General features: G+C 31.7%; 16 protein-coding genes across 31 annotated transcripts in view; 7 read left to right on the top strand and 9 right to left on the bottom strand.

The window, feature by feature from the left end:
- LOC115876720 (steroid receptor seven-up, isoforms B/C) overlaps nucleotides 1–38,052 on the top strand; it is a 62,840-nt gene extending 24,788 nt beyond the window's left edge. The window contains exons 3-6 of the mRNA XM_030892622.1: nucleotides 4,974–5,275; nucleotides 5,341–5,505; nucleotides 5,566–5,647; nucleotides 36,993–38,052. Coding sequence (XP_030748482.1) covers nucleotides 4,974–5,275; nucleotides 5,341–5,505; nucleotides 5,566–5,647; nucleotides 36,993–37,258 — 815 coding nt within the window. The 3' untranslated portion in view covers nucleotides 37,259–38,052. The remainder of the gene's footprint in view (nucleotides 1–4,973; nucleotides 5,276–5,340; nucleotides 5,506–5,565; nucleotides 5,648–36,992) is intronic.
- A 12,134-nt stretch (nucleotides 38,053–50,186) lies between these two features.
- Nucleotides 50,187–53,293, top strand: LOC115876721 (E3 ubiquitin-protein ligase KCMF1-like). Of its 2 annotated transcripts, none has more exons than XM_030892624.1 (8): nucleotides 50,187–50,308; nucleotides 50,360–50,571; nucleotides 50,630–50,797; nucleotides 50,864–51,006; nucleotides 51,138–51,373; nucleotides 51,554–51,633; nucleotides 51,692–51,973; nucleotides 52,030–53,293. In XM_030892624.1, the coding sequence occupies exons 2-8, from the start codon at nucleotides 50,556–50,558 to the stop codon at nucleotides 52,338–52,340; spliced, it is 1,236 nt and encodes a 411-aa protein (XP_030748484.1). In that variant the 5' UTR covers nucleotides 50,187–50,308; nucleotides 50,360–50,555; the 3' UTR covers nucleotides 52,341–53,293. The 2 variants fall into 2 exon arrangements, with proteins under 2 accessions (XP_030748484.1, XP_030748483.1); XM_030892623.1 differs by having other exon boundaries at nucleotides 51,545–51,633.
- Nucleotides 52,678–55,746, bottom strand: LOC115876719 (solute carrier family 12 member 8). Of its 2 annotated transcripts, none has more exons than XM_030892621.1 (10): nucleotides 55,369–55,746; nucleotides 55,121–55,314; nucleotides 54,883–55,063; nucleotides 54,673–54,818; nucleotides 54,368–54,602; nucleotides 53,882–54,318; nucleotides 53,533–53,826; nucleotides 53,339–53,476; nucleotides 53,096–53,274; nucleotides 52,678–53,011 (listed from the first exon to the last, which is right to left on the bottom strand). In XM_030892621.1, exons 2-10 carry the CDS (start codon nucleotides 55,307–55,309, stop codon nucleotides 52,855–52,857), a joined length of 1,956 nt encoding a protein of 651 aa, XP_030748481.1. In that variant the 5' UTR covers nucleotides 55,310–55,314; nucleotides 55,369–55,746; the 3' UTR covers nucleotides 52,678–52,854. The 2 variants fall into 2 exon arrangements, with proteins under 2 accessions (XP_030748481.1, XP_030748480.1); XM_030892620.1 differs by having other exon boundaries at nucleotides 52,678–53,017; nucleotides 55,369–55,745.
- Nucleotides 55,747–56,850: 1,104 nt separating this feature from the next.
- Nucleotides 56,851–59,722, top strand: LOC115876712 (rab11 family-interacting protein 2). 2 transcript variants are annotated; one of them, XM_030892604.1, is made up of 8 exons: nucleotides 56,851–57,171; nucleotides 57,229–57,373; nucleotides 57,428–57,591; nucleotides 57,761–58,143; nucleotides 58,201–58,438; nucleotides 58,491–58,697; nucleotides 58,826–58,908; nucleotides 58,963–59,722. In XM_030892604.1, exons 1-8 carry the CDS (start codon nucleotides 57,141–57,143, stop codon nucleotides 59,134–59,136), a joined length of 1,425 nt encoding a protein of 474 aa, XP_030748464.1. In that variant the 5' UTR covers nucleotides 56,851–57,140; the 3' UTR covers nucleotides 59,137–59,722. The 2 variants fall into 2 exon arrangements, with proteins under 2 accessions (XP_030748464.1, XP_030748463.1); XM_030892603.1 differs by having other exon boundaries at nucleotides 58,754–58,908.
- Nucleotides 59,723–59,775: 53 nt separating this feature from the next.
- On the bottom strand, nucleotides 59,776–61,647 carry LOC115876714 (lipoamide acyltransferase component of branched-chain alpha-keto acid dehydrogenase complex, mitochondrial). The gene is made up of 6 exons (XM_030892605.1): nucleotides 61,514–61,647; nucleotides 61,126–61,438; nucleotides 60,729–61,075; nucleotides 60,275–60,670; nucleotides 60,151–60,222; nucleotides 59,776–59,978 (listed from the first exon to the last, which is right to left on the bottom strand). Exons 1-6 carry the CDS (start codon nucleotides 61,571–61,573, stop codon nucleotides 59,814–59,816), a joined length of 1,353 nt encoding a protein of 450 aa, XP_030748465.1. The 5' UTR covers nucleotides 61,574–61,647; the 3' UTR covers nucleotides 59,776–59,813.
- Nucleotides 61,648–61,758: 111 nt separating this feature from the next.
- On the top strand, nucleotides 61,759–62,931 carry LOC115876718 (GTP:AMP phosphotransferase AK3, mitochondrial). Its single transcript, XM_030892618.1, has 4 exons — nucleotides 61,759–62,141; nucleotides 62,195–62,311; nucleotides 62,363–62,535; nucleotides 62,598–62,931. The coding sequence occupies exons 1-4, from the start codon at nucleotides 61,997–61,999 to the stop codon at nucleotides 62,841–62,843; spliced, it is 681 nt and encodes a 226-aa protein (XP_030748478.1). The 5' UTR covers nucleotides 61,759–61,996; the 3' UTR covers nucleotides 62,844–62,931.
- Nucleotides 62,932–63,070: 139 nt separating this feature from the next.
- On the bottom strand, nucleotides 63,071–65,471 carry LOC115876715 (cysteine protease ATG4D). Of its 2 annotated transcripts, none has more exons than XM_030892607.1 (9): nucleotides 65,314–65,471; nucleotides 65,127–65,264; nucleotides 64,911–65,069; nucleotides 64,707–64,858; nucleotides 64,460–64,652; nucleotides 64,147–64,404; nucleotides 63,884–64,090; nucleotides 63,507–63,703; nucleotides 63,071–63,454 (listed from the first exon to the last, which is right to left on the bottom strand). In XM_030892607.1, the coding sequence occupies exons 3-9, from the start codon at nucleotides 65,065–65,067 to the stop codon at nucleotides 63,287–63,289; spliced, it is 1,332 nt and encodes a 443-aa protein (XP_030748467.1). In that variant the 5' UTR covers nucleotides 65,068–65,069; nucleotides 65,127–65,264; nucleotides 65,314–65,471; the 3' UTR covers nucleotides 63,071–63,286. The 2 variants fall into 2 exon arrangements, with proteins under 2 accessions (XP_030748467.1, XP_030748466.1); XM_030892606.1 differs by having other exon boundaries at nucleotides 65,174–65,264.
- Nucleotides 65,472–65,865: 394 nt separating this feature from the next.
- Nucleotides 65,866–77,642, bottom strand: LOC115876716 (protein limb expression 1 homolog). Of its 2 annotated transcripts, none has more exons than XM_030892608.1 (6): nucleotides 77,329–77,642; nucleotides 75,867–76,147; nucleotides 69,858–70,021; nucleotides 66,796–67,044; nucleotides 66,452–66,736; nucleotides 65,866–66,392 (listed from the first exon to the last, which is right to left on the bottom strand). In XM_030892608.1, the coding sequence occupies exons 2-6, from the start codon at nucleotides 76,072–76,074 to the stop codon at nucleotides 66,378–66,380; spliced, it is 921 nt and encodes a 306-aa protein (XP_030748468.1). In that variant the 5' UTR covers nucleotides 76,075–76,147; nucleotides 77,329–77,642; the 3' UTR covers nucleotides 65,866–66,377. The 2 variants fall into 2 exon arrangements, with proteins under 2 accessions (XP_030748468.1, XP_030748470.1); XM_030892610.1 differs by lacking the exon at nucleotides 77,329–77,642 and adding an exon at nucleotides 76,420–77,321.
- A 1,667-nt stretch (nucleotides 77,643–79,309) lies between these two features.
- LOC115876717 (protein rolling stone-like) lies at nucleotides 79,310–97,838 on the bottom strand. Of its 7 annotated transcripts, none has more exons than XM_030892615.1 (5): nucleotides 97,649–97,838; nucleotides 82,931–83,044; nucleotides 82,158–82,494; nucleotides 80,908–81,091; nucleotides 79,310–79,723 (listed from the first exon to the last, which is right to left on the bottom strand). In XM_030892615.1, exons 2-5 carry the CDS (start codon nucleotides 83,015–83,017, stop codon nucleotides 79,480–79,482), a joined length of 852 nt encoding a protein of 283 aa, XP_030748475.1. In that variant the 5' UTR covers nucleotides 83,018–83,044; nucleotides 97,649–97,838; the 3' UTR covers nucleotides 79,310–79,479. The 7 variants fall into 7 exon arrangements, with proteins under 7 accessions (XP_030748475.1, XP_030748474.1, XP_030748471.1 ...); XM_030892614.1 differs by lacking the exon at nucleotides 97,649–97,838 and adding an exon at nucleotides 94,056–94,255; XM_030892611.1 differs by lacking the exon at nucleotides 97,649–97,838 and adding an exon at nucleotides 94,086–94,253.
- Nucleotides 97,839–98,404: 566 nt separating this feature from the next.
- On the bottom strand, nucleotides 98,405–100,452 carry LOC115876711 (glucose-6-phosphate 1-epimerase). The gene is made up of 5 exons (XM_030892602.1): nucleotides 99,977–100,452; nucleotides 99,808–99,859; nucleotides 99,687–99,745; nucleotides 99,471–99,627; nucleotides 98,405–99,391 (listed from the first exon to the last, which is right to left on the bottom strand). Exons 1-5 carry the CDS (start codon nucleotides 100,041–100,043, stop codon nucleotides 98,893–98,895), a joined length of 834 nt encoding a protein of 277 aa, XP_030748462.1. The 5' UTR covers nucleotides 100,044–100,452; the 3' UTR covers nucleotides 98,405–98,892.
- Nucleotides 100,453–100,900: 448 nt separating this feature from the next.
- Nucleotides 100,901–101,989, top strand: LOC115876710 (ATPase inhibitor, mitochondrial-like). Its single transcript, XM_030892601.1, has 3 exons — nucleotides 100,901–101,070; nucleotides 101,164–101,308; nucleotides 101,730–101,989. Exons 1-3 carry the CDS (start codon nucleotides 101,024–101,026, stop codon nucleotides 101,856–101,858), a joined length of 321 nt encoding a protein of 106 aa, XP_030748461.1. The 5' UTR covers nucleotides 100,901–101,023; the 3' UTR covers nucleotides 101,859–101,989.
- A 562-nt stretch (nucleotides 101,990–102,551) lies between these two features.
- On the top strand, nucleotides 102,552–122,064 carry LOC115876709 (syndecan). Its single transcript, XM_030892600.1, has 4 exons — nucleotides 102,552–102,742; nucleotides 117,502–117,658; nucleotides 117,729–117,917; nucleotides 120,498–122,064. The coding sequence occupies exons 1-4, from the start codon at nucleotides 102,677–102,679 to the stop codon at nucleotides 120,665–120,667; spliced, it is 582 nt and encodes a 193-aa protein (XP_030748460.1). The 5' UTR covers nucleotides 102,552–102,676; the 3' UTR covers nucleotides 120,668–122,064.
- Nucleotides 122,065–134,142: 12,078 nt separating this feature from the next.
- Nucleotides 134,143–148,918, top strand: LOC115876707 (solute carrier organic anion transporter family member 74D). Its single transcript, XM_030892594.1, has 9 exons — nucleotides 134,143–134,473; nucleotides 141,871–142,250; nucleotides 142,988–143,301; nucleotides 143,359–143,642; nucleotides 144,017–144,301; nucleotides 144,361–144,525; nucleotides 145,553–145,745; nucleotides 145,804–146,336; nucleotides 147,365–148,918. The coding sequence occupies exons 2-9, from the start codon at nucleotides 141,945–141,947 to the stop codon at nucleotides 147,511–147,513; spliced, it is 2,229 nt and encodes a 742-aa protein (XP_030748454.1). The 5' UTR covers nucleotides 134,143–134,473; nucleotides 141,871–141,944; the 3' UTR covers nucleotides 147,514–148,918.
- A 63-nt stretch (nucleotides 148,919–148,981) lies between these two features.
- On the bottom strand, nucleotides 148,982–154,244 carry LOC115876708 (adenosylhomocysteinase-like 1). 4 transcript variants are annotated; one of them, XM_030892597.1, is made up of 11 exons: nucleotides 153,954–154,244; nucleotides 153,187–153,231; nucleotides 152,478–152,562; nucleotides 152,281–152,415; nucleotides 152,052–152,224; nucleotides 151,800–151,998; nucleotides 151,433–151,736; nucleotides 151,211–151,376; nucleotides 150,899–151,145; nucleotides 150,720–150,840; nucleotides 148,982–150,659 (listed from the first exon to the last, which is right to left on the bottom strand). In XM_030892597.1, exons 1-11 carry the CDS (start codon nucleotides 154,047–154,049, stop codon nucleotides 150,653–150,655), a joined length of 1,578 nt encoding a protein of 525 aa, XP_030748457.1. In that variant the 5' UTR covers nucleotides 154,050–154,244; the 3' UTR covers nucleotides 148,982–150,652. The 4 variants fall into 4 exon arrangements, with proteins under 4 accessions (XP_030748457.1, XP_030748455.1, XP_030748459.1 ...); XM_030892595.1 differs by having other exon boundaries at nucleotides 152,281–152,427; nucleotides 153,954–154,243; XM_030892599.1 differs by lacking the exon at nucleotides 153,187–153,231 and having other exon boundaries at nucleotides 153,954–154,243.
- A 980-nt stretch (nucleotides 154,245–155,224) lies between these two features.
- Nucleotides 155,225–156,102, bottom strand: LOC115876580. Its single transcript, XM_030892397.1, has 4 exons — nucleotides 155,946–156,102; nucleotides 155,635–155,897; nucleotides 155,443–155,580; nucleotides 155,225–155,387 (listed from the first exon to the last, which is right to left on the bottom strand). Exons 2-4 carry the CDS (start codon nucleotides 155,742–155,744, stop codon nucleotides 155,225–155,227), a joined length of 411 nt encoding a protein of 136 aa, XP_030748257.1. The 5' UTR covers nucleotides 155,745–155,897; nucleotides 155,946–156,102.
- A 3,249-nt stretch (nucleotides 156,103–159,351) lies between these two features.
- Nucleotides 159,352–257,387, bottom strand: LOC115876705 (protein grainyhead-like). Of its 2 annotated transcripts, XM_030892592.1 has the most exons (14): nucleotides 257,130–257,387; nucleotides 251,862–252,675; nucleotides 186,334–186,618; nucleotides 178,444–178,753; nucleotides 177,296–178,000; nucleotides 176,962–177,134; nucleotides 176,134–176,296; nucleotides 167,669–167,780; nucleotides 163,183–163,277; nucleotides 162,972–163,127; nucleotides 162,671–162,850; nucleotides 162,236–162,607; nucleotides 160,482–160,546; nucleotides 159,352–159,653 (listed from the first exon to the last, which is right to left on the bottom strand). In XM_030892592.1, exons 2-14 carry the CDS (start codon nucleotides 252,530–252,532, stop codon nucleotides 159,527–159,529), a joined length of 3,414 nt encoding a protein of 1,137 aa, XP_030748452.1. In that variant the 5' UTR covers nucleotides 252,533–252,675; nucleotides 257,130–257,387; the 3' UTR covers nucleotides 159,352–159,526. The 2 variants fall into 2 exon arrangements, with proteins under 2 accessions (XP_030748452.1, XP_030748453.1); XM_030892593.1 differs by lacking the exon at nucleotides 160,482–160,546.
- Between the last annotated feature and the right edge of the window lie 30,971 nt (nucleotides 257,388–288,358).

Genomic DNA, 288,358 nt, shown 5'->3' with positions numbered 1-288,358 from the left:
AAGCTTGGCCGTGCTCAGATTTTTCACAAAAAAAACACATAAGACGACACTTAAAAAAGTAAACAAGGCAAGAACTCGAAGGCCTTAATTTTTAAATAAACAACTGTAATGTTAATTTAACAACATTTGAAAACCGAAAACTGGCGTAGATGATTTTTTAATTCTGACTTATGTTATTGTTAATTATCGGAGACATTACATATCAACAGATAAATTTATTATTGTTATTGTTATCTTCAATCTAGCATTTTTCTGTTTACATCTGGTTTTGTATATCTTGTGTCCCTTCATTTTGTATAGGGTTTGTCTATATTTGTCTTCTATCTCTAAAAACATTACTCAGTACGCTGTAAGGTAAAAATTATTAATTGGTTTAAAATAGCTTTAGAGAGAAAAACATTTCACAATACTTTTTGAAGCAGTCGTATAAAATAATAAAAAAAAACACCGTCTTAATAGGCAGAGGAAAATTCGAATATTACGCAAAAATGTCGGACGATGTCGGCCAAAAAAAAAAAAGAGCAACGAAGAAAGCAACAAACTAAAAAATACGAGGTTCAAGTCGTACCGTACGGCCGTACTAGTGGTCTTCTCTCTGACCACGGCCAAGTCTTGGTCTTTAAGGGTCAGGGTCAGGTAAGGTCATTTCCCACGATAGCCGAGCCCGGCATGGCAACCTAACTCTTCGGAATTATAATACTTGTGTATTACAAGTTCCGCACATGGGATACATAACGCCCATTCCATCTCACCTGGTGGTGCTCGCTGAAATTTTTCTGGGTGTCGGGCATTTTGACGCGTTCGATGCAGTTTTTTTTTGTCTTTGAGCCTTGGCGGCGTGTGTGCTTGTGGGAGAGAGCCAAGTGACCAGAACGAGGCACATCGCTTTTAATATTGCACGTCCAATCAATTTTAGAATCGAACAGTCTGCCTATGGACTAATGGTTCGTCCATTTTATTCGTTTAAGGGTTTTACTTTCATGTACTGGGTAACAATTTTTGAAAAAAAAGCGACATGCACGGTGCACACTCCTGCCAAAACCCCTAGATTATAGATTATACAGGGTGGTCCGAACTGTATTCCGGAAACTTCGGCAACATATTCTGCTGATAAAAATAAGTAAAAAAGTTCGTATAAATATATGTCCTAAATGCTTAGTTTCGGAGGTACGCAGGGTGTAGGAGTTGTATTTTTATTTCGATTTTTTCCAAATAATTTATGAAATAACGTCAATATTTGGATGAAAATTGGTGTCTGGGAGTTTTTTGACATAAGAAATTTGATTTTGATGTCAATATGACACCTTACTTAAATTATCTGGAAAAAATCGAAATAAAAATGAAACTTCTACACCCTGTATCTCTGAAACTAAACATTTTAGGACATACATTTATGCGAACGTTTTTACTTATTTTTGTCTACAGAATATGCTGCCGAAGTACTCCCACGACTTGTTTCCGAGCCTACCCTTCTTCACGTGGACTGTCCAGACTCCTCCCTAACACTTATTAGAGCTGTATTGTAGGTAGAATACATTTTGGGTCTTGAATTCTTAGTACTAAACTAAAAAAATAATAAATTTGAGGAGCAGCCTTAGTTTAAGTACGAAATTTGTTATAATAATAAATACTGAGACTGAAGCAAAATCAATTGCTTTGTGTTATACATTTATAAGCAAATTATCAACATAGCCTAATCAGGTGAGAGAAAAACAATATCCCGTTTAGTTCTGCTACAATAAATGAATACGATTATTCCCGACAAATAAAAATAATGTAAACAAACAATACTGTCTACACCTTCATCTTTGCAATCTCCTGGGAACATCGCTACAGAAGCAAACACTTAAAAATCAAAGTATCTGTGCACTGGCACGTCGTTCAATGATTAAACAAACGTATCTGTTTATAAAAAGTACCTATTTAAAATGTTCTCGAAATAGTTAATATAATGTTTCATACTAAATGATGGTCTGAAACAATATAATAAACTATTCTTAGCTTCAGCCTTAAAAAATAAAAACAATATAAAAAAGAAAGTATATATTGATATTGTCTATGACTTTTGTGGCCATTCATTGAAAAAAACGTGAAAATATCGCCACTGAAACAGAACAGGCTTTTTACTAGCAAATAAACTAGCTTAAATTCAGAAGCAAATGAACAAAGAAAAAGTATTTAAAATGACTGAATGTAAAAATACCGGGTGAGTCTTAAATAAGTACAAATATTTTTAGAGGTAGAGTATATTTTGATCCCAGAAACACATTTGTGAGGTTTTTATCACAAAAAAATATTTTGAAAATTTGGCATTTAAAAAAAACTTGAAACTTTTTTAACTTTTAGTTAAAAAGCATATCTTCATACTATGGTAACATAGGTAGTAGATTAAATATACAAGAAAACTCAGAGAAAACCCAGAAAAGATCCAACAAGTGTTCGAGAACACTTTACAGCGTTTTCAGATGGAGCGGAGCGTCCGCGCGTACCGTCCGCCAATTCCATGAGTTTAAATGAACGATTTCACATGGGTCGCGTATGCTCCGTCCGGATGAGCTATCTTAAAAAAACATACGCGCGGACGGTCCGTTCCATCTGAAAGCGTTGTAACAGCGCTTTCAGATGGAGCGGACCGTCTGCGACGGAGCGTCCGCGTCTTTGAGCAAGTACCATGAGTTTATATGAACTATTTCACATGGTCGCGTATGCTCCGTGCGACGGAATTCGTCCGACGGCTATCTTGAAAAAAACACGACGGACGGTCCGTCGCGGACGCTCCGCTCCATCTGAAAGCGCTGTTAGTTTATTCGCATTGACACGTCTATTAAAACAGTTACAATATGAACCATACAATTATTAGTCTAAAATAATTCAAAATTATGTATTTTTTTCTCAATTCAAAAATTATGAAGGAAAAATTATACAAAGATGGTGAATAGATCTGTTCCAATTTTAGAATAAAACAAAAACAAGGAAAAGACAAAAAACCTTTTTGTAGCCGCCTAGAGGCTGTAAAAAGCGTCCATTTATATTTTTTTATGTATTTTCTTGAAAGTGACCGCTTTAGGAGAGCAAGTACCACGAAAATATGACAATCACAACGAAAATTTTACATAAAACCCATCTAGCTCGCATACCTAATGAGCCCGGCCGTACACATTTTGTATAATATCTACTGGGCGATCTCCTTCACGGAAATTTATGTGGGTACTCTAAAATTTTAACGAGTGGTGCCCCTCGCCGGTACAATATTGGGCATTAAAATGACAATACAATAAATGTTTGTGTGTTAAAAAAAATTAAAAAGTTGAACAGCAATCAAACATAATTCAAACGTCACTGCCTATATAAATGATGTTGGACAAGCAACGGGCCTTGTGATTAATGGCATAACCTATTCGTTATATGATGATGAACTTGAAATATTTCACTTGGATGGGGCCTGTGCATTTAACCGTCTATGATCCCATCTTAAGCGATCTTAGAATCGATAGCCATATCATTACCAATCGATAGAAATAAAAGTCTATAACAAATTGATTAGTTCTAAGTAGATTCAGAAAAGACATTGAGCTGCATTCACATTTTCATTTTTTTTCACCTGTGTGAAATAACAAAGCTACAATTTTTTTTTTTTATTTATTTATTTCCCTAGTTTTTATGGATAAATGTAAGCACTAGTTTGTAGGCAAATGTAAGAAAGTAGTAGAAACGTTTAAAATAGATGTATTTTTTACGTGATATACAGGGTGGTCCGAACTGTACTCCGGAAACTTTAAAGTTTTTTTAAGTTATTACTCTTCAAAACAGTTAAAATCCATATAGGTGGCGCCCCCTACAAATAGGAGTCATATTGACATCAAAATCAAATTTCTCAAGACAAAAAACTAACAGACCAATTTTCATCCAAATATTGATGTTGCTTCAGAAATTATTTGGAAAAAATCGAAATTAAAATGAAACTTCTACACCCTGTATCTCCAAAACTAAGCATTTTAGGACATACATTTATACGAAGTTTTTGCTTATTTTTATCTGCAGAATATGCTGCCGAAGTTTCCGGAATACAGTTCGGACCACCCTGTATAACTCTTTGAAAGCAATCTTAACCCTTATCTGTTAATGTAAAGTGTGTCACAGCAGAATAAGAAAAAAACAACATTCCACTGAACTAGACGTATACCTATTTAAAATATAAATAGAAACCTGTTTTCTAATTTTATCCTTCGCAAATTTATACAGCTCTTTATCCATTCATTGAAGAATACGCAGAATGAAATTTAGTTATGAACTATATAGTGAATACAAAAATCCAAATTTTATGTTCCATTTGTTACACAGTGTACAAACAAAAAGAACCAACCAACAAATACTTTGTTACGTTGTGATAATCTTATTTTATCCATCGCAAAAATTTTTACAGATATTCCATCCATTGAAGAAACACAATAAGCATTTTTCCACTTGTTACGCACTGTGTACAAATAAAAAGAAAAGACCAGCGAATGCTTCTTTAAGTGATGCAATTAAAATTGAATCCGGATAGCAGCATGTCTACCTGTTATGCAAATCAATCTTCACCACCCAAAAGCACACCAACGGAGGGAATGTTTACAACACCTAATAAAAAGTGATTTTTATCTGGTTTCCTTTAAAATATACGTATATCGGGTTTTCCGCTACCAAACGGCAGGCCTGTTGGGATATTTAAATTAATTAGCATATTTAGTGGACACTTCTAGACCACTCTAATAGCGCATTTGTATTCATAAACCTGTTGATTATGACTTAGTTAGGAACACATAATATTATATGTATTGTGATAATTTTAATTAATATTTTGGCTTGTCTGATTTTACTCTTTGATATTATAGCCTTTATTAAACTTTGTTAATTTTCTATAAAATTGTTTATGAATTTTTAGTTTTTTATCAGTTGGTTCAGTGGATTGTTAAAATAAAATTTTATTGCAGCCGTTCAAAGAGGTAGAGTGCCCCCATCGCAACCAGCGTTGCCAGGTTTACCAAATCAGTTCCTCAGTTCAACAGATCCCGTCACGACGTCACTCAACAACCATTCGTACCTCAGTAGTTACATATCCTTACTTTTAAGAGCCGAGCCATATCCCACCACCACGAGGTATGGCCAATGCATCCAGCCCAACAATATCATGGGCATAGAGAACATATGTGAATTGGCTGCAAGACTGCTTTTCTCTGCCGTGGAGTGGGCAAGAAATATACCTTTTTTTCCCGATCTCCAGGTGACTGACCAGGTACGGACATAGTACGACCTACATAGTATTATTTCTTATCAAAACCAAATGTTTCTTTGATCTAGGTGGCTTTGCTGAGGCTAGTTTGGTCAGAACTATTTGTTCTAAACGCTAGCCAGTGCTCGATGCCTCTGCATGTAGCGCCTCTGATAGCAGCAGCAGGGTTACATGCATCCCCCATGTGTGCAGACAGGGTAGTACAGTTCATGGACCATATTAGAATATTTCAAGTGAGTACCAACAGAAAACAAATAAACGTAATCTCAAATATGTTTGTCTTCTTTTTTTAGGAACAAGTAGAAAAGCTGAAAGCACTGCATGTGGATTCTGCGGAGTACTCATGTCTGAAGGCTATAGTACTCTTTACAACGGGTAAGTTTAGTTTTAAGGATAACTTCGGATTTGACAGAAAAAGAAACTAATTTTTTCAGACATGAAATTTGACGATTTTGGTCATGTCGCTAATAAACTTACTACATTTTTTATCATCATTGTTTATTAAAGTTCACATAATTGCGTACTTTTCAAAAAAATAGATTTTTGGATGAATTTTGGCAAACCATAATTATTTTATTAACTAATTACTCTAGTTAATTTGACGCCTAGCGACAAAAACTACATGCAACTTTTTAAAAGCATATTATTAAAATTGTTATTTTCATTAGGATTATGGTGGTATTGCGATTTTCACATCTTCTATGAGAAAACGAATATATAATATTAATTTTATTAAAACTAAAGCTTTAACTTACTAAAAAATCTACACAAAAGAATTATTTCAATTCCCATGTTTTTTTTTTGTTAAAATAAATTCAGTAGTCGATGAGCTGACGCAGAAATTTAAAATGGTTGTTAAAGAAACAACTTAAAACGAAAAATCCCATAAATAAGACAATAAACGGCTATAAAGGGAACTCGCAGGTAGTACATTAGTTCAATGAGAGAGTTCAGCGGAAAGGTCAATAACGCCAAGACGCAAAGCGTTTTGTGAATGACACGTGACATGTCAATAAAAACAAGTGCCGAAGAGTGGCAGTACCAAGACGGTTGATTAGACGTGGTGGTGCTTGCTTGTGCGATGCGAGGCCGAGTTCGCGTGTGTGAATTTGGTAAGCAAGTTGGGTTACGAAAGGTCGTGACTCCTCGGTGGTACGAGCTTGCGGGCATATCGCTGGCCAGAAGAAGTACTCTCCTATCAGGGGCGTGCACAATTAAAAAAAAGAATACATCCTATCAAAAACGAGGAAAAATCAAAATATATATTTATAATTAAAATATATAGACGTATATGGAAAGCATCTGGTCGGGATTGTATCACAGGAGCAATACACGCTTGGAATAACAGAGGGGGACCACAAGAGAATAGGGTGGAGAAGACAAGGTAAGCACACGTGATCTAGAGATTTATATCCCTCAAATGGCAATGATCAGGATACCAACAAACCTAAACGAGAACAAAACCAACCAAATTTAGTTCCGCATTTGTCCAAAAATAGTTTTCTTCATTTTGAGGTGCTCCCTCCCTCTCAACGAAAATTGTTGATAACTATAGAGAGATTTCCTCGTCTTTCTGCTGTTCTGACGAGTGTTTGAACATCCTGGCGACTCACTTATGATTTTCATCCACGACATCTGTCTTCTGCCTGGACCTTGCTTCCCTTCAATTTTACCTTTGATGATAAGGGGTAGTTGGTGATATTTGTCATTCCTGAGAATATGACCAAAGTATACGATTCCTTTGATTCATTACAAATATAGAAGCTCTTCCTCTCTCTCTCTTGGTTCATTCGATGCAATGTATATTCATTTGACATGTGCTCTACCCAAGGCATCTTCAGCATTCCACGAAATATCAATATTTTGGAAGCGTCGATTTTTCTCATAGTAGTCATTTTCAGGGTCCAGGATTCCATTCCATAATAAGTGTAGCACTTGACCATAACATCAATATTAAATCTTTATGACAAAAGATTTGTTTCATTCTGAGAAATGTGCAGGGCCCTGCGCTATCCCGGCTTTAATCTCTATATCCTGAACCAAGTCCTCAGTAATCCAAGATCCAGGATACCTGAATTTGATTACTTGCTCTATGTAACTGTGATTTGCTTTTATGTTCGTTCGTTGATGTCCTTTTTGCTTGTTCGTTCGTTGATGTCCTTTTTTTGTCCGTCTTTGAGGTCGATCGTCTTTTTAGAAACGATCAAGGTTTTAGTTTTACGTCCATTGAAGTTGAAGTCCTATTGTAACTCTATTCAACAATTCTTGTAGGCTAATATAACCGTACCATCAACGTATATTATGTTGCTTTTTTTAACATTAACTTATTTACAATGATTGATCAAAAGACCATTAATACTTCAAAAAAACTGGGAAATATTCAGGACATATTTGGCAATTATAATTGTATCAATGACCTAGGTACGCCTATGGCCCCAGTTGCAAAGTACGGTCGCAAGTACTGCCTTCTCTCGCCCCCGTGCCCCCCTGGTCCCCCACCACCCGCTACGACGTAGCGATCTCCACCTCGGGCCAAAAGAAGAAAAGAAGAGAGTACCTGCAGATAGAAACTGACACAGTAAATACCGGAACTGGTATGGTACTAGAGTTCGTGCAGGGAACAACCGCCGGTGCTAAACACATCAGGGTCTGCTCGCAGAGCCGGCCTGTGACCTCTACTTCCGAATAATGGTCAAAAGATTGCGTTGCACGGGCTTAGAAGAACAGACGAATGGATGGATTGATGCTCTGGGGGACTTGAACTCCGTACTGTTTAGTAGATTTATGTCTCAGGCTATTTATCGTAATAATTAGGAAGAGAACGTCTAGCTATAAGCTGTATTCTGGGAATATTTTTCACGTATTGGTGTCTTTTAAAGAACGATCATTATTACGTTAATTCAAAAAAGAGTTTAATAATGCTTCAAAATTTAGACTGACAGAATACACCGAATCAATTTTCTCTAGAAATGGTGATCTTTAAGAACTAAATTCGAACTATAAATCCAATTTTCACGAAACCATTTGTAGACATTTTGTGACAATGTAATTTTCTACAATACAACCAACCTTTAGACCCAAAATGGAATATTAAATATCAATTGTTGTTATGGAAATGCTATGCTATTGCGTTTTTACATTATGCGTGACTTGAAAAATATAGTGCGTTACTTTGTGAATTTGTGTTATTTTGTGAAAAAAAACACATCCAAAATTGTAGTAATGAAACGATTTCATGAGAAAGAAAAATGTGATACTTAATACATATATCTAATATATTGGAGTGTGAGTGTACCAATACTATAATTGTTTTTTTTATAAATGTCCCAGCTAAAAAAATCTCTGTTAGAGATATAAGACAGGTTAAAATGTTATCTAGCGTATACAATATGGGAGATATTTTTTCTGGAATAAATCTCCAAAAAGTCTGGCAATATTCAGTTGCATAACTTGGAAAATATAAAATACCCAGTTTACATTATGCATGTCCTGGAAAAACTCAAAGCTGTACTCAAGAACTTGGAAGACTACATCCGTAACTTGGAATAGGAATCCTGCAACGGTCTAACACACTCGAAGAAGTTACTCTGGAAGTTACCACCGAGAAAAATCAAATATTTTTCTTGATTTAAGTAATAACAATTGTCGGATTGTCACGGGGTTTGCTAACAGGACACTGTCTCCTCCATGAACACCTCAGTAGATTGAAGCTAAGAAACAACAATTGCAGATTTTGTGGGGAAAATGAAGAAACACCTCATCGTTGAGTGCACAGAGATGACAACCATTCGTACCATAAACTTTGGTACGACTGATATTGGAGATGGAGAACTACCCTCTGTAAAACCCTGTCAGATACTGGCTTTTATTAAAGTATGATGAGTTATTACTCAAGAAAGGGGAGCACAATAGAGAAAATCCAAATCCAGAAAATTTTCCAGACTTTAAGAGAATCTCAAGGGTATGAATATCTAGTCATGTCTTTATTTTTACATAAAAAAATCATCAAAAAATGTTGGAATTTGGTCAAGACGATGGATTTTAACTTCCAAAAAATAGTACTTTATTTTTTGTCTGAAAAAAAAAACAAAAATGTAGGAACATCCACTTGTGCAGGGCCGTTCCTAGCGAGCGTGCAGAGCGTGCACGCACGTAGGCGCAACATTTTGGGGCGCAAAATCGAAGGGTCAATCAGTACTTTGTAACAAAAAACCGGTACGCTTTCTTGCCAATAAACAAATACTTAAACACACATCATAGGATAAAGTTTGCTTAGCGTCTTTTTTGCGTTCGCACCGAATAAACAAGTCTAGGGCAATCTGTCGGCAACACATTGTTCTCATCTATTTATTTTTCATTTTATTCATTTTATGGAAAGCACTGTTCATTAAAATGTTGTATCCTATGTTATAGGGCTTGTTTCTCTCTACAATTTCCTGTCTCACAATGTACCGTTTGTGTCGGGGAAGGGATCATAGTTTCATAGTTGTTGATTTTTGAAAGAAATCAGTACATGTATATTATTTCGTATATTTTTCATTTTATTGATTTTATGGAAAGCACTGTTCGTTAAAATGTTGCATCCTATGTTATAGGGCTTGTTTCTTTCTACAATTTCCTGTCTCATAATGTACCGTTTGTGTCCGGGAAGGGTTCATAGTTTCATATTTGTCGATTTTCGAAAGAAATCAGTACATGTATATTATTTCCTATTTTTAGTTTATTGTTTTTATGTATTTCATATAAAATGGGTCAGTTTTTTTCTATTTTTGTTACTAAATATTTTTGTGGTTTTGTTTGTTTTATTTATTTAATAAATGTTTTTATACTTTAATTAGAATAGTTTTTTTTACATTTCCAAATTCATATTGCTCGTTTGTCGCAGAATATAAATTCTTTAAATTTTTGAGATTAAGATTAAAATATATAATTGATTTAAATATAAATAGGGCGCACCAAAGAATGCTGCACGTAGGCGCCATATACCCCAGGAACGGGCCTGCACTTGTGTGTCTTAATAAAATCTGGTGATTTATAAAAATCATCAAAAAATATATGAAAATCCATTTTCCAAATTCCTTTTCATTTCATTTTGACGATATCGTCCGTGGAAAGCCGAGCCGGTTCAAGTTGTTGCAAGTAAAAGTTCAAGGTGTGAAGATGTGGCCGACAGGGGACAATAAACGTATTGTCTTGCACTTTCATTACAAAGATAACGGTTGAATAAACAAATGCATTGTTGAAATTGTGCTGGGCAGGCCAGTATTGTGCCCGCATGGCATCGCACCTATTATCTAGTTCGGGTCCATCCTCGACTCTTTCATTTTATGTCACGGCCTTAGTTTTATCGCTACATAACGCCGCTGAATAGGTACCCCTCTATTAAATGCGCTCAATAAAATTCATTAGCGCTTGCTGTGCGCGTTTTGTTTGCTGAGATGAGCTAGTTTTCAGTTTACGGACGTCCGATATTTTTTTTTCATTATTACATATTATTGTAAAAGTTACACTGTGCATTTATTTTAGTTTTAAATAGATTTCGCCAATTTTAATTTTCTTAAAGTATACCTAAAAGTGCGAAAATACGAGATATATTTTTATAAATACACTTTATAAAGCTTTACGCAGAATTTATAATATACGAAATTCCAATAATTAGTTTTCTGACAGAAGGAAACAAATTTTCTGATTTTTGAATGTCAAAGGAAGCCAGATAAAATAAAAAAATATTATGCCTTAAAACTAAATCTTAAATAACTTAAAAACGATTTATGCAATAAAAAATGGGGGTACCCATTTAAAATAAGAAAGTTGTTGTGAACTTCCGGTATTTACGGAAGTGCAGCCATATTGAAAATATTTTTAAACGATAGTTCTCGTTGTGAAACAATGATGTGAAAAAAATCTCCGATTTAGATATTATAGATTTAGAAACTTCCAATGCACGCTCAGCCTAGCACACTCAAGACTGTATATGTCACGTTCAAAGTCCTATTAAGGTGGCGTAGATCTGAAATCTGTTCTAGATGTTTTCAATTTTATGATTTGTGTTAATGTCATTTTTTACAAGTTTTCAATGTACAGCTGGTTCCAAAAAAAAATGAATACGACTCTTTACAAATTTTTTTCGAATATTTTAGCAGTGTATATTTATGTGTCAAGTATTTTGACATGTTAAGGTTATTGTGATTATTGAATAAAAGAACTTTGTTTTTGACAAAGTGGCAAATAAATTTTTCAGAATGTCAGCATGACATGAGTAGAGAAATGGGTGATTGATATCATAGAATATACTGCCCGAAATAATAAAAATATGTTTTAAATCGTATTCAATTTTATTGGAACCAGCTGTACTTAGACAAATAGAAAACCTGCTCTTAAAATTATGAAAATTTCAGGATTTGTAGGAAATTTTATTCAAAGGCTTAATTATTTTGGTTTTTTAAGAAACTTAATTTTTCGAATCCTTGTTTTTGCACAGTTTTTCATGATAGATAAAATGTTACGTACATGTCATACTGGACTCGTAAGACCAAAATGGCTTACATTTTTGTATTCTACCTCAAATCGGTGACCTGACTAAAATCAACAAATTTCGACTATCTACGAAAAAAAGTCGAAAAATTGACCATTTTTGGCTAATTTTTACAAATTCTCAAAACCCTTAGAAAAATAGTAAACCTATTCATAAAATTATGAAAAATTCAGCATTTTGTAGAGAATTTTAAGTAGATTTAGAATATACAGGGTGGTCCGAACTGTATTCCGGAAACTTCGACAGCATATTCTACAGATCAAAATAAGTAAAAAAGTTCGTATAAATGTATGTCCTAAAATGCTTAGTTTCGGAGATACAGGGTGTAGAAGTTTCATTTTTATTTTGATTTTTTCCAAATAATTTCTGAGGTAGCGTCAATATTTGGTTGAAAATTGGTATCTGGGAGTTTTGTGACACGAGAAATTTGATTTAGATGTCAAAATTACTCCTATTTGTAGGGGGCGCCACCTACATGTGTTTTAACTGTTTTGAAGAGTAATAACTTTTCGACCGTATCTGTATAAAAGCATTGACTAAAAAAATATACATCTCCATGACTTTTTATGTAAAAAATGTTTCTTCATAAAAATCGCTATGAGCAACTGTTCTCAAGATATTTAAAATGGAAATAGTCAATACCATGTCATTATTGACAAAAAATAAGCACACGTTGAATATAGTTAATTGACTGAAATAATAAATTTTTATTTTTTTAAATTAATCAAGTTTTTCTGCGAAAAAATGATGATTAAACAGTTTCTTATGAACTATTGACACAAAAAGATTTCAAATTTATGATTTCAGTCTAATAACTATTTAGTCAACATATGTTTAATTTATGTCAATGATGACAGGTATTGATAATTCCGATTCCAAATACCTCGAGAACCATTACTCGTAGCGATTTTTACCAAGAAACATTTTTTATGTAAAAAAAGTCGTATATGTATATTTTTTTACTCAGTAGTTTTATACAGGTACCGACGAAAAGTTAATACTCTTCAAAACAGTTAAAACACATGTAGGTGGCGCCACCTACAAATGGGAGTCATATTGACATCAAAATCAAATTTCTCATGTCAAAAAACACCCATCTACCAATTTTCATCTAAATGTTGACGTTACTTCAGAAATTATTCTGAAAATCTTAATCTCCGAAACTAAATATTTTAGGACATACATTTATAGGAACTTCTTTACTTATTTTTATCTGCAGAATAGGCTACCGAAGTTTCCGGAATATAGTTCGGACCACCCTGTATATAATAATTTAAAGGCTTAAGTATTTTGGTTTTGTAAGCAACGTAATTATTCGAACCCTTGTTTTCGCACGATTTTTCATGTTAGCTTTAATGTCACCTACTATACCATACTAAACTCGTAAGGCCAAGATGGCCTACATTTTCGTATTATATGTCTTTTAATTAGTAGATAATTGTCAGTTTTTTAGCAAACACGTGTAAAGTCAGTTACGTAATTAAGAGAGACCTTTTCCGAGGCTTATTAGATTACTTCTCGCATGTGATCATAATAATTCTTGCCGCCGGCAATTACCAATGCACAATCTGTCGTAGGATGACTAATGCCGAGATATGCCCTAATATGCACTTTTTAGGGCCGTTCAAGGGAAAAAGGCGAGTGAGAAAGAGGCAGGAAACTCCCCGTCGCCATAAATCGCATCATATAGCACAATAAACTTCGGGGATATTATATTTTGGTGTAATGCGATATAAGTGTAACACACCCAGGGTGATATGGAAATCGAATAAAGTGGCAAAACGGCTTTTTATTTCTTTTTTCGCCCTTCCGACGACTCACCATATGCCAGTGATATTTGCCGATTACCTACGACATTTAAAAAGATATACTCTTGGATCTGACTTTTACCTCTGAGGCTCCAAAGGTCGCGAGGGGGTTAATTGTTGGAATTTATTATACTAGAGGGACAGCTTAACCCTTAATAGAGAAATGCATAACCTTTTCTCGGTCGACACTTCGTCTATATTTGAAAAATTCCCTAATATAAAACTTTCGTCGTTTTATTATTTATTTAAATCTTCAGGACTTCTTATTCTATAACTAGATTACTTTATGTCCCACATTTACCCATAACTATAACTATACTCTTAAATTTTAATTCGTATACTATGAAAAATTCATACACACAAATGGAACTATTAATGATATCACCCTATATATAGGGTAACCCATTTGAAAAAATCATAATCATTAATGACCACATGACATATCACATGCCCTTTCTTTTTAATGTTTTTATTTCGATTTGACAAAAATTCGTAAAAAGTAGTGCCTAGTTAACTAGAATGTCCAGCTAGAACTCTAATTCGAAACATACAGACTTATTAATATTTATCTATATTTTATCAAATTTATTTGTATATTAATATTAATCGATTGTCATTGCAAGACCACGTTTTGCCATCGTTTTTTATATGGTATTTTTAGACCTATTATATTTCCCAAATAAATATGTATAATATTTTAATTTGTATAAATTTTTCATGACTTTCCAAAGACAATTGATTTTTTTAGAGTCCGATTTCAATTCATTTTGTTTTCAAAATGGAAAAATTTATTTGCTGGGGTATCCGATAACTAAGTAACTAAACAGAGACCCCTGACAGACTGGTCCAACAATAGAGAAGTTAATTTAAAGAAAACAATGAAAAGTTGGGGGAAAAACGTGCATGTAATTATTCCAGTCCCATTTTTTTAGAGGGATGTAATGTGGTAAATCAATGACTTGCCACCCTCCCCGAAAGTTTTCTGCTTAACGATTGATAAAATTATCTATTTGACTTATTTATTACCGTTATAATGAATTTATTTATTGTTATTTATAATTTTTTTTTTATAAACACAACTTTTTTAATACAAATTTGCCTAAAAACATAATATAACTTGAAGAAGTATACCATATCCGTTGATTCAAAATATGAAATATATGTCATAATTTTTAGGAACTTTTAGGTAGATTTAGAATATATAATGATTTACAGGCTTAAGTGTTTTGGTTTTGTAAGAAACTTAATTTTTCGAACCCTTGTTTTCGTACGATTTTTCATGATTGATAAGATAAAATGCTACTAATATACTATGTACAGAGTGGGTCAAATTCGACGCTTTTAAATGGAAACACCCTTTTCTATAGGAGATAGACGAAAACTAATCTCGGTATCTGGAGCTCAATTTCCATCAAAAACATAATGGTGAAAACCGCATATCGATATCTGTTACCGTTTATGAGTTACGGGGTGTTTTTCAAAAATATGCATTTTTAACAAATCGCTGTAACTTTTTTTCTATGGAAAATTTTGTATTTTTGTGAAAACATTTCCAAAGCACTTTTTTACATAGAATTTAATGGTTTAAGCATAATTTTTTTAAAATTAATATTTTAAGGATTATCAACAGAAAATTTTATTTTTTATATGGGACACCCTGTATATTTTTAATTTATTGAAAAGAATTTAAAATTACCTTTCCAAAAATATAACACACTTGATATTTTGCTCGATTACTCTTCGAAATATAGAGTATATAAAAATTCGCCCACTTTAAATAAGTAGGCTTTGAACGACACCGGCTGTAATGCAAAAAAAAATCTAGCTGTGAGCATCAATTAAAACGAAACTAATATTTGCTATGAGAGATGCAGAATTTTATAACAATTTAAAATATATTTAACCAACATCAACAATTTTAAACTATATCTAATAACAATAAAAATAAATAGCAAACCAAGACATGAGATTTTGGTACAGGTATTCGACATATCGACCGCCTTCTGTTATGGACAGACGGGGCAGTTTTTGAACATTTCTCGCGGATTAAATTAACTCAGTGGGGGTTAAAGATACCCTCTGATAACTGCTAAGTATTTTTAATTCTTGTCGTCTAGATTATACGGAAGAATAAGGAACCTTTATTCTTCCGCAAATATATCCATAGGATTAGATCCATGGGCACTAAGTCAGGCGGCCTCGACGGCCAACGGCAGGGATCTTGTTTAGCTATCCAATTATTCTTGAAATTGGCTGCAAAAATTTCCTGATAACTTCAGCATTCAGAGGCGGTGCGTCGTCTTGCTGGAAAAATATGTTTTCGAGTTCCAATAAGGGCATATCATCAATAAGGGGTCCAAAGCCTACTAGTTAAAAGTGGCGAACTTTTAAAAATTCTGTATTTCGAAAGGGATTATAACAAAATATCAAGTGTGCTATATTTTTGGAAAGGCAATTTTAAATTCTTTTCAGTTAATTAAAAATATAGAGGGTGTCCCAAATAAAAAATCAAGTTTTCTGTTGATAACTCTTAAATTATTAATCTTAAAAAAATTATACTTAAACCATTAAATTCTACGTAAAAAGATGCTTTGGAAATGTCTTTATAGAAATACAACATTTTCCATAGCAAAAAAGTTACAGTGATTTGTCAAAAATGCACATTTTTGAATAACACCCCGTAACTCCGAAACGGTAACAGATATTGATGTGCGGTTTTCACCATAATGTTTTTGATGAAAATTGAGCTCAGACACCGATATTAGTTTTCGTCTATCTCCTATACAAAAGGGTGTTTCCATTTAAAAGCGAATTTGACCCACCCTGTAAAGCTCATACTGAACTCGTAAGGCCAAAATGGCCTATATTTTCATATTCTAATTAGTAAATAATAGGAGTTTCATCAAAATTGGTGACCTGACCAAAATCGACAAATTTCATGAGTATATGCATTCAATAGCCAAAAATTCACCATTTTTGGCTATTTTTTACAAGTTTTCAAGATCCTCAAAACACCTACTCGTAAAATTATGAAAATTTCAGTATTTATAGGAAACTTTATGTAGGTTTAGAATATATAACGGTATAAAAGCTTAAGACTTTTTTTTAAGAAAATTAATTTTTCGAACCCTTGTTTTTGAACGATTTTTCATGTTAGCTATAATGTTACGTACATATCATACTGAACTCGTAAGGCCAAAATGGCCTTCATTTTTGTGTTCTACGCCATTTAATTAGTACATAACAGAAGTTTTACTAAAATAGGAAACCTCACCAAAATCAATAACTTTCATGTATGGAAGAAAGTCGAAAAAATTACCATTTTTGCCTATTTTATAAAATTATAAAACTTTCAGAATTTGTAGGACATTTTATGTAGATTTAGAATATACATATAACGATTAAAGGCTTTTTCTGATTTTGTAAGAAACTTAATTTTTCGAACCCTTGTTTCCGCATGATTTTTCATGACAGAGAAAATGTATTATTTGTATAATCTACATAAACTAGTGTATTTTATTCATTTCAAAACTTGTATTTACAAGTGTAGTTAGTTCAAAGAAATTAAGAAACTCTTGAAGAGGGTCTCTTTTGAAGTAATTTTCTAATTAAATTCAAAAAGAAAGAACCTGAGATAACCTTTACCGTGTCAGTACAGCTAGCGTTTTCCCTGAGCGCTAGATGAAGTCTACAATTTACCGCAGAACGTAATCTAGGAAGAGCAAAATACACTCTCGTCTTTAACATTAATCTAATGATGGGGTTTATCTTTAAGAAAATTACACAGACCTAGGATTATACCGCATTTAGCGCAAAATATCCAACTATAAAATTTTACTGCCGTTATTAGAACTGTTTTCTAATGAAGTACCCATAGAGTACTCGGACACGATATTGTACCGGCTTCGTGAACAGTTCATCTTTATGGCTTGTTGTATTTTACGGAGATAATAGTTCTGCAAAAAATATACCGCCTGTCCGGCCTTCCTGGTTTTGATATAATCACTAAATGCATTTTTTTCGATTTAACAGAACAACATTTTTCAAAAATAATAAGTATATATTGGAACTAGGGCAATTCTGTTTTAATACAATCATATTCATATATTTTAAATAAAGTACCTATACAGGTTTTAAGATAGAAGTTGAAAACAGAGTCAAGTACAGATTTTCCACAAAAAATACGTAATATGAAATTTAAAAATGTAAACAAAGAAAATCTCCAAGGCCTTAACTTGGACATAGAATTTTAGAATTTTAGAATGAGTGGGAGGGGGGTTAATCACTTCGACCTTAGGGGAGAGCGGGTACAGTTGTAACAGTTTTTAGAAATTTATTTTTCAAAAATAGAATGAGAAATTTCGCGAAGTGTACTTATTATCTTTAGATAGCCTAGACATTTATCATCAAAATGCACATAAGAAATCGAAGGTATATTCACCTATGTAGTCTTAAAAAAGGCAACAGTGGTGTGATGACATGTGTTACAATTGTACCCCGCGGTGGTACAGTTGTAACATAGAGGAGGGACAAATGTAACGTGTTTAGTATATTGATTTTTCATCTGAAGCAAATAAAATGTTAGCTCCTAGAATCTGACAAACGTTAAGATATGATTTGGATGCATTCAAATAATAATAATTGCTAGAAAATGAATGCCAACTTTTATTTACAATATGTGAAAAAACTGGTGCAGACAACAATCTTAAAAGTTATACCTATTCTATAGAATTTTTTCTAAGAATAATTCTAACCTAGTCACAATCGTAGATTTTTCCAAACAGCGTTCTAAAAAAAACTAATGCGCCTATAAAAAATACAATATTAAAAACAAGATAATTAAAAACTTTAAAAAAATATCAACTTGCGAATTTCCCTTTTTTCCAAAAATGCTTTTTCTTGTTCGGGGGATAAAATTCGAGTATGTGGATTGTAACCACTTTAGGAGTTTCACCAGCTTGTATTTTTTTTAAATAACGGAAAAGTGTTACATGACAGAGGTCCAAACTTCTAGCAACTTGTCGAAATCCAAGATTTTCGTTCACAACCAAATCCGCAGCTCTTTTTATAAGTTGTTTTGTAGGTCCCTTATCACTATTAATTATTTTTACTTAGGCATGTTAATTAAAAAAATGAGTACATCTAACGAAACAATGGGTAGGTATCACTGTAACATGTTACAGAAGTACCCTTTGCAATTGTTACAATTGTACCGAACTGACAACCCTGCACTTTTATTGAAATTAAAAAACTAGAGCAAAATTTACCTTAAACTGAACCATATCATGTTAAATATACATGCATAGGCTACAAAAGTATATACCTACATTGACTGTAAACTATCAGATATGATAGTTATTTAAGAACTGATAAAATGGCTTAAGTTTTGCTTTTGTGTCGATAAATAGATATAGCTCTATTGTTATGTCACTGCACCATTGCAAAAGTCTCAACTGTCGTCAGATTGTACTGAGTCTTGAATTTGAATAACTGACCAGGTGCCATAATAATGTATTTGAATTTAAAAAAGTTATGGTACCTGTTACATTTGTACCGCGTTACAATTGTACCCGCTCTCCCCTACAGATCCATTGTGTCCCCCTTTCTTGAATCATAACTCATCATACAGTCCCAGGGCTTTGACAAAAGCCAGTATCTGGGACGGTTTTATAGAGGGTAGTTCTCCATCTCCAATATCAGTCGTACCAAAATTCATGGCACGAATGGTTGTCGTCTCGGTGCACTCAGTGATGAGGTGTACTGGTGTTTCACCATCTTCCCCACAGAATCTGCATTCGCCGTTTCTTCTTAGTCTTCGCCGTTAACTTGGACATAAAGAACTGTGATGTTTGTCAATTTGAATTTTTAAATCCGATAAAACTGGCGGTATATATGATATTTTAAATCTGTTTTTTAAAGTTTTATATATTGTGTTCTAGTGGACCGATTTTGATGATCTTTCAAGCAATTTGTAGCAAAAATTATTTGACTTTTTAGCACCTCTTTCTAAATTAAAAATTATGGTTCTCACATCTGTCAATTATACGAGGGAAAACAAAATGTTGTTATTATGGCGAAAGTTTGGAACACCCTGTGGAATATGTTAAAAAAGCAAGGAGTTTGAAAATAATTTTATCGCCTAGGTGCATCTTTTTTCGATAGTTTATTTTGGGTTCATTTTAATAGCTTTATTTCTTTTGGAGATATTCGTTTTTAAAAAAGACACTAACGTTTTTTTTGGAATTTTTACATGAAAACCATGCCTTTGCATTTTAGTCCCCGTCAACATAGTGTTTAAATATATTTTTATTTAAGTAAGTGTAAAAAAAGTCTAGATTGTTTTTGAAATTATGTACTACTGAATCTGTTTCTGTATGCAAATGAGCTAGGGACAAAAATGGCAAATAACAAGTAGCAGCCAATAATAAATAATGTAAGTTGGCACAGTTTTAGGTAAACGTAGCATGTGGGTGGACTACACTGAAAAGGCGTACCGATGAAACTGCACGAGGACTAGCACTGCCATTGTTGTCGAGCTATTAGTAAGGATTTATAGCAATCGTAACTCCGTGCTTTTCCTTTTCCCAGTTTATAGAGAGACAAACTCTCGCAGCCCACATCACTCGTTCAGATTTTCTTTTAATTTCTCTTTATTACTAATTTTGGATCATTTAAAATCTTCTTCTGTATTCCATAATATTTTTTTCAAAAAATTTTGGCTATTTTTTCAAGTTTTCAAGCCTCAGGAAAGCGGTAAACCTGCTCGTAAAATAATTATGAAAATTTCAAAATATATGAAAAAAAGTCGAAAATTGTCTATTTTTGGCTATTTTTTACACATTTTCAAGGCCCTTACGAAAGTAGTAAATCTAGTCGTAAAATTATGAAAATTTTAGCATTTGTAGAAAAGTTTATGTAAATTTAGAGCGTGTAATGGTTTAAAGGCTTAAGTTTTTTAGTTTCGTAAGCAACTTAATTTTTCGAACCGTTGTTTTTGAGCGATTCTTCATGTTAGCTTTAATATTACGTACAGTTCATACTAAACTCGTAAGGCCAAAATGGCCTACATTTTTGTGTCCTACGTCATTTAGTTAGTAAATAACAGAAGTTTCTTTAAAATCGGTGACCTGACCAAAATCGACAAATTTCATCAGTATATTTATGGAAAATGTCGAAAATTTGCCCATTTTTTGCTATTTTTTACAAATTTTCAAGGCTCTTAGGAAAACAGTAAACCTACGTGTAAAATTATGAAAATTTCAGCATTTGTAGGAAATTTTATGTAGATTTGGAATATATAATGGTTTAAAGACTTAAGCGTTTTGATTTAGTAAGAAACTTAATTTTTCGAACCCTTGTTTTTGATCAATTTTTGATGTTAGCCATAATGCTCCGTACAGGTCATATTGAACTCGTAAGGTCAAAATCGACTACATTTTATTTAGTAAATAACAGAAGTTTCATCAAAATCGGTGACCTGACCAAAATCGATTCATTAATTTCCAGCAAAGTATATATATTTTTTTAAGTTTAGAGAGTTTATTTTTAAAAAGTCCAGACACATAAAAAATGGACAAAGTCAGACCAAATCTGAACAGCGGCAAAGTTTTGTGGAAATCCTGAACGCATAAATAAAGAACGAAGCACCTTGGTTTAGAGTAATATATCAAATTATCACTCGACCACAGAGAGACCCCAACTAACAAACGGTACAAGGGTTGCTCTCAGATAAGATATCAATTTACATGATCTCGGCACCCCGGTCCAGGTTTTGCCTAATAAATAAGTACAATAATATCGAAATTCTCGAGGTTGGGGGCCAGCCGCAACGGCCTACAACGATTCTGGATCAGATAAAATCTATTACCTACATCATTGGCGTAACACTAAAAAAATGACATAAAAACAGCACACTTAATTATAGACACGTTTATTTTTTATGAGATTTAAATTTGAATCCTGATATACAGTATGTCCCCAGATTGTCTTTGGACTTTTTTTTAGAAAAGAAAAACTTTTTTATTATTGATATTTTGAGAAAATTTTATTCTTTAGAAAAAAATCAATTGTTTTTCTTTTTCCAAATTTCCATACCGTTTGAGAGAAAATTAAAAAAAGAACATGAAAATATGGTTGACTAAGTCCGTTTCTGTGGTAATATAATTTCGATTTCATTCTTTGATAGATGGTTATTCATTTTGATTAAAGTCATATTTTTTGCTGTTCTTATTTTCTGATAACTATTATCACCCTTTCCCTAGCACTGAACTAAATAAATATTACGCTTCTTTGACATTTTAAAACAGCAAGAAATATGACGTTAATTAAAATTCTATCAATATCTATCAAAGAAGAAAAGCGAAATTATATTACCATAGAAAATAGAAACGCGTTTTGATTTTTAGGACTTAAATTCAACGATATTTTCACTTTTTTTATTTTATCTCAAACGGTGATATTTAAAAAAGTATAAACGGGATTAACCATTTTAGAACAAGCAAACATATTTATGTAGAATGCATTTTATTTAAAATGTCAATAATAAAAAAGTTTTTCCTCTTGACAGACATACCAGATAATACAAGATCGACAGAAAAACTGAAAGAGGTTAAACCAAGTGGCCCCACAAGATGCTGTCATTAAATAAAACTTGAGAAGTTTCTACAGAAAATAAAATAAAATACTCAAAGACGTCAGCTGAAAACGTACATATATCAACAAATCTCAGTCCGTTGTGGGTGCAATGCATTTAAACAAAATCCGCAAGGCCGTCTTTGCCTTCAGAAAAACCTGCACGTATGGGGCCACCTTTAGCCACTGACCAAAATTCAAATGTCCCTCTAGATGGACATATTTAAATTCTTATCTCGTTAGAGTACTGTATCGCAAATTGAGAATGGCGCCAAAATACAGCGGGTCCTAATTGATTTTCGTATTCAAATGTTGTTTGCTGTCGCGCATGTATGAGTGAGCCGGGGGGCCGATAATTCGTTAGGCGTCGTGCACCGGACATCAACGCGACGGTGATGGGGCTCCGCGAGCCCCCTTCGGCCGTGCGTGAAAAGCCGAAAGCATTCGGTCAGTTGGACACATCAGCATACGAGATGACTGACAGCGTTTAACACTTTCCGGCGCGAAGGTTCACAGGATTACTGACAGTTGAAGCAACCTCGATCAGAACGAAACAAAAGATGAACATGGGAATTATTATTAAAGGAATTTTTAGCATGGGCGTGCCTAATTTTATTTCCTGGCACTTCATAAAATGTAACTAAATATTTCTCTGATCGGTGAGAGACCTAAAATACTACAGAAACGATTAAAAAAAACAGCAATAAATTCGGCCTAAATAATGAACAGAGATATTTAGTGCCTTACCTGCAGGCTTACCTATCCAACTGAAATTCTGTAAAACCTTACAGAATCTTCTGTAAAACCTCTTGTATGCAGAAAGTGAAATAAAAATAATGAAAAAACGATTACAAATGTAAGAAAAAATTATACCTTCACTCTTTTGAAAAATATTTTTCTTCTGATTCAAATATTTTAGCTGTTTAGTATTAATTCACACAAATATACACAAATTATATACATTTGAAATCAGAAGGAAACTATCATTCTGTTAGAAAGAGATTTTAAAATATACAGAGTGTTTCATTAGAAAAAAGTGAACTTATAGATTTTTGTTTATTTTCTGATCGTCTTTCAATTTTTATTTCGTTTTTAACTCTTACAGGCTGCAGTATGGCACTAAATCTACCTGAAAACCCTGTACAATCTGATGAGAAAAAAATCTTTCTTGAAAACATGCTAAAAACATACTACTAATTAAAAACAGTTATAATTAGATCTGTTATTTGCTATCAGAACTATGTACCTTTGTTCATTTTTGGTAATAACTTTGAAATAAATTTCTTAAAATAACATTATAGGTTGCTTTCAAATATTATTTCAATTTTATGCACCTAAAATTATTTCTTTAGTTTTAAAGAAATGAAGACGAATTTTCATTCATGCACTACCTCGAAAATTTTCAATTTCTGTATCCTTTAAGAAACATTATAATAATGATTGTGTTCTAAGGAATCATTTTATGAATATTGTAGTCTTCATTAGAAATAATTAGATATAAAAAAGAATCTATTAGTAATATCTGTAGCTTTCAGAAGGAAAAAAATGTAGTATAAAAAAGTAAACACTTTTTAATAAAATAATTTACTAAAATTGTTTATTGTCACAGTTAAAAATTATTAAACATAATATAAAATATACTGATATATCCATCCCAGTCATAGTGTATCGATTAATAACAATAGAGGTTATTAAGGGATGCATTGCATGTTTAAGGACCGATCTTCAACGATAAGGTGTTATCGGTGTCAGCGGTCTTTTCACAAGACCGTTGAGACCTATTGGGCCCTTTTGTTAGCATCCTTACACACGCTGCTATATTTTATTAATGTTTTTAACGTATTTTGATAAGTGTAGTGTATAAAAGTAAACACTTTTTAATAAAATAATTTACTAAAATTGTTTATTGTCACAGATAAAAAATTATTAAAACATAATATATATATATACCGATATATCCATCCCAGTCATAGTGTATCGATTAATAACAATAGAGGTTATTGGGATGCATTGCATGTTTAAGGACCGATCTTCAACCCAGGTGTTATTGGTATCATAGGTCTTTCACAAGACCGTTGAGACCTTATTGGGCCCTTTTGTTAGCATCCCTACACACGCTGCTATATTTTATTAATGTTTTTAACGTATTTTTATAGTATTTATATATATATATATATATATATATATATATATATATATATATATATATATATATATATATATATATATATATATATATATATATATATATATAAAAAGATTATAGAGATAAAAATAAGAAAAATAATAAAAAAATACAGATATATAATCAAACGAAACTGTTACGGTTCTGTGCCTACATGGGGTAGGACATAACACTGGCAGAAAACCATATTACAACAAGTCCTTTTATGCGAGGGTGAGGGGGTAATTCTTTATTTTTTGGTGAGTATACCGGGCATCAAATTACAATTGTTCGATCCCGAGATCGCAGGGGGAGGTCTTTTGCCACTCGCCATCCCGGCAAGATGCAACTAAGCGCTTTTTATAAAAGAGAATCGTTTTAACGTGCTGGTGGAAAATAATGTGGCGATTATTTTTTCCGTCCTGTTCTGAATAATTTCCTCTCATTAGCTTTGATTACGACTAGGTAGGCTATAAGAAAAATCTGTCAGATTTTATTAACCGTATTATTTTTTAAATATTTTTAACTATTGATATACAGGACGAGTCTTAAATAAGTGCACATAACCACAGTTAAACTGAAAATTTTTAAAGTTGATTAAGTTGAGGCTTGTTTATATTTTTAAGTTTCACCTTCTTGTTTTTTTTTTTGAAAAAGCTGTGCTTGGAGGTTATGAGCTTTTTTATCAATTATAAAGTTCATGATTTGTGGAATTTACAATAAAAATGTTTTTTTTAAGTTAGTATTTTGTACTTTTATTTTCCAAGAAAAAATCTTTAAGCAATTGCAAAATTTTTAAGCAAAAAAATATTTTTTTCTTAAATTTTGAACCTAACCTAGCCACTGGATCTTTTCTGGGTTTTATTTCTTACAAATTTAATCTACTACCTATGTTGCCATATTATCAAGAAATTCTGTTTTTAACTAAAAACTAAATTCCAAAATTTTTTTCAAAAAATTCCAAAGTTTCAAAATCTTTTTTTCGCGAAAAAAAAATTATAATTGTTTCTGGGATCGAAATATACCCCTAAATATATTTGCACTAATTTAAGACTCGAAACTTGTTATCTGTCTTTATGTCTATTGCTATAGAGGTCTGTATTATATCTTTATCTGTCTTCATATCTATACAAATCATACTTTAGAAAAACTTTGTTTCTATTTTGCTTGTATATACAGGGTGGGTCTTAAATAAGTGCAAATATTTTTAGTTTGGTTTTGGCAGTATATTTCGGTCCCAAAAACACGTCTATGAGGGTTTTTCAAAATCATAATTTCTTGATAATATGGCAACATAGGTAGTAGATTAAATTTACAAGAAAGAAAATCCAGAAAAGATCCGGTGGTTCTCAAAATTTAAGGAAAAAATCCATTTTTTTTAATTTTCATAGTAAAATAACTCGTTATTTTGGACTTTTTTTTGAAAACAGTAAAAAGAAAAAATGTTTTTTTATCGAAATCTACCAGCCCTGAAAATATTTGCACTTATTTAAAACTCACCCTGTATATTGGATCTCTTTTATACATGTTATAGAGTGACTATTCTCCTCTAACAAACAGGCCACAAAGGTTTCAAATTTAGACATTATTTAAATTGAATATTCTAGTCGAAAATAAAAAAGGAATAAAATGCGCGGTATTACCGCCCTGTCTGACTTCAAATACGAGGGTTAAATTCGACTAAGGACTTTAAACATAACAAAATCGGATGAGGAACCACCGCTCGTAAGTGTGACATGACGCCTACAAGAGAGAAGCAGATTATTCACCCTTTTCCAAACGAATTCGGCGGCTGGAAGGGCGGCGACATCCCTAAAAATTAAAAGCGGCCACAGATTCGCACTTTGCACCGCACCGCTATTATAACAAAACTACCCCGCACGCATTCTGATTCATAAAGTGGCAAAGGGCCACGAGGGGATCGCGCGGTTATATGTCAAGATAGTAAAAATCGATAAAAGATTTTGATTTGATTTTTGGGGGCCTCCAAGATAACCTCATTGTCTCTCGGAAGGGACGGGGATCATACGTCATTCCTTTGACAGGTTTTTCTCGCCAGTTCTCATCTCTTGATAATACCAAAATATTGATTTTAATTAGTAGAGCAAGTGAAGGTATTTTGGAATAGTAGTTGTTTCAAAGTATTTAAAGTAATTTAAATGGATTTTTCATTAACGAAAAAAAAATGTGCAAAAAATCTGTGTCGACGTAACATGCAAATTATTTGTTCACACCATATTATTAGTTTATACCATATTTAAAGAGACAGCGCCACGCATAGCTTCAATAATAAGTGGGTATTCCAAATTACCAACAGTATTCCACATTACCCTCTTTTCCTCTATTTATACATATTACTTTTAGAAAAGAAAATGCGAATAAAAAATAAAATCTGTTAAGATAGAATAATTCACATGAATTCTCATCTCTTAATCGTTCTATGATTCATCGTGACAAAACTAAATAAATTTGTAGTTCAGTTTCTTCATGATGCCTTTAATTACCATTGCGCAATTGGAGGTTGGAGATGCAGCTGGTGTTTTTAAACAATTAAACTTCGCTATATATCAGTAATTACCGACAAGGAGGAATTGCTGGTAACACTTGTTCTTAATTGTCTCTAACACGACTAGCTTCAATTCTTTAAACTACGAAAAGAAATACTAACTAATATAAAAACTTTTCATCGCTGCTCAAATCTATATAAAAAATATACCCCTTTTTGATTAACGTCATATTCTTTGCTATTGTTAAAGTATCAGAAGTAGCATTGAACTAAATAAATTTTGTGCTTCACCATTACAAAACACCAAAAAAAAACTTCAATTAAAATTCTATGAAAAACAATCTATCAAATAATGAAAACGAAGTTATATTACCATAGAAACGCGTTTTGATTTTTAGGAAAAAAATCAACTATATTTTCATGTTTTTCTTAATTTTTTGGAAATTTGGAAAAGTATAAACGGGATTAACCATTTTAGAACAAGCAAAACTTTTTATGAAGAATGCTTCTTCTTCTTCTTTCTCAGCCTGTGTTGGATATAGGCCTCTTCTAGGTTTTTCCATGCTTCGCGATCTCTAGCCAATCTTATCCATTGTCTTCCCGCCACTGCCCTGACGTCATCGACCCATCTCTTTTTTGGTCGGCCCATACTCCTGGTTGTTTCCCTAGGTCTCCATAGGATTACTTTTTGGGGCCATCGGTCTGAATCCTGTCTTGCCACATGTCCTATCCATTGCCACTTCAGACTTGCCACTCTTTTAACGACATCTATTAATTTTGTTTTTTGACGTATGTGGGTATTCCGTATTTTTTTCTCTAATATTGACTCCCAACATGATTCTTTCCATGGCTCTTTGTGCTACTCGTATTTGTTCTGCTGTTTTTCGAGTAATTGACATAGTCTCTAAGCCATACGTAAGCACAGGTAGAATGCAGCTGTCGTAAGCTTTTTTCTTTAGGTTCATGGGCACCTTTTTATCCTTGAAAATATTGCTCATATTTCCAAATGCTACCCATGCCAAATGGATCCTGCGTTTGATCTCCGTATTTTGGTTTTCCTTGCCCAGCTTGATTTTATGACCTAAATATATATATAATGGTCTACGTTTTCAATAATAACGTTGTCAACGGTAATGTTATGGATATTGTTGCTCATTATCTTGGTCTTTTTCAAATTCATTTTAAAGCCAATTTTCTGGGATTGGTCATTTAGCTCATTTAGCAGGTGTTTCAGTTCTTGAATGTCGGTGCTCAGCAAGACAATATCGTCTGCGAACCTCAGATGGCTAAGGTGTACCCCATCGATGTTTAGACCTCTATTTTCCCATTCTAATTTCTTGAAGACATTTTCCAGTGTCAGTGTAAATAACTTGGGAGAGATGGTATCTCCTTGTCTCACGCCCTTGCCGAGTGGTATTTTTTCTGTTTTGAGGTCATCATCTAATTTAACTTGGAAGGTTGCACTATCATAGATATTTTTAATAATGGAATAGTATCTGGAATCAATTCTTGCGTCCTCCATTGCAGCTAGAAATGACCAGGTTTCGATGCTGTCAAAGGCTTTTTGGTAGTCTACAAATGCCAAATGTAGAGGTATATTGTATTCTGTTGTTTTTTCAATGACTGTTTTAATTGTTTGTAGATGATCGATGGTACTAAAAAACCTTTTCGAAAGCCTGCCTGTTCTATTGGCTGATAGGAATCTAATTTCGTAGACAGTCGGTTGTTGATAATCCTAGTGAAGAGCTTGTATAGATGCGAGAGAAGAATGCATTTTTCTGAAAATGTCAACAATAACAAAAAATTTCTTTTTGTAAAGACAATCCGGGGACCGGGGACATACTGTAGGAACAAAAAAACAAATGGAAGTTCTCTGAGACAGTGTGACATACAGACATGTTCCATGCTCTTTATAACGAGAGTTAAATGGAAGAGCAGAAGCATTATGCTTCTGAATTTCGTTAGAAGAAATAACAACAAAAGAAACTTGCTGAATGAGATAAGCCAAAAAACAAAGAAATATTTGAAAGTTAAAAATTAAAAACAAAAACAAGTGGGAAGTGCTAGTACGGACGCTGTGACCTAAAGTTGACCCTGGGGCAGTATATCTTTTGCAGACTCCATCTTAAAGTAAATGCTTGATTGATTTTGGCTAGTTTTTTCGATTCTTTTCTCGAAGTGCAGATAAATCAGAATGAAATAGTGCCAGAGTTAAGAGCCGGTGGGGTGCATAACAAAACAGTCCGCACTTTTTGCCACCGAACTGATTTTTTTCTCTTCGAAAATGCCAGCGTCGAAATCTTCATAATTCATAATAACTCAGATGCCGTGTCTATTAAAACATGCTTACTTTGAATTGTAAATATATTTTTGTTTATGTATTAATAAATTCCTAAAAGCGGAGATAGAATAATTTGGAAAACTTTTAAATTTGCATTAAACGAAGCGAATTAAAACACAATGGCACCGACGAAAAGTAAAAAAACCTTTTCGATTGTTCCTATCATTTGCATAATATTATGCCCAAATTAACTAATCAAAAAAGAGGTTTAATGATAATTTAATACGCACCTTTTACGTTTTTGTGCAGATTTATTATTTGTATTTTCTTTAATTTTTGTGTTTATTCCAGTAAATTCTTCGGGAAATATTTATTTCAACAAGAAATAACGTTATCTGTTGGCCTTTGATTCGTTGATGAGGGTAATAAAGGCAATTTGCCAGAGCTTTATACTTTTACAAGCTTTAAAAACTTGGCAGTAAGGGGTTATGCATTTGGTTTTATTCGGAGAAGATTGTTTTAGGCTTGAAACTTTTTTAACAAAGCTAATACTGTTATAACAAATTTATGAATATTGATCTAAAAGAAACAAACTTTCTAAAAACATAATAATGGAATTAAAACTCTTTTTATAATATTATAAATATACCGGGTGCGTCTCAAAAGTGACTCACCCCTATAACTTTTTTAGTTTTTCAGATAAAAAAACGAGATTTGGTATGTTAGTATATGACATAAGTTAGGATTGATCGACGTATTGAATTGTTTTTGAGTCACTTCCTGTTTCACCGGAAATGACTAAAACTTTTGATTTTTAAATGTCACCCTCGGTTTTTTTTTACTTTATTCGATAGAAAATAACATTCTGAATAGAATGACATATCAAATGTCAACTTTTGACATTCTCGCTTAATAATTTTTTTTATTTAAAATTACAATCTAGAGTGCCATGGCTATGTTCAGAACACTAATTCTTAATCAAGGAGCCTTGGAAAAATAGATTTGATCCTTTAATGTTTTTAGTGTCTTGTCCTAGCCAGAAAATGCCAAAATCGTATATTTAATCATATCTCAGTTTTTTCAAATGGAACGAGGATGGCTCATTAGCATATTTGCAACCGCAAATTATAATTGTCATTCTATTCAGAGTGTCATTTTCTATCGAATAAATTAAAAAAATACCGAGCAAGAATATAACAAAAAAATGTAATATTTAAAGAAATTTTGAATATATTATCGAAAAAAATATCTATAAAATAATTTTAATTATCGTTGTCCCAAAACGCATCTAACGTCTAATCTTGTATGTTTTTCTTAAATGGGGTATAAAAGGTGATATTAGGGAGGCTATACACACAATAAATGACCTTTATGTAAGTTACACGAGCTACAAATATCATGTCTTAACGACTCGCCTCAAACATCTGGACCTTATGCATTTGTCGCTGACCATTTCTTAACTTTTGTACAGTTCGAGAGGCGGAGAAGTCATTTTACACGTTTTAGGTATTCGCCGTATCAAATTTCTCAAACGGGGCGTGAAACGCTTACAAATTTTTACATATTACAACTATATCTTTATCTCCGACACCCTAAGCAGCTGTTCCTAAATGTGCCCTTATTCTGTTTATCTCTTAACAACTCTGATCTAAAAATTTAGAAGGTTGTTGTATATTAACTTTTGTTATATAAGTAACTTATATGCAGTAACAAAATGTACATTAATGTATAGTACATTAATGCATAGAGTAAAACACTGTACAGGGTGTTCCATTTTCGTTGAAATCATACGGTATCACCGTTATTAGTAAAGATAGGAGGATGCGGTTTGCACAAACCTGTACCGCTTTTTTGTCAAACCGAAGATGCTGTCAACAAAATTTTCACAGCCCTTTTCGTTTCTGAGCTACAGGGTCTTTTCGAAAATTTTGCAATTTGGGACAGCCCCCGTATCTCCGTTATTATGGATGATATCGAGAAGTTAAAAACTGATTCTTTTAGAACTTTTTACGTAGAATACAGTTACGTAGTCTGTTTTTCTACGAAAAAATATTTTTGAAGATATGATCTAAAGTTATGTTTTTTCAAATAGAACACTCTGTATATTTATAAATCATATGATCCGCCTTGCTATGAGCTTCTCAAAAATATATATCACTCTATAATTATTTTCACTATTTACTGCAATATTTAACATATATCATTTTCTTATTAATATGCCGTGATAAATAACAAAAAATCAAAATGGTGTTTAAAAATAAAAAAATGAAAATACTCATACAAATATTAAAATTTTATTTGGAATTGATATATTTTACTTTTGAACTGTTACCCCTGAATCTCTGAATATATTTTTCTTTTTTCATAATGGAATTTATTATAACGGGATGGGTTTGCAAATATCTAAAAGCTTGCATTATTAAAGCATTTTCCAGGTGTTCGACATTGTGTTAGTTGTCACGATATATTTCATATTTCAAAAATCCCCAAAATAGAGAACACAAATCCGGGGATAAGAGAGGCCATCATATGTATGTATTCATTGGTTTAATTCATTGATTTGAGAAATAATAATTTAACAAAATTCGAGTATTTTCGTTGTAAGTTAAGTTGTGAGGGGGAGCCCCATCTTGCTGAAAGTATATTTCACGTAAATTAGCTAAAGGAATATTTAAAAGTCCCGATACGATAGCTTCCAAGATTTACAAACAGCGGTAAATAGTTAAGTTTCCCTAATATATAAAGAATTTATTAGTGGCTCTCAAAATAAAACAAGAGACAGATAGCAGTATACTTTTAATAATTATTTAGTTTCTTTTATTATCAATCATGACCTACTAATAAGATTTGATCTTTTAATATATATTTTTTTAAATATTGCACTAAATAATGAAAATAAATATAGAGTGATATATATTTTTGAGAAACTTATAGCAAGCCAGATCATATAATTTATAAATATACAGGGTGTTCCATTTAAGAAAACATAACTTTAGTTCATATCTTTAAAAATATTATTTTCGTAGAATAACAGACAACGCCACTGTATTCTACGTAAAATGTCCTACAATAAACAGTTTTCACCTTCTCGATACCTTTAACAATAACAGAGATACAGGGGGTGTCCCAAATTGCAAAATTTTTAAAAAGACCCTGCAACTCAGAAACGAAGAGGGCTATGAAAATTTGTTCACGGCATTTTTCGTTTGACAAAAAAGTGGCATAGGTTTGTGCAAACCGCACCCTTCTATCTTCACGAATAACGGAGATACCGTATGATTTCAACTAAAATGGGACACCCTGTACATTAATGCGTACAATAAAACATTCTGGTGAAGGGATAAGGAAACAAAAAGGTATAGGTATCTGACGTAAAAATTTCGAAAAATTAAAAATGTAAAGTAATAGCAAAGTTAGAAATAAGCCGTTAAAATACGTTGATGGAAAAGAGAAAATGAAAGGCATCCTTGCGAGGCAAACTTTAGAAAACGTGGACAATTGAAAGTATTAAGCAGAAACTTTGCTCAATCCGCGCCAGGCTATAAAGCAAAGTCTTGCCAACATAAAATGTTTTAATATTAGAAAGTTTTAATTGTCCCAATGGCCATTAAAAATTGATGAACACGGATTAGCATAGTCTGTCTTTCTTAATTAATTACATCGGTTACAGAAATGTTTTAATAATGGCAGCTACTGTAAATTAAATTCAATTGGATCTTAAGAATGAACGACAGAGCGTGTGAGAGAGGGAGAGAGATACGGCAGCTGAGAGGAATGTTTTCTGAGCTGCAACAAAACTAAAACAAGGAACATGGAAAAGTATGAGACAATTGCACTTTACTCCGGCTTATTTTTAGTTGAGTGTCAAACGAATAAACCGGGGGTCAAGAATTTTTCAAGCTATTCTTGGACTGGAAATGTAATTAACTTACTCTTTGCTATGCTAATGGCGTCGGTTTTTTTAATTCGATTGCTCCTATTCATTTCGGTTCATTCAAAAAAAAATTTATCCAGTTGACATCTAGAAATGAGGCGTCAAGTTGTAAAACCCGTCGTATTCCAAAAACACTGTTTCAAGATAATATGCAAAAACTGTTTTAGTAAATGTTTTAACAGTTATTTAAAAAAAAATCGTGTCCGTTTAATGGAATCATTGTTTTGTATCTCGTTTTTTTAGAAATTTTCGAAAAAAGCGGGTTTTGTTGCAAGTATGATGCATATTGCGGGTTTTCCTACAGCAAGATATCCTAGATATATTTGTATCCTAACTTGATTCTTTAAATATATGCTATTTTAAATATTACAGTTGAGGGTTGGAACCTTTGGTGTTATACAGCAAAATAAAAACACTAAATCACCACAATACACCAAAACACTTTTACTTTTACACAAGACACACATGTGTAAAAGTAAAAGTGTTTTGGTGTATTGTGGTGATTTAGTGTTTTTATTTTGATATGCTATTTTATTAAAATTATGAAGGGATTTGAAATGGATAAGACGTCAGTAGTAATACCGTATGATCGAATAAAAACGGCGTCCAGTTGGCTTGGAAATGACGATCCATGGCATTTCCTATATAAATTTACATATAAAATGACAGCTATCTTCATTTCATAGCCATCGCTGACGCTGTTTTTATTCGATCATACGGTATTATATTTGTGAAAAAAGCCTATGAAAAAATGCGAGATTTGCAACAATAATGACAATAAAAAGCAAAATCTAACTGGATAAGACGGATTTTTCTGAAGTAACGTAATTTGTAGTGAATTTTATATAGGAACAGGCGACTTTTGCTGCAGTTTAGGACTAGAATTAGAATGAGTGGGAGGGGGGTTAATCACTTCGACCTTACAGATCCATTGTGTCCCCCTTTCTTGAATCATAACTCATCATACAGTCCCAGGGCTTTGACAAAAGCTAGTATCTGGGACGGTTTTATAGAGGGTAGTTCTCCATCTCCAATATCAGTCGTACCAAAATTCATGGCACGAATGGTTGTCGTCTCGGCGCACTCAGTGATGAGGTGTACTGGTGTTTCACCATCTTCCCCACAGAATCTGCATTCGCCGTTTCTTCCTAGTTTCAATCTACTGAGGTGTTCATTGAGGAGACAGTGTCCTGTTAAAAAGATTGTTCTTACTCAGACCCAGGAAGATCTGTGATTTTTCTTGATCATAAGCCCTCAGAAACTTCTTCAGTGTCTTAGACCATTGCAAGATTTCCATTCCAGGTTGCGGATGGAATCTTCCAAGTTCTTGAGTTCCGCCTTGAGTTGGTTACCACTTGGAAAGCAGAACGGTTCTGGTCCAGTTAGTGGAGTGTTCGCTCCTTTCCTAGCTAGATTATTTGCTTTTTCATTGCCTTCTATCCCTTGGTAAGCAGGCACTCAGTGTAGGAGGACTTTGTTTTCTTTGCCTAATTTATTCAGCTTCTCTATGCATTCTTTGACCAATTTCGAAGTGATTGATACTGAGTTGATCGCCTTTAGCGCTGCTTGACTATCAGATAAGATGGCTATTTCTTGTTTCCGATAGTTCCTATCTAAGATAAGTTGTACGCATCTCTCGATAGCGTAGATTTCTGCCTGTAGGATACTAGGGTAAGTGCCCATTGGTTCGTAGTAATTAGCTGTCGGCCCAAACACTCCGATCCCTGTTCCCGTATTGGTTTTGGAAGCATCAGTATACCAAGTTATAGTATGGTCTTTTAACTGCTGGGCAAGCGTTTCGCTCTTCCAATCCTTCTTATTGCTCAATACTACATTGATATGTTTGTCAAAGTTGTACGTTCTTGGCATATCGTCCACTGAGAGTTGCAGAAGTGGTATTTCCTTTTTGAGGGTGTTCCAAGCCCCTGATCTGACAATTCTCCCAGTACTAATTCCGTTAGTGACCATTCTAATCATTGTCGCATTGGCATATCTACCAATGACAATGTGCAGTGGTGTTAGATCTAGAATGACCTCCATTGCTGCTGTTGGACAGGTTCTCATGGCTCCTGTGATGCAAACACATGCTAGTCTCTGGACTTGTTTAGGACTATGTTTATGTAGATTTCAGGGCCCCACTATTAATATATGTCATTAGGTATTTTTTTTAAATGGATAAGGCGGCTTTTGCAACTTATTATTATTTATTTTGCAACTTATTATTATTGCGTATTTTATTGGAAACAACCATAGATAAACTAAATTTTCCATACAGCCAATTAGTACAAGATATTTGAATAGGTATAGGAAAACGTTTATTTTTAAGTAAAATTGAACGATATACCGGTAAAATGTGTGTGATAATCTAAAATCCTGGGGTCATAGATAAAAATCCAGAACCCATCTGCGACCAGCAATTATAAAAATGTCACAAAACAGTGAGTGATCAAAAAATCAACGGACAAAATTTACAAAACACCTGATAAACAAAGACAAAAAAGCCCTTTTAAAACTGTAGACGGTTGCAAGCTCAAAAGAACAGCAACTAACACATCATTAGAAAGAGGTATTCTATAGAAGAGAGAAGAGGAACTAAAACTCTAATAATAAATAATTGTTTGATTAAAAAACGTTTGGAGCTAACGGGATAAATTTAAAAATATTTGACACCACAATCAAACACAAACGACTCAGACAGATGTCGAATAATAAAGAACAGCCAGAAAGATTGAAAGACAGCATTCTACTAGGAAAATATAAAAGAAAACAAACGAATAGGTCATTGAGACAAACGAACGCCGATTTAACCAGACCAGACATTTAGATACATGGGATAATCAGCTCCCTACTGGTTACTAGATGAGAAGATTTATTCACGGTAATTACAATCGATTTGTCCAACAACGCAATCGAAAATGCTATTTGTTTCTGTTGTTTTATATTGCTGCTGAGCTAAATGCTCGTTGAATGAGTTTAACCATCTATCTAATTAATATTATTTATCCTGCAAGTGTTCTTAATTGATTCTTCTACTAAAAAAATAATTCTAACCATCCCAATACTCATACAATACGTATTTCTATGAGTTATATATGTATATGAGTCTTGTCACCTTTTGACATTGCCTCTGTAACATCGCTTCATTTGAATAAGCGGGATCTAGTTTACGATAAGTACGATTTTGTCACCACAATTTCCTGCTCATCGGGTTTAAATTAATGCCGCGCTCTATAGCTGCTAATTGAGATTTATCTACACAGAAAGAACTATATATTTATATTGAACAGATTCTCCAAACATTGTAAATTGTATGGAAAGGGGGAGAGTTAACCACCGCCACCTTATAAATCTATTATGTCCCCCTTTTTGAAATCAGTAGTACCAAAGTTTATGGCACGAATGGTTATCGTCTCAGCGCACTCAGCGATGAGGTGTTCTGGTGTTTTCCCACTTTCCCCACAGAATCTGCATTAGTCGTTGTTTCTTGGCTTTAATCTAGTGAGGGGTTAACTGAGGAGAAAGGGTCTTGATAAAAACCCCGTGACAATCCGAAGATTGTTCTTACTTAAATCTTTGATTTTGCTCGGTAGTTCTGAGAAATTTCTTCGAGTGTCTTAGACCGTTAGAGGATTCCCATTCCAGGTTACGGATAGAGTCTTCCAGGTTCTTGAGTTCTGCTGTAAATTGGTTTCCACTTTTCCCCAAACTTAATTGCTTGTAAAATAAGCTTTCCCAATCATCTTCGTATCAATTCTAGTTTACGAGATTCTCATAGAGTGCATTTTTATATGGGATACTCTGTATATTGTATTATTAGTTAAGCTATAAAGACGAGACTGATATTTTTTTCTTCTGTTTCAGATGCATGTGGTTTGAGCGATGTTGCGCATATAGAATCAATCCAGGAGAAGTCGCAGTGTGCTCTGGAAGAATACTGCCGATCTCAGTATCCGAACCAACCTACCAGATTCGGAAAATTGTTGTTACGGTTGCCTAGTTTAAGAACTGTTAGCTCGGCGGTAATAGAACAACTGTTTTTCGTTCGGCTTGTAGGAAAAACCCCCATTGAAACCCTTATCAGAGACATGCTCTTATCTGGTAGTTCGTTTTCATGGCCGTACATGTGATATTTAAAACTGTACTAGTTTTACTAGTCAATAATATATACATTATTTCGTTAACGTTGTTTGTTATTTTGTGAATAATGAAAATGAAAAGACAATCCCAGTAGGCGGTGGCGAACTCACATATCAAAAGTGACGACAAGCTGAACCAGAAAACAAAACGCTGGTAAATACTCCTAGTTGTTAAGAGTGAAATGTTCCTTTTATATCACAATGAAAGACAAATAGTAATCGTAACATATTAGATTGTCTCAACAAACGTATATTTATTCCAAAGCAAAATTTAAGAGTTGAATAATAAGGATTAAAATTTGAAAATTCTTGATCTTGAGACATCCTAATATTCCTTATCATTTATAAGTAATATATTTTATTGGATATATGTATGTACAAATTGTATATAGGTAGTTTCTTTTTAGAAAGAAAAAAACAGAGAAAAATAAAACAATTAAGTTGTGAATATATATGTATACTTCCACTTGTTTTTCGTAATTTTTCAGAAACTTTCGAAAAAAAATCATATATTTTCCTCAATTTAATGTAATTTATTTTAAGCTATTAAGTAGATGTAAACGAAAATTACGAAAATTGATTACAAATTAAGTAGTTACCTTTATATTTAATTTTCCCTCTCAATTTAGTCAATGCGAGTATCGATTTTGTTTTTGTGTAGTTGTTTATTGTTGTTATATTCTTAAATTGTTGTTATTATATTTACCTGATAAAAAGATTTTTGTATATTTCCCCAATCTCGGTGGCCAGTGTATAAGCGATATAAATAAAAACCTTCTACTTGTGTTTTGTAATTTTTTTCTTTTCGAAAAAAAAACTTCGTACTTATTTAAATCTATATTGTTTTCGTGTTTCTTTGATTTTCACTTGGATTTTTATTGCACGTTATATCGTTTGGGTTTGTTTCTTTATATAATCTTTTCACTCTTTTACACAAGTTCGTTTTTTATGTATACTCTAAAATAGGTATTTAGTTAAATGTAGTGCAATCTTAAGCGAAAAAAATCTTATTTATTGTATTTTTTTAAAGTCGTTCAATAAACCAGAGGTTTGTAAGAAAAATAAATTTTCATTTATTTTAGTGCCAACTCAAAACAGACACTAAACCACAAAGCAATTTATTTAATTACATTGAATTTGATAAAAAAAACGTGTATATAATCTAATTATTAATAAAAATGACATGAATAAAATTATTGTATTTATAGACTGACTTTTATTTTCAAAATCCCAAAAATATATTTTACGATATTCAAAAATACGTTGTATTATCTCCTAACCAGCCATGTGGCTGTGAAATATTAAGTACCCGCCTACTTTCATATTAATAAATAATCCCCAATACACCTGAGATAAAGGTTGCTTAATATGTAATAGGTTTTTTGTTTTAATTTTACTGAAAAGTTTGTGGAATATCAGGGGCGTAACCATACATATTGTCTAGTAATAAGTAAATTCAATACTAAATATTAGATCCTTACCAAGATATTTTTTATACCATCTATGAAATAAAAAATAAATATGGTGACATAAATCACATTTTTAAGTCAAAAATGTCAGTTTCATCAAGTCAAATCAACATTAATTATCGTTCTGGGTTTTAAAATACAGGGTGAAAAAATCAGAAGGTGATTCTATATATTTCCTTATATAAACATTTAGATGGGTTTTCAGTATAAAATATTTGGGTTTATGTTACATGGTTAAAGACTCCCACAGACGCTCGGTTTTTTCGTACAGGCCGCCTATGCAAAAAAGCTAAATGTGTATGTGCTCATTCAGTTCATTTTTGTTCAGTTCATAGAAGAAGTTCAGTCTATTATTAACTTGTAAAATGTCGAACTTAAATAAAAAAAATGACATGTTTATAAAAAATAAAAATTAAGTACCGAGTACAGTGATTGCAATAAAAAGAAAAGCTTTATCGCACAAGCGAGCACAAGATAAGAATGCAAGATAAAACCTCTGCATATTATCGTCGGTAGATATGCCAATGCGACAATGATAAAATCCATCGGTCTAAGACACCCCCAAAACATCTCCAACTGTCTAAGACACTAGAAGAAATTTCTCAGGACGAAACATTGTCCTTGATTTAAGTAAGAACAATCTTCGGATTGTCACGGGGTTTTTAACGGAACACCCCGCTATTTGTCTCCTCAACGAACACGTCAGTATATTGAAGCTAAGAGACAAAGCTGAATTCAGATTCTGTGGGGAAAATGGGGAAACACCAGAATACCACATCAGTGAGTGCGCCTAGACGACAATCATTCGTGCCATAAACTTTGGTACGACTGATATCGGAGACGGAGAACTAGCCATTTCAGATACTGGCTTTTGTCAAAGCCCAGAGACTGTATGATGAGTTATAACTCATTATAACTCAAGAAAGGGGGACACACAATTGTTCTGTAAGGTAGCGGTGATTAACTCTCCTCCCACACATTCTACATTCTACAATACAAAACTGTATCTCACGAAGTTATTTTCACTGTATAAAAAATGACCTGAAATTATTAGTAGGTAGGTCACTCAATTCATTGTAGATACTGTGCTACGAAACTTTGTGTCCGACAGACAGTAGCACAGGTTAAATTACGCAAACTGGCCTGCACAGTCAGGCTGTGCTAAAGAACTGAGCGTCTATGGAGGCTATTAGGTTAAAAACAAGTATTTCGAATAAACATTGAACACTAAAACTAAACTAGATCCTAACTAAACTAGAACAATTTCTGTTAAATATTCTGACAAAATTTGTGAGGAAATAAGGTAAAAGATACGCTAAAATTGTATTTTTCGAAAATAAATACACTTGGTGACATCTGGTTTGCGCCGGTGTCTACGCCAATGAGAAATGAAAAAGGGGGTGAGATAAAATAAGAAACGGGGCTCAGCTGGCCGAAGCGCCCGACCAAAGTGCGAAGTTTCTAAACAATAAACACCCCGCCACACTAATTACCACTGGAATACTTCGCAAAAGGTCCTTAATCTACTACGAGTCTGTTTTTTATTCGCTCCTTGTTTTACCACAGCCCGCGGAATGATTTATATTCTCCTGCCGAGAAGATTACTCAAAAATTCACGTAAAAAATACAGGGTTGATAATAATTTTATTATTAAAACATTGCAACATACCCAGTATAGTATATTCGTTTGATTATAAACCGCACACAATAAAATCCACAATGAAACTTTTCAAAAAGACTGTGAAATCTTTGAAAACCCAAATCAAAACAATGCGAAGGTTAATATTCCAAACATAAAAAATCGCATCTGATGTAAAAAAGCTCTAAAGAAAATGCTTACAATGGACTTTTTGACACGTGCATTGATTTCTGTCGGTTGGAAATTCGATTTTAAATTGAAAAAGTCATCGCCCAGAGTGTCACTCAAAAATGTCAAAAAGGTTCCGACAGATAAAAATTCCATTTCCGGTTTTTATAATGTTATTCTTTTTTAAAGCTGCCGTAAGTGTGCTGGTTGCATCGAACATGTTTGAAAATATCTGTGTCTTTTTTTTCATTTAAATTCGATCGGACAACGGGTATAGAATTATGTATTTAATTTATTCTAGGGCGTCTTATAAAACACAAAAACTCATTTTCAAAGCCATTTTAATCAGTGTAACAGAGTACTAATTTTAGAATATTTTTTTATGTAATGTAACAACTAAATATATAAAGTAAATCTGTTAAAATTAACATTATACTTAAATTCGATTTAATTTAAATAACGTGGTTACATGTATGTATAGATCTAGACAACAAATATTCAGCAGTACTTCTAGTGTGGTAGTACACAATCGATTAATGTGTAGTACCAGTCATGACCTATGCCTGCGGAACCTGGACACTTAAAACGGACATCATAAGGAAACCGCAGGTCGCACAACGCTCAATGGAACGAAATTATGCTGGGAATAACCAAGAGAGACCAAGATAGAGTGGATACGACAAAAGATTCAAGTAATAGATGTCATCCACAGAGTCAAATCCCTCAAATGGCAATAAGGAAGGTCCTTAGGCAAGAAGAACGGACAACAGATCGACCACAAAAATTACAGCATGGTACCAACGAGGAATTAAGAGACCTAGAAGAAGACAGAACCTGAGATGGGACCATGATATTAGGAAATTAGCAGGGATAACTTGGGCCCGCATAGCCAACAATAGAAAACAATGGGTCCAACTACAAATATACGAGGCATGTTTTTTAAGTAAGTACCGTTTTGCGATTCCGCCGCCGCAGCGCTACGGTCGGCGTTCCGCGCATGCGCGCTTGTTACCTACATCTCTTGTCTATGCACAGACGCCAGTACAGTCTGATTCTTCATTGTATATGTTGTTTATTGAGTGTTTAAGATGCCTCCGACAATCGTGAGCCCCGTCGATTGTGAAGTACGGGCTGTCATACGATTTCTTAGTGCTAAAGGCGTAAAACCGATCGATATTCATCGTGACATCTGTGAAGTTTACAGACAAAACATTATGAGTGATGGAATGGTAAGGAAATGGGTGAGAGCATTTAAAGATGGCCGCACAAATGTGCATGATGAAGAACGGAGTGGGCGTCCTTCGGTCGTTAATGAAGATTCGGTGCAGAAAGTGGACAAAGAGGTGAAAGAAAACAGACGCTTTACAATTTCATCATTGTGCGACTACTTTCCTCAATGTTCTCGTAGTGTTTTGTATCGCATTGTGACCGAGAACTTGAATTACCGGAAATTGTGTTCACGTTGGGTTCCGAAAATGTTGATGGATTTGCACAAAACCCAACGTTTAGGCAGTGCATTGACTTTCCTTGAGCAGTACCACAATGAAGGTGAAGATTTTTTAGACAAAATTGTTACTGGTGACGAAACATGGGTGGCCTACGAAACACCAGAATCGAAACAACAGTCCATGGAATGGCGACATTCATCATCACCCAAAACAGTGAAGTTTAAGCAAACAATTTCTGCCCGGAGAATCATGTGCAGTTTTTTGGGACAGAAAAGGAGTATTGCTAGTGGAGTTTCTGCCTCGTAATGAGACAATCAAGGCAGCATCTTATTGTGAGACATTGAACAATCTGCGCCGTGCAATCCAAAACAAAAGACGTGGCAAGTTGAGTAAGGGTATTGTTTTGCTGCATGATAATGCCCGTCCACATGTGGCTAATCGGACCAAAGATCTCATCAAATCTTTTAAATGGGAAACTCTGATCATCCTCCATACAGCCTGATCTGGCGCCCAGTGACTACCATTTATTCCTGCACTTGAAGAAACACCTGGGCGGTCAGCGTCTTCAAGACGATAACGAAGTCAAAACAGTTGTGATACAGTGGTTAACCAGTCAGGCGGCAGAATTTTATGAGGAGGGTATTGAAAAACTGGTGCCACGTTATGACAAGTGCCTCAATATTCACGGAAATTATGTAGAAAAGTAGATTAAGGTACAGGCTTTCATGTAAAAATAAAATTATTGCGATATCTTTGCACGTTTTTTTTTAAATTCCAAAACGGTACTTACTTAAAAAACATGCCTCGTAGTTGTGAGGGAGGCTAGACCATAATTGGAAATGGTTGAATAAGCTGAAAATGATGATGATAATGATGACTTCTAGTTTACAAAATATAAACACTAAAATAGTCGAATGTATAAATATTCAACAGTCATCTCTTGTATTGGCAAAGAATAATAAGTAAATATAGAAACAAAGACTGAAACGATCTATAAAAATTATAAAATTTTTAGTTTTTAGAAAATTTAAATATACTAATGAACAAGTTAGATGTTACAGAAGTAGGCAAGAAATATTCAACAGTACTTCTAGATCTCCTCTTGTATTGGCAAAGAATATCTAGAAATAAATATAAAAACAAAGACTGAGGCGATCTTTAAAAAATATAAAAGTTTTAGCTTCTAAAAAATTTAAATACTAATAAACTGGTCAGATGTTGTAGAAGTAGGCAACAACAAAAAATATTCACTAGTACTTCTAGAGCACCCCTTGTATTGGCACACATACAGGGTGAGTCTTAAATAAATGCAAATATTTTCAGGGCTGGTAGATCTAGAAGTTATTTTACTTCGATAATTTATAATTTCCAAAAAAAATGATTTTTTGACAAAATTTTGAGAACTTTTTGATTTTCTTTCTTGTAAATTTAATCTACTACCTATGTTGCCATATTATCAAGAAATTATGTTTTTTTAACTAAAAACTAAAAAAACTTCCAAGATTTTTTTCAAAAATTCCAAATTTTCAAAATTTTTTTTTCACGAAAAAAAACTCATAATCGTGTTTCTGAGGTTGAAATATACTACCCACAAAAATATTTGCACTTATTTAAGTCTAACCCAGTAGAACTAGACAACAAACAAATATTCAACAATACTTCTAGAGCACCCCTTGTATTGGCATACATACAGGGTGAGTCTTAAATAAATGCAAATATTTTCAGGGATCTACCAGCCCTCGATAAAAAAACATATTTTCTCTTTACAGTTTTTCAAATAAATGCAAAATAACCAAGTTATTTTACTTCGATAATTTCCAAAAAAAAACTAACCCAGTAGAACTAGACAACAAACAATAAATATTCAACAATACTTCTAGAGCAGCCCTTGTATTGCCAAAGGATAGATAACAACTAAATATGGAAACTAAGGCTGAAAAGGTCTGTTAAAAGTTAATTAACTTGAACGGGGAGTCTCATTAAGTTAAGCCGCATGGAAATCCTTTGTAATCGAACATCGAGTCGTCCCGTTCACTATTCCAGGCGTAACATCATCCTTTTTAGGCAGTCGAAAATGCGCAAAAGAAGCTGCTACTCCATCCAGACTTTCCGGCGTAATCTCTCCATCTCGCGGAATCGTGGAAATGTGGGAGTGTCTATTGACACTTTTCTAGTAGCCAATCGGGAGAGGTCAACGGTTACCTTGGCAACCATCTTTGTGATAAAGGCTCCTATACTCTCCAGATCCTTTCTTTATCCTTTATCTATAAGAACGAATTTTTTAAATTCGAAAATCGACGAAAAAAGGGGGAGTAAAGCTCCAAAGGAGATGAATGGAATCAACATATCGGACGATTAAGGGAACGGGAGATCTTCCAGGTTTTTTTACCAAAAAAAAAATATCACACTGAAAGGGAAGAAGAAGTGTGGTCCCGGCTAAATTACGTTCTTTGTGGAGATCTGATTTAATCAACTGGAAATATCAAAGTAGGTAACAAGAAAAAATATACTTTTCCAATATATCAGTCTGTTCAATGGTATAAGTAGAAGAATAGTATAGGAAGAAAATCGTCACGCACTTGGTTAAGCATATAGGATTTATCAGAAAATATTGCTAAAAATCTTCAATCTCTAATGATTTTTTAAGGAATTTAAATTTAAAACTGGGAGTAAATGTATAGTTTGTATAGAAATCATTGGAGCACTTTTGCATAGAGGTAAATTGTGTCCAAGGAAATTATTTTGATTCCAAAAATACGCAGTAGTTCTATGTCCACGGAACATTGGGACACCATGTATATCGATAGTTATCAATAACCGATACTTGGTCTAAAATATATTCCCTGGACGGAGGCACGTATAGCCGCCCATACTAAAATATGGTAATGAAAAATTGGTAGGTAGTTACTTCTTTTAGTTTCAAAGTAAAGGAATTTTTCCATTTTTGTTTATCTCAAAAACTGCGACTTTGACTGATTTTGATGTTATTACAAATTTTGTTGCAAATATTATTCCTAATCTTAAATTGAAAACCGCGTTTCGCTAGCTACTGTAATTTTGGAGTTACGATTTTTTTAAATTTTTAACTCCCTCCCATAACCCCTTACCAACCCCCCACCCCCACCAAAAACTAATAGCCAGATTCTCGGGTGCCACAGTATTTTTGTGCCAAATTTGGTTAAAATCGGTTTAGCGGTTTTTGAGTTATCGTGTTACAGACGGACAGACAGACAGACACCATGAAAATATTTTGTATTTAAGTCATTTATGACCCAAATACTCATTTTAATAAAATTAAAAAAAAAATTGCCGATCTTAATAGCCTACCATACCTATTGGTATGGTCGACTAAAAATAGTGGTAATTGTCTAATCATGATCATTAAAATTAAATTTATACAAAAGTAATGAACCTTTATGTTTTCAAAGTTGATATAAGAAATGATAATAAATTTAAAAAAAATATATAAAAAAAAGAAAAAGCTCTAAAACCATTTAAGTAAAATAAAACTAATTTATTTGAAATCATTTTACTTCCTTACAATGCTGTTTGGCTCTTTTTTTATTGCCAAGGAAATAAAAGTTGTTTTTCGGTGAAACCAATCCAAATTAAAAGTGACAGGCTCTTAAGAAAGGAGAAGCTCAGACTGTCACACGTCAACAAACCTCTTTTTTTCCTTCAAATTTATACGAATTGAAAAAATGTGTTATTTTTCCGTACTAGTCTCCCTAAGGACTATTCTTATTGACACGCCCCAAATTGTTATTATAAACCGCAATCTGTACTTATGTAAAACACTCGTTATGCTGTCGTATCCCAATAAAAAAATATAGAAAAGCCACAGTTTAGTATTAGAATTTTAATTTGTCCTATATAAAATTTCAACTTTTATTTCATTATTTTTTAAATTTTTAAAACCGTTGGCATGCAAAAAAGTCGAAAAATGACCATTTTTTGGCTTTTTTTGTACATTTTCAAAGGCCTTAGAACCTCCCTTAGAAGAATAGTAAAAATAGTCATAAAATTATGAAAATTTCAGCATTTGTAGGAAATTTTATGTAGATTCAAAATATATACAACCATTAAAGGCTTACGTACCTTGGTTTTATGAGAAAATATAATCAGTAATTAACAGCAGTTTTAGCAAAATCGGTGACAAGAAGAAAATCGACAATTTTCATGACTATACAGAAATAAGTGCAAGTATTTTAAAGGGTGATAGATCTGGTCAAAATAAACATTTTTTCTCTTTACTGTTTTTCAAATAAGTCGAAAATAACCGAATTATTTTACTTTGAAAATCAAAAAAAAATACTATTTCACTTAAATTTTGAGAATTTTTTTTTTCGCAAAAAATACCTCATAGACGTGTTTCTGAGGCCGAAATATACTACCAGTTAAAATATTTGCACTTATTTCTGGGACACCCTGTATATTATGTATGGAAAGAAGTCGAAAAAATGTCCAATTTTTGGCTATTTTTACACATTTTCAAAGGCCTTATAAAATAGTAAACATAGCCATAAAATTATGACAATTTCAGCATTTGTAGGAAATTTTATGTAGATTCAGAGTATATGGACTTTTAAAAGCTTAAATATATGATTTTGTAAAAAAAAATAACAATTTAGACCCTTGTTTTCAGCTATTTTCAATGATGGTTAAAACGTCTCCTACATCTATTACGGTTCTCGTAAGACTACAATGGCCTAGGTATATTATGTTCTTATTCTACGCATTTTAATTAGTACATAACAGCATTTTTAGCAAAATCTATGGCACGACAAAAATCCGACAATTTTCATGACTACATACAAGGAAAAAAGTCGAAAAATTGTCCATTTTTTTTTGCACATATTCACAGGCCTCAGAACCATACTACAGATAGTTATAAAATTATGAAAATTTCAGTATTTTTAGGAAATTTTATGTAGATTCAGAACAAAGCCAGTTAAAGTCACTATAGCTGTACATTTTATTTTTCAAAAGTTCCCAAAAATGATCTTGCTCGTTTGGTTTTGCCGCTAACAAAAATGGACTTTAAAAGGGTGACAAAATTTTCTGATGCTGGACCTAATAGACGAACAGCTTTTAAAGTCTAAATATTTAATAAGGACCTTGTATTTAAGCCAATAAGTTATTCAGTATAGTCGTTATAGACTTTGTGATTATGAGGGCAAAACTTGTAACAGAATAACTTATTAGCCTTTTGCTGAGTGGTTTTAAGCAGGTTATGGTTTAGTTCATTTTGTTGTTTTAGAGAATTATAATAAAACAATAGCTCTCTCTCTCTACCGTATATATTTTTAAGTTACTAGTAATTATAAATAATGGTTAATAATTAATTTAAGCTCAGCGTTAAATTAAGTAACAAGAAGAAAAAACAAAGAAATATAAGACACTTATCTTTTTTCGAAAACTTTGGAAAAAAAGGGATTTTTACCAAGATACCTTTTTTACGTAAAAAACGTCGTAAATGTGTATTTTGGTACTCAGTAGTTTCATACAGGTAGGGGTAAAAAGTTATACTCTTCAAACCAGTAAAAAAAAAAAAAAAAAAAAAATATATATATATATATATATATATATATATATATATATATATATATATATATATATATATATATATATATATATATATATATATATATATATATATATATATATATATATATATATATATATATATATATATATATATATATATATATATTCATCAAAATATGGACGTTATTTCAGAAATTATTTGGAATAAAATGGAAATAAAAATGAAACTTCTACACCCTGTATCTTCGAAACTAAGCATTTTAAGAACTTTTTTTATATGAACTTTTTTACTTATTTTTATCTGCAGAATGTGCTGCCGAAGTTTTCCGAATATAGTTCGGACCACCCTGTATAATACCAAATAAAGGGCCCAGAGGATAAACATGATAAGTGCCATTTTACTACTTTTACAGGAGAGCACCGGACGGCTGGTGGTTATCACATGTTCTTTCGTGTATTCTATATTTTTACTAGGCATATATCATAGGATTAAACAACTTATTTCCCTGCATAGTTTATGCATTTTGTAGGAATCAGTTAGACGTACTATAATATTGTAAAATCCTAAAATTAAGAAATTGGCGCTTATCAAGTTATTCCCTTGGATCATTGGAATTTTTATCTAACTTTTATAAAATACTAATAGTAATTTTATGAAAAAAGCAGGTAAGATGAAACTTAAAAATGTAAACAAGTAAAAAACGTTACCACTTTATAAAACTTAATAAACATAAATGATAAATTTATTACCACCCATTCACCATCGAAAAAAAAACCGCGTCAGTGATGGCTATGAAATGAAGATCACTGTCGTTTTGTATGTAAAATTATATGGGGAATGTCATCGATGATTTTTTTTCGATCATACCAACATGCTAACTGTAAAAAAATAATTTTAAAATATATTTTTTTATTTAAAAATCTTAACGAAGTAATTTTTATTTCTATATCTTTAATATAATTGACAGTAATTTTAATAAACTTGGTTATTCGTGTATTTAAATGTCTTCATTTTACTTAACTTTTTACATAAAAATTCTATCTCAGTAAAGCTAATGTTTATAAAAATATGAACTTAAATTTACTCCTGTTTTTATTTTTTGTAATATGTTATTTTTGAAAGCGGTATAAGTCCATTTGGAGTTAAAAAATCGTTTATTTTTTGTAAGAAATGTTATAGTTATTATTTCATAATAAAATTTAGAAGGTGTATAGTGTTAATAACATCACTCGAATAAGTTTAGGAATATTTTTAAATTAATTCAAATGGAAAATGGACTTATACAACTTTCAAAAATACCAGCTCATTTGTCTATTTATATTGTGGTGGTAATAACTTTGTGGAGTATACAGAAAAGTTATTTACAGCAAAAAAAACGTTAATCGATTATAAAATAATTTATTTTTGCTCTATATCCATTTGTACATTTTACCAAGTTTGAAATCGCAGAGAACTATTTACTTTTAACACCTTTTATGTGATTTAGTCGCTGTAATGAAACAACTAATGGTTTTCCTTTGTACCCTGACCCTGTAAAATTTGTCAAAAAGGATCTTTACCATTTCAAATTTGGCAGCACTATTATTAATGATGCGTTATTGTAAATTTTTACACGAAAACGATTATATAATTAATGGATTTGAAATCTGTAACGGTCAGATATTGTATTAAATCAAATATCAAATTTCTACAAAGTTATTGAAGGAACACTTTTTAGAAAATACGTGGAATGGAAAGTTAAAAGGCGCCAAATGCAATAAAGGCCAGAGTTTGTTTAGTTCATATTTCGAGAGTCTAATTGGTGTCAATTAAAGGTCAATTTATATTATTAAAGATTGGGAATACGACAGCAAGCTACAAGTGATTACGTCAGCATGTTCTAGTTATTTTCAGATTTATTTAATTGAAACGGTATTGATAACGCTCTTTTTATTTCATCACAAGAAAATGATCAAGCAACAATTTAATTTTGACCAATAAAAATTGTAAATTTTAAGGAACAAAATTCAGAAGAACCAAAAAAATTTTGCAATATCACACCAAGATATAAAAATTGGAATTGATCACACCAAGATATTAAAAATTAAAATCTGTAAAAACTGTGACAAAATAAAATGCTAGTCGACTCTGTATAAAACTACGTATATAATAAATAGAAATTTCAATATGTACAAATAAAGCTTTAAGTTTAGTTACTCATAGACAGTTTTAGAGAACTGTTTTACCACTAAGTGTGAAGATTAAGTTTGGTGTGATATAGTAGTTATTTCGTTTCCAAAAATTACGCCAGATTTAAAGGACTTACCTTTTTATAATCTGCTCGGAGTTGATGCACATCTGAAAGAGAAAACAAAACGATAAGAAATATTTATCTCTTTAAGCAGCAAATAGCATATTAAAATACATAACTCACACCTTATTAGTATCGCTATGATACAGAATAGCAAAGATTAAATGTGTGTGAATATTCCATATAATTAATTACATTAAATTAACACAATTCATCTTGGTTTTCAAAATACAATTTTTTGAAACTGTACATTTTGATTTTGAATTGGCGCCACCTACTCAAAGTTCTGTGAACCACCAGACATCGATTTTTACAAGGATTTTTAGATTGGCCCTCTATAGCAAATTTCAGAACTATAACTGTCAAAAATTGAAGTAGAACTGTCAAGAGTGTCAAGGTGCCGAATGTTGACATTTCGTAAATGGAAAGCAGTAGGTAACAAATTTGCCTAACAAAGTAGTATTTTGAGTCCTGAAAAAGTAATTCCAGTGCTATTTAACATTTCACAGTCTAGAATTTTATATTTGTAGTATCCTTCAATATAAAAGTGCATTGGACCTATACAAAAATAGCGCCATTGAACAGTCATACTAGGGGCTGTAACAAATCAACTAATTTATTTCAATCCTTACTGGTTACAAGTATTTATTTAATAGAGATTATCCTACAATGAGATTGTAGTTATTTAAATCTAGTTTTAGCATACATTTATTAACAGTGTCTAACATGAGCCGCCACGAAGGTAAGTTACATAGTTCAAAGACTGAACTTGAAAATACACATTTGTCTTCATATTTTAGGGGTCAGCTGTGATTCCTGTTTAAAAGGAAATTTTAGAGGCCGTAGATATAAATGTCTAATTTGTTTTGATTATGATTTATGTGCTGCTTGTTATGAATCAGGGGCTACAAATACTCGCCACACTACTGACCATCCCATGCAGTGCATTCTAACTAGATCTGACTTTGGTAAGCAAACCACCACAATTATTTGAAAAATATATTATCAGATGAGGATTTTCTATGGATTTTTAGATGTATATTATGGAGGTGAAGCAATAAGTACTCCTGAAATGCCTCAATCTTATACATGCCCATATTGTTCACGTATGGGCTTTACTGATGTAACATTACAGGAGCATGTGACTGCTGATCATCAAGATACAAATTTCGATGTGGTAATATAAAACATCAAAAATAATGCTGTATGTAACCCTACATATTAGAAGTAAAATATGCAGTCATTATTTAGATGGATCATACTTAATATTTTCCCAACTTTTTTTCTTATATCATGGTAATTTTTTAGATTTGCCCTCTGTGTGCTGCAATGCCAGGTGGAGATCCTAATCTAATAACTGATGACTTTGCTGGTCATTTAACTTTAGAGCATCGTTCAGGGCCCCGGGACCTTATATCATTTTTAGATGAACCTGTAACAACCCGTCCCAATGTGAGACGTATTCAACATAATACTTCATCTCATTCTAGTTCAGCAAGGGGTGCTTCTTCTCTAAGACCTCGGAGATCCAATATGCATTTTAGGTAGCTTCTTGTTTAATTTTATTTTCTACATTCCTGCAACTGAAAGTTACTTCTGAATAGTATGTAATAATCATCCCTTATTTGCTAGAGACATTAGGTTCTATAATTACTTTTATATGCAAATAAGGGTTGAAATAATCAATATTTTGCTCTATAGAGATAGTGGTTTAGTGTTTTTAGCTCCAGCGGTCTGTCATCTCTAAGTCCTTCTTCAAGAGAAAATGTAGATCCTATTGCTGAGTTATTGTCTCAGCTTTCTGGTAAATCACTATTTTATTTACACCTGAACCAGTATTAATTTCATTATTCCATTTATAGGGGTAAGAAGGTCAACTAGCAGTACTTCAAGTAGTACTCCAACTCAACTTCAGCAATTGCAAATGCAACTCCAGTTGGAAAGACAGCAAGTGAACGCGGCCAGACAGAATTTAGAACGTTTTCCTAGGCGTCAAACTCAAAGTCAGACTTTGAGAGAAGCTCATACTTCAAATTTTGGCTCTTCAACTATTTTGCTCAATGCTTCACCTGTTCTGATTCAGCCTTCTAATAGTACAACATCTGCACCTGCCCAAGGCTACAGTTCTCAATTCTTACTTTCTGGTACCACTATCTATCTATAACAGATCTTATATGTCTCTATTTTAAATGCTTTTTAGGTTTATTAGAAGAGATGTCAATGAATTCAATTTCTAATGAGGAGCGTCATGACCGCTCAGCTTTTGTTCAGGAACTGGTGTTATCCTCAATATCAAATGGCACTCAAGAAGAAAGTTGTCTTGAACAGTTTAATCAACTAATTGAATCTAGTCGCACTGCTGAGGTGATTGAAGAAGAGGAAATAAGACCTCAGCGTCAAAGTACAGTCCTTAGGGGCAGAGCTAGACAAGATAACCAAAATGCTAAGAGAAGAGCTGAAGCTAATCGTAAAGACAAAACCAAGAACTCTGACCCTGAGGAAAATAGATAGTTCAATTATTTAGATTTTAAATTCTTGTGATAGTTTTGTTTTGTTCATTCTGTGAGACATTCAAAATGGCTTGTTAATTATTCTTTTATAAAAAAGAATCATTGTCTTTAAGAAATTTATTCAATTTTGTATTTCTTTAGTGAACTGCTTTAAATTTCACTAGCTTGCACATTATCCATTCATCTGATTTCTATTTATTTCCAAAGAAAGAAATATGTATGAAGGGTTTGGATATTTAAATTGTTAAATATTTCATTGGTTTGGAACTGTATGTTAACTCCTAATAGTACCTATTTATGTTTGAATTCTTTAATACCTTTAAATAAAAGAGTTGCTATAGTATATAAAAATAATTTATTATTGATGTACATGTACAACATATAAAGACAAATTAATTTATAGTTCTGCTTAAATAAATTAAAACTATACATTTTGGCAGATGAAAGCTTTTACTCAATTTTAGTACAAGCTGGTATATGTTTTAGTTTTGTTAACAGATGCAATTTAGAATGTATTAGTCATCTATGTCTACCATGTGTCCAGTTACTGTAGCAGATTGATGATATCTTCTTCTATTTGAGAAATCTTCATTGTCTTCATTTAATTGTGCTGTTGACACATCTAAACCTGGATGCACAGGTGTAACAACAATTTGTTCATAATCAGTTACCCTTTTGCTAAAAGAATTAAAAGATATGCAACAATATAATGAATGTTTTAAATGTTTATTCCACTGATAACAACTGTACTCTTACCCAAAGCAACGCAAAAGTACTGTTTTCAACCACCTTAAAAAGTGAAATTCACTCGCTAATCCAGGCTTTACTGCTGGATTGGCTGTTCCAATGTATAACCAGACTAAAAATACCACACTTATGCAAGCAATTGCATAAACCCAACTCACCAAAAACATTATAAGAATTTTTATAAGAGCCTACAATGAATAAAGTCTATAAATATATTTCTGTCTTTAATTATAAGATTTTATTTAATATTACCCCAATCAAGGAAAGCCATCTGTTGCATAAATGTGAATACCAGTTCTTCTGCTTAGAATGGATATGATTTTTTGGAGCTATTGGTGTAGTTTCAGAGTTTTCGGTAGGACTAGACGGCGAATTAGAGCTAGATTCCTCCTAAAATGCCAACTGAATGTTTTAAAAAGCATAAGATAAGTGTATTCAAATTATACCCGCAGATTTTTATGCCTTGTCCTTTCTGGAAACAACCTATCTAGATCATTTGTGTCTGAATCTACACTTACTGTTGTTTGAACCCTTGGCCTATGAAATCTTTGTTCTCTTTGGTGTTGAATATCAAAAGTTTGTGCTAAAGCAAAGTATGAATAATCTATGCATGCATATGTAAGTAGATATGGCATGGTCACTATTGGTGCTAAGGTGTTTATATTTCCAATTAATATAAAGGCAAAAGTTACAGTGGCTACTACAGCCATTGAATACAATGGCACTTTGTTTGGTCCTCTCTACAAAGTAACACTCATTAAGTTCTCAAGTATCACAACTATGTAAAAAACTTACTCCCATCCCCAATATTCCTATTCCAGGAATAACATTTTCTAGTGCAATAGACTGCAATACCCTAGGAGTTCCATACATGGCACCTAAACAGCTTGACATAGAGGATACGTATAATCCTGCTAAAAATAGTACACCAATGGATGAAACTTTTGCTGCAATCATGTAGTCTTCCTTCAAAAAATGCCTTGTACACGTAGCCCCCAAAAATATAATAAACACTAGATATAAAAATGTTGCAAAACTGATAGCTGCTAGGGTTCCATTTGGAATGTTTGTTGAAGGTGATCTTAAATCACCACTCATATTAATCCCAGACAAAATTCCAGTAATTGTGGGAAAAAATACTCCAAATACTGAAAACCAGCTATAACCCTCTGTATAGTTTGACCACATGTTATATTCTAAATTGTTACTTATCCACCCCTCAAAACCATTGGCTAAAACAATTCTACCTTAGGAAAAAAAATTAAAGAATTTATTGATTACCTTCATCAGAATGTACAAAGCTGCCTACCATAAAATCTAGTGCAGCTAAAAGCAAAATTAGTAACAGAACAAACTGCAATTTGATCACCCATTTTACACCAGCTATGTTAATGCTGCTCAATAATAACACAGCTACTATTGCTATAATACGTACTGCCCATGAAGAATCACCAAAACCAATTAGTTCTGCCATTGATTCCCCAAATCCCAAAACATTTAAGGCACAACCTACTGCCTTGAAATGTAACATAAAATTAGTATATGAACTTAGTTGAACTTAGATAACACTGAAATGTGTAAATTACCTGGCCAAAACAGTATAATAATCCAAGAGATCCTCCAAATCTAGATCCCAGAACATGACCTAGTACAAAATAAACACCTCCACTTTCTATCCTACATCTTTCACATATTCCCACAGCTGATAATACTGATATCAATGCAGTTGCCACTAAATTAAACAACAGAAGGCATGGTAAATATTTATGGAATGTTATAACTATTTAAGTAGATACCTGTTGCTAGTACAATTAAAACACCACTAATAACACCAGCTTGGCTGACAATCCACCCAGCACGCAAAAAAACAATAACACCAAAAATGTTAATTAAGCATGATGTAAAAACACCATCCCAAGTACCAAAAAGGACTGGTTGTGATATGAAAAAATTAGATTTCCACCATGGAGTGTCACCCTAAAATTGATAATACAGACACCCAGCTGTTAAAGAATACAGTTATAAAATAATCACTTGTTCTTCGGCAAAAAGCTCATTTGCTCCGGAGGCCTGATGGCCCCCTGCAGCATAATGACCTTCTGATGACAAGTCAACAAATCCACTAGTATTAGCTCGCACCCTTTGTGCTGTTTCAGTACCTAAACCATATTTAGTCCAATCTATTTCCCTGTTACGACTATCTCCTCTACTATTTCCTTCCATTATTCCTGGAAGTTAAAGCACGCTATGTGGAGGATGTAAAATATCTCAGTCTTTCTTACCTTAATTAATATATTAAAAAACATTCAAAAATTCTTTTAATAAAAAATACTAGACCAAATCATTATTGAGATTAATTTTATCTGTTCTGTTATCTACTTCTATTAGCATTCAAAAAAAATACTTAACATCATCGGTTTTGTTATTATTTTTCGCCCATGTGTCAGGTGTGTCCCCTAGGCAACGTCATTAAAATAACCAACGACAAATATTCGGAGTAATAAGTAGCACTTTTGGTAACGTTTAGTTAACTCTCACTAAAATAGCTATAAGAATTCAAATGTAATTCTAATATTTATTTCTGAATAAAATAAGGATATGCAAGATAGAGATGATATTTTGTTTTTAAACGAAAATAGTTCAGGTTATGTATATTATCGCCATCTCTTAGCAAATAAAGAAAAAGAAACGCTGAACATCGCACACAAAACCCCTTGCACCAGGAATCTATATAAAAACAATTTAGAGCATAAATCGATAACTCTTAACGGCTTTAATTTACCCAAAATATATTTAATATAGCATTGTATATGAATTAAAAAAAATTACCTATACAATCTATTATTGATACCTAAAATATAATAAATTTACTTACCGATAAATTATTAAAAACCTCCTGTGTAGCTATGAATTGTGTTATCTCCTACTGCTTGCTTTGCTTCATACATTGGATTTCCTAAATTGCCAGTTTGATAATCTAAAAGAAATTTTTAAATTATACACCTAGTAGTAGTATAAACGTATTAAGCTTACCATAATACACAAAATTAGTAAAATATTAGACGTCCCTTATTGCTATACAAGTCACTATATGTTCCACAAATTCGCGATATTTAAAATTATCTCTACGGATACAGAAAAACGCGCGACTAATAGGGATAAACCGATCTCACCCTTACAAGGAGAATATTCCGAAGAATATTCCTTTATATTGGCGAAACTCAGGATTTATTTTCCTAAGCTATAAAGCAATAATAAATTATTACCATATAACTGAAAAATGTTCGCCTACGTCCTTTTTGCGCTTTGTACACTCGTCGTACACTCCCGAAAATAAAAAAGGTTTATTGAATCAACGAATTCGACAACAAATAGATATTTTGTATAACAGTAAATATTAAAAATTAAGAACTTTCCACGAAAACCTTTTGCTTTTGCAAAAAAGGACGCCATAATAAATTTTCAAAAAACTAGGAAGGCCATGGACGAAGAACAAACGTATATTTTTGTGGTTTGTTCAAACTTTAGGCAACCAAAGATACACAGTTGAAAAATAAATATTGAAATTATTAAAAATACAGAAAAGAATATAAAATTTCCTCATATTTTTCTATAAATATATTTTTAAAGCAAATATGGGTAACACAAATGAAAAATAAGAAGATAAATACGAAAGATTTTTGTTGCATAATGACTGAAACTCAGCTGTGCCTGTGCTCAGTATTGCTCAGAGTATTGTCATTTATTTATATACCGGGTATTGTCTATCTATGGGAAAACTGTCACTGTCACATCTAAAATTTAAACGTCAGCTTTAATGGATGTATTTTTTGTTCGTAAATAAATAGGGTAATGGGCTAGAAACATAAGGAGAAAATTCATGTACTGTACGTAAAAATAATTAAATTTCTCCAAGACGATCCAGTAACAGTGAATTCAAGAGTGCAGATAAATATACACCATTGTTAAAAACAAAATCCACGTATCACCTTTAATTATAAATTCCTTCACAACTTATTAAAGCAATTAGTCATAATTTTACTAGACGATAAAGATGTGGGTCCCAACTCACGTTCAAGTTACAGGTACGAAAATAAATCCATCGTAATGTGATTAACTCAAATAAAATATATTTGTTACAGTCCAGAGGGCAATAGGATTACTTACAAAAGGAAAAAATAATACAAATGATTGCTTTGTAACTATAGCTCTAGGAAAAATTAAATATCAAACATCTTTAAAGCAAAAGGCAGGACCAACTGTTGAATGGCATGAAGAGTGTGAATTGTATGTTTACAATACTGGGAGTGTATTAAATTAATTGATAATTTTAAATTTTAGGCCTATACCTGACCAAGGAAACACTGCTGAGATAGTTCTTACAGTTTTACACCAGAATTTCTTAGGAGCTACTGAATTTTTAGGCAGGGTAACAATACCTTTAAATTCACAAGAAGTTTATGAGAGACCTAAAAACAAACTATACACTCTTCAGTCTAAACCTGGTATGTGTTTGTTGCTATTTTTTTACAATGATAAGAGGCAAAAACTGAAAACAAATTATTGAATTTGACACCACAATGGAGGTTTCTTCATGTTATATGTGGTTTAATTCTACATTTTCAGATAGTATGTATAATGTTAGTTTATTTCTATACACTGTTTATTCTTTAGGTGGTAAAACAAAGGAGAGAGGACAATTAGAAGTGAAACTTGCGTTCAATGTAAAGTCTGGGAGTTTAACAAATCTAAGTAAAAAAGAAAAGCATAAATCATCTTTGGGTGGATTGTCACATGTAGCTCAATCTGTTGGAGGCAGTTTATTAAGTTTAGGAAGTGCTGAGAAGCGCAAAGGTATAAAAAAGTTTGCAAAATCGATTGGCTCAAAGATGCACCTGAAAGGCAAGAAAAAAGATGAATTTGACGATGGGGCATCTTCTATTGGGAGCGTCGGAAGTCTTAATATACGTAGCCAATCACTAAATCAAAAATTTAAAAGTAGACAGACCATTGAGGACGCTGATCCAGGAGTAATGAGCGATGAAGATGAATTTACAGTCAGTAATTGTGTTTTTGTTTTGTGATTTTAGCTCTAAGCAAAATTTTAATTGTAGTTTGATGACCTTTCCCATAAAAGTTCAGCAAGTTCTTTAAGTATACCTGCACCTTCAGTTAATACATCACCAGCGCTAGTCAACAGGACTGCTCAAGAAAATTTACCAAGTGTACCATCACCTACAGCATCACAAATTAAAAGTCAAACACTGCCACCTGCTAAACCACCTAGATCTGAACCCAAACCCTCTCAAGATGAATGGGAATCCAAGTTATTTGGACATTCTAAACCAAGAGGTATGGTAACTTGACTGTTATGTACATTTAAATAATTTAGCTGTAAATATAGGTAACTTAAGGCCCGGTTCAAATGAGTCACTGAACAGAAGATCATGGGATTCTTCCAAATTAGCATCACAAATAGTTGAAGAGACTGAATATTTAGACGTTCCATCCAGGAATGAAGATGCCATTAGTATTAAGTCCACACCAGAACCCTCTAAAAAGGAAGAGAAAGACGGAATGTACCAGAAATTAAAAAATAGTTTTAAGAAAGGTAAAATTTTGTTTTATGCACTTTTTAACTAGGTAATGCATGCAGCTTCATTTTAGATAAAGACAAGAATGATGTAGTAGACAAACGTGAAAAATATGCTGGTAATTCTCATGAACGTATTATTATAGGCGGAGAACGTGAACATATTCCTATACATACTAGCCACATATCAAGTGAACTTCTCCAGAAATTTGAAGGGAAGACCAGAGAGGTAAATTTCATATAATTAAAAAAAGTACATATAGAACTGGTCTTATTTTTTCAGGATTTAATCCTAGCTTTGGTGGAAACGCAGAGTGATTTAGAAAAACAGAAACGAAAATTGAAGGATCTTGAAGATTATTTAGATGATTTGCTACTAAGAGTTATGGAGACAACACCAAGAATTTTACAAAACCCTTATGTAACGTATCAACTTTCCCAAAAACAGTTTTTATAAATCACTTGTTTAGCTTTAATATTTCTCATTTTTGAAACTCTGATAAAAATCCTCTGTTGGTGAAATAAAAATACATAATGACAATGTTCAAAGTTAATAGTATTACTCCACATATAATTTATTTTTATGAGAAATAATAAATGAGATAAAATTTGACTCCCAAATAGTGCCTATGCGATATATGTTTTTTATTATTGTTAGTGACGAAATTCAAACTGTGATTACAAAGCTTCACATTTTTGAAAGTATTTACAAAGTCTTAGATAAAATTAACAGTGTAATTCAAGTTTTGTTGTGGGATTTCAGTCTTTGCCTTGTAACCTTAAATTTTCTGAAGTAACTAAATCAGGACTCATGAATATAATAATTGTATTGAATTATTCATCTAAATATCAATGACTCTTAAAAATCTCTTAATTAACAATATTGAAAATACCTTGAACTTCACATGCCAGACACTGAAATCCCACTGTGTATACTTTTATTATTTTAGTATCTAACACGTACATATATGTATGTATATGTTATTTTGACTTACTAACAAACTTTTAAATATAATATTGGAATGACTCCAATTTGAGAATGATGTATGTTTTTTATTGGTGGTAAGGTTTTTATTAACTGTTTTATATGTTTAGAAAAATAAATTATTTATTAACGTAAAAAATGAATTTCTTTCACAAATTTAAAAACAACAAGTTTGGATTTTCGATCTGCTTCTTAAGGGCTGTAATGAAATTGGCCATACTGACGCCGTCAATAACCCTGTGGTCTGCTGAGCCACTAATGTTTATTATTTCTTCAGGTATTACATTTCCTGCTGGATCAAATCTGGGTAGAATCTATAAAAAATATATATTTTTAATTATAATAAAAAGGATATGACCTTGATTTAGAAAGGGTAGCGGCACTTAAAAAAAACAGTAGTGTTTACAGAATTCTTGTAAACAAATAATAAGGAAAAGTGAATAACCTTGCATATCTTTTTTCTAAAAATAATTAAGTTTTAAGTACCTGTGCTTTTCCTATAGCTATTATAGCAACTTGAGGTGGTAATATTACTGGTTTTGTGTATGTTCCTCCAATCTAAAAAAAATATAGTAAAAAAATAATCTAATAAATAATATCTAATTCTGACAATTCCAATATTAGAAATCGAAAAAGTTGCGCCACTTAAATCGCTAGGAGCAAACGTGCCGTTTTTGCCATTCTCAATTAATTTATTCAATTCTTCCGCTATATTTAATATCGTTTTGTTCTCAACATTCTTGATAACAGGCACAGCCAGTCCTTGTTCGGTATCCATTGCAATTCCAATATTGTGGTCCCTATGCAGAAGTATATTTTCGCATTTTTCATCTATGGATGAATTGATAATTGGATATCTTCTTAGCGCGTTAGAAGTAGCTTTAATAAAAAATGGCAAGAAAGTTAATTTTATTTTCTGAAGTTCTGGCAGATTTTTTAATTCCTTGCGTAATTTAGAAATGTTTGTAACTTTTATTTCATCGCTGTACACAAAATGGGGTATTTTCTAAAAAATATATTAGGATATAAGTTAACACACCTTGTATGAAATAAAAGAAACTTACAAGAGCTTCAGTCATGGTTTTGAACATAGCTTTTGTAAAACCTTTGATTGGTATAACATCATTAACAATTTCGTCATCTTTTGCTTGTAAAATTTCAGATCTAGCTTCAGTTGTTCCTTCTAAATATTTGGAAATATCTTCTTTTAAGATTCTACCATCCTTTCCAGTTCCTTTTATTTTAGTTAAATCTATATTGTGATCTTTTGCCAGACGGCGCACTGATGGTATACATAATACTGCAGGCTTTGATGATGTAAAACCTTCATCTTCAAGTCCTGGACTATTATTTGAAATTTCTGGTGGTAATGTTGATTTGGTACTTTCCTCTTGCTCTTCAGGCTGATTATCTAAAAAATATATGGATGAAATTTATTTTTCTTTGCAATTTTTTACTTACCTGAATCATCCTGATTATCAGTTTCCAAATCTACAAGAGGTTGCCCAACTAAAGCCGTTTCATCAATCTTGTAATGAAGTTTTGTAATAACGCCGTCGTATCTACTTGTTATTGTAACTGAAGCTTTATCGCTTTGGACTTCGCAAATGTTGTCAAACTGTGATACTTTATCCCCGACATTAACAAACCATTCTTTAACCACTACCTCCCTAATACCCTCTCCAATATCAGACAATTTAAATGACACTTTTCCTAAGAGATAATGGCATGTTGAAATTGATCTCACAGCATTATTCTTTGCTTTCAACTTAATCTAAATGCAGTCATAAAGAATAAAAAAAATATTTAGGCTCTTAAAAATGTATACATAAATTCTTACAATACTTACAAACAGTTTTTTGCTCGGAGATCTAGCAAATCTACAAAGAAATGAAGGAATTTGAGCCATGTTAAGCGACAATAGCTTATATTTAAACTAATTACAAAATAATGAATGTCCCCTTTTATCTTTTCGAAAAACACTATTGCAACAGTACAAAATCACGCAAGTCATTTCAGTATGAATATTTTCAAAAACACAGATTATTTATTCAAATTACCCGCTGAAATAATTTGAGGTTATGTCAGGCTATGTTTAAAATTTAAATACCACTGGGGGCATTTAACTCATATGTGTTTATATTTTTGTACGATTTCCCATTCATACCCTTTTTAGTGTTAATTATGTTTATTTGAAATAGTTATAATTTTAACATAATTTTATCAGTTGTAAATATCAAATTTACAGAATCCAAAGGTCAGTGTCAAAGTACCTTTGAGATCTCAGTTATAAGTAAATTGAAACTGCAACCACAGTAAACAACACCCAAAAATGGCAACAAAGTTGTTCAAGTCTGTGATATTAGGTGCTCCTGCCTCAGGAAAAGGAACTATATCTGCTAGAATTGTGAATACATTTAATTTAGAACATATATCCAGTGGCGACAAGCTTAGACAACACATACAGAAGAACACACGTAAATATATCCTTTAGACTTTTAAACGAGTGTTAGTAGTCTTATTTTTTCAGCTATTGGAACTGAAGCTCAAAAGTATATAAAACAAGGAAAGTTAGTTCCAGATGAGCTAATGATAAAATTTATTACAGAAGAAATAAGTAAGGTGCGCCCTGTCTGGTTACTTGACGGTATTTTTTAAATTTTCATTGAAAATGGATTTTATAGTTTTCTTTTTTAAGGATTTCCAAGAACTGTTGCACAAGCCCAAGCTCTTTGGAACATACATAATTTAGATGTAGCTCTAAATTTAGTTGTACCATTTCCTGTAATTATAGACAGAGTGAAAGGAAGGTGGGTACATTTACCCAGTGGTAGAGTTTATAATGAAGGATTTAATTCGCCTAAAGTACCTGTAAGCTAATACATTTTTATTTAACACTAATTTACTGTGTATATATATAATTATTTTCTAAGGGAAAAGACGACTTAACTGGTGAACCTTTAATTCAAAGAGAAGATGACAAGCCAGAAGTAGTCCAAAAGAGATTAGAGCAGTATGAAAAATTAACAAGACCCGTTATTGAGTTTTACAGAGAAAAAGGAATATTGCACGAATTTGCTGGAAATACATCTGATGAGATTTGGCCTAAGGTTTTGGACTGTTTAGCAACATATGTTCCGCTTCATATTACCACCCAAAGGCAAACCAAATCTATTTAAAAGCGCATTTACTTTACAAAAAAAATATATATATTTTTATATTGATGAAATTATATTTTTTTAAATATATTTTATTCTTGTAAACGAATACTAGAGTTTGATTTCTTCTGGTTTTATAGAATTAAATTTTAAATTAATAAATTAAAAATATTTATTAAGATTTAGTGGTATTTTGAAAAGGCATGTTAATTGTTTGGATATGTTAATAAATAAATAAACCAAATGTGTTAATTTTGAACAGTTAATATATCTATGTAAAATCAATTAATATATTCAAGTAAAACCTTACACTCTCAAAATAAATAATGTCATTTGTAGAAAAGTAAATTTTGTTTGTATAACAAAAAGCTAAAAAAAACAGTCATATGTATTTTTAACATTTAAACACATAAAGGTTTAATAAGATAAATAAATAACTTATATTCTATTAAGGAATTGGGTGCCTAGATTAATTCAAAAGCCTCTGTCTCAATATCTTCAAAATCACTTGTACTGCTATATTGATAGTCAGAAGGCAGGATATCTTTTGTTATAGACTCTTCATCACAACTAAATCCATCACAGAAAGTAAACATGGGATAATCATTTGCCCCATTTGGTGGAACTACAATCTATCAATAGGATAAAAAAATATTCAGAAAAAATTACTGTTTGAAATCTTACAGGTTGGACAGTCTCTATAAGAGTCAGGAAGTCTTTTTTTGTTGCACAATAGAAGCCAATACAACAGGAAGGATCTATTTTAGTTATAGGTAATTTCCTTGGAGATCTACAGTGAAAAGTAGACAAGGGAAAATCTTCTGCCCAAACATCAACAACTTCTTGACAATAATGTGGATCCAGATGAATCAATTTGTCATCTAAAAAACAATATAGTTATTATTTACTAACTTACCATATAACAAAAATTAATATGTATAGATAAAACAAGCTAATAAACAACATAATCTTCAATGATCCTATTTGCGCCAAACATGCGATAAGAGAATAATTATAAACATTAATGACCTGTAAATTATGTTATGGAGCAATAAAAATACCTTGATATCCAACAAAATATAATGAATGCTTTGGCCTACCACCAATAATACCTATACACTCTTTTATGCTTAAAAGAGTTGTTAAACATGGCGAATATATGGTATTAAACTTCTCAGCACCTAGTCTAACAGGAATTAGCAATATTAAGGATTTCCATGCTTTAGGAGATTTTCCCACACATTCCGCAAATACGTCTCTAATATAAACTAAAATTATTATTTCTTAGTATCTCTAAAATGAAAAATAAAGTTGTAATAATGACCTGTACAATTTTGGGCAACACAAACTGTCAGATAATCAAAATCTGAATTTTCTTTTGCTGCATTTTTGAATGCTTGCTTGAAAAGATGAGCTACAAGACCTGGTCCATACCAATCCCCGGGTTTTTTTCCAAGGCTTTCACCAATCTTAACCAGACTATGTAATGAGAGAGGACTGTTTATAGAAGGTTTGTCGCCAAACCATTTTATTATTTTTTGGTGGTAATTTGCTTCCCTTCTGTCTGGATTCCATCGCCAGTCTACAATGGTTTTTTATATATTACTGTATAAGGACAAAGGATTTAAATGAAATGCCTCTTCCTAGAAAATGCACGATTAGAGCTTGAGCAATAAGCATCTGCCCACTGCGAATCATGCAACCCCAGCCACAGTCACTACTGTATGTAGAACCATTCAATATTGGAAATTCTCTTCTATAAGTCAGCCAAACTTTACTCAGAAAATCTTTTCTAAAACCATCCAATCCTTCTTCCTCATTATTAACTATCTAGAATGTTCTAACTTTAGTTTTTTTTTAATAAATTTCTGTAAAGCTACTTACTTCACTTTGACTTTGGAAGGCTGCAACATCAGTTCCTAACTCTGTAGAATCAGGGTTTGGTGGTTCCAATTTCCTATAGCACATTCCTAGGAGCCAGACTGGAGATTCTTTTGAGAAATTTGGTTTAAGTTTCATGCCTACTGAATTTAATTCTATTGAAATGGGGTTGGAAGATATCTCTTTATTATATCCATGATTACATACCATATTTCATGTTATTCCACATAGAGAGAAAACGATTTTTAACTTTTCCTTCAACATCTGATATGTTTGCATCTTGTACATCATTAGATCCTGTGGGTGAGGTTAATCGTGAATTGAAAAATGATCTGTTCTCCCTCGAGACAACTTGTGCTTCCATTGCTAAAAAGTTATGAAAAAACATCTCTCACCAGTCAAATATTATGTTCTAATACATACAAGTAATATAAAAATTTTATAGCTTAAAGTTTAATTTATTTACTAACCATTATCACCATTAGTACTAATTACCAAATATTAGTTTACATCCTTTGTTTAATACAGGTTTATTTTCAACTCTGATGTTCCCTCCATTTTCTATAAAACAAAATGTATTTGCTTGTTAAATCAGTGATTTTTATTTTACCTTTTTAACGCCTTAAATGTAAACTAACTATAGATTTTAATTATCAATATTATTATTTTTTTAAAGTGTCCCAATTTAACTATACAAATGTTTTTATCTGACGTTTGTTCTGACGTTTAATGAATGCCTGCAAGAATATATCCATAGAGAACAAATAAATCTCCCCTAAAAAGAAGGAATCTGTAGTTGTATAGTTAAGAACTTATTATTGGGATATCGCAACGAGCGATATTTTTTAAATAATTTATTGTATAAAAATAATGCTTATAAAATTATCGATAATTTTCAAAATTAAGAAAGTGCAAATAATCTATACAAAGGTCAAGAAAAATATAAATCACTAATTGGCCAAGAAACACAAAAGCATTTTGCACTTTGAATCACGTTAGCGTTACATGTTTAGTGAAACACGCGTCCAGATTTCAAATTAAAAGTATTTTGGTGTATTCAGAGGTGTATTGTGGCAAATTAGTGATTCATTTTGCTGTTGTACCGCATAAAACTCCAACTTTAAGTGTGTTCTACAAAGGGACACCTAGAAAATGAATAGTCTTTCTAAGAAAAGTGTTTATTTTAAGATAAAAATGTAATAAAAAATATTTAGCAATGTTTATTAGCAGTAACATTTTACTCAGTCAATATTATCAAGTTACAGCAAGTCAATTAGGCAACAGCTTTATACCACAATTAAATAAATAAGAACCTTTAGTTCAATCGTATAGAAATTGGATAAAAAAATATGCAACGCTTAACACTTGATAAAAGAAATAATGACACATGGAAAAAACAACCACACTTCGATATAAACTAAAGGTTTTAATATTAAAATATAACATTAACGATACTTCTAAAGCAATTAAAAGAGATCTGTAAACAATAATTTCTAATAATTTGACAGCATTACTGTACAACCTATGTTCAACATGTTAATATTAAATAATTTACTTTGAGTTAATTATAACAACAGTCTCACAATAATAACGATAAAGTTGGATAAATATACAAAAAATCAGACCATTTTAAATCGTAAAAATCACAAAAGTAGCGTAGTCATTTCAGAGCGCCTATCCTCCCTTTCCCTGCAATGAAATTACGGTATTAGTTTAAAAAAATCTGGATTAAGAGGAAAACAACTCACGTTGATCTGACTATGCGCAAGGATCAAAATATCCTTTTTCTCTTTAGGAAACCTTAGCTCTCTGCCTGCAAGTCGTGCTGACTCTAACTCCCTTTCAGCTTGATTTAGTTCTTTACGTAGAGATCCAGGACTCTCCTGTTCCCGGGCTATCCAGTCTAAAGCCATCTGCGACCGCATATCGTCATCCAAGGCCCTATTAGAATAATGAGCAACTACTTCCTGCCTACTGCACTGGCGCTCTCGCATTGCCTTCAAGCTGCCGTTCCAATGCAGAAGCTGGAAAACCTAAAGGATGCCGTTATTATGAATTCTAATTTGTATTTTATTAGGAAGGTAATACTGACAGTCATTAATTCTTGAAATTCTAGCATCGTCCGCCCTTTGTTTGACTCTAACATAAATCTAAATGCCCCTATTCCTGTATTTGGATTGTCTGCCTCTTCTGGGTCGCCTTTGAAGTTGCTTCGCGCCTCCGTCACTGCCTTTTCGATAAAATCATCAGAAATACGGCGGGAAGGGTGTTCATTAAACACGGAATTCATTAAAGCTATTTTAGCAGCGCTGCGCCTGGCCTCAGCTTTGGTAGGGCAGTTCTGAAACAAAGTGAGAAAAAATTAATCAAAAACAATTCCAAATTCAACAGCATAACAGGTAGGAAAAAGGGCAAATGTGAATAGGATCCTTTTTTTATTGTTCTTGCTTCTTTTTTCTTTTGAAGTTACTATAATATTAGCAATTATTGAAATTTGATTAAATATATATTTTTTTAATTTATAGTTAAGTTGGTTTATATTGTTTGATATGAATCAGGTTGCCTAATTTTCTTATCTGTGTTCATGTTAATTTTCTCATGACTGATTATTTAATAATTTTTTAATTTAATTTAATTTTATTTTATTGATTTTACTTTGGAAACCCATCCGCTGCTTTCTGATTGATAAACTGCGCCATAATTGAATAAAAATTAGTTAGTACCGAAAGTACCGGAAAAAACGGGAAATTCCGGTTCCTAAGAGGCGCGGTACCGAAATTTCCGGTTGTGGAAACCCGGGAAACCCTAAAGGAGACCCTCTTGTATATTTAGTTGCATAAAGTTAGCGTAGGTGGGAGGAAACGGGTTGTATCTTAGACAAGGAAAGAGAGGGGACAGCTAACACGCATATTCTCCATTATTCTCCCGCAATTTCTCCCGTGATCGGTTAGTGAGGCCAAAATTCGATCGGCGGCCATACTTTGGTGACAAGATTTCGAGGTGACACCGAACAGTAAAGAACAATATGGAATTCTGCATAAGTCTATTTCACCCGGATATTCATTTAACTGAGCATGCCTCACCTGAAGAAGTTTTCATTGGTCGATGCTTTTAAAGGGAAGTGGTTGACTGACATTTCCCCTAACCTTCAATTTTATTTACATTTTTATTATTTATAACACATTATCATGGAGTTGGAAAAATATCAAAAAATAGTTGGAAACAATAAACTAAACAAAATCACTCTTTTACGCGCACAAATAAAAAGTAATCCAAACAGAACTAAAACAGCAATCAATCGGAGTTTGGCGCAATCGCAGTTCAATCCATATCCGGGTGAAATAGACTTATGCAGTTTTAATATGGAGCTGGGTTATGTTGTCCTTTTCTTACGGCACAAAAATTGCACACGGGGGTTAAATAGGGAACCCTGCGTATATTTGTAAAAGTAATACGTATATGAATTTCTCCCGTGATCGGTTAGTGAGGCCAAAATCGATCGGCGGCCATACTTTGGTGACAAGATTTCGAGGTGACACCGAGAGGAGTTTTTTGTGACAACTGTTTTGTTTTAAATTTATAAACTGTATTGTTTAGTATGGTGAGATGTTCAGCGTATGGCTGCAAAGGCCGAAGCGAGAAAAAAGTGGCCGGAATTACATTTCACAGATAAAAATCGATACACAACTTTTGTTATGTGGTCATAAAATGTACATTTTTTCATTATAGCAGTAAAAATATGTAAAATGCTTTTAATATGATTTGTACCACATCCGAACCAAACTATTTTTAATAATTCCAAGTAGTATTTTCAATATCCTTTATTATAATTAATGTTTGAATCTATAAATAATGCTACTCAGCATGGATTTCTCCAGTGGCGTAGGGAATTATAATCAGAGAAATACAATTTCTGCAATAAACATTTGTTTATATATTTTACATGTAAAAAAATGTATAAAGTATTGTTATCAAATATGTAAAATAATTGTAAACTACAAAAAAAATTAAAAATTCTAGTCATAAAAAATCTATATGTATAGTTGTTATATAAAACTTAAATTTACCTGCCAAGATTTGCTGGGGGTAGACAAACTTGTGGTGGGCTACTTGTTACTACATATATTTTTTTAAATATTCTTTCAAAAAATTTGCTAATTTAGGTGTATAATAATAGTCTCAGTGAGTAATTAATAAAAATGTATAATAAAATAACACAAAGCGTCTAGCTTCTAGAGTTGTTTATTTTCTTGTGGAAAATTAGGATATTCTTATGATTGACGGTAAACAAATATTAAAAATTACATTATTCATTGAATCCGTACGCAAGTGTGAAGGGGAATGGCTAGATTCATTATTATACCATATGGTCGAAAAAAAAACGACGTCCAGTTGGCTTGTAAATGACGATCGACGACATTCCCCATATAATTTTACATATAAAATGACAGCGATCTTCATTTCATAGCTAGCGATCTTCATTTCATAGCTATCGCTGTCGCCGTCTTTTTTTGATGTCGTTTTGTATAGTTTTTATGTCATTTTATATGTAGAATTATATAGGGAATATCATCGATCGTATTTTACAAGCCAACTGGACGTCGTTTTTTTTCGATTATACGGTATAATAATGAATCTAGTCAATTCCCTTCACACTTGCTTACGGATTCAATGAATAATGTAATTTTTAATATTCATTTGTGAAATTGTCATTTCCAAACAAACAAGACGCCGTTTTTTCGATCATACAGTATATATGTATATACACGTTTAAAACATATGTTATTACATTATTTTTTATTTAATTATACATTATACACACGTTAATAAATAAATAATTGTCTTGATAATCAGTCCACTGTGACTGTTAAATAAATTTTGCATTATCGACTTAGATATTCTAATATTATAAAGGTGAGATTATAAAATACAAAATTGTATATGCATTACTCAAAAATGAACGATATATTAGTTTACGTTTTAATAAATATTTTGTACCGTTTAGGTACAAGCTAATTTCTGATGCTACGCCATTGGAGAATCTCGAGTGGTGACAACTTGCCTCACTTTCAGCTGCCGTGTTACCTGTCCCCTCTCTTTCCTTGTCTAAGGGTTGTATAATAATTGCTGCTGTTAAATTATGTATTAACGTACCTGAAAACTACCAAAACATGATCCTCCTGGAAGCGTGACATAACACACGTAAGGCTGGGCATTCGATGGGACCGATTCGTAAATGACTAAGGCCCCATTGCGAAGGTCAGCGCCCCTGGCCTGTTTCATTTGCCAAAATTCCTGCAGAGCCTCCACAACATTTACTGAAACAAAAACGAAATGAACCGACAACGCTGCAACTGAGCCCACAATAAGATAAAATCAATGAGGCCAATATGATCTATTCACATAAAAAGTACGAACATCTGTCTGCCATTCAGTCCTGGCTCGCAGAATCTTTACACTCGGTAGATCTCGCAGATAGGCATATTAGGAAAATAACACAAACGGCAAAAATTAGTATTTTGGAGAAAATATTCAAGCTGATTTAATGACAGGGCTCCCAATGCACATTTACATCTTGTCTTATGAATTTATGAAACGTTTTATATGATTTTATAGCATTTTTATTATTGGATGTGTTGTGGGTGCACTAAAAATAATATTTTTTTTTTCTTTTAATTACCGTGAAAATACCATTCATGGTGATGATCTATTTCCCATTAAAATAACACGCAGGAAATATATTTTTTTTTGGAATCTTATTGCGTTCTAACAAATCAGCGTATTGTCAAAATCAATACATATTCTTGTAGGAAATTGAACGGTCTTCAAAAAAGGTGTGATATGATTTTTTCATTTAATCGACTCGTTTGAAAGTTATTGAAGGTAAAGTTCAACTTGAAATCGTATATGATAGCTTTCAAATTTTTTTATATTTTATCACGAAATAATGGTCCGAAAATATAAAATATTCTGATTCTAAAATTCATCAGTCTTTGGTAAAACAATATGAAATTACAATAACTATTAATTAGCGATAATTACAATAATTAAGAATCGTCCTGATTCAATATAGTCATTGATTTTTAAGTAGGACTGTGTTTTTTTGTAACTTGCCTGGCATCCAATACTTTTAGCTTTAGGGAAATTGGTTTCCTTCAGTGAAATACAAACGAACCCATGACTACTCTATTGATGAAAAGCTGCCGTACGCAAAAGACAATATAGCTTTTTAGATAATATTTTATTTTGTTAACTAAATCTGCTACACCTTCAATAACTTTCAAACGAGTCGATTAAATCAGACCTTTTTTGAAGATTGTTCAATTTTCTAGAAGAATATGTATTGATGTTTACATCAACCCGCTGATTTGTTAGAAAGCAATAAAATAAAAAAAAATCCCGTGTTATTTAAATTGGAGATAGAAAACCACGATGAGCATTTTTTTTCATCATCGTGAACGATATTCTCACTAAAATAAAAAAAATATGTTTTTGGTGCTCCCTAATATGTATATTTGCTACAAATTGCTACATCACAATATGATTTAACTAGGAATATATTTTTAGAAAATTTCTAAAATTAAATCATAAGCAAGTTTATTAAAAAAATTAAAATTTATCCAAAAATGAAGTGAAAATTTAGTGAAAATGTATATAAAAATGAACACTGGTTATGTGGTTGTAAGGCAGTTTCGATGAAAAAAAATACCGGGTGTAATAAAAGTAGAGAAAAAAATTAATGTACCGGTTGTCCAAAAAATTTCAAAAATAAAATCATAAGCAAGTTTATTAAAAAAATTATTAATCCAAAAATTAATGATTTGTGTAATGAAAGTAGAGACAAAAATTAATGTACCGGTTGTCCAAAAAATGTTAATGTAGACCACGTTGGGCTAATTAAAGCGAAAGCGAGGGCCCTAAATGAGGCTTAATAATCTCATCTAAATTCACATCGGATACGTAGAGCCGACAACGCCGTGGCCCGTTTCTCGGTTTGGCAACGGAACACCGTCATCAGGCTTCGAACTCTCCTGACAAAAGCCAGACGACTGACGGCAAAAAAGTCGAGATTCGGAATAAATTTCGGCTTGGATTGTTAACTCGATCCATTAAATGTTTAAAAACTGGCCTTTGTACCGATAATAAATGCTTCTTTTTTTCGTTCGGGCGGCAGCCATGTAAGTTTCAGTCATTACACGGCATTTTCCCACGCTCAAAACTAAGAAATAGCATGTCGTTTATCGCCCAAAGAATAAACGATTTTATATTTGCCCAGAGGAAGAAGGATGTGCAAGAACAATTATCATACATCCCCAATCCTAAATATAGATTACCAATAGTTAGAAAATATATTTATTTTTATTTTTAAAAATATTATTCCTGAGACATTTTAAATTATTATTCCCGGTTCTGTCGGTATTTTTGAGACTGGGTAACAATAGTTAAAAAAAAATTGTCACATGCATTGTCCATTGATACTTTATAGCAGTCGAAATTAAACTCTTCCAAATAAGTAGTGATACTATCTCTTACTGTTCTTACTTCTGTAAAAGTTCTTTTGAAGTTCCTATAATGGGTATCAGTAATTCTTTAAGTTTAAATATGTTATTTTTTTGTGTTTATGTGTGTTCTATTTGTGATTTTAATGATGTAAATTTTTTTGGAATTGTATGATATTTTTTATTATTTGTATATTTTTTCTATTTTTTTGTCTTTTAAATGCTTTGTCGATGAAGCTATTTTGGCTTTTTGTAAAATAAAGCTTTATTTATTTGTTTATTATTTAGTAAACTGTTGCTAAATCTATTAAATATAATTTTTTTATGTTGTGTTTTCATAGGAATTTGTATTTTTAATTGAAAAAGTAAGTTTTTTTTTCAAATTTAGTTAAGTTAGTTTATGTTGTTTGATGTAAATTTTAAGTTACCTCTGTTTTATTTTATATATTTATTATTATATTTATATAGATTATATTTGTGTTCATGTTATAATTTTCTCATACGTGAACTTAATAGTTTTATATTTTTTTTCATTTAATATTCAGTTTTTTTATCGGTTTTACTTTTGAAAACCATTCATTGCTTTCTGATCGATGATCTGCACCGTTATTGAACAAAAATTAGTTCCGGAAATCCTAGGTGTTAACTGAGAGTCCTAATACTTTTTAGTTAGTATCTTCAATTTTCATGTTTACAAAACAATACATTTTCTTTGTTAAATCTTATACAATAGAACAGAAAACAAAACGCCGTCATAGTAGTCTTTTCAATGCCAATCAATGATAATTTCTAAACTGTACTTTAATAGAAAATAGATAAGTCGAATTACTATACTTCATTCCCTGTATATGTGAATAACCGTATTGCATAAATGTTCAAGAGATCTGTCTTCATAATTTCACTGCGCAACTTACTATTTTATATTTAATAACTTGTTTCCTGCTACTGCAAAGATCGTACAAGAGTAAACTGAAACATCTCTGTATATAAATTATTAGTTCTAATAACGTTGATGCATCAATCAAACGTGTCAAAAATTCACAGTAAAGAATATAAATATTAATAAAACATATTAAATAATCTGCATATCAAAGATTATTGTGAAACATAGAACATTGAGAATAATGAGTAAATCCTGTATGGTTGGCGTGTTTTCAAAAAGACTTCAATGTCGCGTTAAGACACAAACATTTTCTTGAAATTAAATGAGCGATTTGTAAGTTAAGCACATACTAGTAATGCAAACCTAAACCATTTATTTAGCTTAAGAGTTTTAAGATTTATAGTTAGTATTTCATTCAGCAGAATTCCATATAGAAAATTATAAAATCTCAGTTGGGCGTCAAGGTATTTTACTTTTAATATAGACATATGACATCATCACTGATGCCACATTACAAAGATATGACAAATTGATCTTTAATAGAAAAGGCTTCTCAGAATAACTATGCACTGTTTCAAGAATATGAAGAACAATTATAAACAATAAATATGTTGATTATCTATAGTAGTAGCTAATTTAATATAATCTTATTTGGAACTAAAACTAAACTAAAGTTAAAACAATGATGTAGAACTTCCCACAAAGAACAGATGACATGAACTCAACTTTTCTTTGGTTATCCAACTGTAAGCTATGACTTCCGCTAATTTTTCCCATCAAGTTGATTACCTTTGCAGATGGGAACGTAAAAGTAACATTCAATTAAGAAAAAAAGAACGCAACAGTAAGTAACACTTTCTAGATTTTTTTAAATATTTTTATTAGCTATTACATATTAGCAAGCACTTATACAGGGTGTTCCATATAAGAATGCACACTACAGGGATCTCGTAAACCAGAAGAGGTACAAAGATGATTAAATTAGTGAAAACTTGCACTTAATTTCGTATGTTTATTAAAATCAGTATGAAATCATAAAAAAAATCATATACAGAAAGTTTAAGGTTTTTGGTTTGTTGCTCATCAATTGTTATCAGGCTGGACATTGTTAATTTGAAGTTTGAATGCATATAACGTCATTTTAACAGAACGTTGACGGTTTACAATAGGCGTATTTGCTAAAAAAAACTAAAGTGTTCTTGAATAGATGAATTTAGATATTTTAAATAGTTTTTTCTTTGTCTGTTGTTTTTTTTGCATATTTTATTATACCTCCTGAAAAGTTCAGCATTTTTTAGCGGTTAGGTAAATTTTCTTCTAGTGGCGAAAGATCTAGAATTCTTTTCGAAAACTAACGTTAGCTCTACTAATAAAGTGTCACTGAATGACGTACTGATTATCTTTACAGGTATCACTAATTGAATTAACTAACAAAAAGCTTGTGGTAAATAAAAGTGAAGCAAACGCGGGCCCATACGAAACGGCAGCCGGCAACCAGGAGCCGCGGTAGTACCTGCCGTGCCATCAAGATATTCGGGCACCGATCATCAGGTACCAACATACGCGATAAAACGCCCGATAGGCAATTTTCTGTATCATATTGTCTGATATGCCATTAAATGGTTGAGTGCGGCGGTTCGGTTGGTGCCCAACCAAGTACCGGTCCGGCTAAATTACACGGCGGCTCCCGGCACTGCAGCCTGGCTGATGGGGCCCCAACAGACCGCCGGCCGCACCGTTTCTGCGGATGCGAAAGCGACCAACGGAAGAACCCCTGTTGCCAAGTCTACACCCGCTCTTTCCCACAACCCTTTAACCACAATACTGCCCTGCCGTACTCGTGACTGATAAAAATTATTATGCCGCTAAAGCTACAAGTATTAGAACTCTCAAATAAACCGCCAACTCGACTACACCGCACAGAAAATCATTTTGTCAATATTTCTATTACATAAGAAATAGAAAAATATGACTTATGGGTCTTCTTTTGATGTGCCTATAATGGGTATCAGTAATTCTTTAAGTTTAAATAATATGTTATTTTATTATTTAGTAAACTGTTGCTAAATATATTAAATATATCTTTTATGTTATGTTTTTATAAGAATTTGCATTTTTAATTGAAAAAGCACGTTTTTTTTCAAATTTAGTTAAGTTAGTTTATGTTGTTTGATGTAAATTTTAAGTTACCTCTGTTTTTTTTTGATCTGCACCGTTAGTGAATAAAAATTAGTTCCGAAAACCCTAGTTGGTAACTCGGAGTCCTAATACTTTTTAGTTAGTGTCTTCAATTTTCATGTTTATAAAACAATACATTTTCTTTCCTAAATCTTATTCCATAGAACAGAAAACAAAACGCCGTCATAGTAGTCTTTTCAATGCCAATCAATGATAATTTCTAAACTGTACTTTAATAGAAAATTGATAAGTCGAATTAACATAGGTACTTCATTCCCTGTATCTGTGAATAACCGTATGGCATAAATGTTCAAGAGATCTGTCTTCATAATTGCACTGCGCAACTTACTATTTTATATTTAATAACTTGTTTCCTGCTACTGCAAAGATCGTGCAAGAATAAACTGAAACATCTCTGTATATAAATTATTAGTTCTAATAACGTTGATGCATCAATCAAACGTGTCAAATAAAATTATTCCGCTAAAGCTACAAGTATTAGAACTCTCAAATAAGCCACCAATCCGACTACACCGCACAAAAATCATTTTGTCAATATTTCTATTACATAAGAAATAGAAATATATGACTTATAGGCTATACCTCTGTAACCGACATCGTCGTACAACTGTAGCATGGGCGCAGTCGTCGAACAAGCCCACTGCGCATCAGGGTACACCATCATGTCGGTCCTGTCCTGTGCGGATGCTGGAGGAGTGGGCTGCGCAGCAGTTTGACCCTCATCGGAGTTCCCGCCAGGCTCTAGTATGCGCCGCGAGACGAGATCGCGGCTGGCGCATGCGCTGCGCATCAAAGTCGCGCGTCCAGGGCCGAATCAGCCCCCAATTTGACTCGCATTTCCTTCGCAGCTCGCTAAAACCGATCTAGAAAAAGAAAAACACATTAATTAAAGAAAGATTCAATTAAGAAGTGAGAAAAAAGGTGGGTATAAGAAGACGATAAGAATGAATGACTTTTTCATTATTTATAGGGTAATATTTATATGTAGAAATAGTACTTTAGTTCATGCTTTAGTAGATCTTTCGATGAAGTTCTTGATATTGAAAGCAAGTATTTATATGTTTTATATTTCAGTAGAACTTCAGCGATAGACGTAGTAAAGTTCAAAATAGAATTTAATTAGTTTTGGACTTACTGTGACGACGTTTTCATTTGGCTACACTATATAATGTACTAGTATACCTCTGACATGACTGAGGATATTTAATTTGTACCGTATGGGTAGCGGAAAGTACGAAATAACAAAGAAAAAATCGCGAATCTGTTAAAAATAACCGTTTTAAGAACCGCGTCGAGACGAGAGCAGTAGACGAAGAGCTTTTTTTGATTCTCAAAGTCAAAAATAATTCGAAGATGTGGCAACGAGGTAATGGGATTAGGTGTCAGTGGCACGGATTCATCAACGGCAGTCAGCGACCTCGATCACGAAGGGGTGCATCCAACACCAAGAGTTCTTCGGCCATGGTTGCCAAATTATACCAGATTTACGCTAATTACCGTTCAAGCTGCGCTTCAGTTTATGCCGCGATTAAGTGTTTTTAAATCGAACTTTGAAACCGCGAAAAAAGCTCCCAAAACAGTCAAGGGATATAAGCTGGTTGGAGGAGGATTACCAAATGACTTCCGGTGGAACGAATTTTTATTAATTAAATGTGGCAATCTTGTGTGGATCTGCAAACTGAATAAACGAATGGTACTGTTGTAGCGCGCTGGCCTGCCCAGACATATTTGCAGATTAAGACCGCGTTGCCAAACTTCGGAAACTAGACGAATCTCTTTTGTCAGACAGAAAAGCACGCCGCACCCCCCTTCATGCGACATTAGTTAAAAAGACCTCAGACACTATCTTTATTTAACGATCAAGAGCCGCTAACATATAAAGATCCTTATCAGGAACGTTAAAATCACTGCACGTCAGTTAACAGTAGGTAATATTATTATTAGTGTCAATATAGCCGTATAATTGTCCGTAAAATAATTAGGGGGTGTTTATAAAAGCGGGGTTTAGAAAATAAGGATTTTAAATGTAAAAAAGTGTCCTTACCAACCCGGTGCAATTGGGCAAAACTAAAAAAATTAGAGACAGTGGGTCTTTATGGCACTCACAAACACAACAGTGCCGGTATTTTTTTCAAGCATAAAACTGTGTCAATATATCGCGCCAAACCGCGGACTTTCGGATATTCTCTGCGACGATAAGATATAGACGATATCAATAACAAAGAACCGTCACTGAAATGCAGGTACAAATTGGTATATCGGAGCCAAGGTACGATCTAAAGAGGTACAACGGCGCTGTGTACTTCGCGCAACGGCTATCAAATAACTGTGATTGCAGGCTGCCTACTGCTTTGGTACTGCCTTCTTGTCCTGCTGCATGATCTGGACTCCTCGCGACGCAAGGTCGTATGTAAAAACAAATTTTTCCATCCACCAATTTTTGCGCTTTTCCCTCAATTTTTTTTATTTCACCAAAAATATTATCAAATACTATCTAGACTATATCTTACTTTGTGAGGCAATTAAATTTTTATATTATATTTTCGTAAACTTTTAGTTTCAATGATCATTTTTATTTTATAGTATATATTTTTTATCTCTTACAATCTGATATCTACGTATTCGGTTTTAAACTAATTAATTTAATTTTCTTGCGCTCTCTCTTCCTTTTTGATATTTCTATTAAGCTAAAAAAACTAATCACAAATAACGTCATGTCTATATTTTACTGTATACTAATTTAGTTTGTACTCTTTTATATTATTTGACATACATACATAACTTTGTATTATCATACAATCCAATAAACAAACAAGCCTTGTTTTTAAGAAAAATATAACAATAGCTCGAGGTATTTTTTATTAGAAAGTTCACGAACTAAATCTCAGATTCCCTTCAAATCTAGGGCTTGTTTTGAAAAATAAATTTTTGAATTTAAATTTTCAATTCAAAATATATTCTTCTCATTTCTTATGGCCAATTCCTTCAGAAGTGTTTAAGATATGTTTGAGCTAGTTTATAATCCTCGCAGAGATTTAACTGTACCTTACTTTTACAAGATATTATCATTTGTGGTTATCGGGCATATTTGCTACTTATAGAAAATCTGTCGATAACTCAGGTGTTCGCCCACCCACAAGGTTTTTTTTGTCTACATGAGGACATTTTGCTATTAATTTTTATTTGAATATTTGAATTGCTAATTTTCTATTGCTCTGAAATACTTGCAGTGTATGGTAATCACTATTTTTATACTACAGTAAATTATTTTACTGACTTTGTTAAAAGAGAAACTATTGTTTATTTATTACTTTTAAATAAATTTACATCATATAACACACTAAAAAATTCTCTTCAAATAAACTTATTTTAAAATGGAATATTTTGTTAAAATCGTTGAAAATGGTTTTAAAGATTAGTTTTTACTAAAAAATAAAATAGACAAATTATTTTATACAGTCACATTGGAAATGATAATTTGTTAATAATTTTAAAAATTTAAAAATAGTGTGAGAATTATAATTTTATTAATTAAGAAAAAAACCGTTGTAATTATATTTTTATATTAATAAAAAAATTATATTATGAACTTATTGGATCCTGAATATATTCTTCGGTTTCTTCTGAAGTTCTAAATTGAAAATTGCATATGCGAGCGTGTAAATAAAAATAGGAAAGCATTGTTCTCGAAATAAAACCATTCTGAAGAAGAAATAAAGTGCTGTATAACTTCATAAATAACTCCGTTGTCGTTGAACTGAATTTAATGTTGCAATTAAAATTTGATCTTGATGCAGACATGTATTTCTATGTATCGTTCCAGAGCGTAGACTCACTCGGCTACGACCGAGCTTTAACAGAAGACTTTTATGACATCGTATTTTATTTAACTTCACGCTTGTATGTAGACAGCGTGTCACTCACTATTTTTCTCTACGTTATTATAGTTAAGCCATGGTACAATGACATTTGCAACGTTTCCTCTTGTAGGTATTTTCGAAGCGAAGCTAGAGAAACACCCATTAGAAAATAGCAAATACTTTATTAAATCATATCATAGAGTAAAAAACGTTATACTACTAACCTCACTATCTCTTCCCATAAATACATTCATACTAACTCACTACATAGAACATTGGCAGTTATTGCATATAATTATAAACCTACACACATTTAAATAAATATTTTATTGCTACTAAACGGTCTCTGTGGTAAGTGCGGAGTTTTCGTAAGCCTTCAGTCCTAAGGAAGGCGATTTTGGTGAAGATGATGGTCTCCTTCTAGTGAAAATGAACTCGTAAGTCCTTATTCGAAGTTTGAACATGCCAAAAGTGAATAAATGAAGAACGATCAAGAAAACCATAACTCCCAGACACACCAGACTTGTAGTTCCAGGTTTGTCCCATTTTATTATAGGATATATATAGCGAGTACCGTCCCTACAAAACAGAAAATCTTTGGTCACTTAATACAGGGTGCGGCGATAGTGCGTCGGGCATCTGTAGCTCCTATAAAAAAAACCATCTTAAATTTTGTATAAGTGTAAACCTAAAGTATGTATTAGGATGTATTTCACGAAAATATTTTAATTTCTACAGGGTGTGAGTGGATCGGGATCATTTTTTATCAGAAATATTAATAAATAAATAAAAAAAGTATTTTTTTTCAGTCTTTTTTAAAAAAATATTAAACAAGAATTATCTAGAAATCAAAACTACACTAGTTATTTACTGTAATTGGTCTGTACTTACTTGGCTATAAATATCGTAATCTTAAATCATACAGGGTGTTCAAAATTCCATGCCAAATTTTCTAAAATATAAAATAATTTTTCTTCGTTTTTTTTTAATGGAACACCCTGTATATTATATCTATGTTAGAGGGAGAATTAAAATCTGAACATTTTTTGCATTTAAAGTATTTTAAAATTTTTAGCGGTCTTTATTACATATGCTGTTGAAAAATCCGTATGTAATATAATATTAAGAATATCCTTAAAACTGTTAAAAATAACGAAGAAAAACTATTTTATATTTAAGAAAGTTTGGCATAGAATTTTGAACACCCTGTATGGTTTAAGATTACGATATTTATAACAAAGTAAGCATAGACCAACTATAGTATAGTTTTGATTTCAGGACATTTCTTGTATTTTTAATATATTTTTATAAAAAGTCTGAAAAAAATATTTTTTTATTTATTTATTAATATCTCTTAAACTATGAAAACCCATTTAATTATATATTAGGATTATGTAAAGTTATCAGAAAGGAAGACAAAAATGCAATAATATACACGGTTTCCCATTAAAAAAATCATTCCGATCCACTCACATTTTTTGGGCTACCCTGTAGAGTTAACATATTCTCCTGAAATACATCTTATTACATACTTTAGGTCTGCACTTACACAAAATTCATAATTTTTTTATTATAGGAGCTACATATGTCCGACGCACTATTGCCGGACCTTGTATATTATAAATGCGAGTTAAATTTATTAACTTAAGTAGACAAAGCATAGTAATAAACTTATTTTTTCTGCAAGAAACTATACCTTGACTTTATCAAGATAATGAAAGTATTTACAGTGTTCAGTACTTATTAAAAAATATACTACTTACTTAGACAGTCCACCAGAAATAAAATATACGTAAGTAAAAATAGCATATATCAAGGATAAGGCTAATGGATAGAGAAAATGAAAAATTTTTACTGGATGAGCCACAACCAATAAGTCCAGCAGCATCAATAAAGAATTCACTCCATGAACAAGAAAATTCATGGCGTCCAGACTAGCATGTTCAGCTAAAAAACAAAAAAAATTATATAGTTAGGATATATTAGAAAATCAAACATCTTAAAAACAAACTATTTCTTTAAGACAACCGACAAAAATTGAAACAGCATTATAAAACCAAACCCACCGTTTAAAAATTCGAATAAAAATAGCGTTATGTAAATTATAATTTTATATTAAACCGAAAAGTTATTAGTTAATATTGGACAGGGTTTCCTTAAAGACCATATTAAAATGTCAAAGATGTCTTATAAAAAACAAATATTTACGATAAGACATTTGAATACTGACCCGACCAATTGAGCCATGTTTTTAAATGGCCTATTTTTTGAAACATTTCCCTATGGTTTATCCATACGTAGAAATATTTCAAATTTTATGCATAAAACAATAACATAATGGCACTATTTGGTTTTGGAGGTAAAATATTAATTTCTTAGGAACATTTAAAAAATAATTATAAAAGTACTATAAGCAAATACATTTTAAAAAAATAACCCCAATTTTTTTGATACGAATCTACCTAGTGCACATACATATTTTCACAAAGGGCTAGTAGATCTTGATAAAAGAAACATTAAAAAATTATTAAACAAGTCCAAAATAGCTTTAAATTTTCATAACCGCTGTATTTTTTTTGTTCTTCTAAGTTTAATCTACTACCTATGTTACCATATTATCAAAATTATGTTTTTCAAATGAAAATTAAATTAAATTCCCCAAAAAAACTCATCACCCTATACCGCCCCCAAATATATGCAAAATTATTTAAGATTCAGCCTCATTTTAGAGCTTCCTGAATGTATATTTTGGCTTAGAAATATTCCTGATTATTATTTGATTACATAATCACCCTGTATATATTATTTGCTTGTTATACCGCACAATTGCTTTAAAAATTACGTTTTTTATGTGGTTTCCTATTATATTTCAATTGATTTTTATGCCATAAGTAAAAATATAAATTTTGTTAACGAAAAAAAAAAGTTTTGAAGTAATGGAATATTAAAAGTAAACAATCGAACCAGTTAATAGCATGGTATTATTATGTAGATAAGTCTTATCTATACTTACCGTTGTATATAAGAGACCAGTAAATTACGGTAATCGTGAAAGCCACAGGAGTTGCCACGACATTCAGCAACCAATATACAGGATAGATTTTCAGCACCGAGTCCTGCCATTGCTTTTTTCTTGTCACGCAACATACTGTAAGCATTATGCAAGCCAATAGGGCTTGGATCATACAAATCGTGAATCCCCAGTTGGTAAGATAGATGGGCCATTTGGTCGAACCGTCATAAGTTTTCTCGTTCACTATACTAAACACCCATGACACAAAAAATGTGATAAACATACATGTTCGGAATATGCAGTATTTTACATTGACTGTATTTTGGTCTATTTGCCACTAAAAATAAACGAAAAACCTTTAAAATTAGATGAAAAGGTGTAAGGATTAAAATAAGAATCTAAGCTATGGCATATCAAGTCATTGCTATTATTACATCAAGATTATTGCATTTTATTACATACAGGATTAACGCTTTATATCTTACTTAAGTCAGTCTCATTTTTTTTAGCTATACAAGGCTATAAACTCTCATTCATCTGTGATTTCTTACAGTACAAGGCTATACTTTTCACAGTAACTACTTGGTGCTATTACATTCTAAATTATTGGTCGCATATAAAATGGTTAGTTTAAAAAAAAAAAGATATAAAATATAAAATGAATTATTACTATTTTATATAGACTGTGTGTCTCAAACAAGTGTCAACCATAAACCTAAGTGATTGGTGGAGGGTACAGATCAATCGAATTAAAGCCTATTAAAAGTACTCACCTGCGACAATACAAAAGTGATAGGCCTTTCATGGCGCAGAGAGATTTGATTCAATGATAAATATTTGTTCCAAGACGGTCCCACCATAATTTACTTAATAAACTATCATTGAATCTGTAATGCAATAAAAAAGAAATTAATCAACATTTTATTGAGGCGTCTTCGAGAACAATTGTCATGATTTCAATTGATTCAACATTATTGCTGATGGCGAACACAAACCTAACTAATTTATGAATAAGTAAAAGGGTATATCTCGGTGCATATGCCCCACTGATAAAGACGCTAAGAAGTACATACTGTTTCTTTATGTATGTTGCATACTTCAATATTAGTTATATAACAATTATCCAACCAAACTACACTTTCCTTCACATTTACAATATTACAGCTTCACATTTACTACACTTTGGTCTATAAACGTACGGTAGAAAGTTACCAGCATTAAAGAATCACAATAATTACATTCAGATTTTTACCAATCAAAACATTTCGAGATATCAAACAATTACATTTATCTTTTTATCGATATAATATTAACAGAACATTTTTCATATAGATTACAGATATTAAACAAATATTCTAAATTGTCCAGGACCAGGGCCGGCGGAAGGGCCGGGCGACCCGGGCGGCTGCCCGGGGCGCCATATACGAGGGGCGCCACGACGACAACTAAAATATTTAAAAACAGTAACGAATGACCAGATCAATAATTAATCGGTACTATCAATTTCCACATTAAAATATTACCAATTACCACACACCACACCACATAGGGAAGAATATCTGACTAAACATTATAAACACTACTATATCCTAGACGTATCCTATTATAGTTTACTGAAATTATGCTCAAAAAATCCTTTGCATGAAAGCTTTGGGATAGTTGTAATTTCTTCCATTCTATATGTTTTTTGGATGCTCTATTTGAAACTGGGATTTGCGAATTCATTTTCGTGGAAAAATCTTAAACGAAATAAAATAAAAAAATATAAATCTGATTTGTTCGTGGTAATTTACTTATAATTCAAAAGCTATCAATTTTTTGTAAATAACCTTTCTTTCTATAATTCTTGTTTTTATAAATTTTCTCTAAACAAACTGTTTTCGGTCAAGAGTCAGCAAAATTGGCAGTTTTAGACTGACTGCTCAAAATCGCACTTTTTCTACTACCCTTTTATTTGTTATTAATGGCTGATGTACCCTAAAATTATATGAGGAGATTCATTCGCAAGAAGCTGAAGAGGGATCTCGATATCCTTATTATCCAAAAAAAAACTTATAAGTTTGCCTCATTAGTTAAATTAATTTATTAACAGTAGTGGGAAAATATGTCAATTTTTTGGCGATTTTGCGATTCCCAATTGAATATTTAATAATACACGGAAAATGGTAGCAGAATCGTAGAATTTTCTCATTAGAGCAAGACAAAGGAATGCATCTCAAACACTGGCTGAACCTCATTTTGAAGCCGACAAAACTAGATCTGATCATAAACGAAACGTGACGAAAACGAACGTGAAAAACAAAAGAAAATTTTCTTAGACTCATATAGAAAAATAATGCAACTGCTTGAAACTAAATACTAATATTTTCAAAGATCACTTATACCAGAACGAGACTGCCGAAGTTAGAATTCTATTTCTCATAACTCCATATACCGGGTGCGTCTCAAAAGTGGCTCACCCCTCTAACTTATTTATTTTTTCAGAAAAAAAAACGAAATTTGGTATGTTAGTATACGACATAAATTAAGATTAATTGACGCATTCAATTCTTTTTGGTCACTTCTTCTTTCACCGGAAATGACTACAACTTTTGATTTTTAAATGGCACCCTCGGTATATTTCTACTTTATGACATATGTCATCTTTTGATATTTTCGATTAAAAATACGATTTTGGCATATTTTGGACCGGCCAGGACAAGACACGAAAAACATTAGGTGATCAAATCTATTTTTCCAAGGCTCGATCCTTGTTTAAAAATTAGTATTTTTAACAGAGCCATGGCACTCTAGATTGAAATTTAAAATATAATGTTTTTAGAATGAAAATGTCAAAAGTTGACATATGATATGTCATTCTACTCAGAGTGTCATTTTCTATCGAATGAAGTAAAAATATACCGAGGTGGCTATTTAAAAATCAAAAGTTTTACTCATTTCCGATGACACAGGAAGTGGCCCAAAAACAATTGAATAGTCAATCCTAATTTATGTCATATACTAACATACCAAATCTCGTTTTTTATGCAAAAAAATAAAAAAGTTATAGGGTTGAGGCAATTTCGAGACGCACCCGGTATACAAAAAACAACAACCGCAGACTCAGATTAAAAGAAGAGTAGAATTTTGAAGTATCTTTAAGTGAAAATTTATTATTAAAGTAGCATACATATGCTTAGTTGTAGTTAAAGAATAGTATTGAAAAAAAAGAGAGTTATAATAACTATTGGGGGGGGGGGGCATAGGGTACTAGCCCGGTCTCAATATTTGCCTTCCGCCGGCCCTGTCCAGGACTATATTATTTAGTACTCTAACAGTACACTGACGATTTACATGAGGAACAGTATTTAAATCGTATATGCATCTGTTTCAGCCTGGTCTACTGTTATAAATAAGGTTATCAATCAAAACTGAAACTTTTATCTAGAATCTACAGTTTCTGAATTCATGAAATCTTAACTAAACACTGTTATTTCCATTCGTTTATAAAAAAAGAAAACTAAACCCATTTCTCATTTAAATATTTATATTTCTATTGATCTACCTTCCTACATAGCCAGGTCATTTACCTCTTTAATTATAATATTAACATTGAAAGAGGACGTTTAAGTTTTGCAACATCAACTCAAAAAATGTCCGAATACAAAATATAACACAATGTACGCCGATTTTCCGCGCAGTCCATTTAAAAACTAAGTGAAAAATCGAGGTAACGTAGGTATCTGGTTTTCCCATGATCAAAGATTTTAATCGCAATCAAATTAGCTAAATAAGGAATTCAGATTTAAATGCAAAGGCTGCATTACAAGGAAGTGAAGATATTCAGTTAATCTGATATACGAGGGACATATGTAGCTAACTTGTTGGTATTAGTATCAATTATAAATTTATAATGGTAATGTGGAGGGAAATTATTTCTTCTCTTTTTCAGAGAACACCTCGTACAGGCTACTAAAAATAGTTGTATTGCAAATTTAAATCAGCTGCAAATTATGTATCGTGTTTAACCGGTGTATTTTCCTCATAGGTTGAAGTAGTATGGCTATAAAATGATAATCAAAGGTGGTAAAATGAAAATTGTGTGTTATTAAATCATATAAAACAATATCAAAGTAACTAATCTGAAAAAAGGCCTGCATAATGTTAATCCAGCAATGATTATCTCTGAGATACAGAAAATATGAGAAAAATCTTTTATCTTCTGTGTTAGGCATGTTATCAATTTTTATAGATGCTGATTTTTCGAAAACTATTGAAATATCACCTAATAACAAATAATCTGTATTAATCTTAGTGCTGCGAGTATATAATCTAAACCATAAAATTATATCATAATAAAACAGCGTCACAGTGACCAGTCAAACGACAATTGTTGATAATTTAAGTCGAACTAATCTCTGTAAAATGAAATAAATAAATGATACCTATTGTTGATGGATTTATGAATGCGCCAATCTTGCATAAACAAAGGAAGGCTTCTAATAACCTGACATATGTTGAATATGGTAGATAATAATAAATTATCTATTAAAATTGAACTGAAAAACTATAAAACATTTTAAATGATAATGAAAAGAATTTGTGAGTAATATTTTTATAGAAATCAAAGAATTTCATACGTTATAATACTTTTTTTAACTACCTGTTAAACCTGTGACTAATTTTTAAAAAATCTAAATTATTTATTATACCGTAATAAAAACAGCGTCACAGTGGGCTATGATAATTCCTGCCAAACTGAATTATCTAATTAAATAAATAATAACGATTGATGAATTTATTAAGGAGCTAATCTTGAATCTTGTATGTGTCAGAGAGGATTTTAACGATCCGGGATAAATTGAAAAAAGCGAACAGAATTTGGTAATGTTGAGTGTTGAGTAGAGGAAAAAATTGGTGTAGAAAAGGAACAAAATGTATAGCCGGTGTCAGAGTGTTATAAAAACTTGTATAAAATAATAAGCAAAGTAATAACCAAAAAGGAGTTATTAAAAATTCATTGAACGGGTTTGGTAGCAACCCGGGGCCATTTAAGTGAAGGAATGTCCGAAAGAGTTCAACTGAAGCCAAAACCAGTATCGGAATTAAGTGCACTTATTTTTTGGCAGTTTTAAAAATTTGCTATTGTAACAACCCAGCGGGGCCAAACGAAAAAAAAAACTCCTCTCCGCGCTGTACAAAGTTCAGAAAAGATTAAATCGTGATGCGAAACAAAAATCCAGCAGTAAACTCAGCAATCGTAAAATTTTATTATAAAGCCTGCTCTTTAGGGTTTTATTATCAATAAGACATAAATAACTTAAACAGTAAAAAAAGACAGATATCTTTTTATTTTATAACTTAATTTCAGCACCATCATGTTCCTTTTTTTTCAGTCGTAAAAAGTACAACTTACCTGTGAACGCCGCCTTTGCCAGGTTTTATTATTACATGAAAATTTTATTTGAACATTTTTGTCAACTCCCCTGATATTAATAACTCCAATAACAATCGATATATTATTAATCTAGATAAGTTAACGACAATTTTTTTACTTTATTCTATGATCCCCCCCTTCCCTCACCCCAAACAGCAATACAATAAAAAGGAAAAAACACAGGAGTTTATTTTTTTTTAAATAATTTCTAAACTAACATCGATATTTGGATGAAAATTGGTGTCTGTATGTGAGTATGTTTTTTACTTGTACGCTATACCAACCTTACCTGTTTTTTACTGCTTTGAAGAGTAAATCAATTTTTATTATTTGTCAATGATGTATTGATTATTTCTATTTCAAATTTCTTGACAACGGTTGCTCTTCGATTTTCCCCTTCAAAAATGTAAACGTGGCGCCCCCTACAAGTAGGAGTTATACTGATATCGAAACCGAAATTCTCATATCAAACATTTAGAAAAATTATTTTTCAAATAATTAAAACGAAATGAAAATTAATTTCTAATCCATATTTCTCCACCCTGTATCTCCAAAACAAAGCGATCTTAGAACATGAATTTATACAAACTTTTTTACTTAAATATATAGGCAGAATATCTTGTCAACGTTTACCGTTTACAATTCGGACCACCCTATATATAGATATTTATATAATATTGGCTACTCTTTAGTACGATAGGAAATAGATAACTTTAATAAATAAACCATTAAATTATTTTATCACTCTGTCAATAATATTAAATTAGTAATAGTTAATGTTAAAACTGTTCTGAACCACGCGAACGTAAAATACAAGATTTACTCAGCAAAAAAACCATGTGGTTATGATTGTTTCAGCACTTTCAGCAGTACGTTACAAGTAAATGGGCACTATAATAACCACATCACAGACCCTTTAGAAAACAGGACTTAAAGAATAGAAAACTATACAATGTAAATAATAATTTGAGTTCAACAAACTTGCTAGGTAATAAATCTTCTATGTGCATGTGGACACTGTAAAAAATAGCTGTGTGGCTATAAAACTAAACACAACGTATTCTTTGGGAGACATACTTATAATGTAGCCTTATATTATATTTGCAACAAGGAATACGTCATTTTATACTAGAATATTGTATTTGACTTGAATATTGTCAAGTTAAAAGTATGACCCCGTATATAAATGTACAGTTTTTCAATAATTGGTGTCTCCAACTACACGACTGCTGACAATTCCTTGTATTTTTATGCCTTTGTTAACCACTTGATCATATTTGGCTGTGTTTATTAGTTATTAAAAGAAAAAGTTATTGCCCTCTTCACTAATTATTCCCAAGAAAAGATATACAAACTATGCTTAGGGTGTGCGATGATTATTATCAAATTGAGCAATAAAAATATATTTAGGACTCTCTGTATATGGCTCTACTTAAAAGGACGCAAAGCATCATCATATGTTTAAAAAAACAATATTTACATTTTATCCCAAATAAATACTGACAAGCAAAAAAGAGCAATATATTTGCATTATTTTTGTTTTCTTCTTTTCAAGAGTCCTGCATGGAATGGCGAAAAGATTATAAAGGTGTGCATACAAGTTTTTAAGTATAGGTAAATAAAAATGCTAAAACATTTTTCGATGACGGTTTTTCTAGATATTCATCATGGTTATACCATTGTTTTTATAATTACAATGAAACAATGGTTATTGCAATAAAACAATTATATATATTTATTAAATTTATTACAAATTCTGTATTTTGGTACAATCATTAACAATGATTGTACCAAAGTATAAAAATAATAATTAAAAATAAAATCTGAGTTATGTTACTACGAATTATTGATACAGATACAAAAAACAGGATCAAAATCTATAAATCTTAATAATTTCATGAAGCACTGTAATTATTATACCGGGTGCGTCTCAAAAGTGGCCCACCCCTATAACTTTTTTATTTTTCAGATAAAAAAACGAGATTTGGTATGTTAGTATATGACATAAATTAGGATTGATTGACGTATTCAATTGTTTTCGGTCACTTCCGTCAATTGTTAAATAGCACCCTCCTGTATTTTTTTACTTTATTCGATAGAAAATGACACTCTGAATAAAATGATATACCATACATATGTCAACTTTGGACATTTTCGTTTAAACAAAAATCGTATTTTAAATTTCAATCTAGAGTGCCACAACTGTGTTAAAAACACTAATTTTTAATCAAGAAGACTTAGAAAAATAGATTTGATCGTCTAATGTTTTTAGTGTCTTATCCCGGTTGGTTAAAAGATACCCAAATCGTATTTTTTAATCATTTCTCAATTTTTTCAAATGGAACGAGGGTGGCCATTGGCATATTTGGAAAAAGCATTTTATTACGAGTTATTTGGTACCACACAGTATTTCGAGTCAAATTGTCGTTATGAACCACATGTTACAATTTCGTATAAACTATATGCGAATGTTTGGTCAATTCCTATTTTTTTATTAAAAAAATACCGGGAGTGCCATTTAGAAATCAAAAGTTGTAGTCATTTCCGGTGAAACAGGAAGTGACCGAAAACAATTGAATACCTCAATCAATCCGAATTTATGTCATATATTGACATACCAAATTTCGTATTGTTATCTGAAAAAATAAAAAAGTTACAGGGGTTACACAAACTTTATACGAACTTCGTTAATAAACTTATTTAATAAATAAATGACAACAGGATGAGCATTTTTCTGTTTACATCTAGTTTTGTATATCTTGGATACACCATCGTTTTGTACATTTATGTTACTTGTCTGCGACTAGTGATAATAAAAGGCATCTAGGAAAAAGCTACTTTCTTACATAAAACTTGATGAAATTATATACCAATCATCACTTAATACATATTATAATATTTTCTCATATAATTTTTAAAATAGATTATTTCAAATTCAAAATGAAATGAATGTCAGGAGAAAAGAAAATCTTGTTAACTTTAGGATCTAACTGGTTTACACACCTCCGGAGACCAATTTCTTATTCTATGTCGATACCAAAAAAAACTCAAGAAACCCTTTTTTAGTAGGCAGTAGAGTTTATCACCGATGTATTTTGAGATTTATATGAGGAGTCGACGTATTTATAGTAGGTAATACTTCTTGGGTATCAGGTATCGATACTTTCGGTTCGATAGCTTATCCCTAGATGGATCGCAGCATCGGCTTATGCGACTTATTTAATTAAAAAGGAGTAGTAACCTTCCGTTGGGCAAGAGATAATATTTGGGCCTAAAAAGTTGAGGCAATTAAAAAGTTGCAAACCGCAATTCCGGACGCTGCAAGAAAACCAGGCGGCCCGGTTCTTCATTCCAAAAAAGAAAACTTCTGCGAAAACGAAGCACGTACCATTGGCGTAGTATACACTGGAAAAAAATCCGAAAAATGCCAAATAACTCCATTATTTGCCTAATATTTTTTAACATTAAATAAAATCGACTTGTTGACACTAAATTTAGAAGGGATAGAAGTATTTAGGCCGAAAACTAAATACTCCGAACTATGGAAAGATGCGTACAATTTATCTTAGATAGGAACTATCGGAAACAAGGAATATCCATCTTATCCGATAGTTAAGCACCACTAAAAGCGATCAACTCAGTAACCATCAATTTGAAATTGGTTAAAGAATGCCTAGAGAAGCTCAACAAATTAGGCAAAGAAAATAAAGTCCTCCTCATAGAAGGCAATGAAAAAGCAAATGATCTAGCTAGGAAAGGAGCGAACACTCCACTAACTGGAATCTGCAAGACTCCATCCGTAATTTGGAATGGGTGTCCTCCAACTGTCTAAGACACTCGAAAAAGTTCCTCAAAACTTACGACCGAGAAAAATCAAATGTTTTCCATGATTTAAGTAAAAACAATCTTCGGATTGTCACGGGGTTTCTAACAGGACACTGTCTCCTCAACGAATACCTCAGTAGGCTGAAGCTGAGAAACAACGGCGAATGCAGATTCTGTAGGGAAAATGGGGAAACACCAGAACACCTTATCAGTGAGTGAGCCGAGACGACAACCGTTCGTGCAAATGAACTTTGGTACGGCTGATGTCCAGGATGGAGAGCTGGCCTCTGTGGAGCCATCTCAGATACTGGCTTTTGTTAAAGCCCTGACACTGTATGATGAGTTATAACTCGTTATAACTCAAGAAAGGGGAACTCACAGGTCGCGGTGATTATCTCCCCTCCTAAACATTCTACATTCTACACTAAATTTTGATTGTTTTTATCAAACTGGCGACTTAGCTTCTTAGTTTAATTATTTTACCTTAAACGCAAATATTTAGAAAACTAAACAAAGAGTAATAGAAGACAAACTACCCTCTACCCTAGTGGAAAGTATCCTTTCAGAATTGTTGGGGATTTTACACTATCGTCATTCGCTTTGGAATTAAAATATGTGTAAGAATATCAAAATTTCAAATCACCATTCATTCATATGTTTATGCATAGAAAATCTTTAGTTTTTATCTATAGTATCACTCACTGAAGTTTGGTACACTACTCAGGACATACAAGAACTGTCCTGAAATCAAAACTATATTAGGTATTTACTTTAGATGGTCCATACTTACTGTGCTATAAATATCGCAATCTTAAATCATACAGGGTGTTCAAAATTCTACGCCATCAGTCTAATACACAAAATAATTTTTCTTCGTTTTTTTAATGAAACACCGTGTAAATTATTTTTTTATTAGATGGAAAATTAAAAAAGAACAATTTTTGTATTTAAAGTATTTCAATATTTTTAACGGTTTTGCAGATACTCGCAGTATTATTTCATATGGCTCTTACAACGGTAATTTGGGTGGCTTTTAATTTGCTGTGGAAAATGCCATATGAAAAATAAAGCCGCGAATACTTGCGAAATCGTTAAAAATGTTGAATTACTCTAAATATAAAAAATATTAATTTTTAATTCCCCATCTATTAAAAAAATAATATACAGGGTGTTCAATTTAAAAAAAAAACAAAGAAAAATTATTTTATATATTAGAAACATTGGCGTAGAATTTTGAACACCCTGTATGATGTAAGATTACGATATTTATAACAAAGTATAGACCATCTAAAGTGAATCCTTAATATAGTTTTTGATTTCAGGATAGTTCTTGTATTTTTATTATTTTTTTCAAGAATGGCTGAAAAATATAATTTTTTTTATTTATTTATTAATATCTCTGAAACTATCGAAATATATACACTCATATCTTAGGATTATGTGAAATGTGAAGTGATATGAAAGGAAGCAAAAATGCAATAATATACAGGGTGTTACATTAAAAAAAATCATCCCGACCCACTCACACTTGTTTGAGCCACGCTGTAGAAGTTATGCATTTAAACAAAATTCCCAAGTTTTTTATTCTAGGAGCTACAGATGCCCGACGCACTATTGCCAGACCTATTTTATTTTGTATGTAACTCAAGTTCTTTTTATTGCTGCTTAATGATATTGAAGTGCAAAAAATAATTTTTAAACGAAACGGACAAAATTGAATTAAAAATGCGATTCTCGGGGGCAGAAAAATGAATTTTCGGGAGTTGTTCCCACTACGCTACTGCGGGCAACATAACAATTTCTTTTTTTACTTTTTCGTACAGGTTCACAAGAAGCGGTTTGTAGCATTAATCAAGATTCTTCCAAGTAAAAATAAACTTACGGATTCTTTATTTTTTCTCGACAATTTCGGAACTTTGTGATCGAGAAGAACTTGCCGATTATTTGTTCTTCTCTCTTCGGTTCTTTATCAGACAAAACCGTTCGTGCACTTCCATACGATCACATTAACGAAATAAATATACAGACAGAACAAAAATTAAACATACAATGAAAGGGTACACTGAACAAAAACATTACTCATGAAAAAATCCATCTTACGTGAAAAAGATTCATTAGAATTATTTATTATTATTTCCTAAGGTTCGATAATAAATCCTAAAACTTAAAAAAATAACTGTCAGGGAATGCCACGAAAGTCCATTTACATTTTAATTAATTGTTTTAAAATACAAAGTTCCAGAAATATTTTAGTGTGTTATTCTATTGGAATAAAACTTATTTAATTCAAATACACTATTAAGCCTACAAAATTCTGTAACTTTTTTATTAAATTATCGAACAACAAGAAAATAATTTCAAAAAAATTAAGTATACACTAGCTAACTAAAATCAATAAAAATTTAGTATAAACAAATAAATTTTAATAAAAATGTTAATTATTAGCAAAATAAACCATTTATTTGCTATATTTCCAATATTTTCCTAGTGTATTCAAGTTAAGCCGCACAAAACTAATAGAACGCTTCACCGTTTATAAAAATATAAAACCACCATAAAATTTAATAATCATCTTGTAAGTATTACCAATATTTAAAAACAATAATAAACAATATTTAAAAAAAAAGCCGGTATTTCTCACGTGCTCAAGAACTAACCACACAGATAAAGACGTGTAGATCACTCACCACAGGAGATATCTGAGATGTGCCACTGATAATGGTCACGGGTATGATGCTGATTGTTTGTCAACCCCCCGAACTCACTGTTGATTCCATTTGAACACGTATTAATGCCAACGAGCGCTACTGATAAAGGTTTGTATTTAGTTTGCCTAGGACACCAAATTTATCGATAATTTTAGCAAGGCTCTAGGGCTGTTGTCGGTACGATATCAATTTACGCTGTGCTAGACGGCGCTGGGATATTCTCTAGCAAAGGTCGGTTTTCAGTCACTGCCAATTTTTTAACGTTTCGCCAAGGCTAATTGAGCCTATTTCCATTTATTAGTTACGAGGTAATTTCATACAGGTACGTGTTCTAACAATACAGATTTTTTTTAAGTAGGTAAAATAAACTTTCTTTTTATTTATAACTTTGCACAAGGAGCTTCAAGGAGAGGAGAGGAGAGTCAAGGAGCCTTAAAAGTGATCAACTCAGTAACCATCAATTCGAAGTTGACCAAAAAACGCCTGGAGAAGCTGAACAAATTAGGCAAACAAAATAAAGTCCTCCTACTCTGGGTGCCAGCCCAGCAAGAGAAGGCAATGAAAAATCAAGCGATCTAGCTAGAATAGGAGCGATAGCGGAACTGAAGAACCAGGAAGACTCAATCCGTAACCAGGAAGGGGAATCTTCCAACGGTCGAAGACACTCGAAGAAATTTTTCAGGACTTAAGACCGCGAAAAATAAAATATTTTCCTTGATTTAAGCAGAGTACCTAAACCGATCTACGTACTCTGATTTAAGTAAGAACAATCTTGGGATTGTCACAGGGTTTTTAACAAGACGCTGTCTTCTCAAGGAACACCTCAGTTGATGACAACCATTCGGGCCATAAACTTTGGTATGACTGATATCGGAAATGGAGAACTAACCTCTGTAAAACCGTCTTTGATGTTGGCTTTTCTCAAAGCCCTGAGACTGTGTGATGAGTTATAACTCAAGAAAGATGGATACAATAAATTGTCATTGTTGCGTCATTTTGTTCACCGTTTGATTCCTGATTTGGTCCTAGTACAGTACATGCGTAGCAATGAATAGTAGTGTACATGTATAGTATCTTCTGTCTTATCGAATATATCAGTATCCGTACAGTTTGTTATTCTCAGCATGGACCTTTGTACAACTTGGAGTATCTTTGAGGTATCCTTAAATTATAATCAATTCTAGTATCAATGTCCAGGTTCCACAGCTGCGTGTCACGATGACTAGTAATATCAAGTGATAGATTAGACGGAGAATACCATCCAAATGCTCTCCATGCCAATTTTATTCTTCACTTATCGGAGAATGTATCAACAGAGACTCAGTCAATTAAATTAAACACACTGGTATGACTCTCATATACATTTATTTCTGTATTTGAAAACGCTGGATTTCTATAGAGGCAATTATCTATAGCTTGCGCCTTTTATTCCACTTTTCTAAGTTAATTTTGCTGAAGGAGCATTACGAGCAAAACAATTTTACTTACATAACAGAGATATTACTGTCATCTGATGGATTACGCTGTTTCGAGGCGCAGAGGTGAAAAGAAACATGTCAAACTTCAGTAATTAAACATTATTATTATTTAATATTTCATTGGATTTAAAAATTGAAAAAGTAATCTGGCCAATTGAAGTTTTAAATAAAGGAAAATTTAGGACTCAGTTAACAGACTTGCTTTTATTTTTCGCTCTGTGATTTATGAATGAGCTCGTAACAATGTTTGAATTTTTGTTACTGTGGAAATACACATACATTGTCTCATAAGAGTCTCCGTTAATTGACACTGGTTAAAGCTGAACTACGAACTTTCCAAACTGGTCAATTATATTAAAGTATCGCCATTCAACCTACGCCGAAATATACCTAGTGTTATATCATTTTCTTTTTCCAATCCAATATAGAGAAAATAACACAATATCGCAACAAAAAACTTTGAATTAAAATATCTATTTAGTTAGGGTAAAAAACTCATTAAAAATAAGATCTTTTTCTTTGGAAATAGTTATTTTTTATTAGTTATATAGTTAGCTATAAGTTAGAAGCTACAACCGGCTACATAAAAAAAACAATACTTATTAAACAATAAAAAAAATCGTGTAATACTTGCATGACTATATCAATTCTTCACGCCAATTTGTGTAGTTCTAGCTAAATATTCTCTCACACCTACACGTCTGCCTGTAATAATTCACCGGCAACGGGGAAAAATTAATCATTTGTTTAGAATTCCATTAAGAATTAATCTAAGCCACCTATAGTTATTTAAAACTGCTTTCCTATTTTGGTCAAAGTGTAGGCAGTTCGCGAATGAGATTAATACACAAAAAGTGCTAGCAGTCGCCACAAGGATTTTTGCTAGGAGAAGACTTTCTTTTTTTGCACAGGACCGCGAAAAGTAATATTCCAAAATACAATTTGTTGCTTAAATATTAAAAAATCTATAAATATTGTTATTATATCTCTAATTAAAAAAAATATCACTGTCATATGCAGGGTGAGTCTTAAATAAGTGCCAATATTTTCAAATCTGGTAGATCTCGATAAAAGAAACATATTTTCCCGTTACCGTTTTTCAAATAAGTCCAAAATAACTGAGATATTTTACTTTGAAAATAAAAAAAAAGATTTGTTGCTTAAATTTTGAGAACCACTGGATCTTTTCTAGGTTTTCTTCCTTGTACATTTAATCTACTACCTATGTGGCCATATTATCAAAAAAAACTCATAATCGTGTTTCTGGGGTCGAAATATACTACCCCTAAGAATATTTGCACTAATTTAAGACCCACCCTCGTATGAAATTGTCATGTCAATTTTCAATAGGCTATAAAAGGCCTATATGACGCCGTTTTTTTTCAAATGTAGTCAGTCAAGATTGTCTTACGTTAAATTAAACAATATGAATTATGCAATAGATGCTATACAAATACATTCTACTTGACTAGTTCTTTCCTTGATTGATGAGTTTCTAAAGTATAATCCAATTATTTAATAAATACCGTATGATCGAAGAAAAAACGGCGTCCAGTTAGATTGGAAATGGACAACTAATGAAATTTACATATAAAATGACAGCGATCTTCATTTCATAGCCATCGCTATATAACGCGGTTTTTTTTTCGATCCATACGGTAGTACCTAATTAATAATAAAAATTATATCCTTAAAGAGACAAAATATTGATTTGTAAAAATACATTTTGGAAAAAATGAGATAATTTGTAATCTTTAGAGAGCTCGAAGAATGGAAACCTTGCCACTGGCACTAAACATCTAATCAAATAAAACGCTACGCACCGCGCTGAAGTTAAAAAGAAGAAACAAGGAACCCTAGTTAAGGTTTAGAGTTAAAAAAATCTCACCGTTATGTTAACATTTGTTTACTCCATGTTAGCCGCCTTTAAACAAATAATTTTATTAGTTTGTCAACAAAATTGTGTCTTCTAAAGTGCTTGTTGTTAGTTACCACATTAAAGAAGCGCCTGCAGTGTGGTAACTGGCTGTCATTTTCCTGAATAAATATTTTTCTAAAACATACCTCTGTCCTTTAATGTTTTTATTTAGCTTTTCAATTCGTAAGCTGGAATAGTATTGAGAGTCTTTTTCATGGAAAAATCCCACACAACAACGTTTCTTCGATACCTTTTAGGTAAACTCGATACAACTAATCGCAATAACTAGCAATAAAAATATTGAACATGAACATATTGAAGCTTAAATATTATTTTAGCATTGAAAGGAAAGAATAATCACCGTTCTATTATATAATTAATAAAAGAAAAGTTACATTAGCGCAAAACATTATGTGAATTTAATCGCTATATTCAATTTTACATTTAATAAATAAATAAATAATAAAATAGCTATATTTGAACATTACGAGCGCAATATGGTTTTATAATTATATTTTAATTTGTATTATTAACTTCCGGGACGATTCTTAGTAATTATTAACTATATAAGTTGTTATTTAAAAATATTCATTAGCATTATTTTACATATAAATAAATATTCAAATATGTTGTTACATATTTTTTCTACATAATTAAATTATATCACAGATAGTTTGTTTTATTAATAAAATGTTTTTTTTTTAAATTCGACTAGAGGTGCCATCTGGCTTGCAATAGCCATAGCAATGTGTCAAACAGATTTTTATGTTACAAAGATCTGTTTTATTCGAAATAATTTTTATTTAAACGCATAGAGGGCACCGAAATTAGTTTAACAAAAAAAAACGGAAAAGATTTAAAAATTATTTTCAAATTAGGGATGGGCATTCTGAAAGACGATGTGTACTATAATAATTTATTTAAAATAAAAAGCAAACTTCTAACAATAAGTTATCACTATAAAAAAGTATAACACTATTGCACAAAAAAGTATTTTCTACCAGTCGTATACAAGTTAAGGCTAAACAGTTTTGGAATGTTGAGCTGTGGTATCATCAATATACCACTTACACAGTCAAAAATCTTTTCTTATATAATATAAATATCAATAAATCACTTACTTCCTAAAACTATTGCTTGTCACACCTTCACTCTAACTAATGTCTTAATGACATTGCTTATTAAACTTATAAACAGTGTGAAGTTTAATTTAAAAAAACAGTAAAACAATAAATACAGCTTAAAAATATTTAAGGTCCTTTGAAAAGCATGGTCCAAATAAATAAAATATCAGGGTTGAATATCATAATGAAAAAAATACATTATTCTCTACTTAAATTTAAATTAGTTTAGAAATTGAACACACTGCAATTAGGACGGTACTTACACCTTACATAACTTGTAAAATTTGGCTAGCTTCAAAAGCAGTGCCAGGCAGAAGAATAACTGGACTTGACACATGACCAGCCTCAACACACACCATATTGGGGTACTCATCGTCCCCAAAATCAGACATGTCCTTGGCATGATCTAGCCAAGGGTTCCACACAACTGTGTCTGGAAAATTGTATTTTTGTATGCGCATTTTGCGTCCAGAAACAACGTTTGTTATAATGTGTTCTTGAGGAGTATTTTGATAAATTCTATCAGTCCATTCATTAATTGTGACCACGTCTCTAGCCTCTTGATAAATAGTTCTTTCTCTAGTCTTATCAATAAAAGTACAACCCTGCAGGCCCGTTATTTGGCATCGGCGGACGTCAGGAACTTTAAAGTAAGTGTGTAAAAGCATGTTAAAACTAAATGTAAGTTCTTTGCTTGGGTTGTACACTGCGATATTAAAATGGAGCTCTTTTTCACGCAGAATCAGTCTATATGTTAGGCGAAATCTAGAATAAATTATAAATTTAAATTATCTTGTAAGATAAGAGTTAATAATTAGATATTATGTAAGAATAATTGACATACTGATAATTCCACATGGACCTTGTAAAATCAGAGTCCATAATAGAAAATATAGCCTCCACATCACCACTAGCAAGTCTTTCAGGAGCCTTTTCCAAATTCCATCTCACAATTCTGGCAAATCCGTGTTGTGGTCCAAATGAAGAAGCACCGAATTGAGCTAAATTATTAAAGAACATTTTAATTTAGATTCTAGTAATAACAAACGAGTGGACTTACGGAATACAAATGGAATTCCACCCCTTATCGCTTTTTTTCCATCAAAGACTGCTTGCTTACTTAAAATAAATAAATAGAAAATTTAAAAATTAAGTAACAGCAATGAATAGTGTTTTATTACCTTACAAATAGTTGTTCTTGATTATTAACTCTCCAAGACACTACTGTGGCCCCTATAAATATAAAAAATGTAGGGTTAGGAGAGTTTTTTCTGTCTTTTTTCCACCCTCGAAGATTTGAAGTGTGTGGGTGTGAAAGATAGTGGCGGTAAAAATAAGTTTTCAACTTACCATGTAAATTGATGGTGCAAGTGGTGTTGTTACCCCTATCGAGAACTACCACGCTAGTAGCGGCCATGGCGGGGTTTTTTTAGGGGCCAAATTGGCCGGGCTGAGCCAAGCAACAACGCTTTCGCGTTGTTTATCGCCGTAAAAACACGGCGTTTTAGAAATATGACTTTGGGAAGATTACCTGCGCAAGAACAAGCAGGTGTAAGGTCCCTCTGTCGGTATACTCGCGAAAAAAATAACAATTCTGGGTGACACGGACTGGACCACTACGCGCTTTCGCGATACTTGGTCAGAGAGTTGGCCTAAGAAAATCTATAGCGACCAGCGCAACGCTCCCTATTCGCTGATCTTAATATGCACCAGAACGAACCCGACTAGTTTTTCTAACTTTACAAAAAACGACATTGCTGGAGATGATAAATGAACATTTTTGAATAGCTGGCGCCATCTTTGTAGAACTTCATTAACCTTAGAAATCCCCCAGGAACGACAATGGATTATCTTTAAACAACGCCAATTGATTTTAATTTTAAGGTTTCTATATCGATAAGAATATAGTCATAACTAACTTGCCACAAACAACCTGAGAGACGCAGATATTAAATATTATCCTTGTATATTATCTATTTAAATACGGTTTATAGATAAGAAAAAAAAATATATATTTAATTCACTTTAATAAAATCCTTTGATAACAGATGGCGCTACAGACAAGCGGCCAAGTTGCCAATACTACATGTTGCCAACTATTCCAAATATTCCAATTATCACATATATTTTAGTTATTGTAACTGATTGTTTCTATAATATTCAACAGCTGACATATAGAAGTCAATAACGTTATTATTAAAGGTAACAGTAATAGAACTTAAGAATAGAACTAGGCCAAAAAATTCTATAAAAAATGTTGTTAAAAATAGTTATTTACGAGAAACTTGGCAACAACCGGCATTAGGGTCAAACTGTCAACTATACATTTCCAGATCTTTTTTTTGTAATTCATCACACTTCAAATCAAAACGTTTACGAAAAATTATAGCAAGAAATATGAATTCTATTCGGAGTTCTAGGATATTATCATCCAACAGTGTGAAGTAAGTATGTTATTATGATCTGGCATAGTTTTCAGGCAGCAATTTTTTTAAAATGCGTGCTAGAACAGTTTTCATTACATAATATGATTTTAGACAACATTTACGTTTAATGTCCCAATTGGGGGACCTGGGTAGTGGTGCAGGCAAAGGTGGTGGTGGAGGTGGATCCATCAGAGAAGCAGGAGGTGCCTTTGGTAAGCAAGAAGCAGCCAGAGAAGAAGAGTACTTTTACAAGAAGGTTAGAACACCACCCTAGTCTTAATATTGAAAAAACAGTAGTTCTCTGTAAAATATATATAAATATTATCCGTGCACATAGACTAGAAGCATGTATTTTCCTTAAATTCCATTGCTTTAGTTCCTTCTTTAGAATATACTAAACAGTGTTAAAAACAACTGATTATTATCAATTATACCAACTACTAAAGAAGATATATTACCTATAGGTTTAATAAATTACTCTATTTTAATTAATACCGTATGATCGAAAAAAAACGACGTCCAGTTGGCTGGGAAATGACAATCGATGACATTTTTCATATAAATTTACATATAAAAGGACATTCGATTTTCATATTCATCGCTAACGCCGTTTTTTTTTCGATCATACGGTATTAACATCGTGTATTGAAATACTCAATATCTTCCTTTATTTTTAGCAACAGAAACAACTTGCTCAGCTAAAGGAGCACCTACATGATGAAATAGCCTTTCATGAAGAACAGATCAAAAGACATCAGGAGGCTATCGCCCGCCACAAAGCCGGTGTTGAGAAGTTGACTAAGTAGGAATCTAAATATTATTCGTGTTTATGAAGCTATTATTAGCGATGTTAATTTTAGGTATTATCACCTTTCATGATTGTAGTATTTTGTTGTTTTTTTCGGTAATAAGAGAATAAAAAGCTTTTAAAGTTAAACATGATGTGTTTTCTTACTGTAAACATTTTTCTCTGTTGCTGGAAATAAAGTCAATAGTGTGTATAATGTTCTTAATACGTTTGAATTTCCCGCTAGAAAGATTAGGCGACTTAAGAATGACTTAAGTGCAAAGCTTGTCAGAGTTTCTGTCTTAACGCAAGCGCGGCTATCAGGCTTTGCAACGTTGTCATATTGATAATTTTTCCTTATAAGAATTTGGCTATTTTCTTTAATATGCTAAAAAAAATAAATTATGGTATATTTCATGAATAAACTTTTGTATAGAGAGAAAACAAAAAATAAACTAAGTTATTCTTTTTATACACTGCAGTATTATTACTATTTTGAAATATAAATATTACGTAAAAATATAAGGTTCTGTATTTTTTTTTAAATTAAACTATTTAATGATATAAAACATTGATTTAAATCTGCCAATTCTAAACAGCGATTTGTACCAATTTTGTAACATTTATTTTCTGAAAATAGTAATAAAATGGTGTTAACTTGGCGACTGTGTAAAGGTAAAGGAAATGTCGGACAGGAAATCTGACAACGTGCACGTTAGAAACGATTGATCAGTGCACTGAATGCTTTTGCTGATTGAGTGTAGTGTAGTGCCATTTCAATTTTATACAAAAATAAAGACCTTATAGCAAGAGGATTATTGAAAAAGTGTAATAGTGATGCATTTTAGGATATCTTCTGTGTTATGTTGGGCACTACTGGTTGCTCTTACCTCAGCGGCACAGGTAATTCTTTGATTCATACTACGTTCTTCCCTGAATATATGCATCCTTTTAGCTATTCTATAACCTTTCTGACACACGTCTCGAATTTACATTAATACTCTTTCGAATGGAATATTCAGCTGCAAATTTAGTTCAAAACGTTACCTCCATTCAGTATATACTAAATTTTGGATGTTAAAATAATAAAATATGTAAGGCCACTTTATATTATTTATGAGTCAAAAATTTATAGTTCGTGCTCCTTATGTAAACAAACTGCACTCAAAATTAACTTTAAAGATTAACAAACGGTCTAGAAGTACGGTTTAGACCAGGTCAAGTATGATTTCAATAGCTCAACATCAGTAAATAAGGTTACAAGAAAGAATTTCTCAAATAACTCTACAGATGTTTCCTTCCTACCAGTTTCAGTGCCTTATAAACTTTTATTATTTACTTTGAAGGCATATGTTTAATAGCTGCTTTCTGAATTGCGTTTAGATCGAAAGAGTACCTACATTTTCAGTAATTTAAAAAAAATCCTCCGTACCCTGTAATATTAATATTTTATATTAAGTGATAGTTCTGAAATCACACAATTATTAAGCTTAAAAAGTTTGTTTTTGATGTTATCAGGGTTGTGTTACTAAACACTTTAAATTGTCGTGTGTAAAAATGAAATAAATAAATAAAACAATACTGTATAGGATCAACTTTTATAAGATAATAAACTATTAGATATATTAGGTAACTAATATCTAATCTTTTTCAATTTGAAAATGTTTTGGGTACGGAAAATAAATTGCGAATTTCTATAACTATATCAAATTGCATATTTTGAACTTGGATTGTCTCTATTAATAAAAGTTATTAATATTGCACCTGGATCTAAGAGACTAGGATCATTTATTCCTATTTTAATATACGTAGAATGGAATTGAAAGAATTAAAATATCTCAGCTACTTCAGAAATTAGTTTCCAAACATTCTTAATTAAAATTTATATCCAAAATACACGCAGAAAATGAATTGATGCTGGATGAGTCTCTGGATCGCTGAAACTAATTCAAAGTTACTCAATTTACTTCAAAGGTATGAAAATAAACTTGACGTAGCTTCAAGTTAATTTGCTGAAGATCGAGAAGGTAAAATTTTCCTTATTTTAATCAAAAGAAAAAAAATCAATTACCTACTAAATCAAAAAATATTTTTAATGTCACTAACAGACGTGTAAATGTAACTTTTTACCCAATACAATAGGTAAAATATGCGATGTTAAATTTTTGTCTAAAGTTCGTACACAAAGGGCCTTGGTGGTCGAGGATCGCCTAAGGCTTTCGAGCTTGAAGGAGCTTTAAAAGAAGGAAAGCATCTTTTAAAAAGAGGATCCAAGTTATACACGTAATACGAAAAACATACACTTGAAAGGTCTTTATACCTGCTTAGGGCAGAAGGAAGGCCCTCCTTTCTGTATATGGCTAATAATAAGTCTGTATATTTAGAAGATGACTTCAGTTTATTTTCTTTCATAATCAAAGCCAAAATTGAGAGTGCAAACCACGTTGCGTCAACATATTTAACATCTTTTATATTAAAGTATTGAAAAGTCAACAAATAATTTTATAGCTACGCCTGTTCGGGTCTTTTTTACAATTTTTAGTTTCGTTAAGTCACTTCTATATAAATAAGTGTCTTCAAAGGCACCGGCGAGAAGAAAAAGGGTCCTAAGGTAAAGAGAAAATCATAAACAATAATTTGTTTAACCGCAATATAATTTTACAGCCCGTGTAACGCCGTGGCGTCAAAATTTACATAGGACAGGGATATAAGCCCGTAGTTCTTTTTTATCGTTGTTGTTTAGAATATTTTATTACATAATAGAATGGTCTTTTTCCTTTGAAGAACAGGAAACAGACTGTATGACGATGACTGGAAATAAAACGGCGGTCACGTTTACATTTGCAGTTTTAACTATACGGTTTTAATACAAATTTATTCTGCCGACAACAACTATCAAAGAATTTAATTTGTTGGATAATGTACTTAGAACAAATAATGACAAAACATCGTTATTTGAAGTTTATTAAGAACAACATTTTTTTTCTGAAGATATAGAAATACTTTCCTTAATAACCATCGCTGAAAGCCATATATCTGGACCAGCGATGTTGTATTTGAAAGAAGTTTGCCTTATTGGAACAGGGAGTTATGAGAAATTCCTTACAGTGAACTGAAATTAAATTAAATTAAATCTTTTGGAAAAGACTAGACGATTTCATTTAATTTCAGACATTTGGTGCATTTATTGCAAAAATTTTGCGAATACCTACAAAATGAAATGGGGATAGCTTTTGCTAAAAACATTAACAAAATTAAACTATTAATTAATTCTTTTAATTAAAATTGTTATGACTCTTATAATAAATAGTATTTAGATATACCTTTGTGCGGATTCATTAGTATAGTAGTAGTTAAAAAATTACCAAGTACAATATAATATAAATATACAGAAGTACAATATAAATATAATCATACAAATGCAAAAAATAAGCCGCCATAACAGCATGGAACATGGAACATTGTTAAAGATAAACAGTTTAAAAACAAATTCGGTCATACAATTTTTAAAAAGTTAACATTTTGGAAACTAAATACATATGTATGTAGAAGAATGATTGCAATTGCAGTGTCCAGAGGGAAAACATGATTAGCGCCATTTTACTAATTTTACAGGAGAGCACTGGACGGCTTGCGGTTATCAGGTTCTTTCCGTGTATTCGAGGTTTTTACTAGGCACTAGGCATATATCATTAGGATTTAACAACTTATTGCTGTGCAGAATTTATACATTTTGTAGGGATCAGTTAGATCTACTATAATATAGTAAAATCCTAAAACTAAGAAATTGGCGCTTATCAAGTTTTTCGCGTGGACCCTTCAATTGAAAATTTAAGAATGATTATATTAAGTTACTCTATATGATGTAAAGTCTATAATCGTCATTAAAAAACTCATTAATAGAGTAGAACGCCTTTTTTAATAAGTAGTTCTGAACAATGCTCTTTGCCATTTTATTTGGGAGATATCTCACCATTTCTGGAAGAAAGACAGGCAAACGGAAAACAGAGGCTTTTAATTTGTAAAAAAATTGCCTAACTCAAAAACCTAAAGAAAAAAATTACTTAAAATTACTAAATCTAGTTATGTGGCACTGGCATGGCTATAAATCGGTTAAGTTCTGACTAGTTCTGAGTCCACAGTTCTGAGTTCTGAATTACAGTAATAGACCAAAAAACTTTAAAATGCTTTATAATTTTACTTATAGTTTATAGTTATATGAATAGAGATACCTATATGAGCAATTCATTTATTACTAATGAGCATTGATTTGAACGATCAGCTGCAGTGTCTCCTTTTTTTTCATTTGCCACAAATTAATGGAATCTTGGCCTTTAAAACTGTTAATTTATTTTCGACCAGAGGACAGACACAGTCCTTTATAGATTTATGAATCTATTTTTAACACATTCTTTCGAAATATATTAAAAATAGTTTTAGAAAGTAAATAAATCTTTTTTCCGTGATAATAAATTATTGTTCTTTCGATAGAATCACTTTTAAGACGATCGGTATATTTGTGTATAAATTTCTCTAGCTTATTCTGAGATGACGTCTGCGTGTAGGTATATGTATGAATATCCGGCCATATCAAAAATATACACCTAGAATTCATAGGCGCACGTACGATTTTAGTTCTAGCCTGATTAGGTAGATTGCTTTGCGTAACGCTGCTTTATCACACTTGCAAGAGTATGTCAAGATCGAAATATTGTATTTTAGCAAATTAGAGCATGTTTGGAATAGCTTGTGTGTAGGCAAATATGGCCTTTTATTGCTATAGGCGTTGTGTACACTAAAACATAATATTACTTTAAGAATAATTTTCTACTTTTATATAATATGATCTCATTTTTTAACTGTACGCTTCATTATCTTAGTGTGCTATTCTACATAACGCTATTTTTATTGGTAGCTCTGGATTTTAGGAATTTTTTGAAAAAAATATTTTTGGTAATTTTATTTTTAAAATACCGAATGTTACGCCTCTGTTTGTCCTATAACCTAACGGTTTTAGCCGCCTTCTGTCTGAAGGTACCTCTTCTGAAAGTAACAAATATTTAAGGACTGAATAGCACCCATGTGGGATACATTTTATATACTCTGAAAGGTTTTATAGTTTGTAAAACAGCATAGGACGAAATATTTTTTTTCATGTTCAGAAATATTATGTACAGGGTGGGTCAAATTCGACGCTTTTAAATGGAAACACCCTTTTCTACAGGAGATAGACGAAAACTAATATCGGTGTCTGGAGCTCAATTTTCATCAAAAACATGATGGTGAAAACCGCGCACATCAATATCTGTTACCGTTTCGGAGTTACTGGGTGTTTTTCAAAAATGTGCATTTTTAACAAATCACTGTAACTTTTTTACTATGGAAAATGTTGTATTTCTATGAAAACATTTCCAAAGCACCTTTTTACGTAGAATTTAATGGTTTAAGTATACTTTTTTTTAAATTAATAATTTAAGAGTTATCAACAGAAAAATTGATTTTTTATTTAGGACACCCTCTATATTTTTAATTAACTGAAAAGAATTTGCGGTTTTCACAATCATGTTTTTGACAAAAATTAGGCTCCAGACACCGATACTAGTTTTTGTCTATCTCCTATAGAAAAGGGTGTTTCCATTTAAAAGCGTCGAATTTGACCCACCCTGTACATAATATTCCATTATTTTAAATTCAGATCTGCTATCCGTGAAAAAGCTTATTATGTTAATTAAGGCGCATTATATAAAATGTAAACAGCATTTATACACTATTTTATTAGTATCACTCGTTTACACGAACAAGGGTTGTAGAGCTTAGCTCGGTTGGAGTTTTTTCTAACATTATTTAATGACTATTACTATTATTATTTCATAATTTTAATTTAACCTTCCCTCAAATCAATACTCTACTTCGACTGATGTTGTGTACTACTTCCTTGAAAATATTTCTCTGCGTCACTGGATATGCAAACTAAGTTATAGTGTACATATATAACATCAAATGCGTTTTTTATTGGCCAAATTACATAAAAATGTTGAACATATCTAATAAGAAAATTGGTGCAATGTTAGATGAGTCGTAGCAAAAAAAACACTATATTAATTCAAATAGATGGTGGTGATTCATGACCATCATTTTGAAATCCTTAATCATTTTGTTTTTTTTTTGTTGGGACTCAATTTCATTTCATCATACAGGTGACAGGTGATAATAACTTATTATCATTTTCCGGGAATATTGTTGATTTTTCTATATTTGTATTTTTTTTTGTTTATCGCATTGAAATATCCGGTTATTATTTTAATCTTATAGGTACTTTATCTTTTAGGTGAATTTTTATTTTAAAGCTTTTTTTAAACTGGAATTGTTATTCCCAGTAAACAACGAATTTTGGTACACGCAACTGAAATCGGTACCAATTTGAAATCCTTTGGTAGTTAGAGAGACAGTTTTGATGATATCCAGAACCACTATTAGATCATTTCACATTTCCTTTAAATAGACCCATACTTTTATTTTACAACAAATACTGTGTTCTCTAGTTCTCAACTTGTTAATCGAAAATCAATCGCTTCAGTATACACACTATACACAGTTTCGTTATTCTCGGAAAAAGGTACAAATATTATTAGATCGATAAACCGGTAAATAATAAATAAATGTTTCTGTTGACTTTCTTTATCGTCGTCTCTTTAAGTGGCATTATTTTTCACTTAGAGGAAAGCTTCTGCGCTTTGTTTGTCAAGTCTTTAGCAGATTAAAATACTTCCTCTGCAATATAAAAAAGTGCCTACCTACGTTTCCATAGTTTGTCGAAAACCCCCCCAGTTCGTACTAGTTCAGACTGTTTAGATTAACGTGTTGTCCAAGCTATTTTGTTCGACCTTCACAATAATTTCGCTATTTCTTTAATGGAAATTGAAATGCATTATCATTCTTTGGGTTGCGTTTTTTCACAATATGAGATAACATTTTGGCCCGTCTTGCATTCACAGATGAGGGATTTCTAGTCCATTTCTTGTTATTTTAAATTTAAAGGAATAACCCATTTTTTAGTTTTGAACAAAAATAGCACGGTATTAATCTGAAACTATTTTGGGACTTCTTAGATTCAATAATTAGGAAAATATATGTAGTTCTAGAGGTTGAAGGGGTGAATTTGGAAAATGTAATCATGTTATCTGAAAAGTCTACACCTCCAATTTTTGTATAATAAAAGTAATTTACGTATATTTTATGAAACTTTTCTCAAATTTTCTTCTAAACTAGTAGGAGGGTCCTTCTGGGAGTGAAAAGGCGTGGGAAGGCTAAAGGAATGAATTTGGAAAGTGTAATCATGTATACTGACTTGATCTGAAAAGTCTACACCTCCAATTTTTGTATAATAAAAGTAATTTACGTATATTTTATGAAACTTTTCTCAAATTTTCTTCTAAACTAGTAGGAGGGTCGTTCTGGGTGTGAAAAGGCGTGGGAAGGGTAAAGGAATGAATTTGGAAAATGTATTCATGTATGCTGACTTATCTGAAAAGTCTACACCTCCAATTTTTGTATAATAAAAGTAATTTACGTGTATTTTATGAAACTTATCTCAAATTTACTTCTAAACTAGTAGGAGGGTAGTTCTGGGGGCGAAAAGGTCTGGGAAGGCTAAAGGAATGAATTTGGAAAATGTAATCATGTATACTGACTTGATCTGAAAAGTCTACACCTCCAATTTTTGTATAATAAAGTAATTTACGTGTATTTTATGAAACTTATCTCAAATTTACTTCTAAACTAGTAGGAGGGTACTTCTGGGGGCGAAAAGGTCTGGGAAGGCTAAAGGAATGAATTTCGAAAATGTAATCATGTATACTGACTTGATCTGAAAAGTCTACACCTCCAATTTTTGTATAATAAAGTAATTTACGTGTATTTTATGAAACTTATCTCAAATTTACTTCTAAACTAGTAGGAGGGTAGTTCTGGGGGTGAAAAGGCGAGGGAAGGCTAATGGAATGAATTTGGAAAATGTAGTGAGGTATACTGACTTGATCTGAAAAGTCTACGCCTGCAATTTTTGCATAATAAAAGTAATTTACGTGTATTTTACGAAACTTATCTCAAATTTACTACTAAACTAGTAGGAGCATAGTTCTGGAGGTGAAAAGGCGTGGTAAGGCTAAAGAAATTAATTTGGAAAATATAATCATGTATACTGACTTGATCTGGAAAGTCTACACCTCCAATTTTTGTATAATAAAAGTAATTTACGTGTATTTTATGAAACTTATCTCAAATTTAATTCTAAACTAGTAGGAGGGTAGTTCTGGGGGTGAAAAGGCGAGGGAAGGCTAATGGAATGAATTTGGAAAATGTAGTTAGGTATACTGACTTGATCTGAAAAGTCTACGCCTGCAATTTTTGCATAATAAAAGTAATTTACGTGTATTTTACGAAACTTATCTCAAATTTACTTCTAAACTAGTAGGAGCGTAGTTCTGGAGGTGAAAAGGCGTGGTAAGGCTAAAGGAATGAATTTGGAAAATATAATCATGTATACTGACTTGATCTGGAAAGTCTACACCTCCAATTTTTGTATAATAAAAGTAATTTACGTGTATTTTATGAAACTTATCTCAAATTTACTTCTAAACTAGTAGGAGGGTAGTTCTGGGGGTGAAAAGACGTGGGAAGGCCAAAGGAATGAATTTGGAAAATGTAATTAGGTATACTGACTTGATCTGAAAAGTCTACACCTCAAATTTTTGTACAATAAAGTAATTTACGTGTATTTTATGAAACTTATCTCAAATTTACTTCTAAACTAGTAGGAGGGTAGTTTGGGGGTGAAAAGGCGTGGGAAGGCTAAAGGACTGAATTTGGAAAATGTAATCACGTGTATATTGCCTTAATCTAAAAAGCATATACATCTAAATTTTGTATATTAAAAGTAATTTAGGTGTATTTTATGAAACATCTCTCAAATTTATATTATACTTATTCAAAGCTGCAGAGGGTGGTTTTAGGGTGCTAATAGAGGTGAGAAGGGTGAAGGAGTAAATTTGAAAAATCTAATCACGTATACTAACTTTATCTGAAAAGTATATGACTAAATTTTGAATGAATTCGCCACGAAGGTATTACATATTCAGAAAAACAAAAATAGTTTTGACACATTTCTATTTATCATATTTTCTGATATTTTTTTGGCTTGCTTTACAGTATATCTGCAAAAATCAGGATTAACTTCCTATGGATTGTTTATCCCTAAAGATAAGATTTTATCATTATGTTCAGATTTTATTACGAGATCACATTTTTATAATTTCGTGCGAATAAAATCTCCAAATAGGAGATTATGCTAATATTCCAATATAATTATAAATTGAAAACAAAATAAAAAAAATAAGTACTTAAAAATTGTCAAAATTTCAAATTTGATTGACTCTATGACAAGATTTTTTTTCACTTTTTTTCACTGAAGCTCTTGTTTGTATTAAAATATTGAAAACCACAGATAGAAAAATGATTAATTGAATTGTAGGTCGATATATAACATCTGGAACTACTATATATTTGTCTTGGCGATCCCGTCACAAGCTGTATTGTTTTACGCAGTTGAGCTCTTTCATTAATCGTGTATGTGATTTATCTATAAAGCTTTAATCGTTTTGTGAATAAGCGACGTGGTTTTTTCCATTTTATTAGCGGCTATTTAATTAATTCAGTGTTGATAGTCGGTATTTTTCAATATAATTATCAAAATTAAGAAGGCAAAAGTCGAAGATAGCAAATTTAATTCACAGAATTTTTTGTTTTCTGTGCTTCAAAATGTTCTTAACTATCAAAATAATTCCCCATGAAAATCTGACAACGTCATTTGAACTTTCCTCGAGCACACTTACTTAAAGGCAGGATCAAAGAGTGCTGATTTTTCTGGGTTATCAACGAAATTCGTAAAATTGCATAAAAGGAGCAATATTGCACATCAAAGACAGCAATTCTGACCATAAAATTTGGGCCAAAAGGTTATCTAATGCTTAACAAGTAAAATTATTACGTCAAACGTAGTTTTGGCATGTTTTTAACCGCGACAGTAGCAATAAACAATTTTATATTACTCATTAGGAAATTCTCTTGATAATACAGGAACTATTGATAAAGTTTACAAAAATACCAACAATAAATCGGAAATAAATTCGTTAAGTAGTTAAATTAGAAACATTTTTTGGAGTTTTAACAAATTTAAATTTAATCATTATGTGATAAATCGTATTGGTGAATCTAAAATCTACTAAATCGAAAGCATGATGTGTGTCCATTTTTGTTGTGAAAGGCTATAAAAGAAATCGCCCACCGTTTCCATCGAGCTTTTTAACTCTAGTCCTTATTTTTAGTTGAAAAAGTCTGACAGAAATTGATCGTAATTTCCGTTTAAAGTTACAATCACGTGGCCATTGTGTTTACTGCATCCGAGATATTTTTAGATTTTTAATGTAGGGGAGACTCGGGCTAACTTACTGTACAGTTAGTTTATTTGTTAAGGTCTCTTTGGACCGGTGATGTATGTCAAATAAACGTCAAAATATCCACAACCATAATCCAAAATATACACCATTTCGTAGTTTTTACGCCTTTTTTTGAATTTCGGCGACATTTATATATTCGGTGGTCCGAATTGTATCGAAACTTCGGCAACATATGCTGCAGATAAAAATAAGTAAAAAAGTTGGTAAAATCGGAATAAATAAAACTTCTACACCCTGTATCTTCGAAACGGGATATACATTTATACGAACTTGTTTACCTATTTTTATGGGTAGAATATGCTGCTGAAATTTGTCAAATACAATTCGGACCACCCTGTATATTATATTAATATTTTTTTTTATTAGTAATATATATTTTTTATATTTATAACAACTTTTTGGCATTTAAAAGAGAAACAAGATTTTTGTGTTGTAAAAAAAACGGCGTCTAGTTGGCTTGGAAATAGCCGGTCTTCATTTCAAAGCCATCTCTGACGCCATTTTTTATCGACCATATTGTGTTTTTAGTTGTCGTAATAATGTATTATTTGTTTTTAATGGACTGTAAAAGATCGTGTTAAATTATTTTCTATTTGTCTAGGAATTTCTTTCGAAATTATTGATGATCATTATTTTTGATGTACGTATAAAAATAAACAATTATTACATAATATGATGGAAAATTCTTACATATTATTTTTGATACATCTTTTTAATATCGGTGTCAAGTGTTGGCGACTTTTTGTCGCTAAACCTTCAACTTTTTTTTGCTTACAGACTTCTAAGCTTTAATGCTAGTTTGCGTTGCATCCTGCATTTTAATCGACTAAGCAACAACCATATTTAAATATTTAATAACATTGTTTTTTCTCGTTTGAACATTAATAAAGTTAGAAATTGCCGACCTACGTCGACTATAAATGTTGCCAAATTCGTATCTGCTATTTTTAAACGAAAATACTACACACACACACACACTTTTGCTCTTTTCATAATGGGTTTCACTTATTTTAACAACACAAAAATTAAATACCATATGAAAAAAAACGGCGTCAGCGATGGCTATGAAATGAAGATTTCTGTCATTTTATATGTAAATTATATGAGGGGAATCTCATCGATGTTCATTTCCACGTCAACTGGACGCTGTTTTTTTGGATCATACGATATATTACATAAACCATTTATTTGCCATTTTCGTGATTTTTCAGTGTTGTTATTTAAATTTCTAAAAGGCCAAAATAATAATAAGTATAATAAGTTCTTTCTTTGTTTTTCCATATATTTTCAGCAAGGTTTCAGAATTGTATTTTTTCTCTCTGAACAATCGATTCAGAAAAACAAACTAGAATTTTGTCCGCATTTTATAGCGTTATAACACTTTATGAACCGTCGAGTCTTGTTGACAACTCTTCACTACAGCCTCTTATTTTCTATTGTTCTTCTGTTCTGTTATTTTCATCTTTAGTATATGGCTTGCTGGAAAAATAAAAAACAGACTTGGTTTCTTTTTGCTTTGTTCTGCATGTATCCAGCTTCGTTGTAAAACAACACGTTTTACTTCCTTCTGTATTTTAATTTTTTTATCAGATAACCCTCTTTTTTCCTTTCTTGTTGAATGATTTTAATTTGATATTTCTAATTGTAAAGTCTTATACTACTTTTGTATTCTAAATGTTTAATCTTTAAATTAATGTCATATAAATGTCTGCTATTTTGGATTTCTTGAATAATGGACATTATTATAAAATTAATTGTATATTAATTAATTTACAGGAATACTAATATATTATTTAAAAACCTTAAAAATCACAAGTCATTTGGTTTAAATAAAAGACGCCATTGAAAAATGTAATTAATATTTATTTCATTTTTTTTTTGAGAAATGGGTTTCTATCTTTCTGATATACTATACTACTTCTATATATGCGAATTTTTTGTGGATTTTTTTTAAGTTTTAGTTAAAAAATATAATGGGTCTTCTGAATAAAAGTTAAGCAAATGCTTTTACTTAAATTTCTTGAAATAGACTTATACAATTTGTAAACAAGCAACAAAGATAGTTCTATAGAAAAAGCAATTGGTTTTCTTTATTCATCACGCCCAATATCTTCATAATATGCCAACATAGGTAGTAGATTAAATTTACAAGAAAGAAGTCACAGAAAATATCCAGTGGTTTTCTAAATTTAAGGAAAAAATTATTTTTTTTAAATTTTCAAACTAAAATATGTCGGTTATTTTGGACTTATTTGAAAAACTGCAAAGAGAAAATATGTTTCTTTTATCGAGATAAACCTACCAAACCCTACCAGCCCGGAAAATATTGGCACTTATTAAAGAATCACCCTGTATTTATTTTGTGATACTTCCATATTTTATTAAATTTAAATAAAAAACGAGCAAATACCTACATCTCTGGAAAAAGTGCACCGGTTTATTAAAAACAATCATAACTTAATGATAAATAAATTCTATTTAATATGAATGAAATATTAACCAAAAAACATCTTTTTTGGTTATGGGATTTTTTTCCAGTATACCTGTATTAAAAAAAATGAAGGAAAAAAAAACAGGAAAAGAACTGTAATAGGTTAGGTTATTCTTCAATTTACGTTGATGACATTTCGTTTTTTTTTATTTTTTGTCCTACATTTAGAAATCCATTTCCGATATTTCCAATCAAATGGGTTTTCTGATTTTCTTTTTCTATTCATGCAGCTTATACACGACTAGAAAAAGCGGCGGTTCACGAATAAATTTTCATTTAAAAAAACAATTTAAATAGAATAATACATTATGTTATTGCTCGTGGCGACCTTTGTATTATATTTGGATATACAAGGAATTTAAATTTTCAATTGATTCTCCTTAAATAATTCTTTAGTCGCCTTAAAACCGAAACCATTACACATTTCGTCGTGCGTACACGCAAGATGTCTAGATAAAATAAATCTTTACCTTGGAAATAATTCTTTTGGCTGATTTATTTGAATAAAGTATTTATCATTTATGTTAAATAAACGTCAAATGTTATTTCCTAAACCTGGGAGAACTTTATTTAATTTACATCTATACAAACTTTGTAGTTGAAAAGGTGTGAACTATTTAGTTTTCATAGTTCATTGAAAATTGATGAAAGACTTTTGGGAATCGAACAAAACCTTCTCCTTGTCAGGTGTTTAAAACAGACGTGGTAGAATCAAGTTGGTGGTCTTGTAAATACCGAGAAAAGGGTCGGGCAAACCGATGTTGTCACTTGTTTCTCTCCTTCTTTAAAGTTAACCAAATTTCAATTCTGGTTTTGCACAAACATATCTTAATTCCCCTAACTAGTTTTCTATTCTAATGTAAATATGTTAATATTTGCCAAGAATTAAATCAAATTCAACGTATATAGTTCGTGAAATAAATGTTTACTTTGTTTTAAGATTTGCCATTTAATTTTAGAACAGCCTCTTAACTTGTGTGCGTCTGGGACTTGAACAACTATTTTTTTTTGTTGTATTTTGGGGACTTTTGGTGCATTTATTAAAGTAAATTTTCTGGCAACCTTGTATAGGACAGAGGAGTAAAGCACATCATTACAGGGGCTGTGCGCACGAAATATTGATTATTCTCTTGTCCCAGTGTAGCCTCCAATGTTGGTCGTGGTCCAGTATTCGACCTGGTTATTTCAGATCCAGAACGCCCTTAAACGAGGGAAATATCAAAATAAATCGAATTTTTCCAGAATATCATCCCTTTTTAATTTACCCTTAGACTTAGAGCAGGCTCTTTAAGTGTAAGTAAAACTGGAATGTCACATCCCCCAACCTTTCCTGCCTCTCTTTGATGTTGTCTGTTGTTTGAAATTAAAATCCTATAACCTTTGTTTATGTGGCATATTGTAACACTCTTACACATACACACATACAGTCTTTTATCTTTTGTTTTGTAATCCAGGATGGCTTTGCATTTTTATTTTGTTTTTATCTGGTTTAATTGAGAGAGTGTCGAGCTGCTATTGGTACTTGCACAGTTTATTAATAAACAAATATACAAGTTTGTTTTCATTTTGTATTGGAATGTATTATATAGCACATAAACTGTTCAGAATTTTTTTTTTGATTTTCCTACGACCGTTTGCAAAGGAAATAATAAACATTTTTTCCGTCTCAGATTTCATAAGAATTTTTTGCACATGCATCAAATAAGCATGCTTAAAAATTCCGACGGATTGTTTTATCAGTAGGTTAAACGTATTCATATACCGGGTGGTGCAAATTTTGAACTGTCCAAATATTGGCTTGCCTGTTGATTTTATAGGGAAGTCGTTAATAAGTTGACATGCCAAATTTGAACAATTTTGGATAAACTGCATCTATTTATAAATTAAAACTGAACAGGTAGCAATACAAAATCAGATAAATGTCAACATATCTTAATTCCGCAACATATGATTTTGTCAATTTTTTTGTAATTTAAAACTTGTTACAAACAGGCAAAAGCTTAACATTTAGGAAATACAATTTAACATTTACAAAATCATAGGGTGCCAACTTAAGGTATGTTGGCATTTGTCTGGTTTCGTATTGTTAAATGTTCAGTTTTAATTTAAAAATAGATGCAGTTTTTCTTAAATTGCTTAAAATTGGCTTGTACAAAATTGTTCAAAGTTCGCATGTGTATTCAGCATACGCAGACCTTTAAACACCAATATCGTACGAAACAAATTGCTATAAGGCCCGGTTTAGACGTTTTACTTTACATGTACACCAAAAGACGGACATTTTACTTCAACTGTATTAAGTTAAACTGTCATTAGAGAGTGACATGCAAAACGTAAGGTAACATGTTACGTATGGGCTGGGCTTAAGATTGTAATGAGAGAGCAACGATGACTGTCAACAATTTGCACTACAAGTAGGTTTCACCCTGTATAAAAGTCCAGAATGTTTTTATTCGCTGGTGAAAAAAATATATAAAATTCCTTTTCGCGTATTGTTAAGATTATAAATTGAGAATCCGAAGTAGTTTGTATAAAAGTGATTGCATTACAAAAGACCTATTTTTAGCTATTGGGCGTCAGTTTTTCTGTCAAAGACAGTTTATAAATCCGTGGATTTGATAAATATACCAATATAAAGTCGATATGTCTTGTTTCAGAACAATCAACGAAACAATAACGGCTTCAGCTTCAAAGATGCGGATGCCGAAATTGAAGGTAGTGGGAACGACGGTGAGATCAAAGGCGACCTAGACGAATCTAGTGGCTCTGGACAGGGACCCACCGATGATGAGGATGTTCTTGACCGAGATATCAGTGAGTAAAAAATCGGAAAACATCCTGAAGACTAAAATCTACTTTAATGGTTTTAAATAATTTTTTATAGATATTCCGAATAATCCAGAGCCTAATATACCGAATAAGATAGTGCCAGTGGTGTACGGGGTAGACACATCTGGAAACAACAACAAAGAACCTATAAACGTGACTCCTACGGAAGACTCAGGCGTTATCATGAATCCAAAACCGGAAGATCGTCCCACATCTTTCTTCTCACAACCTGGAATTTTAGCGGGTATGTTTTACCTGTTTACCTCGTCAATAAATTTCAAAATACTATACAGGACCTCAGAGAAAAAATATAAATAGACAAGTCTTACCGTATAAAACGAATGTACCAAAGATCTACATACACACCGGATATAAATAGAAATATGTTAGATTGCCTTTGATTATTATTTTTCTTGCTAATTTGTTTCCCAAACGCTTTTGGCTTGATATGGACACTGAATTTATTTTTCCTCTTTTTCTGATTTTATGAAGATCCTGAAACTACACCAGTGAAGTTGTTGAATATAAAAAAGGATTATATTAAGTTTGTAATCAAATCAAATAGTTTGTTTACATATTGTTTGCATGTGTTAGGTCAAAACAAATCAATCTATATATTATTTTATAGAGATATCTATGTCTCTTACTTACTTTGCTTTTAACAAATGATTCTCAGTTATACCTAATGTCAATGTCAAACCAATTTAAATAAAAAATAAATAGTCCTGTTTTGGCATATGTCAAAATAAATTTAAATCTAATACATTTTTTTAAATATTTTAAATTATCTATATCAATCTAGAGTTGTCATTTTTATATCGTTTGTATAATCGAAGTTATTTCAACGATTACAACTGTTTTATCATTTTTAATGAAGTGTGGAAGTACCTACTTATATATGCAGTACATATTTTTTTATATTATCAACAAAAATCAATATATTCTGAGTACATTAGCGAAATCATTTGCTCATATATATTTAAATTAGTGTTTTGTAATTATTTAATTATATTTACAATAATAAAATGGGAAGTTACTCATAATGAGTCAATGGCATATCTCAGAATTATTGTGTATGATAAATAGTAAATATAAAAATGTAAGGTCTTTTACCAAGCAATTTAATATTTCTCTAGACAAAATTCTTTCTATTAAAACGAGTCTACACATTAATGTATTTTGTTTAGATATGCATATTTTAGTAATTAAAAACCGTTGAATAAATAGCCTATGTTGTTCGTTAATGTATTCGAAATACTTGTCTATTTTTCATTTTGTTTATTTTAAATTAGCATATACAGAATGATGTTAAATAGCGTTTATTGTTTTAGCAGTACTATTCATTCATATAAAAATTTTATCTCTGGGTTATTATAATTTTTTAATTACGCCTAGTAACTGCTACTGAGTAATAACCCTTAATTGCCCCTTTCTTGAGTAACAACATACAGTCTCAGGGCTTTGAAAAAAGCCAGTATCTGAGACGGCTTCACAGAGGCTAGTTCTCCATCTTCTAACATTTTTTTTTATACCGCAAGATCGAAAAAAAAACGGCGTCAGCGATGGCTATGAAATGAAGATCGCTGTCATTGTATAAGTAAACTAGCGTGTACCAGCGACTTCGTTCGCGTCGAATTAATCATTTGTAATGCTGATGATAAAGCAAAGCAAGAATTTCCATACAATACAAACTGGATAAAATTTTCTCATATTTATGTCAGCATGAGAAAAAACAATATGGCGATATTATTATATAACTTGGTAATATTGGAGGGGTAGTTTCATCTCGTTGGAATTTGACTTTCGAAAAATCCGTTTGCCACAAATAAGCTTTTTACGTCAAGCAGTTTAAGTAGAATCGTGGTTAAGAAATTACCCAACTTTTTGAAACACCCTGTATGATTTTTTAAAAAATTTCAAAATAACTAAAAAAAAACAAATAAATTATGCTTGTCCAAGCGTTTTTCCGAAAGACTAACCGTTTTTTAAATAACAAATATTGTAATATTTGAGGGGCGTTTTCACCCTCTTGGAATTTGATCGTACCTCTACACCCCACAGTCAATCCGTTTACCAAAAATCAGCTTTAAACGTCAAGCAGTTTAAGCAGAATCGTGATTACTCAATGGTCATATTTTTTGAAACACCCTGTATAAATTTTTAAAAATCTTAAAATATGTAAAACAACAAAATAAATATACGCGTTAAGAGTTTTTCCGAAAAACTCACCGGTTTTTAAATAAAAAATATTTTAATATTTGAGGGATAGTTTCACCCCCTTAGAATTCGAGTTTCGAAAAATCCCTTCTTATCGAACCTCTACACCCTAAAGTCAATCTGTTTTCCAAAAACCAGCTTTTTACGTCAAGCGCTTTAAGCAGGATTGTGATTAATCAATGACCAGATTTTTCGAAACACCCCTTATACATTTTTAAAAAACTTAAAATATGTAAAAAAACAAAATAAAATATACGTTTTTAAGCGTTTTTTCGGAAACTTGACCGTTTTTTAAATAAAAAATATTGTAATATTTGAGGGGTGGTTTCACTCTCTTGGAACTGGAATTTCGAAAAATCCCTTCTTATCGAACCTCTACACCCTAGAGTCAACATGTATGCCAAAATTGAGCTTCTTACGTTGAGTGGTTTGAGCAGGATCGTGATTAATCAGTATGTCAGTCACTTCAAGGATTTTATATATTAGTATAGATTTATATAGGAAATGTCATCGATCGTCATTTCCCAGCCAACTGGACGCCGTTTTTTTTCGATTCTACGGTATCTTAGGAAATACTTTGTTTAACTGTGATGTTTTATTGTTTCAGCTGTGATCGGAGGAGCAGTTGTAGGTCTTCTGTGTGCAATTCTCGTTGTGATGTTCATCGTTTACCGAATGCGTAAAAAAGATGAAGGCTCATACACAGTGGGCGAACCAAAGCAATCGCCTAACTCCACCTCGTATAGCAGGGGAACGAACAAGGAATTCTACGCTTGAAATTAGTGTTGTAAAAAATAGAGAGACGGTGTTTTAATCAGGACGAATCATATTTGACTGCTGGCGATTTTAATCTGGATACATTTTAAGGACTGAATCTTTTCTTCTTGGCTTCGACGCTTTATTTTGTATAGTTTTCGGAAATTACCAATTAATTGTAATAATAAGATTAATAAAACTAACCAGGACGCACACTTAATGCATAGTTAAATTCGAATAACCCTGACATTGTCGAACTATGCAATAGAATTAAAGTAATAACTCGGATTTAGAACTTTTAATACAATGAAGGAAAGCATATTCGGTCTCTATCAGTTGCATTTGCCAAAAAACTGCCAACAGTATGAGTGAAAAAAAATTGTGTTGTACTAAGTACAAAAAAAATATGGAAAAATTTTGAATTCGAATTTGTCTAAAAAACTAAATTAGCATTCAATATTATATACTTTAAATGTATGTATATATAATAATGTAGCGGAAAAACATCTAAATGTTCTGTCTAACGTCCATATTATTTCGGAGTGTACAGCACAGGATTTAAAATATATTTTTTTTGTATTCTTTCTAGCATGATATTAATTAAACGGAAGCCTGTATTGTGCACTTCCACTTTACTTAAAGGTACCTAGAAACTAATGGTTAATGTTAAAAATAAGTAAAATTAGAATATAGCGGTTAAAATACTACGGCTATATGCGCAGAATTTTGCCTTTGCTCATTTTTTACGCAGCTATACATTCCTCTTAATTGTATTTCGTTCTCCTTTTATACATCCTTTGGTAATTTTCTTTGTTTTTATGAAGTAGTGGGTCTGGTAATCTTCTGCTTTACATAGGTAATTTATATACATAAAGAAAATAGAGAGGAAGCAAATGTTCTATGATAGTCACACTTTGAAGCCAATTTGTCTTTAATACAACAGTAAAGCTATTTTTTCTTCAAAACAAATTTATAACGAACTTTCAAATATAAATAAAATAAATAGGTTATTAATAATAATAATACAATATTAAATTTTTCTATTATAGTACCTACCCATCTTGTGCATGTTATAAGTTTGTCTTGATGGTGTTTGATAATAAAGTGTGAAATGTGACTATAAACAGGCAGCTTATGTGTAAATCTATCCTACTTCAATGTAATTTGCCATAAAAATCAAAAACGTTAGTTTTAATACTTTTATTTATTGGATATTATTTTAGTTTTAATATATGACTATAGTATAAACGAGCACAAACAAGTTGGCTTCAACGGCGTAATTTTAACTAAAAAAATATATATTTTATAGACGTTATTTAATTTAATGTATCAACAAGTTGTTTATTTATTTAACCCATTATTTTTATTTTATCATTAATAATAAATAAAATTGTATCAATATAATAATACTACTTACTACAATAACATTTTTTATTAAACCAATAGGTAGCTATTCAAAAAATCGAAGTGTATAGTATTAGAATAATGTTGTACAATCTGGTTGTAAATAAAATTGAAACATAAAAACATAAATTGGTGTTTTTTATCGTGTCTATCCAAGATTAACGAGATTTTATCCAGAACAAGACAGTTTTGAAAAACTCAAACCGCATGATTCTATTATGTAATAGTAATCTAAATAATGAACCAATTTCACAAAGGTGTTATTAAGTACTTTTATAGGTACCGGGTTCTAATTCTTTCAAAAACAAAAAATAGCCATTGAAGGTGTTTCTGTTTTCTATTCTGAATCTACATAAAATTTCCTACAAATACTAAAATTTTCATAATTTTATTGCTGTGATTATTATCTTTCTAAGACCTTTGAAAATGTTTAAAAAATAACCAAAAATGGTCGTTTTTTCGACTTTTATCCATACGTCGTGAAAATTGTCGATTTTTTTCGTCACCGATTTTGTTAAAACTGCTCTTATTTACAAATTAAAAGTCGTAAAATAAGAATACATACGCCATTGTAGTCTTACGAGAACAGTAATTGACGTAAGCGACGTTTTAACTATCATCAAAAATAGCTCAAAACAACGGCCCAAAAAATAATTTTCCCACAAAACCAAGATACATAACCCTTTAAAGGTAGTCTTACGACTTACGACAACAGTAATGGATGTAGGCGACATTTTACATTTTACATCATCAAAAAGAGCTCAAAACAAGGGTCCAAAAAATTAATTTTCTCATAAAATTGGCGAATGCGCCGGGCCATTCCAATTTTACAGCGGAGCGGCAAAGCAACTTCCATTCGTTTACTTATAAGGGAATTTCGTATTTCGCAATCAAATAGAGATGATTTTAATTTCATTAGATTTTTTTTCAATCCCTTAATTTCATCCCCTAAAGGTGAGAAGTCAGTACAAACGTTTCTTAAAATTGGTTCTGGGAGTTTGGTTTGGTGCATAATGGTACAAAAGGTTCGATAAGTGACATAAAGTGAGTATTGAAAAGCGATTAATGTAAATTGATTTCCTAAAGAGGTGAAATTAGTGGTGGAAATTTGTATAAAAATTTGTAAAAATCTCATTCTATGAATATAAAATTATATTAATAATAATTTAAAAAAGTTTCTTAAGCAACGCAATGACTATGATGAAGAGATTTTTGAAAATGAATCCCCGAGGAGGGTAAAATTAGGGTAAACGATTATAAACTAAATAAAAATTAAAAACCTGTTCTAAATCATGAAACATTACACAAAGGTACCTCTAGCGATTCAATAAAAAAAATTAAAATCTATCCCCTGAAATAAGGGGAAAAAGAGGTAAAATAAGGGAAAGAATGTTTTCAAATATTCGTTAATATTTGGTATAGAATTATGACATTTTTTTACATAAATATTCCTTAAGTGGTATAATTGAAAAGCGTTTTCTGAAAACTCATTTTCTAAGGGGTAAATTAGGGGCAAAGATCTATGAAGATTCGTTACTATCAGGTTTAGAAAGAAGTATTAAAATTTGACCAAACGTGCTTAAGTGAAATAACTGAGCAGGAAGAAGCGATTTTTGAAAGTCTATCCTAGTCCTTACCAGTCTTTATTGCCCAGTCTTTATTGCCAGTCCTTACTACCTGGTCTAGAAATATATTTTTTTACAAAAATTTTTTAAGTGAAGTAATAGAGCACTAAGAAGTAATTTTTGGAAATTCATTCCCTAAAAGCATCTATTTTTATTAAATAATTTTTTTGAAAAATTTGAAATAAGTTAGTTTGTGTAAAAATATATGAAAAGATTAAATCCAAGCTGTGAACGTTTATGAACCTATGATTGAAAATCTACAAAAGAACCCTGTTTACGAGAAATCCTAGTACGAATGATGTCTATAAGATGGAACTGTTTGTGCGAGAGCCGCAATATTTTCAAAACGATAATCACTTTGTTTACAAAATAAAATACCAACTTATTCCATTTACTAAATATGTCGATATTTTTTGTCTAGCCAAATCAAGGTTAATTAAATGCACTGATTTGTCTGCAGCTAAAAATCCGACCGCTGCTGCAATTGTCTGAATGTTCAACTTTGAACCTATTACAATAGATGCTTAAAAGAAAAGAACTTTTAAACTTAAATTAGTGGCGAGACACAAAAAAAGATCGACGTCTATAGAACTTTAAAACGAATAATAAGTACTTGAATAAAATTCTCTAAGCGATATTTAAAGTGAAACGATGCGTGAGAAAAAAATCTCTTCTCAGACAGGTGTCTTAATTTTATTTAAAAAATAGTGTTAGATACACGAGTACATACAAGATAAAATTTTAGAATTAAAAAGGTTGTTGGTCTGGCATAAAAACCAGATAGCACCCAGCAAGTCGAAGAAAATGAAATTAAATTAGGACTACAAAAAATCGAAATAGTTAAGACTCATGATGGAGGAGCTGAAGATTACGTTCAGTAATAAACAAAGGAAGCAACTAACATTTTGGGTAAGGCTTTGACCGCAGGGTAAATACAGGGTGGTTCAAAACAAATGCGCAAAAAATAAGGGGTGATTTCTTGAGAACAAGCAACAATTTTTTACGTCAAGTTAGATTCTTCTTGTAGAATGTATAATGAGGCTGAAGGGGGGTTAATCTTAGCGACCTTAAAGATCTATTGTGTCCCCTTTTCTTATATAAGTTATAACTCATTATACGTGGGCATCTTCCTGTTGTAGGGGGGACAGGGTATTTTCCTGACAATAGCTGTTCATTCTCCGAGGAGTGGACATCTACCCCCTACGAGAGTATACAACCTTCCACGGTTGGGGTTTAGGTCTCCGTACTCTTCACATTCGAGGTGCTTGGCTCCGGCTGAGGTACCCGTGGTGGAGGCTGGAGGATCTGTCTCCATTTTCTCCACCTCTTTAACTTGGTCTCTCTTAGACCTAATACCGGTGCTGTTCCGGATCTATAATAGAGAATATATCTCTTTCTCTATTGCCTCCTTGGATTGAGGTCAATTCCTATTGTGAGGACCTGACCATGGCCCCCCTCCCTCGAGTTGATAATTCGCCAACTCGATGTGCTTACATTGGAGTTATGGCAAAGGTGGTGATACACCGCAAGGGTAAAAGGGTTAGTCAGTCCACCCAGCTAAAGTGCCAGAGGGGATTCCCCCTAGCAACTGACTATAGGACCTATCCCACCAACGACAAGGTCTGGCGTCTCCTAAAGGAAGAAGATTCTTCATACTATTAGTTAACAAAAAATATAAGGGTGGTTGTCTCTTTCAACACCTTTCAATAATTAAGTTGATTTCAAGATATAAAAAAAAATTAAAAAAAATATTGGCTATTTATATACCAAAAAGTACACTTTAATTTTAACAAGGTATGATCCTTAAATGTTTTTGCATTTGTTTTGAAACACCCTGTAAAAAGATCTTAGGGAATTTTTGCAATCCTCGCTAGAGCAACCAGAGAGAAAGAGAGAGACAAAAACACTTTTTAAGTTACATCATGCCCGGGTTCAGGTAAATGTTATGCGGCCTTGAATTTCGCGACAAAAAATTCTCACAAGATTTTGTTAGATACCGGGATGGGCTAGTGAGACAGTTTTAACGTTAGATGGTGCGAAAACTGTATGGGGGCCATCAGCACTATCGTACCCTTGGTACTTTTAGGGCGAAACAAGATAAAAGTATATTTTTGGGGCCTGTTGATACGTCAAATATTTGTGTTGGCCGCGGTCTCCCTATTGGGCTTATGATAATTTTTAAATGTACAGGGGGATCATATCAGTAGATTAAAAAACTAAATGAACACTTTACTATGAACGATTCTACCCTGTTCAAATTAAAGTGTTTTTAATATCTCTATAAAAATGGTAAGCACTGAGCATTTGCATTTGTTTCCCTACGAATTTAATATAAAATAAATAGTTTTAAACTTCACGCACCTTGTAAAAGTGGGTTGAAGTTTTAAGGAATTGAACCTTATTTTCTATATAAAATCATTATCAAGTTGAAGAATATATTAATTCAAGTAGGTACCCGCCTAATTTTTCAATGGGCTGGCTACCTCACTTTAAATTATTGAAAAATTAAGCCTGATAAAAAGTAATAGGGCAATTTATTTACGAGTTACAAAGACTTACATTTATATTTACTCACTGCCAAAATTTAAGAAAATATTTGAATAGAATTTATTCCAGAATATATGATAATTAACTATATGCATCCTTTTTGACTTTTTCAACTTTAGAATGCTGAAATCAGGGCTACTTTCGTTTAGTTGAAATCAGTTATGTTTAGTGTGTTTAGTGCGCGTTTTAGCTTAGAGCATGTTTTGATTGCTTTGGTTTGGTTTGTTGGTTCGCTTTTGTTTATTTTCGTTTTTTTCTCAATACCATATTGATGTCTAAATCACACTATCTTCTAGGTTAAATTCGTACCTACATAAGAAAAGTGTTTAAAATGATTTCAGTTATTCTGAAATCGGAAAAAAGAGAATGATGCATTTCCTTAGGAAAATTTTTATGATTTTGTATTTGAGGAGGCCTATATACTAGAATGTTATTTCTTTTATAAGTGATTTCAGCTAAAAAAAAGTTCACTCAGGTTAGCTTAAGTTTGAACAATATTATAGAATTTGTATGATAATTGGATTATGTAAGATATAATTGTAAGTAAAGTTATTAGTTGACCGCCCTGTATATTCTCAAGCGAGTTAGGCAGGAAACCATGCTTGCTGTCTCAGAAATTATAGTTGCTCGAATATATCGAATGAGAGTGGTAGATTTATGAAATCGCTCTCCAAAAATTTTGCCGGGAAGTATACATGAATAAAAAAACAATCTTAGAAACGAAACTTGAATTATAAACAATTATATTCCGAAAATTTATAACTTGTTTAGTGCTGTGAATAACAGTGAAGAGACCCATTCAGACATTTTGCATAACGAATCTGAATCATGTAGATTTTTTGGATGACTTGGTAAGCGACTGAATTTTAAACATTTTTCTGAGAAATTTATTCGAAGAAAAGACAAATATTTTGCCTGCGTCCTGCTCGGTTACATATAAGTATATTTTTTTAAAACGCAGTAATTAAAATTGTTGCCTGTATACAAGCCGATTTTATTTTGAAGCGGTTCTGTTATAGACAAAACGTAAAGGTCAAAATTATTAGGAACCATAGCCATTCACATCTACGCGCTATATTAAATAATATGATAATATCTATCGTGCCACTAAGAAAAACTTAAAAGCAAGATCGGAAAAAATAATTAACGGGTACATGAATATAAATAATCAATCAAAAATAGAAATAGAAAAATATTAGCCAAATGTAAAAAACGCAGATGTTTTGGCATTGATTTGAGAGAGGCATATCTATTTTCTTTTCAAAACACATGATTAACTTTCAGTTTCTATGAAAATATATTGCGGTAGGTCCTGGCCTTTTACAGAGAGAGACTCAGTTTTTTTTCTCGATTTATTTTCCTATTCTTTTTATATTCCTGTTACATTGTAATGGCTTGGTGTAGCGTGAGGATGATAAATAATTTTCTGAGATGATCTTAACCAGTTTATTAAATTGCTTTCTCATCTAGCCCGACACGATGGGAATAGATGTAGTAAAATCCTATGTGGACGTTCATAAGAATTACATAGGGCGATAAATAAATATAATGTTACGGATTTTTGGCAATTTCTTCATTTCAAATATGTATATCGTTGAATATATTTTCTTTAACCTTCTGGTCGAAAGCAACGCACCAGTGAATTTCATCAAAGTCATGAATAATGATATCACCAAGGTTTCAGGAAAATATTCCGAGTTTTCTTCTAAATTTACGTTTAAGCATTAATATTCATGCTCTTATAGGATTGGAAATTCATCTTTGTTGATTTTGAATTCAGTGGCCAATTAGATAAAAAAAAATATTTTCATTTTTCGGTTAACCCCTAAATATTCCCTGAAATAAACAAAGAACAAAAAAAAATACATACCCAGTATCTTAATACCAGATTCAACGTTTCTTTTATTGGGTAACTACTAAAAAACTCTGATGGTTGTTCTTCATATGATTGTTCACAAATATAAGGGATATAAAAGGTTTGGGGGTGGTTGTCTTTTCCACAGAAGGGTGGCTAAATTTGGTTCCCCGAATTTACCAGAGCTCTTCCATGACTTCCAATTTCAATTATTTAACTAATATGTTTTTTAATTTTTATTTTGTACTGATAGTTATATTTTCTTGAGGTGGATTTTGTGATGCTACCTATTCACAGCTAATGTTGCAGTTGTATCTTTTCCTAAATTCTAATAACTAGGAGACTGAACTTTTCGTATAGTTCTTGGTCAATGGTTTATCATCCAATCTAATTTATCACCTTTGCTAATGAAGTCTGCTGTAAATATTAGCGAATGTTAAACTATGGACTGTTTTACGTTATACTCTTTCTTGGTGAATTTTTCAGGCTCCTAGTGTGCCTTAAAGAGTTATAGAGAAACTGAAAATCTAGTGAGATTTAGAGTCTAGCGAAACGATTAGATAATACTATTCATCATAAAAGAAAAAAATAAAAGAGATGAAGGGATCTCACCCAAGACAAGTTGAAACAAAGTGAGTATCCAGCTAGGGTATCTCGGGGTTGCTCCGCCCGTACTCACAAGATGTGAGCCCCTGAGGATTACCTTACTATGTAACAAAAAATATAATAATAGAATTCTTCTAGTTATTTATTTACGATCTAGATTAAAAAATATATTACCTATGACTAAATCGGGTATTAGTTTTCTGTTACAGTGTTTCTGTTACAGAAATATCAACATCATTTTCAAAAATGATCTAATTACACATTTTTGTGATTGAAATTAGTCTAAAAATTATTCTTCATGCGATTTTAGTTAAATAACTTTTATAGAAGGTGGTGTCAAAGTTAGCAATTTCAGTTTGCGAAAATCATTGACTGTTGAGAAAGCTTACGATACTAGAATTGAATTTTTAATAGCTAGTTTAACCCGATTTTAGTTCATCAGAGAAAACTAATATATCGAAATTGTGCGTGTGTAAAAAATAATCGCCTTACATAAAAAAGAAAAAGTATTGGGAATCGTTAGAACAGAATGACTTAAATGATCGCACTTTTAATTATAAATTGTATGTCTTAGTAGTAAATAATAAATCTTAAAATATGAGAAGATTGGAACAGTGAGAGAGAGAGAGGCGATAATTCAAATCACTTTTACTTACAAAAATATACAAAATCCAAAAATAATAACTTTCAAGAATAATCTTACTACTGGAACTAAAAATAAATCTTTTAAGATTTTAAAATGTTTATGTAAAAATTCGATAAATGTTGCGTATATGTTAAAAATATTAAAACAAAAATCGCATGATGTCAAATCTGGTCGGAGGGCCGGCGCGTCCGATTTGTCTTGAAGTAACATAGATAATAATTAAATTCAAGAAGCGTGAGTGGTAACAAAAGTTCGATGAGGATCTTTCGTGTATGCTTTGGCCCGCCGAGCTGAATACCAAATTTTTGCACGTTACAAAGAAAGACAAGAGAAAGTCTATAGGTGCTTTCAAGACGATGATCGTACCAAAATAAGAACGTACCACAGCGACTTTTTTATATCACGGTGAAAAAATGGTGGCATAGAAATACATCGATAATCTGCTCATTAAAATATTTTCTCGAAAAAATTATAATAAACATGAATTTTATTTTTAGTCCAGCCAATGCTAATTATTTATTTTTATCTTTGATACAAAATATTTGTGATTGATATTTTAAGAAAGAAACAAATATGCTAATAGATTATTTTAAATAATAAACAGAAAAATATACTGCCTAAAATTTTCATTTGGCCATAAAAGAAAGTGATTTTCTGTGGCTGTTTTGCTATGGCTGGCATTTTTATAAAATATGTCTGCAAATATTTAGTAAAATAATTAATCATTTTTTTATCCTATCTAAGTAAAAACAGTAGGATAAACAACTGGAAGGATCGGTTTTTGAATGATTTCCAATGAAAATCTATCAAATCGATCTTATGTTTGATCCATGTTCCATGTTAGATTCACCATCATTAACTATTTGACAATAGCACAGTTTACAGAATAATTTTACAATAGCCACTTCATCAGTGAATGCAACCAGTAAGGATATAAGTCATTTCTGTTAAGATTTAGAAGCTTCTAAGTTTTTTGTCTTGAGGTGTTCTTCCTCAACTGTGCCACTCCATATGGCCAATTTCCCAGGCATTACAGACTGGTAATGGAAAATTTTCATAAGTAGGTGTCAATGTACAAAGATAAAATCTAAACAATGTCCAATAGAAAATGAAATACAGTGAAAAAAATGGAGCTGATCCTCTCTTTGAGTTGAACATAATAACTTCAGGTAGCAGTAGCACCAACACCAATGAAACGATATATGCTTGGAATAACACAATGGTTCGAAGATGATAGAGTGGATAAGATATAGTTAGAATTCCATCATTTTCATATATAAGGGAACTCCATCTAAAGAAAAGAATCTTCGATCAGTTCATACCACCAGTCATGACATACGGCTGATGTGAAGCTGGATATTGAAACTCCAGACATCACCAAGAAGGAAGCGGAAGATGATAGATATAGATAGAATTCCATCGTCTTCCATCGTAGTCCAGAGTGGAACCCATGATATACGGCTATGAAAGCCGGACACTGTAACTCCAGATAGCACAAAGGCTGATGGAGCAAGGTATGTTTGGAATAACAAGTAGGGACCAGAAGAGGACAGAGTGGAGAAGAGAGAAGACCCAAGTAACAGACATGATCTATAAAAAAAATCCCTCAAATGGTAATGGCCAGGTTATCTAAAGAGAATGATTGTAAAAGATGGACCATCAAAATTTCACAGGGAGATGTTCTAATAGAAAATGGTACATACATACAACAATAGAAAACGGTGCATATTGGTGCAAGTCAAGGAGGAATTATACAAGGAAGGGTGAGGTAACTAATGTTAGAATAGATAGCTGAGAAGACCCAGGTAACAGACATGATCTATAAAAAGAAATCCTTCAAATGGTAATGGGTAGGTTATCTAAAGAAAATGATGGTAAAAGATAAACCATCAAAATTTCACAGGGAGATGTTCTAATAGAAGATGACACTACAAAATTAGAAAACGGTGCATATTTGTACAAGTCAAAAAGGAATTATGCAAGGAAGGGTGAGGTAACTAATGTTAGAATAGATAGCTGAGAATACCAAGGCAACAGACATGATCTATAAAAAAAATCCCTCAAATGGTATCGGGCATGTTATCTAAAGAGAATGATGGTAAAAGATGGACCATCAAAATTTCACAGGGAGATGTTCTAATAGAAAATGGTACATACATACAACAATAGAAAACGGTGCATATTGGTGCAAGTCAAGGAGGAATTATACAAGGAAGGGTGAGGTAACTAATGTTAGAATAGATAGCTGAGAAGACCAAGGCAACAGACATGATCTATAAAAAAAATCCCTCAAATGGTATCGGGCATGTTATCTAAAGAGAATGATGGTAAAAGATGGACCATCAAAATTTCACAGGGAGATGTTCTAATAGAAAATGGTACATACATACAACAATAGAAAACGGTGCATATTGGTGCAAGTCAAGGAGGAATTATACAAGGAAGGGTGAGGTAACTAATGTTAGAATAGATAGCTGAGAAGACCCAGGTAACAGACATGATCTATAAAAAGAAATCCTTCAAATGGTAATGGGTAGGTTATCTAAAGAAAATGATGGTAAAAGATGAACCATCAAAATTTCACAGGGAGATGTTCTAATAGAAGATGACACTACAAAATTAGAAAACGGTGCATATTTGTACAAGTCAAAAGGGAATTATGCAAGGAAGGGTGAGGTAACTAATGTTAGAATAGATAGCTGAGAATACCCAAGAAACAGACATGATCTATAAAAAGAAATCCTTCAAATGGTAATGGGCAGGTTATCTAAAGAAAATGATGGTAAAAGATGAACCATCAAAATTTCACAGGGAGATGTTCTAATAGAAGATGACACTACAAAATTAGAAAACGGTGCATATTTGTACAAGTCAAAAAGGAATTATGCAAGGAAGGGTGAGGTAACTAATGTTAGAATAGATAGCTGAGAATACCCAAGAAACAGACATGATCTATAAAAAGAAATCCTTCAAATGGTAATGGGCAGGTTATCTAAAGAAAATGATGGTAAAAGATGAACCATCAAAATTTCACAGGGAGATGTTCTAATAGAAGATGACACTACAAAATTAGAAAACGGTGCATATTTGTACAAGTCAAAAGGGAATTATGCAAGGAAGGGTGAGGTAACTAATGTTAGAATAGATAGCTGAGAATACCCAAGAAACAGACATGATCTATAAAAGAAATCCTTCAAAAAATGGTAATGGGCAGGTTATCTAAAGAAAATGATGGTAAAAAGATGAACCATCAAAAATTTCAGGGGAGATGTTCTAATAGAAGATGACACTACAAAATTAGAAAAACGGTGCATATTTGTACAAGTCAAAAAAAGGAATTATGCAAGGAAGGGTGAGGTAACTAATGTTAGAATAGATAGCTGAGAATACCCAAGAAACAGACATGATCTATAAAAGAAATTCTTCAAATGGTAATGGCAGGTTATCTAAAGAAATGATGGTAAAAAGATGAACCATCAAAATTTCACAGGGAGATGTTCTAATAGAAGATGTACACTAAAAAATTAGAAAACGGTGCATATTTGTACAAGTCAAAAAAGGAATTATGCACAGGGAAGGGTGAGGTAACTAATGTTAGAATAGATAGCTGAGAATGCCCAAGAAACAGACATGATCTATAAAAGCAAATTCTTCAAATGGTAATGGGCAGGTTATCTAAAGAAAATGATGGTAAAAGATGAACCATCAAAATTTCACAGGGAGATGTTCTAATGAGAAGATGACACTACAAAATTAGAAAACGGTGCATATTTGTACAAGTCAAAAAGGAATTATGCAAGGAAGGGTGAGGTAACTAATGTTAGAGTAGATAGCTGAGAATACCCAAGAAACAGACATGATCTAAAAAAGAAATCCTTCAAATGGTAATGGGCAGGTTATCTAAAGAAAATGATGGTAAAAGATGAACCATCAAAATTTCACAGGGAGATGTTCTAATAGAAGATGACACTACAAAATTAGAAAACGGTGCATATTTGTACAAGTCAAAAGGAATTATGCAAGGAAGGGTGAGGTAACTAATGTTAGAATAGATAGCTGAGAATACCCAAGAAACAGACATGATCTATAAAAAGAAATCCTTCAAATGGTAATGGGCAGGTTATCTAAAGAAAATGATGGTAAAAGATGAACCATCAAAATTTCACAGGGAGATGTTCTAATAGAAGATGACACTACAAAATTAGAAAACCGTGCATATTTGTACAAGTCAAAAAGGAATTATGCAAGGAAGGGTGAGGTAACTAATGTTAGAATAGATAGCTGAGAAGACCAAGGCAACAGACATGATCTATAAAAAAAATCCCTCAAATGGTATCGGGCATGTTATCTAAAGAGAATGATGGTAAAAGATGGACCATCAAAATTTCACAGGGAGATGTTCTAATAGAAGATGGCACTACAACATTAGAAAACGGTGCATATTGGTACCAGTTAAATAGGAAGTATGCAAGGGAGGGTGAAGTAACTAATGTTAGAATAGATAGCTGTGATGATTTATATCCATTTTCTACGTACAGCGTTATCAAACGCTGTTTGTTTGGTTTCATGCGCAAATATGTGTACATCTATCATTTATGCTTATTATTGATATCTCAGTATTGAAATAAGTAATGGGACTGGACGGTCCGGCTAATTATGTTTATTTGTGATTACAAGGTAGCCGCGATATGTCGAATCAAAATTGAAGCGAGAAATTTCTTCTTGTGGTCAAAGCGGTGGTGTGGAGATGAAAAAGGCGCGCAGGCAGGGTGAAGCCCCATCGAGGCTGGGGCCGGGCCTGAGCAGGTCGGTTCAACCGGGGCCCAGTCTCAGTCTGGCTTCGTCAGAGACAGCCGGCCGCAGCCACTTTTAGTAGTCGCTTTCAATCGCCTGCCGTCGTCGGTGTATCGCGCTCGACTCTGGAACGTGGCCTGCCTGTGGTGTGTCGTCATTGCAGCAACGTTTTGTTTTCATCTTGGTTCGACAGACACTGTCACCTTCAAGGCTGCCGGCTCTCTTTTTTTCTCCTTTTATTTTACTACGATACAGGCCCGAAAAATTTTGACAGTTCGGCTCAATAATCCCTTTCCGTCAAACAGTGTAATGTTTACATAGCCGATCCGAGCCGGCAGAGTGATGTTTAGGTGAGACATTTTCACAGTATTTTCGTGGGTTTTCAATGGCAGCGTAAAAGAAAGGAAACTTGCTTGACTCGGCCTAACGAAAACGAATCATCATCTCTCGTGTAAGAGCTGGTTATATTTAATTTCGTTTTTCCACTTTCGCTTGGTGTGTCTTAAGAGAACTCGCGACACAGTAGCGGGCATGATGCGTACGCGGCGTTGTCGGCTCTTGCCCGTATTCCCTTCACGTTCATTTTCCCAACATATCGCACTGAAATCAAACTAACGCCCTGCAAAATCGATAAGGGTTTATTATACCTATTTTCTCTTGACATTTTCATCTAACATAGTTTTTTTACTTTATCTCTAGACATAAAAAATCATATTTGGTATACCTACTATTTATTCATTGGCTCTCTTATTTGTTTTATTACATCGTTTTAATAAAAATGAAGAAAAAATACACAAACCAAACCCAATACACTAAAACATCATATATCATCATTAAAACATTTTTCATTTCTGTAATTTTCAAAAATTCCAACCTAATTTGTAGCTAAACCTCCCAAAAATAATTTAAGAATACTAACTTTGTTAATATTTATGTACAAATAAGGCAATTATTTCTACTTGTCCGTCTTTATTGAATCAAATATATTTTTATTTCAAATTTTGAATGTTTTGAGGTTTTTATAACATTAAACCATGAAAACAACCACAACTTTAATTCAATATGTTCATATCTTACTCATATACACCAAGAATATTAAATTCCCTGCACAAAGTTGATATTATACTCTATATTCTTGTTGATATTTAATCTAGATCTAGACCCAGTTTTTTTCGTTATTATTGAATACTTATACATTTTATGCCATTCCCTATAGATTCTAGCATCAAATCCAATTATCTTGATCCATTTTAGTACCACTATATCTATATAAACTTGTTATATTTTCGTATAACTTAATATTCTTGATTAAATTTGATTCTGCTGTAATACAGCTGCAGTAATAAAATGTTTTTTTTTTATCAAAGACATGAGTATTTGCGTATTCTCTGAAGTCATTTATTATTTACTTATTTTAGTATCGTCTTGTAGACGTTTAAAAGCCATCAAATCCCAATTTTACTTTCACCGAAATCTAATACTGATTTTTTTTTATCAGTTTCACATTAACCCTATTTCATAATTTTGTAAAGTCAGCATTTTAATAATATAACGATTAATATGGACTTAAAAGTCTCTTAATTATTGCTTTAACCCAAATTTTTGTTAACACCTCATGAACTTTTTAAAAATACATTTAGTATTTTTTCGTTCCACGTGTGACCATATTTTTAAATTCAATCAGTTTGCTTTGAATTAATAATAATAAAAGCGATGTGTTTGTACACAAGCTTGATAAGACGATATATGTCATTTATTATAGCAAATGCGCTGTAGCACTGTATCATTTTTATGAGAAAAAAAGTAAGAGTATCAGGAAAAATATTATGAAAAATCGTTGTTTATTTATTTCGAGTTAATTTCGGCCTATGGAATTTTTCTAGGTTACGCTAGCACACGCAGCATCAAAAGTGGAATTAATCTAAGATTAAAAAATGTCGTAATTCCACTTGTAGAGTTAAAGGCCAAATGTTAAATGGTAAATCTGGCAACTGCGCAACACGCTAAACCAATGCGCGCGCAAAGCGACCAATTATTTTTTTGTTCTACTTTTCTTTAAATTTATTATTAACTACAATTACATTTTTCTTTTTTCATTTGTGCGTTCCAAATATTGGGCCGAGGAAAAAACAACAGATTTATTAATAGTGACATTTTTGACACCAATTTAATACCATGTGGGTTTAAATGCACAATCCATATGCGCGTGCACATACGATTTATTATTCTTCTATCTATATTTATTTTTTTATCTTATCACGTTTTGATGCACTGACTGATTTTTAAAAATATGTGCGTACATGCTATAATGCAGACATTCTTTTTCGGACAAATACTTTCCTTCTGAATATTCTGAATGAATTAAGAATGAAATAGAAACAGAAAATTCCGAAAATTATTGGAAATTAATTAATTTTGGTAGTCTATGGACCTTTTTTCCATAAGAATTCTGTTTCAGTTATTATTTGACTATTCTATATTATGTTAATATGACGACATATTTTTTTTATCAGTAAACAGCGACAATATTATCATTAAGCAAATAATAAAATTATAATTATCCAGTTTTTTCGTACTCTAGCGCAATTTATCTTGTCCTAGGTCAGAAACCTTATTTTTCACTCAATAATAAAGCTGAAATTGTTTATATAGTGGATGGTAAGTTGAATTTTATCAATTAATTCAATTCCTTAGTTTGAGTTAGAGAGCGAGCAAATGGAGTTTGTTTGGTGTGCCAATGTGACATTTCTTGATAGTTATATTTACCAAAGATATATTATTTTAGGTACCGTACAGTCGTCATGAACCAAGTTGATTATAACATATTAACTTTGAAATTGACTTGGTTCGACGATCTATTTTAATCCTTATAAACTAAATCATCATTCGGATATTTATTTATGTCGTAAAGAAGTAAAAATAGCTACATTCCTGCAAAAAAAATATTTAGAGAATTTAAAAAAGCATAATAAATTTAATTATTCATATATTACTTTAAAACATTACGGCACAGCACTATCGTTTTTTTTTTGGTTAATTTCCCTTGTATACAGGGTGGTCCGAAATGTATTCCGGAAATTTCGGCAATTTATTCTACAGATAAAAATAAGTAAAAAGGTTCATATAAACTTATGTTCTAAAATGTTTCGTTACGGAGATACAGGGCGCATTTTTTTTATTTAGTGGTTTTTTCTATTAAGGTACATTCACGCTGAGAGCGTCGAGCGTCGCGTCCGCCTCATTGAACTCGAACCCCGACGCTAAGCGGACGCTAGCGCAACGCCAAACGCGACGCTGTCTGCCTGAACGGTCTAATTTAAGTTAAGTGAATTGATTCCATTTCGACACGCGGACGCGACGCAAACGCGACGCTAGACGCTCGACGCTCTCAGCCTGAATGTACCTTATTTCTGTACTAATGTCGGATATTTCGATCAAAATTGGATATTTTTGACATGAAAATGGCAAACATGTTGACTAGATAGTTATTAGACTGAAATAATAAATTTGAAATGTTTTTGTGTTAAAGGTTCACTGTGTCAAAGAACACTTATATCATAATTTTTTCTACAAAAATTTATGATTACTTAAAAAAATATAAAATTTATCATGGCCAACATGATTATTTTTCGACAATAATGACATGTATTGACTATTTCCATTCCTAATATCTTGGGAACGGTTGCTTGTAGCCATTTTTACCAAGATACCTTTGTTACGTAAAAAATTACAAAAATATATAATTTTTCACTTGGTAGTTTTATACAGGTACGAACAAAAAGTTACTCTTTAAAGTTAACAATTACTCTTCAAAACAGTTAAGAAACATGTAGGTGGCGCCCCCTATAAGTAGGAGTCGTACTAATATTGAATTTCTCATGTCAAAAAACTCCCAGACAGTAGCGGATACAGAGGGGGGGGCCCATGGGGCCCGGGCCCCCCATAAAATCTGTAAATTGGGTTAAATATTAGCCTTTTGGGTTAAAAATGGCCTAAAAAGCATATTCTACATAATTTTTTTATTTGGGCCCCCCTAAAATAAATTCCTGCATCCGCCCCTGCTCCCAGACATAAATTTCCATCCAAATCGACTATAGTTCAGAAATGATTTAGAAAAACAGAAATAAAAATGATTTTATACCCTGTATTTCAGAAACGAAGCATTTTAGGACTCGATTTTATCTGCGGAATATGCTGCCGAAGTTTCCCGAATACAATTCGTACCACCCTGTATTTTAAAAGCAATAGGTGGGTATTTGTATGTGTTTATTTGATTTTTCAAAATAACTTTCACGTAGATTTTTTATGAGGACAAACAAATGGATTACTGTACCTGTTGGCAAGTTAGCCAAATAAAAAATATTTCTCTTCAATTTAATATTTATATTTCCATTGATTCGCAACATTTAAAAAGAAAACCTATGTCCGTTGATGAAAAAGAAAGGCACTGCCATCGTTTACGACTTCAAAGATGAAGTAATTTCATTTCACTTTCTTGTACTAACATCTTTAATAAGATATATAGCCGCATGGCATTGTTTTAACTGAATAATTGCTCTCTATAGTTTTCACCGGGCAATTACCTTGGCTCTTGTTTGTAAAAGATTACTTTTTGGAAAAAAATATTTACAGTAAAATAACACAGTATGAGCAAATGAATTTTTTTTTGTATAAAAATATAAATCACACCTTGTATCGCATCACGTATACAGCGACTCTTGATTTTAATATTCTTTGTGTCGTTTTCTAATAAAATACGATTTATTTAAATTTGGTTACCAAATACCGTCAAATCCAAGGTCAGAAAGTCTGTTATTGTGGCTAGAGTCTATAAATTGCTTTCCCAACATGGTCTTCTAAACACTATTAATATAAATACATTCACGAATTTTTTTCTCATCCTTATATTCCTTCAGTGCCTTCATTATTTTTTTTTCATTATTAACTTTTATCTCTAATATATAAATAGTCAGCTAATTTTACATTTTTGGAAATTTTCTATGAAATTTTATTAACACCATTATGAAATCCCCATTCTATTGGGGAAAATCAATGACACAGGTCCGTATTTCGGCTACAATGGACAAACAGCTGAGAAATATAGACGATCTCTTATAAGCCATCAAGTCTAAATATTTTCCTTTCGAATATTAAAAAACAGGAATATATTGAAATACAATAATTATGTACATAGAATTGTCATTTTATCCGCAAGGTTTATTACGTAAGGACATGTTTAAGAGACAAGTAGAAATGGTATGAATCCGGTGATGCCCTACTTTAAATTTTAAATGTTTTCCTATGTATACCCGTCAAATCTAAGGAAAAAAACATTTTACATAAACGAATGTATTTTTTTTCTCGAAAAATTGCATATTGATGCAACAGTCTATAGTTAAATTCATTTTTAGTCAACTTCAAGGTCTGTAGGTATTTTAAAAAGTCAAATTTATCAACATGTTTTGATTATATTCAACTTTCTGTATAAAATTGAAGCTAGTTTGATATCAATAGACGTTAATATTTAGTTTAGTTGGCATTTTAATAGAAAAAAAGCTAAATATATAAAAAGAAAAAAAAAATGCCCTTGTATTGTCCAGATCAATATCCTAGTAAAAGAAAATACCTAATGCTAACCACTGTTCGCTCAAGCTTCCTGGTTTATACATTTTTAAAATATTTTACGCATGTAAGTGTTGTAACAGTACCAACACACGAAGAATTGAGCATTTTGTATTTTGAACACGTACGATGTACACCTATACTACCTATATTGCCATTATTTCAATATAAATACAGTTAAAAATGATATGCAAGAACAAGAATAAGCATTTCCAGTAACTTGGTGCCTTAGCTATTTCCAATATACACAGTGATTAGAACATTTTTCAATTTTTCTAAATTATAAATGGTTCAAAATTATTATCAATAAACTACACTGGTGTAGGTATGCCAAATAATATTTTATTAATAAATAATATTGTCTTGCCTTTAGCTATGTATTTTTTCTAATTTCGAAAAATCGAAAGTAAAAAAAAATTTAAAGTAAAAAGAAAATTGTTTTGCTTGTCGTAAAGGGGGGAACCAAGCTCTCCACTCCCACAACCGGTTTCTGGGCCTACCCTTCATCAGGTGGGCTGTCCAGGGGCTGGTTCTCACCGAAAACGCTCTTTACCATCTTTTGACGGGAGATGCACTAATATCTCACCGACACTTTACTACATCGTCTGTGATATAGAAAGGGTTTTGCTTGCCGTATCGGTGAGAACCAGCCCTTGGACAGCCCACCTGATGAAGGGTAGGCCCAGAAACCCAGAAACCGTGGGAGTGGAGCTTGGTTCCCCCCTTTACGACAAGCAAAACAATTTTCTTTTTACTTTAAATTTTTTTTTTACTTTCGATTTTTTGAAATTAGAAAAAAATACACAGCTAAAGGCAAGACAATATTATTTATTAGTATACACTAAAGCTGTAAGAATTTTGTTCATTTCATAATATTTTATTTGGTCCGGTTGATTTTTGTAAAATTTTATTTGAACGAATAACTTGTTTAAAAGTATAATCTAAAAGTCAGTATTCTGAATGACCTATATTGTTAAGAACAACGATAAGAGAGTCTGTTATCAACTAAGTCCAAGCTGCAGAACTTTTACATGTACATTTCGAATTTTACATGGACATTTACTACAAAGTTAACATCTAAAAGCGAAAAAAATTTTGATAAATTGTTATCGTTTTTAGTTCTTTATAGGTAGCAATTAAGCCAGTACTAAGCGACAACGTTTACTTTCATGGGAAATTCCAAACTTTCTTCTTTTTAAAACGGGTCGCTCTGTATAATTTTGCATATTCAAACGCTTAAAAATAATTTGAATAGAATACCAGATGTCTTTTTTTGTAATCATGTTCGTTAATAACAATAGTAATGTTTTAGAAACATTAACGGCAGAGATAAGGTTCAGAACATAAAAGAGACTAACATTAATAATTAAGTAAATAAATAATAAATTCAAAACAAATAGAGGAAAATTGCGTTTAAACCAACTTTATGACGATAGTTGGTTTTTGAAGTCAATAACCCCGAAATATAATTTAAAAAAATTATTTTGCAATATATACGATACTGTGTTAGGCCGAAAAGCCGTAATTATGGGTAAGAATTTAATATTATCTTTTTTATGAGATTTTAAGTGCGTAAGTGCCAGCATTCGGCAAAATACTAACCTCCATATATATAAAAGAGCAATACTACTGTTTTCTGCCGTAGAAACAACTATTTTGTAAATTTTATTACTTTTTTTAACACAGCAAATTATTTGAGTGATAATGGTTGATTTTTATACTTATTGACTTGTACCTATGAAATTCGTAGGGTGGAAGTAGTTTTAGCCAAGTCGGTATAACAGCAGTCATTTATATGTTAATTTCTCAGCTGTGACCCCATTCACAAACGTTTTATCTATTAGGTATTTAGCCATAAAAATAAGCGACTTATTTTATTAAATTTGCTTATTTAACGATGGATTTTTACGTTTCTACAGTTGCAATTACGCAACAACTTTGACATTTGGCATAAATAGATGCTATTCGACCGAAAGAAAAATAATCATCGTTATTATTATTAATTGTTTTTTAAATTCTTTATTAACGCATCGAACATATATTGATATTTGTCCAGAATTAACTCCACAGTCCATTATTTCACACACGTACAAATAGTCGTGTAAACTCTTCAATTCCTTTACAGAAATTCCGAGTTTGTCCTTTGAAGAAAAACGAATCACATGACCGCCGAAAACACGCCGGAGGTAAACTACGCCTATGCCCGAGAACAAGTATGACAGAGAGATGGCAAAAGTAAGCAGCAACAACAACAGAAAATCACTGGAGGAGATGTGTCCGCTCCAAAACGGCTCTAAAGACAACAATAACCCCACGTGCGAACAAACTTCCTTATCAGCTTCTATAGATCACAACGACGATGCCAACCATCACATATCACAGAATCACAGGTCGAACGGTGACGTCACTACGCTCAGCGCAGACGACAGCGATGACGAAAGCGACACCAGATGTGGATGGGGTCCTATATCACCTGGCTGGATGAGCATATTCGTTTCAAAACAAGTATAGTAATATACCATACAACCAAAGATCTACGTTTACTGCTTTGGAGATGTAGATCATTTGTTGCATAGGCATTGCAGTAGATGTAGATGTATCCAAATCACTCTTACAGATAGTAGATTATGTTATTCCAGAAAATAAGTTGCAAAATACTCACTATACTTTCTTTTTTCGTGTCCATATCAACAACTCATAATTTTAACGTTAAATATTGAGCTACGTCATTGGAATTCTGCTCACAATCCATATACATATCACTTAGAGAGCAAGTCTTAGTGCAGATTCTGTAATACATCAGAAGCCCTATGTTTGGTATTTCTCCATAGACACAGACAGCATCTTTTTGTTCAATCTAATTTGGTTGGTTTTCACAAGTAGATATATCAAAAGTAAATCTAGTCCCAATCTAGACCTCTAGGATGTTCTGTTACATGGTGTCATCCATCCTAGATGTGTGTAGTGTTGTTGAGTGGGACTCAAGATGCGGAGACTGGAGAGGTAATTGTCAAGGTGTTGATTGCATCATCACTCTTTAATTGTCTTTAGCCTCATAATGAAATAGGGAAGCATCTTGCCTGCTTCGAGGATTTTTCTCGATGTGTCTCTGAGCAATTCTTTCGTCATTAACTGTCAGAAAAAATATTGATTGATCTTAATTTGTCAACTTATTTTAAATATAAACATTTTATACTATTCTAGAAAAAACAATTTATTGATATCAACATTTTTCTTCCTAGGGATTTTTGGTGTTCTTCTGCATGGCATGGGTACTCCAAGGGTTGTATCATACATATTTCGTAAGCGTGATCACAACCATAGAGAAATTGTTTCAAATTCAGTCGAAGATAACTGGCATCATAATGAGTGCTACAGAAATCGGACAAATAGGATCGTGCTTGCTTTTGACTTATTATGGTGGCCAGGGCCATAGACCGAAATGGATAGCGTTGGGAATGATACTCTTTGCTGCTGGTTCATTTACATGTTCCCTACCTCATTTTATATACGGGAAGCAGTTGATCAAAGCCCACGGGCTCAGTGGAATTATCAGGTACAGAACTGAGAAATAGCTTTATATTTGAAAATGGACTTTTGATTTATTTTTTAGAGAGCCTCATGTTTGTAACACTGATGCCAACATTCGAGAAACATCTAGAAGCTTATTGAATTCCTCAGATCTCCTAAACGACAATTTGTCGCCTAACATAATCCAGTCGTGTTACGAAGATGTTGATCCAGGACATCAAATCCAACCCAGCGTGAGGAACATCGTTTTGGCTATATTTTTTATTAGCCTTCTCGGTGTCGGAATGGGACAAACGGCTGTGGCTACGCTTGGAATACCGTTCATAGACGATAACGTCACAAGCAAGGAATCGCCGTTATATTATGGTAAGTCACCAACAGGAAAATCTTCCCAGTATTTGATTTATATTAGAAAGATTCTATTCGAAATAACAATTGAAAAAATTACCTCATATTTTTACATAAAACCGACTTGCTAACTTTAAAAATCAATAAACTAACGGTGCCTCGTTTTTAACTGTTCAATTTTGGCAATTTTTACAGTTTCAATTTTTACACCTTGCAAAAAAAGTCGTATAATGACCGGTGAAAGATCAATATTTCATTTAAGAACAGTACAACTTATGTGTGACTATATTCTTCCTGTCTATTATTTCTAATTGTTTTCATTAGAACCTACATAACAACTTTGAAAAAAAAATCTTATTTGCTAAAAGTTTTTGAAATATTTTCTCTCTTAGCTGTAACAGCAGCTGTCAGGATTTGTGGCCCAGCGTTTGGTTTTATTCTTGGATCGTTATGTACAAGCGTTTATGCCGATTTATCTGTCGATCCTAAAATCGATTCATCGGATCCAAGGTGGATAGGAGCATGGTGGGCTGGATTACTCATAATCTCAGGACTTTTAGTGTTAGGCGCCATAGGAATGTATGCCTTTCCAAAACGACTACCTCATATTAAGCCTTTGAGAAGGCCTAGCAAAAATAATATGCTTAACGATAAGAAACAAAACCCTAGTATAAGAGGTACGTTAATTTAGATTTGTAAAACACGGTATCTTTTTCTAATGTCTTCTTTCTTTCAGATTTTCCAAAGACTGTAAAACGATTATTGAAAAACGATATACTTATGTATCGAACTGCCAGCACGATATTACACATACTGCCGATTGCCGGATTATACACTTTTTTACCGAAGTATCTAGAATCTCAATTTAGGTTGCCAACGCCTACTGCCAATATGATTTCAGGTCTGTAAATATTACGTGAAAAGCCAAAATAAAATTAATTTATTGCAATACCGTAGTTTGCACGAACCATTCTCAAATGCAAAGTGTCTCTAATCTTAACAGACTCTTGACATAAATATATGATATACAGGGTGGCCCATTAGTGTGAGGAAGTCCAATATCATCGTTGTTGTCAAAGATAGAAAAAAAGTTTTCTACAGATGTTGCGTGGTTAATAATGGTGCTTATTCTAAAAATATTTTGTTATATACAGGGTGCCACACAATAAGTTCTGATAAAGTTTTATTATTTTCTGTAGATAATTGGATTCAGCATAAAATTCTGCATATAGTATACTATTTTTATTTGAGGCACTATGCGGTGTTGCTTTTATATTTCCTATTTACTAAAACTTACATCATTATCCTATATATATTATGGAGTTACTAAAATCGAAATATTTAAAATGCTACATCTCTATTTTTTAAATGCAACACCCTGTATATTATTTTTCGTTTAGATGCAGACTTAAATAATATCATAGAACATATTTTGTATTTAAAGTATTCCTAAATTTTTACCGGTTTTGCAGATATTCACTGTATTATATTACATAATATAGGGGGTTCAACGGTAAAATATAAAATACCAGATAAGTTAAATTCACTCCAGTTTCTAATCACTTTTCGAATATAGTCGTGTTTTTAACGAAAGTTTTAGTAAGTCAGAAATAGAATAGCAACACCGCATAATGCTTCAAATAAAAATAATGTACTATATGCAGAATTATGCTGAATCCAATTATCTACTGAAAAATGGGGGATGCAATTAAAAAAAACTTAATCATAACTTTTTTTGTGACATCCTGTATAAAACAAAATATTTTTATGATATGCCCCTTTATAAATCATGCAACATCTGTATAATTTTTTTTTAATATCTTCGACAACGACGACGATATTAAACTCCCTCGCACTAATGGGCCACCCTGTACGTACATATGTATATGTATATTTTTTTTGTATTGATGTATTAATTGACCTTGCAGGTGTCGGCGGAATATTGGTCATGGGGATTGGCATAGTGATAAGTGGTTTAATAATTGGAAAAGTCCAACTGAATGCCAGACAAGCCGCTGGTTGGATAGCATTTACTTCCATCGTCTATGCAATCGGAATGGGAATACTTATGTTTATCGGATGCCCTATGAACGATTTGGTTATTGTAAAACCAGATCACGGGTACTACATTAATTTTAAACGAGCTTTTCCTTATTCTAAAACATTTTATTTATTCCAGGTTAGATCTAAACGACATAAACACTTGTTATAAAGGCTGCCACTGCAACGAGGACAAGTTTCAACCGATTTGCGGACAGGACAAGAAAACTTATTTATCGCCCTGTCACGCGGGTTGTCAAAACTACACTGAAAAAGACGGCAAGATAATAGAATATTCAAATTGTTTGTGTCTGGACATGCCGGACCGAACGTTTGATAATCAGACATCTTTTGGGAACGCCACAATTGGATATTGCGAAAACGAATGTGATAACTTCATTTCGTACATGGTGTTGTTTAGTATTTTCGTTTTTATCCACTCCACGTCAGAGGTGGGGTCTATGTTGTTGATTCTACGGTGCGTGGACCCCAGAGACAAAGCAATGGCGATGGGTGTCATCCAGTTCGCCATAGGGCTCTTTGGAAATGTGCCATGTCCAATTATTTATGCAACTGTGGTTGATTCGGCGTGTCTTATATGGGAAATGGCTTGTGGGGAAAAAGGGGCTTGTGGTCTATATGACTCCGACACATTTAGGATGTTTTATCACGGTAGGTTCCTAACGTTCACCTACCAAATCTGGATTTATAAATTCATAAGTTGAATTGAAACTAAAAGAATCTCCGACTTTTTTCAAGAGATGCTCAAGTCCAAAGCTTGAAAATGTTGACAAACCCAAACCCTAAATGGTTTATAAATGCAACAATGTTGATCCTCAATAACAGCGAACAAGCTGAATTCAACTTCCACTTACGAGTTTATGAATTCAGTTTGAATAACGTTAACGTGTGGTTGGAACAGTAATCGCGATACCTCCCAAAAGCAGCGATATTTCAAGGAAGCATGATTAAGCAACTTTTGTTTATTGTATAACAATTTCGACTAGATATTTTTGTGTTATTAGCATTTCAAAATAATTCGTTTCATCGTGAACTGAAATTAAACTTGACTGAGATGAAATTTTACACAACTCGTTGGGGCTGAAATTGGTCATTTCAGTTTAATAATGTCGTATATTATACAAATTATACAAATTCAACTTTGATGACTGAATGTTATTAAATGTATTGCACTGTCGCCCAACAGTCACCGTTTCGACACTTTTGACTGCTTCTTGTAGCGGAGAAACAAACACCTGTTTCCACCTACATTAAAATCATTTTTGCAATCCAATGCCTTGTATATTAGGAATAGTTTAAACTTATTTACATACTGAATTCGTTATGGCTCGCGTATTATCATTCGGATTCGAATAATTGAAGTTTTAAAGAATATTACAGGCAGGGAAATAGTTAACGCTTTCACAAAGGCCAAATTTAATTTATATATTTATACTTCTACTCATTAAAACAAGGTTTACATTTACTAAAAAAAGGTTTTTATATCTACGGCATAACAGCCTTGTTAAATATAGAATTGCCCATGAAATTGCATTTTCACGATTCCTAAATCTTACTTAAGTTTGACACATACCTTCCAAATTAAGATAGAGCTTTACTTCTATAGGGTTAAAGAACTATAGCGATCGGGAATATTTCTCTTAGAAACACCCCGTTTAATCTTATTTTTTTCTGTTTAGGAATAACTGGCGCATTTCTGCTTTGTGCTTTTTTCGTGGATTTGATTGTTTGGTACAAAGTGGGAAAGTTCCACATCGTAGAAGACGAAGAGGAGTTTGAGGAGGAGCTAGCTACAATTGCCATTAAAATAAAAGGAGAGACAGACTAGCAAACGGCTGTGGTGGAAGAGGGTCCACCGAAATACTAAGTTTTGCAATTTCTTAAAGTGAAAAGGCTTGTTTTTGTTTTATTCTAGTTACTGAAGATATTAGAGCCTTTTGTTTCGTGCAAAGAATGATTTTTAGACATATGGTAGCTAAAAAATCGATTAACTATGTGTAATATTTAATCTTATAGGGGGAGGGGGGGTATTCCTAGTCGCAATGAACTGTTGCATTTTTATTAAAAATTTTATAGCAAAAATGCATTTGCAATCTTAGTTGAGATGTTAATATTATTGGACATAGCATAATTTTAGTAAATTTTGTTGACTTAATTATAAATGTTTAGTGAATCGACCCTCTACCTACATACATACATCACATTTTGTATGGCTGTTTCAAAGTAAAATTTTCTATATATTATTTTAATTATATTAGTAAATTATTATAAAGTTAATTTATAACCTAAGGGAAAGTAATCCTGCGTTTGTTATTCGAGGCTTGATCACTAAGTAAGTAATCTGCTTGAAACTAGAATTAATGGTAAGTATTCAAAAAGCAGATATACTAAATACTGTATATTCGTTAGAATTAAGTTGTTAGAGAAATTATATTCTATTAAGGCCTAACCTCTGTTTCGTCTATTATACATGTTATATTTTTAATGAGTCTGTAATACTGCAATTTTTAATTCCAATAAGGGAAACCCTAAACTATTGTTTAAATATAACTATTGCATCCAATATATAAACTGTGATATTTAAATATGTTGCTATGTCCAGCATTTTTATACATTATACATTACTACTCTATTCTGATGTAAGTTGATTTTATATAATAATGTTGATGTAAAAACTTGTGTATACAAAAAGATCAAAATCTTATTAAAATTGTCAATAACTGATACATGAAAGAGACTATTTTAATATATTATCTTTTGTAACTTTTAGAGAAAAAATGAAATTAAAAAAATAAACGTGTTGTACTCTTTTATGTTAAAAGTAAATAAGAAAAGTAATTAAATAAATTTCATTTTATTATTACTTACTATTACACCATAAATTTTCCAGAAATAAAGATATTTTGTATATAACTTGTAATATCTTAATTTTTGCAGTTGCATACACTTCTAAAATTAGAACAACACAAATTCTTAAGTGTTATTTTAATGTCCTTCAACTTTTAGTTACCATTTTTCAGTTAAATATTAAAAATACACTCACCCAACAGAATAATCAACGTGCCATGTACATTTTAGTTTTACGAAAAAAATATTAAAAATACCTCACTTCTATTATAATATATGGTGCTCAACAGTTTATACTTTTATATGGACTTCTAGAACTATTTTTGTTTTTCTCTGTATTCTTTGTGTTAGTTTAAATCAATAGACCAATAAATTTTTTATGTATTTTTGTGGTGTTCATTGTACCTACCTTAAAATCGGGTATAGGGTGATATTAAAAAACATTCATACAGATTTATAGATTTTCTATTTAACAACAAAATAGGAAAGCATTTAAATAAATTCGTATAATATATACTTCGAATGTAAACAACCCTATACAGGGCAATTGAAATAAGACTAGTGTTTATAGGAGTGAGACAGCTACATAAGCATGAGATAACTTCTCTTATTACCCTGTATATCGACTATTAGATCGAATGGACACTGGAATAAACCTTCTAATTATAAACAACAGAATAAAATCTACTAGGCAAATATTGTTAACTGGACAGTTTTAATTTTATACACCCTTAATCAAAGTATATATTTAAATTATTACATACAACTTTTACACTCAGAATACTTTTATACAATATGTTCATAATTAGCTATAAACAAAAATGCCGCGCAATATGAAAGCCGTAACAACTAAAATCATATACAAAAACATATCTGTTTATAACCCTTTTTCTTCACGTTTGGCACACTGTACATTTTTGTTCATTATAAACGCGCATACAGATTGATTAAAAACATGAGGTCAAACAAATCGAATATTTGATGTAATTAGTAGTTCTAAAACATACTGTGCATACATAAAATAATTACAGAAATGCATTCTTCAGTTTTAAATCAGCCTGTTTAAATGCTTCAATTCATAAGCGCCTGTCATTCTCTTGTATATGTTTTGAGTTATTAGAATCTAGAAATATTTAAATTTACTTCTTCCAATATTGGAAAAAATTATCCAGGTATTTAAAATATGAAATATTTATCATTGCCTTAATTGACATATACTTACTTACAATTTACTATTAAATATATTTCTGCCTGTGATAATATACATATTATATACAGGGTAATATAAAAGATATCATAAGTTTATATCTTTAAACTTGTAAAAAATTCTTTAAAGCTCTAAAATAAATTGCATGTCAATGAAGTCTTTCTTAAAATTTAACAGTTAGGAGAGGAGACTGTATGGAGTATGATATACAATAATTTTGAATCCTCCAACTTCTGTCTTTAAGATTAGTAATTATGTATCTGTTAAATTACCCTGCGTAATCTATGTAATTCAATACATAAGACAACATTAAAATACATTTATTATTAATATCTTTCTTCTCCTTATAAATATAGAATTAATAATACTGCAGTTGACTTTACGATCTTTCTTAAGGCTTTGTGTTTGTATAGAAAATTATCAGTATTCCGCTGATCAATTATTTAGGTCATTTGTAAATTAATAAAATCCACTGTATTACAAAAACATTGAATACGAATTGTTATGTATTACTTATCTCATCCATTTGTCCTAATAAATTATATAAATATTTTTTTATTATATTTTTCATTTTTTTATTATTTATTTATGTTAACTGTGGTAAACAGAACAAATTTTAGAAGTACCTATATCAAATTATACTAAAAAATAATAACAATATGCTAAAAATAAATATTGAACTACATATTTCAGTCAATAATTTAAAATTCGCAAACAATTATTTAATCAAATTTATCCGCTTTGGTTAACAATTATTAATAACAGTTGCATGGATTTTACTAAAAATAAAGCTGATTAGATCTAAATAAGGGCAAGGTAGTTTCCTTAGAGCTAAACAAATGTGAGCAAGATTTTTAATAAAAAACAAGCAACTATAGAAAACGCTTCTTTCATCTAAAGAACTATTGATATTTTAATATCTGAAAAATAAATGTATCATTTACTAAAGTATTTTCGAAAAATTATAGTTGTATACAAACCTGTAGTAATTTGGTTTGAAAGGTCCAGCTTTGTTTAATCCCATATATTTAGCCTGCTCATCAGTAAGTTCTGTTAAGTGAGCATCAAACGTTGGCAAATGAAGACTTGCTACATACTCATCTACAAAGACAGACATAATAATAATAGAGCAAAATACATATACTAAGAAACCCCTTACCCATTTTTTTAGGCAGTAAATATACATCAGATTTATATCTTCCAGGAGGTGCATTAAATAATTCAATCAAAGCTAGGGCCTGAGTGGCTGAAGTAATAGATACCACAAATGATGGTAAACTAGAACAGCTCAAGTTAACTAACCTTCCCTCAGCTAATAAAATGATTCTTTTCCCATCAGGCCAAATCACATGATCTACCTGTGATCTTACTTTCTCCCAGGTTAGATCTGGGGTCCTCAAACTATTCTAAAATTGGTTAAAGAAAAGGAAAAAGCATGTGAGGTATATACTTTGATTGATAATTATATTACAATGTCAATTTCCGTGTTTGAATGTCCCATATTGCACACGATACAGCCGTTTTTCATTTTATCCATATGTTCCCTCATAACTACGTTCTTGTTTCCGGTCGCTGTTATTACAATATCAACATTACGGATCACTTCATTAAGTTTTACTACTCTATATCCATCCATACTACACATTTAAAAATAAAATATTTTGAAAGTTAATACTAAACTTGAATAAAATACCTAGCTTGTAAAGCACAAATAGGATCAATTTCGGTAACGTAAACTACACAACCGAATCCCTTCAGAGCCTGTGAGCAACCTTTCCCAACTTCTCCATAACCGCATATAACAACTTGTTTTCCACCAAACATAACATCAGTAGATCTTTTTAGGCTATCAATAATGGACTCTCTGCAGCTGTACAAATTGTCGTATTTTGTTTTAGTTACAGAATCATTGACGTTCATGGCTGGGACTGTAAGTTTTCCACCTTTTGATAGTTGATATAGACGGTGGACGCCGGTAACACTTTCTTCGACTATTCCTGTAAATAAAAAGTTTAAAAGTAGGAATAACAATTTCCTACTCTGTAAAACTTTTCATTTACCTTTGATCATTTTGAACATGGCGGGGTATTTCTTAAGCATGAGGTGGGTGGCATCTCCTCCGTCATCTAAAATCATATTTGGCTGCCAGTTCTCAGCGTTGACGCATTTATCTATGCACCACCAGAAATCTTCTTCAGTTTCACCACGCCATGCAAACACTGAATAGCCTGCTTCAGCCAGTGCAGCTGCTACCTCATTCTGCAAAATTATGACATATAAATAGCGAGCAATTCAAAATTGTTAATTTTTACTTGAGTAGAGTAGATATTACAAGCAGCCCAACGCAAACTTGCGCCTAAAGCAGCCAATGTTTCGATCAAAACTGCTGTTTGAGCATTGATGTGTGTACAGCCAACTATTTTAGCATTCTTCAAAGGTTTGTCATCTGCAGCTCTTTTTCTTAAAGCTATGATGCCAGGCATTTCTGCAAAATTGTTAAGATCACCATTGGGCTTCTTAGACCAAACGGTAGGAACGTACCTTGTTCAGCAATTTCTATCTCTCTTCTTCCAAAAGCATGTTGGTTGATATTTCTAACACAAAAATCCGAAGTACCGGCTGTATTTTTCTGAACTTTTTCTCTTGGTGATACATCATCATCATCACTAGAACTACCTGTACAAGATGCTAAAATATATTACTTAAGAACAGTTGAATAAAATTATTACTATTATTACCAGAACTATATGAATCTGTAGAACTTGCTGATAGAGATCTACTTCTGTACCTACTGGATTTCTTTAAAGCACTTGTTTTAGTCTCCTATAAATATGCGTATTGTGTGTCAATTAAAATATACAACTTTACTATACTATTTTTATTAATTACGTTATGATGACATGATGATAACATCTTTTTTTACTAAACTAATTATGATGCTGAGAAAATGTGTGTGTTAGCAGTATATTTAAAATAATTACTTCTACTAAGTATCTACTGTATATTAAACACAAAGCATATAAAAGATAAGCAGCAAAAAAAGCTTAATATTCGCGATTTAAAAGTTAAGATACATGTCAGAATCTATAAATTATTTACCCTATTCAGAGTTAATATAGGAACATGGTTTTTACAGATTTTGCAAAAAGTATAAAAAGTAATGTATATCCTTTTAAATGGTTAAAAGCCCCGTCTGGACATAACGCTTTACGTTACGTTTTGCGTTTTTTAGAACAGGTAAGCCGTTATGTCAAGATGGGGTATAAAATTATATTGTAATTGTAATACTTGATGTGGTCATAACTAACAAAAAAATCTATAGATGTACCTTTACTTTCTAATCAAATAAAAATAAGATAAAAATATATCAAAAGCATGAGCTATAGATGGATATAAGGGCTGACCATAAGAAGGTGAGGCATACACATAGCAACATGTATATCTTACCAACTTAGATCTTTGGCAGACGAAAGCACTACTTCCCTCCAAACCCTAGAAATAAAGGTTTATTATTGAAAGATTTACAAGAATTATTTGATAAGAAAATTAATATTGATTGAAGGTTGTATTAAATCTTTTTTACTTGATGATCCTTTATCGGTAATGATGTTGTAAATGGATTAAGTTACTGTCGGGATTAGATTTTACTCATAACTTATTTTTATAAGATACGCACGTGCCTGTTATTAATCTGTATAGGAAAAGTAAATTTTACAATTTTCTTACCTATTTGAAAAATAAAATACATTAAATATTATGTCATTTTAAAGCGTTTTTATATTTATTTTATTCGTAACAACATTTCAATGTTTCAAAAATATCTATTCTTGGCATTCTATATGATTATGTTAAATCTTATAATTACATTAAAACTAAAGGATTAATTCTACCAAAGATATAATAGATAACAAAATTAATTAAATATTTTTTTAATACAACTGAAAATAAGATTAAAATTATAATAAAGTTGTATTTTAATTTTAAATAAAATTTATGCATATATAATAAAATATTTACGGGAAATTTACCTTACCAAAAATAAGAAAGGTTTTGTGATATATATAAAAAATAATACCTCTCTTGTGTCCTATATATTCCTTAAATATATCTATACAAACTGGATTTAGAAAAAGAATCAATCGGTTAGTAATCAGCTGTTATTCTTTTATACTGAAGTTATGACTGAAATTGAGCTTAAAATGAAAGCTACAAACCTTTGCTCCAGCTGCGGGATCAGTTACGGGACTGTCTGATACTTGGTTTATATTTCTGTTGCCGATAATCGTTCGAATTTCAATGTTTTCAGACATAGTTTCATAAATCTAGCAACACGAACTCTGGCATTAAGTACCGCAGATGTACCACAGCAATCTTGGTTAACCGCAGTTAATCGCAAGACTCCCTCCACCATCGACGTCACTAGAGAGAGATAACAGACAAGAGTGACAGAAGGCACAAATTTTTAAAACAAATTTGGTAATACATTTAACAATCTCTAATGTTTTATAAATTATCGCTGCTATTTTTAACTAACCATATTACCATATAAGATTTTTTGTTAAACAATGATATGCATTTTTAAACGATAATCATGTATTAGGGGTTGTATACCTTTCTGTATCAACCCTAACGTTATAAGGTTTGTTCTCACAGCGTGTTCCCAACATGTTTGTGACTTCTTCCAAACCGGTGTTAATGCGCAGGTCTCAAATAATGCAGTTTCTTGTCGATTTCAAACTGTCTGTGCGAACAGCGAATCCCCTACTCTTCTTTTTTGATCTAATAATACCACTAATTTTAACTCCTACGTAATACCGAATAAAGAAGAAAACGAACAGGGAATTAACCAAAGACATCTTTTAATGTTTTTGGTTTTGTTCTTTTTAATGTTTTAATGTTTTGTAATTTTGATTCTTGGGCCTGACCCGTTCCTCCTTCAGCTCTTCTAGGTCTGTGTCTGTATCCGAAAATTCAGATGCCTCAGATTCTTCGGAAGATTCAAAATCGCTCATTTCTTTTCTTTATTTTTTGAAGAAAAAAACACTAAACAAAAACAACACACGTTTTGTATGTTAAGTTTACCAATTAATGACGTCGGGTCGCAATACGCATGCGCCGGACACTTTACTTGCAAAAGATCCACGAACAGGTCTGACTGTCAGCTAACAATCAGAATTTTCTGTGCGAACAGCGTACTGTTGGTTGGAAACCAATCAAAAATTTCTGTGCGAACGCGTTTCACCCTATTGCGCATGATTATCTGTTGGAAATATGTTTCTTACAGCTGTGAGAACAAACCTATAGAAATCTCACCCTAAAGCCCGAAAGGATCTTGGTAGAGGCTACTACAAGTATCAATTTAAAAAAAAATATATATTTATTGAATTAACATTTGAACAAAGCAACAAACATTACTTTAAAAGCAAAAGAACAGTAAACAAATTAAAAAAAAACATACAAATATTACTTTGTTAAATAAACTTATTTATTTGGATTGAGATTTCAGTTGTTTTATAGTTTTAAACATATTAGATATTTTCAGTTCTAGCCTTAAAATTTTTTTATTAGCTGAACAGACTTTTCTCATGCACATACTGTGTCTAATCTTCAGCGCCTCATACTTTTCTTTCCATTTGGTTGGGGAGGCACTAAAAAGGAAGCCTGTTAAATTTGTTGTGCAAGAAATCTTATAAGTTCTCATACCAATAGTTATGTATAGTTTTTACATATGTAATAGGTGTATTTTCTGTTGAATCACTTGGATTTAAACGAGAATTGTTCTGAAAGTCCTGAGTTGAGATATGACTCTTAACATAAACTCTATGTGGATTTTGTAGATCACTGAAACCATAACTATATAATATACTTCAGTGCATAGGATAACTGTTAACACACCCTTCATTGTACTCAAAATATCCATGGTCTTCTCGTTCTGCGTGAGTTTCTTTGATTCCTTGCGATTGTGTTTGCGATGCAAGATCCAAATGTAATGATGGTATAGCCATTTTTGTCAGTATCTTTTTACTAGAAACATGAATGTAATCCGTAGATTTAAAATGTTTGGAACAAACGTATTTATTTCTAGTCCATGTCCATTTTTCAGGATTAAGATTCAAAACTTTTAACCAGTGTTTTATTAATTCTCATTCTTTGGGAACCTATAAATCAATAGATTAATGTCTTGTAATTTGAAGGGATATCCCTACCTATGAAAAGAAACACCTTCTGGCATAAATCGTCGAAGATTTTTACAATTCTTAACCGAGCAAGACATATTTTAGAGTATTCCCAGGTATTCCTAAAAAAAAATAATAGAACATTTTAAATTGGAGAACTAACCTAAAATTCCAAAACTTCACCCAGTAGTACCTAGTGCTGGGCTATGTTTATCGATGTTTTTAAAACGGTTGTCAAAGGGTTCGATATATCCACGACATATCGCTGTACGGTCTTTAAATCTATGTTACTGACAGGTTTGAAAACAATAATCTTGTATTAAAATGGTCGAATCGTTGATTGTTAGAAATAAATTAAAACTGCATATTATAGAATATACAGGGTGAGTCATGAATAAGTGCAAATATTTTCAGGGCTGGTACATCTCGATAAATGAAACATATTTTTCCTTTACTGTTTTTCAAATAAGTCCAAAATAACTGAGATATTTCACTTTAAAATTTTCAAAAAAAAATAATTGTTCGATTATATTTTGAAAACCGCTGAATCTTTTCTGGGTTTTCTTTCTTGTAAATTTAATTTATATATTTTTATTTAATTTTGAAGATATTACGTTTTTTAACTAAAAATTAAAAAAATTTCTAATTTTTATTTCAAAAAAGTCCAAATTTTCAAAATTTATATCGGGTCGAAATAACCCCAAAAATATTTGCACTTATTTAAGACTCACCCTGTATATTGCACTGTAAGCATAATTTAACCGCATTTGATACCCGGGATTTTAGATAGTAACTGCAACTGCATGTGGTTCACGACGATGCCTTTTTTGAAAAGTGTACTCTTCTAAATTTCGTATGTTAAAAGTATTTTCAGATTTGAAAGAGTGACAGAGGTGATAGTGTGCAATTGCAAATTTAATCATGTATTTTGACCAAAATTTTGACCTATTCTGAAAACCTCTATTAAAAGTAACTTATATATATTTTAACTAGCGTGTACCCGCGACTTCGTTCGCGTCAAATTAATCATTTGTAATGGTGATGATAAAGCAAAGCCAGAATTTCCATTAACATATATAAACTGGACAAAATTTTCTCACATTTATGTCAGCATGAGAAAAAACAATATGGCGATATTATTATATAACTTGGTAATATTTGAGGGGTAGTTTCATCTCGTTCGAATTTGATTTTAAAAAATCCGTTTGCCAAAAATAAGCTTTTTACGTCAAGCAGTTTAAGCAGAATCGTGGTTAAGAAATTACCCAACTTTTTGTATGTACTCTTTTACCCTGTATTACCCTGTTTATATTGTACTCTTTTACCCTGTATGATTTTTTAAAAAAATTTAAAATATGTAAAAAAATCAAATAAATTATGCTTGTCCAAGCGTTTTCCCGAAAGACTAACCGTTTTTTAAATAACAAATATTGTAATATTTGAGGGGCATTTTCAACCTATACACCCCACAGTCAATCCGTTTGCCAAAAATCAGCTTTAAACGTCAAGCAGTTTAAGCAGAATTGTGATTACTCAATGGTCATATTTTATGAAACACCCTGTATAAATTTATAAAAAATCTTAAAATATGTAAAACAACAAAATAAAATATACGTGTTTAATAGTTTTTCCGAAAAACTCACCAGTTTTTAAATAAAAAATATTCTATTATTTGAGGGATAGTTTCACTCCCTTAGAATTCGAGTTTCGAAAAATCCCTTCTTATCGAACCTCTACACCCTAAAGTCAATCTGTTTTCCAAAAATCAGCTTTTTACGTCAAGCGCTTTAAGCAGGATCGTGATTAATCCTTGACCAGATTTTTCGAAATACCCTGTATACATTTTTAAAAAATCTTAAAATATATAAAAAAAACAAAATAAAATATACGTGTTTAAAAAACTTTTTTTCAGAAAATTGACCGTTTTTTAAATAAAAAATATTGTAATATTTGAGGGGTGGTTTCACCCCCTTTGAACTGGAATTTCGAAAAAATCGAACCTCTACACCCTAGAATCAACCTGTATGTCAAAATTGAGCTTCTTACGTTGAATGGTTTGAGCAGGATCGCGTGATTAATCAGTGAGTCAGTCACTTAAGGATTTTATATACCTATTAGTATAGATTACCATGCACACCAGAGTAATTTTTAGGGAAGAAAAAGGACTTGGTTATACATGATACTGTATATAAAATACATATATAATTTTATTTATAAAATCAAGACATACATTTATAAAAAAACTTAAGTAATATTGCGAATATATTCAACCCAGCTTTGCCATTTTGAGTCGAAGCAAGGGTCGATAAAAGTCGTCGTCTTTAAGTACCTCTAAACAACATCTTTATTTTATATAAACTAAGGTTTGGATACAGAGAGCTATCTTAATCTAAAATAACTAATATCAAAGTTGGAGAGAGTACAACTGACTATAAATGTTGTACATTTGTTTTTATAAAATAAATTATAAAATAAAGAAATTTACAATACAAATATGTTTTATTCAGATCAGTACCACGTAGAAATGCGAAAATAAAATAATGATTCTTGATGGAAGTGTAACTGAAGAACTGTACCTCAAAAGTTATAAATTTAGAAAACATTAATCACTTGAAAGATACAGAGAAATTATCGTAAAGCATAGCTCAGGTACCTTTTTTCCATCATATTTAGATAGATTGGATAATATACAAATACATTGTTACTAAAAAGACTTCTAACATAATATTATTTAATTTTCTCAGTTATATTTTGGAAATATTGTATGAGATCTTTTCTTGAGATAGTTCATTATCAAAAGTATTTTTAATTTTATTTTTAAAACGAATTATATTAAAAGTCTTTTGATATATCTTCGGTGTCACCTTTGTGTGTACATTCTTCATATTTCTTCAGATGGGTAGTTCTCATCACTACACCTTTTTTATCTACGTCATAACACGCTATATACAAATTAAAAAGTAAAATCTAAAGCTATTTACAAAGATTGGATCGCTTGAAAAAAATCCCCTGCCCAAATTTCAAGAACTCTGCGAGTTCTGTACATACTGCGGCGTTATAGTCACATACTATTACTTAATTTTGAGATCATTGTTAGGTGACCAAGTATGATTGATTGTATGTTGAAGTACATAATATTCATATGTATTCCTATATAAATTTAAACATCTAATTCATTCCTGCAGGTTTAAAACATTCTTCTAATAATTCAATCGTGAAAAAAAAAACGTGGTGTGGGATAAAAATACTCTTAAACCTTCAGGAACTTTCTTACAAACGACTTAAGAAAATAAATAATAAAAATAGATTGCCAGCGATATTCTCGTGTATACAAATTTAACATAACATTTTATGCAATGACCAAGTCAATCTAATATAAAAATAATAAAGAAAAACAAGAAAAAGGCTAACAATAACTTAATTTCAGTATAAAAAAACTAAAAATAGATAGAGTAATCAAGGAAAAAATCAACATTTCTACTATATAAACATTAATATAAAGTTCTACGCAAAATTGCTTGTAACGTATAAAAAACAATCACAACAAAATAATTGGAATGATATAAGTACGTAACGATGTAATATCAGTTGGTTTTTGTATATTTTTTGTATTAATGGTCCATAAGTTCTACGAATGTTATGTCGTATAAGTCTTCATCAACTGCTTTAAGTTCAAGCAAAAACAAATCTTCATTACAATAATATGCCACCATGTCGTCATCAATCTTGGCCGTAATGCTAAAAACAAACAGTTTGATTAATACCATTTCTTGTATAAGAGATAAAAAAAAGCATGTTTAAAAACTATCCGCTACCCAAAAAATCTCATTGTAAAGAAATGAACAGAATCATTTTTAAAGTCCATCACATTTGAATAGAATGGACCTTTTCACACAGCAAACATATTTTTTTGGTCCTATATATTTAAACAGAGTAAATTGCAATAGAAAATCAATTGTTAACACTGAATTTATAACTTTTTGTCAAATAAGTTGATTTCCTTAAGCTTGCCAAAAAGTATTTCATATGTTAACTCAAAATTATATAAATAATAGGTATTTTCCAAACTGAAACAGAAAACTAAGATATATAAATACTTCGTTACGGTCTGTAAAAAAAACTAGTTAGAGACCAACGCAACTGATGACCGAAAAAAACGGCGTCAGCGATGGCTTTAAAATGAAGATTGCTGTCATTTTATAGCCATTTCCAAGCCAACTGGACGCCGTTTTTTTTTTTCGATCATACGGTAGCTTCTCACTGTTAGATTCTAACACAGTAGTTTATAATATATTTGAATAATTATAAAACAAGATGTAGTAGAAAAAATGTATAGTATTAGTGGACTACGGAATTTTTTCAAATCTAACTTAGAGATTTGTGTAAAAAATAAGAAAATGTAGATATTTTCAAGTTAAATAGGGTATTTCGATTCTTTGGGATCTGTTTGTAGTTAGTAGAATGCGAACTGTTAGTTCATAGACCCATTGGTGTCCAGTTCACTTCTTTGCAACTACTCCTCAATATAATAATTTGAAAAAATATTCCTCTATGAAAACAACTTACCCTTTTTTGTTTTTTCGATACAAGTTATTTATACTTGAAGCGCTAATTTTGTACTTATTCTCAATCTGCAAAGTAAGGAAAACAGAATTAATTCCTCCAAATTTAGATTGATGCATTTTCTGTCTTTCTTGATTTGGCATAGATTTAGAAGAAGTACTGAGCTTTTTGCTATAGAAATAAATAATAAAAAAGAGGGATAAACAGAGAATAATGAACACGTGGAGGTCGAAAAAGTGAACTGATCCCACGTTGGTGACACAGAAAACAATACAATGATTTATTTGTTAATTTAAACATGCCGGGTTTTAGTTTTGTTATATTAAACCGTAAAATGAGATGTTTAAAAGCCCAGTACATCCAGGTCCATGCACTTAAGCACAGGGCTTTCAGCTTTCAGATATATTTTTCCATACAAGTCTTTCTATTTATATTATTATTATACCTTACTTAAAACTACAGCATTATAGTAATTATACAATTTCTCCTATTATAAAATAAAAAATAAGTCGTATCCAAACCAAACTACAGTCATATTTAGTATTTTTTCAATCAATCCCGATATGTTGTTATTTGAACCCCTGCCTCCGAGAATAGAGAAGGCTCGAAGGCTTAAATATGACGTCATCGACTGTGGATTGCCGTTACAAAGGCAACTGTGAAATACATTCATATTTTTTGACGAATTTTTGAAGTGAAACTTCTTTACGCGCGCTGGGATTAAAAATTCAAGGTCGTGATACACGAGCTAGCGAGATGACACGCGAGACGAAAAGTGGTAACAGTGAGGAAATTGAGATCTGTCTTTTGAGCGTCGTAACTCAGGCCCTATCTGAGCTAGGGGGCTGAAACTCGGAATGTAGATGGGACTCGAAAAGCTGGCGTCCAACATGACCGTGTACGACACGTGTCATTCTGACAGGTAGTTTTTCCGTAAGAAACGTCAAAAATTGATGTCGGCCGATCGCGACCATATTTGATGGGTAGGCTATGTGAACGACGGTGCACACGGTCCCACGTTTCGTTTACATCTTCATCAGAGTGGGACTAAGGATTTGATATTGAAAAAAAAATGTCAATGACTCAATGTCACTGTTTGATCGAGCTCGAAATAACAATATAGAAATTAAATTTTAAAAAATCTTTTTGTTTGTGTTTAAAAGAAAAGTAATATCGTTTGATATGTATTTTAATATTTTATAAATGAAATGTCCTTGTATTCCAATGTCATACGATGCTAGTTTTTAAGGCCTTTTTGTGCAAAGGATGTTTTTTTGCTAATTGACTCAGTCAAACTGTCCTTATGATGGGAATAAAATTCTCGAAAGCTTGACAAATTTGAAAAAATAGTTTTATTAGCCTATGTGGTGATTATTGACTGCATCCTCACTTAAATTTTGAGTTTTTTCTTAACTTATTCGGTCGCGACTAACCTGCTATTTTCAGTATATGTGATTCATTAATAATATCCTAAATAACTAGTAAATTTCACAAACCCAAAACTTTCAGGAATGACACAAACAAAAGTATTGCTCTCATCGTCTGCATTTTCTAAGTAAATACTTAAATTCAAAATAAGGTATTGTATTATATATTGGTATGTATTAAACTAATATTTTTAATACCAACACATTTTTAAAAAAGGTACCTAAATATAAAGTGATTGGTTAAGAAAAATATCCGGAATGTCTGAAAGCCCTGCAAGCGAAATAAAGCTAAAGCGTTGTTAACATCTAGCAACATATTTCAAGACTTACAGCATTGAGCAGGCCGCTTGTTGTGGGTGGTACGACGTGCAGGGGGGTATAAACCTCCTCATTTTCCTGTCTGACGTAGAGCATAACCCTTTCGTTCAGTGGCGGAGGTCCAGCACTGCCCTGACTCATCAGTTTGGCCCTCTTGATCGGCGGCGAGAACACCGAACCGTCAGTGGTTAAGCTAGCGTCCAGCATGCTGTCTTTCTTGTCAGAGTCCGGTGGAAAATGATTGTGGAACTTCAACGTAGGTGTTGAGGGAGGTTTTGATGCTGTGTGGAGCAGAAAAGGAGAGCCAGACTTGACGTGATCTTGTCCTGTCAAGGAACCGTCAGGATCGTGTGAATAGAACCCTTGAAGTTCCATCGAGGTAAGCTGAAAAAATAATTTAAATGGTTATTTTTCTAGTATTCGGCTTAAAATTTGAGTTTAGGTTACCTTATCGATGTCTTCAGCTGGTGAGAATAACACAGGAGGCTTTGCAAGGTCGCTCATGGTATAGAATTCAGATCTTTCGCATATTGGATGGTAGAGTTCGTCAAGCTTCTTTCTTCCTGTGGAGGTTAATTTTCTTTTTGCTGCTCTTCGTTCTTCGTCACGTGTCTTTCTTTCAGCTCCCTTTAGATTATAGTAAACATTAATATTTTTATTCTAAACTTTTAAATTCAAACAACTTTTTAAATACTACTACTACTTTCAATTCAATTTTTATTTTTAATAATAAATATATGAAATTCACCTTATCACAGAATACTTTAATTTGACAATATCCTCTATGGTAAATGTTCGAATCTCTTGGATCTTCGTAGGTGTCAATTTGTAAGTGCAGAGGTAGACCTTTAACGCCCTTTTGACTACTGAAGTCTGTGCTCAAACACTGGACGGCAATGTTGATCTGCAAAAGAATGCGTTTTTTATATTTGTATTTCTTCTTTCTCTGATATACGTACTTTGGCAGGGCTTTCCAATGGGTTCCAATAAATTGCTATGGCATTGTGGGACACCTCTTCTATACATCCCACCAGGCCTACGCTGTTTTTTGTATCTAGAAATAAAATAGTTAATTTAACATATAATTAAAAAAAAATTAACGGTATTTTAAATTAATTAGTAGACTTACCGACGTCATAAGCCTTTTAACGCAAGCATTAAAGAAGAAATACTAATTATATAGAGCAGAAACAGTTTTTCATTTATAATTTATATTTGTGTATCGGATTAAGGATATTTAAACGCTTTTAGAAGAAATTATTGCCGGTTGCCATCAAGTGCTCTAGTATAAATTCTATTTGTAAAGCTATAAATTTGATAAAATGAGTAATATCACCTAATAAATAACCCCACACATGTAGAAGAACAAAATAATACAGATTACACCTACGTATGATGCTGCCCACGCTTTAAATTCTCTAAACAGAGGTGTCACTATAGCTTCCCATTGAAGAGAAGAAATTTGCTGAATTTTATAAATTTATTTAAATTTTTATATAATAGAAAAATTTTTGCTTGTTCTAAGATGGTTTAACCCGTTTTATACATTTCTAAATTTCCACACCGCTTTAGAGAAAATTAAATAAATCATGAAAATATGGTTGAATATTTTCCTAATAATCAAAGGGCGTTTCTATGGTAATATCATTCTTTGATAGTTATTGATAGAATTTTGATTAACGTCATATTTTTTGTTGTTTTAAAATTTTAAAGAAACACAAAATTTATTTAGTTCAATGCTACGGAAAGGGTGATAATAGTTATCGGAAAATGTGATACTGTGACAACAGCAATAATTATGACGTTAATCAAAATTACCATGAATCAACTATCAAAGAAATGAAATCTCAGTGATATTTACCATAGAAAAGCCTTTTGATTTTTAGAACTTTTTTCGGAAAATTCAACCAAACTTTCATGTTTTTTTATATTTTCTCTAAAACGGTATGGAAATTTGGAAAAGTATAAACGGGATTAACCATTTTAGAACAAGCAAAATTTATATGAAGAATGCAGTTTCCTGTAAATGTCAATAATAAAAAAGTTTATATCCTCTTGTAAGGACAATACGGGGACATACACTGTATATGAATATATTTTAGTTAACTGCATAAAATTGACAAAAGTATTCTTTTTGTTCATTTAAGCTTTAATTTTATATTTGAACTAGCGTGTACCAGCGACTTCGTTCGCGTCGAATTAATCATTTGTAATGGTGATAAATGATAAAGCAAAGCAAGAATTTCCATTAACATACAAACTGGATAAAATTTTCTCACATTTATGTCAGCATGAGAAAAAACAATATGGCGATATTATTTATATAACTCGGGTAGTTTCATCTCGTTGGAATTGGACTTTCGAAAAATCCCTTTGCCAAAAATAAGCTTTTTACGTCAAGCAGTTTAAGCAGAATCGTGGTTAAGAAATTACCCAACTTTTTGGAACACCCTGTATAATTTTTTAAAAAATTTCAAAATATGTAAAAAAACAAATATATTATGCTTGTCCAAGCGTTTTCCCGAAAGACTAACCGTTTTTTAAGATTTGAGATTTGAGATTCGAGAAAGCCCTCCTTATCGAACCTCTACACCCCACAGTCAATCCCTTTAAGCAGAATCGTGATTACTCAATGGTCATATTTTATGAAACACCCTGTATAAATTTATAAAAAATCTTAAAATATGTGAAACAACAAAATAAAATATACATGTTTAAGAGTTTTTCCGAAAAACTTACAGGTTTTTAAATAAAAAATATTTTAATATTTGAGGGATAGTTTCACCCCCTTAGAATTCGAGTTTCGAAAAGTCCCTTCTTATCGAACCTCTGTACTCTAAAGTCAATCTCTTTTCCAAAAATCAGCTTTTTACGTCCACGCTTTAAGCAGGATCGTGATTAATCAATGACCAGATTTTTCGAAACACCCTGTATACATTTTTAAAAAATCTTAAAATATGTAAAAAACAAAATAAACTATACGTGTTTAAGCGTTTTTTCGGAAACTTGACCGTTTTTTAAATAAAAAATATTGTAATATTTGAGGGGTGGTTTCACCCTCTTGGAACTGGAATTTCGAAAAATCTCTTCTTATCGAACCTCGTCACCCTAGAATCAACCTGTATGCCAAAATTGAGCTTCTTACGTTGAGTGGTTTGAGCAGGATCGTGATAAATCACTTGAGGATTTTATATATTAGTATAGATAAATACATTTGAATATAAATTGCTAATCTGGCTGTTAAATACAAAGGTCATTTAGCGCCCACGCTGTTATCTGAATGAACATTTTAATATGCATTTTAACAGTATTAATTGTACAATTTTCTTTTTTTATTATCATGCAACAACAAAAAAAAATGCTTTAAAATGCTGCAATTTTCTATTATTTTGTCTCTGAAACCATCTAATCTGAGATTAAGAATTCTTAGAACTGTATTATGTAAAAATAAAGTCACATGGAGCTAAATATGGAGTGTTGGTAGTACCTACAGCACGAGTCAAATATAAGGAATTTTATCTTCTGCACAAGCGTGGAATAATAAGAAGGTATAACAGGATCTTAGAAATAGTACATCTGATGCATTAAGATCTTGTAAGATATTTTCTATGCCATTAACAAAAAGTTTATTTTTTTCTAGGTAAAGTAGAACAATGGATTAAATAAATGAAATTGTCAAATGATTTATCGCTTACGTACAATATAAATTATAAATCGTTGTTATAAGTCAAACTAAAATAATCCAGCAGGAAGTAAAGAGATCCCTATCGTAATTTAGTATTTTTTTGTTTCGCATAAGGCGTGACATTTAGCCACATCCATTGTGTGTTAGATAAAAATTGAGAAAAAATAACAATTTTATCTGGCACAATATAAAAACTGACATTTAATATTTTCAATTATTCATGGGTACGATTTCATGTGGGCGGACCTATCGAGAAATAATATTCTTACATACGATTATAATAATTTGAATATTTAATGATGTTATTTAATATTTATATGTCACTTATAATATACTGAGCCTTTAAAATTTTTATTAATTATTGCTAAATATAATTGGACGGTACATTGTATTTAAATATTTTATCTACCAGCATCTATTGTTATGAATTATTAATTTATTTCATAAATTCCCTTTAATACTAAAGCATACGAAATTTTCAACATCTATACTAATATATAAAATCCTCAAGTGACTGACTCACTGATTAATCACGATCCTGCTCAAACCACTCAACGTAAGAAGCTCAATTTTGGCATACAGGTTGATTCTAGGGTGTAGAGGTTCGATAAGAAGGGATTTTTCGAAATTCCAGTTCCAAGGGGGTGAAACCACCCCTCAAATATTACAATATTTTTTTATTTAAAAAACGGCCAAGTTTCTGAAAAAAAGTTTCTTAAACACGTGTATTTTTTTTTACAGGGTGTTTCGAAAAATCTGGTCAATGATTAATCACCATCCTGCTTAAAGCGCTTGACGTAAAAAGCTGATTTTTGGAAAACGGATTGGCTTTAGGGTGTAGAGGTTCGATAAAAAGGGATTTTTCGAAACTCGAATTCTAAGGGGGTGAAACCACCCCTCAAATATTAGAATATTTTTTTATTTAAAAACCGGTGAGTTTTTCGGAAAAACTCTTAAACACGTATATTGTTGTTTTACATATTTTAAGATTTTTTAAAAATTTATACACGGTGTTTCATAAAATATGACCATTGAGTAATCACGATTCTGCTTAAACTGCTTGACGTTTAAAGCTGATTTTTGGCAAATGGATTGAATATGGGGGGTAGAGGTTCGATAAGTAGGGGTTTCTCGAATCTCAAATTCCAAGAGGGTGAAAACGCCCCTCAAATATTACAATGTTTGTTAGTTTAAAAACGGTTAGTCTTTCGAGAAAACGCTTGGATAAGCATAATTTATTTGGTTTTTTTACATATTTTGAAATTTTTTAAAAAATCATACAGGGTGTTCCAAAAAGTTGGGTAATTTCTTAACCACGATTCTGCTTAAACCGCTTGACGTAAAAAGCATATTTTTGGCAAACGGATTTTCCGAAAGTCAAATTCCAACGAGATGAAACTACCCCTCAAATATTACCAAGTTATATAATAATATCGCCATATTGTTTTTTCTCATGCTGACATAAATGTGAGAAAATTTTGTCCAGTTTATATGTTAATGGAAATTCTTGCTTTGCTTTATCATCACCATTACAAATGATTAATTCGACGCGAACGAAGTCGCGGGTACACGCTAGTAGAGTATATAAATAAACCGAAAAAAAGGCAATTATAAATGCAAATTTAACAGGAGCAAAAGAAAGGAGCAATTCACGCTACGTCTTTGTACCGGAGCCAAACAATACGGACACTGAAAATCGCAGGAAGCTTGGCAGAAACAAAAACGAATCGTAGAGAAACAAAAGAAGGGCTGATGCCTACCTGCGTCCAAAATCCGTTGTTTCACCGAGTGTTGCCGGCCATGCCAGAACTGCCAGGCCTTTATTTCATCTTCAGGGCTTTTCTCTTCTCTGAACATAAGCATGACTATACTCTGTAAAGGAAAAAGAAACAATATAATCTTTCCATTTTTACACCTATTGAAAACTTTTTCTTTCAATTTTGCGTCTCCTTATATTTAGTTAAGAAAAACAGACGTCATGGTAGGCATTGAAAAGTGATTTTATATTTTGGCTTGTCGCATTAAACTTCAGTAATCTACTGACAATATCCCGACTGACACAAAAGTCTATAAAAGATTATGGATTTTTTTCCATCTATTAAACACTTCTTTCGTCTTTATATTTGAAAACCAGAAAGAATGTCATAGTAAGCTTTCATAACTGATTTTATTTTTTGTAACGCCAAAAAATAAAATCAGTTATGAAAGCTTACTATGACATTCTTTCTGGTTTTCAAATATAAAGACGAAATAAGTGTTTAATAGATGGAAAAATCTATCACATTTCAGTAACCTAAAAAAAGATAAAATATAATTTTTCGATATTGTTACCTATGAAACATGTTTTTATTATTTTTGAGTTAATTTAGTTTTACTGAAAAAAAAAGATGTAATGGTAGGTAGGTATTGACAAATTTTTCATTAATCTTCTGAAAATACTTCCAATGACAAAAAGATTTTAAACGGTAATCAGAAAAATACAATCCCTTGATTTTCCCACATATTAAAACAATTCTTTAAGTGTGGTTGTATGTATTGATAACTCCTTTTATATAAGGTGAGCCTTAAAAAGTGAAAATATTTTTAGGAGTAGTATATTTCGACCACAGAAACACTATTATGAGAAACAGATTATTTCGCAAAAAAAGGAAATTGAAAATTTGTTGAATTTTTTTTAGTTTTTAGTTAAAAACATATTTTTTGATAATACGGCAACATAGGTACTAGATTAAATTTACAAGAACCGAAAAGATCCAGTGGTTCTCAAAATTTCAGCAAAAAATATTTTTTTTTGGAAAATTTCTCTAAAGTAAAATAACTCGGTTTTCTTTTGGACTTATTTGAAAAACGGTAAGAGAAAATATATTTCTTTTATCGAGGTCTACCAGCTCTGAAAATATTTGCACTTATTTAAGACTCACCCTGTATATATAAGCTTATTACTAATACATTTCATTAGTATTCTGACAATATCCCAAATGAAACAAAAGTCCTAAATATCAATCATTTTATCATATATCTAAAAAACCGGTCAGTAAATCTCAATTCTCGTTTTACCATAGATATTGTTTTTCAAATAAAAATCGTTCGAATATTTAAAGATAATCTGAGGCAATAAAAGTAAATTTTAAGCATTTCACTAAATTCCATATATCTCAAATAAAACGTCGAAAATACTTTTACCATAACCATTCTGTACTGTGGATTCGACCAAAAACAAGGTTGTGCACTTATATGAACTCATTAATATGGAAATGAACTCAAAATAAAATGAGATTTACAGAAAAAATCCGACTCAGCTTAATGGAACAATAATAAATACTATCTCCGAAGAGAGATAAAATATATCAACGTGGTTTTTTAACTTTCGTTGTTGTGTATGAAATCAGCATGGCTAAACTTAACTAAATCGAAAATATTTGTAAAAAAGAAGAAAGTACCTTAGAAGCAGGAACTTTTCAGTGTCTCTCAGTTATTTGATATTGAAATTGACATATTTATCTAGAGTGTATGTGTATAATAATTTAGTATCCCTATAAATACAAAGAAAGAGAAACAATAAAAAAACACTAGATGGTAGGCATTAAATTAAGGGATAGTATAGTATTTGAGCCGAAAACTAAACACTCTGAACCAATGGGCACCTACATTACCATTCTTCAGGCGCTCAACGCTATCGAAAGAAGCGTAAAATTTATCTTAGATAAGGAACTATCGGAAACAGGAAACATCCATCTTATCTGATAGTCAAGCAGTACTAAAACGATCAATTCAAAAACCGTCAATTCGAGGTTGGTCAAAGAATCCCTAGAGAAGCTGAACAAGTTAGGCAAAGAAAATAAAGCCCTCCTACTCTGGGTGTAAAAATTTCAACGAAAATGCAAATGATCTAGCTAGAAAAGGAGCGAACACTCCACTAACTGGATCAGAAATTTCTCAGAACTTACGACAGAGAAAAATCAAAGATTTTCCTTGATTTAAGTAAGAACAATCTTCGGATTGTCACGTGGTTTTTAACAGGACACTGTCTCCCCAACGAACACCTCAGTAGATTGAAGCTGAGAAACAACGGCGAATGCAGATTCTGTGAAGAAAATGGATAAACACTAGAATCACTGAGTGCGCCGAGACGACCACCATTCGTGCCATAAAGTTTGGTGCGACTGATGTCGGAGATGGAGAGCTGATCTCTCTAAAGCCGTATCAGATACTGGCTTGAGACTGTATGATCAAGGGGGACACACAATAGATCTGTAAGGTCGCGGTGATTAACCCACCTCCCAAACACTCTACTTTCTACATGTCTTTGGATATAACTAATAAAAAAAACGTGACAGTAGGCACTGATAACTGTTTTTATATTATGGCTTATCGTAATATCGTAAGGAATATATCGTAAGGAATATATCCATGGATGGAATGAGACTTGTGATGATTTATACGCAGAATTTCTTGAAAGCGGAGATCGCGAAATAGCTGACGATCTATTACACAACATCAATATATATATATATATATATATATATATATATATATATATATATATATATATATATATATATATATATATATATATATATATATATATATATATATATATATATATATATATATATATATATATATATATATATATATATATATAGACGCCAAAAATGGACAGAAACTGTTGAAAATCTTGACTTCAAAAAATCAAGTCGACAGGCATGGTCTCTGCTGCGTAAGCTCGGAGGCGCCAAGCCTTTGAACGCGGAGATGATAGAGTATCACCTAACAGTGTTGCTGCTCGTATAGTCGTTACGTCCAGAGCCCCTCGAGATCGAACACATACAACTAAAGTTAAAAGAGACCTCAAGGCCCTGAGGGAAGCCTGCGCTGCAGACTCCGAGTATTCGAGAGATATTAAAATTGGCGAAATCACAACGGCTCTAAAAGAAATTAAATTGGGAAAAGCACCAGGATTTGATGGCATCCACCCAGAGTTCCTCAAACACTGTGGATCCTATACGAAGCAATGGCTGGCAAAATTTTTCACGAACATCTTTCGCACAGGACATATTCCTCACTCACTTAAGCGTACAAAAATCATTGCAATACTAAAACCAGGGAAAACAAATGATGGGCCAGAGAACTACCGTCCCATCGCCCTGCTAAGTATGGTTTATAAACTGCTCGAGAGAGTGCTACTCAACAGAATCAGTCAAAGAATTTTAGACAGCATTCCCATTGAACAAGCAGGCTTTCGCCTGCATCGTAGCTGCACAGATCAAATCTTATCACTGACAACATTTATAGAGGCCGGATTTCAAAAGAAACATTTAGTCGCTGCCGCATTTATAGACCTGACAGCAGCATATGACACCGTCTGGAGACAGGGCCTAATATATAAACTCACTCGCGTCATTCCTTGTGTAAGAATATCCAACCTCATTAACAATATGCTGTCAAATAGAACATTCCAGGTTATAATGGGGAATAACAGAAGCAAAACTATGAAACTGAATGACGGTCTTCCTCAGGGGTCGGTTCTTGCCCCCATACTTTTCAGTCTATACATCGCGGACATGCCTGCAACTGAATCACGAAAATTTGGTTATGCAGACGACTAGACATTGGCAACGGCGCACAAGAGGATGGAGGATGCTGAAGTTGTACTTACCAGAGACATAGCAACCATTAGCGAGTATTTTAAAACATGGAGACTCCAACCAAGTATCGTAAACACTGAAGTATCTGCCTTTCATCTTAATAATAAGATGGCAAAGAGAGAATTGCGAGTGTACATGGGCAACAAACTACTCACTCACAATAAACATCCAAAATATCTCGGACTTACTCTGGATAGGACGCTTACATTTAAAGAACACTTGACAAGAATGACGGCAAAGTTATTACACGTAACAACATACTTCAAAAATTATGTGGCACAACTTGGGGCTCATGAGCATCCACCCTGAGATCCTTGAGATTTTGGAGTATCCTCTAGCAGAATACTGTGCTCCAGTGTGGCTTAATAGCAAACACACCCGTATGGTTGATATTCAATTAAACCAAACTATGCGCACTATATCAGGGACAATTCGACCAACACCTACAATATGGCTGCCCACTCTTAGCAACATAGCTCCTCCCAATTTGCGCCGAGAACATGCCTTGGTCAGAGAGTTTACTAAAATAATGAATAACCCTCAGCTGCAGGTCCATGATGACGTACCACACATCCAGGGAAATCGACTACGATCAAGACACCCTCCATTGAAGACTGCACATGAGCTGCACCAAAATAATGTTGATATAAATGAGCAATGGAGAGAGAAATGGGAAAATGAGGCAGCTCCAATGTACCATGGTCTACCGTACGTTATTAATGAACCTGCAGGATTCGACCTTCCCCGTCGAACATGGACAACTCTTAACCGCATCAGAACTAACTGCGGAAGATGTGCCGACTCTCTAAATAGGTGGGGAAAAGTCCCTTCAGCCGCATGCGACTGTGGAGCTGACAGGCAGACTGTCAAACATATAGTGCAAGACTGCCCAATAAGAGCATATACGGGCAACTCAGAAGATTTACTTATGGCTACTCAGGAGGCAATTGATTATATACAAAGACTGGATATCTGTTTATGAGACGAATTAGCCTATTTTTTTGTTGTGTATGTTTTTTTTCTTTGTTTATGCAGTTTTTTTATCTACATATTTTTTTGTTGTTTATGCAGTTTCTTTATATACATTTTTTTTGTTGTTTATACCATTCTGTGTCCTATAACTTAAGATACTGTGATGTAAGAAATACGCTAAATAAATTAAAAAAAAAAAATTATGGCTTTTCTCTATCACGTTTTATAATAATCTACTGACAATAACCCCTGGAAGGAGTTGTTGTTGTATCATGGTTTCAGTTAATTGATTCGAAAACATTTGCAAAAAAAGTTGTGAAAGAAAGTAGCTTAGAAACATGAATTATTAATAGTCTAATTAAAAAGTTTTTTCCCCGACATCATCGCGTCTCGTTATAAATTTCCAGTTTTCAATAATTATCTTATAGGTGAGATAGATATTTTATTTATTTTGTAATAACATCGCGAACTTATCACTGCCCGTATTAATATATACTATTATAGTTAATTAAGAAACCTCAATAAACTTTCTTATTAATTGGTGTAATTACTGGTAATTCTCCCGGACAGAAATTTAACGATTCTACATTGTAAATTGTCTTCATTAGAATTGCCGCATTTTGTCATAGGATAGAAGGAGACGGAGCTAGCCGGTTGGCATGCCCATAACAGGAATCCAATGTCAACGCAGCCAGTTTTTTGATCGGATTCTCCATCGGTAATTGGCATCCTACGTGAACTGCTCAACTGCTAATTCTTCATAATTTCATAAAAATACGAACGTCCGATACATACCAATTGAGTTTTTTCGGCCGAATATCGGGCTGTCCTTTTTGGAGTTAGTTTGAAGCATAAAAGGAGCAGTTTTTGTCGGGAAAAATGAGTGGAAGGGTGTTGCCACCGACGGCAAAAACCTGCACGAGGTCAATTAAGACGGAATTCACGTTCTTTTTAATCACAATGCCTTTTTTAAAAGGCCAATTTTTGACTCTTAAAGGCTGGCTTATTTCATTAATGATATTCGATAATTATGATCCTTATATATCTCATTTTTTCCATATTTGACGGACGCACAACAATTCTACTCTGATCCTAATTAAACAACCTCCTATATAACAGATATTTTACTTTCAGAATTTCAAAAAAAATATATATTTGTCGCTTAAATTTTGAGAACCACTGGAAGTTTTCTTTCTTGTAAATTTCATCCACTACCTATGTTGCCATATTATGAAGATATTATATTTTTAACTATAAAAATTTAAAAAACTAATTCAAAAAATTCTAAATTTTCATTTTTTTTGCTCCAAAAATCTCATAGACGTTTCTGGGGACGAAATATACTACACCTAAAAATATTTGCACTTATTTAAGACTCACCCTGTACAGGGTGGTTCGAATTGTATTCAGGAAACTTCGGCAGCATATTCTGCAGATAAAAATAAGTATAAATGTTTGTCCTAAAATGATTAGTTTCGGAGATACAGGGTGTAGAAGTTTCATTTTTATTTCGGTTTTTGTTCAAATAATTTCTGAACTAACGTCGATATTTGGATGAAAATTGGTGTCTGGGAGTTTTTTGACATGACAATTTAATTTTGTTGTTAACATGACTCCTGTTAGAAAAATATACATATACGTTTAAACGTTTTTTTACGTAAAAAATGTCTCTTGGTAAAAATTACGACGAGTAATGTTTCTCGAGATTTGGAATCGAAATTATTAATATCTGTCATCACTAACAGAAATTAAGCATGTTGATTAAATAGTTATTAGAATGAAATAATAGATTTGAAAAGTGTTTGTGATAAAAGTTGAACAGAAACTGTTTTATCATCATTTTTATGATAACATTTATTTTTAATACAAAAAAATAAAAAGTTGGTTAGCTTATTTTTTTATCAATAATGATACGTATTGACTAATTCCGTTCTAAATATCTTGAGAACGGTTGCTCGTAGCGATTTTTTTAAAGTAAAAATGACGGAAACGTATATTTTCTCACTCAGTAGTTTTATACAGGTACGAACGAAAATTTATTAATCTTCAAAACATTTAAAACACACGTAGGTGGCGCCCCCTACAAGTAGGAGTCATATTGACATTGAAATAAAATTTCTTATGTCAAAAAACACCTAGCAACCACTTTTTATCGAAATATCGGCTCTCATTTCGAAATTATTTGGAAAAACCGAAATAAAAATGAATCTTCTACACCCTGTATCTACGAAAGAAGCATTTTAGGACATAAATTTATACAAACTTTTTTACTTATTTATCTGCAGAATATACTGCCAAAGTTTCCCGAATACAATTCGGACCACCCAGTATACACCCTTTAAGATTTACACTCCATTATAGTAATTTTTAATCATCAGTATTTTCTCAAAAAAGAATTTTGCAAATTTTGAAATTCATTTTTTTGTACAAATGCAACAGTTTGCATTAGACCCTTTAGTGTCACAATAAAAATAAATGTTTCACAATTAAGAAACTAACTAACCTAAAAATAATATGGGCATATTTCTAGTGATTCCATATTACCAAAATACGCATTTTATATTAGGGCTTTAACTTTAGAATTTTTAGAAAATTATATAAACGATCTTTATATCACTTTGACTATACAATAGAATTACTATTACTAGCAGATAATTAGAACTAACATTAAACAGCTTTGAATTAATAGTTGTGTCATAAAAAATAATAATATTAGTATTCCATTTTAAAAATTGGCTTCACTAGAAAAATAAGGGTTAAAAATATTATAAGAAAATTATTCTTATATATAGAAATTAAAAACTTATTTTGTTCATTAATAAATAGTGTTCTGTAATTGTTGATAGCAATTTTTTATTGCTATTAGCTTTGACAATTGACAGGCGTATAATTGTACATTAGTGCTGATCAATATCGATTACAAAACAATATAAATTATATATCTCCGCCTGAACTATAATACCGTACGTCCGATTTTAGTTTTATATTGATAGATTTACATAAACTGATAATTCCATAAAGTAAGGTTGCAATTAAACAACTATTTCCAAACGAGTTGCTAAACATAAAATTACATCTATAAATAAATATTATTACTCCATTTGTACTGTTTCAATATTCCACATGATTTATTTGGATCGATTCGTTAACGACTTCATTATAATTAGTTTTAAAAAGTAATAATAACGCCGGAGACATTTTTGCGTTTAAGTTTATTTATTCATTATTCATAATTGATCGGTTTTCCGTCCAAACAGATCAGTAAGTTTATTTAAATTTCAAGTCGTAGGATGGCTGAAACGTTATAGAAATTGTTAAAGCATTGAATTTAACCGGACCGTATGATATATCGATCATATATACTCATAAGTTACGTATATGGGTAAACCTATCTTTTAAATTTATATGCAAATTATTTTGCGAAACGTTTAAAAATAATTTAAAACTCAAAGATCGATAACATTTACAATGCGACAGTCTAAATATAAATCACTGATTTTTTTGAAAGCGACTATATAATGAATGACAGTCGTGAACGCGCGTATATAGGTTTCACAAAAAATAATAACTACAGAACTAATTTAAATATTTATGAATACACTTACTTTGACCGTTTGGGATTTTAACTGTTTATCTGGATCAGGTATGTACTCCAGGGTGATGCCATAAAATTGTCCTTTATTGATATACGTAATTCTGTCATCTTCTCTCCTTTGTGATGTTGAAATCGGCGATTCCAGGTGGTATTTAAAGCCATAAGGGGAAAATCTGGAAAAATAGAGAAAATCGAATTTTTTCGAGTGTATAAATCAGGCGAGTTTACGGAGGAATTTCGGACGGAAGTAGTTTCCACCATCGATCGCGTTTTTGCAATAAAACTGTCGTAAAACAATTTAATGGCTTGTAAGCGCGAAACAGGACTTGTTTTATATTTAAGGTAAAAGACACAAAGACAGGTGGTTGAGTCGAATGCAAGTGACCCGCTGACCCGAGCCGGACATTACCGAGAAGGTTATAATGGCACTTGACACTTGTAACGAATTTAAAAACGTGGAAACTTTTGTACGTGTACAGCACACGGTTTTGAATCATCCAAACTAGTTTGATAGTTGTTTCGGGCGCTGGAATAACCGCGTAACATAAGGTAGTTGATATCAAATGACACCGGTCAAATCAGGTTTGTTCACTTTATGTCGCGTACTATATCGCTCGTCTAACCGAGGTCACAAAACATTTTTGTCCGTTCGTTTTTAATGTTTTCCTTCTTCACGCATAGCTAGTTAATGGGATTTAGTTCACTTCCGAGAAATTTTCAAACGAGTTCTCACATTTTACAAAAGGGACTTGACATATGCTACTTCACCGCCGTATAATAGAACTTTCGGGTGTTTTATTTCTTTACACTTAAGAGGCCGTTAGATTTTGTTACTCACATTTTTGGAATTTGAATTTTGTCAGCGTCGTTCTGCCTTCCGAAATCGTGCCATGGCCTGCTCCGACTTGATGGTTGTGCTCCAGGTGACTGGGAACTGTTGCTTCTTTGTGAAAGGGAAAGAGGATCCAGAAGAGTCGAATTGGTCTGGCATAGTTCCGTATAATCAAAAGACTGAAAGAAGTTTATATTATTATTGAGAATTTTAGGGAATGTTGTGTCATGAGTGATATAGAGATAATGTTTGGAGTCTCACTCATGTACCAACACTCGTATATTTTCATTAGAGAGAATAAAAAAGGATGTGGGGAATGGAGTGGAAGTCTAGGGCTCACCTGTTGCAGCGTGTTCTGGTCGCGGGGTGTGATGGCGTCAGCACCAATGCCACTATCAGGGCTGGGAAGATCAACAGTGAGACCAGCTGCCGTGGCAGCAGCAATGACGCTTTTGCCATGGTACTGAGCCTGGCGAACATAGCGCTCCACGAAGCTGGCGCTAGCCCCGCCGTTGGCAGCTTCATCCCCGTAGGCCAGCTGCCCTTGGCGCAGCTGGCCAGAATACACGGGTTCGGGAGTACCGGCTCCCGAGGCTACCGTGGTGAAGTATTCGCGGTAATAAGGATCTGCCGACACCGAGAAAGCTCCAGAACTGCTCGGACGGCCCGAAGACGTGGAATAGACCGCGGAGTTTGATCCCACTGGTCCTCCACCCATAGAACTCTGGGTGTATTGCGAGACGTGATCTGCGTAGGGCGTAGGCGATGGGGTTCCGCTGCCGCTGTGGCCAGCATTGCTCATGGAGGCGAATATCTGTGTCGTGTACATAGCTGGTTTGAGTCCATCCGCGGAGATAAACTCGATAGGTCCCGTGGTGGACCCGTCTGCTAGTAGACTGCTGTGGGTGGATGTCGGTGTGCCGTTAATGGAACGGGAACCGTGCTGTGGCGAGTTGAGACCGCGATGACCCTCGTCCTTGATCGAGTTCACGTCCACCACCAGGTCCGCTGGCTGGCCGCCCCCTCCGGAGGACACCAGCACAACCTATAACCAGGGACGGTGATAATGTATTACTTCTTTCGTGCCTTTCAACAATTAATGGTTTTAAAATAATTTATGTTACCAAGCATCCGATGTTGAATCTTTCTTGTACTGCTACAGGCATGAAGGAAAGCATAAATAAACAAAAAGACTGCCACTGAAAATCATGCTGCTCTAGGTGGCCCTAGGACTAACCTACTACAAAGTCTACCAGCGCACATGCACTAACTACGCTAAAACTGAGTATATCTATTACAAACTAAGCGCCCTCTTCGATGTTAGAATGTCCAAGATTTTATGACATATCATTCTGCGAAAGAAGAGGCGTAATTTAAAAATCAAAACTAGTCGCTAGAGTCCATACACGCAAACGTACACACAAATTAGCCCCAACGTCACCAAGAACCACACAAGAATCACTAAGTTATCACAAAAGAATCAATCACCTTCGGTCGAGGCTTGGATATGATGATCGATCCGTCCAGGCTTCCGGAACTGGGCGAGCTGCAGTCCAGTTTCCGGTGGTGGCTCAGGTCTTCGGGCTCCCTTTTCACTATCTGCAAGTTTTGTCCGCCAGTGGCCGCGGGCTGTGCGTAGCCAACGTGTTGGTTAATAAATAAACCTTGCAACTCTTGGGAGCTCAATTGACCGCCACTGCTCAAAGGCGGAGTCGGCAATTCTAGCCCCGCCCCGCTCACTAATCCATTGGTCGCTTTCAGTTGCGACGTTAGGATGCCTCCGGCTTGAGAGCTTGGCCTGTAACAAATATATTACGTCATACGCTATTCGCGCTTCAACTGGAGGGGTCCCCTCGTTATTTTTCCTCATACATTTGCATACGATTTTATTGCGATTTGACATTTCAACTCGTTTACGCCTTTGCCTAATTTTATTGCCCACTTTATTAACTTTAAACATTCTTAAATTATGCACTTTTAACGTCTGCAAATACGCAAGTGAATCTTTTTAGTTTACATATTTAATCACACCCCTCATTGCACAAATTAGACGTTATACATATTTAACAAGAATTAAGTGCCGGATCTATTATAGATTATTCTTCCTGGGATATCGACACAAATAAAGAGAAATCAAAAATAACTCACCCCCAAGAATGTAGTATGCGGATTATACGACCGTACAAAAATTGTACCAAACATACCAGAAATATACATAATTTATAGAATTTTATAATTGCACCATCATTTAGGTTGTTGAAATTAAAAGAATCATTGTTTTTGAAAAAAATATAACAAAAAAATAATAAGTGAATAATAATTGGCAAATTAGCTGAGAATATATTTATTTTTTTTTCAAAATCGTGTTTCGTTAAAAAACTCAAAATTTGTTTTACCTATGGCGGAAATACCTCACGCCTAAAGAATAGACTACGAATTTTAGAGTGCATGTTAATTGGACTAGTTTTTTTTTGACAGTTATTTTTAAATATGTATATAGGATTCCATCAATTGCACCAAATTTTGCATGATCTACTATAAAGTGTGTTATTTTTAAAAGAATACAAAGTTTTGTTAAATAAGTTTGATATAACGAGGAATGATCTTCGAGGATCTCTGGGACGGAGTTGAAAAAATATATGAAAATCAGACCATTGTAATTTTTTAAACTTAATAGTGAGAATAACTCAAGCATTAGAATAATCCTGGAAGTTGTGAATTTCACCAAAGAAATAACAAAATTCAGAGGTGTAGATGAACTGCACCAATCTTTTCTCAGCATAATAAAAAGCGATAAAAAATCAGCTAGTTAAAGGAAGAAGCTATTAAAACAAAAGGAGGTTGTTACGGAATTCGATTTGTAGGAAGTTTTAGAGTTGTTCCTGTTAAATGACGTCGTGGTGAGCTAGTAGACGTCTGAGTCGTGCCGCATGGCGCGTGGATCTGACGGCATTGTGAAGGTGACCCGGTGTGTGCAGGTCGTAGCGATCACGATTAGCGCCCGATGTCGGTTGAACTGGTTCTATGTTAGATTCTAACGCAAGATTAAGTCTGCGGAGCAGCTTCCACCAGCATCGAGACAGATACATTTCTGTTATGAATGAAATTCTCTTATTTCGATTATTTTTACGCAACATTACTCCACTCGACGTGCTTGCAGTTTAAGTATAATATACCTCGACGCAAAATAACTACATTTTAGATGCGTATAGCGTTCAGGAAAACTACATTAATTAAGAAACAATTTAATAAAACGTAACTCCAATCTAATTAGGAAATTGACGTTTATATATTTAAATTATCTCTGCTGTATTTAGTACTTAGTAATGAACGACACTGGTCATGGTCTTGCTTTTTGTGCAGAACCAAGAACAAGACCGACCAATGCAAGACTCTTGCAGTCTTGTATTTTTCACACTCTTATATGGTATAAGAAATTACTTATTTGTTTAAAATTTTTTATATATCATAATGTTCAATTTATTATAAATAGTGTTTTCCGATTATTGTATAAAATTTAAAATTTTTAAATTAAATTTTATTTGTAAAAATTTTTGCTTGTTCTAAAATGGTTAATCCCATTTATACTTTTCCAAATTTCCATACCGTTTTAGAGAAAATAAAGGAAAACATGAAAATATGTTTGATTTTTTTCCCTAGAGTCCTCAAAATCAAAAGCGTTTCTATGGTAATATCAATTCGATTTCATTCTTTGATAGATGGTTATTATTAATTTTGATTAATGTCATATTATTTGCTGTTGTTAAAGTATATTTTCCGGTAACTATTATCACCCTTTCCATAGCATTAAACTAAATAAATTTTGTGCTTCTTTAACATTTTAAAACAAGAAACATTAAATTAATTAAAATTTTATGAATTACAATTTATCAAATAATGAAAACGAAGTTATATTACCATAGAAACGCGTTTTAATTTTTAGGACTTCAACCATAGTTTCATCTTTTTCTTAATTTTCTCTAAAACGGTATGGAGATTTGGAAAAGTATACCTAAACGGGATTAAAACATTTTAGAACAAGCAAATTGTTTTATGAAAAATGCATTTTTCTCAAAATGTCAATAATAAAAAAGTTTTTTCTCTTGTAAAGACAATCCGGGGACATACTGTATAGAAAAATAAATATTTAAATATTTATTAGTATTAATACTATTTATTTAAAATTTTCCTGTGTAGAAAATGCATATACTCGAAATCTATTAAAAAAATTAACAATCTTGCAGCAAGACCAAGATCAAGAGAGTATTGTTCTTTGTCTTGTATTTGCTGATCACTATATAGTAGTACTTACCAATAATTACATGCACTTTAATATACGTAAAACAACTACAATTTTCGAAGTCTTAATTTTTAACTTAACCACACTGAATCGCTAGAAAATACTAACTGTTTAAATCTTCAATAAATATTTTATTTACATACTTACATATAGATACGTATATTCTTTTTCGAATTGAGACAAAAAAAAAAACGTTTTTTTAAATTCTTTTAATAGTTATTTTATTTTTTGTTTGAACTATAGTTTAATCTATTTAAAAAATTTTTTTTGGTAGTGGACGTGATGAAATTTTCTTACGTTTTTCAATATTGGCTTATATAGTGCTATAACGCCGATGTGCTAAAATATTCGTATATAAATATTCGCGAATCTGCAGTACCTAGAACGCGTATTTCACACATTTATCACTCACCAAAGTGAATACATTATAAAATTTTAGGTGTCGTATTTACATTTTGCCCCTTTACGGTCAATAAATTTAATATATCTTCGTAACATATATAAGAATCCTCTTCTTTCAGATCTCGAATGAATATTTAAATTTTAAACTAACAGACGCGCACAGTAAGAGGGGTCTATATAATTTGTAAGGGTTTCACTTGATATTATCGGTATCAAGTTACTATGCAGATTCGAGATAAGTATTTCGATAAAAGGGATTAAAATTACATATGTAGGATATTGTACCAGCAAGCCAGAGACGAGCAGACTCCAACCCCCTATGGGAAGTAGGTAACTGGTAAATAACAGATTTAAATTTAACCATTGCGCTCTTTTGATTTATTTTGATTTATATGGATAAGAATTTTACCTTTGGTGGGATTATACAGGTCGACTGAAAAACAAGTTAAACTTTGTCAAGTTTTCTCACAGATTCTTTCAACAATATCAGTACATGTATATTATTTCGTATATTTTTCATTTTATTGATACTATGGAAAGCACTGTTCATTAAAATGTTGTACAATACAATTTCCTGTCTCCCAATGTACTGTTTGTGTCGGGGAAGGAATCATAGTTTCATAGTTGTCGATTTTCGAAAGAAATCGGTACATGTATATTATTTCGTATTTTTTTCATTTTATTGATTTTATGGAAAGCACTGTTCATTAAAATGTTGTATCCTATGTTATAGGGCTTGTTTCTCTCTACAATTTCCTGTCTCACAATGTACTGTTTGTGTCGGGGAAGGGATCATAGTTTCATAGTTGTCGATTTTCGAAAGAAATCGGTACATGTATATTATTTCGTATATTTTTCATTTTATTGATTTTATGGAAAGCACTGTTCATTAAAATGTTGTATCCTATGTTATAGGGCTTGTTTCTCTCTACAATTTCCTGTCTCCCAATGTACTGTTTGTGTCGGGGAAGGGATCATAGTTTCATAGTTGTCGATTTTCGAAAGAAATCGGTACATGTATATTATTTCGTATATTTTTCATTTTATTGATTTTATGGAAAGCACTGTTCATTAAAATGTTGTATCCTATGTTATAGGGCTTGTTTCTCTCTACAATTTCCTGTCTCACAATGTACTGTTTGTGTCGGGGAAGGGATCATAGTTTCATAGTTGTCGATTTTCGAAAGAAATCGGTACATGTATATTATTTCGTATTTTTTTCATTTTATTGATTTTATGGAAAGCACTGTTCATTAAAATGTTGGATCCTATGTTATAGGGCTTGTTTCTCTCTACAATTTCCTGTCTCACAATGTACTGTTTGTGTTGGGGAAGGGATCATAATTTCATAGTTGTCGATTTTCGAAAGAAATCAGTACATGTATATTATTTCGTATATTTTTCATTTTATTGATTTTACGGAAAGCACTATTCATTAAAATGTTGTATCCTATGTTATAGGGCTTGTTTCTCTCTACGATTTCCTGTCTCACAATGTACTGTTTGTGTCGGGGAAGGGATCATAGTTTCATAGTTGTCGATTTTCGAAAGAAATCAGTACGTGTATATTATTTCGTATTTTTTTCATTTTATTGATTTTAAGGAAATCACTGTTCATTAAAATGTTGTATCCGATGTTATAGGGCTTGTTTCTATCTACAATTTCCTGTCTCACAATGTACTGTTTGTGTCGGGGAAGGGATCATAGTTTCATAGTTGTCGATTTTCGAAAGAAATCAGTACATGTGTATTATTTCCGAATTTTAGTTCATTGTTTTTATGTATTTCATATAAAATGGGTCAGTTTTTTTTCTTTAGGGTACTATTTTTGTTATTAAATATTTGTGGTTTTGTTTGTTTTATTTATTTAATAAATGTTTTTATACGTTATTAGAATAGTTTTTTTTTACATTTCCAATTACATATTGCTCGTTAATGAATCAAGCAAAGAATGCTGGACGTAGGCGCCAGATACCCAAGGAACGGGCCTGGCTAAAATATACAGGGTATTTCATTACAGAATTGAAATTATAACTGCCATAAACTTTGGTACAACTGATATCAGAGATAGAGAACTAACCTCTGTAGATACCATCTCAGATACTGGCTTCTGTTAAAGTCCTGAGACTATATCATGAGTTATAACTCAAGAAGGAGGGGCACAATAGATCTGTAAGGTCGCAGTGATTAACGTTCCTTCTATACATTCTACTCATAACATAATTTTAATTAAAGTAAAACATAAGTTTTGTCATGTAAGAGGTTTAAATCTATCAATAAAAGGAAATATAGTAAAGAAAACCAAAATTTATTCCTCTCGCATATTTCTCTCTAATAAAAAAAATCAAATGATTTGAATTTGTAACTGTTCAACAAGATTCTACCAAAAAAGATAGCTATAATATGGAAATTTATGTAAAAATAAGGAGTTTCTTAAAGATGCCTTAAGTTGAAACTAATTTCTGGAGACGTATCAAAAAAATATAGTTGGCCCAAAACGGTTAGATCGCGCTAACCGTAAAATATATGCGAATCTTCTTGAAAATAAAAACGTCCATGCCGAGAATTTATAGTCATTGGGGCCGCATCACCGTACTATATTTTACCTCGCGCACAATAGGCTTTAGAGCAAAAAAAGAGAAGAGATCTTTTTGAATAGAGAGCCTGCTGAATCTTGGCGTTTGCATAATTTGTACGGATTTATTTTTCTTATTTTCAATTGTAGAGCCATAGACAGAGAGCTCGTGAATCTTTTACTATTTATACTGGCACGGTTTTAAGTTAAAACCTTCCTCCAGGCTATGGTGTATATCTGTACCATTATTACGGCGAGTTAAATATTCATATGCCGATACACAGATTTGCTTTTTTAGGTACAATTATTTTAATGCACGACGCGAACGTTGTAATTTTACATTTTTCTCTACTCGTCCGTGAATATATTATGAAAATAAAAATATAACCTACCTCCTCAATCTTAACATTATTTTGTCAACTTTATCGAGCAAAAACATCTTTCGTGTCTGAGCTTTACAAAAACACCTAGAAGGTTTCTTAAATAAGTATAGATAATTAAATACATATTATTTATTATTATTTTCTTATTTTTTTGATTTTTTTAGCAAACTGTATATAAATATATATACATATATCAACTTTAATTGGCAAACTCAGTTTTTTATTTTTCTTTAAAGCCAAAAATAAAAAAAAATAAAACACAAATTTGACTAAAAAAAATTCTGTGTGAGTGCTGTGTCCCATGAGTGCTAGCAAAATTTAAATTAAGTTCATGAATGAAATAGATCTATTTTAAGAAAAATCACAATAGAACTGAAGCAAAGAAAGATGTATTCTTGGATTATAATGATTAATTTCTCTGACTGTTCTCGGATTATTTTTTGTTGGTTATATTTTTTAGTAAGAAAGGGTTATTTATCATAAGCTGTTATTGTAGGGTATTGGCTACATTATTTATACGACAGATTCAATCTCGACATTCATAATTTGTCTATGTTCAAGTTCTACTTGAGTGTAATCTCTTTGGTTTTCTTTCTATTGAAATTTACATAATGCGAGATATACGCCTGTTTTGTTTCATCTAATACATCATTTGATATCGCTTGGCGATTAACTCACTGTAACTTAACACTTATTCATCATGATTGAAATGGCGTTATGAGAGGATGAAAAACCAAATCCAATTGATCGCTTGACAATCGTTCAACTGGAAACATATTGATAAATGACGTCGTTAGTATATCGAGAGATTAAATTATTGGTAACGTATTTTCAAATTTGATTTCTTTTATTTAAAATAAGAGTAGTTTTTCTTGTCATAAGGGTGTCTTTATCTTGCATTTGCTCATCACTAATAGATATCGGCCGGACAAAAATTGTTTTCGACTGCAATTTGAAAGGTTACTATGACGCCTTTTTTTTTGTTAGATGAAAGTTGATAATTTTATGAGGTATTTGCCACTGTCCCCTTGTATGGTCGGCGTAGCGGATAGATTTGTGGAATTTTTTGAGAAAACGTTTAACGTTACATGACATATTGTTAAAGATCTAAGCTTAACAGAGCATTGCGTGCCGTGGGTGCCCCTAGTTTTCATCTCGCGTGACACAACAATATTATTTTTGCCCGGTTGCAGTTTGTTCTCTCTCTGCATATGGCCGCAAGAGCTGAGAGTAATTTATCGACGATGCGAGGTCGCATGATCTTATTTCAGTCATTAACCCCAACGGCACAGACTCACTCACAATCCCGCCCTTAGTTTTCAACTCGCCCCATTTCACATGGGACGCTTCCACAGACACTCCCAGTATATAAATCTTCCTGCTCTAGTTTTTTTTCGACTTCATTTAGCTCATTCTAAATTCTCTAGCCAAACAAAGACAGACGTCTTACATAAATTCTTCCATTTTGATTTTTTTACTTCTACATAATTTTTTTATACAAGTTGTCCCAGGCTGAGCGTGCGTTAGAAGTTTCTAGAGAACTTAAACTTAAATTCTTTGTAAAATTTTACGAATTTCGAATTTAAATACATTATACCTAACATTAACAGTTTTGTAGAAAAAACAATCAATCCAAGTGTTTCAAAGGCAAATAAAATCAGGTATAGACGAGTACGAGTAATACACACACACCACACATACATTTACTGAATACTCACGGCCAAAGGTCAGCTAATTTATCCTTGGAATCTGCCGGCAGGGGTGGCAATTTGTAGTACTCGTATATCAACCCCATGGTGGCTGTTTGATCTTCCGCGCCTCCTCCTATGTTGAGCATGGCTGTCGTGGCTGCGGTCAAGGGGTGTTCGTAATAAGCTCTCCAAGTCTGCTGGTCTTCCGGAGGAGTGGCCCCCTCTGGCAATTCTGCCATGCCACGTGGGCCCACCACTGCTAGATCACCGTTGGTACCCTGGGAGGACGCCTCGCTATGCTCTTTCCGTTTCCTGCAAACCAAAAAACCACAAGGTTAGTATTAAATAGACTAAATTCAATGTAGCAGACTTAACAAGCAAACAACAAAAAGGGTTGTTAGTTGCACAAAAGTCTATAGGAAGTTGTTTTTTATATTTTGCATATAGGGGTAGAAAAAAACGATTTAGATCGGGACTGTATGGACGATGGTCCAACAATTCGATGTTTTCTTGCTTTGAAAACTCAATTGTTTTTCGAGCTGTGTGGGAACTTGCATTGTTTTGGTGAAGGATCATTCGTCGTTGAGGGTGAATTTTTCGAAACTCAGCAATTGCTGTTGACAAACAAATAGATATGTACCAATCAGCAGTAACAGTTCTTTAATTTTGCAGAGGAATTGTTGCTACCCGCCTTGCCTTTGAGACAAATGTCGCCACCATCTTTTTGGAAACATTTCAAAAACGGATAACTTTCGTCGGTTTTGGTTCATCTCGGAACTTTGACATTTCATATACGTTGGCAGGCGCCTACTATGTTTTTATATGCAAAATATAAAAGACAACTCTCTGCTAGATCTTAGTGTAAATTTATATATCTTTTAAAAATTTATGACATATTTTGTAGGGTTTTATGATCAGTATTTTATAATTTTATGGCAACTGGATGTTAATGGTTACTGACTCAGTTAAATGTAATTTTTATTATTAGTGAATGTTATTCAATAAAAAGTGACATCCGAATTAAAGACTATACTTTATAAGTTATTTAAATCGTTAAAAGGAGGTCGTTGGATATTGAAATGTCGTTTGTGAAATAATAATTTAATTGAAATTATTAGTAACTAATTTCGAAATTAGTTTAAACGCGTTTGTGCGCACTAATTTGTGACGTAAGCGAGAAGAAAATCGCTTTTTAATGTTCAGAAAGTCAGAAGCCTAATGAATACATTTTAAAGATCAATTTTCTACGCTGCCATATTGCATAAAATGATGATAAATCGCCTTATTTAGCATATTTGCATTTAAAATTCATTTCAATAATGGACGTATTATCTTAAGGGAGCGCAATCTGAAATTCTTCGGCCAAGGAACTTTATAACCACTTTGGTTTAATAAATAAATTGCATGCGGCATGTATTCTCTACCTTTTTTTATCTGTCTCCTTATCAGACACAAATCACATTCCACAGTATAGTAAGTTAATTCAAAACAAAACAAAAACCTTCCTAAGTTTTAAAGTTTCTTTTCATGTTTCTCTTAATGTTATGTGTCTCTCTCATCATTCTTCTTTAATACATGTAGAAATGAAAACAATATAGAAATTGATAACTCTAGATATAACATCTCTTTTTTATGCTATATTTTTGAATGCCACTAAATTTATACTTCAATAATTTATAATCATCAGTTCCATCTACAATAAGCTAAGTCAAATTATCATACTTTTTTACATGTTATTACATTTTTTAAACGAGTTTAGCTGCTAAGGTGAAAACTAATTTTTCAGAATAATAAAATCCGCAAAGCCGCGAATAAAAAGAGTAGAATTGTTCCATTTCGAATTGACTTTCAAGCAACGATAAAAAAATGTCTACAGGTTTTAATAAGGTTCAGCAAAAACCTGCTCCATTCATTATTGACGTAGTCAAACTTGTTTATGAAATTCATTCAAAAGTTCGGCTCGTAGTATAGTAGATACAGTGTTTACTTTGATGTAATAATTATATGGTAAACATATAAACGCTATTATTCTATTTGAGGGCATTTCTTTTTTCCAGTTAGGGGACAACCGGTATGATATATAAAAAATGCCTGGTCGTGTCTCGTAATGTAATTAGCTGGATTTTTATTGTTTTGCATTTTGTCCGTTTTGGTTTATTACTGTTACAGTTTTTAATTGTTTCATACTCGTTTGAAATTGCCTGTAAAGCAATTTGAAACAGTTTTATTTTATATATAAAAATTGTCACAGTTTGCAAGCTTTCAGTATGGAGATTCTTAACGGTTTAAATCTACTGAATTGTAATCACCAAGACATAATAAAAAACAAGGAAAAAGCATATAAAATGAACTCTCCGATATAATGTCGCCATATATTTTAACCTGGCAAAAAATCGAAATAAATCGTGTGTGATTTTTCAAGCCTGAATATGTATGTTTAAAAATTTTATGCCCCTGACTTTGATGGATTGGACGTAACGTCACTACTGCATCCCTTGAGAATTTTTACCCTTCAATTTTTTTACCGACGTGGTGATAAATTTAAGCGAAATTAAAAGAGTTCGCAATATAACGAAAGACTTTTAACTAATAGCAAGATAGAGAATATAACATTAACGATTAACGTCATATTATTCTATATGAAGTTATTTATTGCAATAACGCCCTAAATTTCCAATTATGCACGCCCCTGTGTACGCCAGTGGTAATTATTTGAGCCTCCAGACTCACATATTTCTCCTTAATAGTTAAGCAGAGAATTTCGATAGAAAACTATTGATATATTAGTATTATGTAAATTCGAACCATAAATCTAAGATATATATTTCGAACTTCTCGTTTCTAAGATCTTTAAATAAAACTCAAATTTATCATTGGTAATTAATTTTGTATACAGAAATATATGCGCCAGATATTTTATGGCTTTTTTCCAACTGTACTCTCTATCCCATAGAATAGAACAAGCTTGATTTGTTGGAATGCAAGCCCGCAACTATATACGTATATACGAGGTGTTCTAACATGTGTGGATCATACTTAAAAGTTACACTATGAGCGGAGTCATACGAGGGATGTCTTTTAAATTTTGCATATAGAGGTAGAAAAAAACAGTATAGATATCTTTTAAATACGAAGTTCCAACGTTCGTTGGAACCAATTCTGAAAGCAGTTATTCCACTCGCTTGTTGGTACCTTCAAAATTGCGTTTTTGAAGGTACCAGGCCACGCAGTTCATTCTTAATTTTTATGGTAAAGCAAAAAAGTCTTGAGGACTTATGTCGGGAATATATGGAGGATGGTCCAACAATCCGATGTTTTCGTGCTATAAAAACTCAATTATTTTTGAGCTGTGTGGGAACTTGTATTGTCTTGATAGAGGATCATTCGTCGTCGAGGGTTGGTTTTTCGAAACTCAGCAATTATTTCCGACAAACAAATAGATATGCACCTCTCAGCAGTTCTTGGATATTGCAGAGGAATTATTGATTCATAGCCCACTTTTGAAATAAATGTAGCCATCATCTTTTTGGAAAACTTCGAGAACGCATAACATTCAATGGTTTTGATTCATCTCGGAACATCCAAACAGCTGATTGACGTTTATTTTCGTATTCATAAGAGTAAATCCAGGATTCATCACCACTGATAATTCTGAATATATTTTTAGAGTTTCCGGTGTGCGTTAAACCGGTGTAGCGTTTTTTGTCACCAATTGACTCTAATTGCTTTCTGTTCTTCCGTCAACAGATGCGGTATCCAACGGGAAACCACTTTTTACAGATAATTCTTCATCTAAAATTTTTTGAATTAAAGTCATGAAATGCCTAATGATGCTTCAATTTCACGATATCTGACATGTTGATCTTCTTGGATCAGCTTACGTACATCATGGACGTTTTCCTGGGCGACTGACGTTATTGGTGGACCTGTTCTTGGATCGTCACTTAGACTAATCTGTCCACGTTTAAATTCTCCATACCAACGAGAAATTGTCGACTGACTGTTCTTCATTGACGCAAACAGAAACCAACTCTGCAAGGCATTCTTATTGAGACATCTGTCTTCGAAAAATGTAAAAAAATATTGCGCGAAAATTTCCTCGGCTAACCAACTCGTCAACTTCAAAAATTCAATTTAGGTACAGCTTTATACGAAGCGGTTTAAAATTTTAGCGTTAAGTTAACTAAAGATGACAATTAATTTTGACATTTGATATATGTTGACAGGCTTCTACTATGTTTATGTATGCAAAATTTAAAAGACAACCCTCGTACACATGTATAAAAGATGATAACTAACCAATCTAACAAAATGTAAATAACTAGCATTTCTCTGTTTACATCTGTTAGGTACCATCAAACTCCATTCTTTAAATCAAATGATTTGATTTTCAGTGTAAGTATTTTCTATGAATAATCAAGCTTTTTTACTGGAGAAAGCTAATATTATCAATTCCGTGGTATAGAAGGTGCACAATTATTTCTTTCTTGCCTTTTTCCTGTCGAGCCTGAGACTGATTTTTCAACAGCCTGTTTGTCTTTAGTGAAATTAATTAGATACAATTAGAGACTTTTCAAGGGGATTAAAATACCTCGAGAAATTGACTCTTTAATTGGAAATTATAAATAAAAAAGATAACTAACTGTTTTTCCATTAGCCGTCGTTAGCGACCTTTTATTCTTATTTTATTCTCTCCAGTTAAACATTATATAGTTAATCATCTAACATCTTATTAAAATTAAGTTTATAAGCTTTCTTAATTTTCTATCTTACGCAGTTTAATAATTATTATTGTTCTTTCTATAATTTTTCCAATATGAGAAGAAATATTATTCGATTTAAAAGACTATAAAACTAACGGTAGTAACTAACTGTCACAAACAAGTTCATTTAACGTCTGTACAAGATAATTTGCGGATATCGGAACATCCCTTGCGCGTACCTGCCTGTCATTAAGTCGTCAAAATTTCAAAAACTACAAAAGATGCAACTGATATGCGTACATAATATGATTGATATATTAGAGTGGCTCGGAGGGAGAGAGTTACATATTCCTTTTTACCTGCTGGATGCTGAACAAGCACAATAGATCTCGCTAACCCATGCGCAGCCATCTCTCTTAACCCTTTTGTGGAGGATCCGAAAAAAATTGTCTACACTTTATGCGTGCTCATTTCAGCTTGACGGGCCTGTTGCTTTTTAACACCAGCAGAGCTTCCCGTCGTTCGCATCAGTGCTTTAGATTGAAACTTATCTTAAACAAGTGTTTTTCTAATATAATAAGACAGATTTTTTGTTTTTTAATCATTACACAATTTTACTACATTCTAAATTATTTTTAGAAGTTTGAAAATGCACTATCTAAGAGCAAAGACCAAGACTTGCATTTTTTAATACATTTTTACTAGGTAGGTACTTTCTACATAAAAATTTAGGAAAAATGAGATGCAAAAAAATGACGCGACAAAATGCAAGCCGCAAGAGACTTGCAAGCTTGGTCTTTGTCTTGCGTTAATCTTGCACTGGTTGGTTTTAGTTTTAATAAGACCAGTCTGGCTCATCACTATTTTTTAAACATTTTTATCAAATTTATTAAAAACTATTAAAAATTGTTTAAATCAGAAAAAAATGGCTATACCCTATAATGTATTTTTAATAAATGTTCCATCTTCACTAATAAGCAAAATCTTGTATACAATATATTAGGAACTATCGAAAACCAGGCAGTACTAAACGCGATTAATTCAGTAACCGTCAATTCGAAGTTGGTCAAAGAATGCCAAGAGAAGCTGAACAAATTAGGCAAAGAAAATAAAGTCCTCCTACTCTGGGTGCCCGCTCACCAAGGGATAGAAGGCAATGAAAAAGCAAATGATCTAGTTAGAAAAGGAGCGAACACTCCACTAACTGGACCAGAACCGTTCTGTTTTCCAAGCGGAAACCAACTAAAGGCGGAACTGAGAAACCTGTAAGACTCTGGAAACCTGAAATGGGAGTCCTCCAACGGTCGACAAGACACTCGAAGGAATTTCCTTGATTTAAGTAAAAACAATCTTCGGATTGTCACGGGGTTTCTATCAGGACTCTGTCTCCTCAATGAACAGTTCAATAGGCTGAATCTGAGGAACAACGGCAAATGCAGATTCTGTGGGGAAAATGGGGAAGCACCAGAACACCTTATGTGGGCCGAGACGACGACCGTTCATGCTATGAACTTTGGTACGCCTGATGTCGAGGATGGAGAGCTAGCCCTGTGAAGCCGTCTCAGATACTGGCTTTTGTTAAAGCACTGAGACTGTATAATGAGTTATAAATCGTTATAACTCAAGAAAGAGGAAAACACCATAGATGGTCGCGGTGATTAACTCCCCTCTGAAACCATTCTACATTCTTCATACAATATATTCAAAACATTGAATGGAGAATTTTTCTAAAATATTAATTTTATCGTATATTTCTTCGATTTTATGTATGTGACAAAGAAATAAAACGCTGATATTAATTAATATTTCTGTTATTTCTGTATTACATCAGAACTTATTAATAACAAGGCCAATAAATAACATTTTTTCGAAAATCGCCGACAGAAGAAAACAATATCAATATTTCTATTATGGAATGTCTTCCGAGAAGGATATAACCAATAGAACTAGAACTTTTTTAATAGTTAAGGCGTGGTATGTTATAATTTTAAATGAAATTTATTTCGATAGTTTATGTGTGTGTGGCTATATCTCATACATTTACTAAGAGCTACTTTCGCTAATATATCTCAAAGACATTCGGCAGAATCTTATAATGGTTTAAATGTCAACCGATCTAATTTCAGTTAAACCGAAATTGATATATGTATTTCATTTTCGTATATTTATATGTTAATTTCTATATGGGTATTTTTTTAAGGTTGGTTCCTAAGCTATTACGTCTTAATAGATACTCGTTTAATGCTTAATTAATATAATAGGTTTTAGCTGTTTCATCCAAGCATTATATTGCGGTTTTTCCTTAAAATTTAATAGAATTTTAATGGTTTGCGTCTTTCAAATTCATTATAAAAATTTCTGTTTTATGAATAATAATTGGGTAATTAAGTGACTCGATTAAGCACAGGCTAGATTATCGTTAAAACATAATTTTTCGAAAAATGTACCCAAATAGAATAAATACTATGATTAACGCGATAGAGGCGCTGTATGTCTAGAACTTTTGAATAATTTTACCATTATTGATATATTCTATGACATAAAATTACGGGTGAGATGTATTATGTATGAATTTAATCAAAGCAAAATGCTGATAAAGTATTTAACATCAACAGGAAAATGCTTATTAAGATAAGAAAGATTTCTGATTATAATTAGACCAAGCAGACTTAGAAAACTTGAATCAAAACTCTTTCTTTTTCTTTTTACAACTTAACAAATCTTCTACGGATGTCATTAGAATAAGACATTCTTTTATTGAAAAAAGTTTAATTTTCTTTAACTAAAATATTAAATAATTAAACCATGTATTACTGATTACGTGTTAATGCCTGATACGATATTACCTTACAGCATTCTTTAAATCATCGTTATTAACACGGTATTTTCACTGGACATACAACTAAAAAAATAATGCTCTATGTATGTATCTTTAATTATTTCAAATTGGTTCTCTGATGAACATGGCCTAACTGTAGCATCTCTCAGTTCAATTAAAAAAAATATCAAGATTAATCTAAGCAAGTCAAAAAATCATAAATAATTATTTTGTCATGTGTAATCGAATATACTGTATCACGGAGGTGTATCTAGAGTTTCAAATTTCTTGGCTGTAGATTCGATAGAAAAAGAAACTTTAAATTTAAACAAAATACAGGGTTGTTCACCACATACGACACGGAGTATTGTAGCTAAACGATTAAATTTTTACAAATTGTAAGTTTTGGGTTCGTTGAAGGACTATTAGAGCTACAATTTAAAAATATTTTTACAAGATACAGAGTGTCCCAAATAAATAAAAAATATCAAAGTTGTATTTTTTTAAATGGAACACCCTGTATGTTATTACATTTTAGTTTCTACGATTAAAATAAAGCGTGTAAATTTGATAAAGTTTATTACACTTAACTCACCGTTTTTGAAATATTTTCAATTTTGTGATTTGCAGTCAATTTCTCATCTGGTATTAAAGTTTTTAATACTAATTATTTACTGAAGTTTATTTATTGATCAGTTATTGTGTTGCAATAATAAAAATTATACTACCATATACCGAGTGTCTAAAATTTTATTTTAAATAATTACTTAAACGGCAATAACTTGTTTAATTTAAATGGAACACCCTGTATATTTTATGAGAATCAGATGCACAATTTAATTGTCTATCAAATTGTATTATACCATTTTTTACCTATCGCTTCAAGTTTCCGTAGAAAATGCATTTTCTTGTAATTTTAAATTCATTCATCAATATACCAATGGAATACTGACATTTTAGATTATTTTTAAAGATGTACCAAATTTTTAAAGAGTACAGATACTAATATTGTCGATATAGTTTGTTTAATTCATTAAAAAATAAAAAAAAACTGTTTAAATATTTGTTAAAGAGGACCAGTTAATATCATTCCAGTATTCAAACTACATTAATTGACTGTTTGTGTTGATTAATAATAATTGCTCCAAATACTAAAAAACTGAATTTTTTATGTGTATTAGACAGTGTGGTAAAAAGTAACACCTCAAAAATGATATTTCATTTTTTGACAAATGCTTATTTATAACAACAGAGACATTCATTTTTATAACTTATTATTATATTCATTTCTGATTCAAATCCACATTTTTTATTTAGAATAATTTATTAACGAACATAATTAAGTATGTAATTAATTAGTTTTGGGCGGAAATAATGGTGGTAAATATACCATATTAATGGTATATTCTTTTATAAAGATTTAAATAGTTTTCTTTTTGCATACAAATGGGCTAGTAATATTATCATTTTGCTAAAAACGATAATATTACTAGCCTGTACATTTGTTGCTTTAAAAACAATCTAAAATGTCAATATTCCATGGGTATATTGATAAATGAGGTCTAAATTATAAGAAAATGCATTTTCTACGAAAACTTGAAGGGATAGGTAAAAAGTGGTATAATACAATTTGATAGACAATTAAATTATGCATCTGATTCTCCTAAAATATACAGGGCGTTCCATTTAAATTAAACAAGTAATTGCCGTTTAAAGCTAGTAATTATATAAAAAAAAATTAGACACTCTGTATAAGGTAGTATAATTTTTTATTATTGCATCACAATAACTGATCAATAAATAAACTTCAGTAAATATTTAGTATTAAAAACTTTGACACCCTTGGTGAAATGAAGCATTAAAATTTTTAGTGCAATTTCACAAAATTGAAAATATTTCAAAAACGGCAAGGTTTAAGTGTAATAAACCTTCATCAAATTTACCTTTATTTTAATCGTAGAAACTAAAAATTTAATAATATACAGGGTGTTCCATTTAAAAAAATACAACTTTGATATTTTTTATTTATTTGGGACACTCTGTATCTTGTAAAAATATTTTTAAATTGTAGCTCTAATAGTCCTTCAACGAACCCAAAACTTACAATTTGTAAAAATCTAATCGTTTAGCTACAATACTCCGTGTCGTATGTGGTGAACAACCCTGTATATTAAGTGTACATTTTTATAATTAAGTATCATTAAAAATAGTAAATTTAGTATTAGAAAATGTTTTAATATGTGTGGATTTTTAGAGGCCGAGATACGTTAAATTAGGTGCTGCGGAAATATTATCCACCCTGTACCTTCAAAAATGTAAATTAGAATTTTAAATTTTTATCGTTCATAAATTTTGTGGCGACAAAAAACTGGGGAGGTGTCACATTGCATGTGCTGTTAAAATTCAGGTAGAAGAGACAACCTTGTGGGAGCCTTAGCTATAAGATTTTTTTTATTTTATGAACAAAAATCCTCTGATTTGATAAATGGATGTATTTTGGTCACGAAATCTTTTATAGCGTTTTAACCAAGCGTGGAATAAATAACATATACATATTATGGAAGACATAAATTTTAGGTCCCTATTGCAAAAAGCCTGTTACATATTTTTGTTCCCTTTTTATTTCAATAACTAGCGATTGCATCGGTTATGGATAATTACTATTACACTAATTTGTATTAACAGTACTACTAAACAGCAATAAGTGAGTGCATGTACACATTTTTATATTATGAAATGTGTTTGAAGTTCTAAGTAATATATATTAGACAAATTCTACTTTAAAATGCTATGAACTATATAATTATATCAATTCGAGTTTTGCAACTATTATTGTAAAGGCTGTTTAAAAATGATAAAGTACCTGTATCAGCAATTTAATTATTACGTAATATATACATAAGTTTGACGTTATATGAGCATGTTTCTTGATAATAGAACTATTAAATTTAGTCCACACAATATATATGCATCGATTCTTTTTCTTAAATTATCTTAACAGTTCTTACATCATAATTTATAGTATTCAGCGGGAATATTGAGAAACAATTACTTCTTTAAAAGTAATTACACAAACGAGGAGGAAAAAAAATATTAGCATCGTGTTTTTATTTTGGTTTGACTAGTTAAGGCATTTACCGGGCAATATCTCTTGCATGTTTACTAGTCGTTTTACCATATTTAAACTCCCAAGACCAATTTTTTACTTATTTGGTTAAAACATTATCCCTAAACACGCCATTTCATGTCTTGGTAAATTCGTTTGGTGTCAAACCGGCCGAACAGCGTATTTTCAAATTGGATTTCTTGGAAAATAGTGAAACATACTTCGAAGTATTTTAACACAAATGTTTAACGTTAATTAAAACGATTAATTAATTATTAGATAAAAACAAACAGGCGTTATTAGACATGGTACAAAAATGAACATTATACAGGGTGGTTCGAACTGTATTCCGGAAACTTCGGCAGCATATTCTGCAGATAAAAATAAGTAAAAGAGTTCGTATAAATGTATGTCCTAAAATGCTTAGTTTTGGATATACAGGGTGTAGAAGTTTCATTTTTATTTCGATTTTTTCCAAATTATTTCTGCAGTAACGTCAATATTTGGATGAAAATTGGTGTCTGGGAGTTTTTTGACATGATAAATTTTATTTTGATGTCAATATGACTCCTACTAATAGAGGGCGCTACCTACGTATATTTTAACTGGTTTGAAGAGTAATAACTTTTCGTCCGTACCTGTATAAAATTACTGAATAAAAAATATACATTTACGACGTTTTTTACTTAAAAAATGTTTCTTGGTAAAAATCGCTACGAGTAATGGTTCTCGAGATATTTGGATTCGAAATCATCAAAACCTGTCATGATTGACAAAAATTAAACATGTTGACTAAATAGTTATTAGACTGAGATCATAAATTTGAAAATTTTTGTGACAAAAATTCAACAGAAACTGTTTTATCATCATTTTTTGTAGAAAAATTTATGATTACTTTAAAAAATTTAAAATTTTCCGAATTTATTATTTCATTCAAATAACTATCTACTCAACGTGTTTATTTTTCGTCAATAATGACATGTATTGACTATTTTCATTCTAAATATCTTGAGAACGGTTGCTCGTAGCGATTTTTACAAAGAGACATTTTTTACGTTAAAAGTCACAGAGATGTATATTTTTTTCCTCGGTAGTTTTATACAGGTACGGACAAAAAGTTATTACGCTTCAAAACATGTAGAACACATGTAGGTGGCGCCCTCCACCAGTAGGAGTCATATTGACATCAAAATCAAATTTTTCATGTCAAAAAACTCGTAGACACCAATTTTCATCCAAATATTGACGTTACTTCAGAAATTATTTGGAAAAAATCGAAATAAAAATGAAACTTCTACGTCCTGTATCTCCGAAACTAAGCATTTTAGGACATACATTTGTAAGAATTTTTTTTACTTATTTTTATCTGCAGAATATGCTGTCGAAGTTTCCGGAATACAATTCGGACCACCCTGTATAAATAACTACGGTACAAAACAAAAACCGTATATCGATGCTGAATAAAATTATTTTCTGGCTTATTTGTATTCAGTAATGATTTTTATTATCAATGAAATAACACGTTGTTATTAACGCATAAAGAAATACAAATACTAACAGAAAATCGTGTTCTTGACTTGACAACTTAATATTTTGACAATCTGCGAAAGAACTGCCGCTAGAATCGAATAAATGTTTTCTCAATGAGCGTATCTGTAGCGAAACGATGCTTATGGTTCATTTGAGTTGTAGAAAACTACTTTATTGCTATCATTTATTGAAATACGGTAGGATAAAATAGTATATCTTTAGGCGAGTCGGAGATATTAAGGAATAATTAAAGCCATTCATGTGCAACGAAACTAGCAAATTTTGATTTAGTTTTATTGTGTTCCCTCGGGACATGCAAACGTAAGTTTGTGATACGACAATGATGGATATTATTACACTAATTGTGTGCTTTTTTGTTGTTTTTACTGTTATTGTATTTGTTCAATTGGATATAACTGCGGGGTTTAGATAAGACTCGTTTTATTTCGTTAATTATAAACAAGTGCAAATATTTTTAGAGCTGGTAGATCTCGATAAAAGAAACATATTTTTTCTTTTCCGTTTTTCAAATAAATAACCAAGATATTTTAGTTTGAAAATTTCCAAAAAAATTGATTTTTCGTTTAAATTTTGAGAACCACTGGATCTTTTCTGGGTTTTCTTTCTTTTTTAAATTTAATGTATTACCGATGTTGCCATATTATAAAGATATTATGTTTTTTAATTAAAAACTAAAACATTTTTCAAAAAAAAATCAAAAAATTCCATTATTTTCAAAAAAAAATTTCGCGAAAAATTTTTTTTTGAAAATTTGGAACTTTTTAAATTTTTAGTTAAAAATCATCATATCTTAAAATGGCAACATAGGTAGTAGATTAGATTTTTACAAGAAACAAAACCCAGAAAACCCAGAAAAAATCCAGTGGTTCTCAAAATTTAAGCAAAAAATCAATATTTTTTCAAAATAGGTATTCAAAGTAAAATATCTCGGTCATTTTGGACTTATTCGCTCGAAGGCACTCTGTGCGATATTATCCAAAGAGGACTCAGAATCACTGAGAGATAGTGCAGGAGAGTTGGGCTGAACATCAACTCAGACAAAACCGTGGTAGTGTCATTAACCAGAAACCGAAGTCTGAAAAACTTGAAAAAAATCCATCAGGATGGAAACGAAATACTGCCGTCATAGAAAATCAAATATCTGGGAGTATCCCTAGACAGTACACTCCTCTGGAACAGGCATATTAAGAACATTTCCAGCAAAGTCACAAGTGCTTTCATGATATGCAGAAGATTTGGAGAAAGAGATGTGGCTGAGCCCCTAACATTTTGCGCTGAATGTATACCACGATAGTAAGGAAGAAAATCAAAGTTTTTCTTTGATTTAAGTAAGAACAATCTTCGGAATTTCACAGCAGATTGAATTTCACAGTAGATTGAAACTAAGAAACAACGGAAACATCAGATTCTGTGGGGAAAATGGGGAAACACCAGAACACCCCATCACTGCCATAAACTTTGGTACGACTGATATCGGAGATGGAGAACTAACCTCCGTAAAACCGTCTCAGATACTGGCTTGTGTGAAGGCCTGAGGCTGTATGATGAGTTATAACCCAAGAAAGGGGGACAGAATAGATATTAAATTCCCTTCACCCATACGATCTACAATATATAGTGCACGAGTTAAATATAATTTCCACTGATTTAACAAAAGGTGAATAGAGTTGGCATCTGGATATGGAATACGAGACTGAAAAAGAGCAAGCCAAGCAGTGTTAGGAAGGATGAAAGGCCATTCCTGCCCCACCATTAAAAATAATTGTATAACATTTTCTATAGCCTGGTCCGGATAACAAACATATCTTACTTTTATGTTACCGATCATATAATTTAAACATCTGAAAGCGTAGCAAATAATAGCCGTTCCGAATTAATACCTATATAAAATACCGGTTCTCTCGAATAAAATCAAATATCCTTATATAGAGGCTCAGTGCTGCGCGTTATATTGTTATCAAATCTGCCGGCGGTTCTTTATTATGTCAACTGGAATTGCCGGTTTCCCTAATCAAATTTGCTTTGGTCATGCTAATCTTGCCAAAATGGCTTTAGACGTCGTTCCGAACGGTATAAGATTTCTTTGCTATCAATAGATGATATTATACCATTTTTTTTAAATCCTGTACGATTTTTTTTATGTGAACCGGTATTATCGTGTCAGAATTACAGTTATAAATTGTTTAATCACAGGAAATGTGTTATAATCCCAAAGAACTACGAAATAACTGACATCCTAATAGTTTTCAAAAACTTCTGTTTTGATAATTTGGAAAAAAATTATTCTATATTATTTTCTAATTCCCAGAATTAAGATACATAGTTTATAATTTTCCTAAATCTAAGACAAACCTAATGAGATCAAGTATTTTTTTGTGGGAAAGGAATTAAACACTGATATATCCGAAAAAGAAATTACAGACTATCAATCATTTTCGGAGATAAGCGGCCTTGATGTTTTGTAGGATATTTAAATTTTCTTAAATATCACAGCTTAGCTTCATTATATTTTTATCTCAATTAGAATAAGAACGCCCACAGTCGATATAGATTTAATGGTTTTGAACTATTTATGAATATTTTTGATTTTGAAGCTTTTAATGGTCATTAGATAGCAATAATTGTAAGGTTTTTTGTAGGAATCCTTATGCAGATTCGAAATATATACACTTTTGAAGGCTTAGGTACCTTGGCTTTGTGAGAAAATTAATTTTTTGGACCCTTGTTTTTCAACTATTATTTATGAAGGTTAACTACGTGCATTACTGTATTTGTAAGACTATAATGGCCTATATTTTCTTATTCTGCACCTTTTAGTTAGTAAATAACACAGTTTTAACAAAATAAGTGACATGACGAAAATCGTTCATTTTCATGACTATGGAAAAAAATGGAAAATTGGAGCACAATGAGTATGGAAAAAAATGTAAAAAATGCCAATTTGTTGCTATTTTTTTACATTTTCCAAGGCCTTAGAGACATAGTAAACGTAGAGTAATTAAAATCAAAGAAATTTCAGCATCTGTAGGAAATTTCATGTAAATTTAGAAAATACACCCCTTTGAAGGCTTAGATACCTTGGCTTGGCAGGAAATTAAATTTTTTAGACCCTTGTTTTTCAGTTACTTTTGATGAAGGTTAAAATGTTCCCTACATGCATTACTGTGCTCGCGTAAGACTACAATGACCTATATTTTCTTATTTTAGGCCTTTTAGTATGTAAATAATAGCAGTTTTAACAAAACGGAGACATGACAAAAATCAACAATTTTCACGACTTTTTTTGGCTTTATTTTGCACATATTCAAAGGTCTAAGAAACATAGTAAACATAATCATTAAATTATGAAAATTTCAGTATTTGTAGGGAGTTTTATGTAGATTCAGAACGTATATACCTTTGAAGATTTAGATACCTTGGTTTTGTGAGAAAATACATTTTTTGGACCCTTGTTTTTTAATTATTTTTTAATGAAGGTTAAAACGTCCCCTAGATCAATTACTGTTCTTGTAAAACTACAATGGTCTATATTTTCTTATTATACACTTTTAGTTAATTAGATTAAATTTACCTAAAATAATTTCATTACCTCTATTTAATTCAGACATCTTTGTTTAAAGTTTTCTTAACAATGTTACATATTTAGCTACATTATATAGGAGTAAAATTAGAGCAAGACATTTTGAAACACTGCGTATATAACCCTCAGTTTGATTCCCACAATTAAGGCTTAGTAATTAGCAGGTCCCCATTCCGAAAATATAAAGTAAAAACGTTATTGTGATAAATTATCACAAACCATCTTTAATTATACGAACGTATTAATATATTAAGCTTTTTTCGTCGATTTCTTATGCATCGGTTATACGGTATTCTTGTTAAATCACCAGCATAACCAAAGATTATCGGAGTTTACAGTTGCGCAAGATTTAGTGGCCCGTTAAAAGAGTTTTATTAAAACGTATTTTATACTAAATGAAATTGCTGCTTTATGCAGCGATTTCCATATTTGAGACGACCTGTAGATTTTACAGGATTCGATGAATAATATGAAAATTCGAATTTCTCAGAGCCTGATATTTGCTCAGAGCCCTTTTCAAGCGTTTCTTTATTTTTAAATATGAATCACCTCATCTTTTCCTAATATCTTTTAATATATTAAAAGTAATATTAATAATAATATCGACGTCATTATTAATTAATATTAATAATAATAATAGATGCTATTTAAACCAATTGTCGATGATGTCATATTTTAAATATGGGACCTGCATAAAAAGGCTTAATGCAAAATACTAAAAAATATCTTGAATTTTCTGAATTATTTCGAGCTGAAATGTATCAAAACTCTCCAAACAGACATATTTCTGTAATTTTCGAGAATTTTGATAACACCTGGAGCAACAATAATAATAATAGTAAAACATGTCCGAATGGGTCAATAAGTACAGTTTCCATTGCACAATGAATAATAAAAATACTTTCATGCGCTGAAAAATTACATCAAATGTTAGATCCTTTGAGAACTGTTTGCAAAAAATGTGAAAGCTGCCATCGGTATTTTTTTACTGCTTCTTGCAAGCACAAATGGTGTTATTCCTATGAAAATGGGAAAATTGAAGAAAGAAAATGTAATAGGCAGTTTCACAAAATGCTAGTATAAGGTTAGTAAGGTAATATTATTATTATACTCATATTTAAATGTAGGTAAATTCTTGTTACAAACATACATTTTACACGTAATTAGATTTTTCAGTTTTCTAGCCTAGATCTGATTTCAATAAATTTAATATCTTTTGATCTAGTGAAATTCATTTTTATCTCCTTAATATACTTTGGCTTGTCACTAAGTTCAAATTTCTCTTGAAACAAGAGGGGTGAACAGTATGATAATTCGCTGGTTTTGGGAAATGCTCTCAACACGAACAGCAGAGGCTGAGATAGGTACCAAAACTGTAGTTGTTAAAACAACGCAAGGAACTCCACAAGGTGGAGTGACCTCCCCCCTACTGTGGAGCTTGATAGTGGATGAACTACTGGAAGAATTAACTCTAGCGGGAATACACTGCATAGGGTACGCAGATGACATAGTCATCATTGCACGGGGGAAACGTGAAGGCACCCTGTTTGATATTATCCAAAGAGTATTCCGCATCGCTGAGAGATGGTGCAGGACTGTCGGGCTGAGTATTAACTCAGATAAAACCGCAGTAGTACCATTCACCAGAAAGCGAAGTTTGAAAAACTTGAAAAGAATCCATCTAGATGGAAAGGAAATACTGCCATCACAGGAAGTGAAATATCTGGGAATAACCCTGGATAGGAAACTACTCTGGAACAGGCATATTAAGAACATTACCAGCAAAGCCACAAAGGCTCTCATGATATGCAGAAGACTGGCGGGAAATAGGTGGGGCTGCGCCCCTAACATTTTGCGCTGGATGTATATCATGATAGTAAGACCCATGATTACTTATGGAGCAGTTGCTTGGTATACAAAACTAGAGCAACGTACAGCAAGGCAAAACCTGTGCAAAGTACAGAGACTGGCATGTATCTGCATCACAGGTGCCAGGAAAACATGTCCAACAGCAGCAATGGAGGTCATTCTAGACCTAACACCACTGCACATTGTCGTCGGTAGTTATGCCAATGCGACAATGATTAGAATGGTTACTGACGGAAACAGTACTGGGAGAATTTTCAGGTCAGGGGCTTGGAACAACCTCAAAAAGAAAATTCCACTACTCCAACTCCCAGTGGATGACATAAGAATTTACAACTTTGAGAAACACCTCACTGTAGTATTGAGTAATAAAAAGGATTGGAAGAAAGAGACGCTTACTCAGCATATAAAAGACCATACCATCATGTGGTATACGGATGCTTCCAAAACCAAAGCAGGGACAGGGATAGGGATAGGAGTATTTGGGCCGAAAACTGAATACTCCGAACCAATGGGCACCTACCCCAGTATCCTTCAGGCAGAAATTTGCGCTATCGAAAGATGCGTACAATTTATCTTAGATAGGAACTATCGAAAACAGGAAATTGCCATCCTATCCGATAGTCAAGCAGCACTCAGCGATCAACTCAGTAACCATCAATTCGAAGTTGGTCAAAGAATGCCTGGAGAAGCTCAACAAATTAGGCAAAGAAAATAAAGTCCTCCTACTCTGGGTGCCTGCTCACCAAGGGATAGAAGGCAATGAAAAAGCAAATGATCTAGCTAGAAAAGGAGCGAACACTCCATTAACTGGACCAGAACCGTTCTGTTTTCCAAACGGGAACCAACTGAAAGCGGAACTGAAGAATCTGGAAGACTCCATCCGTAACTTGGAATGGGTGTCCTCCAACGGTCTAAGACACTCGAAAAAGTTCCTTAGAACTTATGACCGAGAAAAATCAAAGGTTTTCCTTGATTTAAGTAAAAACAATCTTCGGATTGTCACGGGGTTTCTAACAGGACACTGTCTCCTCAACGAACACCTCAGTAGGCTGAAACTGAGAAACAACGGCGAATGCAGATTTTGTGGGGAAATGGGGAAACACCAGAACACCTTATCACTGAGTGCGCCGAGACGACGACCATTCGTGCCATGAACCTTGGTACGTCTGATGTCGAGGATGGAGAGCTGGCCTCTGTGGAGCCGTCTCAGATACTGGCCTTTCTTAAAGCCCTGAGACTGTATGATGAGTTATAACTCGTTATAACTCAAGAAAGGGGAACACACAATAGATCTATAAGGTCGCGGTGATTAACTCCCCTCCTAAACATTCTACATTCTACATTCTACAAGTTCAAATTGTTTTTTTAAAAATTCGCCCTAACTGTTTAAAATATCATCATTCTTATAAAGCAGATATAAAGTTTAAAACAGTTAAAAAATTGAGAAATATACTCTATATATATTTTAATTTGTACAGCGTTAGCATTTTAGTTTTATTTTGTTCCATATACATTAGAAGATTGGATATTAAAATTTTGTTGCATTTGACAGCGTATGCCATTTTTGGTAATAAGTATGAAAAAATTTCTAAAACTGTACATTTTTTTAATGTATTGTTCAACACTTTTAAATATAAAAGTCTGTTAACAATAAAAATAAATATTTTTTAAAATTCAAGAAAATTATCACTTGTTTATTAAAAATTTACCCACTTAGTATGAAAATATTAAACCAGTATTTGATGCTCAATACATTTTTTTAATACCCGTGCTTCTAGGTAATCCATATTCTCCTGTGAACCATCTTTGAATCACTATGCTACCTATAAAACAATATCTAATAATGCTGATAATAATTATTCTCTAAGATCTTTAAGATACATTTTGTAAAATTTTTTGGGTCTAATAAAGATTCACACCATTTTTCGATGTGCAAATATTTAAAACAAATATGCAAAAATAAATTTCATGGCACTCAGGCTATTTCAAATTATCTGAAAGCTATGAATTAAACTAGCATTTGCATTTTACAAGTGATTTTTTTACGAAAACTGATAGATCGTGTCACAAATCCAAGTTTCCACAGAATCCTCGATGGCCTAACTGTTAATCGTTTATAGTCAATAAAAAGAATGATGGGAAAAACGCAGATAGATGCTTAAGCGATGTAGCTTATAAATTATTTTATAACAGCGATGCATGTAAAGAAGATAACAGATAACTAATAGACATTTATGGGGATTAAGACTTGACACACCCACACACCGAACAGAATAGATAGAAGAAAATCTCTTTTGTTAAAGGAAAATATACATACGTATGCGCGCAATTTATGGCTTAAATTAAAAAACGCTATTATAATTACATCCAGCTTTCACAGGCATTAGTTAAGTTATTCAAAGTCAACTCGCTATTATTTACCCAGATAAATATCGCATTTGACCAGAATCTCTTGTAAGAAAATTTCCTTATTACTTAATTCTGACATTAGGAAGATATATCGATAAAACGAACAGATCTTAGAAATCCACAGCGTCGACTTTTTTCCTTTTCTTTCGAAGCCTTTCAGACAAATTTATGTTTTCGAGATTCCACAATTTATAGATAGTAAAGCTTTTCAGATAAATAATCCTCCTCGGAATGGGATTAATACTAGAGAATTTTGGACAACCCTGGCCTGTGTAGGTCTTAAAAAAATAAAAGGCCATAAAAAAGGCCAAGTTTCGTAGTTTGTTCCCTTGTCCATTGAAATAACTAGCCCGTCCACTACCTGGCTAGAGACCTAATATCCCACAGCGCGTATGTTGGCTCGAAGAATAGAATTCAACCCTTTTTTTCACTTTAATTACCAATGCATGTCACATACGTCACTATTTTTCGTACTACGAACACGCTATATTAGTTTCTTGTTAGTATATTAGTCTGTATCAATAGATGTAATTCTATTAGCCACCTAATCACTGGCTTTATGCCTAACGTTTCAAAGAATATTTAAACTGTCTAAAATAGAAGAAATATAGTCTTAGAAAAATGAATAGTTACAGTTATCCAGCATGAATAACTCGAGAATCTTGTTAGTTGGATTTGTATAAATTTTCATGCATATTATAATTTCTTATGGGTGTAAAACACTTATTGACTATAAATCTGGACTAAATTGTCCATGCTCTCCTTTTAGCGGAGGTTTTTTGTGCAAGACAAGCAGAAATAACAAGGTATTAATAATAAATTAGGTTTTCAATATTCAGCAAGATAAAAAAAGAGAAGAATCAGGCGGGAGTCTGAGAAAAAAAGGCCTATTAGTGGCCATCCGGTTGAAAAATAATGACCGAGCCTGTGATATATATTACCAATTAAAAAGCTAAATAGTTTTCGAACTAATTGTAGACTATCCAAGTATTAGTTTAGTAATACGGAGTAATGGAGTAGCTTAGTTTTAATCAAAATTACACCAAACGTAGATTTTTCTGCTGATTGTAGCCGATTAGCTCTCGTAGCTTTAGCACCGTTGCTTTTTTTACCATACATATATCTTTCGCTAATTATAGACCGCGATTTTTCTATAGGTAATGTTTCAACAGAAATCTTTATCTTTTCATCTTAATGTGTTTCTTTTAATATCTAAAATGTTATTAACTGCATGTGGTGATTACAGTTACTTTTGATCTTATTTATAATAAAAGAACCGGCATCAATAGAAAATTCAAATTAAATATACGTTTTTTATAAAAAAAATCTTTTACATCTTTTACGAATCTATTTTTTCTGATCTAAGTTTTATATTTCTTTTTTCAAAAATAATATTTATTTTAAAACTATTATTTTTCGAAATTTAAGAAAAAAGAAGCACATAAGTAAAAAAAAATTGGCCAATTGGCCAATTTAAAAAAAGCAGATAAGACAGATTTTTCTACAGTAACGTAATTTGTAATGAATTTTATACAGGAATAGTTTTGCTGCAGTTTGGGATTTTGTTGATGTACATAGATATCAGGGTCCACTATTAATATAATATGTCATTAGGCAATTTAAAAAAAAAATGTATAAGGCGGGTTTTGCAAGTTGGCGCCTCATTATTTATGTTAAATAAGAAAATAGACGCACATAGTTAAGTTTATAAAAAAATCAAAATTGGGTCAGTTGGAAAATTTTTTAATATTTTTTCTTTTCAGTGGATCTATAAAGAATATCATGCAGAATGGTGCAAATATATAAAAACAAAAAAATAAAATGTAATAAATTAAATTATATTTTATACAAATCCCAACTTCCTTAAAAGAAAAAAAATCTTAATGTTAAAACTATTATAAAATATATAATAAATAACTAAAAATAGAATTATTATAATATTATAGGTCGATATAATATATTACTTCCTTCTAATTATGTTGTTTTCGAATTTAAAATTTTGAATCATAAATTCCCTTCTATTTTTTTCTGACAAATTTAAATACCAAACGTTTTAAAAATCTTATGTCAATGGGTGTGGCTAGATTAATTTGATTTAGAAGAGTATTAGCAGAATGTGATTTTAAGTTAAGTAGCTTAACATTTTCTTTTACACATATAAAAAGTAAACGGTGGGCAGATACAGTCGCGGACATCGGGTATTTACTATCATTGGAAATGTCAAGGATCGAATTAAGCATAAAAAAATAATACCGCTTAATCAGATCCATATAGCGTTCTGAAATTAATCCGTTTTTGTTTTTACCATAATTAAATATAAAATAATTTAAGAGTGCGCGATGTTGCGACTTGAATCGATAATTTTGAACCAAAAATCGTTTTACATAACACAACCACTTTCAGATTGGTCCTTTAATTAGTGCTGCGAAATAAGATCAAGGAAGTGAATATTTTTTTTCAGATTCCAAATAATTAATTTTATCTTCTGGACGATTTCAAAATATTCTTGCTTAATTCCGAAAGCAGGTAGCTTGGTTTTGGACAACCCTAGGAGACGTGAAATTATTTTAGAGCCTCAGGTCATTCTATAGGTTTATAATAACCCTTTGCGCCTGGTTGTGAGGACCGACCGAATTTTTGTTCTACACAGTTTTTACCGTTTATAGGACGCGTACTTTAAGGTAGCTTTCTATTTAATGAACTACAATGTAATATTAAAAAAATATCTTTTTTGGTAGCTTTTTAAATAAACCATCTCTAGTGGCTGGAACGGTCGAACTTTCTTAGATTTTGACCATTTCTTGATTAAACATTGACTTTACGACCATATATTTTGACTGTATGGTAAGCTATTTTTACCGAAAGCCAAACAAGACCTCAACAAACAGTGTAAATGGCTTAATAACCAAACATCTGTTTGAAGAACCCAAAACTAACATAACGCTTTTAGGAAATGGTACCCAGAAGAATTGTATCCGTTTTTAGCAAGTTCGGGGTTGCTTTGTTGTATAAAAACTGATTTATAGTCGTCAGGTTGATGCTATATTTAACAACCGAAAACTTAGTAAGTAACAATTCCCAAACCGTTTCAAAAAATGTTTAATCATTAAATATCTCAAAATATTGTTGATAAATGTCTCAGTTAAATCATTCAAATTATACCTTTGCCACTAATGATTTCTGTTATGAGAAGTTACATACAAGTTAATGAAAGTATGAGTTTTGTTAATCATTTTTTTTACTTCTGTAAGTATACATTGAAATCAAGATCTTATATGGTTAGTCTGTTAAATTTACATAACATAAAATCATTTTAATTTTCACCCAAGCGTTTCCAATAATTTACTTCACTAATCACATGATTGTTTGTATATATTAGATAAATTATTTAATTGCATATGAATATTGACAGAATAAAGGAAATGTTATTATCTATATCTATATTAAATTTCTATTGAATATACATCTACAAAATAACGTGGTAATAATAAATTTTTAAATATTTTTCTAAAATTTCTGTATCAACATATTAGAATTATTTTTACATATATTGCAAGTAAAAATAAATATAATTAACGTAACACACTGTTAGACCTTGATGTAATAGTTCTTACAGCATAGAAAATTCAAAAATTTCCAAACCATTTAAATTTAATAGTAACATTAAATTTCCAAAATCATTACATTCTTCACTAATTATTTTTAGTGATTTTCCATTTCGAAATAATATTTCGAACTGTCATCCTGAAATATCAACTTAAAATAAAATTAAATAGAAATCAGTATTTGTTTACCTTCAAAACGAACAAGTTCAAGTGACAATTTATCCTTAAAATCACTAAAAATGTCACTGTCAAGCACCGTCACCATAACTTTTACACATGATATCACTAGGAACCAACATCCTTTTAAAAAATCACACCAAAATATTTTCAATGACTTATACTCGGGTATGTGTGTGTGTGAGTACTGGTTTTGCTGATGGTTGTGGTCAGACTGAACTGAAAACCAGGTAGCTCAAGCTGGCCAAACTTGTTAACAGGTTGCTGCGAGAGACTCTATGGTCATTCTTCACGCATGCGTAAGGATTTTTTAAAATACAAATGTCATTTCCGAAAAAACAGTTTTGCATAATGGGGTGTCCGAAAAACTGACCCCTTTCATAAAACGAACACTGGTCATCTATAAGGATGCCCTAGGTCAGACAGAGGGGTATTATTCCTTAGCCAGGTAGTCTGCGATGTCCTATATATTTCTTTTTTTATTCAAATTAGTTTGAAAGGATAATAATAATCACACATAGTCTTACTAGAAGGATGTGCGGATACTTTGGTAACAGACTTTTTAATAGTCATATTGAGTATTTTAATTTCAATGTTAATATCCACAGACCAAAGTAAGTCAATACAATTACAAAGTATTTTCAAAAGAATTGTCAAATTTAAAAAGGCGCAGGCGTAGTGCCTTTTAATTTCTTAAATTTTATTTTTCTAGAACTCTTTAATAATTTCATGAACATTTTAATATCATATTGATTTTTTTAAATCTAAATAAAAAAAATCAGACCTAACTTGTGTTAGAAAATTATTTAATTTCTCTCTGTAACGTAATATAATCAGACTGAAATAAGTTAATAACATTCCAGAGACTTCTTTTATAGGCATTGTCAAATTTAAAGAGAGACAATATATCTTTTATATTTTTGAATTTTGAACTTTTTAGATCCTTTTAATAATTTTATGGAATTTGAGCTTCATTTTCGAGCCATCTCTGACGCTGTTTTTTTTCGATCGGTACTATACGATCGAAAAAAAAAGGGTGTCAGAGTTGGCTTGTAAATGAAGATCGCTGTCATTTTGTATTGTAAAATTATTATTATGGTATTTTAAAAGTCAAAAAAAGATTTTCTATGATAGGTAATTTGTTTATATTATTACCTGTTTTAGGTTGTGTAAATTTTAAATCAAATTACTTAATACTCTCATTATATTAATTAAAGTAAGGTCTGAAAGGAAGGAAATGTTAACAACTTATAAAAAGACGAATAATATATGCGAGAAAACTAAAACCACATTAAATTTCTTTATAAAACATTTAAAGAAAGCTGCAAAGAACATTGTAGTTTTGGTAACGATGACAGGTTTACTTTGTAGCGTAAGATTTGTAACAGCTATGTGGCTGTTTTAAAGATTTGTGATTAAAGTTTAGTACCACATCGATAAGAAGAGAAAGCCACACCTTACTGTCGAGTTATATTTTTTAAACAAGAAAAAGTGTAGTTTGACGTTAAGAAGCGTTGAAAAAATCAGTGATATTTACGAAATGAACACAGTTTCTTGATTAGAAAACACTACTAATTATGTAAGAGAGCTTGAGAACGTCTAATCTGACTGAGAAATGGACTAACAGCATAGACGATTATCGCAGCATTATCAAACAATCGAAATAATTAAATGTCATATTTAAATGGTACTAGAACTAGTTTTTTAGAGCAGAGAAAAGTGGACCATACCAATAAACAAAAAGGAGATCACGGAAATCAACAGAAGCTAAAACAGGTCTGCCTTTATTTTTTGAAATTTCAATCTGATAAATGTCTCTGGATTTATTCGTGTGGAAAACTATTTGAAAATCTGAAGATCACGTTAGAAATTACCCATGTGAAGGACTTTATATCTCTGTAAAAGAATACCTATACGAGACGAATAATGATTTTTTCAGTTTTTTTAACATTCGGATATAAATTCATTAAATTAAAAATATTAAGGGATCTGCATCATCCAAAATAGTCCAAAAACAGAGGTTCAGAAAATTAATTTTCTCACAAAACCAAGGTATCAAAAGCTTTAAAGGTGTTTATTCTTAATATTCTTAATATATTCTTATATTCTTAATCTACATAAAATTTCCTAAAAATGCTAACATTTTGATAAATTTGTGACTATGTTTATTCTCTTTCTCAAACCTTTAAAAAGTGTAAAAAATAGCCAAAAATAAGCATTTTTTCGAAATTTTTCCATGCATATAATCGTGAGAATTGTCGATTTTCGTGATGCCACCGTTTTTGCTAAAACTGCTGTTATTTACTAAATAAAAGGCGTAGGCTTAACGAATACAGTAATGGGTGTAAGGGACGTTTTAACCATAATCAAAAATAGACCCCCAAAAACAAAGGTTCAAAAATTTTATTTTTTCTTCACAAAACCAAGGTATCTAAGCCTTTAAAGGTGTATATATTCTGAATCTACATAAAATTTCTTACAAATGCTGATATTTTTTATAATTTTAGGACCATGTTTACTACCATTCTGAGGTCTTGAGAAAATGTGTAAAAAAAAGTCAAGAATATTGGCGGTTTTCGTCATGTCATTGATTTTGCTAAAACTGCTGTTATCTACTAATTGAAAGGCGTAGAATAAGAAAATATAGGTCATTGTAGTCTTACGAGAACAGTAATAGATGTAGAGGACGTTATAACCATCATCAAAAATAGCCCAAAAACAAGGGTTCAAGATTTTTTTTTCTCACAAAACAAAGGCATCTAATCCTTTATAGGTGTATATATTCTGAATCTTCATAAAATTTCCTACAAATATTAATATTTTCATAGTTTTAAGACTATCTGTACTATATTTCTAAGATTTTTGAAAATGGGTGGAAAATAGCCAAAATGTGCATTTTTTGTGTTTTTTTTCCATACATAGTCATGAAAATTGTGCGATTTCCGTCATGTCACCGATTTTGTTAAAACTGCTGTTATTTATTAGTTAAAAGGCGTAGAATAAAAAACCATAGGCCATTCTAGTCTTACTAGAACAGTTATAGATGTAGGAGACGTATATAACCATCATTAAAAATAGTCCAAAAAGAGAAAGAGAAATTATTTTTCTTACAAACTAAAGTATCTAAGCCTTTAAAGGTGTATATATTCTGAATCTCCATAAGAATTCCTACAAATTCTTATATTTTTATAACAATAGGACGGTGTTTACTGTTTCTTCAAGGCCTTTGAAAGTGGGTAAAAAATAAAATAATGTCTTTTCGTACGATGACTATGTGAAGCAATGTACCGAGAAACCTAGTAATTATACGAATAATTTTGCTTCAAAAAATCGATCGAAACCCTCCCTGCATACGTAACAAAGTGAAGGGAAAACAATAACTCTTGAAGAATTCAGAATAAGCGCGTAATAACATTATTGCTCGTTTTTTCTGTCTGTTGTTTTGAAAAAGATCCGATGCCGCACATGCAATCCACTTAATTGGCTCGCAAGTGCAATACTTTTAAACAAAAATAAGCCTGTTTTGTAACCTTAACCAGTCCAGACCAGACGAAAATTATCTTTAGGCCGCGGATGCTGTGTGTTAAATTTTTCTTTCGATGCCCTACATTCGCGAAGAGAACGTATGGCCGAAAGATATACGGTCCAAAGTAACATAATCAAGACGATAAAAAAGACAGAGAAAAGAGTATAATGTACCTTTTAATCATGCTTTACGTAAAACAGTATTTATCAGTCAGTAGCGTCACGCTTATTTTTATATTGTATATGTTTTCCCGTCTAAATATACATTTCAGAAACTAATTGTTATATTTTGTATAAAATTTAGTAATAAGAAACCCCAAAGTATAACTTTGAATTGCCAGAATTATAGACAGGTTCTATCTTTACTTAAATTTGAATTCGACTTCCTCATCACATATTTTAGTACCAGAAGACGAAGATGAACATGTTGAACGTAGATGAATTTTCTCTTTTACGTTGCTGCGTAATTACTAGGCTAATTTTGCCACAAAAGTACAACAATTCACTGCGGTAAATTCGCACACATCACACAAAAAATCCCACTTCTGATGTAAGGGATCTCTCAAATAGTAATATTTAGGGGAAAATAAGTTTTTTAATAGCAACAACTGATCGCTAACATGGGTTAACGCAGTTTTTGTAGTCTGACTCAGATCAAATAATTTAATGTTAAGGGGACCTTAGACTACAAGTACGATGTACAATTCTACCTCTAACATAAAGGAGGGACTTCAAAATCAGAGATAGCCGACTATATTTGTTCAAATCTACACCACATTTAGTGGTCAAAGGCTCGCGATCTCCATAGAAAGCCACATTGAAGAATTTTTTTTAAATTTTAACAACAAATTAAAAAAAAATTGCATAGCATCTTTGTGAGGATATACCTACGTCAACGATATTCGCTTGCAAATACTAAGTATATAAATTATAAGATACGTTCGTCGCGACAATCTAATTTAAATAAAGCAGTAGAAGGTATAATAAATATAATCATAACAATACGTTGCAATTATATGTGAATGCAAAAAGAAGCACATAGGATGACTAAATGAACGGTATAATATTTTAGCTCACTATAATATTGTCAACACCAATAAAGTAGCAGTTGTGTGTAGCGACCATATATGAATGAATAAGTACTTTAATTCTTATTTATGCCTGCGAGTAACTCTAAGGTATTATTTTTTTCTCTTTTTTTTTGTTATTCCGAACTGGAGTAATGCGTTACAATATTTACATCGCTTCCTTATAATATTGCGTTGATTTTTTCTAGCCAGCGCTATAAAATTCTCATGGAAAAAAGCAACAGTCAAGGTATGACTTTACCTTGAATTTTGCTACCGTCGCATCGAATTTTCCTTTTTCCTAAATAAACAAACAACTTAACTACAGAGCTAACCGAAGGTTAAAAACAACAGTCTAATAAGTGCCGCCATTTAATATAATATATACGTTACTTGATTTAAAAACTAAGTCTCCGATGCGGTTAAAGTTGCAAAATCATCATCAACCGTTATAATAACACGAGATGAATCACAGATTCACTCGCGCTGATGAAGTTACAATGAGTTTTCAATGGCCGGAGACACTCCAAATCTGTTATTTTTATACAGTCTGGGGTCTTGTCTTGAGAGACTCTTTTTTCCATAATAAAATCTTTGTTAAAATATTCTTAATTTGTTGAGTCACAGGGATGAATTTAACTTTTAAAAACCTATGTGATAAATGCAATATTATTCTGAATAATTAGTTTTAACTACATTTTCTACATCATTAAATTCTTGGTATAGTATTTCTTATTATATTTTATTATCACTAAACAATGAGCATCATCAACATATTAAAAAGAACTAAGTTTAATTCTCTACTGATGAGTAAAACTAAGTTTAATAATACGCTCTTGATTAAACTAAGTTTAAATGATTAAAACTAAGTTTTAATTATCTACAGATAAATAAATTAAGTTTAAATGTATAAAACTATGTTCTAATCATCTCCCGATCATTAAAACTAAGTTTAATCACCTACTGATGATTAAAACTAAGTTTAATCGTTGGTTTAATCATCCAATACTGATCAAGTATATAGAATGTTTGATGTACTGTAAGAACACTAACTTAGTTCTTTTTCTGTAATTGCATTGTAAAAATAAATCGTTTTTACGGTGTACCGAAGACTTTAAAGTTCCTTTTTTTGTTGGAGAAAAAAAACAATACTTTGTACTGCAATACGGTTGAAATCATATCAGATGACGGCTTACTATCAGCTTTCCGTTCCACAAGTGTCAAATACCCATACCTTGGTTACGATCTATATATTAAGAGTGAATCTAAAACTCAGGTATTCTCTTACATGGGTTACCAAATTGATACTGAATATTTATAAAGGTTTTTAAAGACACGCATACCATTAAAAAAGAAATCTTACGAAAGTCAAACTTTGTGATGTCAATTGATATATAATACTTAAATATATATTTAAATAGTAAGATATATAATTTCAGTTATATTTAATATAAAAAAATGGTTGATAAACATAGAGAGTTAAAGAGTAAATTAAATACTACAGAGAAACTAATAAGTTTTATGTTAATCCTTACATAAATTCACAATATTTCAAAGATTTATTTCTAATATAGCTGCACTTGCTTCATAAACTAAGTAACTTTCCCTTATCCATTTAGGCTTAAATTAAACCAATATTAAAATGATGATATATAGAGATAATAATTTTCATAACTATTACAACGGCTTGTCTAGATCGAAATTTGAAATAAAAAGAACTCGAAAAAACTGTAACTAAGCAGAAAATGCTTTACGAAGTAGAATGCTGGCAACATTTTGTTATCTAGTGAAATAATCGAGGTAGTTTATTATTCTGACATAGCAATAAAGTTTCTGTTTATTATTAAGCTCTCTAATTGTTCTGTTGTGAAAAATAAAACTATTACAGCTGATTAAATTATATTTAATTTGTATATTTTCATGTTGGAGGTATATGCCAATGCTTATAAAAAAATAATGATCACTATATTTTTATTAAAAACTGTACAAGTTTACACTAAATAATAACGCAAACCCACTTGTGATATATTTTCAACTTAAATATTTATTTATGTTAATACTTACATATGAGAAAAAAATAAATGTGTGATCGAAAAAATTGATAGATAATAAAAAGGTCGTTATATAAAAAAATCAATTTAATAGATTGGCTACTGTATCGAAAGAATTACACTAGAACATTTAACAATACGAAAATAGTGAACAAGATTACTTGGAGAATTAATAATAAAATTGATTTTTATTTTTACAATAGTTCCACCTACAAGGCGTTTGTTCATATAATGCCAGTGCCCTAATATATCTGAGATTAACAATAATACACATAATTTTTATTTAAATTTATACGTACCAATAACGCCTACCGTATATACAGGGTGCGGCATATACTATAATAGGCGACATTTTAATAAATTAGATGCCATTTGCAATTCATATGGAGCGATATTTGACGCGTGCTGTTCGATTTATTATGTGCTGTCGCTAATTTTAAACGAATTTTTAATTGGTATTAGCACAAAATTAAAATAATCAAGCTGAACCCTTGGAAATAATCCTGAAACGGCCTCGGAGCGTGATGGCATTACCCGTTTTACTCCGCATATGGCCATTTTTGACGTCTAATCCATATTTTAAATGGCTTATTATGAAAATACATTTAGATAGAAAGTGGTCTTCCAGCTTACCTAATAAGCCAGATTAGTAAGGAGGATTTAACGTGATTGGATCTTAAAATTAACTACACTGTGCGACTACAGTAAAAGGAGATTAATAATTTTTTATCTTCTCACGCTCCAAACAATACCATGTATATAAAAAATGTCAAATACACACACCGGAAAAGTCTAGGGATATTACAATTTTATCCAACCATCGTCAGTAATTTAATTATTTGCATTTCTGATATAATAAAATTAAAATAAACAAATAGTTTACAGGATGTATTGGAAATAAAAATGCAAGATTTACCGAATTTTTCAAATTTACCTTGATTTTTATTGAACTCAAAAAAATACACACATTTTTTTTTATTCTAAACTGCGAATTAAAAAAAAAAGGTAAAACCATTTTTACTTAATAAAGAGTATGGCCTCCTCTACTGTTTATTACAGCCCTACATCGTCTCTCCATGCTCTTGATCAGGTTGTCGATCTCTTCTTGAGGTACAGCCTGCCACGCTGCATTCACGGCCCGAACCAGATCCCTTTTTCCGAGTTTCACGAGGCATACCCATTCTCAAAATTCTTCTTTGGACCGCGTCCCATACGTGCTCGATGGGGTTGAGGTCAGGAGATTGTGCCGGCCAGGGTAAGATGTTTAATTGATGAGCATTGATAAACTCACTTACCACTCTGGCTGTATGAGGCCGTGCATTGTCATGCATGAGAATGAAGTTTCTCCCAAAATCATTGGCATATGGTAACACGACAGGCTCAAGAATTAAATCACGATATGTGATTCCTGTTAGAAACCTTTCAAGAAAAACGAGATCGGTTTTTAGGCCTAACTGGACTCCTCCCCAGACCATAACTGTCCCACCTTGATAAGGGTGCACTTCCTGAACATGATCCAACCGAATAAGATTTCCCGGTTCTCTCCATACTCTAAGCCTTCTCGAATCCGGATGAATTCCAAAGCGTGACTCATCCGTGAAGAGAACATTGGTCCGTGAAGAGAACATTGTTCATTCGACCACTGAACATGATCTTGAGCCCACAAATATCGTACCTCTCCATTTCCTCTCGTTAAGGGTTGAGCTCTCCAGGGGCGTCTGCTGATATGTCAGGACTAACGGTTACATTATGTGTTTCCTGGAGAATTAAACTAAGCTCTGGTGCTGTAAGAGTCGGTCGGCGTCGAGCATTTAATTGTAAAAAATGATCTTGCTGAGGGGTAGTAATGCGATGTCGCCTTGTGTGCCTTTCAGCAACATCACCACTTTCACGGCAGCGTGCACTTAATCGCGATATTACACTTTGCGTTGTATTTAATGCTCTAGCTACGTCGATTTGGCGCATTCCAGCTTCCAGCATACCCATGGCCCTTAACATTTCGTCTCTGTTAAGATGTCTACGCTCCATAATGTCGTTTAATACTAAACAGAGTTATTTGAATGAATTCTGGCCAGTTATCATAAAATCATAGCCAGTACAGGTTAAATTCGAACAATTGATGCTAGGTGCTCTTTATACATTTGACAAAAAATGCACAAACACTTCTGCAAATATCTCAAATTTAGAAGTAACTAGTGTGACTACTTCGTTTCAATCGAAGTAGCAAGAATCGGCCTAAAAATATGTGGTTGTTTATTCAAAACATTTATTTTTAACTTTAATAAAACGATATCCCTAGATTTTTCCGGTGTGTGTATATGCTATTTTCTACAGATAAATGTATAAGACATGTATAAAAGTTGACTAACCAATATACATGCTAATAGCAAAATACAGTTCATACCAAATAAACTTGCCCACTTTTATATATTTTTTAATCAAAATATTTTAGGAAACAAATATAAATTAATTATAAATATATAAACAGTTATTATTTACATCAACAAAACTCACCTCCTTAACAGCTCTTAAGGGACATAAAGGGCCATTACTACCGCTTTCCCGTTCAAAATATTCTAATAAAGTTACGAGTTTTTTACGGCTATTAAGCTATCTTGTACAAACTGGAAGTATCACAACACTATTTATTTAAACCAAAAACTCGTAATACAAAACTAAAGTGTCAAAACGAATGACAATGCCAGCAACTTGACATTTTTTACAGGAGGGCTACCACCTGAATGAATCTAAACATCGCGCCCTCTCGATTACGTAACTAAAAGTTTAATTGGTATGAAATATAGACGACTAACCAATAAAGGTTACTGCTCTAACCGGCTGTTGATGTCTCCAATTATAGTCACAAAATATCGGTATTTTGCGCAGTAAGGGTTTTGAATTGTCTTTTTACATTACATGTCTGAGATTAAATAAGTCTTTTTAAATTTCTTTTAAAGGCTAAAGGATTTTTACTATTGATTTCGTTTATTACTTAAGTCTATCATCTAAATGATGGCAAATCGTAGCTTCACAAAAACTTCTTATTTTTTATATTGTAATTATTGTTAGTTGATTTATTAAAAAAGAAAAAATATAATGTGTTCTTTTTTTATAAATTGGATTAGGATCGAAAGAAATCAACAGAAGTCCTTTGTTTTAAATTTGTCGACGTTTCGCAAAATTTATTTGCATCTTCAGGACACTACAAAGTTAAGAGAGCAAAAAATACAATCAAATAAAAGTTTTTTTCAAAAATTTTAACAAACAACTTAAAATACATATCAGTGGAATTCCACACATATACAATTGGTAAAACTACCCTAATGTTAACAATTAAATAAAATATATGTATATGTTACTCACATTTAAATCTGGACTTTCTTAGTCATATCCATTAATACACGGATGGTATAGAGGGGAGTGGTATATATCCCTTTTTTCCTTTTAAAACACATAACACACTTACATAAAAAAAAACATATAACACAATTATGTATAGAGAAATATCACGAAAATCTTTTCCTTTCACAGACAAGCAGTGCAGATGTACCTACGTTGACCGTATACAGAGAGCAACTAATTCTAGTTGATAAAATACTAATATAATTTTTACCTGGAGATAAAGAACAGTTGAAAAAAGAAACATATAAAAATATTATTTGGATTTAAACCATTATTTTGAAGTTATATTATTTAATTTTTGAAAGAATATTAAAATATGCTGTACTCAGGTTTTCTACGTCTGTTCTTTTATTAACGCAATTTTTGTTTTTTTGGATTTCTATCATCTCTGCAAATAATCTTTTCTTATAATTAGATTGTGTTTGTAAAATAGTGGTATTGTCAAAATCGAAGTTATGGCCTGTCTCTATTTTGTGTTCTACTAATGCGGTAGGATTAGATTTCAAAAGAAAGTTCCTTTGATCATTTTTATGTTCATTCAATCTTTGTTTTAAATATCTACCGGTCTGCCCAACATAGCTTTTAGGACATTGAGTACAAGGAATGTTATTATTATGCCGGATTTCAGTTCTTTTTATTCTTTGATTTTGTTTTTGAAAAGAACCGTCTCTTTATGGTGTTATGACTCCTTGTTGTAATTTTTATTTTTTCCTGTTTTTTGTAGTATGACCCTTAAATGTGTTTTTAATTTGTTCTGACAGACAGTCGATATAAGGTATTTTACAATAAACTTCTCTATCATTTTGGTTAGTAGATTTTACAACGGTTTTCTTGTTAAGAATTTTTTTAATCATAGATATTGGATAATTATTTTTAATCAACATGCTTTCAATATATTTTAAATTTTTATTATGAAAATTAAAGAACAATATAATACTATAATATAATATTATAATAAACAAAAATATAATACTTAACAATGGGTTCAGAAAAAAAAATTAAGAGTATCAGTTTGTTGTGTAACAGCTTGAACTTTCCCTTAAATGCCCCCTTTTGAAAAACAATCGTTTCAGATATATCAATAAAATGGGTTAAAATGATATGTGTACATCGTAACTGTAAATTTCAAAAGGCTCTTAACCATACGGATATTACTTTTAATATCTGATTTATGCGAGAGCTTAAATCGCCGCGGTACGCCCAATATCTTTTTTTAAAGTTCAACCTGTTTTTAAATTTTACATTGTTATGTAACTTGGGTGCTCTCATTTATCGCCAATCTGAGTATGTCACAAGCGGACAGGGGCGTAACAAGACCCATCGTTCCATTGTACATAATTAAATAAGGTTAATGCAATATCTTAAACCCTTTAATATTCTTTCTCGAGCCTGGCATTTTTAATTATATACAGATTTTAAACTTGAAGTATGGTTAAAATTCCAGAATATTGATAGATTTCAATACCACTCTTTCAATCATTGTTAATCATCCGTGTATACTATTATACAGGGTGTCCCAGAAATAAATGCAAGTATTTTAACTATAACAAATAAATTTGCTTATAGTGCTTCGGGAGAATGCAATGTTGCCACCTCCTACGCTATCTACGTAGAAGGTGCTAAAAAAAACGTAAATACGTTTTTTTTTGGCCAGATCTACCACCCCTTAAAATTCTTGCACTATTTCTAGGACACCCTGTATAGTACACTATATTTTAATTTTATTTTTCTGTTACAATATCGTCAGAAAATCTAGCTAAGAATATTATAAGTAGCGTATTATTTTTTTGTATCGAATCATGTTTAAACCATGAGTTTGCTTCTCCACTTGTGTTGTGCTTTTTGAAAGAGATAAAAAAACCCTCATGAACTATTCAACAAGTTGAAATTATTGAAAATGGATAAGAACACTTAAAGATATATCTTCGGAAGAGACAATCAAACAATTGATATGGCGAATGTAACAATGGGCCATAAAATTACAATTAAAGGCACGCCAATGCTGCCAACTTAAGTGTGTATCTTTTAAGATGGACAATAATAACATAAATTATGTTGAAACTGTAACAGTTTCGATAAGTGGCGTGGCCACAGATTACACAAACGAAATTTTTAAAAGGTTAATTGGTCTCATTTACAAATTTATCATAATTTCCTTTTTATCCTTATGTTTTATAAGATCCCTTCGATGATACAGAAGTTTTTGATGGATTATATCTAATTCTTCATTCAAATTAGGAAATAGTCTGGTTCTGAGTTAATTCGATGGGATATTTCACAAGCATATGTTGTGAAATTTCGATTTTAATAAACATATTGACGGAATGTTTCTCACATAACTTGAAAATATTATCTAGCAGTCGAGTGACAAAGAGATCATGCATGCGTAAATACGCATTACCCCAACTTGATTTATCTTTATTTTAGAATAAAATAGTTAGGTTCTATAAATATGCATAGATAAATTAGAAAAATGCTTATTTAAGGTGTGTACTTCCCTCTATTAAATTTATAAAATAATTCACTATTAGATTTTTTCCTTGCCTTTTATTACCTATGAATAAACAACTTCTGTTTTATGACTAATGGAGATAATTGTTACTTTATTGCAATGAAATGAGAAAAAAAAACAACAATGAATAAATTAATTCGATGAATAAACAAAAATACGTGCGGGACATTGATGACAGAAAAGCAAACATTTTTCATTTCATTGATTCGTTGTCACTGTCAAATGTATCAAACCAACGCACATTTGAACTGATTTTTTTAGTGTGTGTATTTTGATTATATGCAAATTCAGTTAAATTGCAAATCGATTTCATACAATTTTTTTGATAACATCCGTTTATACTAAATAGGTACCTAAACATAATCGAACCAAGATCAAAAGCATGTAGGTCTCAAACAATATTGAATCAGGACAATAGACTTAACTAATGCATAATTTTTATTGTTGTTTTGTATCTATCTACAATAGAATGTTTTAAATACAATAATATTAGGTACGGTTAATAAAAAAAGTAAGTTAACAAATGTGCTCGGAGGTAAGAAACGATAATTTGCTCATGCAGCTTGAGACCTAGAGTTTGCCTTAACCTTAACAAGGTCAGAAATAGGCTTTTACACCCACCGTTCTGGTCTTAGATTCCTCATCGGTCATTAAATCTTTTACTTCTGTTTGTTTATAGCTAGTTGTTAATACAATTACTGCCCTTGCCTACACTAGTCTCTTTAGAAAATATAGAATTTATTTGACGTCTAATATAACGTAGGTTTTTCTTATTACAACAGAAAATGCAGAGATGTATAAAACTATAATAATAATGCATTAAAATTTGTGGGTGAAAATAATAGAAAGTAAAGCTAATAAAATTTTACAATAAATATATTTTTATGTAATAAGCTTCTCAAATATTTACTTCTAAAACATTTTAAAATAAAAAATTCAAAAAAATGTAAGTGTCTCCTTCAAAAGCAAATATCTCCAAAAAAAATAAAGCTATTGAGATGAATCAAAAAACAAACTATCGAGAAAAGATACACTTAGATGACGAAGTGCTTTTTAAATTCCTTGCTTGGTTAACGGACTCCACAGGGTGTTTCAAACATTCACTAAAATATCAACATTTTGCTCTTCCTCGTATAATTGACAGACGACAACTTTAATTTTTAATTTAGAAAGATATACTAAAAAGTCAAATAATTTAGCTACAAATTGCTTAAAAAATCATCAAAATCGGTTCACTAGAACACAATATTTTTCCCGTTTTTCATGCCGGTGAATGTATAATATGTTACGCTCGAATAGTCGAATTCGGGCAATGCCCGAAAAAAATACGCAAATCTAGTTTTGAGCAAGGAATATTTCCCAAACCCGAAGAACTAACCAATGAATTAACACCCTCCAAATAACCACGCTAACCAAGTCGCCAAATAACTAAACCAATCCAACCAAAAAGAGTGAAACCAATGCAATCAAATCACACTATAAGCAAAAATAAAAAATCGAATAGACTAGATTTGCGTATTTTTCTCGGGCATTGCCCGAATTCGACTATTGAGCGTAATATATATAAATAAAAATCCATAAAACTAAAAAAATAGTCTGGCGAGAAAATCTCCATAATTTAATGTACTCTCATGATATAATAATCAAATAGGATCTTCGAAACTTTTTTACAAAATATCTGGCAATCTATCTTAGGTAGATTATTTGGAGGTTCTTATTAGAGATAAAAATGGATTGCTTCATTCAAACTTTAGAATTTAATTTTGACAAGCGTAAATATCACTTCAACTGATCCAATTTCACTGTAGTCCACTTAAGATTAATCTGACGTGACATTCTTTAAAAAAATAATAAAAAATGTTATTCCACCTTCATTTACATAATCTGTTCTTTTAATGTTAATTGCGTTATATATAAAATAATTTCGTATATCTGTACAGGACCGCATCGAGGTATTAGTCATTTATTCCAACTTGTTTACATTGATCGTTGAATTAAATGCTTAATAAGCCATTTCCTTATTAAATTCCTTAATTCAATAACAACTAATTAGTACGTGCATTAAATTAAACTAATACTGTACGGCGTTCAAACAGTGCGAATTGAAAAAATCGATCTAATTTAAATTACAGCCGCTAAATACCTTTGCGATTAATAAGCGCGAGCAGACCAAAAGCGTACTCTGAAATCTCAGAGAAATAATATAAATAAACCAATATTACTGTACAAAATAAGATAACTACTAGGGTGCAGAAAAAAATTAAAAAACACAGAGAAACTCTTTCAGATTTTTTGAGACATGTCTATTCCTGAAATTAGTTACGATCAACCAAAAAGGAAATCGCCAAAAAATATCTCAATCAAAATGTTTACGCAATAAATAGCTAAAACCTTGAGCAACAATGTTTCATTAAATAATAAAAATCCAGATCACTGCATATATTCACATACGTTACCCGCTGTAACGAGAGTAAAGTTATTTGAGCAAAATGCAACAGCTGATAATACAATGCATACGGTTCCTGTAATAGCGCATATAAGTGTATTCTAGGGTGTGGTACCGTCAGCCTAACGCAAGACACATTTTTAACTATTGATAATAAATAATTTTCAAGCCAACGCGTATACATAAATTGTTATTATTTCATTTCAATAGTAATATTTTTTTTTTCATTTTGCACTGTCATAAGTTCTCTACACTCTCAAACCAAATCAATCGGTAGTCGATACAAGAAAAAAATGTTTTATTTATTGCTTAGTCATAAAGAACATAACTGTGTAAAGTATGTTTGTAATAGCATTTTAGAATGTTATTTTTTGATTTTACTATTAACATATAATTAAAAAACACTATTGTTTTTGATAAAACTGATTTTATATATTAGCAAAGACTGCTTTTTCATTTATCATTTATTTGGTTGTTTTTTTCTTTCTTTTTATTGGGTCCTCTTCCCCAAAACTCGTTTTCGGATGGTCAGGCATAGGTCATTCCTCTATCAAGTTCAGCTGGGCCAATCAATCGACATTTTTTTAACCCTCTATACTTTACATCTTTTAACAATCTACACTGATTTCTGCTTTACTAAAAACGTCTTTTTTCACTGTATGAACAGTATTAATTGTAACGAGTAAAATTTGAAGAAATAAAGAGCTCTTTTGGTAAGGAAAACTAAAAGATCGATATAAACGTATCGATAATGTTGCACGGCTCTAAGCCAAAATGCGCATGTCTAGAGGAAGCTGCTGTATGCGTCTCCAGTAGATATCAAAGAAGAAATCAATACATTGTCTCAAGAAGACTGCAGGATCGAATCTATACATACACATACATTAACAGTTAATTTTATTGTGTGAATAGAAACAATAGAAATATATTTTAATATGTTTTAAATCTTAGCTTAAAATCTGCTGATTTATTAGACGTTACAAATAGTTAATTTAAATTTATATTGATGAACATTTACATAAGAAACATCTATGATATGGATATAATTTAGTTAATAAAATATAATATTAGACAATTACATATAGCCAAAATATGGCCAAGCCCAAAAGCCTTCAAAATAGTTTTAAATGTTCTAACAATGCTGAAAAGTCATCGACCTTAATAATACTATTGTTCCATGAATAAAAAAAATGGTGGGTAATATATCTTAACGAGAAAACAAGAGAGATTTGCAGTTTTAGTTCAAACAAAATCCCCGACCTTGAGGGTAGCTGACAAATTTTTTAATCGTGATATATACATAAATTTACCGGAAACAACACCGGATTTTTTTATAAGGGAGACATTTAGTTATCTTTTTATCTGTTTCAGAAAATGTCACGGACTTCATAACTTAGCTGAGGAGTTGAAATCAGTATCTGTGGTGAAACAATACATGACCAAAAAGGACAAAGACGATGTATGTGTTTCTTTTCTATATCTGCATCTGAGGAACGCCGTGGCTGTATCTTATATCTTTGAAAATACAAAAGCTGACGTATAATGTATAGAGGCAATTTTTATTAAAACCTTATCGATGGTTTTTATCTTTCCTTAATGTTTTTTTTCCTCTCAAGACTGATTATTATTAAATTACGTTACTATTTGTTTTTCTTTGGCTACTGACAAATATGCTAAGTCATTTTTTTCCCAAAAATGTCTCGTAATGTTGTTGAACACTGTGAAAAAGCATTAAATATAAAAGAAAGGGGGGAGCTGGTTAATAATTGACTATTTTATAAGGTGCAACATTCATAAAGAAATCTTAAAAGCAGGTTAACTTACAAGTACCACGATCCCATATTCGTTCCCAAATATTACCCGAAAAAAAAGAACCATTAAATAAATCTAACCTAGCAATGGTCAAGTGAAAAAATTGGGCTACTGTTATGTATTGTTTGAGGATAATAAAAAAAATCAACGGTTGTTCCATCCTGAAGCTATAAATTTGCGAGAATTGGGTTTATTATTTTTGTTTCTATACTTTCAACAATAAAAAGATAACTCAACAATATAAGATATTTCAACCCGATTGACATCTGGAATTAGTTCGTAACTTCACTTAAAAACCTTTCTGTTTGTATAGTTTATTTTATAATTAATTATAAATAAATACCGCATAGTGTGACGAAAACATAGTAGTATTACAAATAACAAATATATGCCAAGATGACGAGTCCTTTTGTTTAAAATATGTAAAACAAATCCACGCGAATCGTACAGGCTATCTTTTGCGGTTTTTGCTGGAATTGCACATTTTCAATGAATCTATGACATTTAGAAATACAGTTAATTCGATTTAACTTTAAAATAAATTAATGATTTAAACGGAACTTATTTTTCATGAGTATAAATCTGGATAAACCGCACGTAGGCAACCATCTAATTTGATTATTCATTTTTAAATCACCATTAATACGTATTAGAGCCGTGTAAAAAGCAATAAATTGAATACGATTTTAATAAATGATTTCACGTGTTCGAAATGATCCTATCCCATGATGATCGAAAAAAAACGGATGGGTTTGAAAAATGTAAGATAAATACCGAAGTTCAGATCAGGCTCGGTTATAATTTGTCAAGTAGACAGACTTTTTTCAGAAGGGAACTAAACAAACACAGGAAAGTACCCATGCATAAAACTTTTTAATTATTGACACAAAGCTTTTTTACCTGGAAAAAAGCCTCTCTTTTACTTTTATTTCACCTTTTAGCACAGGGCTTACACGTTTTAAAGACACCGTCACAACCAGAAAGCCAAAAAATAAAGAACTGAAATACTGAAATTAATTAAAAAATAATAATAAAGTAGTATTATGAAAGAATTTTTGTGTATGTGTTCTGATTTAAATCTGTTTTAATATTGACCAATAAATGCTTATTGCAAAAACTCTAGCAATAAAAAATGTCCACCTTAAATCTGACAAATTGCGCTACGTCATTTAAAAATTTCGTGAAAGTTTTTAATAAATTGTTTTTGTCATTCGATGAATGTTACATTGGAATATATGCAGATAAGCAGAGTTATCGCAATGGAGCGATTTTCGACAAAACGGCAATTTGAAATTTGTCATTTATGAACCAGCTGCTATTATGAAACTTAATACCGCTTCTTAAATAAATAATTTTATTGCAAAGTGCCACAAGGTGTGGAGACTCTTTGATTTTAAACTACCTCAATAATAATAATAATTTGATTGCTTGATATCTGGGGAACTAGAAACGGCTCACTTTAATGACTTATATAAGAGAATTTAAAAGTTTGAATTTAATAAAGAAGTCATTAATTCAATTACATAATTAAAAGTTGGATGAAGATCCTACAAATATAAAAATATCCAAAATGGGAATTGTTTCGTCATGAAAATTTTGCTGATATGGAAAAACTGCTGATATTTACTAATTAAAAGGTGTAGAATAAGAAAATATAGACCACTGTGGTCTTACGGGTATGGTATTCGTTGTAGATGAGGTTAATTTTCTCTCAAAACTATAGTGTTATTTTGGCCCTTTGTATGAAAAACTCTGTCTCCAAGACTTGCCAATTTACTAAATATCAAGAGAAAAAGTGCGTGAACGAGCTTTCAAACAATTGAAATAAAGAATTCCGGATGGATGCTACTAAAAATAAACTGGTACCAAACCAAAACAAATAATTAAAAGGATGGAACAAGTTTAAAGTGTGGGTGTAGTTGTAGCGGCTTTTTAATGTTGATTTTCCAGTTATGTAAGCTGAGGACACCCCAGTGCAACAAGTCAGTTATTGGTCAAACCAAAACCTACCTCAACGCGTTTATTATAGTCCACTACTCGCAACTGGTTTTTTTTCCTGCTCACTGTCCGTCTATTCCAGCTAGTTTTCAACATAGTTACTACCGTTTAATAGTAAATCAGGTTTTTGTACGCGTTTTTACAGTAGCGCTCATTTAAATAGCCTCATCTCGTAAATAACCCAAAAATCTCGCTTATCTTTGGTTTTAATTAACCCAACGTACTTGAGCGATGCCGTTTTTGAGTTTTTTTTCGCATTTAAAAAACCGTACAATCTCTTTGTGAATCATTAAAACGATCATATCCCGAAATAATCTTACTTTTTTTGCTGTTCGAAGTAAAAAGGATATAAAGTCGATTATTCAGACACGCATGTTGTCTAAAATTGTCCACTGGAGCGTACAAAAACAAGGTTAATATAAATTATACGCAAGGACGTTGATATAAAAATTCCTCGACAGGCGTAGCAAAATATAATATGGCGTATTTAAATTAAATTTTCAGACAAAGTGCTAACAAATAGACACAATAATTAAGATCATACAGTATATTTCAATTTGTTGTACCTCCAGTGACAGATAGTAAATATACCATTTTATTTATATTTTTGGAGATTGGAAGAGAATTAATAAGTGTAACAAAAAAATTACTGTAAAAGTGAATATGTCATATTCTTACATGTACGAACATTGTCTCAGCTGGCAATATTGGCTAACTTTTCTTATATAACGCAGCCTTCAAAATGATCCTTTAGAAGAAGAGAGAGAAAAAAGAAAGAAGTTTTAAATTTATCGGTAATGTTTTAAAGGCCTGTAATTGTGAGAGGTTTATAATTCCTCGGCAACATTTCTGTAATAACCTCACTTATACACACCAATTTTAATTACAGTCCAACGAGGGAAAAAAAAGCACGCCATGTTTATGTCTTTCACAATTTTTAGATTGGCTTTCACTCGCTGGAGATCTCAAATTGATAATGCTCGCGTTGATTTTTACATCGATATCTGTGAGAAACATTAACGGGGTTTACGAACACTCACGATTTTTTTGTTTTGAGTTCTCATGTCACATTTTTGTTTTTGACAAATTAGTAGGTAATTTCTTTTTAAACAATCCTTGTTTGGAGCATTTTCATTGGTTACCTTGGTTTTGTGAGAAAATTACTTTTTTGAACTTTTGTTTTTGAGCTATTTTTGATAAAGGATAAAACTTCATCTACAACTAATAATGGGAAATATTGTGAAGATACAGAGTATATATATATATATATATATATATATATATATATATATATATATATATATATATATATATAAGTTTTTGGGCTATTGATGATGGTTAAAACGTCCCCTACTTCTATTGCTGTTCTCGTAAGACTACAATGGTCTATATTTTCTTATTCTATGTCTTTTAATTAGTAAGTAATCGCAGTATTAGCAAAATCGGTGACATGATGAAAATCGCCAATTTTCATGAATTTATGTATGGGAAAAAATCGAAAAATCGGCCCATTTTGGGCTATTTTTTACATATTTTCAAATGCCTTAGAAAAATAGTAAACATAGTAATAAAATTATAAAAATTTCAGCATTTTTCACACTTCAAGCTACGTTAAATCTGCGGATATAATTTCTTTGAACAGAGTTGTTATTGGGCTATAGTAAAATGCTATACTTGTCAAGAAATTTATTGAATTTTAGGTTTTATGGTGATATGTAACGGTAATTTATAACTAAGGATCTTTTGATAAAGCCATAAAATTACCATAAATTCCCGTGTCGGGATGTAATTAAAAAATAAATAAAAACCTCTTAATTGGGCTGTAAACAATTTCAAAAGAAACGATAAAACCAAATCAGACCTTTAAACCAGTGTTCACCAATAGTAGAAACGTCAATAGCACGGCAATCATAATTCTTTTTTTATTGGTACTCTTTTAAACAAGCCAAATAAAATACTTATATTAGACATATAAAAAATGCAATCTTAAATTATCTTTATAAGGATACAGTCATAAAACTAAAGAGATGACTGGTCAATCATATTTATCACTACCAGTTTCAATACAAACATTCTAAAACTATAAACCGAATCAAACATTAACTCTATCGTAATAGTCAAATTCTTTTTTGAAAGTTTTCAAACATTATTACAAACCATTAAATGCAATATTTTAACAAAAATAGGAAGTAATATAAATCAAAATTATATTCAAACATTGAAGAGACATCTTTAATAACAAAGAACTAACTTGAAGACTATGTAAATTTGCTTTTCTTGCTTAATCAACTTGTATATTAATTGCTTCAACTTTGTAAAGAACATTTAAACGAAAATAATAATGTCAGTATTTAATGGAAGGTAAATTTAAATTATTTCTGATAACAGGTAGTTAGTGCAACTATATTTAGTGAGATATTTTTATATAGCAAGGTCAAACATTTAATGCTTGAAAATATATGGTAGCCATCAAGCAAATGACGCCTTTTTGATACAGCTTTTTCAGAAAAAAATCGAAAGACTATAAAAAAAACACCTTCGTTTCTGGTTTCTACCAAGTAGCCCAGTCCATATTAAATTCCATCATTAAAATTAACTGATTTTTTAGAGATAAACGTGATTTTTATAACAAAAAATATCCGTGCACTTAACGTGCGCTGTTTTTATTGCTGTTATTAACTTTAAGTCGGTATTAAAACGCATGACAATTTTGGCAATGATAAATATTAATGATCTTAGTTATATCTCAATAAACGGAAGAGATCTTGGTCCGATTGCCTTCTTGAGTTTATTAAAAGTAAACAAGTTAGTTAATCGAAAATAATAAAAAAATATATTGATCTGCTTTTCTTCCGGCCTTGCAATCAGATCAGAGAAGATCGATAACCTCTGTAACATTTTAACGACTAAGAATGCTCTTGAGGTTGGTATATCAGAAAAATACATTTTAGAAACAATTGTAAATCTAAGAGTTTTGAAAGCGGTCAAAATAAGCAATAATAAAGACACCTCATATTTATGCTTCACTTTATTACTTACGGTATATGGGTAATCTTTGACCTTTTGTAATATTACCACGGTTACTCAGGGTCACAGAATCCCACACAAACGTATATTCAACATCTTTTTTTTTATTTGTCATATCCTAAGTTCCTTAAATATCTCACCATTTTTAATATTCTTAGTTTTTTTAGCCTTTTTTTCTAGAAATCTTAATTATATTTGGCATAAGTATTACTTTGTTAAGTTGTTATTACCTTCTCAAACGTCTAAAATCTAATACAGTTCATAAAATTAAAATTTTACTATACGGGGTGTTACAAAAAACATGTGCCATCTTTCGTGGGGAGATTCCTCACCTAAAATTAAGGTTCATTTTTTATATCATCATAGGGCCGATTCTGCTTTGTTTCGTAGCTACAGAGGTTTAATCTTTTTTTCGGTTTATTATAATTTTGCATATTAGTCGCGTAAAAACGATATGAAAATGTGTCAAAATATTTTTTGGAGGTATAACTACATCATATCTATACAAGATTATCAGTTAGGGCATTGTGCATGTGAAATGACTAATTACGACCTTTTTGGGGGGGTCAGAAATTTTTTATCTTAGAAAATGTCAAAAATCTGTAAAAAATTTATAACAATGTTTTTTTACCTTTCCTACGCGATAACTCCTAAACTAATCAACTTATTCACATACTCTTTTTTATAATCGATTGAGAACACATAGGCGGTTATAGCTGAAGTAATTAAAGTTCCATAGTGAGTGTATTTTCTTTTGGAAAATGGATTAAACTTCAAACATTAACTTTATTGTATCATGATTTTCGGTAAGCGAGAAACTTTTTTATTTGAAGGAATTTTTACATAGTATCTGCGTATGAAATAAAGTAAAAATATTGAAAAAGTTTTTAAAACTTGGTACAATCTTCTATTGCTAATACTTTTCTAGTTATCCTAAATTAAATTTACGAATAGGCCGCGCGCGAGACCGCTCGGGCCTCGTCGCCCCGAGACTCTTCGATTTTAGTTGGTGGCACGGCGAACACGAAGTCCCGTAAGCCTATTTCTGATTATGTGCATTTTACCTGCAGTTTGATATTTAGTAAATTCTGTGGGTAAATAAATGGGTTATTACCGGAATACTTTTCTAAAAAAAGCATGTACACCACTGACTTTTTTCTTTTGTTAGCGAAATAGTTTAAGCCGTTTAATGTCGATTAAAAGTTGTCTCTTGATATTTTGACGATTTCGGCCTCCTTGATGAGATAACGCAATTTTATTTATTTGCCTTAATCCAAATGTAAGTCTAATAAGTCTATATAGCAACTTCTTTTAGTAACAATTTAAAAAAAATAATATCATTAACTTGCAATAGTGTTAAATAAGATTCCATAGATTTCTCATCAAAAAATATGAAAAAAAGTCCCTATAAACATGAGTATGGAAATACATGGTTTTAAATTTACAGGATGTTAAGTTAAAACTTTTTAACATTATTAAGTCTTTTGTAATTATCAAAAAAAACATTATTTTTTTATTTCAATTTGCTGTAGGTGGGGCTAATAGTAATTATAATTAATACTAATGATATTCAAAAATAAATTAGATAGAATAAATAATTTATCAATTTTATTTTAATTTTAATAATTGTGATTAATAAAATTGGGTTTATCTCATCAACGAGATCGAAATCGGCAAAATATCAAGATACAACTTTTAATTGGCATCAAACGGCCTATATAATTTTGCTATCAAAACAAAAAAAATCAGTGGCGCACATGTTTTTTTTTCGAAAAGTATTCCTCCTATATAATATGCATATCTTTTATCCTCAAAATTTCATTCGAATCGCTAAAAGCACTTGGAAGAAAATTTTAATAAATCAAAAAAAAAATGAACCTTTAAACCCTTGTAGCTACTAAACAAAGCAGAATCGGACTTATGTTGTGAACTTAAAAAATAAATCTTGTGAAAAATAAATCTTATTTTTACGTGAGGAAGCTCCCCACGATACATGATAGGTGTTTTTAAAACACCCTGTATATTATTTATGGCTATTTATATTTTAAATGTCACTAGAAGCACTAATTAGTTCTACAAAAACAACAAACAACAGGTTTTTTCCGATATCTTCACAAAATCACCGAAGCATGTTACTAAAATCCTTAGTAATAACCGCAAAAATAATCTATTATTGTGTCACTAGTATGTTTTCCTGTTAAAAATAAATAAGATTTATCCCAGACTGTCTGAAATACATCATACACGTGTAAATACGTCAATTAAATAGTTAAAATAAAAAAGATATTATAAATTCACATCTCTTCATTTTATATTAATACATAAAATATAACCAATTTTCCTGTATTATAAAATTTGTTTGTTTAACAATGACTTCACCATTAACGTAAAAAGATCCATCAGGTTCAAGGTGACTTCGACGTTTTTTTTTCGTTAGTTTAACGCTAAGTGACGCAGACATTAAACACTTGAATGAGCCACAAGAGATGCGTAAAATATTCTATATAAAATACAAGCTTATAATTATCCATATTATTAGCATTCAGGAAATAATTCCCTGTTAATAATGTTACAGAAATTTATTCATATTTTATAAATTATAATTAAGTTAACAGTAACCACAATATATTATTTTATTTAACATTTCAATTTAAATTCATGCGAGATTGAGTTAAATATGAAAAATAAAATAACACCTTATTTTTTAACTTTAATGTAATAAAAACTCCTTAAACCTTAAAAAGAATAATATAGAGATGTTAGTATAATTATATGGTGTTCAAAGAATGAGAAGGCTCACTAGGTACTATAATTAATTATTTTTTAATCTGCAAAATAAAAGATGACGATAAGGGTAGGATTCTCACGCTGCTAAAACGTCCTTAGAAGAAAAAAAGGAAAGGAAAGTTGTCATTGTGACAGAGGATTTAGAACATTGATTAATTGCTTTCCGAAATGGTGTTCTGAAAAATCAGGTAAAAATATCTAGGTTGATTTCATTATAAGGTGCCCTTCTCTATTTTTAAATAAAATAAATTTCTTAGAAAATAAATTCAGATATTTAATACAATAATTTATTTACTATCTAACTGTTTCTCATTATATTTTACATAAACTTGCAAAATTATTATGAGACATTCGTTTTATAGCTTCTTAAAATACTATTTATGTTTGCTTCCTAGTATAATGAAGTAATTTTATTTAAAGCTTTTTGACGTGACTGTTTAAAGTAATATTTTCATATTATTTATTATTGAATTTGTGGTATCAACAAGAACTTGTAATAAAATAACTACCTACATGGAAATAATTAAAATCTAAATTATTTTAGGCTTATATTTTTGCAAGAATTAAAAAAAAATATAAATAAAGAAAATAAAAATCTTAAATAAAGAAAATAAAGAAAAATATGTTTTTCTTGCTTGCTTAACAAAAATGATCTATAGACACTTTCTACATATATTAGTTCGTTAATAACTAAAGGTTTATCAGTACAGAATAATTACCATAATAATTTTATAGCTTCTTAAACTATATCTTGTAACTTCCTGGTTTAACAAATTAACTTAAAATAATAATATACAGGGTGGCCCATCGAAAACGTTCCGCAAGGCATAACGGCCAATGTATATTTTTTTTCAAAAAATCCAAAAACACGTCAATTTTGTTTGTGAGGGGGACAAATTTTGACGCAAAAATGATTGCAAAATCTTTAACCCTCTAAGCGGGGGTGTCATCCCCCAACTTTTTTCAAATGGGAAGGGGAGTTTAGTGGCGCCGCAATGAAAAGGGCTTTCTATTTTCTATATTTCCCCGCTTCGTTTTTAAAAATCGGTCGAGTCATTTTGAAAAGTACTTTTTGCAAAAAACGCATAAATTGAATTAATTAAAAAACTTACCTTATTAATGAAGCAAATGCTGAAAATGTTGCCCGTCAACCTCCATACAGTAATACAAATTATTTTCAAACCGTTCTCGAACATTCTGAAGAACTTGCGGGGTCACTTCGCGACCAACATCAATAATTCGCCTTCGCAGGTCTTCTAATGAGGCGGGTTAGGTTACTAGTGCTATACACTTTACTTTTTATGTGTCCCCATAGAAAAAACGTCTAAAGGAGTCATGTCGGGTGACCGGGGAGGCCACTCAATTGCACCCCTTCGTCCTATCCACCGACCGGGAAAGTTATTTAAATAATTACGCACATTTTGAGAGTGATGTGGAGGTGCACCGTTTTGTTGAAATATTAGTTCGGCTTCAACGGATCCAGGATTGTTCTCTATGATGTCAGTTAGAGCTGGGTCGATGGTATTTTCCCGTAAATCCAAGTACATATCACCTGTTAGATTTCTAGGAAGAAAAAAAAGGACCCAAAATAGAATTTCCAAAAATACCAGCCCATACGTTCAATTTCTGAGGGTTTTGTGTGTGCACCTCGTGAAAAACCCTGGGGTTGTCCTCAGCCCAGTACCGACAGTTGTGCCGATTAACTACACTGTTCAAAAAGAAAGTACACTCATCCGAAAAACACACATTAAATAGGAAATTATTATCATTCGCCACTCGTTCACTCATAGTTTCGCAAAATTGCAAGGGACGGTCAAAATCGTCTTCGTTGAGTTCTTGTACCAACTGAATTTTGTACGGGTGGAACTTATTTCCACTTTTTCTGCATGTGAGTACATCATAATTGTTAAAAAGTTTAACAATATTGAGAAGAACTTAAACGCACAAGTCACAGAACAGCTATCTAGCAACTACCGCACCTGATCGTCCAACCTTGTGGCAAGTGAAAAAATGCGTATAAACATCTAGAAATAATAAGAAAAAACAGCAAATTGGACGAAGGAATTTATCCTTATCATTTACTCTGATAAATGTTTAAATAAGCTTTTCAAATTTCAATTCTTCATATTTTCTCAATGACTCGACCGATTTTCAAAAATGAAGCGGGAAAGTATAGAGAATAGAAAGCCCTTTTCATTGCGGTACTACTTGACCCCCCTTCCCATTTGAAAAAAACTGGGGGATGACAGCCCCGCTTAGAGGGTTGAAGATTTTGCAATCATTTTTGGGACAAAAGTTGTCCCCCTGGCAAACAAAATCGACGTATTTTTGAATTTTCTGAAAAAAAATTACTCGGGCTGTTATGCCTTGCGGAACGTTTTCGATGGGCCACCCTGTATATAATAAATAAGAAAATAATAATATATGTAATATAATAAGATAATTTTTCCTAAAATGGAGAAGATCATAGTCGTTTTTATTCAACCACAAGACAGAAATGTTTTTTTTTTATGACTTTAATAGATGTATGATTAAAAAACGCTAAAGATATTTTGATGTAGCGCTGAAACTGGATAAGGAAAGCCGAGTGTTGGTGCAATTAGGAAAGTAAGCTGTGCCCCTGTTAATAAAGATTTATGGATATTACCATACATTTAATATGTAACTGATATTAACCAGACAGAGAATATATCAAATGCGGAGCCCACGCCGTACTCTAACGATGCAACTTCCTCTCATATTAATGCGTAAAGATAAAAAAGAAGTCGGTTGATCTTTTATTTTTGTCTCCGCTCCCTACTGCGCAAAACGCTCTGCCAGTAGTCCTGTATAATCTAATCTACGTAAATGCATAAACTGGACAATTAGTGTTCAGTTGCGAGGTCAGCTTGCCTCTGTCTCTTAAGTCCCCCTTATTTTCGCTCTCAATACTCTTCTGTTTACATGAACTTCGCATGATTTTTTTGATTTAAAATCTGTATTAATAATATCTCAGAAAATTACTTTTTTAAGTTTTAAAATTAATTCTTCATCAGTCTTAGTTCTTATAAAATAGTGGTTGTTGTTTGTTGTAATGTCAGTGTCATTGAAAACACATATTATTATCCACTGGTAGTTACAACGCTAGCAGAGTTGGGGTTCAGTCCAAGTTGATCTCTACTGCAACCAATAACAATAATAATATGCTTTTTCAATGACAGTGATATTACAAAAATAACTACTATTTCATAAATATGTTGATGAGGACCAAAAGTTTTAATACTAAATTTTCTGTAAATTTTGTTACTGTATTCTTTTAAAGCGAATATCTCCAACTAAAATAAAGCTATTGAGTTAAATCAAAAAACAAACTATCGAGACAAAATGCAGCTTAATGATAAAGTTATTTTAAATTTCTTACTTTGTTAAATCATTCAACAGGGCGTTTCAAACTCTCGCCAAAGTAACAACATTTTGTTTCTCCTCATGTAATAGAGAAATGAGCATATTAATTTTTAATTTAAAACAGGAGCTAAAAATGAAATATTTTAGCTACACATTGCTTAAAAAATCATCAAAATGGGCCTACTAGATCAAAACACATTGAACTTTTAAGGTGTTTCGGTCAGTGTCTATGACGTAAATGTTACTGCATACATATAACTTCACTAAATTGTTTAAATTTACTGTATTTGCATAAAGCCTCTCTCACATATGCGGAATGTGGCCAGAAAGCACATTTTTAATATAATTTAATCGTAAAATTGCTCAACACCAACATGGTGGCATTTAACATATGTTATTTTGATGTTTTTGATATTTTAATTCAGTTATATGCATGACAATGTATTCGTTTCTGTAATATTCCAGGTTTTAACAAATAAAAATATATAAATATTCGATACTAAATTTGATCCTTATTAAACTAAGTATTTTTTATAAAATATTTAGTTTACTAAAATACTAAAAAAAATGTATCTAAATACAAGATGAAATTAAAAAGGTATTAGTAACTAGTAGTATTTTGTATCTTATATAGTGTTGTAAACGGAAATATTGGAAATTTCCAAACGTGTCTCGAAAATATTGGAAATATTGGGAATATTGAAAATATTTTTAAAAATACTTAAATCTTGTTATTAACGGTTCAAACCCGATCTTTATTAATATATCTTTCATATTTTGTAGCCCTACAAACATTAAACTTACTATAGAACAGTTTTACAAACATATAGTATGGTGAATATATCGAGTTTGAGGATTCACCTACTTATTTGCAACCTCGCATTTCTCCGGGGAAGTCCCAAGCTCGTAGGTCGTAGCGTAGGGGAATCCCTGATCGACATTCATTTAGCTGTAAAAGCATTTTGTGATATTAGAAGGGTAATTCATAATAATCTTGCATTATCCTCACTTGACGACAAAGAAAAATCCGAATTGTTGGAGTTTGTTGACGAAAGAGAAAAATTTGCTATTAAACCCATTCATTATGCTGCAGAATTACTAAATCCAAAATCACAAGGTGCTGAACTTGATGAAACCTAAATTCTTTCTGTCATAGAATGCATATACTTAATATATCAAAAAATAAACTCAATATAAAGGAGCAAGAAATAATAGATGAAATAGCAGATTACCGTTGTAGAAGTGGCAAGTTATTTGGAAATAACTTCATATGGAAAAGTAGTTTTGATAACCCAGTCTCCTGGTGGAAAGGACTGTGTTCTTCATCTTCATTATCACAAGTAGCTTCACGAATTTTGATGATGCCAGCATCTTCGGCTGCCACGGAACGCAGTTATTTGAATGAATATGACTATAAACGCTAAAATTGATCCATTGCCGTTTCCTATTTTCTTCAGCAAGTTTTCATTGTGGGATACATAGAGTAGCTTAGCGGCTCTATCATTAGTAAGCCTGTATCTCTTTTTTGAATGAATATGACTATAAACGCTAAAAGAGAAACAGGCTTACTAATGATAGAGCCGCTAAGTTACTCTATGTATCCCACAATGAAAACTTGCTGAAGAAAATAGGAAACGGCAATAGATCAACTTTTATTTCGGATACTATTGAAGATTTTGAGGAAGTAGACTCAAAATGCAAGAAGATGTTATTGATATAGATATGCGTCTTGCTCGACTAGTGTGCCAAAAATATTTTTTTTTTGTACAAATTTAACCTTAATTTATTTTTTAATTTGAAGAATAACTTATTTTGTGTTTTGTGATGTTTTATTATGATTTTTATAAATAAATATTTCAGTTTTTCTTATTTTTTAAAATATCTCATATATTTCCAATATTTCTATATATTTCCAATGTTTCAGGAAATATTTCAGAAAATATATTTCTGGAAATTTCACATCACTAATCTTATATCTGTATTTCAAATACTTGTATCTGTTATAAAAATGTTCCCAATCCAATCTCTCGATAAGTATTTGGAATATTTTTGATAGTATTTTTTGGCTAAGTGGTATCCCCGGTATAACTTTTCAAATTTTTGCTTCATATAATTTAATTTTTTGGTCGCCAGAATAGACAGGTGTGCTCAAGAGATACAAAATTCTTTCAATAGTTCTGCTACTACATCACATAAATATTTTATATACCTAGCACCTAGCTTGGGCTGCACCCAATTCAAATAGATACTAGATATACAAAAAAAATCTAAAACAAAATTGAAACGCCGTAAAGAAAACTGTAAATATTTATGACTTCCCATCTCAAATGTTGTGGAATCGCCTAGTGCTATAAATATAATTTTATAAACGGTTATGTCAAATAGGATCTCTTTGGAATTGGTTGAGATCTTCCTCAGGGCAATCGTATACAACGCAGTCGGACCGTATATATGTGTAAAGTTAATGCCAATATCATTTCCTATTTAAATCTTGCTGTTGCCAGTACAAGAGAGACTTAAATGCAACGTATACGTTCCATTTTAAAATATATGTATAAAAATATGAATTGTGTTGACAGATTTTGTCAATTTTTAATTTAAATCTGAATCAATTAGGGTTTTCCCGTTTTACAGTAAAATATGTCGTCACAGCATAGATAATTAATAATAATCCATAAGTAGTGTCATGCCTGCGATATTTGAAAATCAATAATTATAATTAAGCAATTGGAAAAAAACATAATCATTATTACTTATATGTTTACAATATAATTAACATTTTTGCTACATCGGAACTTTCAAATTCCATTGCAGAGTAGTGACAGCATTTAGTTTACAGCATTTGAGCACTAAGTAACGTAAAAAAAATGTTAAGCTTTTAAACCTTTTTGCTTTTCATTTAAGAGTATTTCCTTTACGTCTTAATTTGTAAAAATAAACATATCACTGGCCAACGTTGACTACATACTTTCTCTTTAATTAGAAAATTATAATTTCCTTAGAAATGTCACTAATACTTTAATTTATCTTTATTTTTACACATTTTGAATTATTTCTTCTTAATTTATTATCCCAAGATATAATTTTGTATTCTTTTATATTTTATTAATTTAATATGAAACCTAAAAGATTTCAACTGCAAATATATTCCTTATTTTCCTTCAATTTCGACTAAGGTGTCAATCAAGGAGATTTCTTAATTAGATTATGTTTCAAAAATTAATTAATATGACATGAATTATTAGCCAATTCATATAGAAGTTGCATCATGTCGTGTATATAATATGTGTAGGCTTGTCTACTGTCCTCAGACTATTTTTTGAGATAAGTAAAAAATGAATATAATAGGAGACACCGACAGCCGATTAGCACAGTAACCTTCCTTATAGTTTGTGTTATATGGAGGAAGCTCAGACAAATACTATAAATAGAGAAACCTTACTGTACTAAGCGGAAGTACCCAAGATATATAAACCAGATGTAAACACAAAAATGCGATACAAAGATTGTTATATCATTATTATAATATTTCTTTGGTTAAATCAAACTGTAAGTAAACAAAGGGTTTGTTTACATTTTGTTTGTATATGTTAGGTAAAAACGAATCAATGTTTACGGTTTTTAAACTTCTAAACATGTCTATGATCATTTAAGTAGCAAAATAATACACTAGATAATCTGTGATGTTCTCAAGTGTGAAATAAAAACAAAGATAATTTTTTGGATTTAGCATGCGAGAATATGGTTTGATATGCGTTAAAACGAACCTCCATGGTAATAAATATAAGATCAAAATAACAGTGTTCTTAAAAGTAACTGAAGTCTTGTAATATTAAAGTCAGCGTACAACTACATATTAAAGATTCTTCATGATTGGAGTTGGGATAGCTCAAGGGCAGACATACCAAAAATGGCATGGTTATTTTTCATTAACTTCGTGACCATAGGCATACCAATGTTTTTGTATCGCGTAGTAGCCACGATTTAGTTATTGTTGGCGAAATTTTTATTCTGCCGTGCTAGTTCTATTTCAGGTTCATCGATATTGTTTGATGAAGCTCTGAAAGCTCCGTAACGTATCTCAATTAATTTGAGTAAATAATAAACGTATTGGCCAAGCCATTCTTTATTTTAGTTCTGCTAAGTTTTTTTTGATATAATTCCTTTAATTTTTTTGCTATAGTATCCAGACGTGCCTGGTTGTATATAATTGGAATAAACAATTAGGTAGATGTAAAAAAAGTTGTAGGAAGCAAAATTATTAATAAATTGCTTTCAAATAATGAAGCAGTCTTTTCATTATGTTTGGAGCTTAATGGCCATTAGTTGAAAGACACTTAAATTATTGTACATAACGAATTCAATTACATAATTTCTATAGCAGATATTTATAAGATAAAATAAATCTTGGAGTAACGGTAGCAAATAAACGAAATATATTTTATTAAACAGTTAAATAATTATTAAGTTATCCATCATTCACGATGATAATTCCAACAATGACAATCAAAATTATCTAAAAAATACTCTTCATAAAGTAGTATTTCCGACTTTCATGACTTTTTTGGGCTAAAAGAAAGTCTAAGATGTTTATTTTCAAAAATATTGTTTAAAATTGTTTATGTTTGGGTTCTAGAGAAAAAGCTATTAAACAAATAGGATATATTTTACCCCATACATCTGTGGTTACGAATAAAAATAATTGTTAAAAAATTCGAATATACTTTAGTCATTTCCCCAAATTAATCTTTTCATTAAAAAAAGTTATTTTGCGAAAATTTTAAAATGCAGTTCTGTATAAAACATGAATAAATCACGTGAACAACCAAATTAGTCAAATTACTTTACTATTTCTCACAGTATATGTAGACAATTGCATTGCATTAGTGCCTGAAAAGTAAGAAATGCATTCTCTGTCTAATTCGTTTGCCTGAATAGTCACGATTATATAATTAACTATTTATTCCCTATGAGCACGGATTTAATAGTATTAAAATTTAATTTTGTGGAATTAAAATATTGCAAAATGAAAGCGATTTGGTTGGTACGACTCGCGTCAGAGGTAGCAATAAAATTTCAAACGCTGATAGTATAAATATCGAAGTAAAGCGTTATCAGAAAATATCGGGATTTGAGACAACGCCCTTAGAGAAAGCCGTCATTATCATGTCTGCGTTAATAATAAGCTTAATGCAAAAATATTGTCAGCATAAAATTATTACAAAACCTCCAAACTGTAATGGGAAATCTAGCCAGCGCGAGGAAAATAATAAAATTCTGACATAAAACTCTTTATGTTCAGTTAAATTTGTATATAGGATTTTATTGCGCGGATTATACGTAACCATACGCATTGGCTTTTAGTATACAGTGTATTAACTGTATAAAGCCGTATTATAAAACGAAACTTTACACTATTTGTAACTTTATTTTCTCACTTTATGTTCAAAAATTTACATCTACAGAAAATATTCATATAAGAAAATAATTTATCATATTTTTGATTTTTTGATTATACCTTTAAAGACATCGTCGTATTCAAATTTATCAGAAATTACTATTGGATAATGTTTGTTTATACAGAGTGTTCCAGAAATTCCAAAAGTATTTTAACTGGTAGTACAGTTCGACCCTGGAATCACGCCCATGAGGTTTTTTTGCGAAAAAAAAAATGTTGAAAATTTTATATTTTTCTTGACATTTTCCGGAAAATATTGAGAAACTTTTGAGTGCCGCTTGATCAGCGTCAAAAAAGCTAAAATCCGGGTAAATGCTTGGTATTTGGAGCTGATTATCGATTGCTGCCGGCGGCTCTCAAAATTTTGCCATTATTTTTTAAAATTTTTAAAGTTAAATAACTGGGTTATTGTCAATTTATTTTAGAAATGGTAAAGAAAAAATACGTTTTTTTGGCCAGATCTTGCACCCCTTAAAATATTTTCACTTATATCTGGGACACCCTGTATAACAACTATTGTTTTTAGCATCTTTAGGAGTCTCAGTGCAAATTCACAATTACTTTTTAAAATTTTGTAACATTTTTTATGGCAAAGATTTTTATGATTTTCTATGATTTCACCCCCCTGCAGCTTCAACTACTTTAATTAAAACTTACAAGATTGGATGCTTATCAACGTAAAATTAACATATTCTTTAAAGTAAAAAATTAGATTGAATCTGTTAATTTTTAATTAAAAGATGTAAGTGTTCGTTTTTCAGAATAATTAAATGTAAATCACCTAACTAAAGTTTTTTTGCCTTTTCTTTAGATTAAAATTCTGCGCGACACAATTAATGAGCACAGTAAAAGTAAGAAGTCGCTAACTAACAGAGTTTAGATAGAAGCTAGATAGTTTGGCTAATAAATAAGCTTTATATTATATAGAGCAGTGGATTATTACCTAATAAATCAATAAGTCCAACGAATGCATTTCTGCATACAAATAAGTGTAAAAGGAAAGTTAATTGGCAATTACCAGTGTATAAGGAATGGAAAATAAAATGATTTTCCATTTCTTATACACATCGTCTCTTGGTACACGTATTATAAATTGATTCTCGGAAATGAGACACATTTCCATTTCTTAATTACCATTAGTTTTTATTTTATACTTTTTAATACTTCCTTTGCCTTTGCAAAAAACATTTCTTTTTATATCGCTCAGATCAAAGACACCACGTACATATCAATCAAATTATTTGCTTTAATAAAATAAAGGAAATTGTTGCTTCTCTAATTAGGAAGTCCTAAAGTGATTGAATCTAAAATCGTAAACATTCACACATTTGTAAGAATTCATAGAAAACTAAAGATTGCTTTAAATGTGCACTGGTGCTGTAATATTAATACCAGAATGGCTATTCACCTCATGTATAACCATATTTTTAATCACATATTTATTTTCGTATATCATTTTCAAAGTTTGTATATTTTCACATTTTCAGTACTGTATAAATTCATTTAACGCCCTGTATATTATATAAATCTCAGAATATCATAGATTAGATTGTTATGTAATATGTCTAATCAATATAAAACGAAGATATTTTTTTAATTTCTGGAGACATCAATAGCCGCTTAGAACAGTAAACCTTTGCATAATTATTTTTTCAATATTGTGTACAGCCTTTTTTGGAACCCTGTAGATTTTAGAACTCTCAATAAATTATTATGTAATATTTTTGACCGACAATAATTTAAAGACATAATAGACGGAGAGCTGGCTACATAAAAAAACTTATCATCGTTACATGGCTAATTTTTTGTGTGAAGTATCCTTTTGTGTAGCCATTATGAAATAGTCATGTCTGCCAGCGCGATCTCGGGGCTATATATATATTAAGTTAAAAAACATAATTTCTTGATAATATGGCAACATAGCTAGTAGATTACAGTTGAGGGTTGGAACCTTTGGTGTTACACAGCAAAATAAAAACACTAAATCACCACAATACACCAAAACACTTTTACTTTTACACTGGACGCGCGTTTCGCTAACCATGTTAGCATCATCAGTTTATAATCATCTGCTGATGATGCTAACATGGTTAGCGAAACGCGCGTCCAGTGTAAAAGTAAAAGTGTTTTGGTGTATTGTGGTGATTTAGTGTTTTTATTTTGATAGGTAGTAGATCAAATTTACAAGAAAAAAACAGAAAAGATCCAGTGGTTCTCAAAATTTAAGCAAAAAATATTTTTTTTGGAAATTTTCAAACTAAAATAACTCGGTTAATTTTGACTTATTCGAAAAATGGTAAAGAGAAAAGATGTTTCTTTTATCGAGATCTACCAGTCCTGAAAATATTTACACTTATTTAAGACTCACCCTTTATACATGTGTTTCTTAAATCAAAAAAAAAAAAAAAAAAATAGAAAAATTTCATATAGCAATATGACTGATAGGGATGTCCATATAGTTTCTAATTACGCCCTGTATGTTGTAAAAATCTCAGTACAGCAGAGATTAGATTAAAATGAAATATTTTAACTGTTATGGAGTACAATTAAAGATATTAAACGTAGAGAAATATCTGTATGTTTTAAATATAAAAACGTATAATTACTGGAGATATCAACAGTCGATCAACACAGTAACCTTTCGCATAACTAATATAATAAAGCAATAACTTTGAAATGAAAAGGATGTAAAAACATAAGAGAATTATGATATTGCCGTATATACATTTTTTAACTAGGTTCTCTATTCTGTTATTTTTCCTTGTTCCAATAGCTTATACTTCAAAATTGGAGAGGTAGGTGCGGTTGAACGCAGCTAAAAATCGATTCTAATGGGACATTCAGATACGTATCAATAGATATTTTGTTATATTTCATTAGATTTATGCTAAGATTTATATCGCTGATAAGTAGATCAATAGTTATTGTGTATTTTTCAAACTAAATTTAAGTACGAACATAAATCGTCGGTTTCTGCCGCTTGCACACCAGTTGCTAATAATAAGTTTGGAATTTTTTAATTAACTCCAAGCAACATTATTTATTACTAATTACAGCCACAATAAATATAGCAAAAATTTACATTTATTATGGCCTCTAGTGAATTCAGACGCAGAAATCCCATTTTCGAAATACATATTCAATTATCATAAATACAAAACGAGGCACAATCAAAATATTCGCTGGACCATGTAACAAATATCCAGCAATAAACAGTGGAGGTAGCGTTCGAAAAAAGGCTGGGCGTATATAAGATATAAGAAATATGAAATGTCACAACGAAATGCAAGATAATCCCATTAGAGGGAAGAAATAGAATGAAAAAACGCCGGGCTCTCAAGTCTGATAGTAGCACTAAAATAAATTTTAAGTCGGACTTTAATTAGAACCTGACGGCCATTTAGACCCAAATTCCGAACTAAAAATTCTAATTTATTTTTTTCTCTTTTTTCAAGTCGAGATAACCCTCGAAAACTTATTACACAAATTTATAATACCGACCTAACAGAAATAAAAGAACTTGTACAGTCGAACTTCGATAATTCGAACATATATCGGAACAACTACAGCCGAATTAATGATTATCCGGATTACTGAAGTAATATTTTTATAATTTTGTTGTTTCATACTTTTATTGTTGCCAATCCAAACTCAAAATTAAAAAAAAAACTGTTTTTATTTAAACTAAAACACCAAACATTTTATAAAACACATTAAAACTTTATCGTACAATACGTTCGAAAAAAAAACGCCGTCAGTGATGGCTATGAAATGAAGATCGCGGTCATTTTATATGTAAAATTATATGGTCCAACTGGACGCCGTTTTTTTCGATCATATGAAATTTATTGTACATATTGTAGCTGTTGATATGCACCCATAAAATAACTCACTTACTACTTACTAACAAAATACATATTAAGTAAATATGCACTTTAATACACATTAAATATTTGTAGTAAACAAATGTAAAATTAATATTTAATTTCAAGTTTCTTAAAAAAACTGAATGATTTTGCTGTCTCAACATCTCCTTCTGCTCATTTTAAAAGCAAAATATCTTGCGTAGAAACATAGTTTTTTTCGACCCAGTAGTTTTTTTACAGCATCGCTGAGTCTTATTTTCAACAAAACATTGTCATCTTCTGATCTACTTAAGTAGTCATTAGTTTCCTTTGTTTTCAATGCCTCGTTGTTAAGTTTTTGTCCTTTTTTGTCTCCATAATTGTAACTATACTCTTTAGTCAAACCAGAGACAGCAGTTTTTTCCTTGTTTGATTGACATTGTTTAATTTTTTTTACTTGGTATAATTTCACAACAAAACTTCTTATTTTATTTCTGATTTTTTATATCTAATATATTGAATTTGGGAACATTAACTGAATCAGAAATTTTACATATACTTCCTTCCTTGTGAAATCAAACCAATATATACTTTGCATTTCTTCAGCAAGAATCGGTAAGTTGGCCCTATTTTTTTGCATTATATTCCTATACTACAAAGAAAAAACTACATACTGCATCTAACCGGAATGAAGAGGTAAAAATATCAAAATTGTCCGATTTGGCACCATGTCCGAATTAGAGAAGTTCTACTGTATATATTTTCGATACTCTCAACTTTTTTCCCTGCAAATTAATTTTTTTATTTTTAAAATACACATTATCATATTAAGAAATTAGCACTTCAAATAAATAAGGTTAAATTTCAATCAAACAGACTCCTATTTATTTGATTACAGCTTTTGACGTCCTTATGCATTACACCCATTGATTACAACATGTACACATGTACGTACATAATACTTTCAGAGAATCTCCTTATGTGTATGTGTATATATAATTAAAATAATTAATATTCTACTATTATTAGTCAAATAATTACATCTATGTTTTCAACAGTTCGTGCGATGTGTACTTTGAATAGAAAAAAATACAAAAACACATTATACCGGGCTGTTAGAAAAAAGTTAGACGTGCTACGCCACTGTACGTCCGTCTAGGAAAACTATTAGAAAATGACCATTAAACGAAAGAACGGTTTAAGTAAATAAACCTATGTTAGCAGTAATTATCGTTTGGCCTAAGGCATATGAAGCCTCGAATATTCAGTAGTGTAAAATTGAATACAGACAGAGCTTCAGCCTTGGAATTTTTGTACAGGCTAACGTTTTACTTTTTTATTATTTGATAAATAGTAGTCTAAATTATTAAATGAAGATATGTTAAAATTCATCTTTTAATTAAGTTTTTTATTTATATTGTCACATTTGGCAGGCAGGAAAAACCGCGCACCTTAAAATTTTGATGTATTTTAAAGTTTTATACTAATGGCTGGCAAAGATTGGTCTTGGGTCGAGATTTCCGTATGTAAAAAGAGTACAATGCGTTTATAATGTACTGAACAAAGAGAGAACAGTAAACACGTTGCCAAACGTACGAAATGAATCGAGAAACTGTGCACATTGCTAAGAGACGTGGAAGGGGATATAGCAGATTTGTCGCAGTTGACCGGTCGACCCAATCAGTACCTCTGTCAGTACTTAAAGTGCTAGGGAAAGGTGTACATCATGATACATACTCGTGATACTTTATTTGTTATCAGTCGTTGAAATTTTTTAAGTGCAACCTAGAAACACTTGCATTTTTGGTAAAAATAAGTGGAATTGAGTTGGTTTTCGACAGTGGTCGGGCTATTAGAACTCTGAATTCAAAAATCGATACCTCGAAATTGATTAAAAATAATTGATTGGAGTTTTTTCAAAGACTTTCTTAATATTTCTGCTGCGTTTTCTTCGTAGACAGTAAGTTAAAATCTTTATCAATAAAAAAATTACACGACTGCTGAAAATTGCTATGCTCTAAAAGTAAATAGATGGGTTGTTTACAATTTTTGAATGGAAAAAAACAACCTTATCGATTTTTTCGATTTGTAAACATATTGTAAAAAATCCTATCTTCAAAATAAAAGAAAAAGTTTCAATATCTAAAGTGTGTCTTGAGTTATGGCGTATTGTGTTAAAAAGTTGAGTTTTTAAATTATCGCGATTACTGACGTTTTCTCGTTATAAAAAAATGACACCTTAAAGATATCCTTATAATTCCATTTCAGATGCTTAGAAACATTTCTAATGATTTTATCTAGTTATCTTTTCGAAAAAAAAGTCTTTTAAAAATAAGCGGTTTGCGATCGTGATTTTACTTTACTTGATAGGGAAAGGCTTACCGGCAACGCCGCAACAGCATTCCGTCGCATTTCTCTCACTCCGACTTAGTAAGATCCCTATGCGATTTACTTTCGCACATGTAAATACCGACCCAAGAGTAACAGTTGCCAGCACGGTATATTATGTTCTAGTGGACCGATTTTGATGATCTTCTAAGCAATTTGTAGCTAAATTATTTGAATTTTTAGGATCTCTTTCTAAAATAAAAATTAAATTTCCCATCTGTCTTAAAATGTTGACATTTTGGTAAATGTTTTGAACACACTATGTTAAAAAACCCAGAAATTTGAAAATAATTTAATCATCTAGGTACATCTTTTCTCGATTGTTTATTTTTTGGTTCATCTTAAGCAAATTATATGTCAAGAAGGCCTATTTCGGGACCACAACTTACTAGGTCTGTTGACTAGGGCCAAAAGGAAAAGTACGGTTTAAATATAAAAATTACGAAAAAATGTTAGTGTCTTCTTTAAAAGCGAATATCTCCAACAAAAATAAAGCTATTGAGATGAACCAAAAAAACAGACTATTGAGCAAGGATGTACCTAGATGATAAAATAATTTTTAAATTCCGTGCTGTCTTAACATACTCCACAGGGTGTTTCAAACCGTCACCAAAATATCAACATTTTGTTTTCCGTCGTATTAAATGACAGCTGGGAACTTTTATTTTCAATTTAGAAAGAGATACAAAAAAGTATAATTTAGCAAGATATTGCTGAAAAAATCATCAAAATCGGCAAGGTAGAACAAAATATATAAAACTTTAAAATACATCAATATTTTAAGGTGCCCGTTTTTCGTGCCGTTGAGTGTATCAATCTGACAAACTTTGAATAAATCACAGTCGCATCAGCTAATAGTCAATCAACTGTCATTTCTGCTAAATCCAAATATACACTGTACCAGTTTTCGAGTCCACTGCATAGATAATTAGAGTTAATTTGTTAAAGATTGCAAAAAAGGAGATGACAACCTGTAAATACATATTTCAGAACAATTACACCATTGTGATGGAACATCAAACGTTTTTTCTTAATTATTTCAATTGGTGTGCTTAATAACCAAGGTTACGTCTACAATTTATTTAAAAAATTCTAACCGCCAATTTAGCATAACAGCGATAAATAATTTTAGATGTAGCACCGTGGACGTAAACAAAATATTAATTTAACAATAAAAACGTCAGTATAAAACTTTGTTCTATTGTGGATACTTTAATCGCGCAATTCTATCTTTTAACAAAACATTTTGTGACGTTGTAAGGTAGGCGTCAGTGGCGTGCATCGTCGGAGAATGTTTGTTTTCATATAATAAACACACGGGTGTCATTACTATGCTAATGTGTAGAAATAAAAATTCGGGGAATTTCAAAAGACTAATAAGGTTCTGATTTTATAGATTTGTAATATTTTAACCTTTTAAATATGAATAAAACTCGACAAACATCTGAATATTTTATTAGGTGTGTGTGTGTGTGTTTTAAGTCTTCTCTCGTACAATAAAAACATATTTAATAGTTTTCTCAAGGACCTATAGGAATAAGTCTGTAAATAAAAAAAATTAAAGAGAAAAAAGCTTTTTCTTTATTAAGAATTTTTGGTATATTACTTTGAATCACTTAATTTACTGTTTTTAAATTCAGTATTCTGAAATTTATTAAATATAACCATATGAAATAAATTTATAGGTACGAACTTTTTTACTTATTTTTATTTGCAGAATATGCTGCCGAAGTTACCCAAATACAATTCGGACCACCCTGTATGTCATTCATGGACGGTCATGAATTAAAATATAATGCAACACATTCCAAGCTTTATTTCGCTGTATTATTTTTCCTGCCAATAATCCGACCGTCACGCTTAGCAAAGTAAGCAAACATAAGCGAATTGGATACGCCACTGAACGGTTCGAGAAATCCAAAATTGTGCAAACTAATGCCTCTACGGGGACCTCGAAAAAATGTAAACATCATTAATAACACAATGGTCCTGCGTTCTAATCGTTTCGACTCAGGTGCAATTCGAAAAATCTTACCTGGTCAGTCCCACAACTGGCACCCCTACGTCATCCACCAGCTCCGAAAGAACCAAAACGGTCGTCCCGGGCACTTGGGCCTGAGGGTACTGAAGCAACCCCTGCCCGTTCCCTTGCAGTACCACAGACACGGTTCCCGGTGGGCTGTTGACGGGTTCGTTGTTCGACGTCATCATTGTTCCCGCGTTCCCGTCTATCAGAACGTCCGCTATCTGCTGGCCTGCGTGGATCTGATGCGCGCTGATGTTGTTTATGGTTATTTCCCCTGAATTGTCAGCCGAATATATTTCCAACCCTTTCTGATCGGGAGTGGTCGTGTATATCACCGTTTTGTTCCCGTCCTCGTAGATCAGATCTATCGGTGTGTCGTTTTTATCTGTTATGGTTTGAGCATATATTTCCCCATCGTCCTTTTCGTAGAGGACTTCCGTTTTGACCTGAGCGTAAGCTGGGTTCCTTCCCATGGCACTTTCTTCCTCCATCTCCTTCTTTAACTCCATGACGTTGACAGGTGTCATGGTAGCCAGCATCGTGGGGGAATTCGAGGATAGCCTCATGGGAGAACGTTCGGCTGGAGATGCTTGAGGCGGAGGAGGAGACATCATGCCGTTTTCCTCTCCCATTGGAGATGCGTGCGTGGAGGAGCTTTTATCGATACTTCTACGTGTCATGTTATATTCTTTATATATGTATGGCAAGTCTATATCACAGAAAAAATGTCACTTTAGGCAATATTGCACTTTGATTACGTATTAATGTCTATGGTTATGGCACTTATATGGCTTAGTGGTGAAATGGTTGCTGCAGCTTATTTCTGAAAACAAAAAAGAAAACGGTTTAGCTTTTTTGTTTTAAAGATTAACAGTATCTTTAAAAAATATATCTTAACGTACAACACCCATTGATAGTAATAGACCGCAACAAAGGTATACAGTATGTTCCCGGATTGTCTTTACAAGGGGAAAAAACTTGTTTTTATTGACATTTTGAGAAAAATGCATCCCCTTTATACTTTTCCACATTTCCATACCGTTTTAGAAAAAATTAAAAAAAAACAACAAAATATGGTTGATTTTTTTCAGTCCTAAAAATTAAAACGCGTTTCTATGGTAATATAATTTCAATTTAATTCTTTAATAGATGATTATTATTAATTTTAATTAACGTCATATTTTTGGTGTTGTTAAAGTTTTTTTAATTTTCTAGTAACTATTATCGCCCGTTCCATAGCTAACTAAATAAATTTTGTGCTTCTTTATCATTTAAAAAAAAACTCGAAAAAAGCAAAAAAAAATATGACGTTAATTAAAATTCTATCAATAACTATATATACTCTCATGTTTTTTTTATTTTCTCTAAAACGGTATGGAAATTTTAAAAAATATAAACGAATTTAACCATTTTAGAACAAGGAAATTTTTTTTCACATTTTGAGAAAAATGCATTCGTCAATAATAAAAGAGTTTCTCCTCTTGTAAAGACAATCCGGGGAAATACTGTAGGTAGACATTTTTTTTGGAATCAGTAAAAACTATTTCTTTCTTAAGACTCTTTTGAAAAATAGTCTATATCAAAATGAGTTATTACTGTTGAAAGAATTATTTATATATAACGCGTGGGACAGGACGAAGAAAAAACATTAGAAATAACGTAACGTTTCTAAGAAAACCTCGCGACTTACAAGCAGCGAGCTCGCGATGTAACCTTGAAGGTACTTGAACCGATCGACATTGCTAGGTCAGAAGTCAAGACAAAAATATCATTAGCATAAACGTAACCCCCCTGGGCGATTAAAAAACAGTTACGAACCGGTCGTACCCACCCCCAAGTTCACGGAACACGCCTGAACCGGAATCTCTGGAGACGAGTTTCTTGTCTACCGGTCAGGAGCACGACTCTTTACAACCCCCATCTTTTATTCACCTTGAAACAGCTTTTTTTTTCTACTAATAAAAAAATATATAAAAAACTACTTAAACCTTGCTGGTTTCCCTTAAGGTGATCCACTGATCTCAAAATTATAAGAAAACAACAACAAAACAGAAACAAAAAATTAAAATGAGTTTTAATTGCTTTGGTTTCAAACTTTCTTTTCTGATTCTTTATTTTTTTTAAATTTTAATAAGAATCTGATTACTTTGAGTGTCGACTTTAAAATTGAATGATTCACGTCAAGTTTTTAGTCAGATATTGTATTGTTCAGTTCTGGTCTTAATTTCTGGATATTAAATTACCTGCAGCTGCTAGAAGTTTCTGTCAAAATTAGTTATTGACTTTTACTGACGAGTGTTAGCAAGTTAGAGAATATGAGCTTTTACTAGTAATTTTAAACATTCACTGATTTCTGACTTTTACTGTAACATATACAAAAAATCATACTTCTACTAAAATAGCTACGATTAGTAAATTAAAGTAAATTAAAAAGATTTTATGAATAGAAAACGTAACCTTTGAATTGAACGCGTTTGTAATATGATTTTAATTATTTTTTTCGAAAAATGATTAGGGCTTGTTATATTAATATATCATTACGATAATTACATTTTTAATGTTCTAAAGTATTTTTCTGGAAATAATGCGTCGGAGAGGCCAAGTCTGGGTAATTTTATTTAAATAATACACAAGCATTCGAAATATTGACATTAAGAAAAAAAGTGAAAGACAGTGTTTACAATGAAACATTAGCAGCGCCAAGATCATTTAAAATAAAAAGATTAGAAGACAGATATTACAGAACGAAATCCAAACTACAAACATAAGTAACTTGATTGTAATTATTTTTTTTACTTAATAACAGAGTAATAATAGTGTATTGTTATTTATTCCGAAGGACATTTAGATTATTTTTTTCTCTAAAGCTAAGGTTTTAAATCCCATTCAGAATCAAACATATTAGTAAATAAGAATTATACCGACATACATTGCAATGCGTATTAGAAAAGCCAAACCCCAAAGGATTACTGAACACGTATAGCTACTAACATTGACAATATTAAGCAAAAGAAGAGAAACCATACATTTTATTATTACTTGATAAAAGATGCAGTATCAATAATAAAGAACCATTTTGTTTTTAACACTTAATTTATTCTTAAGATTCTGATTGGACAGTGGCCAGGAATGGTTAGTCAGATCATTGGACGTTCTGTACATTCATAATTAGATATTCTGGGCGTGTGACAATGTTTTATATGTCTGTTGTCGTTGGTACATACTGGACACAACAAAGTAAAGCCATCGAAGGCCGAGACCTTCTATGAAACGACAAAAATTGGCAATAATGTACGAAATTAAGTACATTAGTACTAAAGCTTATAGTACATTTTTAAAAAATTCTAAAAATATATTTTCGTATTATGCTATTATGTAAAATATATAATATATGTATTTAAAGCTAGGTATAGATGTTTGTTATCCTGTATATACTTTCAAACACTCATTGGCATTAATTGAATCCTGCTGCTTGTAGACTATTACTGCCAGCAGGAATATAGTAGTTATATACTAAAGATAAATACGTCCATTATATTTTTCAACTGGAAATATTTTAAGATCTGATTTGAAGAAATAAAAACACAACTTTGTGGTTAAGTTTTCTTATAATTTACTAGAACTGATATTAGGTATGACCTGAAATAAATAATATATGTATTTAAAGTAATGCTGAAATGTCTGTAATTTTGTTAGTGAATAGGAAAAGCTTTGAAAAATTACACGGTCTACTGCAAGCAGGAATATATTAGTTATACATTAAATATAAATACATCAATTATAAATTTCGAAATCAAAATATTTTAGGATCAATTTTAAAGCAGAAAAAATCTTAGATAATTAAAATCTAATGTATTAAATGTAAATAGTATAGAAAAGTACATGAATTCTTGAATTATATTTTAAGATGTAATTAATATGAGTTATAGAATAAAAATACTAGATAAACATAAACTAAAATCTAGATAAACATAAACAGTACAGCAGTATTGCAGGAATATGAGTTATGCATTTTAGGAAAATACATAAATGATGTATTTCAAAATACAAATATGCTTTAAAATTTGTTATAGAGAAGTAAATTATTAAATAATTAAGTACTTAATAGACATTTTGCAGGAATATAATAGCTATCGACTGAAGAAAAATACATAAATTATGTATTTCAAGCCGAGAACATAATTTAAGGTTAGTTTTGAAATACATAAAAATACATAAACAGGTCACAAAATGAAAATACATAAACTACGCATTTGAAAATCTTAAAATGCTTCAAGATATGTTTTGAAGTAATTCACACTTAGATAATCAAACACCAATGCTTTAAATCTTGTAATGTTGAAAACATCTGGCATGTTGCAGGAATATCGCTAGTATAAATTAAAGAAAAATACATAAATTATATACTTCACAACGAGAAATTTTTCTAAAATATGTTTTGAAGTAGTAATAAATGCTTATGTATTTAACTACTAATGCCTTAAAATGTAAATTGTGGGTAATTTAGGAATATACTAGTAATACATACAGAAAAGTCTCTCAATATACGTAAATTTCATAATAAAAAAATAAAATCTGTTTTGAAGTAGTAAAATCTTAAAATCTAAAATATGAACAGCGTTTAAAGAAAACATAAAATATAAATTATTATATTTTTGAAAATGGGAAATTGCCTTAAGATCTGTTTCTATGCAGCAGAACTTTAATAATTAAATACTGAATGTTTTCAATGTAAGCAGTAACATGTTGCAGGAATATATGACAGATATGTAATAACGAAAAATCCTTAAATTGTATATTTTAAAATGAACTAATGTTTTAGGTAGTAGTTAATTTAGAAAGATAGTAATAGTAGGTAATTAGAGAAATATTATGGTGTTAATAATTATGTGAACAGTGGGTCTGTTTTGGGCCACTGTGTATATGAGGGATACGTATGCGGTTCACATTAGCGGCGGAGCCGTTCTTTCGACTGCAAATACTACGCCGGTCTGGCAAACTAGTCGGGCATTCTGTTTGCCGGCCGCCATTCAAGATTAAGAAATAGTTGATGAACAGGTCTGCCGACTCCGGGATAACAGGTATTATTGTAATCATTCAATATCGAAAACGACTAGGTGTGAGCGAGCACGTTGCCATACGCACGCTCTAAGCGAGATAGTGCAAGCAAGCTAGTCGGTGCAGCCGGTAGTGCTAGAAGCAAGCAAAAGAAGACAGTTCTACGTGTAAACACATACCCATGCGGAGTGAGCCGAATTAGTTGGTTTGTTTGTTTACCTAGGGCCACAGCAGCGGAGGGTCCCTTGCTCGGGGGCTGGTGCACTCGCGCGTTCACTGCCGCGATCACTCTCGATGCGTGCTCACCACCTGACCAGTACCTGGCTGCATGCATGGACAGTGCTGGCCAGCATTCGATATTCAATCACATACTAGCGTCTACAGGTGTTTCGAACTAATACTATACTGACTGTTAGTTGTTGCGGTTCAAAGCGAGATCGCAGGTATATGGCGGCGTGCGCAGCGTTCGGTTCTTTTCGTGGCGCGGGTTCTTCGCGTTTGGCCGAAGAATGACGCGCAGGTGCGCCGGTCCCTGATTAACTCTTGCGGCTCTCGCAGCGTCGGAACCGTGCTCGGTACCGCCGATCTCATTGTTTTTGTTTATCTCCCCTCTTTACAGCACTTTTCAATTTTTCACACAAAATCAATTTTTAATAATATTAGAACCCTCTGTACCACCTGCAACCATAGAGTACTGTAAAATGGTACCACAAATCTAAAATTCCGATTTTTGTATCATTAAATCTTCTGGTTTTTATGATATTGGTAAATAATAATTGTCAATGCAAACAAAAAACATTATTTGGCACCACTTATTTCATTGTTTTGGTTTATCTCCCCTCTTTACAGCACTTTTTCACACAAAATAAATTTTTAATAATAGAATTTTCTGTACACCTGCAACCATAGAGAACAGTAAATTGGTACTACAAAACTAAAATTCCGATTTTTCTGTTATAAAATCTTCTGGTTTTTATATTTGTAAATAATAATTTTCAACTATTCCTCAAACTTTTGTCTTCGATTTTCAAGGCAAGTAAAGGACAGTATTTGGTACCACTGATCTCTTTGTTTTGGTTTATCTGCCCTCTTTACAGCATTTTTTTTACACAAAATCAATTTTTAGTAATATTAGAACCTTCTGTACCACCTGCAACTATAGTGTACTGTAAAATGGTACCACAAAACTAAAATTCAGATTTTCGTATCATTAGATCTTCTGGTCTTTATGATATTTGTAAATAATAATTTTCAACTACTTCAAACTTTTGTATTCCATTTTCAATGCGAGCAAAGGACAGTACTTGATACCATTGATCTCACTGTTTTGGTTTATCTCCCATCTTTATAGTACTTTTCCATATAAAATCAATTTTAAATAATATTAGAACTATTTGTACAAAAATCTCATACCTGCAACTATAGAATACTGTAAAATGGTACCACAAAGCTAAAATTCCACTTTCTGGTTTTTATTGGTATTTGTAAATAATAATTTTAAACTACTCTTCAATAATAATCTTTAATTTTTAATGTATGCAAAGGACCAGAACAATATATTTGGTACCACTGATCTCATTGTTTTTTTATCTCTCCTTTTTGCAATCAAGTTTTCTTACAAACTCAATTTTAAATAACAGTTTTTATCAGAACAATTTTTACTACAATTCGTTCAACAGGTGCAATCATACAGCACTCTAAAATTGTACCACAAAACTCATACTGCTGTTACTATGGTTCATTACTTTTTCGACGTCTTGCAAATTTTGCAAATAATTCTTTTGACCAACCTTCAAAACTTAGTCGTTCACTTTTGATACAAAAGACCAGAAAATCAGATATTTTTACTCACGTTTATACTTTAAATTAAATTAATATGTACCTTTTAATATGTAAGTTGGTACATCTTAAAAGAAAAAAAAATAAATTCGGATAAATTTTCAAATTCTTAATATTTGTTAAAATAATAAATACAGATTATTAAAACATTTCAATGAATTCTACAGATATATATATATATATTTGTTAAAGAATTTTAATAATATAAGTCTGAAATAAAACGATACTATTGTTAAAATTTGATCTTAAAATACAAAAGAGAACCTTGCCAATACAGCAAGAAGAGATGTTGATCGTGTGGCGACCACAGAGAATATAAGAATTAACTTCTTCGGTCGTATGGTGAGGGCAGCACTACAGCATCTTAAAATCATGGCGGCTATATAAGATTTAATCAGAAGGAGACGGAAGATCTGTCTGGTTGTCTGTCTCAGACAAAGGGAATTTTACAGATACGACGTCTAGCTATATAAGAAGAGAAAAGAAAAAAAAATGGATATGATCTAACGTCATGGTTGTTTTCGAGCCTGGCAGTCGGCTCGGCCAACTCCGATTGATAATACGCTAAAGATAGACGAGTTTGATTAATAAAAACAATAAAAGAAATACAGAAAACTGTTTTTATTGCCATTAAATTGACTTTATAAATAATTTAAATCTTTAAACGTACACGCTGTAAGCTTTGAAGCACCACTCATACACATTATCAAAAGTTTTCGATAAAAAATACTTCTTAATAAAGTGAAGGCAGCATTAAAATAACAAATTAGCTAAGTCTCTTCTTATAGAATAAATTTATCGTATAAAAAGTATACTTTAAAACCTAAATATAAATAATAAACACTTTATACTATCGCGTCGTGCTAATTCCCACTCAGATTCAGTTAAAAAAATATTTGAATAAAATATTAATAAAAAACTACTAAAAACCTGTCATTCTTCATTAACTTAAGTCAATTATAATACATTAAAAACTGTTTTTGCATTATAATATCTTCGACGGATGTTTATCCTGCATTTTTAATCACCTTAAGTTTTATTTATAAATACACAAGTAAGTCTGTGATTTTTTATAATATGAAGAAGCAATATTTTTTGAAATCGTATTAAGGAGATACCAACAGGCAATTGGACCAAGAACTCCTAGGTTTTGTTTTATATAGGGTGTTTCAAAAAACATGTGCCATCTCTCGTGGAGAGATTCAAATAAGATTTATTTTTCACAGTAAGTGGGGGGTTAAATTATTCATGTTTTTTCGATTTATTATAATTTTCCGCCAAGTGATTTTAGCGATTCGAATGAAATTTTAAGAGTAAAAGTTACTATAAGTGCGACATATTTTAATGCTAAAAAGTATCGACATACTCACCAGGGACGTGCATATGGGTTATCACTGGATTTTTTTTCTAAAAATTGTGCGCCACTGACTTTTTCTCTTTTTAGCAAAATTGTGTAGACCGTTAAATGCTGATTAGAAGTTGATATTGTGTCGATTTCAGTCTCTTTGACGAGTTTTAAAATTTAATGTCATTAACTTATTAAAATGTTAAATAAGTACTCTTTGATTCCTTATCAAGATATATGAAAAAAATGTTCCTATAAACACGGGTGCGGAAATGCATAGTTTTATTGTTACAGGATGTTAATACGCACATTTTTTTTTAGAAAAATATTCTAGATATAACCCATATGCACGTCCCTGGAGAATTCTCGACACTTTTAGCATTAAAAGATATAGCACTTATAGTAACTTTTACCCTGCAAATTTCATTCGAATCGCTAAAAGCACTTGGCAGAAAATTATAATAAATTTAAAAAAAATGAAAATTTTAACCTTCGGTAGCTCACATTTAAGGGTTTTTCTACGATATGGCACACAAAGTAGGTTTCTTGAAAGAAGTCTGGATTTTTCGCCACAAAAAAATATCTGTTTTCAAGAAATGGACAGTAGGAGGGAAAGGTAGGCTTGTATTAAAAACGATTAGATGAGGTGTCTTAAGGGAGAATTAATCTAAATATTATTTTTCTCTTGGTTAAATAAAATAGGTTTATATAACATGTATAGGTATGATTCATTGGTAGCCTACACGCAACACCCTGTAATTTGTGAAGTATTTCAGGATTTATCTTTTCTACACCCCCACAATTTCACGGGCATCGCCTACGACTAACAATGATTTAACATAAACAAATAAAAAAAATCAACGCAAAACCCGTATACCCTCTTCTGTTCTGCCATAATGTAGATTAAGTTAAGGCATTTGGATAGAAAGATAGAGATTAAACCGTTTGCGAATTTATTTAAGTATCATTTGAACAGTTTGGAGGCATATCTTATATACAAGGTTTCCAACCTTTGCATTGCCTAGATACATGGAAAACGTCTTAATAAATAACATCAGTGTTGTAACTGTAACAAGGAAGTATTGTGGCATCGGTTCGTTTTCTGAAATAAGTCAAATCATGTTTTTTATAATATTTATGACTATTTTTAAATAAAAATAAGTTTTTCTTTTATGGTTAAACAGCTATTATAATTTATTATATTTTTTTAAGTTGATGGGGAACCTAACAATACATAAAGTACTTTTTGAATCACAACCCCCTTCAACCCTTAAAACATAGCCCACCCTATTTATTTTAGCAAAAACCTACCTTATGTAGCACATCGTTGAAAAAGTTTGTTGACTTCTCTTTACAGTGTTAATTATTTTTATTATTATATACAGGGTCTCCCAGAAATATGTGCAAGTATTTTAAGGGGTGGTAGATCTCGATAAAAGAAACATATTTTCTCTTTGTCGTTTTTCAAATAAGTCCAAAATAACAGAGTTACTTTACTTTGAAAATTTCCAAAAAAAAACATTTTTTGCTAAAATTTTGAGAACCACTGGATCTTTTCTGGATTTTCTTTCTTGTAAATTTAATCTAATACCTATGTTGCCATATTATAAAGAAATTATGTTTTTTTAACTAAAAACTAAAAAAAATTCCAAAAAATTTCGAATTTTCAATTTTTTTTTTGCGAAAAACACCTCATAGGCGTGTTTCTGGGGTTGAACTATACTACCAGTTAAAATACTTGCACTTATTTCTGGGATACCCTGTATATACAAAGTATTAATAATTAATTAAATATTAAATCATTCAATTAGTTTTTTTTAGATATAGGTGTTAATAGTTTATTATTTTTGAAAACTACTTAGAACTACATAGAAAGAAACTTATTGAGTCTCAAATACATACCGGGGAAACCCACCAAACCCCCGAATTGTATTCGTGATCTTCCTGGTATTATTTATTGCAAATCTGTCACTCTGTATAAAAATATACTTAAACAGTCAATAAAATTACATAATATTATATTTTATATAATTTTTAATTTTAATTTTTTAATTAGTTTTCTTACAAAATATAACGACAATAATAAGTTTAAAATAAATAAAATAAAACCAACAATAAAACTCTGAGCACCAAAATTTATGTTTTTTTTTATTGATTTTAAAATTAAAAAGGACTTTAGACCCCAAATACAATAATTTTCTTTATTGATGTACGTCATCAATAGATAGATTTTATAAAATCGTAAAAAAAATTAAAGTTGCTAAATAATTAATCTATTTGAAACTGCTTATTTCGTTGCAGCACAAAGAGAAATTGAAGCATACGAAAAGTTAATTATCAGAAGTAATTAACAGTATTATTAAACAATATAATATATTGTCATTAGAAGTCATAAATTTCGAAAATTGTCTACTATAAATCAGCTTTGTAAAAAAATAAACTACTCCCATATATTAGCTGGTTGTTTACGTAACATTTAATTTTCAAATTTTGATTAAAATCTCAAGATACAAATCATAAGCCGTTTAAAATACCAACTAGGCCGAGTATATGTGTGTACGTGTATATATACATATATATCATTAGATAGTAATTAACAATTTTTAACACCCTGTAGGTATTCATATTGGTTAAGCGTTGTACAATTAAAAAAAAATTAGAAGAAGGTAAAACAAATAACTGCTTGTACTTTGAACACGCAAACAACTATATGTAAATGCTGTTCACCATATGTTCATTGTATAAAATATATTATCGGAATGGAAACTGTAACATGAAAGTGCTTTATAATTTATGTACATTAGTTCCATAGTTTCTTGTTATAGCGTCGCATTGGTAAAATTATTATAGATCGCCCGAGAGCTTTCGACAATGCTTTATTTATAAGCACCACCCAATGGCTTATTTTTTGTTTTATTGCATTTTCAGCCAAGGCCCGACAACCTTCTTGCCAGCAATAAATAAAACTACTCTAATAATAATATCTTCTTTATTGGAAACGTTATTTCTCAGTCTACTTTCTATACAATGTTTATAACTACATTTATATTACCAACAATATACTAAACTAATTTCTACTGCCTCAAGAAAGGTATGTACAGATTCAAAAGTTTTGTATTTGATCACTTTTATTGAAAAAAAAATATTTTTTTATTTTATTTTAATAGTAATTTATTCAACCATATTCCTATAAAAAGTTCTTTTTACGAGATTGATGATATGCTGTTGAGGTATATTCCGCCATTCTTCATGAGTATCAAGTTTAATTAGTGCACAAGTTCTTTGTAGACCGCTGGGTAGAGTTGTACATGCTGAAACTGCCCTGCCAAGCATGTCCCAAGCATGCACTTAGGGATCATGTCTGGAAATAGGGAGGACTAGTCCAAAAGATTAATCCCTTCAGTTTCAAGATGCTCATTTAAGGCTCTGATGCGATGAGGTCGGGCGTTATCGTCTAGAAAAAAACGGAAGTATCACCAACAGCTGCTGGCTATAGCTTTACGTGAAGATGAAGAATATCTCTGATATACCTGTCACCAGTCATTGTCCCGTCACCATAGATTAATCCTGCGCGGCCATCAGACATAATACTTTCCCAAAAACCTTTATTCAATGGCTGTCACTCACCAAGCATGTTCTAGTCTCGTCGGGAAAAATACCCAGCTCCAAAATTCTTCGGGCAATGCTGTCTCTTCTTGAGTTGATCCATTGCAGCCAGGAAACTCTGTGTCCAGGATTTAATCTGGATACTCTTATAGGTCGATAACATACCAAACCTATCACAAGTATTAGCCTTCTCAATGTAGAGACGGATACTCTTGTATCCAGTCCAGATTTATCTTGTATAAAGTCACAAAGCATGTCTCATATCTCTTTGGAGAGCTGGCATTTAAGAAAGCCAATTAGGCTTTCGCCGCGTAGATTACTGGATATAGCGATTATGTCGTTGATTGGTAATGTCTTCAAACGCTTAAAGGTCTATCACTCAATGAATTAGTACGGAGATAGCGATTCTGTATTCAAAACACATCACATTTTCAAACATCAACTCTATCAGCCTATAGTCTTCGTCGAGAATGTCCAGAGTCTCTCTCTCTCTCTCTCTCTCTCTCTCTCTCTCTCTCTCTCTCTCTCTTTCTCTCTTTTAACATGACGATTAATGTTTACACGTTAAATCGTGAAATTCGACTTTGCCATAAGAATACTCACACTGGAAAAAGATATGTCTATACCTCTGTGGCGGATTCATCTCTTAAAAAAAGTCGTATGGGTATGGGTATTTCGCCATTTGCACTGTAAGAAAATCTACAAAATAAAATAGTTATTTATTGTAAACACTGCTGCGTTAATCCAGCGGAGACAAGCTTGTCAACAGTGATTTTTAACAGAACGTCAACGGTTTTTATACACATATCTTTTGAAAAAAAAGTAAGACATATACAGGGTGAGTTTCCTACGATGTTCTCTATGGGTATCTCGGAAACTACTGGAGATAGAGAGTCGGTTAAAGGGGGAAAGAATTGCAGTTTTGTGGGGTCATAAATATGCGCCTTTCAGATTTTTGAAAAAGTTCATGGCTTACTAGATATTTCGAAAAAAACTTATTTCGGCTATTTTAAAAATTGTCCCTAACTCCATTATAAGCTATTTTAGACAAAAAGTTTTCAGATAAAAGTTGTAGATAATTACATCCTTTATGAGCTTGTGCCCTCCGTTTTCTTCTAAAGCCTGTCATTTTCGACATATGACACAAACATTTGTTTTTTTAAATGGAAACCATAGTTGGCCATGACGTCATAAAAAGCGCCATTTTTTAAGCTTTTCAACGATATAAACTATAATATGTTTTCTTCGAAAATTTACAGAGTTATAGCCAATTCTTATAATTTTTAAACAATTTCACTTAGTTAGCCATGGAAACAAGTTTAATCGTCTTTGCTCTCGGAAATGTAAAGCTGTCACATCCAAATTTTGTAAATTAAAATAAACAAAAATTGTAAATATGAATTTTTCAAATGAAGAAAAGCGTGTAGATACTCCCGCATCAATAGAGTGGTTCCAACATGACTTTTATTACGCCCCCCCCCCCTCATAATGAAAGAAATGTTAAAAATTATTTACATCATAATTATGCAAACTCATGAATAGACAGAGATGGACCAATTGCATGGGCCTCCTCGATCACCTGACCTATCCATTTTAGATTTTTTTTATGCGGTATGGTTAACAATAAGGTTTAGAAAGAATTTGATACATCTTTCTATCAAATCTGATCCTCTAAATAATATATACTATCGCACATCATCTATTACTAACAACGATAGCTATAAAATATGTTATAATTCTGATTACGATTGAAAAGACTGCTTGATTTTGAAGATACCTCTTGCAAAATAGGATCCAATAAAGCTTGGGCAGGATTTGACAGGATAAAGGTGAATAATTCAGTGGATGATCGGTGATTTCCTATCCTAGACATTCGGCGAGACAAAGAAATGCAAATAAACGACAAAATATTCTAAAACGAAGCTAAAAGAAAAAGAAAAACTACCTAAATTTACTTTAGTTTGATGCTAAAGTAGGTTGGTCGAGTATACAATCGCCTTGTCAGAAAATCGCATTATGTAAACAGCAACTCTGTACATGTACAGAATACAGTTTGGCGAACATTATAAGAAATTGGCAATTCAATTGCCCCTCGGGTTTGCCAGCGGTGTTCGAACAATTCTTTTGTCGAAGAAGAACGAAAGAATTACACGCGGTACCAATCACCGGGACCCATCTCTGAGCTCGCCAGCAAAAATAATCCCTTTGTATTCAAAATCGTTCCGTTTTTACTTGCCGTATAATACATTTATGCATTCAATTATTTTCCCAGATATTTTATATATCAGAAAAAAATCACTATCATAAACAATACAAGACTTTTATACGTTTAATGTGCCACAACAATAGCCGTCGTTTTAACTTAACTTCTTCTGGAATTCTTTATTATTATATTAAAAAAAAAATTAAAGAAGAATTAATATTAACTGAAAGCCTACAGATTATTTAAAAGCCTTTAAAACTGTCTGCGCTATAAGGAGAAACCTAACACCACTTCCACCTGTACTTTAAAGTCAAGGTAAAGCGTTTATCGAATTTTGTCTGAGACTGTACATTTCTAAAAACTAAAGGGTTACGATACCAGCTATAAAAAGTCAAGTCAAAATGGAAGATAGTGACCCGCTTGTTTACCACTGGGAAGCTGTAAAAAGGAGAGGGGAACAATCGGAGAACGTCTGCGACAGAGACAGGCGATTCAATAAAAAATAAACAGGTAGATAGGCTATATTCGATATATAATGAGTCCCATCATATGATGGGATTTAAAAATAAAAGAATCGAGGTCTGGGGAGATACTTTTATACAGAATAAGGCTTTTATAATATTGTTTTTGGTTGAAGAGGTTTTTAAGGAATAAAAATAAAGTCTCCAATTAATAAGTTTTCAAATAATCAATCTTGTTTAATTTTAGTAAAAGTATATTTGTATTAAATAAATTCTGTTCCAAGAGCAAGCAACACATTATCTCCCCTAAACAAGTTTAACTACAACACAATAAATATACCAGAAAGAAGTAAATAATTTCATTGAACAACAAATAATGACTTCTTTCCCCTCAGAAACATTTATTTACTTGAACTATGGTTTTTATTTAAATTCATTGATTTTATTCTTCATTCTATACATGCATACCGGGTGTTGCATCGTCGAGCGGGACATAGGAAATCCCATGTAAGTTTTAATGGGGTCAATTATTGACTTCCCTAATTATTTTAGAGAATAATTCTAATTAGGTTTATTGAAGAGCACTAAAACCCACATTCAAAAGAATAACTTTATATATTTTTGATTAGCCCGTTTACGAGTTATCGCCGATTTCTTTTTAAATATTTCTCCTTTCTTATGGCCCTGTATTTACTTATGAGCACCAGTCAATGTAAAAGATAACTGTCAAATGAAGTTGTCATTTCAGAAATCTACCTATTTGGTGCTTTATTATTATTGAAAACTCAAATGGTATTTGACAATGTTTCTATATAAAACAATAAAAGGTAGAATAGTACTAATTGTCAGGATATTTTTCTTTTTAATGGTATTAAATAATTTTATAGACACTTGCTTAAAATCGATAAATCAAGGATCATAAAACGGGATCGTAAAATTTATTCACGATAAAATGCCCCAAAGAACAAAAAGAAGTCTTGCAGGACCATGGAAGAAAATTGATATAGTTAATACCGACTGGAGAAGATGTGTTTACTTTGCATATTTTAAAATGTATTACACTTACGTGTATTTAAATTATATGAGAGGTTTATATCTTCTAGTTATTTTTCTTCTAAGTTTTATAGACTCCGGTGCGCCAACTCGCGTATAAGAAGGTGCTAAGAATAATTATTGTGTTATTATAGCTATTCGTGAATGCTAGAATAATTATTTGAGACAGGCGAGTAATACTTTAATAGCTCTTTCCGAATGAAAATATTCGCTAACAGAGAAAGCTTAATTATTGCTTTAATTATTAATAAATCTTCAAGAGGTATCTTTGTATCTATATGTATTTTATTGTGTTTGAAAACGTAGCCGGATTGGGGAACAATAACCATAAAATACCGAGTTTTTTATTCGAATTATTTTGATTACAGATATTTTAAATTTGGTTTTCTCTTCAAATTTATGCGTGTCTTAGAGCAGCTTGATTCATGTACACCTTCTAGATGTAGTACAGTGTTAGTCGTTTGTACAAACAACAAATCTTTCACTCGTGTCACTCGTAATTTTCTTAGAAAATCTTATTGGATACAGACACGATAGGCACTAAATCAGCAGTATAAATTCACTGATATGCTAAAATTCTTTAAAACATACTATTGTATTGTTGTTTCATGATTTATTAAGCCATATAAATTCGTCACTTTGTAGTAAAAGGTACTGAAAATATAACTATTGTTTGTCTACTTTCTTCATTAAAAACAAATACGTTTATAATATTCCCATTACAATTTCCTCTAGGAGACGCGAGAACTTGTCGTTGGTAGGGAGGCTCCTAGTCAGGTGCTAGAAGGAATCCCCTCTAGCGTTTTGACTGAATTTAAAGAGCATCTCATTATCTTATCCCTGGCTGAAGTATCGTGGCCACGGAATTGCACCAAGACGTATAACGATGCCGGATGGTTAGGTATGACTACCATGTCTGTGGTCATGCATCACGGGCAGAGGGTGTGTAGGACCAAAAGGACACAACCTCACCAAAAACCTAAATCCTATGATGGCGGCACCAGGTCAAACGGATGCGTGGCTAGATAGGAGGCTAGCTTCTACTGGTCTCAACCTTGGGGCACCGGGGAGCCACCCGTTGTATAGCCTCCACCTCAAGGGTGCCTGAGCCGGAGACAACCTCCGCGACTGTGAAGGGAGGTAGATGGCCACTCCTCGGGGGATGAACAGTTGTTGTCAGAGAAGAATGGGAAATACCATGTCTCCCCTACAACAGGAAGATCCCCATGTATGATGAGTTATAGACTCTATGATGAGTTCTTCTACTTCTTCTTCTTTATCAGCCTGGTTCCATCCAGTGTTGGCCTCTTCTAGGTTTTTCTATGCTTCGCGATCTCTAGCCAATCTTATCCATTGTCCTCCTGCTACTGTTCTGACGTCTTCGACCCATCTCTTTTTTGATCGGCCTACACTCCTTGTTGTTCCTCTAGGTCTTCATAGAATTACTTTTTGGGGCCATCGGTCTGGATCCTGTCTTGCCACATGTCCTATCCATTGCCACTTCAGACTTGCCACTCTTTTAACGAAATCTATTATTTTTGTTCTTTTCCCTAATGGTGACTCCTAACATGATTCTTTCCATGAGTTATAACTCAATAAAGGGGGACACAATAGATCTTTAAGGTCCACTCATACTACATTCTACATTCATCCCCATTACAAATTAATAGTCTTCGATATTATACAAATTATTTCCCCTGAAAATGCACTAATCGTGTTAACATTGAATCTTAAATTTGAATTTTATCATGTCATGAGATAAAATCATTAAGAGCGTTATTTATTATTATTGAAAAATCAATTATAGTAAGGAGATTAGGCTTCCAGCTAAGTAAAGAGATCATTAAATTCAGTATAATGCGCCTTTGGGCTTGTTCTTGAAAACGCAGCAACAGCAAAAATTATATTTTTAATTAATGTATTCCGAACATGTAAAAATTTACACGAACCTTATTAAATACTCTCTTTCGAACGCAGACGGTCGTCAAGATAAATTTATAAATATCCTAAAGGTCACAACACAAGATACTAAAAGACCCGTTCTTAAAAATACTCATCAACTTTGTCAAATGTTATATATTATTTAGATCGGATATATTTAAAAAAAATATATAATTCTACTACCTGAAATGCGCTACTCGACTTAATGGTAACCGCGGATTCGTAATTGATTCAAAAATTCGTTGCTTACGCAGAGATAACAATCAATTTTTAACACCGGACTGGAAAAAACCATTTCTGATTGATTGGACAGCATACAAATTGATTTGCTGCATTCAGTCAAACTAAGTCAGGATTGAGAACGTCAGTCGCTGGTAAAAAAACCATTATGAATTGATGAGGAACATTTTTTCAAATTATTTGAGGTGTATACTCTAGGCTCTTTCACTACGGAGATTTAAGAAACATATTTTAGAAATAATTAGCGAAAAAAATCATATTTATCGTTTTATCATGCAACAAACATCAATTAAAAACGTTTCTACTACTGGACTCGCTTAAACAATATAAAAAACATGATTTAATTAGTTTTAAGATAAATATTTATTGGCCGAGTTGATGTTTGTATCTGAGAAAAACTCAATTTTTAATTTATTATGTTATTGGGCGTTTAAATCAATGTTAGAGAACTTAACACTTCTGGTATTGATTTATGCATCGATTGAATCGTACGACTATCTGTGTGAAAACATTAAGTGAATGTGTACATCAATCATTAAGCCATATAAGAATAAAGCAATCGATGAATAAAACTTGATACTTGTTTTATTATTAAATTAATCAAAATAGTATTATACTAAAACTCTATTTATTGATAAAAAAAATGATGAACTACCCTATACACACAACCAATCTTATATGAAAGCACTCTTTATTTCTGACTAAGCTTTTAGCAAGGAAAAAAAAATGGTATGCAAGTTTAAGATAAAACTTTTTGTTGTAAATAAACATGATAATAAAGAATAAACGATTGCTGCGATACTTCAACAAACTTTAACGGGTGGGAGGTATGTTGATTTAGTGTTAGAGAAATCAATCGTTAGGCTTTGGAGAGCTACATTTGGAGATAATTTTAACTTCGTGCACGATAATGCACCTTCCCATACCAACAGAGTTCCTAGAGAATGTCTTGAAACGGAAGGTGTCATAGTTTTGGACTGGCCTGCATGTTCACCAGATCTAAACCCTATCGAACACTTGTGGAACCAGCTCAATAGAAGGATTAGAGCTCGTTGAAACAATACAGAAAATCTCGCATAGCATACTGATACAACATTTGCAGAATGGGAAAACATACCCGAAGACAACGTTGATAATTTAATAAGAAGCATGCCAGCGCGGATAGAAGCTGGCATAAGGGCTAGAGGTGGCAACACGGATTATTAAAATTATAATATATGGATTATTTTTCATTAAAAGTCTTTGATAAGGACTGAGTTTTATTCATAAACACAAAATGTCCATACGTCTTAAAAATATCATTTAATCAAAGTAAAATTTAAATTATCCAATTAAATTAAAATTATTGTATGGTAATCAGAACAAATTTGAACATAATGCTGAAACATCCGCTATGTGTATGAAATGAACCATTTAAGAGCAATTTGTATTTGCTCACAGTCTTGTCGCTGGTACCAATTATTTTGAATCGTTCATTTGATTAATTATAGGCTTATAATAAAACTCGCCCATCTACGCCAATGAATTTGTTATATATAAACCGTATGTTTCTTAATAACTGAGCTGGAGAGAGAGACGAGACAAAAAAAGAAAAGATCCCTTAATATATTCCACAGCTTTTTAATATAAATCTTATAATTACTGACCATTTACTGATAAAAATAAGTCCGCTCATAATCTTTCCCTTCCTTTATTCATTGGCTAGGCAATTAAGTCTCGCTTTATTTTATCTTTTTTAATAGGTCTTCTCTTTTTCTTTTTCCTTTCTGTGTTCAAGATTAACAAGGTGCGACACTTTTTTTCTTTGGATCTCTTTTTTTTTCTTCTCTCTCGTTAATGCAGATGGAACTGCAAACAATCTAAGGGTCATGCATCTCTAAATATATAATATAAATTGCCGATTTTAACTGTGTATTTGATTGACATTTATTAATGTTCTGAAAAACAAAACTTAATAAAAATTAATAAAAAACAACTTGACTGGTAATTATGATAATCTGAAAAGGTAATCGACAGTAAACCGACATTTTGCAGCCCAAAATCCAAAATAATAAATTCATTGCTCGAAATGCCACTAAATTTCATTCTTGATAAAATCTCGCATGGCGACTAAATGTGAAGGCCATTCAAGGCCAGTATTTTCAATATAAACAATAACATAAATTACTATCTTTCTTCTTTATACAGTATAATTCTTTATGCAAAAGCAACTAAGTATACTTTTTTCTACCAGATGATGGTAGCACCTAACTCACCTGTACAATAGATAGAGATTTACTTTGAATGTGGTAGACAATGACTCAACATTGAAACTAAAGGATTTCGGACTTCGTTGTCCAATATACGCCGAGCTCTAGCATCATGGCTATGTTCACACTTGATAACGGTCAGTGATACTTCTGACTGAAACGTTGTCTAAGCAAAAATAAATAAAGACAATGGAAGTCAGTGTTAAGGATATTCAAAGACACAAGACATTGAACAAACTCAAAGATCTCAATTATTACTGACTTTTTTCTAGTAAAGATACAAATAAATAAAATGTGAAAAAGACGAAAATCTGAAGGGGTGAAAAACTTTGTCTTGATGGGTTTTCCAATCCATTCAGTTTTCACAAAAACATAGAGTCATGATTTGAAATGTGGATATATATTTGAGATTATCCTGATGGTATTTTTGGAGATATTTCCGGATTGATATTTTTCAAACTGTAACCCTCTATAAATTTGTCTTTCAGTGGTTATATTCCAGCATTCAAGAAAAATATAATGCATGTTGGTGATTCAGTTTAAAAATTAATTTAAAATTGGTGTCAAAAACAATATGAACTGGATAAAACGAACCATCATAAACAGTTAACTGCAATTTAATAATTTTTCGCAATCCCCGCGCACTTCTCGCATTCTACAGCTGTTTAAACGTCTTGTAGCAAGCACGCCGAGCAAAAAGCCATCCGAAAATAAAAATAAGAACGACACTTTCAAAAGTGATTGTTTAAATATGTTTAAGGCCCTCTCGCAATTTTCTTCTTCTTAATTTTTTCCCATCTGGCTGAGGACAATGCCTGGAATTGTTGGTGGCAGCGAAAAAAGCCGAGTGCCGTGGTCCCAAAATCGGATCAGCCAAATTTGATATTCTGTTACCGTGCAAATGTCAGAATTTAACGTCATACCGATCGTAATGATCTGTGGTTCTCTGTAACCGTGCCTTTTCTTTTGACAAATATCCGTCTAGATATATCAACATTGTTGTCACTGTTTCTCGTACAGGAACGGCTGCAATAAACTCGAGTACCATTTAGACATTTTTATCGAGCTCATTGAATCATTTTACTGTGGTGGGAAATGGCGATATTCTTTTAACGATTTACTATCTTTTACACTCCGATTAACTATAACATCTCTTCGAAGAAGTCTCTCAATGCGAATCATTTTTTAAGAGGAATGGTTCTGGGAATTCTGTTTTGTTTACGATATGAGTCGAGTTCTTTCAGTATAACCGCATCTATTAATATCTCAAGCCAAAGTAATTAAACGCAATGTATCGTCTTTTTCATAATAAACACTTACATTTTTTAATTTGCATTGATATATCTAACATTTAAAGAAATATGTATTAAAATACAGTGGGGATCAAAGTCACAGCAAAATAAAACACTAAATCACCACAACACTTTTACTTTTACACTGGACGCGCGTTTCGCTAACTATGTTAGCATCATCAGCAGATGATTATAAACTGATGTTTATGTTTATAATCATCTGCTGATGATGCTAAGATAGCGAAACGCGCGTCCAGTGTAAAAGTAAAAGTGTTTTGGTGTATTGTGGTGATTTAGTGTTTTATTTTGCTGTGTAACACCAAAGGTTCCAACCCTCAACTGTAATGATCAAAGTCACGTTAACGGGTGACTGTTTTTGGACAACTTTGGACGTAATTCAGAGGTAGTAAAGCACATTACAAAAAAGCTTTATTAACAGAGAGAAAATTGATTTGCCTTATACGTTTGATCACGTTTTTTTATACAGCCGATAAAATACTTTCACAGAAGATGGAGTGAAAGGCAGAATGGTACATCGAATAACATATACATACATAATATATTATATTTATATAACCAACAAAAATATTATATTAAAGTTGCAGTCATATAGTCAGGATAAGATATATATTAAAGACTCTTTCAAAAAAACTCTTTCAAATGACGTGAAAGTTTTATTGTCTTTTTCGAGACAATTTTGAATAAAGAAATCAGACAAAATTATTAAAAATATAAGTTATTTTATTTGTCATTGCAATCTTACTTAAAATAACACACTTAATAACTTATATCTCGGTCAGAAAGTAAAAATTATACATTACTAATTAAAAAGTAATAAATTATCAAGAGGGACCACAATGAATCAAAAAGTACCTTATTTGACTCCCCCCTCCCCATAAGTCTCAAGATATGTTTTTTATATTTTCCTTGATTGCGGTTTTTATATTGTTACCCTGTATATACATAAAATAAATTGCTTCAAAATACATATTTTTACAGAATTAAAAAATCAACCCGATGCGCAATCTTATATTATAATTAATATTTAATTAGAACATCAAGTTTAGATAAATGTATGTTGGTTACAGAAAAAAAAGTAAGACGCACACACGGCCATATTAAAGATACCCCACTAAGAAGTTTAATATTCACACCGCTGTAAATAATTCTCAATCTATTTGAGATAATTAGGGTCATTAATTAATGCAATTAGCATGAAACTAAATCGAGGGAATATTTGTTTCGAACATAATATCGTAAATTACAGAAATTCTCTTTTTTTTCCGTGTTAACCAGTGTAAAAACAAGACTTACTCGACAAAGGCTGGATAGAATAATTATTTTTAAACAGCTTCTGAAGTTAAATGAAAAACAAAAAATGAAAAGTAAATATTTCTGAAATTCCATAAGATCCAAACCGTAGACACAGACCAAAAACTACTTAGATCATTGTGTTTAAAATATTTCAAAAGCCTTAGTAAAAATAGTTGTAAAATTATGAAAATTTCATCATTTGTAGGAAATTTGATGTATATTCAGAATGTATACACCTTTTAATGCTTAGTTACCATTGTTTTATGAAAAAAATATTTTCTTTGATCCTTGTTTTTCAGTTTTATTTGATGAATATTAAAATGTCCCCCCTATATCCATTACTGTGCTCGTAAGACTACAATGGCCTATATTTTCTTATTCTACGCCTTTTAATTAGTAAATACCAGCATTTTTAGCAAAATCGGTGGCATGACAAAAATCGTATGGAAAAAATTCGGAAAATGCCAATTTTTTGGCTTTTTTATTACATCCTCAAAAGTAAAACTAGTTTTTAAGAAACATAGTAAAAATAGTTGTAAAATTATGAAAATTTCATTTTTGTGGGAAATTTTATGTATACAGATTCAGAAAATATATATACCATTGAAGACCTAGATGTCTCGGTTTGATGATAAAATATATGTATTTTGGACCCATATTTTTGAGCTATTTTTGATGTTGGTGAAAACCTCATCACAAAATCCATTCCTGTTCTCGTAAGATTTACAATGGCCTATATTATCTGTTTATGGAAAACAGCCAAAAAATTTGAACATTTTTTACCATTTTTGTCCGTGTTCAAAGTCAACTCTACTTAAAAAATAATGTTATATCAGCCACGTGTTTGTTTAAACCGGTATAACATAAAAGGTATTTGATTTTTAATTTCATATTCATTTTAAAAGGAAATTATATCAAAATTCTTTCAGAAGCATTAAAATACAACAAGTTCATATTATAGAACACGTAGATCAAATAGTTTGTTATATCCCTCGGAGACATCAACAGTCCTATGGACGAGTAACATTTTAGCATTTCTTATATTTAACAACCGTTTTTTATCATAATGTTTACAGAATTTTATGTACATTTAGAACATATAGTCCCTCAAAATTCAAGCACATTTTTTTTACAAAAATAACGTAGTGAATCTTAAAAATGTAAACAAAAAATAATAAACAACTGGTTTAAATTTTATTAAAATCAACAATGTTCTAGATTCCTTTTAAATGCAGTAAAATGTATAAAAATTTGGAGATGTTCAATTCATTTATGTCACATTATAATATGTATCTAATAAAAGCAAGTATCACTGAAAAATTCATGCCTGTCAAGTAAAACTTCGCATAATTGTGGTAAAATCTCGAGCGTAATAACTTATTTCCTGTTTTGAAACCGCGGCCTTAACTTGTTATAAGTTAAGCGTTCTTCATACACTTATCTACTAATATTATTTTAATCCTGTAATATAGTTAAATGCTGTTCAACTATATTGCGATGAAAATATTTTCGTAGTTGTATGTCTGCTCGTTCAAATAAACTGAAAAAAAGGTATAACGCTCGATTCCAATCGTTTAAAACAACAAAATAGACAGTAATTGTGGCAAATTGCACGACTTATATGGTTAGCTGTAAACGTATCTGATAACATTATAACGTAAAATAGTTTAATGCAGTGTGGAACCGTTGAATTTGGAGATAGAAATGATAAGGCTGCGATCCAAAATGCAGGCAATTTAATACGAGTTCCTGTACAAACAGAAAAAGAAATTAACTTAATAATTACCATTAAAAGTCTATTTTTTGGGCTGTATACCTGGAGAAATTCTTTTTGTAGAAGAGTACCTTAAGGTATATCATAATCATCATCATCATTTTCAGCTTATTCAACTATTTCCAATTATTTTGTAGACTCCCTCGCATATTTAGATACTCTCTTTGTAGATGGGCCCTTTGTTGTTTATTGGCTATGCGGGCCCATCTCAGGTTTGGTCTTTTTCTAGATCTCATAATTCCCTTGTTTCCTATGCTGTAATTTTTGTGGTCTATCTGTTGCCCGTCCTTCTTTTGCCAGGTGTCCTGTCCATTGCCACTTGAGGGATTTGATTCTGTTGATGACAGCTAATACCTGTGTCTTTTGTCGTATCCACTCTATTATTTTATGATCTTTCTTGGTTATTTCCAGCATATATAGTTCGATTGAGCGTTCTCCGACCTGCAGTTTTCTTATAATGTTTGTTTTAAGTGTCCGGGTTTCGCATGCATAGGTCATGACTGGTAGTACACATTGATCGAATGTTTTCTTCTTTAGATAAAATGGCAAATTCATTTTGAGACCTACTTTATTGCTGGCTGTATTTAGTTCCTTAATTTGTGCTTCTAGTTCTTCAGGAATACTGGCAATTAGGCAAAAGATATTCTCCATCTATTTTTAATCCTTTGTTGGTCCAGTCTAGTTGACGGAAGATTTCTTCTACTACTGTCATACTCCTTTGCCGGTCTTGGGTTGTTTTATATATCATTACTCTTGCTTTGGCTTTCTTGTATATATTAGCGAGAGTTTCTATATAAGGCCTGCCAATACCTTGTTTCGCTAGGGTTTCTATAATTGCCTTAGGATATATTAAGCCTTCGAAAAGTCTTTAAAGGCTATGGCTACTGGAGGTATTAACTTTAATTTCTAATTTCGTGTTTTAGCGGCAAAATAGTTTTTAAAAAATATATATTTATAAAAGGTATAGATAATATTTTTAATGGTATACTCGACGAAATCTAGATCGCCCTGTAGATTTCGTTGGTCTTTTACAAAATGAATTAGACGTTAATAAATTCTGTCGTTTTTTTCGTCGAGACGAACAGTTAAATAGCTGTAATGACATAAATGTGGCAAAAAAGGTTGAATGTCGCAATGGCTTTTTTTCTCTGAGCGACGTTTTACTGTCTGATAAGGAAAAATTACAGTGCTCGCCATTGAAAGTGCCTCTTGGAACCGTTAACTTACCTAGAAGATATCGGCGAGCCAACGTACTTATCCTTATATAGGAATATTTGTAAACAATCTTTTTTTTAATTACAGAGAAACATCCGTTATGTGTTTATTTTAAAAAGTTTTCTTATATTTTATCTATATATTTATATTTTAACATCTTGTCACACATACCAAATTCAACAAAATTTTGTTTTGCTTATCAAGAAATGCCGTATGATCGAAAAAAGGCGTCAGTGTTGCCACAATTGAAGGATTTCCGTCAATGTGAAGGATTTTACAGTCGGGAAAGTAAAGAAGGTTCCTGGCAGTTTTGCACAATAAGTTAAAATATTTAGTAGGAGTATTTATTGTTTTTTTCTACATCTATTTTTCCACTTTAACGGTGTTTAATTAAAGATACCTCAGTTTAAAGCAATGTTGCTGTTAAAAGGTTCCCAATTCGAAAGATTTTAACATTTAACAAAAAAATAATATCAGTAGTGTAATATAACAGATTTTATTACACACATACCATAACTAAACCAGAGTTCTTAATGTTGAAAAGAAATAAATTGGTAAACGGAAAACATATCTAATATCGGTTAATTATTGTCGGTTCAAGCATTCATTGTAAGGAATGAATTTTGTGAAACATACTTTTTTGATGGTGTTATTTACTTAATATAAAATAGGTAAAATAAACGAAATTTGGTGATTTTTGGTGAGTAGTAGATAAATACTTATGTACTCAGAGTATATTTCTTCCTGTGTAAAATGAAATAAATTTAAATCACTGACGTGAGACTTAAAAATTACTGAGATACATATACTGAAAATTCTTGGCCAATAACGTATTTATTAATAATAATCATTTTTGCCACGATGTGCCTAACTAAAACATAATAACCGTGTAAACTGTATCATTAGCCGTTTTCATGCTTTGTAAATTTTTACGCATGGTAGCTCTTTTAGCATGCACAATCTTAATATTTAATTAAAACAATTTGAATAATATAAACATGAAGATTTAATCACTACCTGTAAAAAACAGTATTAATATTAATATGAATTATAACAACAAAAATATTTTCTTTATATCCACGAAATCGAAAAAAAAATCTCAAATACATACTGATAGCCAAACCAAGGTACTTTATAAGTTATCCCGCCCTTACTTTAGAGGGTAACCCCTACAGCTTTTTTTTAACAAAAACCTTCTTGTGTGGCACATCGTTGAAAAGCTCCTTGCTGTCTCTTTATAGTTTAGTTTCTGATAACGCTGGTTACATGTAAGCATTATTTTTGAAAATTGTAAATTTGAAATTTTCCTGAGAGAAATCACCCTGTATGTACAGGTTGTGGGAGGACTCTTTTCCAAATTATCTAACAGAAACTACATTTTTTTAAAGATTAATACGATACTGCAGATGTTTTAAATAGATTAGTCGGAGTAAAACCGTCAAAAGGAAATTCAAACAGCTTTAAAAAATTCATGTCGTGTTTTATTCCGTAATTTGTGATCTATGATAACAGCAAATGGATGTAAAAAAACCTTGTTGACATATCCGGTTATTTAAAAACCGCCATTTAAATAGAAATCAAAGCAGATTATGGAAATATTCTATAAAATAAAATTACATGAGGTTCAGTCCTTCTCTATGTAGTATAGTAAATAACTAATATACTTAAAGATATATTAAGACACGAGAAAAAATATCAGCACTGACAATATACCGTGTACATATTTTAAAAGTGCTTTCCTACTGGTCAGTAGTCTATTTTGTATGGGCTGGTAAAACTGCTCATGTATGAAATAAGTAATGGGCTTATGGAGCATAAATAGACGCATGGTAAAATATGTGTTTTAAAGTCTCGATAATTAATGAAGAGCATATAGAAAGCCAACGCCCACATGGGTTTCCATTTTTATAATGTATACTTAAAGTTATAATGGCGTATAGGAAATATCTTACGGTTAACTGAATTTTATAACAGCTGATAAATTGTTTCAGGCACGATACATGGTGATTTTTAGTGGCGTTTTTCATCGTTTTATCACAAACTAGTTTACAGTTTATTAAAAAAGAACGTATATAAGTAGAAAATATGATTTCAAAATATGGAAAAAGACTTGTGGAAAGTACATTTTTACTCCGAATAGAAAATACTATTTTTTTCAAATATTACAAATATCATAAATCATATAAGTATATACAGGGTGTTTCAAAACAAATGCGAAAAACTTCAGGGGGTGATTCCTTGTTCAAAATAAAGGGTAGTTTGCTTTATAAACGTTGGGTCAAAAGTCAACCATTAGGGAGATATCGCGGTACAAAGATGGCGGAAAAATAATGTTTTTATTTTTTATCTTGAAAACGAAAAGAGATAGACTAATGAAATTTTACGGAAGCATTACTGTTATGAAAACTTTCTGGTAATTTTTTCACTTTTTTAAAATGAGTGGAAGGGGTTGAAATAAACTACCCCTATCATTCTTGTTAATGAAATTTAAAGAAAAGTCTTATCAAACACATGCAAAAAAAAATAATTTTGATAGTTTAGTTTATTTAGAAATTTTTTTATCTCTTGTGTTTTTTTGATAAAACTCACCGATTTGAAATTAAAAAATAAAATGTAAAGCATTACATGTCAGGACAAAAAACATTTTTAGATAAAGAATCTAGTGGGCAGATGTAATTTTTTTAGGAAAAAATCTAGTCGGCCGCTGTCACTTTTTAGGATGTTTCTAATATTGTTTTATTTGACATTACCCTACTGCAATACGTTATTATCTACATTATTATTATTATCATTATTATCACTATATTATTAATCTAAAAATATTTTTAGTCCTGACATGTAATGCTTTACATTTTATTTTTTAATTTCAAATCGGTGAGTTTTATAAAAAAAATACAAGAGATAAAAAAGTTTCTAAACAAACTAAACTATCCAAATTAAATTTTTTGCATGTGTTTGATAAGATTTTTCTTAAATTTCGTTAACAAGAATGATAGGTAGTTTGCTCAACCTCTCTACTCGTTTTTAAAAAATGAAAAATTACCAGAAAGTGTGTTTTCATAACAGTAATGCTTCCATAAAATTTCATTAGTCTATCTTTTTTCGTTTTCAAGATAAAAAATAAGAACATTATTTTTCCGCCATCTTTGTACCGCGATATCTCCCTAATGGTTGACTTTTGACCCAACGTTTATGAAGCAAACTACCCTTTATTTTGAACAAGGAATCACCCCCTGAAGTTTTTCGCATTTAATTTTTTTAGTTTTTAATTGAAAAACATAATTTTTGGATAATATGGCAACGTAGGTAGTAGATTAATTTCGCAAGAAAGAAAACCCTCAAAAGATCCCGTGGTAAAAATATTTTTGTTTGGAAATTTTCCAAGTAATTTAATTCGGACTTATTTCAAAAACGGTAAAGAGAAAATATGTTTTTTTATATCGAGATCTACTAGCCCTGAAAATATTTGCACTTATTTAAGACTCTCCCTGTATTTCGAGAAACAATTTGTACACTCGTTGAATTTGACACTTAATATCAGTTTAATAATACATATAGGTATGGTTCTACTTTTGTGCTTAGGCGTCAAAGTGCTTTACTTCTATACCTAGGCGTTAAAATGATAAAAATTAATACCGTATGATCGAAAAAAAAACGGCGTCCAGTTGACTTGGAAATGACAATCATTGACATTTCCCATATAATTTTACATATAAAATGACAGCGATCTTCATTTTATAGCCATCGCTGACGCCGTTTTAAAATAAATAAAAAAAACTCTTTTAATTTGAAGCTAATGACTTTTTGCGAAATATATTGGTGACCAATATGGAAGAATGACACGCACCGTAGAATTATGAATGTTATCGGTATCGGGCAGAGTTACGAAAATTTAGCCATTTAGGATAGGACTTTAATTAGAGATAAGTCCTAAAATTCAAAAGAAAATTTTCAAAAAGCCCTGTTTGGAAATCCGATTTAAATAATGTTCTCTATTAAAATCAAAAAAATCTTATTTAAATAAAAAAAATCTGATTTTTTGATATTTTTTTTAAATCATGAATTTTGCCAATCCTGCTCATCACCGTGTATAATTTCATTATTGACTATTAATTTTTTACAGAAATGCACTTTTTTAATCCCGTTTTAACTGTTTTCTCACCATTTATCACTAGTTTCTAGTCGTGTTCGGAATATTTAAATCGAAAGTGACTGAAGCCGAAAGGAAAACATAAAAGTAGCAAAGTAAATATGGCAAAATAAATCTAAATTAAAATCAGAATCGTTTTTTCGAGTGAGTGAATAGGTAGCGAAGTGAAAAAAACGCGCTAGTCTATTCGAATGAATGCATAAAAAAAGATCAAACATCTTTTGTTGCGACAACAAGGGTCGCTTCTTCTGGGGAGGTCGATTATCATCACACCTTTTCATATTGAAAGTTTCTTCAACAGTCGAATTATCTGAGATAGTACGGGCAACTGCCGGTATTTGCCACAGGAAGAAGGGGTGAATAAAATTATTTTTATCGTGATTTTTTTCGGAACTCTATATACGAATCATCCCGCTTGTGAACATGGATTTTAATTTTGACTTCTCCCAGACGTTAAAAATGATTCATAAAAGTATATGGTTTAGTTTGCAACTCTTTTTATTTTTTTAGGAAGGAGATATTAACGGAGATAATTCAAAATTAACGTAAAAACAATATGAAAATTATTATTAAATATGCATGTACGTATAAAACAAACTGTTTATTTTGTATAATAAACAAACAGTTTGTTTTCATTTTCCTTGTATATGTTGAAAAAATTTCGAAAAAAAATGTATGCCTCTTACCTTTTTTCTTTTGATAGCAAAATTATATAGGCCGTTTAATGCCAATTAAGAGTTAAGGTACATTCAGGCTGAGAGCGTCGAGCGTCACGTCGCGTCCGCCCCATTGAACTCGAACCCCGACGCTCAGCGGACGCTAGCGCAACGCCAAACGCGACGCTGTCTGCCTGAACGGTCTAATTTAAGTTAAGTGAATTGATTCCATTTCGACACACGGACGCGACGCAAACGCGACGCGACGCTCGACGCTCTCAGCCTGAATGTACCTTTATATATCTTGATATTTTGTTGATTTCGCTCTCCTTGATGAGATAAATGCAATTTTATTAATCACGATTAATAAAATTAAAATAAAATAAAATTAATAAATTATTTATTTTATCTTAAATATTATTACTATTAATCCAACTTATAGCAAATTTAAATTAAAAAAGTAATGGTATTTAAGATAATAAGACCTAATTTTAAAATGTTTTAACATCCTGTAACTTTAAAACCATACTATACTCCATACCCATGTTTATTGGAACATTTTTTCCTATTTTTTGACAGGACTCAATGAGTACTTATTTAATACTTTCGTAAATTAAAGATATTAAAATTTTTTAAAGGTTGCTATTGGACTTAATTAGGTAAATTAATAAAATTGCGTTTATCTCATCAAGGAGGCCGAAATCGACAAAATATCAAGAGACAACTTTTAATCGGCATTAAACGGCTTACACTATTTCACTAACAAAAGAAAAAAGTCAGTGGTGTACCGGGTGTCCCACTAAGAATAGCTCTCGGCTGTATCTCGGAAAGTATTAGCCGTAGGGCTTACGGAAAAAAATATTTATATTGGTTCAGCTGATATGAATTTCAAGTTTGTCGGTTAGGTGGCGCACCGTTATGGAAAATAAGAAAATAGATTTTTACAGAATTTTGCCTAGATAATGGATACTATAATATTGTTTGAGATATCTTCAGTAAATTTGATTTTTTAGTTAGAATTCATTTTCTCCCTTATCTGTTAAAATAGTGGGGGAAGGTTAGATCTATCTTATTTAAATGTTAACTCGGACTGATGACAGAACTGTCACAAACGGGGGTTTTAAAGAGCGAAGCTTACTCATATTATAACATAAAGAATAATAATAATAGTTTTGAACGTAGACGAAGCTATCAGCACTTTAGCAAGTGTTTTTTTCAAAAAATTAAATACAATAGTATGTGTGTTTTAGCTGATAGTAGAGTAGTAAAGCTTAAAAGTCAGCAAACCGCATTTTATCTTTTGATCCGAAGATATTAGCAAATTATAATAAATACCAAAACATGTCCTTCCATTACCTTATTTTACAGTATCAGCAGCCCTCTATTAGCCCTTATTTCTAATAAAATAATAGTAAAATAGTTGTTCATTTTAAAATCGACTATATACCAGAATAATATAATACCAGATGTATTAATATCTAATAATTAAGATAATTAAGATTATAATTTATTGAGTCATTGGTGATCTTTGGAACGTGATTCTTTGAAATAGCATAATTGCCAGCATTGAATAGATATAAGATCATCATATTTTGATAGTCTTAGCAGCTTTTTTTTATCTTTTAAATGCTTTTTCAAAATGCCTTTATTATTTGAAGTAGTTGAAGTTGTTGGCATTTTGAAAAAGCAATCAAAAGATAAAAAAATGCTGCTAAGACTATCAAAATGTTGATCTAATAACAATTTGACGTTTATACTATTACGTCAAAAGCAACTTTTTTCCAAAGCCTTCCATGACTTCACTGAATCATCGTTTCTTGTTCACTATTATTAATATCTTAATTATTAGATATTAATACATTTGGTATTATGATATTCTGGTATATCGTCGATTTTAAAATAAACTAACTGTTTCTATTTTATTTTTAGGTTAGAATGGGCATAATCAAGAGGGCTACTGATACCGTGTTGTAAAAATAAGGTAATTAAGGGGCATATTTTTTGGTATTTATTATAATTTTGCTAATATCTTCGGTTTGAAAGAAGATATCAAGATGCGGTTTTCGCTGACTTTTTAAGCTTTTACCCTTTACTATCAGCTAAAATTACATATACTATTGCATTTAATTTTTTTGAAAAAACGCGCAATGTTTGTTAAATTGTAAGACAACGCCTTCTAGCGTCTACGTTCAAAAGCTTATTTTTATTGTTTATATGGTACAATATAGAGTAAGACACGCTCTTTTAAACGAGCCCTTGCTTGTTGGATTCCGATATCCAGTCCAGAGTTATTAATATTCAAATAAAAACAGATCTAACCTTCCCCCACCACTTTATTTTGGTAGATAGGGGAAAATGGCTCTAACAAAAAATATTCAAAATTTACTGAAGATTATGAAGCTGTTACTTATAGTACACCTTATCTAGGCAAAATTGTGTAAAAACTCCATTTTCTTATTTTTTGTTGCAGTTGCGCCCCCTAGCGGTCGATTTACAAACTTGAAAATAATTTCCAGCAATTTCCCATAGCCTCTTTAGTTATAAATATTTCTTTTCCGCAGCCGCTACGGCTAATACTTTCCGAGATACAGCCGAGAGCTATTGTTGGTGGGACACCCTGTACATGGTTTTTTTTAGAAAAATATTCCAGGAGTAACCCATATGTAAGTCCCTGGTGAATATGTCGAAACTATTTTAGCATGAAAATATGTCGCATTTATAGTAACTTTTATTCTCAAAATTTCATTGGGATCACTAAAAAACAAAGCAGAATCGGACCTATGTTGATATAAAAAATAAATCTTATTTTTACGTGAGGAATCTCCCCACGAGATATGGCACAGGTTTTTTGAAACACCCTGTACATGATGTATATTTCTACACCCATCATTAATTTAAAGACATTATATTTTTACTTGTGCTAATTTAACTTTTCTAATACTTAGTGCTAGTTGTTATTGTTATTAAGGCCTCTGAGTTATTTACTAATATGAATATTGAAATTTATTAATTGAAGTTTCTAAGAACCGTGAATAAATTTGTGATATAAATGGCTCTAAAACCACTCGAAGCCGTTGAAGCAATTTTACATTAATGTTATATAAATAAAGTAACTTTACAAGACTATTAATAAATGTTATTTAAATTGACACTTGTTTCCTTAACTTACATATTCGCTCCTCAATTAGAATATATATTGCCTAATTTTCAATCTCGCTGAACTTGATAACGTGTAACAGTACTTTTTTGCACCACAACTTATTTTTCCTTCGCCTAATTAGTAATGCCTTGATTAAATAGCAGACGTGATGATAATTATTAGCGAAATGATACAAATAAATTCACGTTTCTTATATGCTACGTATTTTTTTCTCGTTTACAGTTAATAATCGATCGATATAATAAGGAAAATAATGAAAAATAAAAGAAAAACCTCTAATTACAGACATCCGTTGTTTGCTTACAACATGCAAATCGTACAAAAATATTCGTTTATTATTTTAAACGGCTTGTGGCCGTTAAAAATCATTTTCAGCGCTCAAAAATAAAGTGATAAAGATATTTCAATGGTCGCTTCAAGCGACATATTCGCTTAAATTAAATGGAGGAGAGTGTAAAAATTTCTAATTTGCATGTAAATGTAAAGCATACTGATCTAAATACTTTTGCCGAAGTAACTGCCGGTACACGGAACGCCTTAAAAAACTGTTTGGCAGCATAACTTTGATGTATGAACCGTACAACCGTTTATGGTTAATAACCGAAGAATTTTACCAGTTAATTAAGGAATAAATGTTAGTCTGAATTATTCTGACTGATTGAGAATGTATAGATATCATTGGACTGGCATAAGCGTAGTTATGTTAGCTTGTTCCCGTTTTTCTATGTTATTTATATTTGCCAATTTATCATATTTCTTTCTCGATCTAATATACATTGCAAAACATATCTTTTTAATATACAATTTAAAGTTTTTTTTATTGTTTGTAGATGATGGCATTATGCTATTTTAATAGACACATGCATCTATTAAAATAATATTTATTTTAGAAATAAAAAAGATTTTTGGAATTTTTTTTAAATCTCGTTTCTCTAAAATGTTTCAGAAAAGTTCCATTTTTCTAATTTCTTTTAGAAAAAGCCCTTTTTCAAAAGTGTTCTATTTTAGTTTACAAAAACCCTTTGGACTTGTAAAAGTTAAACTCATACATATATCCATCAATCAACAAATTTATTATTTACTTTTAATTTTGGTCTTAAGTGAACTAATATTGGTCTTTGACTTACAAATTTAGTTGAATTAAATATTGATAATGATTATTGCATTGCACAACCGTTTCAAATAGATTGCTAAACTGCACCTTTTTGCATAAAATTGACACTTAAACTAATGGTTTTTATGGAAAAAATAATATTAGTTACATTTTCTGCATAACAAATATACTTAAAGTAATTCCAGGCCTCTCATATGATATTTATCAAAAATTAGCATAAAAATTTGCAAAAAAAAAATATTTTTTTTTAATATTCATATTTATTGTCATTTCTGAATTTGTCACAGTGATGTAATTTTTTCTCAGTCACGTGTAAGTAAACAGAATTCTTTTCTTTTTACTGACATTTTATTGCTGACTGTTGATGGGATGCAGTAAAAATGTTAATCTAGGTCATACTTTTCGGCAAAAAGATAATTTTAAAATTGGCGGTTGAAATTTACAATTCATGATAAGGGCCGGGGTACTTTGTAACATTTTCGCATAATTTAGCAGTTAGCTATATTTGCTACGCTATAAATAACTTGCAAGAAAATCGTCTACAGTCATTAAAGTTGAAATTATTATGCAAGCCGAATCATTTTAGTAATTTATGACAGTTTACGTCACTGTTATTAATGCGGCCATCTTGAAAAAAAACCTAAAGCGATTATGTATACCTCCAAATAATGGTGGCCGAAAGCAGAAGAAAGAAAAAGGCGAATCAAAAGACGAGCGACTACCATAGATAAATTGATATGAAAAATATAAAGGGATAGAATATAAAGTACGAAAACCAGTTATTTTTCAAAGAGTCGTATATTTTATATTGAAGATGGCATGGACTCGGCCATTCAAACTCACTTGACCATTCTACCCTATTTATCTGCACCGGACAATTCGTGAGAATAACCCTTTTGCGTATTAAAATAACCCTCACTTTTCGTAAAGTTTGACCCTTGAACTTAAACCCCAACCGACTGACCAAAACTGGACATACAGGTTTTCTTGGTGACATAGGCGACTGTTTTTCGTGAGAAAATATACTGTCCGGTATACTCCTTGATGACCATAGTTTATTTTCTCCTACCTTAAGGGCTATTTCGCTTTTTAATTTTTTTCGGGGTCCCGAATTCGTGGGATTTTCAACGACCGGATTCCCGTATGGGCCAAAACTTGTTCTTCTATTCCATTCAAAACGTTTTTCCGTTATTTTACTATAGACATGTTAATATTTTACAACCGTAAATTTAACAACCAACCCCAGAACCTAATTTTCCAATTCCAATTAAAAATGCCTTTAAATCATTAATCTTATGTTTTATAAATGTAGACAATTATTTTCTAGTTACCCTATGATAAAAAAAAACTCATTCCATATAAAAACCTGTAACATATTTCACAATTTACATACTTACATCTCTAAAAAAGAGATCCACTTGTCCAGAGCAAAGATGACACTGGCAAGTGTACGATTCCTGTTCAGTTAGTATTTGAAAAAGATATTACAAGTTTCCACTTTTTTCATTGACCGCCAGATATGCAGTAAAAAACAGCCAAAGGGTGAGTTCTCTTAATAAACATGTTGTACAGAAAAAAAAAACTTGTCCAAAAGACCTGGCACTACAGGAAGTTGTTTAGGACATATATTAACATTTTGGTATAAGGAATAAAACCGGATATAAAAATAAAAGATATATAAAAATGTATGTAAAATAAAATTATCTTGGTGGCGAATTTATTTCTGGAAAGAATACTAGGTAACTCGGCATTGAAGTACAGTTAAAATATAAAGAAAACTAGTTAAATTGTTTAAATATAACAACGAAAATGTAGACAGTATGATGAGATTGATAT

This window comes from Sitophilus oryzae, unplaced genomic scaffold (genome assembly GCF_002938485.1).
Source record: "Sitophilus oryzae breed Bouriz unplaced genomic scaffold, Soryzae_2.0 scaffold_1440_pilon_pilon, whole genome shotgun sequence".
Taxonomy (NCBI): domain Eukaryota; kingdom Metazoa; phylum Arthropoda; class Insecta; order Coleoptera; family Curculionidae; genus Sitophilus; species Sitophilus oryzae.
This window is presented reverse-complemented; position numbering and strand designations above follow the sequence as displayed.

Bases quoted from the DNA above. Each gene is read 5' to 3' on its own strand.
- LOC115876721 (XM_030892623.1), top strand. The intron at 51,007-51,137 runs GTAATATAAAAC...GTAATTTTTTAG, and splicing joins AAGATACAAATTTCGATGTG to ATTTGCCCTCTGTGTGCTGC. The intron at 51,974-52,029 runs GTACCACTATCT...AATGCTTTTTAG, and splicing joins TTCTCAATTCTTACTTTCTG to GTTTATTAGAAGAGATGTCA.
- LOC115876715 (XM_030892607.1), bottom strand. From the start codon at position 65,067: ATGGAAGCACAAGTTGTCTCGAGGGAGAACAGATCATTTTTCAATTCA. The intron at 64,653-64,706 runs GTAAGTAGCTTT...AGAACATTCTAG, and splicing joins CCTTCCAAAGTCAAAGTGAA to ATAGTTAATAATGAGGAAGA. The intron at 64,405-64,459 runs GCATTTCATTTA...AAACCATTGTAG, and splicing joins CGTGCATTTTCTAGGAAGAG to ACTGGCGATGGAATCCAGAC.
- LOC115876716 (XM_030892608.1), bottom strand. From the start codon at position 76,074: ATGCGCAGCGCATGCGCCAGCCGCGATCTCGTCTCGCGGCGCATACTA. The intron at 70,022-75,866 runs GTATAGCCTATA...TTTTTGTTTCAG, and splicing joins CGACGATGTCGGTTACAGAG to TAAATGTTGTGGAGGCTCTG. The intron at 66,737-66,795 runs GTCAGTATTACC...GGCATCCTTTAG, and splicing joins AATTTCAAGAATTAATGACT to GTTTTCCAGCTTCTGCATTG.
- LOC115876709 (XM_030892600.1), top strand. From the start codon at position 102,677: ATGCATTTTAGGATATCTTCTGTGTTATGTTGGGCACTACTGGTTGCT. The intron at 102,743-117,501 runs GTAATTCTTTGA...GTCTTGTTTCAG, and splicing joins CTCTTACCTCAGCGGCACAG to AACAATCAACGAAACAATAA. The intron at 117,918-120,497 runs GTATGTTTTACC...TTATTGTTTCAG, and splicing joins ACAACCTGGAATTTTAGCGG to CTGTGATCGGAGGAGCAGTT.
- LOC115876714 (XM_030892605.1), bottom strand. From the start codon at position 61,573: ATGGCTCAAATTCCTTCATTTCTTTGTAGATTTGCTAGATCTCCGAGC. The intron at 60,671-60,728 runs GTAAGTTTCTTT...TATATTTTTTAG, and splicing joins AAACCATGACTGAAGCTCTT to AAAATACCCCATTTTGTGTA. The intron at 59,979-60,150 runs GTACTTAAAACT...TATTTTTTATAG, and splicing joins TAGCTATAGGAAAAGCACAG to ATTCTACCCAGATTTGATCC.
- LOC115876718 (XM_030892618.1), top strand. From the start codon at position 61,997: ATGGCAACAAAGTTGTTCAAGTCTGTGATATTAGGTGCTCCTGCCTCA. The intron at 62,142-62,194 runs GTAAATATATCC...TTATTTTTTCAG, and splicing joins ACACATACAGAAGAACACAC to CTATTGGAACTGAAGCTCAA. The intron at 62,312-62,362 runs GTATTTTTTAAA...TTCTTTTTTAAG, and splicing joins CCCTGTCTGGTTACTTGACG to GATTTCCAAGAACTGTTGCA.
- LOC115876717 (XM_030892615.1), bottom strand. From the start codon at position 83,017: ATGGTGGGACCGTCTTGGAACAAATATTTATCATTGAATCAAATCTCT. The intron at 81,092-82,157 runs GTAAGTATAGAT...TTTGTTTTTTAG, and splicing joins CTGGTCTCTTATATACAACG to CTGAACATGCTAGTCTGGAC. The intron at 79,724-80,907 runs GTAAGTAGTATA...TCTGTTTTGTAG, and splicing joins ATTTCTGGTGGACTGTCTAA to GGACGGTACTCGCTATATAT.
- LOC115876712 (XM_030892603.1), top strand. From the start codon at position 57,141: ATGTGGGTCCCAACTCACGTTCAAGTTACAG. The intron at 57,172-57,228 runs GTACGAAAATAA...TATTTGTTACAG, and splicing joins AACTCACGTTCAAGTTACAG to TCCAGAGGGCAATAGGATTA. The intron at 58,698-58,753 runs GTAAAATTTTGT...GCTTCATTTTAG, and splicing joins AAAAAATAGTTTTAAGAAAG to ATAAAGACAAGAATGATGTA.
- LOC115876705 (XM_030892592.1), bottom strand. From the start codon at position 252,532: ATGACACGTAGAAGTATCGATAAAAGCTCCTCCACGCACGCATCTCCA. The intron at 177,135-177,295 runs GTGAGCCCTAGA...AACTTCTTTCAG, and splicing joins ACCAGAACACGCTGCAACAG to TCTTTTGATTATACGGAACT. The intron at 159,654-160,481 runs GTAAGTTGTTTT...GTTTGTTTTTAG, and splicing joins TATCGAAAAAACAAAAAAGG to CATTACGGCCAAGATTGATG.
- LOC115876580 (XM_030892397.1), bottom strand. From the start codon at position 155,744: ATGGCTATACCATCATTACATTTGGATCTTGCATCGCAAACACAATCG. The intron at 155,581-155,634 runs GTGTGTTAACAG...TTATGGTTTCAG, and splicing joins TATTTTGAGTACAATGAAGG to TGATCTACAAAATCCACATA. The intron at 155,388-155,442 runs GTATGAGAACTT...CTTCCTTTTTAG, and splicing joins AAAACTATACATAACTATTG to TGCCTCCCCAACCAAATGGA.
- LOC115876719 (XM_030892620.1), bottom strand. From the start codon at position 55,309: ATGGAAGGAAATAGTAGAGGAGATAGTCGTAACAGGGAAATAGATTGG. The intron at 53,827-53,881 runs GTAAGTTTTTTA...GTTACTTTGTAG, and splicing joins TAGGAATATTGGGGATGGGA to AGAGGACCAAACAAAGTGCC. The intron at 53,018-53,095 runs GTAAGAGTACAG...TAATTCTTTTAG, and splicing joins GTACTTTTGCGTTGCTTTGG to CAAAAGGGTAACTGATTATG.
- LOC115876707 (XM_030892594.1), top strand. From the start codon at position 141,945: ATGCCCGAGAACAAGTATGACAGAGAGATGGCAAAAGTAAGCAGCAAC. The intron at 143,302-143,358 runs GTACAGAACTGA...TTTATTTTTTAG, and splicing joins GGGCTCAGTGGAATTATCAG to AGAGCCTCATGTTTGTAACA. The intron at 145,746-145,803 runs GTACTACATTAA...TATTTATTCCAG, and splicing joins ATTGTAAAACCAGATCACGG to GTTAGATCTAAACGACATAA.
- LOC115876710 (XM_030892601.1), top strand. From the start codon at position 101,024: ATGAATTCTATTCGGAGTTCTAGGATATTATCATCCAACAGTGTGAA. The intron at 101,071-101,163 runs GTAAGTATGTTA...ATATGATTTTAG, and splicing joins TTATCATCCAACAGTGTGAA to ACAACATTTACGTTTAATGT. The intron at 101,309-101,729 runs GTTAGAACACCA...CTTTATTTTTAG, and splicing joins AAGAGTACTTTTACAAGAAG to CAACAGAAACAACTTGCTCA.
- LOC115876708 (XM_030892595.1), bottom strand. From the start codon at position 154,049: ATGTCTGAAAACATTGAAATTCGAACGATTATCGGCAACAGAAATATA. The intron at 151,377-151,432 runs GTATTTTATTCA...TTAAATGTGTAG, and splicing joins ATTTGTGCTTTACAAGCTAG to TATGGATGGATATAGAGTAG. The intron at 151,146-151,210 runs GTAATATAATTA...AACCAATTTTAG, and splicing joins CAAACACGGAAATTGACATT to AATAGTTTGAGGACCCCAGA.
- LOC115876711 (XM_030892602.1), bottom strand. From the start codon at position 100,043: ATGGCCGCTACTAGCGTGGTAGTTCTCGATAGGGGTAACAACACCACT. The intron at 99,860-99,976 runs GTAAGTTGAAAA...TTATATTTATAG, and splicing joins TTGCACCATCAATTTACATG to GGGCCACAGTAGTGTCTTGG. The intron at 99,392-99,470 runs GTATGTCAATTA...AATTTATTCTAG, and splicing joins AGGTCCATGTGGAATTATCA to ATTTCGCCTAACATATAGAC.